The 281,662-nt window shown below is 39.5% G+C and overlaps 2 protein-coding genes, 1 long non-coding RNA gene and 2 other non-coding genes across 6 annotated transcripts; 2 read left to right on the top strand and 3 right to left on the bottom strand.

Annotated features, from left to right (window-relative positions):
* The first annotated feature begins 4,632 nt into the window (after positions 1–4,632).
* LOC129534264 (uncharacterized) lies at positions 4,633–14,630 on the top strand. Its single transcript, XR_008680785.1, has 3 exons — positions 4,633–4,748; positions 8,482–8,574; positions 14,456–14,630. It is a non-coding gene; the product is annotated as an uncharacterized lncRNA (long non-coding RNA).
* Positions 14,631–39,045: 24,415 nt separating this feature from the next.
* Positions 39,046–39,149, bottom strand: LOC115935099 (U6 spliceosomal RNA). The gene has a single exon (XR_004070810.1). It is a non-coding gene; the product is annotated as a U6 spliceosomal RNA (small nuclear RNA).
* Positions 39,150–44,457: 5,308 nt separating this feature from the next.
* Positions 44,458–226,003, top strand: DCDC2 (doublecortin domain containing 2). Of its 2 annotated transcripts, XM_055390582.1 has the most exons (11): positions 44,458–44,610; positions 45,968–46,357; positions 50,196–50,250; positions 101,625–101,701; positions 101,823–101,954; positions 109,116–109,262; positions 110,951–111,005; positions 121,748–121,910; positions 194,779–194,879; positions 221,644–221,946; positions 225,455–226,003. In XM_055390582.1, the coding sequence occupies exons 2-11, from the start codon at positions 46,065–46,067 to the stop codon at positions 225,557–225,559; spliced, it is 1,431 nt and encodes a 476-aa protein (XP_055246557.1). In that variant the 5' UTR covers positions 44,458–44,610; positions 45,968–46,064; the 3' UTR covers positions 225,560–226,003. The 2 variants fall into 2 exon arrangements, with proteins under 2 accessions (XP_055246557.1, XP_018884326.2); XM_019028781.3 differs by lacking the exon at positions 44,458–44,610 and having other exon boundaries at positions 45,667–46,357.
* A 7,909-nt stretch (positions 226,004–233,912) lies between these two features.
* Positions 233,913–234,015, bottom strand: LOC115935148 (small nucleolar RNA SNORD46). The gene has a single exon (XR_004070848.2). It is a non-coding gene; the product is annotated as a small nucleolar RNA SNORD46 (small nucleolar RNA).
* An 18,839-nt stretch (positions 234,016–252,854) lies between these two features.
* Positions 252,855–274,101, bottom strand: NRSN1 (neurensin 1). The gene is made up of 4 exons (XM_004043335.5): positions 273,923–274,101; positions 272,056–272,128; positions 265,820–266,017; positions 252,855–254,735 (listed from the first exon to the last, which is right to left on the bottom strand). Exons 3-4 carry the CDS (start codon positions 266,006–266,008, stop codon positions 254,337–254,339), a joined length of 588 nt encoding a protein of 195 aa, XP_004043383.1. The 5' UTR covers positions 266,009–266,017; positions 272,056–272,128; positions 273,923–274,101; the 3' UTR covers positions 252,855–254,336.
* Positions 274,102–281,662: the final 7,561 nt, after the last annotated feature.

The following is a 281,662-nucleotide window of genomic DNA, read 5'->3' as shown; positions in this document are numbered from 1 at the left end:
CCACATTATTTAATTTACATTTAAATTTAACGTGGTGTAGGGAGCAAGAGGGAAAGCTCCTACTTTTGCCCTCTGAAGGTTGCTGGAATGAACTAAGTAGACAGATTAGTAGGAGAAAAAGGCATACAAAATTTGCTTAACGTGCATAGGGAAAAATCACAGAAGAGTGATTACTCAATAACTCAATTAAGGTCCAGATGCTTGTATACCCTTCTTTGTTGAGTAGAGGGAGATAGGTGTGAATGGGCCCGAAAGCCAGACAGTGGTTTGCAAATGATTCTCCTTGGACATTCAGTGGGACAGAAGTACAAACAATCGCTTGTGGACAAGCTGTGAAACTTCACTCTGAACAAAAATTGTCCTATTATACAGGTAAAGTTTCCCAGGTAATCTCTTGGAGCTACCCTCAGAAGTATCTATGAAAAGTCTCAGTGTGGCTATGACTTTCAGTTTTTTTCTCTTCTCTGGGTGATTAATCTCTTCTGATTACTTAATGCGATTCCTAAGTAACGGGTTTTAAGACAATTGCATTTCCTTGGAAAAGAGTTTTCTCTGTCAGATAAGGAAATTCCTTATCTGGCTGTGCAGGAAAAGAGAGCCCCTTCAGGTGCTTGGAAAAAGTAAGAGTATCAGAGAGACAAAAGGAAGGGGGAAGGTGAGAGAGAGAGGCCTTGATTTTTAGGCTTCTTTCTGAGACCCTTTTAATTTCCTTTAATTCAAAGACTCCACATGCCACCGGGCGTGGTGCCTCATGCCTGTCATCCAGCACTTTGGGAGCCAAGCACTTTGGGAGGCCAGCACTTTGGGAGGCCAATGTTGTGGACCACTTGAGGTTAGGAGTTCAGGACCAGCCTGGCCAACATGGCGAAACCCGTCTCTACTAAAAATACAAAAATTAGCCGGGTGTGGTTGCAGGTGCCTGTAATCCCAGCTACTTGTAAGGCTGAGGCATAAGAATTGCTGGAATCCGGGAGGTGGAGGTTGCAGCGAGCCCAGATCATGCCATTGCATTCCAGCCTGTACTGCATTCCAGCCTGTACGACAGAGTGAGACTCCCATCTCAAAACAAACAAACAAACCCCAAAGACTCAGCATGCCAAAACATCATATTTTGGGGTATTATTGTTTGAGCCCCAATAGTGGCAAAAATAATCAACTGTCATATGGAATGATGTCATGTATTAAACTTTTGCTGTAAAGAATGAGGAGCACAGACACATAAGATTTATATTCCATATTTAATAAAATGTAAGATAGCATCAATTTTAAGGTACCATTATTTTATGTACCACCAAGAAAGAAAAAAAAACTGATAAGTTATGCTTTCTAAACATGTAGATTGAAAGACATATCTCAATTCCAGTCTTTAAAATATGAAAAAAGTTAGGCTTAGGTTAAATACAGTATGTATGCATATTTTAAAAATACGAGTTAATAAATTTATTGTCCCTTCCACAGTAGTAATACAAGGCAGACACAAGTTCCACAGACTTCCTTTCAATATCTATGTATGGACACAAAGCTAAGGAGACAGAGATAGAAACATTTTATTCTGCAGGGTACTGGGACTGGGGATGGAGTAGGAGGGCAGTGCACAAAGAGAAGCCTTCACAGAAGAGAGGATGTTTGACTTGATAATGTGGGGAAAAGAAAGAGCGATCAGATTGTTACCGTGTCTGTGTAGAAAGAAGTAGACATAAGAGACTCCATTTTGTTCTGTACTAAGAACAATTCTTCTGCCTTGAGATGCTGTTAATCTGTAACCCTACCCCCAACCGTGTGCTCCCTGAAACATGTGCTATGTCAACTCAGGGTTAAATGATTAAGGGCTGTGCACGATATGCTTTGTTAAACAAATGCTTGAAGTCAGCATGCTTGTTAACAGTCATCACCACTCCCTAATCTCAAGTACCCAGAGACACAAAACACTGCAGAAGGTCGCAGGGACCTCTGCCTGGGAAAGCCAGGTATTGTCCAAGGTTTCTCCCCATGTGATAGTCTGAAATATGGCCTCGTGGGAGGGGAAAGACCTCACCATCCCCCAGCCCGACACCCGTAAAGGGTCTGTGCTGAGGAGGATTAGTGAAAGAGGAAGGAACACCTCTTTGCATTTGAGATAAGAGGAAGGCATCTGTCTCCTGCTTGTCCCTGGGCAATGGAATGTCTCAGTGTAAAGCCCGATTGTATATTCCATCTACTGAGATAGGGGAAAACAGCCTTAGGGCTGGAGGTGGGCATGCTGGCAGCAATACTGCTCTTTAAGGCATTGAGATGTTTATGTATATGCACATCAAAAGCACAGCACTTTTTTCTTTACCTTGTTTATGATGCAGAGACATTTGTTCACCTGTTTACCTGCTGACCTTCTCTCCACTATCATCCTATTGTCCTGCCACATCCCCCTCTCCAGGAAACACCTGATAATGATCAATAAATACTAGGGGAACTCAGAGGCCAGTGCCGGCGCGGGTCCTCCGTATGCTGAGCGCCACTCCCCCAGGCCCATTTTTCTTTCTCTATACTTTGTCTCTGTGTCTCTTTCTTTTCCAAGTCTCTCATTCCACCTGATGAGAAATGCCCACAGGTGTGGAGGGGCAGCTCAACCCTTCAGATAATTGAAGGCAAAGAAAAACTTTAATCATTGCTTCCAGGGCGTTGAAGTCTGGAAAATCGCTGAGTATAGAGAACATGGCTGGTAGATTTTTCATTTTACTAAAGCTTTAATGATGAGATAAGTATTTCAAACATATTACATGCCTTCAGAGATGCTTCTTTGAGAAAATATGTGATAACTTTCTCTTTAAAACAAAATTTGCACCCAGCACAATGAGACAGCTCTAAGATAACTTTTGCAAAGTCTAAGGAAAACTCTGGAACCTGTCCAGACGTACAGCCTTGTAATTCGTGGCAAAGATTTTTCTGAGAAGGGTGGGAACCATTGGAGGACTTCGAGCAGAGAGGTAATGAGCAGAGGTAACAATCTGATTTATGTTTAAATGGGTCACTTGGCTGTGTGGGAAAGAGACTACAGAGGCAATTGGAAGCAGAGAGATGGTGATGATGGTTTGGGCTAAGGTGGGGATGGTGGGGAGGGGAAGATGGATTGGGCTTGGTACCATATATTGAAGGCTGAGTTGACAACATTTGCAGATGGGATATAAGAGAAAGAGAGGTATAGATGTTGCTCCAAAATGTGTATCCTGAACAGCAGGGCCATGCTGGTGCTATTTACTGAGATAGGGAATTTTGGAAAGGAGCAGTTTTGTTTGTTTTGTTTTTTGTGATGGAGTCTCGCTCTGTCGCCCAGGCTGGAGTGCAGTGGCGTGATCTCTGCTCACTGCAAGCTCCGCCTCCCGGGTTCATGCCATTCTCCTGCCTCAGCCTCCCAAGTAGCTGGGACTACAGGCGCCTGACACCACGCCCAGCTAATTTTTTGTATTTTTAGCAGAGATGGGGTTTCACCGTGTTAGCCAGGATGGTCTCGATCTCCTGCCCTTGTGATCCACCCGCATTGGCCTCCCAAAGTGCTGGGATTACAGGTGTGAGCCACCATGCCCGGCCAGAAAGGAGAAGTTTTTAATTGAAAACTGTGGCTCACACCTGTAATCCCAGCACTTTGGGAAGCCAAGGTGTGCGGATCACCTGAGGTCGGGAGTTCGAGACCAGCCTGACCAACGTGGAGAAACCCCGTCTCTACTAAAAATACGAAATTAGCTGGCTGTGGTGGCGCATGTCTGTAATCCCGGCTACTGAGGAGGCCGAGGCAGGAGAATCACTTGAACCCGTAGGTGAAGGGTGCGGTGAGCCAAGATCGCACTATTGCACTCCAGCCTGGGCAACAAGAGTGAAACTCCGTCTCAACAACAACAACAAGAACAACAAAAACTATGGCATGGCATTTGGTTTTGAATGTTAACTTCGAGAGATTTCCTAGACAGATATCTGAGTGTAGATGTCAAGTAAGCAGCCTGGAATTCAGGGAAGGTGTTGGTGATAGATAGTTACATTTGAGACTGTATAGAATATTTAAAGCCACAAGATTGGAAGAGATCTCCCAAGAAGGCCGAGCACAGTGGTTCACCCCTGTAATCCTAGCACTTTGGGAGTCCGAGGCTGGTGGATCACCTGAGGTCTGGAGTTTGAAACCAGCCTGGCTAACATGGCGAACCCCCGTCTCTACTAAAAATATAAAAATTATTGGGGTATGGTGGCGGGCGCCTATAATACTGGCTACTCGGGAGGCTGAGGCAGGAGAATCGCTTGAACCCGGGGGGCAGAGGTTGCAGTGGGCCAAGATTGCCCCACTTCACTCCAGCCTGGGGGAAAGCAAAACTCCATCTCAAAAAAAAAAAAAAAGTCTCCCAAGAAGTGAGAGAAAAAGTCATCATACAATTGCGCTCTAGATCCTCTCATATTGAATTGTTAAGAAGATGAGATAGATCCAGCAGAAGAGTATGAGGAGTGACAAAGAAAGAGAAATAGAATCAGAGGGTGGAATCCTAGAAGCCAAGTAAAGAAAGTTATTTAGTTGGGGTTCAGAAACTGCTACCCCAAAATATGTTTTGACATGTTAAACTGAAGAAGCCTCAAGGTCTCGCTGACACCACCCCCTGCCAACTGAGTCTTCCAAAGATGAAGTTAACATTTTTTTTTAACCTAAGATCCAGACCCATTAAAAGAAACAACTGTCTCTTCTCCTCCCTGAAAAACCAAGAATGTAACCATGCTTGAACACACCCTTTGACAGGGTAATGTTCATGTTCATCTCTGTTCCCTGATCCATTCATTCTCCCTAGTAATCCCCTCCATAGAATTCCTCTTCTACTCCCTCCCATAGCCTATTTTGCCAGAGTGGTATATAAGCTTCTTAACCCTGTTGGAGGTTGTGTAATCACCCTGTGATTCTCCCTGTGTATACATTTATACAATTTGCCTTGTCTCCAATCAATCTGCCTTTTGTGAGTTGATTTTTTTAGCAAACTTTCAGTGGTTGAAGGGGAAGTTTCTCTTGGTCCCTACTGTTGCATGAATGAAGAAGTGATAAGTTATGTCAAAATTTTCTGATGGGTAAAATAAGAAATGAGAATTGTCTATATTGGACATGACACTATGGAACTTATTGGTGATCTTCATAGGAGCAGCTTTAATAGAGTAACAGGAAAAGGGACCTGTGAAACCACTTTGCAAAGATTATCACAGTAAGAGATATCTGACGTAGTTGACTCCATCTTGCTTCTGACCTCCAAGCTGTCCTTGGTTGTTCTTAGGTATAGGCCAAACTAACCATGGAGGAATTTGGTTTATAGCTTAACTTTGAAGCAAGGATAATAGTCCCACCCTAAAACTACCCCCTTCCTGCTTGTTTCGGGGCTGAAACCACCTTCAAGAGACTAGTGAAAGGCCCAAGATTAGGATTATGGAAGGAGTCTGAGTTCTGCTAAACTGTGGGCGTATGTTCTATAATCCCTTACTGTTCAGGAGTCGTGTGGCCAGAGATCACAAGATTTGTGCTTTCTCAATTGCTCCTATAGATAACATCATCACTGTAGAACCTAAGATTGGCCCTTTGAGATGTTTTTCAGACTGACCCCACTCAAATTCATGACTTATGACTCAGCCTGTCCTGTGGTTCCACCTAGAGGAGAACTCAGTGCATGAGGACCATTTTCCAGCCCCTGTGATTTCATCCCCAACCAATCAGCAGCACCTGTTCCTTAGCCCCCTGCCCACCAAATTGTCCATAAAAACCCTAGTCTCTGAGCCTTCAGGGAGACTGGTTCAAGTAATAACCTCATCTCTGGTGTGGCTGACCTTGCATCAATTAAACTCTTGTTTTACTGCAATGCCTCAGTCTCAGTGAATTGATTATGGCTGTGCAGCAGGCAGGAAGAACCCATCAGGGTATCACACCTGGATCACTGTCTTCCCTTTTATCCCAAGCCATAGCAGAATCCCAGAAGATGCCTGCATCTATATAATAACAATCTAGCCTCAACATTTCTTAATCTCTTTCCTTACCTTCTTGGCTTCATGGCACATTGAGCTAACAAGCTATCTTTCTTGATCCCCACTTCCCCACTCTCCACTATCAGGAAGAAGGTGTAGAGGGAGGTGCTTGCCCACTAACTTCAAGCCCAGTGAGAGGAGCTTCTTAAGACCCACTCTAGGAGCTTGAAGAGTTTATAGACTCACACCTGAGCAAGCAATAGACGCTTTGCATCAGGAAAGTAACTGTGATTTCTCTAAAGGTACATAAAGCCTGAAGTGCAGATGTGACAAGAATATCAGCCTGGGATTGTTTTAAAAAGAATCCTTCCCCAAAGAGCAGCATATCAGGGAGTGAGGAATCTGGCCTTAGAGGCAAGAAGGGGCAGAGCTCAAAGTGATCCGAAGGGGCACTGCCCTTATCAAGGGAATGGCAACCAGATGGGCCTGGGGTTGGGGGCGGAAGAGAAGTCCTCTGGAGAACCTCCTTACAATGTGAACCTGTGCACAAGGAGAGTCCACTTTAAAATCTGCCCCAGCTGGGCACGGTGGCTCATGCCTGTAATCCCAGCACTTTGGGAGGCCGAGGTGGGTGTATCACCTGAGGTCAAGAGTTCGAGACCAGCCTGGGCAACATGGTGAAATCCCGTCTCTACTAAAAATACAAAATTAGCTGGGTATGGTGGTGTATGCCTGTAATCCCAGCTACTTGGGAGGCTGAGGCAGGAGAATTGCTTGAACCCGGGAGGTGGAGGTTGCAGTGAGACAAGATCGTGCCACTGTACTCCAGCCTGGGCGACAAGAGCGAAACTCTGTCTCAAAAACAACATAAAGTAAAATAAAATAAAATATATCTGCCCCGCCTGGAGGGCATGATGCCTTCTTCCAATGAAAGCTTCTGGTTCATCTTACTTTGCCTTACTACCCCAGCAGAGTCAGAAACAGCAGCCATGGAGTAAGAAAGGTGGCAGCAAGGGATAGGGGAGCTGGCACAGGATCTCTATCTACACCAAAATTTCTCCAAGCCCAACAAGGAAAGAGGGGCCAAGTCTTTCTTTGAATGAGGATTGAAGTGTTGATTAGTATATTAGGTCTTACATTGTAAATTACTGAATTGAAATTACCATATGGACTGGACGTTTTAAGTTAGTGAGTTGAGTAACTTAGTTACTAGAGTAGAACACAGGACTGAAGGACCAGAAAAGTCATGGAACCTGCCCAAGTTATCAAGAAGCAGGAGAAGGACTAGCCCCACTCAGCAAGATTAAAGGGACTGCAAGTGACAAAAATAAAGTGGCTTCTATGATTACACCCCATGAGTCCTGCATGTTCCAAGTCCTAGTCATAGTGGTTTCAGATGATCAGTTACACAATCTTGATTGCGTGGAGAAGGAAGAGCAGCCAGGAGGAGTCTGCTGAGAGAATATAATCATCGTGGGTGTAAAGCCTTAAGGAGGCTATGGTCAGAGTAGGATATTCATACTGCAACATTTCTGAGATGAAACAGTTCTGGATGGGAACCTAATCCACAGTGTGAGGCACACTGAGCCAGATGAAGAGGAGGAACTAAGAAAAATTTCCAGCCGGGGGAAAAATGTGTGGGCTGACTAGTGCTTTTGGAGGTAGTTGTGCCTGGAGCAAGGTGGGTGAGGAGCTGGAGTGATTCTAGATAAGGCCAGAGGGGTAGGCAGGGACTAGGTCATGCTGGTCTCATGCTTTGTCAGCCATGGCAAGGAGATTCGATTTCATTCTTTGAAACATGGGGAACTCTTGAAGGGTTTTAAACCAGGGGCAAAGATTCTACATTCATTTTTAAATGATTGCTCTGGCCTCCTTTTGGAGGCTGGATTGTAGAGAGGGGAGAGTGAAAGCAGAGAGATCTTTGAAAGGCTGCATATAGCAGGCATCCATAAAATATTTGACAGTGCTTGGGATAGGGCAGGTGCAATGGATATGGTGAAGTTAGACTAAAGAGATATTTAGGAAGCAGAGTGGGTAGGACTTGGTGATTAATAAGAGGAAGATGTATTAGGTTGCTAGGGCTGCCATAACAAAATATCACAGACTGGGTGGTATAAACAACATAAATTAATTTTCTTACAGGTCTGGGAGTTAGTAGTCCAAGATCAAGGTTAAAAAATCAAGGGTTGGTTTCTTTTGAGACCTCTCTCCTCGGCTTGTAGATGTCAATATTCTCTCTCTGTCCTCACATGGTTTTCTCTGTGCATACATCCCTGGTATCTCTTCATGTCCTAATCTCTTCTTTTAAGGACACCAGTTAGATTGGATTAGGGCTCACCCTAATAGAGTCATTTTGCCCACCCTAATAAAGTTAACCCCATTTGGAGATAAGGCCTTTACCTCTTTAAAGGCCTTATCTCCAAATTCAGTTACATTCTGAGATACTGGGGGTTAGGGTTTCACCATATGGATTTTAGGAGGACACAATTCAGTTCATAACAGAAAATAAAGATGAAACCTATTATATCATTCTAGCAGGAGCAAGATGCTGAATTATGATGCTGTGTGCTGAATCGGGGAACCCTGGAGGAAGTGATGGTTTAGATCGGGAGTTCCATTTTGAGCATGGTGAGTTCAACATTGCCACATAAATATCCAACAGAATAAACAGCTGGGCTGGGCATGGTGGCTCACATCTGTAATCCTAGCACTTTGAGAGGCCGAGGCGAGTGGATCAGTTGAGGTCAGCAGTTTGAGACCAGTCTGGCCAACATGGGGAAACCTTGTCTCTACAAAAAATGCAAAAATTAGCTGGGCATGGTGGCAGGCACCTGCAATCCTAGCTACTCCGGAGGCTGAGGCAGGAGAATTGCTTGAACCTGGAAGGCAGAGGTTGCAGTGAGCTGAGATCGTGCCACTACACTCCAGCCTGGGCAACAGAGAAAGACTCCATCTCAAACAAACAAGCAAATTAAAAACAAAAACAAAAACAAAACAAAACAAAACAAAAAACAACAGTTGGGTACATTGGTCTAGACCTGGGAAGAAAGTAAGTCTAGGCTAGATATAGAAATGTAGGAGTTTTGGCATATAGATAATAAGGGAGTCCATGGGAACGCAGGGGATTCCCTAGGGAAAGAGAGGCGAACGGGGCCCAGGACAGTCCCGAAGGCATACCAAACAACACCGCGGAGGTGGAGGAGGAGCCCTCAAAGGAGATTGAGGAGGGCAGGCCCTTTGTCACCTCTTAGTATGTCCAGGTGCTCCTCAATTTGTGATGGAGTTACATCCAGACAAACCCATTGTAAATGGAAAATATCTGGCCAGGCATAGTGGCTTATTCCTGTAATTCCAGAACTTTGGAAGGCTGAGGTGGGAGGATTACTTGAGACCAGGAGTTTGAGAGCAGCTTGGGCAACATAGTGAGACCCTTTTTCAAAAAATAAAAAATAAAATTTACTGAGTGTGGTGGCATGCCTGTAGTCTCAGCTACTCAAGAGGTTGAGGAGGGAGGATCCCTTGAGGCCAGGAAGCTGAGGAAGCAGTGAGCCAAGCTTGTACCACAGCACTCCAGCCTGGGTGACAGAGCGAGGTCCTGTCTCAAAAAAACCCCCCAAAAAATACATATATATATATATATAGATAGATAGATAGATAGATACACATACACACATTTAGATATGTCTATCGATCTCTATATCTCTATATGTCTATCTATAGCTATATCTACATATCTATATCTATCTATAGATGTATCTTTTGTTTTGTTTTTTTGAGACAAAGTCTCACTGTGTCACCCTGGCTGGAGTACAGTAGCATGATCTCAGCTCACTGCAACCTCCACCTCCTAGATTCAAGTGATTCTTCTGCCTCAGCCTCTGAAGTAGCTGGGATTACAGGCATGTGCCACCACACCCGGCTAATTTTTTGTATTTTTAGTAGAGACAAGGTTTCATCCTGTTGCCCAGACTGGTCTCAAACTCCTGAGCTCAGGTGATCCACCTGTCTCAGCCTCCCAAAGTGTTGGGATTACAGGCGTGAGCCACTGCGCCTGGTCACTAGAGATATATCTATATACATAATAAGTCAAAAATGCATTTAATATATCTAATCTACCAAACATCATAGCTTAGCCTAGCCTACCTTAAACATTCTCAGAACCCGTGCATTAGCCTAGGGTTGGGCACAATCACTGGACAACACAGTACACTGTAGAGTATTGGGTGCTTATCCTGGTGATCACCTGGCTGACTGGGAGCTCTACTCATTTCTGCTGCCCACCTTCACGAGAGAATATTGTACAGCACAGCACAAGCCCAGGAAAAGACCAACATTCAAAATCCAAAGGATGGTTTCTACTGGTTGTGTATCACTTTGGCAGCATCATAAAGTTGCAAAATCATCAGTCAAACCACCATAAGTCAGAGACCATCTGTATTACCTAATTGGTGGTAAGCCCAAATAAAATAGTAAAGTTACCCCAAGACCACAATGCTTTTGGCTCTGTTGGTGGAGTAGTGATGGTTAGGCTGGATGTAATAAAGGGGTTAGAAGTTACCATCACTCTAATTTTCATTAAGTTCCATAATGAAACAACCCATGGGCCTCCTTCATAAAAACCAATGCAGATCCTCAGCTTTGATGTGGGAGGATGGTTCTCTGTCAAGGTTTTAGAAGTCTGGTCTCATGGTCCCTCTACTGTTTCCCTTGGGGCTTTCTGACTGCCATCACCACCATTCTGAACTTGGGGGAGGTTCTACTCCTTTTTCAAGTTCTGGCTTAAGCCAGAATATTTGCATTTGTAATCATATGCCAAGCACTGTATGAAGACTGCAAGTAGCAAACTGGAGAAACAAAGTCGATGCAATATTGTATTATGGTTTTACTTTTCCACACTTATTCACCTTAACGGCTTGGTTTCTTCAGGCCAGTAGTTTGCAACGTTTTGTTTAAACCTAAAGAACTGTTTGTATTCTTTTTTTTTTTGTAGAGAGTATAGAAATTCCGGCCACGTTACATTAGATGAAATGAACTTCCATGTAGTAAGTGTCTACACACTGATTTTTTCATTTTAGTGAGCCTAATCTATTTTATTGTAGATAAATGTTCCACTGTTATTAGATGATTTTTGACATGGTGAAAATAGCTTTCAGACTCTTCTTATTTTCACGAGCCTAAGGATACAAGGATCCCAGGCTGGGGATCTCAGTCCTAAAATAATTGCTTTTCCTTGGTTGCTGGAGGGAGGACAATGTGTCTGTTAATCTGTTCTGTCTTTGCTCCTGCTCTCAAAGCACCTTTTGCTAGCAGGCATATTTTCTAATGAAAACATTTAGACCCACCTGGAGTTAATTTAAACAATTTTACTCTCTTAGCATTTCTCCACGGGACAATAATACATATATGAATTTATATCTCATGCTTCCTATCGACCAAAACGCTGAAATGTATTTTCTTTTTTTTTTTGAGATGGAGTTTTACTCTTGTTGCCCAGGCTGGAGTGCAATGGCACAATCTCCACTCACTGCAACCTATGCCTCCCGGGTTCAAATGATTCTCCCGCCTCAGCCTCCTGAGTACTGGGATTACAGGCGTGTGCCACCACACTTGGCTAATTTTGGGGTTTTTAGTAGAGACAGGGTTTTGCCATGTTGGTCAGGCTGGTCTCGAACTTCGGACCTCAGGTGATCCATCCGCCTCGGCCTCCCAAAGTGCTGGGATTATAGGCGTGAGCCACCTCATGTGGCCTGTATTTTCTACTTTGAAAGACAACGGCTAAACATTGTAAGTATATCATAAGACAAAATAGCCTAAAAGAATGTAATCAGACATGAGACTGAGTTCATGAGAATCATACTTCCTGAATTTCTGATTTTATTGCTGGAGTTTTAGTGAAAATGTATTTGACTTTGAATTTAATAAATACTCTTTATAAAGTTTATGGCTTATAGATTGCATGTGAAAATGATTGTAGAATATTCTTATATCAGGATTTCTCAACCTCAGTTCTATTGACATTTTGGTCGAGATAATTCTTTGTGGGGGTGAGAGGTGATCTGTGCATTGCAGGATGTTTAACAGTATTTCTGACCTTTACTCACTAGGTCCCAGTAGCACCCCTCCCCAGAGTTGTGACAACCAGAAATGTGTCTAGACATTGCTATTATCTTCGGAGTGGTTCTGGTTGAGAACCACTGTGTTTTATAATAAGGAGTAGGATCCACAAACCCCAAGACCATACCATTTCTTTTTTTTCTTTTTCTTTTTTTAATTTTTAGATGGAGTCTCACTCTGCCACTCAGGCTAGAGTGAAGTGGTGCAATCTCGTCTCACTGCAACCTCTGCCTCCTGGGTTCAAGCGAGTCTCGTGCCTCAGCCTCCTGAGTAGCTGAGATTACAGGTGTGTGCCACCACACCTGGCTAGTTTTTTGTATTTTTAGTAGAGATAGGATTTCACCATGTTGGTCAGGCTGGTCTCCAACCCCTAACCTCAAATGTTCTGCCCACCTCAGCCTCCCAGAGTGCCGGGATTACAGGCGTGAACCACCGCACCTGGCCTCCCCAAAACCATTTCTTTTGTTTTAGAAGTTATATCCCTTTAAATGTTCATAGACATCTTCTTCACACATGGTAGATATTAAAATTTGTAAAACGGTTAGTAGACTCCAGCACTAAGTTAAATTTATTTTTCTTTAGGCTTTTATGACTTCAAATGTGTTCTGTTTTATTGTGTCCATTACCACAAAATGAAATCCCAAGTTTGTGAGCCTTTTTTTTTTTTTTTTGAGATGGAGTCTTGCTCTGTCGCCCAGGCCTGAGTGCAATGGTGTGATCTCGGCTTACTGCAACCTCCACCTCCTGGGCTCAAGTGATTCTCCTGCCTCAGCTTCCTGAGCAGCTGGGATTACAGGCACCCGCCACCATGCCTGGCTAATTTTTGTATTATTAGTAGAGATGGGGTTTCACCACGTTGGCCAGGCTGGTCTCAAACTCCTGACCTTGTGATCCGCTCCAAAGTGCTGGGACTGCAGGCATGAGTCCCCCTGGCCCATTTTCCTTTTTAAAAACAGCACCTACAATGGCAGGTGGGCTTCTCTGAGGTCTGTGCCCATGACCTATCTGAGGATTCCAGGAGATGCCTTTTCCCATGATTTTCAAGAAGTTTGGCCACAGGAGGGAGCACTATTCCTAAGCTTGCTTGTTTATTCTTAACTTTTTTTTTTTTTTTTTTTTTGAGACGGAGTGTCGCTCTGTCACCCAGGCTAGAGTGCAGTGGCACGATCTCAGCTCATCGCAAGCTCCGCCTCCCGGATTCACGCCATTCTCCTGCCTCAGCCTCCTGAGTAGCTGGGACTACAGGCACACGCCGCCACGCCCGGCTAATTTTTGTATTTTTAGTAGAGACGGGGTTTCACCGTGTTAGCCAGGATGGTCTCGATCTCCTGACCTTGTGATCCGCCCGCCTCGGCCTCCTAAAGTGCTAGGATTACAGGCGTGAGCCACCGCGCCCGGCTATTCTTAACTATTTTAATACGTGCTTGTATTTTAATATAAGATTGTCAGAGAGAGTTAATTCCTATCTAGAAATCAGAAATATAACTAGATTATACATCAGTACTCTGAACACATCTCCTTTCTTATAATCTAAGCTCATGCTGCCTGACACTGAATTTCTTTTTTTTAGTTACCGTTTTTGAAATCAGTAGTGTAAGATAGTACCTCAAGGTGAAAGATTGCTGCATCACATAGCTATTTTAAAATAATTTCTCAGAATAAAAGTATTAAAACTAACATTCTCTACTTTGAAGAAAATGTGTGGCATATGGTGACAGTCGATAATTGGTGCAGCCTCTACCTTTATATAAGATTGATGGGTATATTGAGAAGGTGTTGAATGTAAGGTAGCATTTTTTTCTTTTTCTTTTTTTTTTTTGAAACGGAGTTTCTCTCTTGTCACCCAGGCTGGAGTGCAGTGGTGCAATCTCGGCTCACTGCAACCTCTGCCTCCCAGGTTCAAGCAGTTCTCCTGCCTCAGCCTGCGGAGTAGCTGGGATTACAGGTGCCCACCACCATGCCCAGCTAATTTTTTGTATTTTTAGTAGAGACGGGTTTTCACCATGTTGGCCAGGCTGGCCTTAAGCTCCTGACCTCAGGTGATCCACCCACCTCAGCCTCAGAAAGTGCCGGGATTACAGGCATGAGCCACCATGTCCAGCCCATTTTTTTCTTTTTATAAGCATTTAACTTCTGTCAAAATATGTGAGATTCTGGCTTGTAAAGATAGTGGATCTTAACAAGTGTACATTTGTCTGTGCTAAAAAATAAATGTACACACACTTCATATTGTAATATGCTTGAATTGGCTCTGGATAACAGCCAAGAATGATACAGCAAATTTCATGAGAAATGCCTTTAACATAATTTAGTTTTAGGAGCTAGAATTAAGTAGAGTAAAACTTTGTAAGACATGGTGTACCATTTATTAAATTTCACCATTTTATCTATTTAGAAACCCGGTTCACTACAGGATATGCCTCTGTACTTTCTGCTGCCTTCTGCCTACATGATCAATGTGAAGCCAGGCCCAGACATGTCTCATCTAGAATGATTTGAGAAGAATTTGATTTCACTTTTCTGAGAAGGTTGGGAAAGATTCTGACTTTATCCAGTTTACCAGACATGGCAGTGGAGTAAGTGTGTGTGTGTGTGTGTGTGTGCGCGTGTGCATGTGTGTGTGTTGTTGTTTGTTTTTTGTTTTTGTTTTGAGATGGAGTCTTGCTCTGTCACTCAGGCCGGAATGCAATGGCGTGATCCCGGCTCACTGCAACCTCTGCCTCCCGAGTTCAAGCAATTCTCTTGCCTCAGCCTCATGAGTAGCTGGGATTACAGGCGCCCGCCGCCATGCCCAGCTAATTTTTGTATTTTTAGAAGAGACAGGGTTTCACTATGTTAGCCAGGCTAGTCTCGAACTCTTGACGTCAGGTGATCCGCCTGCAAATTTAAGTAGTGTACATCTGAGTTTGCTGGTTTTTTGTTGTTACTTTTGCTAAACTGTGCTAATCTTTCTGTAATTTAAGGTTTGAGCAATAGAACAATGAAATGAAACTGGATTCACCCTGTTTCAAATTTTCCAGGGGCTTCTTTCGTATTTTCACACTACTGACAGGCTAAATTTCTCCTCTGACCTTAATTCTACACAACCTCAGAACAAAGTGTTCTTTTCTTTTTTTTCTCTTCAAAAGACTCTCACTATCCTTTAATACCAACAATTGTGTTTAGATGGCCAAGTGTCTGACTCCATCTCATCAAAAGGCTACTGCTGGTATAGTCCAGTTTGGACTATCAGTTTTTTAGTCAGTAACTTTCATGGATTTTTTTTTAGTTCATGGACAGTTACTGAGGTCAAACAGTACTATCTCTTACTACTCAGAGGTTTTTGTTTTATTATAGGGTAAAATGTCTTAAGTCACCGTGAATTATAATAAATAGCAGACTCATGAAAGAAAACTACCCCCTAGGCTGGACGTGGTGGCTCATGCCTGTAATCCCAGCACTTTGGGAGGCCGAGGCAGTGGGATCACCTGAGGTCGGGAGTTGGAGACCAGCCTGACCAACATAGAGAAACCCCGTCTCTACTGAAAATACAAAATTACCTGGGCGTGGTGGCGCATGCCTGTAATCCCAGCTACTCAGGAGGCTAAGGCAGGAGAATTGCTTGAACCTGGGAGGCAGAGGTTGCGGTGAGCCGAGATGGCACCATTGCACTCCAGCCTGGGCAACAAGAGCGAAACTCTGTCTCAAAAAAAAAAAAAAAGAAAAAAGAAAAAAAAAGAAAGTAAGAAAACTACCCCCTGCTGCGAACAACTAAGAGAGAAGTTAACCATTACAAAGTAACAATTATGCAGGAAATTATGTCACTGATACAGAAGTTACTGGTTAACTGGAGTCCAGTTTCTGGAATTAATGGAAAGGGCTACTTTAATGAACTATGATGTTCTGATGTCAAAGGTTGAAAATTTTAATTAAAAAATTTTGTATCAGTTGATAAGACTGTGAGCAGCAGAGGAGATAGTATTATTAAGGATAGACATCCTAATATTTTCTACTCACATATATTGGGTTCCATCTTACTCAAAAACTACAGAAGATTCAGTAATTGCCCAATATAGCATTTTTCAACCCCTCAGTTTGGGAATCTTTTTGATCATTTCCCAGTGACATTTTCAGATAATACAATGAAACCATACCGCATGTAGATTTTAAAAGCACATTTTGAAGCATCTTTATGAATGAATAAAGAAGTTTTAAGAACATTTAACTTAAAAATGCAGTAAAATGTTACTCAGCACACCCTGAACCCTACCTAAATGTAATTTTTCAACCATGATCAACTCAGTTTTAATCTGAGGGAGACAAATGGCAAAACGAATATCAGGAATTTACTTAAACCAGAGGAGGAGAAGAGAAAGGAAGAAACAGGCCGGGCGCAGTGGCTCACGCCTGTAATCCCAGCACTTTGGGAGGCCAAGGCGGGTGGGTCACGAGGTCAGGAGATCGAGAACATCCTGGCTAGCACGGTGAAACCCCATCTCTACTAAAAATACAAAAAATTAGCCAGGAGCGGTGGCGGGCGCCTGTAGTCCCAGCTACTCGGGAGGCTGAGGCGGGAGAATGCCGTGAACCCGGGAGGCGGAGCTTGCAGTGAGCAGAGATCACACCACTGCACTACAGCCTGGGTGACAGAGCGAGACTCCGTCTCAAAAAAAAAAAACAAACAAAAAAACAAATCACCACACTTCATTTATTCCAAGATGCACTTTTTAAAAAATTGTTATTATACTTTAAGTTCTGGGGTACACGTGCAGAACATGCAGTTTTGTTACATAGGTATGTGCGTCCCATGGTGGTTTGCTGCACCCATCAACCTGTCACTTACATTAGGTATTTCTCCTAATGCCATCCCTCCTCTACACTCCCACCCCGACAGGCCCCAGTGTGTGATGTTTCCCTCCCTGTGTCCATGTGTTCTCATTGTTCAACTCCCACTTATAAGTGAGAACACGTGGTGTTTGGTTTTCTGTTCTTGTGATAGTTTGCTGAGAATGATGGTTTTCAGCTTCATCCATGTCCCTGCAAAGGACATGAACTCATCCTTTTTTATGGCTGCATAGTATTCCATGGTGTATATGTGCCACATTTTCTTTATCCAGTCTATCAATGATGGACATTTGGGTTGGTTCCAAGTCTTTGCTATTGTGAATAGTGCCACAGTAAACATACGTGTGCATGTGTCTTTATAGTAGAATGATTTATAATCCTGTAGATATATATCCAGTAATGAGATTGCTGGGTCAAATGGTATTTCTAGTTCTAGATCCTTGAGGAAACACCACACCATCCTCCACAATGGTTGAACTAATTTACACTCCCACCAACAGTGAAAAAGCATTTCTATTTCTCCACATCCTCTCTAGCACCAAGATGCACATTTTTTTCCACATCTTTAAATCTCTGAAATAAGGATGTGCTTTAGAGTCAATGAACTCTTACAATTAATTGTCCTGGCCAGGTGGTGGTCACGGCATAGGTGCATTGCATGAGCAAATCAGAACTTGATCGCACTGTTCACATTGTCATCACTTTAGATGAGATGTGTGCATGGTTATTATCTCACATGTTAAGTTTAACTGACTTTTACAATGATTTTTGTTGTTGTTGTTGTTTTGTTTTGTTTTGTTTTGTTTGGTTTGGTTTTAGCGGTAGCAAAGTTTATTGTGAAGAGCGAAAGGACAAAGCTTCCCCCACGGCGCAGAAGGGGACCCGAGTGGGTTACCTGATATTTTTTAAGATTACAACATGATTTAGAATTGAAATAAAGTTTTAGAAATGCCTTAACTAAAATTTTGCTTGCATTTCTCTGTTAATGTAAGAGAATGTTATATTATAAAAATATATGTCCAAAAAAGGGAAATAAGAAAAAAATCTATGTATAAGTAAGTCTAAAAGAATACTTGGCCAGGTGCAGTGGTTCATGCCTATAAATCCAGCACTTTGGAGAGGTTGACGTGAGAAGCTTACTTGAGGTCAAGAGTTTGTGGCCAGCCTGAGTAACACATTGAGACCCCTATCTCTACAAAACATTTAAAAATTAGCCAAGCGTGATGCTGTGTACCTGCAGCCCTAGCTACTTGAGAGGCTGAGGTGAAAGGATCAATTGAGCCCAGGAGTTCAAAGTTACAGTGAACTATGATTGCACAACTGCACTCCAGCCAGGCTGACAAAGTAAAACCCTGTCTCTTGAAAAAAAAAAAGAATACTTTCAGTAAGTATAAAATTTTTGAAAATCTATGTCATAAGAAGGCACTGTGTCATCATTTAATCAGAAAATTTTTTCTTTGTTAAGGGTACATTAAAAAATGGCACATCTTGTAATCACAGTTACCTTAGACTATAGGGAGTCATCCCAGGCTGTAGATCGCAAATCTCTCCTGCAGAATTACATGTACAACTGGATGCTGCCACCACTTGGCCTTTCCTAAAAAGTCTATGCTCAGCCAGGCTTAGTGCTCATGCCTGTAATCCCAGCCCTTTGAGAGGTTGAGGTGGGCAGATCATTTGAGGGTAGGAGTTCGAGACCAGCCTGGCTAACATGGTGAAACTCCATCTCTACTAAAATAAAAAATTTGCTGGGCAGGGTGGTGCGTGCCTATTATCCCAGCTACCTGGGAGGCTGAGGCAGGAGAACTGCTTAAACCTGGGAGGTGGAGGTTGCAGTGAGCAGAGGTTGCAGTGAGCTGAGATCGTGCCACTGCACTCCAGCCTGGGCAACAGAGCGAGACTCCATCTCAAAAAAAAAGGAGTCTAGTTGCCATCAACATTTCTTCCCCTTCGAAATCACGAAGTTTCCCAGTAGAGGAAGAAACAAAGCTGGTAGCTGTCTTCTTAGGATCTAGCCATCTTCCTTTACAGATGCTCTTCAATTTACAATGGGGTTATGTCCTGATAAACTTACTGTAAATGCAAAACATTCTAAGTGAAAATGCACTTAATACACCTAACCTAGCAAACATCACAGCTTAGCCTAGCTTGAACATGTTCAGAAGATTTACATTAGTCTATAGTTGGGCAAAATCATCTCACACAAAGCTTATTTATAATAAAGTGTCGAATACCTCATGTAATTTATTGAATACTGTACTGAAAGAGAAAAACAGAATGGTTGTATAGGTACTCTTTTTCTCTTCTTTCCTTTTTTTGAGATGGAGTCTCGCTCTGAAGCCCAGGCTGGAGTGCAATGGCGCAATCTCAGCTCACTGCAACTTCTGCCTCCCGGGTTCAAGCGATTCTCCTGCCTCAGCCTCCCGTGTAGCTGGGATTACAGGCGCCCACCATCATGCCCAGCTAATTTTTTTATTTCGTAGAGACAGTGTTTCACCATGTATGCCAGGCTGGTCTTGAACACCTGACCTCAGGTGATCCACCTGCCTAGGCCTCCCAAAGTGCTGGGATTGCAGGCATGAGCCACCTTGCCTGGCCATCCTATGGGTACCCAAAGTATGCTATCTACTGAATGCGTGTTGCCTTTACAGCATGATAAGTCGAATCACTGTAAGCTGGGAACCGTCTGCACTCTCATCAACCACTTCGACTGTAAGATATTATGGAAACTAAAAGTGAGTTTATCTGACGTGAGAACTAATTCTAGGGTATTCACCAATAAAAAATTACATTTATAAACACAGCCCAGATCACCAAAGAATCACTATTTACTGTTGCAGAAAAGAATAATACGGTTTAGAAACACTCCCAATCAGAAGGGTTGAAAGAAACATGGGCTTCAGGTTAGCCGATGAACAGTTAGCTAGACTATTCATCAACTAAACCTGAAACCCATGCCCTGCACTTGCTGGCTCCCTGAAGTTCTGCCATCTCGTATCAAAATTTGGATACTTTGAGACCCTCCCTTAGACATAGCGTTATATTAAAATGTACATTCAGCAACATCATTTAAAAGAAATTTTTAAAAATTAAAAGGTGCAGATACCTCTCCATCAGTTTTAAAACTTCACTGCCGGCCAGGCACAGTGTCTTACGCCTGTAATCCCAGCACTTAAATTTTTGCTCCCAAACTGCTGGAATTACAGGCATGAGCCATGGCACCCCGCTTTTAAATATATTTTCTGTGTAAAGACTCTAAGAATCTGTGTAAAGAATCACAACAAACTCCTGGTAAGAGAGTAAATTGTGCCGCAATTAGAATTACTCAAAGAAAAGTTTTAATAGTGTGTCTACTTCTGCTGTTCTGCAGCCAGGCCAGCTTAGCAGCATCTTAAGCCTCCCGCTGAGGCAGAAACCATTTAAAAAGCCAATCTCTGTCTCTGTCTCTGTCTCTCTATCTCTCCTCTCTCTTTTTAAAGATTCTGCATATGAGGGAGATCTTACAGTATTGATCTCACTGTGTCTGGCTTTTTCAGTTAACAGATGAGTGAGTTCTGGGGATCTAAGGTACATTGTGGTGACTATGGTTAATAATATTATCTGACATACTACTTGAAATTTGCTAAGACAGTAGATATTAAGTGTTCTCACCATACATACAAATGTTAATTATGTGAAATGAGAGATATGCTAACTTGATTGTGCTTATTTCATAATGTATATGTATATCATATCATATCATCATGTTGTATACCTTAAATGCATACAATTTTTTAACGTGTTTTTCTAATTCTTTTTTTTTTTTTCTTGAGACAAGACTTCACTCTGTCACCCAGGCTGCAGTGCAGTGGTGTGATCATGGCTCGCTAAAGCCTCAACCTTGGACTCAAGTGATCCTCCCACCTCAGCCTCCCAAGTAGCTTGGGACTATAGGCACACACCACTACACCTGGTTAGTTTTTTAATTTTTGTAGAGATGGGTTCCCACTGTGTTGTCCAAGCTGGTCTTGAATTCCTGGGCTCAAGCCCTGGGCCTCCCAAAGTTCTGGGATTACAGGTGTGAGCTACTGCACCCGGACTACAATTTTTATTTGTCAATTATACCTTAATAAAGCTGACGCAAAAATAAGCCAAAGCCCATCTCTTTGGTTTGGTCCTCACTCCTCATAATTGATCAGTTCTCCCGGGGGTTCTGATTTTCTGTAACTATAGTGTATTACTTTATTCTTCAGCTTCCAGAAACTAGCGTGTATAAGAACAAATCTATGATAAAAATTATGTATATTGCCAATAGATACACTGAAACACATCAAAGGGTGAATGAGTTGATGATCATTGTAGTGCCAACTCCTGCCACATCCTTCCCTGGTAGCTCATGCAACGGAACTCTCGCGTAAAATCTCCTTCCTTGATACTTTGGTGGTTAGACATTTCTTCATTCACCACTTGCTTTCAACTCATCTTCAGTCCACTTTAAGACCTGTGGGTCTATCCACTTTCAAAGAGAGGAAGTAAATGGGCATAACTAATATATGTAAACCAGGCACTTTTTAGAACAAACAATATGCAAAATAAAGGGGGGTGGTGATTGGTTAGAAATGGTACTTCTGGCATTACAAATAATGGATATTGTAGGCTAATTTGTGTCTCCCCACAACATTCGTATGTTGACATCCTAACCTTGGTTGACTTTTATTATTATTATTATACTTTAAGTTCTAGGATACACATGCACAATGTGCAGGTTTGTTACATAGGTATACATGTGCCATGTTGGTTTGCTGCACCCATCAACCCATCATTTACATTAGGTATGTCTCCTAATGCTATCCCTCCCCCAGCCCCCCACCCCCCAACAGGCCCCAGTGTGTGATGTTCCCTTCCCTGTGTCCATGTGTTCTCGTTGTTCAACTCCTACTTATGAGTGAGAACATGCGATGTTTGGTTTTTTGTCCTTGTTATATTTTGCTGAGAATGATGGTTTCCAGCTTTATCCATGTCCCTGCAAAGGACATGAACTCATCATTTTTTATGGCTGCACAGTATTCCATGGTGTATATGTGCCACATTTTCTTTATCCAGTCTATCAGTGATGGACATTTGGGTTGGTTCCAAGTCTTTGCTATTGTGAATAGTGGCCCAATAAACATACGTGTGCATGTGTCTTTATAGTAACATGATTTATAATCGTTTGGGTATATACCCAGTAATGGGATCGCTGGGTCAAATGGTATTTCTAGTTCTAGATCTTTGAGGAATTACCACGCTGTCTTCCACAACGGTTGAACTAATTTACACTCCCACCAACAGTGTAAAAGTGTTCCTATTTCTCCACATCCTCTCCAGCATCTGTTGTTCCTGACTTTTTAATGATTGCCATTCTAACTGGCATGAGACGGTATCTCACTGTGGTTTTGATTTGCATTTCTCTGATGACCAGTGATGATCAGCATTTTTTCATATGTCTGTTGGCTGCATAAATGTCTTTTTTTGAGAAGTGTCTGTTCATATCCTTTGCCCACTTTTTGATGGGGTTGTTTGTTTTTTTTTCTTGTAAATTTGTTTAAGTTTTTTGTAGATTCTGGATATTAGCCCTTTGTCAGATGGATAGATTGCAAAAATTTTCTCGCATTCTGTAGGTTGCCTGTTCACTCTGATGATAGCTTCTTTTGTTGTGCAGAAGCTTTTTAGTTTAATTAGATTTCTATTTTGGCTTTTGTTGCCATTGCTTTTGGTTTTTTAGTCATGAAGTCTTTGCCCATGCCTATGTCCTGAATGGTATTGCCTAGGTTTTCTTCTAGGGTTTTTATGGTTTTAGATCTTACATTTAAGTCTTTAATCCGTCTTGAGTTAATTTTTGTGTGAGGTGTAAGGAAGGGATCCAGTTTCAGCTTTCTGCATATGGCTAGATTGGCTTTTTTTTTTTTTTTTTTCCCAAATGAGACAGGGTCTCCTTTGTTGCCCAGGCTGGAGCGCAGTGGCACACTCATAGCTCACTGCAGCCTTGAACTCCTGGGCTCAAGCAATCCTCCCACCTCAGCCTCAGGTAGCTGAGACTACAGGAATGCACCACTGTGCCCTGTAGCAAGGTTGGTTTTTAAAATGATTTCTGCCTCAGTGGGAGGAATTAGAAGCTGCTAGGCTGAATTTATATGCCTGCAGGACAGCTGAAAGTAGATGTAATATTGAAACTTTTCTTTGAGTAATTTCACTTGTGGGTCTTGGGTTGAGTTTCCCAGAAGCAGATCTTGAGGCAAGGATTTGTACACAGTGATTTATTCTGCAAGTGTTTCCTGAGTAATTGGTAGGACATCAGGTAAGGCAACATCCCACCGAGTGCAGCTTCAACTTTATTCCACATGGGAGCTCTGAACTATATATCATGCCTCCAAATTAATCTGACCTAAAGCAAGGGTGCTGGGCTTTCATACTCTCACAATGGTCGGTCCCAGCAGAAGGGACAGAGGTAGGAGTGGGGTGGTGGTAGGGAGAGTGGTGGGGAGGGAGAGAAATCATCAGACACTCTCTGCTCTCTGCCAGTTTGGATGATGCTGCTCCAGTAGTCTGAAGACAGTATACAAAGAAGAGTCATGGGCATGGCACACAGAAGCCGGAGGGGAAACACACACAAGTGCCGAACGGAAGCCAGTGGATCTGGACAGAGCACCCACAGTGCCTGTTTCAGGTAGTGAGGCACTGACTAAACTCCAGGCAGGGTCCTTTTTCTTCCTGCTCTGCTGTATTTTTACTGAGTCTGGTCAATTTCTGTATACATAATATTTAGAATTTACCATACTATTTGGACAAGAAAGAAGAAAGATTTACCTTAAAAAACAGGCGATAACACTTTTTGGTGCATACAATGTGCTGGGCACTTCTCTAAGCAGTACACCTTTTTTTTGAGATGGAATTTTGCTCTTTTTGCCCAGGCCAGAGTGCTGTGGCATGATCTCGGCTCACTGCAAACTCCGCCTCCCAGGTTCAAGCAATTCTCCTGCCTCAGCCTCCTGAGTAGCTGGGATTACAGGCACCTGCCACCATGCCTGGCTGATTTTTTTTGTATTTTTAGGAGAGACGGGGTTTCACCATACTGGCCAGGCTGGTCTTGAACTCCTGACCTCAGGTGATCCACCCCCCTCAGCCTCCCAAAGTGCTGGGATTACAGGTGTAAGTCATTGTGCTCGGCCTATGCTCTATACATTCTTTTAATCCTATATGCCAGTTTTATGGATAAGGACACTAAGGCTTACAAAAATTAAGTAACTTTTCTATTGGTGATACAGCTTAAGTGATGAAACCAAGATTCAAAATCAGGTTTTGAGTATCATGTAAAAATAAAACAACACAACCAGTCTTTTTTGAAGTATAATGACATTTTCGGTGAAGCAATTTAAAATCAATTTTGAGACCATCTTTATGAAATAGATACAAATGTTTACTTAGTTAAAAGGCTTAAATAGTTTGATGAATGGGTTGGAATGTGTATTTGTTTTGAAATATAATGAATCTCTAGTCAGCTTTTTTTCTTAATTTCTCTCTCATAGTAAAAGTCTAATATTACCAATAAATATTGAGCAAGTCAGTTTCAGAGGTGAAACTGAAAAAAGTCCTGAAAAAAGAACTCTGGCTCTGGAATATATATTTCTGTTCACATCTACATGCTATCTGGCATAGGAAAAGTGCAGTCCTTTCAAGAGTAAAGTTTTGTTCCCAGCCGACTGTGGCAGCTACATAGTCCATCTGACACATTTATTGACTCCAGTGAATTTGGCTGTGGTTGAAGACCTCAGGCAATTTTTTCTTCCTTGCTGTGAAATAATTGTCTAGAGACAGGAGAATCCTCCAGATGGCTAGTTAAATGCCCCCAGAAGGCCTGGGGCATTGGTGAATCTCTCCGAGGATTTTTGTAGTTTACAAGTGGCTTTTGGTTGAAGAATCTCATTATTCAGATCCCTCAGAATGGGATCTCCAAGGTGGCGTGTTTGTGAAGGAAATTGTAAAGTAGGTATGTGGTTGCATCTCAGCATTTCTGGGTAAAACTCTCTAATGCAGAGTTTCTTTGTTTTTTTTTTTTATTAAAAAAACAACATTGATATTTAAAATTGTTTCTTGTTTTTTTCTAGCATTATTAGGATTTTTTTTTTTTTGCATATACCTGTCTTCCTCACTTTCATGTCTCAAACCCCTATATTTTCATACTGGAGGTAAAATGGGCAAAAATTAATAAGCATAGCTTGCCAGGTTCTTGCTTCCATATGAAAAGTACGTGTGCATCCCATAGACTTCTCCGTCCAAATTTCCCCAGTTATTTCTAGGATGTCCCAGGGAAGGAGCTCTTAAGTCTGTACTGCTTCTCCATGTTCCTCATTCTCCACTCTAGCACCCTTTGGTGCTATTTCCTGCTTCTGCCTCTACTGCTCGTGCAGCCAAGTGCTGGCCCCTGGGCACTGTTACCGCTATGGGATGACGCTGTCTCTTGCCAGCACCACTGCCTTGGTTATGCTAGAGTCCTCAGGGGCCCAGGGAGCCCTGCCAAGACGACTCTGCTCCCTGCACCAGAATGACTCTCACCTCCCCCTCCCTCTTCCATGTTACATTTTACATACAGTACAAAAGAAGAGCTGTTTGTGTTCAGTGCGTCATAGAATTTATATTGAATACATATTTCAGGTTTTACTTGTAGCCACATCCATTCTCCATGAGTTCAAGGAGGCTGAAACTGACAAATGTGATTCTGGGCTTACGTCGCATTTAAGCTCGTATCCCATGACCTAGGCTTTGTGACTGGGACCAATTTTACTTCTCTACTTCCTTTTACTTCAGGATCTGTTTTTTGTTTTTTGTTTTTTTTTTTTTTTCTCCAGGAGATGCCTTAGTTTCTCATAAAAATACATTTCTGATGGGTCCACCTAACAGTCTGTCAGGCATGCTCATATATCTGTGAATCCCAGTGATAGATACAGCTGAGACTCCAGCTAGGATGCCTCCCTCCCTCCTTCTCTGCCTCCCTTCCTTCTTCCTCTGTCTTACTCTCCCTTTTTGTCTCTCTCCTTTTACACTCATACACATTATTAATGTATTCATCAAGTACCACCTATATGCCAGGCACTGTTCTAATCACTTCAGATAGAACAGCGACAAAATAGACAATGTCCTACTGTCTTGAACATTGTAGAGTGATGAGTGCTATGACCAGCACCTAAAACAGAGAGCTGTGACAGACAGTGACCAGAGGCTAATTTCTATGGAGTGGTGAGGGAAGGTCTTTCTCATGAGGTAAATGTTCAGCTGAGATCTGAATAACAAGAAGGGCCCAATTATATAAAAACCTGGCATTTGAGCCTTCTATGCAGAGAGAATAACAATATTTATGACTATATATATATATATATATATATATGTATCTCCTAGTCTACCACTGAAAGCTTTCCTTCCCCTAAATATGTAAGAAGCGGGGGGGAGTTTACACAGAACCCACCATGATTGACTTGTTCCACTTACCCAGATGTGACATTGGGGCCCATCCTGAGCAGCACCCCATATGAGTGACCCGGCCTCACAGGCTCTCAGCAAGAGATCCCTCTCGGGACACAGCCGCATCCCGAAGCCACTGCGCACTCCAATGGGGCCTCTGGGCATATGGTTTTCAGGGTTTTTCACCTCATTCCACAGGGAGGGGAGCTCCAGGGAAATCTCAGGGCAGGTGCAGAATCACAGCAGGGGAGAGGGTGGTAGGAAGCCTGCATTCTCTTTATTCACAGGGAAGTCTAGATTCCACAGAATTAAGCTCCAGCAGATGAAGAGTAGGGCCTTCTCTTTTCACCACAGGGCATTTCTGATAGAGTAGGAAGGTGAGACTTGGATTCCCAAGACAGCTAAGGAACTCAGGTGGCTCCAGCACCCCTGTGGGGTCAGGGTCTCCCTCTCACTCCTCAGAGGGGACACTGGTCACCACAAGCTCGGGCTCCTCGCAGGCAGCCTCACTGAGTATTCTGGCTTTCAGCGTTCTCCCGATGGGGCTGAGCGATCTGTGTGTTGCTGTCCTTCACCCTGGGCTCCCCCTGAAACCACAGGCCTCCTCACTGTCCCTGAGCTGCGTCTCGGTCAGAGACCCGCTATTTGCCTGCTGGATTTTCCCATGCTTATCCCTCCATATTGTCTTTGCTCATCTTTCTGTCACTAGGACTCCTTTTATTTCCTCTTCATCTCATCACTCTCTCACCTCCAGTCAACTCTTAAGGCCCAGCTCCAGACCCCACCTCCTCTGAGGGGCCCTTCCATTTTTTTTTTTTTTTTTGGATGGAGTCTTGCTGTGTCGCCCAGGCTGGAGTGCAGTGGCCTGATCTGGTTCACTGCAACCTCCACCTCCCAGGTTCAAGCAATTCTCATGCCTCAGCATCCCAAGTAGCTGGGATTACAGATGTGAGCCACCATGCCTGGCTAATATTTTTGTATTTTTGTTTTTAGTAGAGATGGGGTTTTGCCATATTGGCCAGGCTGGTGTTGAACTCCTGACCTCAAGTGATTGATCCACCTGCCTCGGCCTCCCGAAGTACTGGGATTACAGGTGTGAGCCACCTCTCCTGGCTACCTTTCCAATTGTTGTTATTGCTCCCATTACTCTCTTCTTTGCTGAATACCAACAAACATCTAGATTCCAACTTATGCACTCTTCTCCCCTTCTTCCTCTCCTTCCTTTTTTTTTTTTTTTGAAATGGAGTCTCACTCTGTTGCCCAGGCTGGAGTGCAGTGGCCCAATCTTGGCTCACTGCAAGCTCCGCCTCCTGGGTTCATGCCATTCTCCCGCCTCAGCCTCCCGAGTAGCTGGGACTACAGGCGCCCACCACCACGCCCGGCTAATTTTTTGTATTTTTAGTAGAGACGGGGTTTCACTGTGTTAGCCAGGATGGTCTCGATCTCCTGACCTTGTGATCTGCCCGCATCGGCCTCCCAAAGTGCTGGGATTACAGGTGTGAGCCACCGCGCCCAGTCCTTCCTCTCCTTCCTTTTTTCCTCCCTCCCACTTTCTTCCTTCTAAATGAGAATTAGCTTATTCATCTTCGTTTTGAAGAAAAAAATTGTTACTAAATAATACGTAACAGGAATATTTGTAAACGTTATGTGAACAGCATAAAGCATTAACAATAATACAAAGACGTACCACTCCCCCTGGCTCAAGAATGAGAGATTACCATTTTCCTGCAGTAACCCAGTGTGCTCCCGCTAGGTCCCACCCCCTTTATTCCCCAGTCTGCATCCCTATGGGTCACCACTATCCTGAATGCGTATCTATCACTGTTCCTTACTCACCACTTTGGATCCTTAAACAGTCACTTATTTAGTTCTGTGTGCATTTGAATTTTATACTAGTGGGATTATAGTATGTGAACTCTTCTGTGTCTTGCTTAATTGGTTCAACATTGTGTTTGTAAGAGTCTTCCATGTTGACGCATGCTGCTGAGTTGATTTTCACTGCTGCATGGTATTCCATTGCATTAGTGTATCATTATTTATTAATCCGTTCTATGGTGGTGCCATATCAGGATTGTTTTTTTCCATTTATGTGAATGCTTCTGCAAACATTATTGTAGATGTCTCCTGATGCACATGTGCAGGAGTTTCCCTAGGATATGTACAAAGTAGAAGAATTGTTGGGATTGAGGGTGCACACATATTCAACTTTATAGGGCATGCCAAATAATTTCCAATGTGGTTGTCCCTATTTATAGTTTCACCAGTGGTGGATGAGAGTTCCTGTTTTTCTGCATTCTTGATGAACTTGGTTTGTTATTTCTTAATTTTTGTCAATCCTGTAGCAAATATTGGAGGTTTTAGTTTGAATTTCTCTGATTTCTAATGAAGTGAACATCTTTTTATATGTTTATTGGTTATTTAGATTACTTCTTTTGTCAAGAGCCTATTCAAATGTTTTTTTCTTTTTTTGTTTTATTTTTTTATTATACTTTAAGTTTTAGGGTACATGTGCACAACGTGCAGGTTTGTTACATATGTATACATGTGCCATGTTGGTGTGCTGCACCCATTAACTTGTCTTTTAACATTAGGTATATCTCCTAATGCTATCCCTCCCTGCTCTCCCCACCCCACAACAGGCCCCGGTGTGTGATGTTCCCCTTCCTGTGTCCAAGTGTTCTCATTGTTCACTTCCCATCTATGAGTGAGAACATGCGGTGTTTGGTTTTTTGTCCTTGCGATAGTTTGCTGAGAATGATGGTTTCCAGCTTCATCCATGTCCCTACAAAGGACATGAACTCATCATTTTTTATGGCTGCATAGTATTCCATGGTGTATATGTGCCACATTTTCTTAATCCAGTCTGTCATTGTTGGACATTTGGGTTGGTTCTAAGTCTTTGCTATTGTGAATAGTGCCGCAATAAACATACCTGTGCATGTGTCTTTATAGCAGCATGATTTACACCTTGTTTTTTTTTTTTTTTTTTGAGACGGAGTCTCGCTTTCTCTCCCAGGCTGGAGTGCAGTGGCGCCATCTCGGCTCACTACAAGCTCCGCCTCCCGGGTTCACGCCATTCTCCTGCCTCAGCCTCCCTAGTAGCTGGGACTACAGACACCCGCACCAAGCCTGGCTAATTTTTTGTGTTTTTAGTAGAGACGGGGTTTCACCATGTTAGCCAGGATGGTCTCAATCTCCTGACCTCGTGATCCACCCGCCTCGGCCTCCCAAAGTGCTGGGATTACAGGCATGAGCCACCGCGCCCGGCCTATAATCTTTTGGGTATATACCCAGTAATGGGATGGCTGGGTCAAATGGTATTTCCAGTTCTAGATCCCTAAGGAATCGCCACACTGACTTCCACAATGGTTGAACTAGTTTACAGTCCCACCAACAGTGTAAAAGTGTTCCTATTTCTCCACATCCTCTCCAGCACCTGTTGTTTCCTGACTTTTTAATGATCGCCATTCTAACTGGTGTATGATGGTATCTCATTGCAGTTTTGATTTGCGTTTCTCTGATGGCCAGTGATGATGAGCATTTTTTCATGTGTCTTTTGGCTGCATAAATGTCTTCTTTTGAGAAGTGTCTGTTCATATCCTTCGCCCACTTTTTGACAGTTGTTTGTTTTTTTCTTGTAAATTTGAGTTCATTGTAGATTCTGGATATTAGCCCTTTGTCAGATGAGTAGGTTGAGAAAATTTTCTCCCATTCTGTAGGTTGCCTGTTCACTCTGATGGTAGTATCTTTTGCTGTGCAGAAGCTCTTTAGTTTAATTAGATCCCATTTGTCAATTTTTTTTTCAGATGAGGTCTCACTCTGTCACCCAGGCCGGAGTGCAGTAGCAGTCTCAGCTCACTGCAACCTCTGCCTCCCAGTCTCAAGCGAGCCTCCCACCTCAGCTTCCCAAGTAGCCTAGACTACAGGCATGTGCCACCACACCCGGCTAATTTTTTTTGTATTTTTTTGTAGAGACAGGGTTTCACCTTGTTGCCCAGGCTGCTCTTGAACTCCTGAGCTCAAACGATCCACCTGCCTTGGCTTCCCAAAGTGCTGGGATTACAGGTGTGAGCCACTGCATCCAGCCTACTAGTTCTTTTTTTTCTTTTCTTTTTTTTTTTTTTTTGAGATGGAGTGTCACACTGTCGCCCAGGCTGGAGTGCAATGGCATGATCTTGGCTCACTGCAACCTCCGCCTCCTGGGTTCACACGATTCTCCTGCCTCAGCCTCCCGAGTAGGTGGGATTGCAGGCACACACTGCCACACCCGGCTAATTTTTTGTATTTTTAGTAGAGACAGGGTTTCACTATGTTGGCTAGACTGGTCTTGAACTCCTGACCTCAGGTGATCCACCTGCCTCGGCCTCCCATAGTGCTGGGATTACAGGTGTGTTCTTTATATATCCTCAGTAATAGTCCTTAATTGGTTGTACAGTTTGCTTATATCACCTCCCAGTTTGTAGGGTTTTTTTTTTCCTTCTGTATTTATGGCTTCCTTCTTTGCACAGAAGTTCCTAATTTTAATTAAGAGGTGTGAACCTTTTCCTTTATGTTTTGTGCTTTCTTGTGCATTATTTAAGAAAGTCTTTCAACCTTGAGGTCATGATGCCATATTGTCTTATATCACCTTCCAAAAGCTCTAAAGTTTTGCCACCTGCATTTAGGTTTAATCTACCATGAATTGATTTTTGTGAGTCTTGTATGAGATCAAATTTCATTTTGTCCATACGAACAGCCAGTTGTCTCAGGATCATTTACTGTATAGTCCCCAGTAATGGATTGTTACCTCTGTCATAGATCAAATGTCAAAATGTAAGCCAAACCTCTTAAAAGTTCTGTTTTGAGGTCTGTTTCTTTGCTTTCTATTCTGTTCCATTGGTCCAATTGTCTAGGCCTACAACAAAAGTATGCTATTTTAGGTATTATGGTCTTATAATCAGTTCTAATATCTTGTGAGAAATATCCTACCATTTTTTTCTTCTTTTTAGGGATTTCTTGGCTATTGTTGGTCTTTGGCTCTCCCATCACAAAAAGGAGAAATGGAATTAAATCAGAACTTGAAAAGGGGGAGGTAACTGAAGATGCTGCAGGTATTCAAAAGAAACTAAGAGGACGTTTTACACATTATACCAAATACTTTTAAAAACCAATACAATTAGAACTTCTCCAAATATGTAATTTACTAATATGACTCAGAAAATGATATTTTTTCAGAAGTTTATTTTCTGTTTGTTGCTTATAATGTATACAAGTGCAAAAGATCATTGTATTCATTTAATGTCCAGAAATTTTATAAACTCTTATTAATTCTAATAATTCATCCATAGATTCTTTTGGATTTTCTATGTATATATTCAGACTATTTAGGAACAGGGTGATTTTATTTCTTCTTTCCAACCCATATACATTTTATTTCTTGTCCTTTGCCTTACTGCAATGGCTAGGAACTACAGAAGAATTTTGAAGAGAAGCAGCCTAGCAGGCAACTTCACCTGTTCTCTGTCTCAAAAAGAATGCCTTCAATGTTTTGTCATTTGTGGGAACTCCTTTTCTGGGGGGTGGATGTCCTTTGTATGTCAAGATATTTCTATTCTATTCCTAGTTTGCTAAGAGATTTTATCCTAAATGGATGTCGAATTTGATCTACAACTTTTGAAATGATCGTTTTATTTTTCTTCGTTAATCTACAACTTGGGGAATTAAATTAATTCATTTTTAAAATTTTTGGACAAACTTTGCATCCCTGGTATTATCTGACTTAGTTATGATATACCATCTTGAATTTCATTTGCTAATTTTTAGTTTAAATTTTTTGCATTTATATAATTTTCTTCTATTGTTTTTGCCAGATCTTCGTATACAAATTATGATAGCTTCTGAAAGAGTTAGTGTTAGATTGAAATTACAGTTCCTTAAATGTTTGGCAGAACTCACCAGTGAAGCTATTGGGTGCTGTTAATTGTTTTTTGTTTGTTTGTTTGTTTTTAGAGCCAGGGTCTTTTATTTATTTATTTATTTACTTTTTAGATGGAGTCTTGCTCTGTCACCCAGGCTGGAGTGCAGTGGTGTGATCTCGGCTCACTGCAACCTCCGCCTCCTGGGTTCAAGCGGTTCCCCCGCCTCAGCCTCCCAAGTAGCTGGGATTACAGGCATGCACCACCACGTCTGGATAATTTTTGTATTTTTAGTAGAGATGGGGTTTCGCCATTTTGGCCAGGCTTGACTGGAACTGCTGATCTCAAGCGATCCACCCACCTTGGCCTCCCAAAATGCTGGGATTATAGGTGTGAGCCACGGCGCCTGGCCAGAGACAAGGTCTTTTGAAAGTCTGAAGCATCTATCATGTGTTTCATCTTTTCTATTTTTGCCGTTGTTCCTTTATGCTGTCATTCATTTGATTAATCTCAACAGAATTTTGTTAATTTTATGTCTTATTGAAGAACCAACTTTTGGCTTGTTGATCATCTCTATGGTATAATTTTTTCCTATGTCATTGTTGCTTCTTTGAAAAAAATCTTTCCTTCAATTTCCTTGAGTTTATTTTGCTGTTGTTTTTCCAACTTCTTAAGGTGAAAGTTTTTGTTTGCTTGTTTTTTAGCCTTTCTATATCTATATATTATCAGAAGTTGGCAAACTATGGCTGGCAGACCAAATGTGGCCCACTGCCTGTGTTTCTCAGTAAAGTTTTATTAACACACAACCATGGCAATTTATGTGTTGTTTATGGCATTTTTTTGTGCTACAATGGCAGCAATATGGCCCACAAAATCTAAAATATTTACAGTCCAGCCTCTTATTGAAAAAGTTTGCTCACCCCTGCATTAGATCAATGTTGTTAACTGTACTGTTCAAATATTCATCTTCCTTACTTTTCTTCTCCTGCTGCTTCTGTCAATTTTCAAAAGATGTGTGTTATAAATTACAATTCTGATGGCAGATTCCTCAGTTTGTCCTTGTAGTTCTGTCAGATTTGCTTTACTTTGGATCTATGGGTATTCAATGACTATACATGTAAAATTGTTGTATCTTCCTGGTGAATTGAACTTTTAAGTAGTTGAGATTACAGGCGTGAGCTGCCATGCCCAGCTAAGTTCTTTTTTACTGTCAATGGTCTCTTTTGCCTTAAGGTCTCTGTGTGCTGTTAATATAGCAATCTCAGTTTTTCTCTTGGTTAACATTTGTGTGGCATACATGATATATATTTTTCCATCCCTTTGCTTTGGTGTACCTTTATCTTTTGATTCACCAGTTTAATTGTAAATGTACAATTCAGTAGTTTTTAATATAGTCACAATATTATGATCGTCATCATTATCTAATTCTAGAATATTTCCATTGCACCAAAAAGAAATTCTGTACCTTTTAATTTCCCCCTCCCTCACCCTCCGGTAACCACGAATCTACTTGCTGTCTCTGTAGATTTACTTAGTCTGGACATTTCATAGAAATGAAATCATTCAATATGCGACCTTTCATTTCTGGTTTCTTTCATTTAGCTTAATGTTTTCAAGGTTCATCCATGTTGTATCAGTATGTCATTCTTTATGGCTGACTAATATTCCATGGCATGGATTTACTGCATTTTGTGCTCTAACCATTCATCAATTGATGGACACATGAGTTGTTTCTACTTTTTGGCTATTATGAATAATGCTTCTATGAACATTCATGTACAACATATGTCAACATGTTTTTTAACATGTTATACACAATTTTTTTGTATGTGAATCTATGTTTTTATTTTTATTTTTTTGAGACAGGGTCTCTCTTTGCCACAGGGGCTAGAGTGCAGTTGCATAAAAACAGCTTGCTACAGCCTTGATCTCCCAGGCCCGAGCAATCCTCTTGCCTCAGCCCCTCAAGTAGCTGGAACTACAGGTGCGTGCCACCACGCCTGGCTAATTTTTTTGTATTTTTTGTAGAGATGGGGTTTCACAATGTTGGCCAGGCTGGTCTTGGACTCCTGACCTCAAGTGATCCTCCTGCCTTGGCCTCCCAAAATGCTGGGATTACAGGCATGAGCCACTGTGCCTGGCCTGTATGTGAACATATGTTTTTAATTCTCTTAGGTATATGGTTAGGAATGGAATAGCTGGGTATATGATATCCTATCTCTTTTTGAGGAGTTACCAACTGTTTCCAAAGAGGCTGCGCCATTTTACATTCTCACCAGTAGTGTATGAGGGTTCAAATTTCTCCACATTCCCACCAAGACTTATTTTTTTCTTCTTTTAAACTATTATAGCCATCCTAGTGGATGTGAAACAGTAGCCTCTATATCCATTAGTATTTGGTGTGTCCCTTGTAAACAGGACAGAGCTGGGGTTTTCCTTCCATATGACAACCTTTTTCTTTCACTTAATGCATTTAACCCATTTATTTATTGTGATTAATGACCTAATTAGATTTTTTTTTTTCTTTTTGAGGCAGGGTCTTGCTCTGTCACTCAGGCTGCAGGGCAGTGGTGTGATCTCAGCTCACTGCAGCCTCCCCCAGTCCCCTGCTCAAGAGATCCTCCCACCTCAGCCTCCTGAGTAGCTGGGACCACAGGCATGCACCACCATGCCCGGATTTTTTTTTTGTAATTTTGGTAGAGACAGAGTCTTGCCACGTGGCCCAGGCTAGTCTCAAACTCCTAAGCTTAAGTGATCTTCCCACCTCAGCCTCCCAAAGTGCTGGAATTATAGGCATGAGCCACTGCTCCTAGCCTTAATTAGATTTTTATCACACAATTTTGTGCTTTCTTTGTGCCATGCTATTTAAAAACTCTTTCTTTTAGATGAATACTCTTTTTCTTTATTTCATTTTCCCTGATCTATCAGTTTGGCAGTTACACTCAGTATGTCTATTTTTTTTTTTTGAGGCGGAGTCCCGCTGTGTCACCCAGGCTGAGTGCAGCGGCGCGATCTCGGCTCACTGCAACCTCCACCTCCCGGGTTCAAGCGATTCTCTTGCCTCAGCCTCCTGAGTAGCTGGGATTACAGGTGCGCACCACCATGCATGGCTAATTTTTTGTACTTTTAGTAAAGACGGGGTATCACCATGTTGGCCAGGCTGGTCTTGAGCTCCTGACCTCAGGTGATCTGCCCGCCTCAGCCTCTCAAAGTGCTGGGATTATAGGCATAAGCCACTGAGCCCGGGCTCAGAATGTCTATTTTTTAAAACAATGGTTACCCTCTACATTTTAACATGCATACATAACAATATCACAAGTTATTATATTTATCTTACTCCACAAAAACAAACAAAAGGGCCTTATAATGCTTACATTTTGATTACTCTTTTCCCCATTTATTTCTGTTATTCTCTTTTTGTTTTTTTTTTTTTTTTTGAGACAGAGTCTTACTCTTTTGCCCAGGCTGGAGTGCAGTGGCATGATCTTGGCTTACTGCAACCTCCACCTCCCAGGTTCAAGCAATTCTCCTGCCTCAGCCTAATGAGTAGCTGGGATTACAGGCACGCGCCACTGCACCCAGCTAATTTTTGTATTTTTAGTAGAGACGGGGTTTCACCATGTTGGCCAAGCTTGTCTTGAACTCTTGACTTCAAGTGATCCACCCGCCTCAGCCTCCCAAAGTCTTGGGATTACAGCCACGCCTGGCTTACATTCTATTATTTTCTAGTATTCTAGTTCTATATGAATCATACATTCCACAATCAGACAGTGTCATTATTGTTTCCTGTAGTCATTTAAAATATTTATCACATAGTTACCAGTGTCTTCATTCACCATTCCTTCTTGCCTCTCAGACTATCATTCGTCAATTTTTTTTTTTTTCTGTCTGAGCCAAGTTCTTAAAATTTCCTTTAATGAACTTCTGTTGGTGGTAAATGCTCTCATTTTGTACTCATTCTTGAGAAAGATAATTTTGCCAGGCACAAATTCCATATTGACAACTATTTTCAAAACACATTGAAGATCTTATTCCACTGTTTTCTGGTTTGTAATGTTCCTTTTGAGAAATCAGTCATTAATTGAATTGTCTTTTCTTTGTGGGTAATACGTGTTTTCCCACTAACTTCTTTTGATTTTTTGTTATGTGCATATTTTGTATCGCAGAATCACTACGATATCCTAAGGTGGTTATTCTTTTTTTTTTCCTCTTAAGATTCATTTGACTCCCTGAATATGAATATTTGAAGCTTTCAATAATTACAGAAAACTTTAGTTAATGCCTCTGCTTCATTCTCTTTGTGTCTCCTTCTGGAATTTTGACTAAAGATATAGTAAATAGTCTTACTTTAGCTCCTAACCCTTCTTTCATATTTTTCATCTATTCTCTCTCTGTCCTGCCTTCTGGATAACTTATTTGTTATTTTTTTCTTTTTTTTTAAGTGAAGCCCAGAAATGAGATGCAAGGATAACTTATCTGAATGTACTGTTTTAGTTTAATAATTCTCTCTTTGGATGTGACTAATCTGCTATTTAAAGTCTTCATTGAATTTTAAATTTTAATTATGTTTTTCAATTCTAGAGATTCTGCTTCACAATTTTTTAAAAAAAACCTTTGGTCATTTTAAAAGTCTTTTGTTCTTATACTTTCAATCGCTTTTTTTCTTTAAATATAGTAAACATAATTATTTTACATTCTGCCTGTGATAATTCCTGTATCTGAAATTTTTGAGGGTCTGATTCTTCTGTCTCTTGTTCCTTCAGATTCCCATTTATCATTTGTTTTCTTATAAGTTTTAGGTTTTTTTACTGTATATTCATGTTTCTTGGAACATTATATATGGAGATTATCTGTAAATTGAGTAGAAGCTGTGTTCCTCCAGAGAGAATTTGTGTTGGTTTCTGTCAGCCATCTGAGAACAATTTCAATCCAGGATCACTTTATATTTAATTCTTTGCCTCACATTTTGTAGATCACAAAGACAGAGTTTATTAGGTTCCATAACTGTCTAGGGGTCAACTGATGTAATTATGAAGCATCAGGATGAAATTCTGTGATCCCTTCCTCCCACCTCGGCCTTTAGCACAAATGGGAAAATAAGCATATCTTCTTGCCGTAATTGCTCTGCAAAGAGGGCTAATTTCTTATTCACCATTACATTTATGGTCTAACTCTTTGAGGTTCCATATTTGCATGGGGAACTTCTCTCTGAATCTTCACCTTGGGAGGCCCTAGGCCTATCTCTTGTGTCTCTGTCCCTGTGTAGCCATCAAAATAACAGTTCCAGGTCACCAGGGCATGGGCAGGTATACTTAAAGCTGATTTTAGTGCTTGCTTACTTCCCAGGATTTCTGTTATTACTCAAGTTTTGGCTTTTCTGAATTCTTTTCATTCTTGCCGAATTGGCAATGCATTTAAAGAGGTTTAGACATTTAGCCAGGCATGGTGTCTCATGGCTGTAATTCCAGCACTTTGAGAGGCCAAGATGGGGGGATTGCTTGAGACCAGGAGTTCAAGACCAGCCTGGGCAACACAGAGAGACCCCCATCCCTCCACAACATTTAAAAAAATTAGCCGGTTGTAGTGGTGCACACCTGTAATCCTAGCTACTAAGGAGGCTGGGGCAGGAGGATTGCTTAAGCCTAGAAGTTGCAGTGAGCTATGATCATGCCACAACCTGGGTGACAGAGGGAGGCCCTGTTTCTAAAGAAAAAAAAAAAGATTTAGATTTTATAAAAAAAGATCCAGCGTTTTGGATTGCTTTAGAAGGAGAGTGATCCAAGATATTTAGCTCACCATGTTGTCAGGAATGAAAGTCTACCAATATTCTCTTTAAAAAGCACTAAGGGCAGAAACCACATATGAGCATATATACTCCATAATGGTTTCTAATACAACACTGGACACATCACAGCAGCTGTTCAATGCTCCTCAAGGTGCATCCCTTCTTCCTTCATGTCCACACCACCCTTCATGCTCAGATTAATTCATTTAACAAACATTTATTAAACACTTAATGTTTACCGTGATACTAACTGCTAGAAGACCCATGGAAGATACCTTCTTCTATAGCACAGAGAAAATAGAAGCTCTCGGTTTGAGTTTTCCCAACTTTCCTTCATCTCGGCCTCTAAACTTGCTACTTTATAGGGGTTTGCAGGTCTCATTCTAGTAAACTGAAAGTTTTTTCACTGCTATCAAATCCGTCAACATAAAATTGTATATGTTTTTCAGAGAAATAAAATTGTAACTTGGAGAAATACGGTATTTGGTTTATGTAGAATTTGAAGATAAACAACTATGGTTTTCTTCAGAATTCACTTTATGGTTTTCTTCAGGATCCACTTATGATTTTATATAAAATAAAGTTTAATGTTTCTGGTTTTAGGAGATTGTTTCTACTCATCTCACATTCTAAGTGGAAATAAAGAAAGTAGTAAATGATTACTTCTGGCTGGGAGAAGTGGCTTACACCTATAATCCAAGCACTTTGGGAGGCTGAAGCAGGACGATCACCTGAGGTCAGGAGTTTGAGACCAGCCTGGCCAACATGGTGAAAGCCCGTCTCTACTAAAAATACAAAAATTAGCCAGGCTTGGTGGCATGCACCTGTCATCCCAGCTACTCGGGAGGCTGAGGTGGAAGAATTGCTTGAACCCAGGAGGCGGAGGTTGCAGTGAGCCGAGATCGCGCCACTGCATTCCAGCCTGGGTGACAGAGTGAGACTCTCCGTCTCAAAACAACAACAACAATCTATTACTTTTTATTATTCTTTTCTTTTTTTCCTTTTGGAAAAAAATACGAATGCTTCATTTATTTGCGTGTCATCCTTACACAGGAACTTATGCTAATCTTATCTGTATCATTCCAGTTTTAGTGTATGTGTTGCTAAAGCAAGCCTTTTTATTATTCTTAACTCCTTAGTTACATGGCAATGTATGGAACAAGCATTTTTAGGCTGGATGTGGTGGCTTACGCCTGTAGTCCCAGCATTTTGGGAGGCCGAGGCAGGTGGATCACCTGAGGTCAGGAGTTTGAGACCAGCTTGGCCAACATGGTGAAAACCTGTCTCTACTAAAAATACAAAAATTAGATTGGCATGGTGCCAGGCACCTGTAATCCCAGCTACTCAGGAAGCTGAGGCAGGAGAACTGCTTGAACCCGAGAGGCAGAGGTTGCGGTAAGCCGAGATCATGCCATTGCACTCCAACCTGGGTGACGAGCAAATCTCTGTTCCAAAACAAACAAACAAAGCTCTAAACCTAAGTGAAGCAATGAGGATGAGCAGTAGAGGAAGGATTAAGGTGTGTTAGGCAAATGGAAGCTACAGGATTTGGTTCTGGATAGGAGTTAAGGATGATACCCCTTATAGTCAATATTGGCCAATGAGTTAGCCAGTTAATATAGCCAACTGGGGTAGGCCACCTAGCACATGGATTTGAAGGAGAGGTTAGCCATTACCAGAACTAATTGAATTCACCTGACAAGAGGCTTGTCAGAGAGTCACTGTTACCCATGTGTAGGTCCAAGAAACAGTCTCAAGGCCCTCAAGTTCCTGTTCTTTTTGAGGCTAAGATGTGAAAACCAATTGTAAAGGTGACACTTTTTAAGGAAAAACTAGCAGAATATGTCTCACATTTCATACATATCTCTGTTGCCTTGAAAGGATATTAAAACTCAATACTGGCTAAGAGAGCTTGGTTTCCTGTGTAGGTGCACACCTCTGCACATGGCTGTGCATTTTCTGTGGAAGCTAAGCAATTAGTCTTAGAATCTCTTCAGTTGTCAAGGACTGTACTTTTTTCTTTTTTTTTGCTGATCTGAAAATATGTTTCCTTCTACAGGAGCATTTTCCAATTTTTGAAGTTTTAAGTTAATTTTTAAATTTAATATATTTTCCTTTTGTTTATGCATTCATGAAATAATTATTTAGTACTTACTATGTTCCAGCCTCTGTGCTACGTACTAGTAAGACATTGATGAATAAAATGAACACAATCCTTTTTCTTAGGGAATTTATACATATAAACATTTAACTCTACAAAGATTAAACATGTAATTATATAAAGCTTTACAATTAAACATATAATTATATGAAGATTTGTAATTACGTAGCCAGGCATGGTGACTTGTACCTGTAGTCCTACCTACTTGGGAGGCTGAGGTGGGAGGATCACCTGAGCCTATGAGGTCAAGGCTGCAGTATGTTATGCTCACGCCTGTGAGTAACCACTGCTGTCCAGCCTGGGCAACATAGTGAGATCCCATCTTTTAAAAATAAATAAATAAACATTAAAAAACTTATAATTGATAAAACCTATAGAGAAAAAATATATAATATGTTGGGGGTTTATCCTGATCTGGGGAGTGGTGTAGAGAAGATTTCCTGGGGAACTGACATTTAAGTTGGAACTTGATCTACAGAGTTGGAAGGAGCCAAATAAATAGGAATGGGGGGATAAGGGGCTATAAAGTACATCCAAAGGGATTTTAAAGGAAGCGATGGTACAAGTCTTCACTTTGGAGAGCCATAGGAAGATCTGTGTGAGAAGAGATGGAAACTAAAGCAACAAGAGTAGTATATTTATGGCTTTGTCATCAAAGTTGGTGATATTGGATTTCACTGTAAGAGAAATGATAAGGATTTGAAGAATTTTAAGCTGGAAAGTGAAATGGATAGATCTGTGTTTTCAGCAACCTTTCAGGATGACTGTTCTGTGGAGAATGGATAATAGGGAAGCAAACTGGAGACAGGGTTACCTCTTAGGGGATGATGATGCCTTGAATTCAAAATGTGGAAATGGGTTTGGAGGTAAGTGGATGGATTTAAAAAATATTTGAGAGATAGAATTGATAGAACTTCGTGATTAGTTGAAGAGCCCTTATAAACCTAGGGTGCAATGTGGTCTGGTTTTAGCACAGTATTACATCAAAATAAATATTGTTTAAGCAGAAATATATAATTGAAAGCATTTCAGAGATCTAGGCTCTTGAGGAAACAGCAAATGCCTTGTTGGTATTATTATTTTTCTTTTTGATTTTTTGAGACAGGGTCTCATTCCGTTACCCAGGCTGCAGTGTAACGGCATGAGCATGGCTCACTGCAGCCTCGACTTCCCAGGCTCTGATGATTCTCCCACCTCAGTCTCCGAGTAGCTGGGACTACAGGAGCATGCCACTATGCCCGGATAATTTTTTTAGTTTTTTGTTTTTTCAGAGATGGGGTTTTGCCATGTTGGCCAGGCTGGTCTCAAACTGCTGGGCTCAAGCAATCCACCTGCCTCAGCATTTCAAAGTGCTGGGATTACAGGCTTGAGCCACCGTGCCCTGCTGGTGGTATTATTTTTAATGCACAGCAAAACTTCTTTAAGAATCTTCTTTGGCCATCTCTCTCATTTCAATGCCTTTCATACACTTAGGAAGAAGCTAAAATACAAAAACTCTCCCCTCCTTTCCTATGTGTGTTCTCAAACATTCCCTCGCAGCCATCTGAAGCTCCTCATTCCTTAGCGTTCCGCTCCTCATTCTACCTCAGCTCTTCGTGATCAGGGTTTATCTAACCTTTCTGGCTTCTTAAAGCCTTCTCACTTTGCTCAGTGTTCAGACTTTGCACAAGAGAGAAGAGCTCCAAAACCAATTCAGCAAGCATCTGGAGCAGGGAGAGAGATTGCAAATATCTGACTGTTTTATTTGTTCCTCTGCCACAGTTAAATGTGTTCTATGAAGAAGAGAAATGTATATGTTCTAGCTTTGAGCAAATGAGTAGATGAGGGTACATTTGTGGAGACAGGAAACATAGGAAAAGTGATTTTGAGGAAAACTTGAGATCCCGTGAACGTTTCGAGTCTAGGCTGCCTTTTAGATGGTCTAGAGAAGCTGTTGGGAGAATTGCGTGCCTGAAACTGCCTTGTTCTGGCGTGTGAGGCAACTGTTAAATTCTCAGGGATTGTAAACATGGGCATTGTTAAAAAGTAATTTTATAAATATACGATTAAATAAAAAATAATTGCATAAATATATGATTAAATAATAATTGTATAAATATACGATTAAATAAAAAATAATTGTATAAATATACAATTAAATAAAAAATAATTGTATAAATATACAATTAAATAAAAAATAATTGTATAAATATACAATTAAATAAATTACATTGAAAACAAAGATAATAAATACTCAAAACTCATCTCCGTCTACATTTTACTACTATCTGTGCTCTTAAAGTTACTTAAGTCTGCTGTGCCTGCATGGTGGAAATACCATACAATGACTTGCTACTGCACATTTCATGGCTTCAGTGATGTTAGACTGGCATCTGGAAATTGGCCATATTTGGAGTAAACTACAGAGATTGGCAAATGCTATGAATCAAGGCCTTCTCTTCCCTCCTAAAAGCCAGCAGTTAAACACTTTCACCACATCATATCCAAGAGACATCTGGATAAATGATTCTAAGCTCAGGAGACAAATCCGGACTGGAGATACCACAGTGGGAGGCATAGACTTGATGCGGGCAGCTTCATGGGCTGGCGACAGGGTCCCACATCAAGAAGGACCCCATGCTTGGTTTAACGCTGTGCTGTTGCTATCATAAAATTCTTAATTTTTGAATAAGAGGCCACACATTTTCATTTTACACTGGGCTAATATAGATGATAGGGAATTTTAGGTTGTTTGGGGAGGCGGCTACTTAATTGATTGCCTTCCATTTCCACATAACAAGTATTCTGTCTTACTCACCTATGTGGTAGCACATTTTCACAGGTATTTTCCCCATCCATCCCTCAACCTGTGCATTCTCCACAAGCAGCTCACAAAATTTCCCTTGTCTATTTCCTCCCTGTATTGTTCTCTTTGGCCTTCTTTTGAAATTTGTTAACTTTTTTTTTTTTAACTTTCATTTTAGGTTCAGGGGTACATGTGCAGATTTGTTATATAGGTAACTCGTGTCACGGAGGTTTGTTGTACAGATTATTTCATCACCCAGGTACTAAGCCTAATACTCAACAGTTATTTTTTCTGCTCCTCTCCCTCCTCCCACGCTCCACCCTCAAGTAGGCCCCAGTGTCTGTTGTTCGCTTCTTTGTGTCCGTGAGTTCTCCTCATTTAACTCCTACTTATATGTGAGAACATGCGGGTATTTGGTTTTTTGTTCCTGCGTTTGAAAACTGTTAACTTTCAAAGCATTAATGTATTACATGGCTTTAATAAAAATATTTCTTCAGAACAGAAATCTCGAAGGAAAAAAAAAGTTTCTCTCCAGATTGCAATGTCCCACACATTCATCTTTCACAGTGGTATGACTGGTTATGGAGCTTGTGGAATAAGACAGAACTGGGTTTGAACTCTCTCTCTCTCTCTTTCGTTTTCTAATCCTTAGAATGGGTTTGAATTCCTGTGTGTGTGACCTGAGGTAAATGTCTTTGATTTCTCTACCCTTCAGTTTCCTCATCTGAGGAAAGAATAATATTTACCTCTGAAGGTTATTGTGAATATTAAATTAGATAATCTACATAAAGTGCCTTACATAATGCCTGGTCCATGGTTATAGTGTTCAATTAATGGCAGTTCTTCTTTTTATTCATACATGATGAGTTAGGAACACCCAGTAATTTGGACATGACACATGGTAGAAAAGTCTTAGGAGGAATGAAGGAAACACTGGCAGAGATGAGCTGCAAAATTTCAACTCTTTAAACATTTTCCTGGTGCCACAATATGTATGTCCCAGACTGGACTGGACAAAGCGACTCTTTACTGGGGCTGTTACTATTCTCACAACTCCTCTCCCTGTTATTCCTCAGACAGAGCTAACAATCTACACAAATAGCACAGATGTGGGCTCTTGGACAGCCAGTCAGACATTTAGCCTTCTTGCGGCAGTGAAAAATCCTTTCCCTGGCGTAAAGCTTGGCACAGGGTAGGCACTCAAAATTTTGTAGGTTTTCCTTTTCACCGCCGTGGCCCCAACTAGCACAGGGCCTTGCACACAGCAGGCGTCCATTTACTGAATGAGCGCATGATAATGTCACCTGTTTCTCCCTCTTCCTCCAAACCCCTGTTCTTCCGCCTCTGCCCCACGCAGCCAGCATATCCCAAGGAGCCAGGCGCAAGCCAGGCCTGGTTCACTGACTCGCTCCCCGCGCGAGGCTGCGGTTGCTATGGAAACAGCGGGAAATAACAACTCCGTTCCCCTTGGGTGACAGAGGCCCGCAGAGGTAACAGCAGCTGGAGGAACAGCGTGAGCGGCGCGCGGCCGCCGCAGAGTTCACCACTGTGCCACCCGAGCCGCACCGCCCCGCCCCCGCGCTGCCGGCGCCCGAGCTCCCCTCCCCTCTCCAGCACGCGAGTGTCGGTAGGTACTACGGCGGAGGGCACCTCCTGGGCCCGCCTCCCCAACCAGGGCCCCGCTTGCGCGCTGCCTGCTGTCTTCACGTGATGCGCACCCGAGCTTCGCCGCCAGGCGGCGCTGATCATTGGGGAGGGGGTTAGGGGTCCTAGACACGCGAGTCTTCGCTCTGTTTCTCATTCATTAATTCATTCACCTAAATGTTATTTTTCCCTTCCTTCCTTCCCTCCCTCCTTCCGGGATGGGGTCTTGCCGTGTTGCTCAGGTTGGTCTCAAACTTTCGGGCTCAAGTGAGCCTCCTGCCTCAGTTTCCCAAAGTGCTGGGGTTACAGGCATGAGTCACGGTACCCGGACTCTCTCTTTCTCTCTCTGAATATATATATATATGATATATATATATATTATATATGATATATATGATATATAAAATATACATTTATATATATTATTTACATATAAAATATATATTATATATAAAATATATATAATATATATATTTTATTTTCTAAGACAGGGTCTTGCTGTGTCGCCCAGGCTGGAGTGCAGTGGCAAAATCATAGGTTACTGCAGCCTCGACCTCCTGGGCTCAAACGATCCTCCCGCCTCAGCCTCCGAGATAGCTGGGTCCACAGGCGAATACCCTGCCCACATACTTTTTTTTTTTTTTTTTTTAATTATAGAGACCCGGTCAGGCTGGTCTCAAACTCCTTGCCTCAGGCGATCACAGGCGCGTTATAGAGACGGGGGGGGGTGGGGGGTGGGGAGGGTTTCCCTGTGTTTCCCAGGCTGGTCTAGAACTCTTGGTCTTAGGCAGTCCTCCCGCCTGGGCCCCTCAAAGTACTGGAATTTTCAGGCGTAAGCCACCGCATCTGGCTTTGCACATTTATCTTCCAGCAAAGAAAAACCTGGGCAACTACAGCCAGGAACTTAATTGCTTTGATTTGGGAGCAAGCAGGAGATTGAGGGGTAAAGGTGCAAGAAGAGAGAAAAGAAAAATTAGGCTGTTTGGAAAGGGTAGCACAGATATGACGTAAGAAATTGGGTTTCACCATATTTGTGTGTGTGTGTGTGTGTGCGTGTGTGTGTCCTCCTCTCTCCTGCCCTCACTCGGCGTGCCTGTTTGAAGGCCCCGCGCGGTTCCTGCTCCTGCTCAGAAGCGGTCCACCTTGATTCTGCCCGTAGCAGGTGAACCTGGTGTGGTGCGCGCACTGCGGGTCCTGATTGGCTGTGCACGCCACGGTGAAAAACTTGAACGTCTACTCCGAGTCCTGCAGCTCCTAGTGTCTCCTCTGGGTGGACGCCTAGGCGCACGGCCGTTACTTCTCTTTCACCTGTGGATTCGTCAGTTTCTCGTTCGTTTCAGGAGGCGATCCCGCGCCCTGGGTGCGGTGAGGCCGCTGGGACCGCGGAGGTGCCTCCCGACGCGAAGCAGCGAGCTGAGGCGGCGGCCAGCGGGGAAGATGAGCGGCAGCAGCGCCAGGTCCAGCCACCTGTCTCAGCCCGTCGTGAAGAGCGTGCTTGTGTACCGCAACGGGGACCCCTTCTACGCGGGGCGCCGCGTCGTCATCCATGAGAAGAAGGTGTCCAGCTTCGAAGTCTTCCTGAAGGAGGTGACCGGCGGCGTTCAGGCACCCTTTGGGGCCGTCAGGAACATCTACACCCCGCGGACTGGCCACCGAATCCGGAAGCTAGACCAGATCCAGAGCGGGGGCAATTACGTGGCTGGAGGCCAGGAAGCCTTCAAGAAACTCAAGTGAGTCAGTCTCTCCCACCGCCCACCCATTTAGGTGCCCAATAGCGTGGGGTTGATATGAAGAAATGCAGATCCCTACCCCCCCCCCCCCCCCACCTCAGTGGTTGAGGGGCTGTGACTTCTCGGTGTGATTGATGCCCCTCAAAACTCTCGTTGCAGTTGGGGGGTAGAGGTTGACACTGTGACTGGAGAAGGAATTTCACTTGGGTCAGCAGTAGGAGTAAACTTAAAATCTGTGTATAAACAACAGGAATCTTAAAGAAAAAAAAAGGTATCCTTGCAAAGGTTAGTGACCAAACTGATACTTTTGCGTTTTCTGTTCAGTTTTTTCTTTCCTTTTCCTTATTTTTTTTCTTGGAAATCCGTCCTTTTAATTTAAATAAACATTCTTAAAAATCACTTCCAAGTGTTGGACACTATATTGTCACCAGAGGAGAAAATTGCTCTGCATTTCCCGTACTGTTTAAATTATTTCAACCTTTCATTCCAAGTAGAATTGACAACACTCACTTTTGTGACCCTGCTCCCACCCCCTGCATGTTTATGCTGTTAGCATAATGCAGGAAGAGTTTACTGGCTGACTGTATTTGTCGACTGTCTGTCTCCAGCAACGTGATTAGACCTTCAAGGGCAGGGGTCCTTATTTCCAGCTCCTGAGCTCACTCATAGTGAGTGTTCAGTGAATTAAGAAACCGTCAATTCAGGGAACAAAGATGAGCAAGGCATGATTCCTTGTCTTTAGGAGCTTTCAGTCTAACTGGACTACCTGCACACTAACAATTTTAATGCAAGCTGCAAAGGGATATGTGCAATTAGAAAAATAAAGTTATGTGGGAATTGTGCGTTGAGAGTTGGTTGGGGTGGTCATTATAGGACAGGTAGAATTTTACATTCCATTTTTTTTTACAGCTTTATTGAGATAGATTTCTCATAGCATAAAGTCCAACCATTTCATTGGCTTTCAGTGTATTCAGAGTTGTGCAACCATCACCACCAACTAATTGTAGTTCATTTCCACCCCTCCCGCCAAAACATTTGTACCTCCCGGTTTCCTCTGTCCCCTGTCATCTGGAAACCACTAATCTATTTTCTGAATCTATGGATTTGTCTATTCTGGACATATCATATAAATGGAATCATACGATATATGGTCTTTATGTTTGGCTTATTTCACTTACTGTAATATTTTCAAGGTTCATCCATGTTGTAGCATACATCAATACTTCATTCTTTTTATTGTTGAATAACGTTCCATGATTTGGGTATATTACCTTTTATATCCATGCTTATCCATTAATCAGTTTGATGTATATTTGGGTTGTTTCACATTTTAACTATTATGAATAATGCATCTATGAATATTTGTGTACAAGTTTTCATTTCTCTTTGGTGTATACCTAAGAGTGAAATTGCTGGATCATACGGTAACTCTGTATTCCATAGTTTAATAGAACATTTTAATTGAAATTCATCTTGGGCCCCAGGATAGAAAAAAGCCTTGACCATAAATCTAAACTTATGAATTCATAAGCATTATTGGATTCTTAATAATTAAAATTCAAATAAAGTCTTATAACTACATAGAAATATTTTTCAAAATATCACTAAAATTCTTGAATGTAATCCTTCTTCTCCTATATTTGTTTAAATTGAGTTCTAGGTATTCTATTATACTTTTTGTTATGTCAGACATTCTTTTCATGGAAAGTGAGGGATATATTTGGATTTATTTTTCCCTCCCCTGAAGCTTCTTAGGCATGCTTTGTTAAACTTCGTAAAAAAGGGCTAAATGAAATTGCATGCTTAAAAGAAACTTAAAACCAGGAGACTGAAGACTGAGTTGCTCATCAGCTCTGTGTCCTTGGGCAAGTCGCTTGACTCAGCTAATCAGTTTCTTAATACGGAAAAGGTGCATAATCATTTGTACCACACAGGGCTGTGATAAAAAGTAAATGCTATAGATGTGTGTTTTGTAAACACCAAAGTGTTACATAAATATAAGACACCTCTATGACCAGTTCTTTTGTTACATACTTTATTTTTTATTGAATATTTCCATATAAAGCAATTTCGTGGAAATGAAAGTCTGGTTCAGAATCTCTGAACGGCTGAAAATTGTAGACTCACTTTTATAATTCATGTTCTTTTGTTTATTTGATCCTACCAACTCACAAGATTAAAAAAAAAAGGTACAGTTCCACACCAAATAAAAAAGTGTACTCAAATCTCTCTAAGAGATTTGCGTGTTATTTTTGCTTTCAGTTCATACACAAAAAACTGAATTTGTTATAACAGTGTCCATGGTTAGGTTTCCATGCTGACAGATGACTATTTTATTTGTGTTAAAGAAGTAGTATCTACGGTTATAATGATAGAAGCCAAGAATACTTGAATGTTGAATGTATTTGAAACTTAGCACTTATAAGTTTATGTAAAGAATGGAGAAACTGTCAGAACAAAAGAAAGCCCAAACGATATTGAGGACAATTCGTGGGCTTTCGTTTAGACCCTAAATGTTGGGAAAGACAGCAATGTCTTTTTCAAATGGAACTGATCAAATCGCTGCTCGAATTGCTTTCACTTAGATTTTTCTAATATTTTTGAAACGATAACTAAACATCAGGTAGCTATTAAACCCTTATTTATTTCAAATGTGAGACCATACATTCACAACCTTTATTTTACAGCAGAGAATTCTAGAGATTATTTTCCCCAAAACTTTCCCTGTGCATTGTTGTAAGTTGACTCTATAGCACTAATCTTGTGGATCTGAAACCACTTTCCTGCACATGACAGAATATTTTGGTATTATTTCAAAACTCAGCCCCTGCAGGTCCACAAAAGACCCATTTTATTGCTAAGACGGAGTGTTTGCACTGTTTTAAAAATATGACTACTTTTATATAGGGGCATTGTATGACAATTTCCAGAGATATCAATTAACTAAAGTATTTTATCCAAAAAGGCAAACAGCAACAATAAAAACATTTCAATAGCCAAAATTAATTCTAACATAAGCTTTTTTGGGACAAGTTGGCAATTGTAGTAGTTGGGGTAAAGGATTGATCTATCATTATAAATTATATGTTAGATTTATACTTTTTAATATTAAAATGTTTATTTAGCACATTTTATGTATGAAGCACAGTTTAGGGACCATTTAAAACTGGAACCACATCACAGTGATATTACATGTGAAGTTGACAAAGGTATACAATTTTCAGGTTGTGCTTATGTAACAGCTAAAGAATGATCACTGTTAGTATCTAGAGCAAATAGTAATGGAATAATAGGGGTCTCCAGAGGTTAACTAGTCCACCCATCTGTTTCTTAGCTGAACCAATTACCAAAGTCATCCCACATGAGTGAGTGTTTTTGTATCATTAAGGTGCTCTCATAGAGATAATAATTTCTCAGCCTTTCCCAGTTGTTACCCTAATGCATGCTATCAGTACTTCCTTTGACCTAAAGCCTGTATTTAATGGAACAGTTAAGCAGCTTTGCACATAAGCCACTCTTTTAAAAAATCAAATCTGTAAGAATATAGTGTATATAGTAAGCAGCTAACTATTAAGAGGGAAAAATGTTCCCTAATAGATGTATGTATTTCTAAGACTTTCCTTCTCTTGAAGTTTAGGGTAGACATATGTCAGCTCTGGTTGGTGACACTGCAAACAGTTTTTACTATTGTAATTGCTTTTCATTAGTAGCTATTTGTTTTTGCTTTAAGGTTGAGAATTTCCTATGAGTTGCTTTATATTTTTATGATTTTTAAAAACAAATTACTGACTTAAAGTCTGTAAAAGCAACTCTTATTGTTTGTTTGTTTTTTCCTCAGTTACTTGGACATAGGAGAAATCAAGAAAAGACCAGTGGAAGTTGTTAATACAGAGGTAATGCAAATATTATTTTGAAGATTCAAATAAATAACGGTGCCATTTGTTTCTTATGGTGTGTCTTAGAGATTTGGATGGCATTCTACTTTGATGAGTTCTCTAATGTAAATAAATGGAACATTATATGTTTTAAGGCAAAGATAATTCTTTCTTTGAATCATTGTCAGAAGTGAAAAGACTGAGTAGGTGTTCTAAGATGTGCAGGATATGTCAAGATTAGACAAAACATATTTTTCTCTTTTCTAGCTACATGTTCTCTGATTGAAATCCATGGGAAGGTTCCCTGTCAAGTGAGAAGATTCTGAGCATTGTTAAATAAATCTTTACCAAAGCTACATCCTCATCCTAATGTGCCTCTGATAACTCAGTGTTTGATATAGCCAGGGTCACCCTGACTGCCCCTGAGGCTTTCAAAGGAGATGAGTAGATGTCATGTTGGACACTTTGTGATGTCAGGGAAACACCTGTGTTTTAGCTTCTATCGAAGTACGAGTTAAGCATAGTTCGTGAAAGCTTATGTGAAGGTTGGAAAAGGAGCTTGTGAAATATTCAGAATACCGCATTCCACGTAGCTTCTGAAACCCTGGTGGAGTTTTAGGTATTCTGTAGGATGTATTCTTTAGTTTGTGAATGAAAAAATAGATTAAAAACAAAGTTGGGGCCACAGCCTGAGAGGGAAAATTGAAGTTAGATCCAGAATAGGCCTCTGTTCACCAGCCCAGACAGCCACTCTTCCCATTCAGATCCCAAATAAACAAGTGCTTCCAATGGGTAAGTGCTGCCAATGAAGAAATGGCCAACAGGAAAAGTAGTTTTTCTCACTTGTAGTCCAGAGCCCCAGAGGGACTCTCCTCAACACTCACCATTTCCTCTCACATCGTGTTTGTGCCTAATAGGACCAAATAGGCCCCTCTAGAAAAAATATTGCATAAGAAAAAAATTCTATTTTGAAGAATATGAGGTTAAATTCATTATTCAAATAATCTGTAGAAAGAGGTACCCTTCCTAGACGTCATTTAACATAATTAATATTTTGGCTTGTATTTTCAGTGCATCAAATTGATTAGTCATGAAAGTGATAGGCTTTGTAGCTTAAAGTAGACAAAGGTATACAGTTTTCAGGTTGTGCTTATGATATAGCTGAAGAATGACCACCAGTTGGTATCTGTCTCAAGTAGAGTAGTAATAAAGGGCAGTTTTGTGAATTTGTTCTGGATGTGATTCTGATGAAAGGATACACACCTGTTTAAAGTATACTACCTTGCATGAAATTGGTGAAGAAACCTGGACTTCCGCAATAGAATTTGAGACGTGTGAATTCCCAAAAAATGTGAGCACAGTATATTTACTCTGGATTCCAGTGTCTTTACTGAAGACATTATCCCTAGTAAAAGACAACAGGTGTGCAATAGATTTATCGAATATACTTTTTTCTTAAAAATTTTTTTTTGAGACAGAGTCTCCTTCTGTCACCCAGGCTGGAGTGCGGTGGCTCGATCTCTGCTCACTGCAACCTCCCCCTCCTGGGTTCAAGTGATTCTCCTGCCTCAGCCTCCTGAGTAGCTGGGATTACAGGCACGTGCCACCACACCTGGCCAATTTTTTTGTTTTTAGTAGAGACGGGGTTTCAGCATGTTGGTCAGGCTGGTCTTGAACTCCTGACCTCATGATCCGCCCGCCTTGGCCTCCCAAAGTGCTGGGATTACTGGCATAAGCCACCACGCCCGGCCTCAAAATAGTATTTTTAATAACAGAAGCATTCACAGAAACTCCAGTTCATTTAATTTGCTTATTGTTCTTCCACTCTGGGGACAGTAACCATTGTTTCTCTTTACTTTGCACTTACACATGAGCCAACGTACAAGATCCTTATTTATGGATGCACACCTTATGTGTGAAAAACCTACCCCTTGTCTCCAAATGAAAGACTGCATCTCTTTCATCCTGCTTCCTACTGGTGACTCCCTCCCACTTACTCCTTTCCTCTTGCTGCCCTGCTGTGGCCTTTTATTTCTTCTCAGTCCTTACCCATAAACCCTTCTAAAGGAGATGGAAAGAGAGAAGTAGAAGAAATTGTGAAATGCAAAGGAGATGGGAAAAGGTGTTGAGAAACTGCTTGTCCATGCTCTTTCCCGCATCTTCCACGCACTCATGCCCAGCTTTCCCGCTTGTTCGCTAGAGTCCTCTCTCCCACTCTGCCCTCCTGTCCTAAAGTTTCCTCCAGGTCTGGACAAGCAGTGTGTTCGCTTCCCTCACTTCACATGTCCAGTCCGGAGATACCTTCTTCCCCAAAGTTCGCACCATGACCTTCACCCTCCGAAGTCTGCTTTGAGCAAAGGCAGCCCTTACTTTCATTGCCAGAAAGAAAGGTTTTTGGGTTCTTGGCATCTCAAAAGGGAACCATGAAAGCATTTTTCTTCTGGAAATATCACTTTGACTCTGAATTCTATGGTATTTTTATGGCTGTTTTAGGTAGAGCACGAGTGGAAAAGGGTTTTGCAGGCTGCCCTGAGAACCTAATTATACTGTGTGATTTTTAGTATGGGAAACTACCTTTCTCTTTCCCACAACTGATTTATAAACTCAAACTTTTGGAGTTCAACAAGTTGATAAGTTGGAGGATGATCTATGCCCAAAATTTGAGAACAGACTTGGTAGAACACTGGCATTTCACAAAAATTATAGATCTTTAAAAATCTTAGGTGGGTATTTCCTTTCAACATTAATGTGTTGAGAAAAGATTGCACATCTTGTTAAGTGCTATTAAGGATGAGCATTCTTTGGAGTATGATGATATGTAAAGGGAGATCAATAGAGAATTATTTTTGAAGTGGATTTAGAACATGAATACTTCATGAAATTGGAGAGTTAAGAGTTGTTTCAAGGGGGAGTTTCAGTGCCGTAGTAGCACAAAAAAATTCAAAAATGTGTCATTATGAGGGATGAGTAAAATAACTTACTCACCAAAATGGGGGGCATTTCCTTCAAATCTAAGGTAATTTTGAGTTTTCAGTGATGGGCCTGCATAATAAAAGCCACCACCCCAGTATACACAATTCAGTTTTTCTGGTTGCCTAAAACATACTAATTCTAATTATTCCGAGTACATTTTATATGGAAAGACCTTTGCATTTCAATGGAGTCATGCAGAGTGTGTGGCACTGGGTCCTACCCGCTGTGGCTGGGACACCCTTTCAGTGAGTGCTGGGAGTTATTCCTTCTCCTTTTCCAGAGCAGCTCACCCAAGACCATGGGTACGATTTGTTGCTTTTACGTAGTTAATAATTTAGACAAGATGGCACCTGCTTATTGACTTCAGGTCATGCTAACTAGAATGTGCGTGTCACCTTGACATTGGAAATTCTTTTGTGGTTTGTGTCACTGCTTGCTTGTTCCATGAGGCTCATCTTTGAAGAGATACTTAAGGACAGCCAATGCTATTCCTCTTCCTCTTTATAGCCTCATGATGGGTTTGGGGAAAGGCAGAACTGTAATGGACCTAACCCAAAAGAAGCATAGGGTCCTATTTGGTGAACACTTTGCACAGCAGGAAGTAATGGGGTGGAGGTGGGGAATAAAGAAACACAAGAATAAAAGAAAGAGGAATAAAGTGACTCTGTGGTTGTTTGCACCCACCTCAGAGTCAGGGCACCATATGGGCTCAGAGCAGCCTATCCCTGACTCTCTACACCCAGGTCCTGCTTTTACTAATATCTAAATAAACAGATCTCCTGGATTGCCCTTGTACTCTTTTTGTGCTCCTGAGTCATTTTGCATAGCTGTATTTTCATTTTACCTCCCACTTTCCCTGTGTCAGTGGTGGTTTAATTAAGACAGTTTTCTTAGCTTCTGACCTTGGTAACTCATCTCCTTGTATTTATGACTTCCCAATCCTCTCTTTGCTTCCTCATGTCCCACCTCTCAGTCCAGTTTCACATCTCATTATATCTTCTAAGTCCTAAGTTGATTTACCAGCTCCTTTCTTTCCTCTTTACCTTAAGCAGCCTGTGGGAGTCCTCTGTCCTCATGCAGTTGGAGACCTCTGATTCTGCATGTGTGATGCCTTTACCAGCACTTACTCTTGCCCCTACCCTTCTGCTTTACTGAATGTGATTTCTGCTTCCTCTCTTCTTGTTTTCCTACCTTGTCCTCTCTGCTTCCATGTTATTGAATGCCTATACAATGCAGTGGGCAGAGTAAGCAAAATGATTAAGACATGCATGACCTCTCACATCCAGGAATTTATAGTCTTGCTGAAAAGACAGATGAGCATCTCTAGTACTACATCATAAGTGATTCGATTTAGTAAATATAGTTTGCATTGAGCCATTTAGTTCAAGTGCTTCTGGCTTTATCATGTTGCAGCAAAGCCATTTGTGGACCCTTCAAATGGAAGCGTCCTTCTGCTTTGACCTGGCATTGTAGATCTCACTCTTCATTCCTGCACCTCATGTCTCATCCATGTAGTACATCCTTCAAATAATGACATTCTTTTTTTTCCATAACCATTCAAGGTGGAATTAATGACATTCTTAAATAGATATTTGGAGTACAAATCTGTTTTACTGTGTAAGGGGCTTTGGTACATGTTATATAGAGAGGGGAAGAGCAGGCAGCTTGACTTTGGAGCACTTAGATGGACTGGGAACTGTGCTAGGCACTAGGCATAAAATGGATACTTCACTGCTCTTGCTCTTTGGGAGTTCAGCGTGTAGGAGAAGAGACAGAGAAGTAAACTAGCTATGATTATCTAGTGGCAGGTGGCTGTGCTAGAGGTGTGCTCAGAGGACTGAGGAAGTGCAGATTGGATTAGGGTTGTGGGTCAGCCAGTTTGAAATGGTTTAAAATATAATAGACCCTTTTTAGCCTGTTTCTCTTAGATCAAAGTTTTGAGAAAGTCTTTTTCTACACCTTGATTAAGAGGGTATTATTTAATAATTATATCTGTAAGAGTCAAAATCAGTCTCTAGCAGAAAGAGTGAAAATCAGCTTGCATGGAAAAGAGAAAAAGGTCGCTTTGCTATTAACCAGGCTTAGAGGATAGACACATTTAAAGCCAACTGTAAAATTAACAGGAAACATTGTTTCTCCCATGGTGGCACAGGGCTGTAAAATGCCACAAGGGTCCCTTCTTTGAGTGATGACTGCTTTCTTACTGCTGATGCTCTCAGACTTGCTTTGCTATTCCCATCTTTTACGGAGATCTTTATTGGATAAACTTCTCTTATCTCATACAACTCCTGGTTAATCCCTGATTCTTTTAATTTCACCTTAAAAACAGAAACCAATCTAGAACTGATCTCTGTTTCCCTTAGCTCTTCAGAATCCTTCAATGAGATTCCAAACCCTACAAACCTACAAACCCTCCTGCCTCTTTGTCACTGTCATTTTATGGATTCTTTAAGTGCTGGCACTTGCTACACCAAGTCCACACATCTGATTTTGTCAGACTGCAGGCTTGTTCCTGTTAGACTTCTGATTAGGCTTTAACATATACATCAGAGTTGTCTGTTAGATTGTGGTCTCTAGGAGGTCTGCTAATCCTGTATCGTACCCACCACGCTGAAGGCTGGGAATTGTTTAAATTTGCCATGGTTTTGATCTTCCTTTTGGGCCAATTTAAGTAGATGTCCATTTGCCTTGCACATGCCTGGTTATTCCGATTTTTGCATGATGGATAGGACGTCTCAAGCAATTTAAAAGCCTTTTTTTCCACCACCTATTTAGATTTTGTTTCAGGGGTAAAATTAGTTGTAGTTAAATCTTTGTTTGATACATTTATTGCCCCTGTAGGATAATTTGCAGCTATATTGAATGAATGCTATTCATGCAACAAGTAGAGTTATCCTTCAGTATACTCAGTACTAGGGATTGTTTCCAGTACCCCCTGAGGATACCAAAATCCAAGGATGCTCAAGTCTTTATATAAAATGTCATCATATTTGCATATAACCTATGCACATCCCCCCGTATACTTTAAATCATCTCTAGATTACTAGTAATACCCAGTGCAATGTAAATGCTATGTAAATAGTTGTTGTACTGTATTTTTTATGTCATTTTTAAATGTTGAGTTTTTTTCTTTTTCTTTCTTTGTCTGTGGTTGGTTGAATCTGTGGGTGCAGAACTTATCCATATGGAGGGCCGACTATGTTTATTGTGTGCCTGTTATGTGCTAGGCGTTGTGGTTGTTAGCTGGGAACCAAGCTCCTGGTTTCTGTCCATGGAGCTTACTAATCTTAAGCCTTCCTGGTGTGGTATCTCTTGATTTTTAACTCTACCAATGTTGGTCTTTGTTGCAGAATCTGGTGTAAGGCAGATTTCTTTGATTCAAGAGCTGTATTTAGGGGGCTAAATAGCTTTTAAACTTTATTATTGATAATGAGTCAGAGGATAATGGGATTAATTTTTGAAGAGTAATAAACACCTAATTCCTGGAAAGTATTTTTCTATTTTCCTAAAGTTATAAACACCTAGTCTACTCATTGTAACCTGAATAATAGCTGGGGTTGTCCCTCTCTTATGATCAGGATAAGTAGGCTTGAATCTCCATTGCTTAGCCTTTTTCTTCCCAAGATATATGTGAATTCCACAGGTATTATTATCTCATGCCCACCTCTTCTTCTGAGTTTCTGCTTCTGAAGTATTGGTTGAGTTATGGATTCTCTTGTTCTCTTACAGTTTGTGTCTGTTTAAGACCTCATCAACCCAGCGATGAAATTCTTTCACTGATGTCCACAAGAATACCTCACCCATACGAGTTTATGTGTGGTGAATTTTTTTTTTTTTTTTTTTTTTTTGAGATGGAGTCTCGCTCTGTCACCCAAGCTGGAGTGCAATGGTATGATCTCGGCTCACTGCAACATCTACCTCCCAGGTTCAAGCGATTCTCCATGCCTTAGCCGCCAGTAGCTGGGACTACAGACACCTGCCACCACACCCAGCTAAATTTGTATATTTAGTAGAGATGGGGGTTTGTCATGTTGGCTAGGCTGGTCTCGAACTCCTGACCTCAGGTGATCCACCCACCTTGGCCTCCCAAAGTGCTGGGAGTACAGGCGTGAGCCACCACGCCTGGCCTGTGTATGGTGAAATTTATCAATAGTTTGTAGAACTAGAGTGGATATTCTAAGTCACATAGAAGTGTCGACAACTCTACATGATGTTGTACTTCCCCACTCTTAAAAATACCTTGGCCTTATGTGCCAATTCAGGCTCCAGCCTGTGGCCATGCTTCTTGGTGACTTCTTTCTTTTTTCCCTCTTCCTGTCTCTTTTCTATACTACCCCTACTCCACATTTCCATTAATTTCTAACACAGAACAAGTTGGAAGTTCATTTTTGTTTCTGTAAATCCATGTTCTCAGGGTCAGCAGTAAATGAATTTTTTTTTTTTTTTTTAGACTGAGTCTCTCTCGAGCAATCTCTGTTCACTGCAACCTCCCCTCCCAAGTTCAAGCAGTTCTTATGCCTCAGCCTCCTGAGTAGCTGGGACTACAAGTGTGTGCCACCACGCCTGGCTAATTTTTGTATTATTAGTTGAGATGGGGTTTCACCATGTTGGCCAGGCTGGTCTCAAACTCCTGACCTTAAGCGATCCACCTGCTCGGCCTCCCAAAGTGCTGGGATTACAGGTGTGAGCCACCATGCCCAGTCTTGCAGTAAAGATAATTTTTACTCTCTTCTCCACATATATATTAAAAAAAATTAGTAGTCTGTTTTGGGTTTCCTTTTCTTTTATCAGTTCTTCCTCATCTGCTATTGATATCCATCAATAACTCTCAATAACCAGTCACAAGAGAAATACAAGCAAGAAGAGAGAGCAGAAGGTCAAGCTCACCTAATTCAAAGGGATCTATCGGTGAATAAGTGTGCTATCTGTACTTCAGAGAAATGCTGCCTCAAAAGTAAGACCACAGTGAAAATCTTCCCAGAGAGTAGCAGCCTTCTTCTTGGATAAGCCATCCTTCTGAATCCTCTTGAATATATTGAGATAGGTGTATTCTCTCAGGGAGAACATGGATCAACCTTGTTTCTTCTTAGTGGGGTGGACAATTTTAGGAGTACCAGGAGAGGAAGAGAGAAAGGAAGAGAGTGTTTGAAACTGCAAAACTTTGCCTTGCTGAAAAGTTTGTGGGAACCCGGGTTGTACTTCAGGTCAGTTACTCAGGTGAATGTCCTTAAGATTTTGAATATCATTATTAAAACTTCACATTTCAGTTTAATCATTAGGCATAATCTCTAATGAAACATACTATAGGATTTCCTACTTAAAGGCTTTGATTGGGAACGGGGTTCTAGACATTAAATTGATTCTAGATATTAATTGGGATTCCAGGCATTAATTATTAACCTTATTGCAGGAAGGCATGGTGATTATGTGGTTTAACTCACTAACCTTTAGCTTGGGAATTTTGAGACCCAAGAGGCTTCAAAGAGCAAACTACTGAAGAGGTAATCTAAATATTTCTTTCTTTAACTTGAGGAAAACTTTCCAGATTATATTAACTTGAGGAAAACTTTCCAGATTATGTTAGTCAGGTTTACTAATTTATTAAAGAATCAAAGAAAATAAAACACACTTCTGCAAATTCTTCCAACAATATTGAAGCCCCTCCCCAAACTTTTATTTTATACCTTTTTCCCCACCACTCTGATATAACTGCTACTTAAGAAGCATTCTTTTAAGGAAAGCCAGTTCACGTCAGTGACCATGGTGACTCCCAAGTATTCATGACCTTACCAAGGTTTTCTGCTAAAGAACAACTGCTATATTTCATTTTTCTTTCACACTTTCTTGTTTTACCCTTTTGTCAGCATTGAACTGTGTGTATGGATGTGTATGGATGCATGTATGTGTGTTTGAACAAGACTAAGAAAGACAGAAGTGTATCTGTCAACCAGTGAAATATCAGTCTAATGAAAAATATTCATCAATAACTCTCGATCAGCTCTGATCAAAAGCTAAAAGATTGGTGGTTTTACTTTAGCTTTTAACATGTATCATGGCATTTGTTCCAAATATCTTGCATCCTCTCTTTGGCATTTAGGCATGGTGTTAGGAAGCTTAATAACTGTGAAATTAGCAGATATGCATATTAGAGCATGTATAGTTTTTTATTTACAGTGATAAGCTGTTCTAAGCAAAGAGAAAGTTAATAAATGTTTAGAAAAGAATTATTAACCTTTTCAGAAAAAAATAGGAAAAGTATAAAATATTAAATTACTAAATATGTGTAAAATACCACTTGTTTTTTCTCTGCCTGACTTATTTCACTTAGCATAATGTTCTCCAGGCTCATCCATGTTTTTGCAAATGACAGAATTTCTTTTGTTTTTATGGCTGAATAGCGGTGAAGCTCACATGTGGAATCTAAAAAGTCAAACTCATAGAAGAAAAAAGAATGGTGGTTACTGGGGCTTGGGATGAGGACAGGGTGGGGAATGGGGAGATGTTTATGAAAGGGTACAAAGATTCAGTTTGACAGGAGGGATATGTTCTGGAGATCTATTGCATAGCATGTTGATTATAATTAATAATAATGTATATTTGAAAATTGCTAAATGAGTTTTTAAATGTTCCTACTACAAAAAGTGATAAATATGTGAGGTGATAGATATGTTAACTAGCTTGATTTAATCATCCCGCACCGTGCCCATGTATCAAAAAATTATGTTGTACTCCATAAATACATACAATTTTTGTCAATTAAAAATAAATAAAATACCACTTAGTTGAAATATCAAACTATTTTCAATACAAATTTTCTTTTAAATTCTGACCAAAATAAGATCCTTTTGGCAATTGAACAGCAACACCTATTGAACAGAGAGGAGCTTGTTCTTATATTGCATGAGATTCAGAAATATAGAAGGTGAAATTTAGGACTGTGTAGTACAGTGCATGATCTGAAGTTCTGCCAAGGTATATCAAGCTTTTGGTTGATGGCAGTTTAGATACTTGTGCACTTGTGAGAAAATCAATGTTTAGATTTATATTTCAGGATAATTATTAGAATGAGCTTATTGAGTTTTCTGGTGAAATCAGAGGAACTCGTCTTGATGAAAGTATATTTCCATATGGTATAAATAATAGAAAAATGTGTCTAAATCAATAGCAATGTCTAGCCAGGGAAGACAAATAAATTGTATTCAACTTTTTATTGAATGCTGCTCATGCATGATTTTACATTTCCTCAAGAATATTTAGGCGGGGCACGATGGCTGACGCCTGTAATCCCAGCACTTTGGGAGGCCGAGGTGGGTGGATCACGAAGTCAGGAGATCAAGACCATCCTGGCTAACACGGTGAAACCCGTCTCTACTATAAAAAATACAAAAAATTAGCCGGGCATGGTGGCAGACGCCTGTAATCTCTGCCACGCCGGAGGCTGAGGCAGGAGAATGGTGTGAACCCGGGAGGCGGAGCTTGCAGTGAGCTGAGATCGCACCACTGCAGTCTGGGCGACAGAGCGAGACTCTGTCTCAAAAAAAAGAATATTTACCAAGAGCCAGGCAGTGGACTACATTCTAGGCCTACAGATATAAAAAGACTCACGTGCCAATCAGAAATGACAACAAGGTAATTGTAGGAGGACTCTCTAAAGAGTTTTAAAAGGTAAGATACATGAAAAGAGTAAAAATATTGGAAAGTAATAGCAGAGTTTATTAATCCAGGGGAAGAAAAGTATTATTTAGACCCAATTAATAATTGGCTTCAATACTTACAAAGAATATGGTAATCAGCCCTCTGCATCATAGCTGGGTAACAAAATGGGGGTAAAAAACATTAAGGTATTGTGTGAAGATTGGTGAATTTGAGTTGGTTTGAAAGAAAACCCTTTTTTAATTGGAGACTACTAGAAACTTACTGAAGGAGAAAGAGTGATACCTGCTTTCTATCTATTTTAAATAGAAATACATTCTTCTGACTTGCACATTTCGGTTGTATGCCAAGATGGCAGAGGTGAATTGAGGTTTATTTAAATTTCAAAATGCGCTCTAATCTAAGGTTTTCGGGGTCAGAGCCTTCCTGTGGAAGCCCAGAAGGAGCGCTGCCCAGCTGCCACACTCCACGGAGAAGTGGCTGGTGCGAGAAGACTGCCGGAGTGACTGGCAGCAGTCCGTATTGACACCTCCTGCCATGATTTCTTGTTTCAGAGAGTTCTTCCATGCAAATGAACATGCGATGCTGTGATTTTCTGACTTACAGTCAATATTGTTTAAGGAAAAAAGTAACATAATTTGAAGCAACACTGTGAAAGTAAAGGGTTTGAGGAATATTCCTGTTTTGCCGTATGATTTTCATATTTAGAACTGAAGGTAGCATAGCACCCTGGACGGACATAGCAACCACCTGAAGAGATGTTTCAGTTTTCCCCCACTAACTGTATGTCCAGCAAAGATGCATTAAAGGAATAAGGGAAGTAAAGCCCAAAGGAGTCAGTAATAAGAAACCAGTATATGAAGTCATCTGTGAGGATGCTTTCACATTTGATTAGGATATAGAAACTTATTGGGTTAAACACTTTAAATTTTATTTCTCTTTAATGTAGAACAAATTCTCTGTGTGTTTGTGTGTGTGTGTGTGTGTGTGTACGCGTGCACGCATGCGTGCGCCCTCTTACATGTCTGATTGTTGGGGAAGTATTTTTGGATTCTGGGAAACTTTGTTTCAAAGATCTAGAGTAGCCCAGAGCAGCAATAAATCTTTGGACTTTTCTTGGAAGGGTAGTTTGGTGAGAACACTGTGCTAATGAGGCCAAGGACTTGGGCTTGAATCCCACTCTTAGATCTACTAGGTCCCTGGACCCAGACTGTTCCCTAAATAACCAGCTGTCCTCTCAAATGTGGTACTGGTTAAGGTTTGTGGGAAAGTATATATGTAATTCAGCCTACATCTATCACCGAACTCAGAAAACAACTGAAAAGGTCCATGTCTCGAAAGTAGGAGGCTAATAGTCCTATCTTTATGTGTAAAATAAAATAAGTTTCAGTATAGTTCAAAACAGATGGATGGAGGCATTTTTTTTTTTTAAAAAAAGGTAGGTCTCTATTTGCACTTGGCTGATTTCAGCAGGAAATATGCAGGCAGTATGCCCTAGTGTCTAGCTTGGTCAACAATGAAAATTCCCATGTATCATTGTGAAAGACTCCTTTATAAGCAGCCAGCCAGATCAAACTCAGATGTCATCCCATGATTACATAGTTTGGATGTTTGGTTTCTTGAAATAAAGTTGATTTCAGCCCACCTGTTAGCTGGGGGTAGAACTTTAAGTGGTGAAGGATCGTGGGAGAGAGACAAATAAATTGACTTTTTATATTTGCAGTGTCTAATGTTTAACCTGGAACTGTTCTCTCTAGGAAATTTCAAATGGCAATCTCTGCTGCTTTGTATTTTTTCCCTCTTTCTAGCAGTGAGTATTTTTGTGTTTCAAAGATCTGTGAACCTCTATGGCCATCTTTGCTATTTCAAATTATATAGCCATATGTAACTGGGCTGCCAACTTTTAGAAATTTTTAGATAATGGCCAGGTTCCATGGCTCACGCCTGTCATCCCAGCACTTTGGGAGGCCAAGGCAGGTGGATTGTTTGAGGTCAGGAGTTTGAGACCAGCCTGGCCAACATGAAGAAACCCTATCTCTACTAAAAATGCAAAAATTAGCCAGGCATAGTGGTATGTGTCTGTAGTCCCAGCTACTCGGGAGGCTGAGGTAGGAGAATTGCTTGAGCCGGGGAGGTGGAGGTTGCGGTGAGCCGAGATCCTGCCACTGCACTCCAGTCTGGGCGACAGAGTGAGACATTGTCTCAAAAAAAATTTTTTTTTTTTTTAGAAAATAAATCATCTAATGTCATTCAAGTTGCATTTTGTTAATTATATTCTAAGTAATAAAACTCCATATTCATGGCTTGTTTTCATAGAAATGAGTGGGTAACTAGATTTCCAGTATTACAAATTTTGCATTAACTAGTTTTAGATCTTCCATGCTAGTTTTTAAAAGCTGGATTAAAAAAAGAAGTGTCAACTAAAAATATTTTTACTACAGCAAATACATTCTGTTAGTATGGCTTTTGCAAATGCATAGCTTGTTTTGCATGAAGGCTCAATTGACTAATATTTAATTTAGTCAAATAGTATATGAAAATTGAATTAAATTGCCCTTCCGCTAGCTGGTACTTCTTCTAATCAGATTGCTATTCCCTTGTGTTATTTCTATTTTAATTAATTTTATCAATAATATTGATTAACTTTGACTTTCCTCACCTATTAGGCTACCATAAGCCAGGGCAATCCTCAGAAGCTTCCTGGAAGGAATGATGTATACATGGTGACCTAAAGGGAATGAGTATGTTCACCAGGCAAACAGAAGGAGGAAGAGCATTGCAGGCAAAGGAGATGGCATGTGTGAACGTCTGCAGATGAGAGAGCACAGGGCACATTCATCTACATGTTCATCTCTACATGAACATGTATATAATGCAATCCAAGCAATGTGATTGTCTACTGGGAATTTTCAGCATTTTTACTTAGTGACTCTTACTTATTCCGAAACTCTATTCCTCTCCACCGCTTCACCAATTCATTTCCTTATGTATACTCATATTCAAATGATAATTTTCCATCTCTTTAGGAATTCCCTTTGCTCTCTCTATCTTATAGCATCAAGTTAGTGGATCAATTTTGATGTGTGCATCAAATTTGGTGTCAAAAGACCTGTCCAACACTTATTATAAATATATCCATTCATAGACAATCTTGGTTAGATGTCCACATTTTAACCTGTAACAATGTTAGTTTAGCTTGTATGTCCCAGGCACCATGTAATTACTCTGAGTACACAGACAGAATTATAAAATCATAATGGCACTCTCCTAGTACTCCATCAAAGTGATCCTAGAGGATTACAAAGATGGTTTTGTTGGCAGCAATTGGAGAAGAGGAGTCTGCAGATGAATTGATCTATGGTCTCTGCTATTATTTTAAGCCTTCTTTCATGTGGGGGGGTTTGGACCCCAAGGGAATGACACTAGTCACAAATTTATGGCTCTCACGTTTTGGTGGTAAAAAATTAACATCACAAATTCTTTCATCAAAAAAATGATTTGAGCACCAGTTTATGCGCCAGGCATTATGTTAGTTGGATTTGCAATGGTGAATATATCAGACAAGGCAAGCTTTCCTGAAGCTGGCTGTGTAGTGGAGAAGATGGGGCCGTACGCAAGCCATCCGAAGTGTGCTGTGTGGGAGGATACAGGCGGCACAGGCTGCTGGAGGGACGGCTACCATAAGCCAGGGGAATCCTCAGAAGCTTCCTGGAAGAAATGATATATACGTTGTGACCTAAAGGGAATGAGTATGTTCACCAGGCAAGCAGAAGGAGGAAGAGCATTGCCGGCAAAGGAGATGACATGTGTGAATGTCTGCAGATGAGAGAGCACAGGGTACATTTGAGAAACATACATGTGCTGTTTGGCTGAATCACGGGAAGAGGTTGGGATAGAAGGTTGGGGATGGAACTATGTGAGAGACAAGGCATGGGAGGTAGAGAGGTACCAACATCAGGGGTTTTAAAAAGTAATTTATCTTTTTCCTAAAACCAACCAAAAGCTGCTGGGCATGGTGGCTCACACTTGTAATCCCAGCAATTTGGGAGGCTGAGGTGGGCGGATCACCTGAGGTCAGGAGTTTGAGACCAGCCTGGCCAACATGGTGAAACCCCCTCTACTAAAAATACAAAAATTAGCTGGGCGTGGTGGTGTGTGCCTGTAATCCCAGCTACTTGGGAGGCTGAGTCAGGAGAATCACTTGAACCTGGGAAGCAGAGGTTGGTTTGCAGTGAGCTGGGATCACACCATTGCACTCTAGACTGGGTGACAGGAGTGAAATTCTGTCTCAAATTAAATAAATAAAAACAACCAAAAGCTATTGAAGGGATTTCATCAGGGAATTGACACAGTGACTCTTATTGCTACAGCAAGGTTGGAGGCCAGGCGACCATGTGTTGGAGGTAAATGTGCCACTCATGATGGGAGAGGCTGTTGAGATGGTGGAAGGGTTAGATTTGAGAAACAGAGCTTAGTGATTGAGTGGATGTGGGGTAATGAAGAAAGATTAGCTGGATGATTTTTGAGTTTCTGGCCTGGGCTACTGGATAGATGGCATTCCCTTTCGTGAAGACAGGGAATACAGTTGTTTTTTTTTAATGGTGGTGACAGGCAGAGATATTTGAAGCATTAACTTTTGAATATTGAGCCAGCCTAAATGTTAGAAGATGCACAAAACTGGAACTCACTGTGAGTGTGTGTGCATGTGCACATGTGTGTGTATGTATTTCTTTGATATGTATTTAGTTAGTGTTGTTCTAAGTACTTTACAAAGGTGGTATAATTTAATCCTCACAACAACCTTATGAAGTAGGGATTGTTATTATTCTGATTTTACATGGGAGGAAATTGATAATGAAAACACGTTTCTCAAGAGCTCACAGATGAGGGACTGTGTGTTCATATATTGTGTGTTAATGCAGAAGGAAGCGTTTCCTAAGAATTAATGCAATTTAATTAAAAGATGATCATTCAGTGTCTTTTTGCACTTGAAAGGATGTTTGTGGGAGTGAAGGGTTTTAAAATTTTTTAATACCTTGATTTAATGATGATAAGAAGGATAAAATATATAAGAAAGACTAAAGAATTAGGAAGTGAATCCAGAAAAGGGATAAAATATTCTTTCAATTTCCTTAATAGTCTTTTTTTTTTGTTTTTTGAGACGGAGTCTTGCTCTATGGCCCAGGCTGGAGTACCGTGGCGCCATCTCAGCTCACTGCAACCTCCGTCTCCCAGGTTCAAGTGATTCTCCTGCCTCAGCCTCCCAAGCAGTTGGGATCACAGGCACGCATCACCACACCCAGCTAATTTTTTTATATTCTTTTGGTAGAGACGGGGTTTCACCATGTTGGCCACCTCGGTCTTGAATGCCTGACCTCAAGCGGTCTGCCCACCTCGGCCTCCCAAAGTGCTGGGATTACAGGTGTGAGCCACCATGCCTGGCCCTTAATACTCTTCTTTAACAAGTCATCATTAGTCACAAAATATTGCCGGGAATTATTTTAGTTGTATTCTCAATTGACTTTTTTTTTTTGGCTTTGCGAATATTCCCTATAGGACAGGATATTTATGTTGAATGTTTCCAATACAGTGCTTGAAAAGGCTTTGGCATATCTGCTTAAAAAAAGGCTCCCATAGGAAACCAGAAATATTTTTACATGGAAATTTACAACAGAGTGTGAAGAGATTACAGACAGATATATAGAGCTGAGAATCACTGAATGCATTTTTTATTTATTTATTTTTATTATACTTTAAGTTCTGAATGCATTTTTATAAAGTTTTTACTGTGCTACTGTCAAAGGGCCATTTGGTTTCTTTAGCTGTTTTTTCCAGATGTTTCGAGTAACATTTACCAAGTTACTAAGCAAAAAATGCAACTTGAAGGATTGGAGGAAGATAATAGGGGAGAGCAACATGTGTTGGAGACAAGCTACTTTTCTCCCCAAGATCTCAAGGTGTCAGTTCTTTGATCTCTATGAGCCTCATGTTCCTTATCTAAAATGTGAAAATAATACTACTATCTTTTAAAAATTATTGTGAGGATTAGAAACATATAGGTATGTGTTTAGCTCCTAGCACTGTACCTAATACATATTTAGAATTCAGTAAATGGAAATTATGCCATGTTGTTGCTGATGTTACAAAGGGCCACATTAATTGAATAACTCGTAAGTGAAATAAGACAGGGTTTACTTCTTGAAGACTGGGTATTTGGAAAAAAAAATTAAAAAAAGAAGGCAGGGATCACTGACATTATATTGGCTGCTTTATCAGGCTGTGACTAAAAGGAGAAAATGCAAATGCACATTAAATGTAAATGTAAATGTAGATGCTTAGTCAGCTACAAATCCCTCTACAAATGTTCTGTGATACTTATCATACTTCTAAAAGAAGTAATCATAGAGTGAATGTTTGATAAATAGTTGAGATCATTATTATATAAATATATGAAAAGGAAAATATTTCAGCAAATAAAATAGCACATAATATACTTCTATGTGTGACTGGATCTTGGAATTGTTCTTCAAATGTTTAGGGTTTGCATAATTTCACAAAGACTGAGAGATACAGAGACAGTAAAACACACATGTGAATTAGCCAAGAGTTTTCCTTGCAATAAGTGAAAAAAAAAAGAAGTCTCTGCTTCATTTTAGCAGAAAAAGAATTTTTGAAAATATGTTAAATATCCTTCAAAATCTCTGGTGGGGCTGGAGAACTACGTTGAGAGAATGAGCAGCCAGGAAATCAAGACAGCCAGAACCCAGATTACACTATGTCACCAGGACCAAGCCATTAAAGACAGTCCTGCCACCACCATTGAACAGTGGAGACATTCAGATTTTTAGACTACTGCCCCCAACTTTTGACAGTGGATATTGTAAATACTTCCTCTAGAAGCTGGATTTGGTTGCTGTTGATGGCATGATTATACCTTCTTTGCTTTGTTGGGCCATCAGTACTGGCGTAAAAGCCTGGGTGGGACTACTGGGCCAAGCTAGGTGATATGGTTTGGCTCTGTGTCCCCACCCAAATCTCGTTGTAATCCCCATAATCCTCACGTGTGGAGGGTGGGACCAGGTGGGAGGTGATTGGATCATGGGGGCAGTTTCCCCCATGCTGTTCTACTCGTAGTGAATATGTTCTCACGAGATCTAATGGTTTTATAAGGCAGTTTTCCTTGCTCTTGCTAACTCTCCTGCCACCACGTGAAGAAGGTCGTTGCCTGCTTCCCCTTCTGCCATGATTGTAAGTTTCCTGAGTCCTCCCAGCCATGCAGAACTGTGAGTTAATTAAACCTCCTTTGTTTACAAATTACCTAGTTTTGGGTAGTATCTTTATAGCAGTATGAAAACAGACAAATACAGTGGGCTTGGGTGCAATAGGCTGACAAAGTGAACATCTGGCTTTTTTACCTTCTGTGGGTGGTGGTGGGATCTGCTTCCCTGCCAGACACATATGGTTGGAATTCTATTCAAATAGAAAATGCATTCAGAGGCTGGAAAGCTGAAATATGACAAATACTTACTATACATCCTTTGATGGTCGAATAGCCACATATCTTTTGTTTCTGCCAAAATTAATGCTGCTAATTCTAATGCTTTTGAAAATACACTTCTCCTCTTCAGGAGGAGGCAACCTAAAGTCTCTTTAGTTATCGCATCCTATCTCACTTCTCACAGGGCACATTTGCCTGGTGAATGGCTTTGTGTGCTTTGAAAGGACTTTGAGGAAGACTCAAAGCAGTTACTTGTGATATTATTGTAGGATCCTTCAGCAAAGTACCAGGTCTTCCCTTCAATTTTGGGGGCTGTCAGGTCTGGTAATTGACTGTGGGGTTGAGATGACTGATAGTTTACATCAGGCCACTGTTTACATGATCTAGCTATTTTTTGTTACACAAATCAAGTAGAGGGTTGTACAAGTCTTTTAATCTTGGGAATCTCGTGATCATTTAGTCACCATCATAAAATCCATTGATTGTGGTTACCATGTTTGCTGTGCCGCCCCCTTGTGACTGCTCTGCCTGCCTTGTCTCTGGAAGATAAGTGCTGCTTTTCTCCTTTTGCCACCCCAGGATCCTGATACATCACTGAAACCAGAAAGCCCATTTCAAATGAAGCATCTTCCACCAGCATGTCTGGTCTAGAGAGAACAATAAGTAGAGTACTTTTAGGGTGCTGGAGCAACATTCTTCACCAATGTGTTTCTCAAGGCCTTGTTGAAGGGAGTGTGTTTGGGATCCTCACTTGAATTACATAGATAGAAGATTAGTGGGTGGAGTGCTCATGACAAAGCTACTCCACAATTTCTGTTTCCTTTAGTCTTTGAATCCCTTTCTCTAAGTTACATGTTTACTGTAAACAGATAGTAAATAACTTAGGCTTTGCAGGCCATATAGTCACTGTGGTAACTACTCAACTCTGCTGTGGTAGCATGAAAGCAGCTATTGATGATTTGTGAGTGAATGGGTGTGTCTGTGTTCTAATAAAACTTTATTGGAAATCAGAAGATAGACAGAATTTGGCCCATAGGTCATAGTTTGCCAACCCGTGCTCTGAGTTACCTTGAAGAAAACTTGGCATCTTAACCTTATTTAATGAGGGCCACTGCAAGTCCTGATTTTCGTCAACTAGCTAAGCAAAAATTCAGAGCTATCCAAGATAACATATTGTGTCCAGCATTTCCAGTAAGTATACCCATGATAAAAGAACAATACCTTTGTTTTTTTCATTTGACTCTCTATGTACAACCTTCAGAAGAGAATGACACTTTGTCCAATGTTAGTTCCAGCTAGTTTCCAGTGAAGACATTATCAGGGACTATGGAATTATTTAAAAACAAATTCCACTAATTATGCTTCAGAATTACTGTACTCCAATTAGCAATAACTACAAACTAGAAGCCGGTTTTGTTTGCAAGGGCTATCTTCCTGCTCTATACCTGACTTTCTTCCTATGTTCCTTCTCCTCTCTTCACTTCCCACTATCCGTTCCAGTTTTGAGAGTCATAAACCTTCCTTATTCTCACTGCTTAATTAATCATGCCCATCAGTTATAACTCCTGTTTCTGAAATTCACCCACTTCTCTCCACTTCTACCACCTCTACCATCATAACCCAAGCTACTGTACACCTTGCCTGATTTGCCTCAATAGTCTCCTACTCTGTCTCCTTGCACCCATTCAGCTTTTGCATTCTGTTTTATATTTTATTTCATCCAGAATATGGAAACACTAATCTGATCCTGTTACCATTGAGTTTAAAACTCATCAGTGACTTCCTATTACTCTTAGCATAAAGATAAATGCCTTAAACTTAGCCTGCAAGACTTTACATCAATGTTTTTTGGACTTCAGGTCATGAATCTTCAGTACATTGAAAATCAATTTAGGTAGTTGCGACAAATGTATACAAACATAAAATAGAACATATCAGGCTGCACTAGAGATAGCAAAGATAAATACTGTTTTGTGAAACTGTGATTTTGGTTGCTTGTGTGTGTGTGTGAATTGGATTGGATTGCAACATGAGACGTATTTCTTACTTTGAGTTCTGGTCAATAGAAGTCTGAAAGATACTATGTGTGTTCTGGGGTCTTCATACCTTTCAGGATCCACAGTCTAACACTTCTTTTTGCTCTCTTTTCTCTGACCTTGCCACCGTCTTTCAAGAAGTGCAGTATGTTTTTTCTCTCTGGGAACCTGGATGGGACTTGGGACTACTTGGAAGAGACATGGCATGACTTCTGGCCTTTCTTCCGTCCACAGCATACCTGTGCTACCTCTTATCTCAGGGCCTTTGCACATGGCTGTTCTCTTGAGTTTGGAACATTCTCCCTTATTCTTCTTTTTGCCTTTTTTGCTCGTATTTACCCTAGCACCAGTGTCATTTCCTCAGGGAAGTCTTGTCTGATTTTCCTAACTAGGTCAGTTCCCCATTATTGATATACATCAGGCCTTTCTCCTTTGCAGCACTTGCTACAGCTGAATTTTACCTTTGTGGGGTTGCGTAGCTGAAGTCTAACTCTCCTCCTAGATTGTAAACTCCAAGAGGTTAGATACCATGCCTGTTTATACTCATTTTTATACCAGCCCAGCATCAAACACAGTGTCTTGTGCACAGAAATATGTGTGTGTGTGTTTGTGTATTTAATGAATAGTAATCATGCTGTTTTCCTAATATATGAAAATGGCTGTAATGAGTTTTTGCTTTAAATACTACTGTTCTTTTATGTTTTAAATTGCTTAGTTTAAAAAAAAAACAAACTGTTCCAATTATTAAGACAACATAGTAAGTCACCCCAAAACTGAGTAGCCTAAAACTATGACTTATTCTGCACCTGGATTCCTGTGTGTCAGGAATTCAGGGAGGGTGCAGCAGAGATGCCTTTTCTTTGCTTCACGATGTCTGGAGCCTTAGCTGGAGATCTAAAAGCTGTAGGCTGGAACCATCTGAGGGCTGTTACACATGCATGGGTGGTGACTAATGTTGGCTGTCATTGGGCCCTGGTTCCTCCTCTTCACCTAATTTTTCCATGTGGTCTCTTCTTGTGGGCTAGATTTTCCTTCCTTACAGAATGGTGGTGGAGTTCTAAGCTGGGAACAGGAAGAAAGAGGGAGACTGCGAGGAAAAGATGCTTGGACATCACGCAGCATCACTCCTATTGCATTCTATTCTTCCAGGCAGTCCGAAGTCATATCCAGGTTTTCAGGGAGGGGAAATAGATTCCATCTCTTGATGGGAAGTGGCAAAATTATAAAAAAGAATGTGAGCCAGAAATATTGCTGTGGCCATTTTTGGAAAATATAGTCTCCCACACTGGGAATGTATTTCAATTACAATTCATTTAGATATGTAGCTACCTCATGCCTTTAGATGTCAGTATATTTGATGGTTACTTTGTGAATTTCACACAGGGTCTCTTCCTTTCCAAATCTCTTATTTGTTAGCCTCCTGAAATGAAGAACTGATTTTTCACCTAATTACTTTCAGAATTAAATACACTTAAAAAATAGTTGTGCAACATGTTTATTCCAATCTATAAATAATTTCTCCTTCTTGGTTTTCTGGTTGCTGAGGAAGCAACACTTTCTTTTGGAAATTTTTTCCTGTGGAGGATTACCAATATTGGAAAAAGAATATGAAGAAGCTACTTAGTTTGATCTCCTGAAATATAATCTGTCATCAGAATTGAGTAGAAATATATTATTACACGTACAATTTAGTCTGATAAATCTGTATACTCACATGCAGATAATCTAAAAGAAGTTACTTTATATAATTATAAAAATACTTAAAAGCATTTAGATATTTCTGAGTATATCCAAATATTTCTGATGAGATTCAAATATCTATTTAGATATAATAAAGGTTAATTCTAAATATAATTATTCAATAACTTTTGTACTTTAGTATCTCATATCAAATAAAGGATTAGATTTAAAATATTACCATTTTATATATAATATACGACCCATTCTAGTCCATATCATCTATTCCTGTCCTAGCTACTCAGGAGGCAAAGGCAGGAAGATCGCTTAAGGCCAAGAGATCAAGGTTGCAGTGAGCTGTGATTGTGCTACTGAACTCTAGCCTGGGTGACAGAGCAAGACTCTGTCTCTGAATTAAAAAAAAAAAAAAAGGTATATATAGACAACTTAAAAAACTTCAAACTAAGAATTAACTTTGATTTATTAACACTGTATAAGCAATGGCTCGATGTACTTTAAAGGGTTGAGTAGAGAGAGCTATGGGAATTATACGTTGTTACCAGAGGGAATTCTCTTCCCGTCTTCCAGTTAGATAGGAAAGATTTTATAGAAGGGGCGATATTTCATTAGCTGTTTGAGTGAAAGAAGGAAGATACCAGGAAGGGCTGGAAACGAAAGCAGATACGTATCTTTATCATCCTGGAAGGAACAGGGAAGAAGCCTTCATTTTTTTGCCTTCTTTTTATTTCAATATTCTTTTTCTCCTCAAATATTGTAGTTTTAAAGTAAATATCCCAGTTGTTATAATTCATCTATAAACGATAAAAATGCCTAGTTTCTAAAACTGCAATTTAAGCCTTTTTGGCACTACTCTGCTGGGTAAGGGTTCATCGCAGTATTGAAAAATATGATTAAGCCACAGCCTACCTAGACTTCTCTTATTCAGATAGAATAATTTCAGTTTCAAACATCATTCCCTGTGGATCCTGTTTCTCCATCCCTCAGTTGCTATGGCTGCCCACTCTTTCCTTTCCAAGTTCTCTCTGTCCCCCTTGAGCTGTGGGATCCTGTGTGAACATACTAATCTTGAAAGAGATGAAAGAGTATTGAATGGCAAAGATAGCCTGCCTTGCACACTAGCAAAGCAAATTTACAAGAGAAAAATTCTTTCAAGTGTTCTTTGTGGTGGTCCATTTTAAAAGGTTTTCTGATAGTTTTAGAGGCCAAATTCCTTCTCCTTTTGAAGCTAGACAAAATGACTTTTTAGAGCAAAGTTGCCCAAACAATATGTTTGTACAATGTGACCTGACCCTTTACTTTGGTTTATTATTGTACTCCCCAGGGTGTGAAGATTGAAATTTATCTTTTGATACATAGGGCAGGTTTTAGAGTCTTTGGAACAGTACGTGTAGAAGTTACATTCAGCCCGGGGTTGTTTGGTAGTTGGTAACCTGGAAACGTAATTGCCACAACAAGCCATCCAAACAGTTATTCTTCTGAGTGCTCATAATGAAAGTAATACCAGGAGGGATCAGCCAGGAATTGACTAGACAGCCCTTGCAAACAAAACTGACTGCTATATTTTGGTTATTGCTAATTGGGGTACAGTAATTCTGACACACATTTAGTGGAATTTAAAAAATAATAATAATTCTACAGTAGTCCCTGATAATGGGTTCACTGAAGACTTTAGTTGGGACTAACACTGGATGGAGTATCATTCTTTTTTCATTTGAGGGGTAAAGTAGCTAATTTTTTCTTTGTATTCAAGAAAGTGTAAGAGACTTGCTTTCTTAAATAAATGTGTTTTTCCTCCAGTATTTCATACCATGCAAGTATTACAATTCAATGGAAAGGAACACAGTGTGGGCATTTGAAAACAAACCTCTCCTTGCCTGCCCCCTTTTTTATTCATTCATGTCTTCATTTTGGTATTATAAAAATAAATGCTGATAGAATAGAAGATAGCGCAGGAAAGAATGTTTCATGTGGGATGGATTTTGTGTCATCTCATGGATTCCTTGAATTATTTGTATTGAATGTAACTAAGGCACAAAGCAAGCTAGGCCTCTTGTTGCAAAACTTAGATGAATCATGGCAATGGGTAGCTTGGTTCTCACTCCAATTCCCCATTCTGTTTGGAATATTGGATGGCTAATGTTAAGTTGTTGCCCAAGTTGCGTGTCTGCATTGTATCTTAAGTTCCAAGTTATTACCATTCTTTCTTACCGTACCATTATAATTTTGGGATTGCAGGGTGAAAATGAGGAGTTTAAATGAAATAGGATAGCAATGGTATATTTTTCAACTACTTTTTCAATAAACCTAAGTTGAAAAGAGAGATTTAATTCAGCTTGTTTTTCTTCTTAATATTGATACTTACATACTCAGGAAAACAAACAAATGATAAAGTCTGTCCAGGAAGTCTAGCTTCTGTGCAAAGGGAATGAGGGTTAATATTCTCCTTCGGTTGTGCTATTTTTTTGTGTGCATACCTCTCTGATTACATTTACTGCCTACATTTTGGGTGATTAAGCTTCTTTAGCCTGAATCATCTCTCCAAACTTTCATTTATGTGTTTCCATCAGTAGGGAGGGTTCATCATTTTTTACCTAAATGCTTCTGTTTTGCATTGGTTATCATTGAGAGATGGCATGGCATGGTGGAAGAGACTTGAATTTTGGAAACAAATAGCCTTAAGTTTAAATCCTGATTCTGGGACCTATAATATAATTTCCTCTGTGGAGACTGGAAAAAACTAATGTTTATCTTAGAGCTGTGGTTATCAAGAAATATTAAGTAAATATCTATCATGTATCGGATACATGATGTTGATGAAAAATGAGAACTGTGTGGCTCCTGCTTTCCAAGGAAGAGCTTGTTGTCCAGCAAGCGTAGATATGCGTACAAATAACTGTAGTAACCTGTAGTAATTGCTTCACAGTGTGTAAGCCCAATGTTGATAAGCATTTCAAGGGGCATGCAATTAATATTGCATGATAAAGGAATCAAGGAAAGGACACTTCAGAGAGGAGCTGGTTTTCGAAAAATCAGTAGTTCAGTGGACATTGAGGGTGGGTTAAAAGGCCAGGAGTAGGGACATAGAACCATAAAATTTAGCAGCTGTGTTGGCTACTAGTTTGATCAATATGCCTCTGGGGCATGATTGGCCATGGGTGTGGGTTTGGCCCTCAAACTTGGCAGAAGGGGGCTCTGGCTATAACAAGTCCCAAAAGCAGGGATTCTCAACTCTTGGGACATTCAAACTATACAAACTCCCCCTGTGCCCTAAGATATTCAGATACAAGTTATGGCCTCAATTAGTTGAACTTATAAGCCTTGCATATTCAGATGTCCAAAGTACAGCCAGTTTGATATTCCTTATAGAGTACTTTACAGAAATCTAAACTCCTTATTACCCAGAGATCTAATAATCGTAAATGTAAATCTACACAAGGGAATCCATTTTAAAATCCTCAGTTGTCAACAACTCAGTGCCAGTAGGCAGGGGATTTAGAATTACTCTGTGACCTGAGCAATAGGGCTTACCAAGTTTCCTGTATATACAGAGGAGATGTATGCCCTTGAAGAAAGTATTTCTCTTTGGTTCTTGAGCAAATAACATTTATTAGATATCTCTGACACAGAAACTCTTCTTGTTAATTGTCAGAAAATTTCTACTTCACTTAGAAAGTGTCTGTATTTTCATCCATGCAAATGGAATAGTGTGAATCCCATTTCTTTGTGCTTGCCATCTCTGCCATCTGTCAAAGAGTAACACATGTTGGGCATCAAAGAGTGCATCAAGCTAAACATATATTAAGTAGAGACTAGCAAATGCAAGGAGAAAGACAAGCACATTTGAGAGGCTTTTAGAAATTTTTTTTATTTAAAGAATATTCATTTTGTTTACTAGTAACACTCCATAAATTCATTATAAGTTTATAATGTTGCCAGGCGCGGTGGCTCACACTTGTAATCCCAGCACTTTGGGAGGCTGAGGCGAGTTGGATCACCTGAGGTGAGGAGTTTGAGACCAGCCTGGCCGACATGGTGAAACCCCGTCTCTACTGAAAATACAAAAATTAGCCGGGTGTGGTGGCGGGCACCTATAATCCCAGCTACTCAGGAGGCTAAGGCAGGAGAATTGCTTGAACCCGGGAGGCGGAGGTTGCAGTGAGCCAATATTGGGCCCTTGTACTCCAGCCTGGGCAGCAAGAGCAAAACTCCGTATCAGTCAATAAATAAATAAATAAATAAATAAGTTTATAATGTTGATTGACTAAAAGTGGACTGTTGCCATGAAAACTAATTATATATATGAAATGCAGACACATTACATGCTGACAGTTGCTAAAGACCCTGAAGCTATTAGCAGAAATTAGTTTTAAGTAAGCAAGATTAACAAAGTGTCAAAAGCAATGAAAACAAAATGCTTATGTAAAGGAGAGAGATCTCAGGGTTTATAGTCAAAAGTCCTAAGCTGGGTGGCCCGTGACCTCAGTTTCCTTAACTGTGAATTGGTGACGAAAGCAACCCTTGGCCTAACCTAGGTTTCCCTGTAATTCAGTTCCCCTCATCAAATACATACTATCCAGTTAATTGTAAGTTTTGACAGTGCAGGTACCCTGACTGACTTGTTCATGGTTACAGAGGGATCCATAGACATTTGTTGCCTCCAATTTGCCAGGTGCTGAGCTGAGCTGAAGGAATGAGATTATGATAGAACACAATCCTTGGGCTCAAAGTGAGCCCATCTATCTGGGGAGTAGTTAGCAAATACTGCAAGTAGAATACAGTATGGTATGGGTTAAATGAGGATGTAAATGAACATTTTTATGCATTTTTTTTTTTTTTTGAGACAGGGTCTCGCTCTGTCACCCAGGCTGGAGTGCAGTAGCATGATCAAGGCTCACTTTAGCCTCGATCTCCCGGACTCAAGGAATCCTTCTGCTTCAGCCACCTGACTAGCTGGGACTACAGGCATGTACCACCACACCTGGCCAATTTTTTGCATTTTTAGTAGAGACGGTTTTTTGCCATTGTTGCCCAGGCTGGTCTTGAACTCTTGGACTTAAGCGATCCACATGCCTCGGCCTCCAAAAGTGCTGGGATTATAGGCATAAGCCTCCATGCCCGGTCATCATACATGCTTTTTATTGATACAAATGATGGTGTTTTTTTCTTCTGCTAGATAAATGTTGGCTTCCTTTCTATATCTGCTCTCTTTATAGTTAATATATGTCACCCAGCTCTTAACATGCTTTGTATGATTTTTAATTTTATGGATCATCTATAGTAAATTTAAAATTTTTGACTAATTTTCTAGTATCTAGGGAGCTCTAGGGGGTGGGGGGGTCCTTCTATTGGTTGGTGTCTTCTAAAAATGGAGACTCTTTTTAACATTTAACATTAGCTTGAGTCAAAAAGAGAGGTGGTAAGTATCCCGACGAAATGAAAAGGTCTGATTTCCTCCCTCCCTTCCTTCCTTCCTTCCTTCCTCTCTTTCCTTCTTCTTTTTATTTTTCTCCCTGTCTTTCTCTCTTTTTTCCTCTCTTCCTCTCTTTCTTTCTTTGGTTTTGGAACTTTGCATGAAATTTGATCAATAATTTTAATTCTGCATTCCTACATATGTTGATAATAAAGAAAAATTAACAGTAGTTTGTGGTCTGGGATTCAACATGGGTGTGGGGAAGGAAGAACTGAAATAATAGCAAGTAAATATTATGGTAGTAAGAATAGAGAGGTTGTGACACTGAAAAACAGTTTCCCAACCTTTTAATTTTATTTAAAAACCAGAGACATGGTAAAAGAAATGTGACTCATTTCTCATTCACATGTATAATATATATTTTTTTAAAACAGGCCTTGATATTGTACTAAGGAATAAACTCTGCTCTATAGGCTGAGATGTGAATGTGATGAAGAAGAGAGAGGGAGAAGAATGTTCTGGGTTTTCTCTAGTATGTTATATTAAAACATAACAAAAATCCACTGCACCTGCTATATGTACCCTGAACTTGGCAGAAAATTTTGTGGAATATGTTTGCTGAAAAATTCTGGACTAAGAGAACATGATGATGCTAATGTGACTGAAATCTTTCATTCTTCTTTGAGGAACAACCTCACAGAAATGGGGCCATCAGGTCTCCCCTGCGACATCTTCAAGCATGTGAGGGACGTTTAGTTTCTTAGAGAAGACAATAACCCCCACTTATCTTTGCCAGTGGGAGCCAAGATCTAGGTTATTCTTCAAGGAAGACAGTTGATTGAGGCTTCCAGCCTCTCACATTTTCTCTAGATGGCACAATAACTTACATTCCATGCTGATTTTCCTTTCTCCCAGAGGACCTCATGATTTGCTTATTTGCTGTAACATAAAAATGGATCACAGAATAAAGATGGCAAATGTAAGTGAGTGCTTTTATTTGAGAACCGAGGAGAAGTGTGAGGAAGTAGATATCGTGCTCTCTCACTCCTAGATGGAACGTTTGAGTTTTGACCACAGGGCTCTGGAGATTCTGGTTTTGGATTATTCTAAGAGGAGAGGGTCTCTTCAGGGAACCTCTGATTCCAAGGCATTCTCTGTGGTAGGCAGGCTGAGAGTACGACGAACATGGCCTTACTCTTCATTGCATTTAATGTGAAATCCTTTCTTCTACTTCTTGTGCTGTCTTTGATGCAGTTGAACTATTTGAGATGCCAAAGTGTCATAGCTCTCTCTCTCTCTTTTCTTTCTTTCTTTTTTTTTTTAGACAAGCTCTTGCTCTGTCAGCCATGCGGGAATACAGTGGCACAATCATAGCTTACTGTGGCCTTGAACACCTGGGTTCAAGTTTTCCTCCCACCTCACCCTCCCAAGTAGCTGGAACTATAGGCATGAGCCACCATGCCTACTTAAATTTTTAACTTTTTGTAGAGATAGGGTCTACTATATTACTCGGGCTGTTTTTGAACTCCTATCCTCAAGCCAGCCTTCAGCTTTGGCCTCCCAAAGTGTTGGGATTACAGGTGTGAGCCACTGTGCCTGGCCCCAAAGTGTCATAGCTCTTTGATGAGCTACCCTCACTCAAACAATCCAGGTAGACGAGGCAAAATATGAAAAAGATGGGACAAATAGGGAACAGACTTTGATTTTCTTGCTAACAAATATTAACAAGTGAGACACACTCAGTATCATAAACAACTTTTGCTTTTGCTTCTGCAAATCTTGATGGACCAAATACAGATTTTATTTCTTTATGTGTTTTTCTTAAAACTGTCATTCATTTTCCTTTCTTAGGTGAATGTGTTTCATTCTAGTAGGATAGAGATTAGCTTACAGTGGGCTGATTAGGTAAGGGGGTGGTCACTGGGGCCATTGACAGTTTTAAACTGTTACTTTTTGCGAGCTTCTTACACTTTTTGAGGAAAAAACTCACGGAACCTTGAGCATTCTTCTGTATCTACATCAGGTGCTTTGACCTCCTGGATGGTGCAGTTTTGATGTGGAAGTGAGGTTCTTTTGACCTAGCTCTACCCTTAGGGAATGCAAATATTTTTCCAATTAAGCTTGGTTCACTGGTTAACTACAAGCCATTGTTTCTCACTGTTCTGAGCTAATAAGCTTGGTATGTGAAAAAAGACCCCCCTCTGAATATTAGTGACAAAACCCATGACTGATTTCAGGGGCTAACTGTACTTTCTCCTCTGTTTTAGTGGTATGATAAATAATTACTTTAGTGTTAAATATAGTTTGAGTACTTTTTGTTGTTCTTTTCAACTTGCTTCACAAAGTAATAGAGGATCAAATTTCTTTGAAACTAAAACAAAACCCAGTGTAATCAAATGACAGAAGTTTATGCTTCAGTGCTTAAATGTAGTCTAGTTACAGATGGAGATTGTTGCTGGTTGCCTCAGGTGGTAGTTTTTATCACACTGTAAGTACATACTTGTGCTTGATTATTGGGAGAAGACAGGGAGAGAGATGAAGACAGGGAGAGGTCTCTTATGTATTAGATCTTTTATTTACATTAAGGTGTATTAAGCATTATATTCATTGAACTTTTCATTTTGAAATGATTTTAGAAAAAAGTTGACAAACTTACAGAGAATTCTTTGTATACCTTACTTCACCCAGTTCCTTTGTTAATGTCCTACATTGCCATAGCATAGTTATCAACACTAGAACATTAAAATTGATACAATTTCCTAATCTACAGATCTTACTAGAATTTTGTCAGTTTTCCCACTGATATTTTTTTCCTGGTCCAGGATCCAATCTAAAATCCCACGTCTTGTTTGGTGTTCCTATCTCCTTAGGCTCTGCCAAAACTAGGTTGTTTTGATAGAAAACTACCAAACTACCAACTACCCTGTGACTGTTCCTCAGTCTTTCATGACCTTGACAATTTTGAAAGTCAGTTATTTTTATTTTTAAATTGAGGTGGAGTCTTGCTCTGGAGGCTGGAGTGCAGTGGCATAATCTTGGCTCACTACAGCCTCAGTGTCCTGGGCTCCAGTGATCCTCCTGCCTCGGCCTCCCGAAGTGTTAGGATTATACGTGTGAGCTACCATATCTGGCAAGTCAGTTATTTTGTAGACGGTCCTTTAATTTAGGACATATCTGGTGTTTTCTTGTGATCGGGTTGAAATGATTCATTTTTGGAAATGTCAACAAAAAGAGTCAAACTCTGTAAAATATTTTAAGAGGTTAATTCTGATCCAAATATGAGTGACCATGGCCTGTGACACAGCCCTCAGGAGATCTTGAGAACTTGTGCCCAAGGTGGTCGGGGTACAGCTTGGTTTTATATATCTTAGGAAGGCATGAGACATCAATCAAATACATTTAAAGAAATACATTTGTTTGGTTCAGAAAGGCGGGACAACTCAAAGTGGGGGCTTCCAGGCTATAGGTAAATTTAAACATTTTCTTGTTGACAATTGGTTGAGTTTGTCCAAAGACCTGGGATCAATAGAAAAGAATGTTCTGGTTAAAGACAAAGGATTGTGGGGACCAAGTTTTATGGTGCAGAGGAAGCTCTCAGATAGCAGACTTCAGAGAGAGCGGGTTGTAAATTATTTCTTACTGGACTTAAAAGGGTACCTGGCTCTTAGTTGATTATCTCCTGGATCTGGAAAAAAAAAGGAAGGAAAACAAAGGGGAAAGGAGAGTCATATAGAATGTGGATTTTTCCCACAAGAGACTTTGCAGGGCAATTTCAAGGTATGGCAAGGAAATATATTTTAGGGTAAAACATTTTTATTTTCTTCCTTGTTATGCCAGAATCAGATTGGAAAGTAAGTCATGATATGCAAGGTCAAATAAAACCCATCTGATGAGAATTTATGATTTGTAGGTTATGACTCCCCAGACCCCTTAGATAGGAATTTGGGCAAGATAAAAAATCAGAGCTTAATCTTCAGGGAGCAAGAATACCAGGAAATGATGTTCCCTGTTCAGTGCATTGTATTAGAAGACACTGCTGAGGAAACATGATTGAAAAAAAAGTCTTTTCCCAATCCAGAAATTCTCTCCACAAAAGGTAGTAGAGAAAGAAAAGTGTTATTATTACACAAGCGTTAAATCAGAATATGACACCCATCACAGGCAATCCATGAAACGATTGCAAAGACAAAAAGAAATCTCACCCTTTTAGATAGCCAAGTAGAGGCTACCCATTACATACATGTTTTCAAGATAAACAAAACTAGTCTTCAAGAAAGAGGGCTTGACAGCATCATTTGTCACACGTAATTAATTCATCCTAATTTTACCAGGTATTTGGGGTGACCATTTGTATTAGCTAATTTGTTTTTATCCAAAGGAGAAACAAACGTCTCATGTCTTTGTGACAGGAAGTTTGGCTCCTACCCAGCAAAGTTAGGATCCTATCCTCCCACAGAGACTGGGAAATACCAGTGATATCACTTTTGCTTTTTGCATTTCAAAGACATGACTGCTAGGTCCTTGAGTGGGACATTTCTGGGTCATAAAGTTGACAAAAGGCCTAAGTAGTGTTTAAAATAATTATGCAGATTTCACAGAGGACAAAGTACTTATACTCTAGTATTCTAAAGCAAATGCTCTGATAAAAAGGAAGGGAGGGAGATCTCTTATTTTTAGAATTAAACCTCTTATTTTTAATTTGTATTTGTCCTTGCAGTACATGATGCTGACATGTCATATTACTGGTGAGACTGACTTTGATCAGTTGGTTACGGTGATGTCTGCCAGGTTTCCCCACTGTAAAGTTACTATTATTTTTTCCTTTGTAATTAATTACCATCTTGTGGAGGAGATAGTTTGAGACTATGCAAATATACTGTTTCTTAATATTCACAGTTTCACCCACAAATTTTAGCATCCATTGATGGTTCTTTTCTGTAGTAACTGTTACTATGGTGTTTACCAAAAGGTGATTTTCTATTTTCATTATTCCTTCTACATATTAATTGGAATTCTTCTATATGGAATAATTGCCCTCATTTATTTTTTAATGTATTTATTCAATCATTTATTTGCATCAGTATGGATTCTTAGATATTTATTTTAGGTGTTAAAATCTAATAATATCATTCGTTTTGTTGCTTAAATTATTCTTGATTTGGCCACTGAGAACTCTTTCAAGTTGGCTTTTGTGTCTTTCCAGTATGGCCCTGCTTTTTTTTTTTTTTTTTTTTTCATTTAATTACTTTCCAGCACCACAAGATGTTCCAGACTTGTCTTATATTTTTCCTTCTCTGGCCCTGGAATAAATTGTTTCTCCAAGGATCTCTAGTCCCTTTTATTGGAGAATGGTATTTAGAAACCAGCATCTGGGCATTAGGGGTGCTCCTTGCTATTGAGGTTTCAATGCTTTTAGGCCCTCTCAGTAGACAGAACTAGAAAATAAATGTGCATATATAACTATACATACATACAAATCTAGTTATTTCTGTATCTATTCTGTATCTATTATGCATGTCTATATGCAAATAGATATTTTAAACACTGAGTTTGTAGCCGAGTGTGGTGGCTCATGCCTGTAATCCCAGCACTTTGGGATGCCAAGGTGGACGGATCACTTGAAGTCAGGATTTTGAGGCCAGCCTGGCCAACATGGTGAAACCCCGTCTCTAATAATAATACAAAAATTAGCCAGTTGTGGTGGCAGGTGCCTGTAATCCCAGCTACTTGGGAAGCTGAGGCAGTAGAATTGCTTGAACCTGGGAGGCAGAGGTTGCAGTGAGCCAAGATTGCACCACTGCATTCCAGCCTGGGTGACAGTAAGACTCTGTCTCAAACCCCACCCCCCACAAAATAAACAAACAAAAACCAAAAAATTGAGTTTGTACTGATACCTCCAGTTCTACTCCAGCACCACGGGGTTTATTCTAGTCTGCCTCAGTTCCTTATTTGTAACTTCTTTCTGTAATAGTAGGAAATCCTACTCTCATCATCCACATTACATTTATGTATTGGTTTACTTTTAATGTAGATTCAGAATAGTTTTAGAATTGCTAACCTATTCTCTTATGAGAAGCATTTGATTGACTAAAGTACAGTATTTGTGTACAGCTTTTTGTCCTTAGACTTCAGTATATAGTAAGAATACTATTTTCCCAAGCTGTTTGGGTTAGTTTCTTCCTTCACCGTCCATTTATTGATTTGTAACACAGTTAGGTTCATTTGTTACTGTATCTTTCTATTTTGTGTTCCTCCTATATTTTGGTTGGTTTTAATTATTTGCCATGGTCCTAAAAGTCATAAGCTATACAAAATATATACTGAGAGAAGGGTTGCTCCTCTCCCTCCATCTCTGCTACTCAGTTCCTACCCACACACTACCCATTACTTCTACTTATTTCCTGTCCATTCTCTGTAGGAAACCACTCTCCTTAGATTCTGGTTTATCCTTCCTGTCCTTATCCTGTCCTTTTGCACAAATGAGCAGATACATGTATACATTTTCAAAATACCCTTCTTACCTATATGAAGGGTAGCATACTGTAGATAGTCTTTGGCACTTTACTGTATTTCACTTAACAAAATGTCCTGGGAAAATCTCTCCTGTACATTGGTCTAGGCGAAGAATTCGTGACTAAGACCTCAAAAGCACAAGCAAGAAAAACAAAAATATTCTGAATCAAGGATCAGAGAAAAAGACAAACAAAACAAAACAAAAGTGGACAAATGGGACTTAATTAAATTAAAAAACTTCTACACAGCAAAAGAAATAATCAACAAAGTAAACAGACATCCTGCAGAATGGGAGAAAATATTTGCAAACTATGCATCCCACAGGGGACTGATATCCAAATTTACAAGGACTCAAACAACTCAAAAAAGGAAAAAAAAAACCCCACAAATAATTTCATTAAAAAGTGGAAAAATTCATGCATAGTCATTTTTCAAAAGAAGACATACAAATGGCCAAAAAGCATATGAAAAACTGCTCAACATCACTGATCATCAGAGAAATGCAAATTAAAAATGCAATGAGATATCATCTTATACCAGTCAGAGTGGCTATTATTAAAAAGTCAAAAAACAACAAATGTTGGCAAGGATGCAGAGAAAAAGAAATACTTATACACTGTTGGTGGGAATGTAAATTAGTACAACTGCTGTGGAAAATAATGGAGATTTCTCAAAGAACTAAAAATAGAACTACCATTCAGTCTGGCAGTCCCACTACTGGGTATCTACCCAGAGGAAAAGAAATCATTACATCAAAAAAGATACCTGCACTCATATGTTTATCTCAGCACTATTCACAATAGCAGAGATATGGACTCCACTTAAGTGTCCATCAACAGATAACTGGATACAGAAAATGTGATATAATACACACACACACACGTACGCATATAAAATGGAATATTATTCAGCTGTTAAAAAGAATGAAATTATGTCTTTTGCCGCAACATGGATGGAACTGGAAGCCATTATCTTAAGCGTAACTACTCAGACACAGGAAGACATAGGAAGTGCATATTCCCACTTATAAGTGGGACCTAAATAATGTGTACAAATGGACGTAGAATGTGGAATGATAGACATTAGAGACTCAGAAGGATGCTGGAGCAGAAGGGGATGAATGATGAGAAATTACTTAGTGGATACATTGTACATTATTCCAGTGATGGATACACTAAAAGTCCAAACTTCACTGCTATGCAATATATCCATGTAATAAAAATGCACTTGTACCACTTAAATTTATACAAAAAACAACTAAAAAAACTAACAACAACAACAACAACAAAAAACCCAGTATGTCTTGGAAACCTCTCCATATTGGTACGTAAAGATCTTTCTCACACCTTACTGCAACTTCAGAGCCCTCCATCATATGGATGTGCTATATTTAAGCACTCTCCTATGTATGGGCATTTAGGTTGTTTCTAATATTTTGGAATTATAAATAATACTACAATGAATAAAACTGTGAATATGTATTTTTGTCTCATTTGTTGGAGGTATATATTTAGAGTAGATTTATAGAAGTGGCATTGCTGGACCAAAAGATGGGGGAATATGTAGTTTTGTTAGACATTGCTAAATTCCCCTCTGGAAGCTTTGTGCCAATTCGTGTTCCTATCATCAATGTATGGGAGTGTCTGTTTCTACTGTCTTAAAAAACAAATATGTTGCCTTACTTTTTCATTGTTTGCCATCTAGTAGGTGAGAAATGGTATCTTGGTGTTGTTCTAATTTGCATTTCTCTAGTTACAAGTTCGAACATTTTTTATATGTGTAAAGATAAATTTTTAGATTTTTTTTAAAAACATGAATTGCCTGTTCTTGTCCTTTCATTTTTTCTATCAGAGTATAAAGAGTTTTTTTTTTATTTGTATAAAGAGTTCTTTTTACGTTAAGGATATTTATGCTTTATCTCTGATATAGGTTGTGAATATTTTCTTCTAGTTTGTCAATTGTCTTATGACTTTGCTTATGGTGCTTTTTTTGTCATGGAAAAATGATTTTTTGTTTTTATGTTAGTCAAATTTATCCAGCTTATTCCCTCTGGATATGGAGTCATAATTAGAAAGCCTTTGTCTATACCACGGCTAAAGAGGAATTCACCCATGTTTTGTTTTAGTACTTGTATGATTTCATTTTGTACTTTTATATTACTATTCCATTTGGAGTTCATTCTTGTCTATAGTATAAGATATGGATCGAATTTTCTCTTTTTTCCAGAGATGCCTAGGCTATCCCGCTGTCCCAAAGCCATTTATTGAAAGTTTATCTTTGCTCCAGTGATTTGAAATGCCAACTTCATCATATACTAAATTTCCATATGTACTTCCTTTGGTCTGTTTCTGGGCTTTCTAGTCTATTCCTGTGGTCTATTTGTCTATGCACAAGTACCACCCTGCTAAAATTAATTTTTAAAATTATGGTTTAAAAATTATCAAAATTGTAGTTTAGAATAAGTATAGTTTTTAAAAAATGAAAAATATATTGTCCCTAAGTCTAACATTCAAACAATTGGATTTCATATTTTAAAATTATCTTCCAGTTTTTCTCCATACATACATCTATAAATACAGATGTATGCATGTATGTGTGCATATATGTGGTGTTTTTGCCATGGAAAAATAGCTTTTTGTTTTTACGAAGTCAAATTTGTCTCTCTCTCTCTCTCTCTCTCTCTATATATATATATATGTACACATATGTATATACAGAGTTGTAATCATGGAATATTTTATACAAAGCTTTTTTCATTATTTTTCTCTTATATTGTTTTCCTTGTATTTTTCATACTTGCATCGTCTTTGCCATCATTTTTGATAGCAATATATACTGTTTTATTGAGCTGATGTCATAAGTTACTTAATACAATTGTATTTAGAAAATTTCCATTGTTTGAGTCATCATCTTTAAGTATATAGCTTTTTTCCACATCTTAATTATTTTATCAGGATAAATCAGGCAGACATTTACTGTCAAAGGATATAACACATTTTATGCCTCTGAATACCTAATTCTACAGAGTTTTGAAAAAATATATTAATTTAAAATGTTATCAGTAAGGTAGTTTTGCCTCAAATTTCTTAGCATTGGACAAATGATTTTTGAATAACCTGTAGAATAAGTAAAACTTCAGGTTTTCTTAAAGCACTCTGAATTTGGCAGTATTTAGGCATTTGTTTCTTACTTGTTTATCTTAATATTTCCATTAGTGGCATCCATACGGCTGATCCTTCTCTCTTAGCTTCTGAAATGTTTCGCTCTCTTGGTTTACCCCTTACCATTGCACTCTCCTACCTCCCTGTCCACTTTTCTCCTGAGTCCTCTGGAATTTTTTTCTCCTCCATTACCCAACCCCAAAGCTTGGTCCTGAACCATTTTCTTTGCTTTCTACTCTTCCTTGCTGAGCACTTTCATTTTCATGGCTTTAAATATGATCAGTATGCTGATTACTCCCACATCTGTGTCTCTAGCCCTGACTTCATGGAGCCCCAGGCTGCCTGCATGAATGGCACCTCTATTTGGAGGTCTCATAGGCATCTCAGATGTAATGTCCAAGACTGAACTCTGGATCCACAGCAAGTGCAAATGTTCTCTGTCCCAGTAGGCAGCATCACTGTCCACCTGACTGTTCCAGGTCTCCTTTGCTTACTAGCCACAAACTTCTTTCAGCAAGTTCCAGCTTCTACTGCAAACATGTATCTAGGCTTCACCCACTTCTCTTTTTTTCCTCAGTCATCCCCCAGGAAAAGCTACCACCATCTCTGACTTGGATAACTCACCAGCCTCCTTTTTGGTCTCCTTGCTTCCAGTCTTGCTTTCCGCAGTCTCTTCTCCATGTGGCAGCTGGGGTGATGTTTATAAAAATCTGCAGTGGAGTCTAATTATGCTTAGGCTGAAACTTAGCCTTCTTTCTTTGGTGTAGGAGACCATGCATTGTGCCCGCCAGCCTGTCCTTCCCTCCTTCTCCCTACTGCACTCCAGCTACTGCAGCCTCCTTTCTGCTCCCAAAGTATTTTTTTGGTTTGATTTCTTATTTTTTGTGTATCACTAACCCTCTCTGTTATTTTGTGGGCTTCATGAAGGCAGGGGTCTTGACTATTTTATTTACCAACAAATACTCAACACTTAGTCCAGTGCCTGTCACACAGTAGATGACTGATAGACGTCACTGAATGAATGAGCCCTCTCTGTGGATAGTAGATAAACTAGGAGGCACATAGACGATTTACTGTAGACAGCTTCTGATTTCAGAATGTGGGGTGCCTCTTAGGGCCTGTCTCTTCCTTTGGAAGGGGAGTATCATGTATGGAAGGCTTTCTTCTCTGCATTGGGGTTCTTCAGATGTCCTCAACCACTGCAGTAAAGGCTGGTGGCTGGTGTGGACGACTTGATTCTAGGAGGTTCCTTAAGGTGTAAGTGCTTCTCTAAGGAGCTACAGAAACATGCATTATCTGGGACTATTTATGGGGCTGTTTATTTAAAAAAAAAAAAAGCAAAGATCAATATCATTTTCCATCCTGGAACATTGCCCTTAAAGTGTGTTTTTGGAAATCAAAGTGTATTCCACTAGTATATCTATCAGAGAGGTATAGCTATTATATAGCAATGGGGAAAACGGACATGAACTGCTGAGGCGGGATTAATTTGAGTGGGAAACATGCTCAGATTCTTAAATTTAGGTTTTAGTCCTATTACAAGAAAAATATATTTCTTTTGAAAGATCTCAAGCACTTAGCACTAGTATATCAGTTTTGGTTAAGGACAGGACACGTTTCTCTACCTTGAAACCACCTAGAACAATGCAAGTTAGCAGCATCATTGGTCTGTTGCTGAACAGTTGTGACCCTGTTAGGAAGGGTTTCTGATCTTCCGGACTTTTTTCCAACACTGATACTTATTCAAATTTAATTACTATCACATTCGCCTTGTGAAATGTGGCATCTAGTAAGCAATTTAAACTGAAGTTTATAGATTATTATATTAAAAACCTAGCTGATCTAGTCAATGTTCATTTTTTTAAACAGTTATGAGAAGATTCCTGTATTGGATTCCATTGATGTTCATAATGATGATTTGTTCCATTTTGGAGGTTCCTATTGCCTTAGCAATTGTTTGACATTTAGGGTTAGTAAGGCCATATTTTTAGTTTTAATTTTAGTGCTTTTTTGTTTTTGTTTTTGTTTTTTTTGAGACAACGTCTTGCTCTGTTGCCCAGACTAGAATGTATAGAGTAGCATGATCATAGCTCATTTCAACCTTGAACGCCTAGGCTCAGTCAATCCTCCCACCTCAGCCTCCTGAGTAGCTGGGATTATAGGAATGAGCCACTGCACCTAGCTAATTTTAAACCTTTTTGTAGAAACAAGGTCTCACTATGTTGCCCAGACTGGTCTCGAACTCTGAGCTTCAAGTGATTCTCTTGCCTTGGCCTCCCAAGGTGCTGGGATTACAGGCATGAGCCACCATGCCTGGCTCATATTTTTAATAGTTTAATTTTAAAAGCTCTATTTTTGTTTGAAATAACTTGTGTTTTAATAACACTTTAGTATTTTTGGAGAATGTGAGAACTTGGAGAGATTGCTGAAATGCAATGCCCTCATCCTGTAGCTGAGTCTGCAAGTCACCCATATTGGTGAAGTGACTGCCTCCGGAAACTCAGTGAGGAGCTGCGCTTCTAGGGCTAGGAGCTGACTCCCAGTCCAGTGCTCCTGAATAAGCTGCACCACCTTATTCTACTCTTTACCCCTTTACTGTCTGTCATCCCTGTAAGCTCAGTGAGAGTGGGGACCCCTTCTGTCCTCCTCTGCTGAATCCTCTGAAGAGATCACAAAGCCAGCACATTGTGGGTGAAAAACTAATATTTGCTAAAAATGTTAGCTTCCCTTTTCTTGCCATCTGTTGGTGGGTTCACAGCTTTCATAGTATTTCTGAAGGACTGAATGTAGATCATGTACAGTTGGCACATTCTCCAGTGGGAATCCTGGGGGCTAAATGACTTATTTCCTTGCAGGTGGAAGCTGCACCCGCCCACACGGGCTGCCCGCTGCACACTCAGCATTGCTCACTTTTATCTTGCATTGTTATGTACACACTGTCAACTGCTCTGCATTCCTAGTGGAAAATTTACATTCCACTGCCTAGATATGTTTGATAACCAAAATCCCATTTGGGAAAATAAAACAAAAACAAAAAATGGCAATGATGAAATCTAAGTATGGTGTAGTAAGTTAAGAAAGAATACAAAAGAAAAGACAAACAATCCCCAAATACTTTTATTTTTTTTTTCCCCAGTGCTTGCTTAGTGGCAGTTCCTGTAACTTCTGAGAATTCTCTTGAGTTAATTGGTTATTTTTTAACTTTATGGGGGCCATATTATTCTCTTAAGCATAGCATTAGGGAAACCCATGAGCATTTACTTGTGAATACCTTAACAAGTATTCAAGTAACATTTATTTTCTTGTAAGTGCCCATTGCAAATAATTATTTTTAGAATAAGTTAGTACACTTGAGGCTTAACATTATATATTCAGAATGCTTAGGATCATCTGTGGAAATATTTCTGTGGTGATATATTCCACGGAAAACAATAAAGAGAAAAATCAAACCAGAATTTCAATAGCTTAAAAATTTGTGGTATGAAAACTGATTTGAAGCATCGAAATTTGCTGAGAAGACTTAGGAATATAAACATTTATTTAATATATACTTACATTGAAGAGTTTTCCAAAGAAGGTATTACTTATGATGGGTATCTTATCTTCTGAGTCATTTTTAGGTTAAAAAAGAAATATTTTACTTTGCTTTGTTTTGAATAGCATATCATCTGTTTGTTTGTTTGTTAATTTGGTTTGAATTGTTTTCCTGTCTCAGTGAATGGAGGTATTCATTTAGATCACAGTACAAAAGGCAAAATATGCAAACCGATGCTATGGTATCCATTACTGGGAGGAAAATAGCCATCTGAATAAGGAATGATAATCCGCACTTGACAGATGAGCCCTAACCTTTCCTTTGGAAATCAGCCTGTGTGCTGGGTACAGCAACATGGGGACCAATAGGACCCAGGTAGAGATGAGTGGTTTCATCAGCTCATAGAAACTAACTGGACCCTTCTGGGAATGTTCCAGACAGCTTGTTCATTATAATTAAAGACATCTTCTCTAACTAGTTTCTCACTGGTTAGTGCAATTGGAATTAAAAAAAAATTATTATTATATAACAATACCGGTAAAGAGATTCTTTCCAAAATATTTCCGTGGCTGGCCTGATTTTGCCACCATCCCTGGATTATGGAATTTCTAGAAGTTACTGGGATTAACAGATTTTAATTTTCATTCCACTGAGGTGTTACGTGTCCATGTGAAGAGACCACCAAACGGGCTTTGTGTGAGCAATAAAGCTTTTTAATCACCTGGGTGCAGTCGGACTGAGTCCGAAAAAGGAGTCAGCAAAGGGAGATGGGGTGAGGCAGTTTTACAGGATTTGGGTATGTAGTGGAAAATTGCATTTAAGGGGAGTTGTTCTCTTGCAGGCGGGTGTGGGGGTCACAAGGTGCTCGGTGGGGAGCTCCTGAGACTCACTGTCCAGGAGAAGGAATGTCACAAGGTCAATTGATCAGTTAGGGTGGGGCAGGAACAAATCACAATGGTGGAATGTCATCAGTTAAGGCAGGAACTGGCTATTTTCACTTCTTTTGTGGTTCTTCAGTTGCTTCAGGCCATCTGAATGCATATGTGCAGGTCACAGGGGATATGATGGCTTAGCTTGGGCTCAGAGGCCTGACATCAGGTTGTACATAAATTGTACTGTTAGCCTCATGTGAAGAATATTTGATAGTAGTCAAGGAGAGACAGACTTGGGTGAACTTGAGAACATATGTGCTGCAAGGCACAGTAGGAAGAACTCTGGTTTGGAAGTCAGAAGTGAATTCATGTGACTGCTTCTTTGCTTACTGCATGACCTTGAGAGATGGGGAGGCTCATCTTTTCCCATCTATACAATTAGAGTAATGGTAACCTCATAAGGTTATTTTGAGGAACAAATGTGAATATAAATGAAAACCTTTTATAAATTCTGATGTGTTTTACAACTGTAAATTTATTAGAAAATAACTACCTTAGAATGATATTGTGAAAAGTCAAAGTAACATATGGAAAGTATTTGATGCAGTTCTGGGCATAATATATGCTCAAAAATTGGTGTCCTAATTGTTGTTTAATTAAAGTATGTACTGAGCAAATTATGTATTCAAAGCACCAATAATAGGTTTTTTGGTTATAGATAAGGCCGTTTACTGAGAAAACAAATAAATATGCAGTCTACATAAATATTGATGCCATTGTTAAATTTATAAAAAGTATTGTATAAAAAGTATTGTATGAAAAGTTCAGACAAAATGATTTGCATTTTGGAAGAGAGAAATTATCCAGCCAAGTGAATGGTAAGTGTGGTAATAGGAGAAATAAGGTTACAGTGTGGTAGGATGGGGTCGGCTCAAATATGATCTCAAATAATCAAGTCCAAGACACGAGGACATCATCTGAAGCCAGTGGCAGCTTTTATAGGTGTTTGCATAGAGACATCACATGTTTGGGTCTGTGCTTCAGGAAGATGAATTCACACAGAGTTGGATGAGAGAGGAAAGATGCTAGAGGTAGGAATCCTGGTTAGGCCATGCTAGGTGCAGCTCCTAGAGGATTTGTGAGGACCTGGCCTTGGGCTGTGGGGGCAGGTAAGAAGGGGACAGATAAAATAATTTTGAGTGGGGAGAGCTAGGGATTTCATCAGGGGTAATGATGTGTCCTGTGGTAACATTTTCTTGCCACTGCTTTGAAAAAAAATGCAGGTGATTTATGAAAATTGAATAATGCAAAACAAATTTCTTATGTTTTAGTGACTCTGCTGACTTGATGACTGTTTAGGTATAGACAGACTTTTACAAATCTTAGTTTTAATGAAAAGCATTAGACATATCCAGCTGGGTATACAGATTTGGTGTCAGGAGAAAAATTTGGACTAGAGATAGGGATTTGGTTGTCATTGGCAAAATGAAGTTGGTCATAAACAACATGGCATGTGATAAATTTGACCAAGAGAGTGTTTGGGTTAAAAGCCGGGAAGGCAGAGATGGAATTCTCGGGGGGAAATACCAACATTTAATGTGAGCCAAGGAGGAGGAGTTGTTGGTATAGGAAACTGAGAATGGTCACAGAAGGATGGGGTTCAGAGACAACATATTGCTGAATTGTGATGGAGTATCCAGTTATGCAGTTAGTATTTTCCTTTGATACCATAGAAGATTATATACCCAAAATACCTGGGAGCTGTACTATTTCAGATTAACAATACTTATTTAATTTTCTGGAGCTTAATTTTTTGGAGCTCGATTTTCTTACATCCAAAAGAGCACAATACTAGAAAAAGATATTTTAGCACATCAGATATTATATGGGATATAATATTCTCTAAGACATAGCCAAGTATAAAAAGTATATTTGTTTAAAAAACACTTTAATATAAATCTACTATGAAAATTAATCAAGAAAATGGATATTATGTTTCTTTTGTAATTTTGCATTGACCAAAAACATCTGAATTTACTTGATTAATATTTATTTGGTATATCTTTTTCCATAGTTTTAACCTACCCATATCTTGTTTTTGTCTTTTTTTTAATTATTATTTTTTTTAATAGACAGGGTCTCACTATGTTGCCCAAGCTGGTCCTAAACTCCTGGGCTCAAGCAGTCCTTCCATTTCAGCCTGCCAAAGTGCTGGGATTATGGGCATGGGCCACCATACCTGGCCTACTCATGTCTTTATATTTAAAGTGTGTCTCTTATAAACAGTATATAGTGAGATCTTGTTCCTTTTTCCAGTCTGCCTGTCTCTGTCTTTTAGCGGGAATTTTTAGTTCATTTGAATTTACTGAATTACTGGCATGATTAGAATCGAGTTTATCATGTTATTTGTTTTTTTGTTCCACCTAATATTTGTTTTTGTTCTTTCTTATCTTTTTTTATGAACAGATTCATCAAACATTTAAACAGTTATTCCATTTTATCTCTCTATTGGCTTTTTAGCTATGCCTCTTTGGGATTTTGTTTTCAGTAGGTACTCTAGGGCTCACAATATACATCCTTAACTTATTTTAGTTTGCCTTCAAATAATATTATGCCAGTTCTGTACAACAGTGTAATTCCATTTATCTTTAATGATACCTTTGTGTTCCTATTAAATATTTTAGTTTTATATATGTTACCAATCTCATGAATCATCATTATTATTTTTATTTTAAACTAGTCTTTAGGACTAATTTTTTTTTTTTTTTTTTGAGATAGAGTATTGCACTGTCGCCCGGGCTGGAGTGCAATGGCACGATCTCGTCTCACTGCAACCTCCGCCTCTTGAGTTCAAGTGATTCTCCTGCCTCAGCCTCCCAAGTAGCTGGGATTACAGGTGCCTGCCACCATGCCTGGCTAATTTTTTGTATTTTTAGTAGAGATGGGGTTTTACCATGTTGGCCAGGCTGGTCTTGAACCCCTGACCTTGTGATCCACCCACCTTGGCCTCCCCAAGTGCTGGGATTACAGGCGTGGATTAATTTTTTTAAGTTTTAAAAATTACTCACATATTTCCATTCAATGTCCTTTTATACTTCTGTGCAGATCCAGGTTTGTATCTTGTATTATTTTCCTTGTTTGAAGAACTTCCTTTGCAATTTTTTGGTAGCATGGGTCTGGCAGCAGTCAATTCTCTTGGCTTCTATCTGTCTAAAAAAGGTCTTTATTTCAACTTCCTTTTTGGAGGATATTTTCTCAGGGCATGCTCTATTGTGTCTAATCTGCTAAAGCGCATGGAATGAATTCTTCATTACAGATATTCTGTTTTTTAGTTCTAGAATTTTCATTTGTTTCTTTAGAGTTTCAATTTCTGGGCTAAAATTCCTCTTATTTTATCATTTTTCCACCTTTTCTACTGAATTTTTTAACATATTTATAACATTTATATTAAAATCCTTATTTGCTAATTTCAATATCATGATCATCTCTGGGTTTGACTTTATTTCTCTTGATAACGGGTTGTCATGTTTTCTACTTTATTTATATGTTTTATAGTTTTTGTTGTGTACTAGTCATTTTGCATGAAATTTTGTATAAAACTTATAGAAATTTAAAGTAGGTGATAATTATCCCCAGGAAAAGGCATGTCCCCTTCTTCTATTGGGCTGCTAGGGAAAGGAACTGATCTTATAGTATAATCCATAGTTGAGCTGGGAACAGGCTGGGCTGCAGTTTTAGTTAGATTTAGTTTACTAGTGGTTTCAAACACTTTGAGGGTGAAATCAGGGCTTGCTTTCTGTGCAACAGGACTTGGGAGTTAATATTGGTGAGATTTAGAAATCTGTCTCTACAATTAGTCCAGCTACTAGCTATTTCCGCCACTGGAGATTCTGTCTGTTACACAGCTTTCCACACTATGGGATTCCTTTCTCTGCTCTTTTGCCCTGCTCTTGGCTTTTGTTACACTTCTGTGCACTTGAAGAAGGCCCCATGGGGAAGAATTCATGGGTGGTGTGGACTTGCTCTACATCTGGGTTTCCTTGGTCATGCTGACTAACACAGGCTGACTGTCTATGGAGGTTTATTCCTCTGCCTTTTGTGCCCCTGGGGATGAAAGCAGCTGAAGATTTCTTCTCCCTTAAAAAGGGTTCATCACTCTCTGGAATTTAGTTCATCTAGACATCTTTGCATCCTAACAAAGTGACATTGGCACTTTCCAATATCAGTTATGACACATCCCCTCAAAAATAGGGCCTGTTCAGTCTAGTAGATCTCATCAGACATCTTAGCCAGTCTTTCTCCCATTTCAAAAATAGTGATACTGAAAAAGAAAAAGAATGATTCTTTAAAAAATCTTTTTCAGAACAATCTATAATTTGGGCGTATCTGGTGTATTGACTCCTTGATAAATTGTTTTCTAGTCTGGTGTCTTTTACTAGCCTTTGGCCCTTCTCATTTATCAAAAAGTGGTGAAAACTGATTCATTATTTTGTAAAGGATTTTGTTCTCTTTGATGCTGTGTGCTGTTTGCTAAGTAGTAACAGTTTCCTCTAAAATTACCATTTTGAGAACCTACTTTTCCTTAAATCCATACGATGAAGAAAATAGAGTTGAAGCTTCTTTGTGTAGGTTGGCTTATATTTTGCAAGTAAGAAATTTCACTACATATTTTTCTTTAAAAATTCCTAAGTCTGTCTCATGGACAGTCACAAAAATCTGATATGTATTTTTTAAAGTTATTGAAAATTGAGCTTTTAAATTCTGTAATCAGTTCTTCCAAGAGGTTTGTGGTCATTACAATTTTGTGATAGTATCATTTAACAGCATCCTTTCCTCACCTCCTTAGACAGAGTTTGTTTTTTTTTGGACCAGGTTTTCAAGACATGGTGAGTGCTGAGATTTGAGGCAGAGGGATTCTCAGAAGCATTCAGTTTACAGCCCCAGGGAGTGATATTTCTACTTTATTAATTAGTTCATGGAGCATCCCTTTGGGTTAGTTTAGCAGGATTATTCCTACTTTTATAGGTCTAGAAATTGAGGTGTGAAGTGTTGAATTGGCTCATGTAAAAAGGTTTAGGCAATCAGTGTCAAAATTCAGAATTCCAGAGCTTTAGTCAGTTACTCAGTTTATCAACCTTGATCTTGTTATTCCAAATATATGTTTTTAAAGGAACAATTTTGATTTTATTGATTTTATTTTTCATAGCAAACAGATTCATCCAGCTTTTAACTTGAATGTTGACCCAGCTGTGATATTGACCTACTGTTATGGAATTTGTGAGCTTGACTTAAATTACTTACATAAACTTACTGGGTTCACATGAAGCATTTTATTTTTGTATGGTCATCTATGACATAAACAAAATCTAATCTAAATAAGATGTCAGAGACAGAGTGATATATCGGAAACAGCATGTGATTTGTATCCAAATTCTGCACTAGACTCCTAGCTCATCCCATTCCAGCAGGGTAAGAATGGTTAAGTTACTTTTGCCACCTTTGACTTTGGAAATATTTCCAAGAAATATTTTGTCTGTCTGTCTGTCTGTCTGTCTGTCTGTCTGTCTGTCTGTCTGTCTATCTATCTATCTACCTATCTATCTATCTATCTAATCTCCACTCAGGGGTTAGAAATGGGGTTTTGCCAGCCTCTTCAGCCTGCTCCAGAATGACTCCTCTCTCTAATTCACTCGGCTAACCTACTTCTCAATATCGAAATAAATTTGGTTTTTCAAGACAATGTTGAGCCCAGTGCAGAATCAAGGCAAGAGGTCAGTCATCAGTGTGTCCTGCTTTTGCTTGGTGTTGATTCCTTCACCAAATGACAAAGTCAAAGTACAAAGTGATTGGTTTCGTAGTCACAGATTACATGCTGGTCAGCCTACTCACCAGTGAACTCCATCCCCGGGTACACGGGGCTCTGAGTGAGAATACCTCATACTCCATCTCTAGGTGTCCATCTCCTTGTAACTAGGAGTGTTGATACTTAATATTACCCTCATATTTCAAGTAGTGTTTCTTTTCTTTCCTTTCTTTTTTTTTTGAGACAGAGTTTTGCTCTTGTTGCCCAGGCTGAAGTGCAGTGGCGCAATCTTGGCTCACTGCAACCACTGCCTTCTGGGTTCAAGTGATTCTCATCCCTCAGCTTCCAAGTAGTTGGAATTACAGGTGCACACCACCACGCCCAGATAATTTTTGTATTTTTAGTAGAGATGGGGTTTCACCATGTTGGCCATGGCTGGTCTCGAACTCCTGACCTCAGGTGATCCACCCGCCCCCCCCCCCCCCACTTGGCCTCCCTAAGTGCTGGGATTATAGGTGTAAGCCACTGCACCTGGCCTGAAGTGGCATTTATGTTTACAGTGCAAGGGGAAGTGTATGGGCTAATAAGAAAATTGATTTAAAAATTCTAATTTATCATTATGTTCCCCATCATCTAAAGCCATCATGTCCCTAGAGTACCACCAATTGACCAACCCTTTATCCCCGATTAGGGCTCTGGAGAAGTTCCTCTTATACCCAGTTGATTTGGTTTAATTTTTTTGTGTGTTGTTTATTACTTAAAATGCCTGCTAAAAATGCATTTTATATAAAAACTGGTATTGTTTTTAAAAAGTATGAATCATTTTTTATAATTATCTTTTTGTTTCTTTTACAATTCAGGTATACTACTTTGAGTAGTTTTGCAGATTTTTAGTGTATCTGAAAACAATAATTTAGTTATTTTAATTATAGTAACTCAAGGAAATATAACTTTAAGATTAGTTTTCAATTCAACTGGTTAATCATGAACATTTGGGGAACATTTTTGCCATGCTGAATGAGGAAAACAATTATTATTTAAAACAGATGGTTTGATTGAATTCAAGTAATAATTTACATACTCAGAATCAAATTACATAATTATTTCAACAATCATGTATTTTTATGAATTTCAATATATTGTTTATAGCTATCTGTGCTCTAAAGCAAAACAGCATGTTTTAGACAATGCAACAAGATTTTTAAAGTTTCTTATTGATATAACGTATTAACTTTCGCCTTTAATTCAATAACCCAACAAGATTTTAAACCATCAAGAATGGGTATGGTTAGAGAGTCACATATTGAAGAGATAACAGCAGAGCATCCTCTGTATGTGCCTAGTGCATTGCTAGGTAAGGCACTAAGGAGGAATGCTTAAGCCCAGGAGTTTGAGGTTACAGTGAGCTCTGATCGCACCACTGTGCTCTAGCCTGGGTGACAGAGCAACACCCTGTCTCTAAAAGGGAAAAAAAATGATATAACCCTCACTTGTAAGTACCCATTTGAAACAATCTCCATGATCAATTATTAAATTAAAAAAGCAAGGTGCTGAAGAATCGGTAAAGCAGGCCATCAGCACATTTAAAAATTGTATGTGTGTACTATGTACATAAGATAATATGCATGTGTATGTACAGACTATCTTTGAAGGAATATTTCTAACTCTGGTTGCAGCTTGGTGATTAGGGCATAGGAGTGGGAAGGACACTTCTTTTTTACTATACACCCCCTTTAACCACTTGAATTTTGTTCAGGTGCATGCATTACCTGCTAAACATTTTATTTTATTTTTCCTTTTGAGACAGAGTCTCGCTTTGTTGCCCAGGCTGGAGTGCAATGGTGCCATCTCAGATCACTGCAACCTCTGCCTCCCGGTTTCAAGCAGTTCTCATGCTTCAGCCTCCTGAGTAGCTGGGACTACAGGCGCACACCACCACACTCAGCTAATTTTTGTATTTTCAGTAGAGACAGGGTTTCACCATGTTGGCCAGGCTGGTCTCCAACTCCTGACCTTAGGAGATCCGCCTGCCTCAGCCTCCCAAAGTGTTGGGGTTACAGGCGTGAGCCAACACACCCAGCCCTGTTAAACATTTTTTAAAAAGTCAGCATCACTTAATGTGATGCTAGGTGTTAGTGTAGGGCTAAGAACCTGTGTGCTTAAAATGAAAAAAAGTTACTATGATTAAATTTTAAAAATTGTACTCTAGAGTATGACATTTTAACAAACATTTATTGTGCGACTCGTAGGCATTGCCAAGCACTGTTTTAGGCACTAGAGAGTCACAGAAAAAATATTCATTCTTGTTTCTCTCAGAGATGGCATAATTCTACCAAGAATGGAGTCCCATAAATGATCTAGGGCTACTATTTGATTTTTAAGTTAACTAGCAAAGTGCTTAGCAAATAGTAGGGGCTCATAGACATAGGTTCACTAAAAACTCTACCACTTATTATGTGTGATTTTAGGCCAATTAATTAATCAAGCTCCAGTTTCTTTAGTAAATTGGGACTATAGTAATGCCACTTCAGGACACTGTTTTGATGATTAGAAAATATATAATGCATATAAATTACTTAGTACAGTGCTTGCCATGAAATATAGCACAACTGTTACCTATTTTTATAAATTAGTGTTGTTTGTAAGTTTTCCTTTCAAATCATGGGGTAAAATCACCTAAAACTCAAAGTGCAAGAATCAATACTATAGTAGCTGTAGCAGTTTGAGACAGAAAGCGCAAGAAGAATGAGCAGGGAATGATTGGTGATAACTGAGCTGGGCCTTGAAGAGCAGATGGAATTCCAGTAGGTGGAGAAATGAGGAGGGCGTTTTAGCCACAGGGGCAAAGGCAAGGTGTGGATGCAGGGGATGTTTTGGGAATGGAGGGGAGCAGGCTGGTTCGACTACAGTGCGTGACGAGGAGTCTGTGTGGAAGGAGTGTTGGTAGGAGATGAGGGCACCAAGTAAGTGGCACTTGGTCCTGGGAGTTCTTGCAGGCCATGCTTGAAAGTCGGGATTTATCTTCCAGTGTTAAAGGTGGACACCAGACAGCAGAAGCCTGAAGAGAGGATAGGGAGGAAGTCGGAACAGGAATAATGAAGAGAGAGATGGCAGCTGTACTTGAGAGCGGCCATAAGGTCAAGGGGAAAATTAAAGGCACCAGGTGGAGATGGAGGTCTGAAATGAATGAACAAGCAGAGACAGCCGGGGACAAAATCAAGATGTGGGGTTAGCTTCGTAAAGGCATATAGTTCCTTCTGAGACAGGCAGAAAAGGAGAAAAATGGTGAGGATCTAGATGAGGTGAGTTGTGGAGGGAAGGAAGGCTGAGGGGCTTCGTGTCTACTGGCTTCTATTTCTTGACATTTGGAATGAAATGACCTGCTGAGAGTGTGTGTGCCTGGAGTGGGATTTTAGGGGTTAGGTGAGGGGTGAGGTGAGATGAGAGGTGAGGATTTGGACTATCCACTGTGGGAAATGGAAAAAGAACTGTGGGAGGAGTGGAGGGCTGGCTGAGCAAGCTATACTGAGGTCCAGGTGATGGCTTGATGCTGAAAGCTGGTCTCAGGTGAGGGCTGCTCGTGGGGCCCCGTGGTTCTCTCTAATAGCAGCTGGGACCCTGGAAGCAAAAAGAGAGGCGAAGGTGATCACATCTACCCAGTTGCAAGGGCTGCGGGAGTCGAGGGTGCTGGCGTGAGTGTACCTGATTCAATGGGGGATAGGGGAGAAAGTGAAACCTGGGAAAAATTGCTTGTGTCAGTCTTAAGAGAAAAGGGTGGGGTCAGGCACTTGGTGGGGGCCAAGGATCAGAAAGCAGGTGCATGGGAATGGGAAAGGAAAGATGATGGAACACGTATGTTGGGCTGCAGGCACAGCACTTCAGAGCTCAAGATTTTATAGGATTATTTTGTTGTTTTTCAGAATGCATTGTTTAAAAATTGTCTTAATATTTTCGTAACAGTCCATGATTTCTGGTTGTTTTTTTTTTTTTCCACAGATCATGAGCAGTGTGCCTAGGGCTTAAGGGAAATTTTCCTTTCTTTTCTTGAGAGCTTTGTTAAGGGCTTATAATATTGCTAAAGGGTGAGCTCAGAGTTTACAGAAATGCTGAGAAAAGCAAGGTTTTAACAAAGGCATAGGAAGTCTCAGGCAGTTCCCTAGAAACTGTAGATTTTCCTCATAGGAAAAAAAAAAGCTAATATAAGCTTAGTGGTTTATATTTTTTTCCTTTGCTTTTAAAGGTAAAACCAGTAATCCATAGCAGGATCAATGTGTCAGCTCGCTTTAGAAAACCGCTTCAGGAGCCGTGCACTATCTTGTAAGTTGAAACCCTTTATACTTCAAGTTAAAATTGGCTTGGTGGTTTCCTTTTGGTTTGGAATTCATGTTGTAGTTTTCAAGGCATAACTGTTTCAGAAGGTTTGCCTCCTGTTTTCCAGCTTGATTGCAAATGGAGACCTCATAAACCCAGCTTCTCGCCTCCTTATCCCCAGAAAAACCTTGAATCAGTGGGATCATGTACTACAAATGGTCACGGAAAAAATCACTCTGAGGAGTGGGGCTGTTCACAGGTATGTCAAAACAAACTTGTAAGTGGAGGAGTTTTTGAATTGTTGAAGATATTCTCGGGAGGCTCCGGAGTCACTGGTCTGTAGATTTGAATTTTGGCTCCCCAGTTAGGCCCCGTATGCCTCAGTTTCTTTATCTGTAGAATGGAGATATACCTCATAGCGTTGTTTAAAATGAGGTAATCCACATACAGAGCTTAAAACAGTCATTGGCACATAGTAGCACATCTACAAATATTAACTGTTTTTATTCTTTGATTTAGAGTGACTAGGCAAACATAACTTTAGTTGAGAAGGATTTTTTGAAAGAGCCAGCCTCTTAACTCTTTTTTTTTTTTTTTTTTGAGATGGAGTCTTGCTCTGTCGCCCAGACTGGAGTGCAGTGGCACGATCTCAGCTCACTGCAAGCTCTGCCTCCTGGGTTCATGCCATTCTCCTGCCTCAGCCTCCCGAGTAGCTGGGACCACAGGCGCCCACCACCACGCCCGGCTAATTTTTTGTATTTTTAGTAGAGACGGGGTTTCTCCATGTTAGCCAGGATGGGCTTGATCTCCTGACCTCGTGATCCGCCCGCCTTGGCCTCCCAAAGTCCTGGGATTACAGGCGTGAGCCACCAAGCCCGGTCCAGCCTCTTAACTCTTAATTGTCCTTTTTTTTTTTTTTTTTTTAAAAGGGGGCATTTATGATTATTTGATAGTTTAAACTATTTGCCTAGGGTAAAAATCAGATATCAGGAAGTATTAGTGCATTTAAAGAGGAGGCATAGAAAGAATAATTTAGTGGGGTTGTCTAAATGTAAGAAATCAAAAGCCTTTTTTTCAGGTTCCGAAATTTAAGTGAAGATTAACATCATAGATTTAAATTGTGAAGCCTATGAAATTATCCCTTGATGGAGGCTGACATTTATTTTCCGTCAGATGGGAGGGTTACAAATAACATATACATGTGCACAACATATTAAAAGTATGTATATGTATATGCTGCTTTAGCAGAGTACACTGTTTCAAGTGTTTGTGTTTTCATACACACGTGATAAAATAGTTCTCAAATGACTGCATATTATGTCTTTCAGGTAAATGTGTATGCAGATTAATGTTTGTATATTTACACATATTAATATCCACAGTCTCATAGTCATTGAGATTTTAAATATAATTAGGTGTTTTAATTGAAAGGAATACTTTACATGTGGCAAAAAATTCAAATACGGTATAAGTAAAGAGCATTTCTCCTATCTTAGGCATGCCCAGTCCTTCTCCCTAGTACTTTTCAGCATCATCCCGGAAATATTCTGTGCATATGCAAGCATATACATTTTTAATTTTTAATTTTATTTTTTTGAGACAGGGTCTCGCTGTGTCACCCAGGCTGGAGTGCAGTGGTGTGATCTCAGCTCACTGCAGCCTCGATTGCGCAGACTCAAGTGATACTCTTACCTGAACCTCCCAAATAGCATGCACCACAACGTCTAGCTTTTGTTTTTTTTTTTCTTTTTTGTAGAGATTAGATTTTGTCATGTCGCCCAAGCTGGTCTTGAACTCCTGGGGTCAAGCAATCCGCCCGCCTTGGCCTCCCAAAGTGCTGGGATTACAGGTGTGAGCCACTGTACCTGGACCACTTTTTAAAAACATAAATGGAAATGCATACATATGTATAAATAAGTAAATACATGTATACAAACACCCCCTTGATTTTTTCCTATAATAAATCTTAGAGATTATTCGTATCAGCACAGATACCTCTATTTTATTATTTTTCATGACTACAAAGTATTTTATTTATTTTTATTTTATTTTTTTTGAGATGGAGTTTCACTCTTGTTGCCCAGACTGGAGTGCAATGGTGGGATCTTGGCTCACTGCAACCTCCACCTCCTGGGTTCAAGTGATTCTCCTGCCTCAGCCTCTCAAACAGCTGGGATTATAGGTGCCTGCCACCATGCCCATCTAATTAAAAAAATTTTTTTTTCGTAGAGACTGGGTTTCACCATGTTGGCCAGGCTGGTTTCAAACTCCTGACCTCAAGCAATCCACCCGCCTTGGCCTCCCAAAGTGCTAGGATTACAGGTGTGAGCCACTGTGACTGGCCCAAAGTATTCTATTTTAACACAAAGTATTCCAAATCCTAATTTTTTTATTAAGAAATTTTTAGTTGGGCAACATCTCATTTTATAAAATAGAATGAGTGTTCCCAACTTAATTTTTTAGACCAGTTACCTCTTTTTTATAATTTCATTTTTTTATTTTAGATTCAGGGAATACATTTGCAGGTTTGTTACATGGGTATATTGCGTGATGCTGAGATTTCGGGTACAGATGTCGTCATCCAGGAAGTGAGCATAGTACCCAATAAGTAGTTTTTCACTCTATTTCCCTCCCCTCTCTAGCAGTCAACAGTATCTACTGTTCCTGTTTTTATGTCCATCTGTACCCAATATTTAAGCTCCCACTTACTAGTGAGAATAAGTAGTATTTGGTTTTCTGTTCCTGCATTAATTTGCTTAGGATTATGGCCTCCAGCTGCATCCATATTGCTGCAAAGGACAGGATTTCAGTATTTTTATGGCTGCATAGTATTCCATGGTGTATATACACCATATTTTCTTTATCCAGCCCACCATTGATGGAGCACCTAGACTGATTCCACATCTCTGCTATTGTGAATAGCATGGCAATGAACGTACCAGTGCATGCTTCTTTTTGGTAGAATGATTTATTTTCCTTTGGGTTTGATGGATATTTAGGTCATTTCTAATCTTTTGCTATTACATGTACATGTCTTTTGGTATAAGCAAAGTTTATCAGGATATAAAAGTCTAGAAGCTGAATTGTTGTATTAAGTTTCAAATGCCTTTAACATTTTGATAGATACTGCCAATTGCCTCCCAAAGAGTTTATTCTAATTTATATTTTCACCGGAAGTCTATGAACGGGCCTGTTTGTCATACTGTTACCTGTCTAGTAAAACTAACATTTAGTCTTTTCACTCATGTTGAGTGAAAATAGTATTTCATTGTTTTTGGATTTTTATTTAATGTACAACATCATCTGTTGACTATTTCTTATGTGTCAGGCATTATTCTCAGTGCTTTATATTTTTGACTTAATTAACTGAGCGACCCTATGAGGTAGGTAGTGTTTCTATTCTCTTTTAATAGACATGAGATGTGAGACATAGAGCAGGAAAATTATTTGCCCAGGGTTATGGAGATACTGAGTAGCAGGGCTGGGATTCAAGCCTAGTAGGCATTCCGGCTCCAGAGCCTGTGTTCTAAATGACCAAGGTACTCTGTAAGTAAATGCCACATATTTATATCCATTGTATCTGAACTGTCTGTCATGGCCTTTGCACGTTTATCTTATTGATTTATAGGCACTCTCCAGGGGTCCCCAACCCCCAGGCCATGGACTGGTACCATTCCGTGGCCTGTTAGGAACCCGACTGCACAGCAGGAGGTGAGCGGCAGGCAAGCATCACCGCCTACGCTCCACCCCCTGTCAGATCAGCAGCAGCATTAGATTCTCATAGGAACATGAAGCCTATTGTGAACTGTGCATGCGAGGTATCTAGGTTGTGTGTTCCTTATGAGAATCTAATTCCTGATGATTTGAGGGGAACAATGTCATCCCATAACCATCCCATCCCCCACTCTGTCTGTGGAGAAATTATCTTCCGCAAAACCAGTTCCTGGTGCTAAAAAGGTTGGGGACATATTGGGGAAATTGGCCTTTTCTGATGTGAGTTTTAAGTACACTTCTAGTTTGCATTTTCTTTACATTTCTTTTTTCATACAAATATCTTAAATTTTAATGCAGTCTAATTTTCAATCTTTATAATCACTTCGTTTTATGACTTGTTTAGATCTTCCTTACTCCAAGATTATAAGAATATTCTCCTATGTTTTCTCCTTGTATTTTAAAATTTTATTTAAACCTTTGATTTTGTTGGATTTTATTTTGGTGTCAGAAGTAAAGGCAGATCTCAATAATTATAATTTTTTTTACATATATAGTTTTGACATTTGACGTATACATAAATGTAAATCCACCCAATAAGTAATATAAAGGACACAAAGGTATATACAGGTAATTTCACAGCCAGATGTACCTATTCATACATATATTAATATGAAAAAATTTACACACAGGAATAAAATATATTCAAGTAAAAATATAGAAATGAAAGTATAGTTATGTTGCTCAAACACTTGAATACTTAGAGAAACTTCTTTTTTTTTTAAACTTGTATTTTAGGTTCACGGGTACATGTGCAGGTTAGTTGCATAGGTAAACTTGTGTCACGGTAGTTTGTTGTACAGATTATTTTGTCACCCAGGTACTAAGCCTAGTACCCAATAGTTACTTTTACTGTTCCTCTCTCTCCTCCCACCCTCTACCCTCAAGTACGCCCCAGTGCCTGTTGTTCTTCTCTTTGTGTGCATGTGTCCTCATCATTTATCTCCCCCTTGTAAGTGAGGACATGTGATGTTAGGTTTTCTGTTCCTGTGTTAGTTTGTAAAGGATGATGGCCTCCAGCTCTTTCCATGTTCCTGCAAAGGACATGATCTGACCCCTTTTTTACGGCTGCATAGTATTCCATGGTGTATATGTACCACTTTTTCTTTATCCAGTCTACCATTGATGGACATTTAGTTTGATTCCTTTTCTTTACTATTGTGAATAGTGCTGCAATGAACATATGGGCGCCTGTGGTCCCAGCTACTCGGGAGGCTGAGGCAGGAGAATGGCATGAACCCAGGGGGCAGAGCTTGCAGTGAGCCGAGATTGCGCCACTGCACTCCAGCCTGGCGACAAAGCAAGACTCCGTCCCAAAAAAAAAAAAAAACGTATATTCTGTTTTGGGATGGAGAGTTCTATAGAGGTTTATCACATCCATTTTGTCCAAGGTTGAGTTCAGGTCCTGAATATCTTTGCTAATTTTCTGCTTTTATGATCTATGTAATACTGTCAGTGGAGTGTTGAAGTTTCCCACTATTATTATGTGGGAGTCTAAATCTCTTTGTGGATTTCTAAGAACTTGCTTTATGAATCTGGGTGCTCCTGTGTTGGGTGCGTATATATTTAGGATAGGTGAAATTCTTAATGTAATGGCAGATATGAGAGATTTGGTTGCTGCTCTCTTGGGATATGACCGTTTTCCTTTAACGTTAATAAATCTTATGGTTGGCCCCTCCCTATGTATCAGTATATTCATATATAAAAAGCATCCCATAAAAATTTACCGAACTTGCTTTTTATGTTTCTTATGTTTGTAGCAAAAGAATAAAGTAGAGCAACAACAGTTATATAAAAGAAGGCTAAAATCATGAATTAGAATTTATTCAGTGCTGGACCAGGCGTGGTGGCTCATGTCTGTAATCCCAGCACCTTGGGAGGATCACTTGAGCCCAGGAGTTCGAGACCAACCTGGGCAACATAGCAAAACCTTGTCTCTGTTAACAAAAAGAATTTATTCACTGCGTTTTACTTACCTGTAGAGGAAACAAGTCAAATCTTGGTTGTTTCCAGAGTCCACAGCTATGCTGGCTTTTAATTTCTAGCTATGAAATTACTACTGATTGAGATATAACTATTTTGAAGAAAAGTGGAAAAATAATGCTTGGGTATAGGCCATTGGCTCTCAAGCAGGTAAGATTTTGCCCCTTGGGGACATTTGGCAGTGCCTGAAACCATTTTTGGTAGTCCCAACTGGGGATGGAGTGGCTACTGCTACTGTTTAGTGGGTGGAGGCCAAAGGTGCTGCTAATAAACATGTTACAATGTACAGGGCAGCCTACTCACCTTTCCAACAAAGAATTGTCTGGTCCAAAATGTCAATAATGCCAGTATTCAGAAACCCTGGTCAAGTGTTTTTTGAGATAGCATCTTACTATGTTGCCCAGGCTGGTCTTGAACTCCTGGGCTCAAGCAATCCTCTTGCCTCAGCCTTCCAAGTAGCTGGAACTATAGGCATGGGCCACCATGTCCAGCTTAAGTTAAGGCAAAAAACATAGAATTCTGGGTTAAGTATTGATGTTTAGACTTGTTAGGAGTAGAGGTACAATGTTATAAAGAAAGAGACTTTACCATCTATATACTAACTAAAAACACAAATACATTTCAGGAATGTTGGTGGCTATCTTCATTGTATTTCATGGTTCTGTATGATATGGCCATTTATGTCATCAGGAAACAAGCTGACAGGTCAATGGGTTTTTTTTTGCATCTGTAAATGACATTTAATCTTATTATGTAATATAGGAAGACAGAAAGCTTTTTGATAATACTGAAATCCTTCCATTTATTAATAGCTCTTGCTTATAACCTTAAAAAATATGCACTGTCTTTCTGGTTAAGTTTTCTAATGCTTATTTTCCTGTTCTTTAAAAAAATTTTGTGGACATTTAAAATCATCTGGTAAAATTATGACTGTTCTTTTAATAAGTAACATATTAATTGTAGCTCGTAGCAGCAGTTCTACAGTAAAGGAAGGTTATTGTGAAACTGCTCGATTCTGGGAAGATATAATGTTCACTCTTGTTTTGCTTAGTAGGGGCGGCAAAAAAAAGAAGCACAGATGCTATGCAGTTCTGCATCATTAACACTGGCAATGGGTTCTTTTACCTCCTGCCCTCTCACCCCATTGTTCCTGACCCGGTTCTGTGTGTGTTTGTATGTAATATTTTGGTTGAGGGCTGTTCTTACACAGAATGTGGTCAGAAGCTTGCCAGCCTGATGAATATGCTAAGAAAATAAAATTTAAAAGTATGAACAAAATATAAATAGAAGAATCAATGTTCAATGGAAACAGAGCTTTATTTAAAGCACTGTGATCTGTACAAGTTAATTTTTCTCCTCTAAAATTTTAATATGGCAGCAATAGGGATCCTTATGCCAGATCATCAGACTCACTGGGGTGAAACCCTGTACAGCAAGATAGTCATCGTATCTGCATTATAACATTAGCATTTAGTGGAATCTAATAACTTTGAGGCATCTATAATGCAATAATGAGAATAGTAACAAATGAGCTAAATTAAGTACAGAATGTTTTTAATTTACTATGTAATTTTAATTTTTTTGACATCCAGAATACTTTGTAATCTTAAGCAATTCTTTAAATGTTGGTTAAAATTCTAATTGTTGGTGTTCATATTTTTGACAGGCTCTATACTTTAGAAGGAAAACTTGTTGAGAGTGGAGCAGAGTTGGAGAATGGGCAGTTTTATGTGGCTGTTGGCAGAGATAAGTTTAAGAAACTGCCTTACAGTGAGTTACTTTTTGACAAGTCAACGATGAGAAGGCCTTTTGGGTAAGTCTTACTCCTTACCACTCCTCATGCTTTAGTTACCACTTGAAATAGCATTGGGTCTTTTGCTGACCACCATTATATTTTATGTAATTGATAATCTTATTTATCACTTAGAATGGAAAGCATATATGGTATACATTGATCTTTGTCTTTATTGCCATGATGGGAGACTGAAAGCTATTGAACAAAAATATAATTTCTGGGAAGTTATGAAAGACTACATAGTTTTTTTTTAGCGTGCATGAAATTTATAGTAAATGCAAAAATTTATTATTGTGAAGAAGATACAGGGCAATGAGCTTCCCTACAGCAAACATTATTAGAAGTTTTTGTGTCTTAATAGTTGCTAGACGAAATAACTTTTCAGTTGGTTTGGATAGAAACATCCAAGAGTGTTAAAAAACCCATAATATTTTATACTTGTTTTAATAATAACTGTAAAATATAAAAACAACATAATCCCACTTATGCAAATAGAGAGGATGGGTGTAAAGTTAATTCATGTAAGATTTTAAGGATTATACTTTTAATTACAATATACCGTAAACAGTTTTTCTCCACCAAATGTCATATATTTGTGAAAGATGCTTTATTTCAGCCTAGGAGATACACTGCGGAGTCACTCAAGAAGAGCTCTGGCCCGTGCTGCAGGATCTCTCGGCTTGCTCATGGTGCCCAGGGATCCATCTCTGTTGCTTTTCCCAGAGATTCTGTGGCCACCTTGCCATTGCAAACCAATTTTCTTGTGGTTGTCATCTGCAGAAGTAGAGCAGAATATCACCAGTGTGTTTGCAATTAATTCACAATTTGTGTAACTTGATGGAGAGGCTGGCCAAGAGCTTCTAAATAAGTAATAGATGAAATGGAATTTCAGGGGTGGTGTTTGAACTATGCGAGAGCACATGGTTTTCTAGCACCTTTGAATTATTTACCAGCTGACTTATTGCTAACCAACCTTACCCATCCATGAAATCAAATCTTTAGCCATCTTTGCTAAGCAGCCCTAGGTTAACCTGCTGTGAACAACAGTGTGTACTTGATGGTAATAAGAAAACTGTAACTCACGTTGGCCTTTCTCATACAATTAATAAGAATTTTTTTTATATATGTGTCCTTCTATTTTTGGAGAGATTCAGTTGGGTTTCAAGATGGGTCTTTTCCTACTAATACAGATATCAACAAAACAACTTATTCTTACAGACTAAAAGAATTTTTAACTTTTTGGTGAGGACAACTTGTTTAAAAACTACCTGAATGCAAATGCCAGTGTTTTACCTCTGCTCTTCTATCAGAGGTAGACATAGAAGACATCATAGAAACGAAGGAAATTTGTTTTTAACTCAGTCTGGAAAAATCATTATTCACATTTGGAAATGATTTTTTGAAATGCAAATAGGACACTTTGGGATCTGGATAAAAATGCTATACAAATTTCAGGTGATACTAAAAGTTTACTTGTAAGCATTGATTAAAATAGTATACAGGAAAACATTACAAATCTTTTGAGATGGAATTTGGAAATGTTATGATCTTTGTGAAATTGGGAAAGTATGTGTTAAAGTGTATGTTATCTACCTTTTGTGAAACACAGCAGTAAACAGTTGACTTCCAGGTGGGGATAATTATCTTGCATTGTACATTATTTGTAAACAACATTCAGATTTCTAAATTGCAATTTGTTTCCACAGTCAGAAAGCTTCTTCACTACCTCCTATTGTAGGATCCAGAAAGTCTAAAGGGAGTGTAAGTATCAGCTGCTTTCCTCTTTAATGCTCTATATTTTTATATGATACAAAGAGACTGTCCTTTGGGCTTCAATTAAGTTCCAAGAGATAAAACTTAGCTGCTTCGTGGTGTATAACCAATTATGTGAAACAGCACTAGAACTTTAATGTTACACTTATGGTCCTAAACAGAGCTAACATTTTTTAGAATATGTATTTTAAAATTTTTTCCTTGTATATACACCTGACATAATTTATATTGCACTTAAAATCTTGGCAATAATACTTAAAACTATAAGAACCATTGTAGTAGGTCACATCAATGATCATCCAGTCTTGGTTTCCATCTTTAACGAAGACTAAAAGGGAAGTTTTGGTGAGAAAAGGGATAATCCTCATTAATATTCCTTGAAAAGATTGAGAATTGTTCCAGGTATTTAGTTTGCCATCTGAATCTTTTCCATTTATCATTTATTCGTGGTTTGTTAATTCAGCAAACATTTATTAAATACCTACTCTGTGGGAGTAACGACAGCATTTAGTAGGTAATTTCCTAACCTTCTTGTATTTTCAGTCTGCGCTCCCTGATGGGGTGAGCTCCATGTCATGCCAGAGCATTGCCTTGGCAGTTCTTCCTGGCTGAAGCTTCTCTTTCTTCCCTTTTGGTTGAATTGCCCGACAAGTTGTGATCAGAACTGATTTGACATCTTCCACCCACACCCTGAATTAATTAAGCAACATTCTTGTTTTGGTATTTTGTAAAGTAAATGATTTCTAGGCAATGATATTGTCTCCTAATGATTTAGATCCCTCCTTTTTTTTGGTTATATCATGTGAAATTCTTGAAAGAAAGACAAATAATTTTGTGTACATAAGTAGTGCCGAACCCAGCATAACAGATATTAAAAACTCATTAGCTGAGACTCTTGTACTATTTATGACAAAAATAGAATAAAAATCAATAGAGCTCTTGCCCTTAAGCAACTTACAATCTACTTGAAATAAAGAAGATAGCTTAAAAAGGCAACAAACAAGCTTATGCTAAACATCAAATATCTACAGATTGGTGACCATGAGAGGGAGGGAAGGACTGAATGTACAATGGCAGCAGTCCACAGAGGAAGCTGAATTTAAGCTCTGCCTTTGAAACTGTTTAAAATTCAGAAAAAGGTAGATGAGGGGAGAGGACCTTCAGATCCAAGGGAGGGTGAGACGGTTGGGGCAGACGTGGGCATGCGAAGAAGCAGTCACGCTGGCTGACATTTACCGGGCCCTTGAGGGCTCAACACTATGCCAAGCTCTTTACAGTAGTGATTTATTTAACCTCACCACACAAGGCAGGCATCTTTGTCATCTACATTTAAAAAGGAATGAAGAAAGGAAGTACACAGAGTAGAAGTGACAGGTTCAAAGCCTCCCATTGAAGGCAGAGGTTGCAGTGAGCAGACATTGCCCCACTGCACTTCAGCCTGGGTAACAGAGTGAGACCCTGTCTCAAAAAAAATGAAACAAAATAACATAAAATACAATATAATACAAACAAAGGCTCCTACTGAGCAAATGGCAGGGGAGGAATTGCATCCACACAGCCAGCTCAGAGCTCCTGCTCCCGAGCCCCGGGACAATGAGTCCCTTAGGCTGACTGGAACAGATGGTCCTTTTTGGTGTGGGGGCTGATGTGCCTGACATGGTAGGGTGGTGACAGTTATTACATGATCTTGAATAGCAGAATGAAGAGTCTAGTGTTTGTCCTTGAATAGAGGGCAACCCACAAGGGCTTCTGAGAGGTGAGAATATTAATCTGAGTCCATTTTGGGAGCATCAGATCTTTTACATGGAGGAAGACTTCACATGGTGAGAAGCCATGGATGGTTGTAAGGCGGTTGCAACTATCTTGGTATGAGGGGAAAGGAGCCTAGACTGGGGAGGTGGTAGAGGCAGCAGGAAGTGATGATTGTTCTGGAAGAAACCAAGCAACAAAGGATTTGTGTGATGATTGGATACAAGGGGTTAATGGAGAAATTGGGGTCAAAGATAACTGAGGTTTTTAAGCTTGGAATTTGAGAAACTGGTAGTTCTATGGCCAAGAAGAGGGCAGCCAGGGCAAAGAATGACCTACGTAATTTCAAACATGTTGAGTTGGAAGTATCATCAGGAAAAACTTAGTTGAAAGTGTGCCGCAAGCAGTTGTAAATGGCAGAGCTGAGGCCTGCCAAGGACATCAGGACTGAAGCTGCAGTTGCAGGTGGTGGTTTTTTTTTTTTTTTTTTTTTGAGACAGGGTCTCACTCTGTCACCCAGGGTGGTGTACAGTGGCATGATCATGGTTTACTGTAGCCTTGACCTCCCAGGCTCAAGCGATCCTCTCACCTCAGTCTCCTGAGTAGCTGGGACTCCAGGCATGTGCCACCATGCCTGGCTAATTTTTGTGTTTTTTGTGGAGACAGAGTTTCACCTTGTTGCCCAGGCTGTTCTCAAAGTCCTGGGCTCCAGCGATCGGCCTGCCTTGGCCTCGCAAAGTGTTAGGATTACATGTGTGAGCCACCGCACCTGGCCTGAGTTGTAGATTTGAACAGCCATGTAATGGTCCTAGTTGAACAGCAGACATAGCATCACTGTGGTACTTCATCACCCAGCACAGCTTGCGCAGAGCAGGTCTCACTGGTGCTGCCAAGTGAGAGAATGGATGAGGGACTCCTAGAGGAAGATGATGCGGTGAGAATTACAGAGGGCCCAGGCTTGAGGCAACCTAACTTCACAGCTGCGGGGTCAAAGAGGAGTGAGAAGAATATTTCAGGAGGTGAAAACGATATCAGAGCAACTATAAAGCTAAATAAAACTCATGAATTTAGGGATTGGAAATTGTATTTTGCTTTTTTTGTTTTTCTTTAGGACTTTGTAGTAGAATCCCTTCTGTGTACTGTATAGATATTAGCTTATTAATTCTCACACTGCAGCTAGAGGAATGATGATTTAACAGAGACCCATTGTAATTGAATAAATTGATCAATAAATTGATCCCAAGTCACAGGGAAAGTCGATGTCAGGACCAAAGTCATGACCCAACTCTTAGTATTCACAGTGACTGAACTTTGGAATGATATGTTTAGTATTCTGAAATTTGAAAAACTAAAATTTTCATTAAAAATGTGTAGAGCATTTCCTGCTTTAAAATGCATGTGTAGGTACACACATACAATTTTTATTTCTTGCTCATTTGTAATTTTTTTAGACTGTGCTGTGAATACTATGATACATCAATGTCATCACATCAATTCATCTGATGATTGAATTTTCCAGGTGTATGGCACAGTAGTAAGCCCCAGGGATACAGCAATGAGCGCAAAGATCTGATGCTGTCTCTGATACTCATGGTCTACTTGAGTAGACAAAGGTGAAACAAGCGATTCCATTAATCAATGGATACTTATGAAGTATGATAAAAATGAAAGAAAAGTGCACAGTAACATGAAAGACAATAAAAGAAAAACACATTTAGATAGGTGTGTCAGGGGAGGCCTCATGGAGGAAGTGACGTTAAGCAAAGACTCAGTTATAAGGCATATTTGCATCTCATAGAAAGCAAAGTTGTCAAACGTTCCATGCTATGACTTAGAAAAATAAAATGATAGCAGAGTTTGTCCCTCTTCCACAGTGTTCCCATAGCACCCTGTATTCATCCACTCCATCCGTCATCCATTCCAAACATACTCACTGAGCTCCTACTAAGTGCCAGGAACTGTAGGCACTGAGCGTATAGTGGTAGATAGATGAGGAGTTAGACTTATGGTGCTTTCATTCTAGTGTGTGTGTGCGTGTATGTATGTGTGTGGGGGGGAGGGTATGGATGGGATGAATGGGAGTAGACAGACGATCAACTAGTAAACAAATGTACAAATAGTTTCAGATGGTGATAAATGCTATGGGGAAAATAAAATGTAGCAGGGCATTGATTTATATAAAATTGTCTGAAACTGAGACCTTAATGATATCTAACGGAGCCAATTGTGCCAGGGATGAGGCTGGGGAAGAAGAGCATCCAAGGCAGAGGAAACAAAGTCACACAGGCCCTTGCTAAAGAGCCTGGCATGTGAGGAGGGCAGAAAGAAGGCCGTGAATGAAATTGGAGAGGCAGGCAGGGCTCAATCATATAGGCATGCAAAGAGTTTGGATTTTATTTCTTGATGGGGTGCCATTTGAGGGTTATAGGGAGGGAGTGATATAATTTGCTTCAAAAAAAATTTTTTTTTTTTTTTTTGAGACAGAGTCTCACTCTGTTGCCCAGGCTGGAGTGCAGTGGCATGATCTTGGCTCACTGCAACCTCTGCCCCGCGGGTTCAAGCAATTCCCTGCCTCAGCCTCCTGAGTAGCTGGAATTACAGGCGCCCGCCACCATGCCTGGCTAATTTTTGTATTTTTTTTTTTTTTTTAGTAGAGACGGGGTTTCACCATCTTGGCAAGGCTGGTCTTGAACTCCTGGCCTCATGATCCACCTGCCTCAGCCTCTCAAAGTGTTGGGATGAGAGGCGTGAGCCACCACGCCTGGCCTGCTTTACATTTTTAAGTGCTCATTCTGGCTGTGGTATCTCTAGAGAAATGGTTTGGGGCAAGAATAGAAGCAGGAGGCAGTGGGACACGTACAGGTATGTGATATAGGTGAGTCTGCTAGGTGGCCACAGTGAGGGCGGACATCTATTATAACTCTTCTTTGAGTATATTGTCATTGATTGATTCGCTGATCCAACAACTATTGAGTTCATATGATGTCCTGGGACTGTTCTGGTGCTTCAGGGCCCAGAGATTCTGAAGTACTAAATTCACGGAGGTTACATTCCAGAAACAAATGCACAATACGTGTGATATACACCAGGGATAAACATGAATAAAAATACATGAAGACATGGGAAGAGGAAGTGAGAGAGGGTGCTATTTCAACTGGGTGGTTGGAAAGGCCTCTTTCAGGAGGTCACGTTTGAGTGGAGGAGAATAACCCCTGGCCCCGTGCCCGCTGCCTGGTAGGTTCTCACTAACTGGGCTTAGGCAGTGTGTGAATGTTTGGCATTGAGCCACACAACTTCCTATGCCAGTAAATCCAAAGTCACAAGCTCGATTTTTAACAGGATTAATTTACTCCTTTCCTTTAATGAATTGGTTCCCTGGAGAATGCATGCATTTTATAGATCATTAGCTGCCTGGCACTGCGAGGAGGGGTGTGAGTGAAGGGGACTGTGTGGGGAGAGCTTAGCTTCTGGCTGTAGGAACCACTGCAAAATCCATGGGGAAAGCACCCTAAATTCATGATGCAAATCAAAGGGGACACAGAACTAGAGTTTTAGAAATTTATTTTTCCCTACGTGGCTTTCTAGGAATTGCTCTTTTGCATATAGAAGGGAATGTGGATGAGGGACTGGTAGAGCTTGAGAGAGAAAGAGAGAAAGCAGCTGCCATAGTCTACACAGGGACCCCTGCTGGTGCGTAACTGAGTTGGTCAGGGAGCCTGGGGAATGCCTTGTGCAACGCAAGACAGACCAGAAGTCATTCCTTTTATAGCCTCAGTGCTGTGGGAGTCACAGAAATTAGCATGTTGAGAAAAATTTTAAGTTGTGATTCTAGCCTTAAAAACAAAAGGAAGATGTAAATAAATTATCTTAAATTCGCTGAGCTTGAAGAATAAACCCATCTGCAGAAGGCTATTTTCTAGTGACAAGGTGACACCGTGTAGAATCACAGCACCCTCTATTGGAAAAGACGAAAAAATCAGGAAAGTATTTGAAAGTGAAAGCCAACGACTAAATGATCTTTTGTTGTCCTTATTACCATTTGGCTTATACATCTTATGGTCAGTAGTTTACAGGATCAAATATTATGAATTCTACGGTTTTGACAAAAAAATTTCGTTATTATTCAAGTATCACAATGTCACTGTGAAGCAAGTTATACACATATTAAGATGAATTCCTCATACTCCAAAACTCCATTTTGCCATGGGGGAAACTGAGGCTGGTATAGGTAAAAGGGCTTCTTACTCTTGTCATCACCAGATATGCAGATGAGAGAGATGTCAGGTGGAGTCACCGTCTAGTCCCTACCCCCCACCCCGAGCTTATAATGTCTCTGGGTGCACCCATGAAATACATCGTGAAGGCTGCTCACTGAGGCAAACCTCTCATGAAATTATTTTAAATTTGATGTTTTTTGGTCTATATGTTTTTGGCACATTTTCCTGGGGACTGGAAATGAGTCTTTATGCTAATGAAAAAAACCTGAGTTGGTTGGCTCTAGTTGGAAAGAGCCTAGGGAACTGTTTAAGAAGTATCCCAGTCTTGGCCAGGTGTGGTGGCTCATGCCTGTAATCCCAGCACTTTGGGATGCCAAGTGGGGGGGATCATTTGAGGTCAGGAGTTTGAGAGCAGCCTGGCCAACATGGGGAAACCCCGTCTCTACTAAAAATACAAAAATTAGCCAGGTGTGGTGGCGGGTGCCTGTAATCCCAGCTAATCGGGAGGCTGAGGCACGAGAATCACTTGAACCTGGGAGGCGGAGGTTGCAGTGAGCCAAGATAGCACCACTGCACTCTAGCCTGGGCAGTAGAGTGAGAGTCTCAAAAAAAAAACAAAACAAAACAAAACAAAAAATATCCCAATCTTGGTAGAGTGAGGGATGATTGGAGGCTGTTTTAGGCTTTTTGTTTGTTTGAGCCAGAGGTTTGGTATTCCTTTTGGATATACTGATAATGCATGTGAGACAAAGGGCAGGACAGTGGTTGGAGTATCTCAAGGGGTCTAGTTTTTGCATAGGACACCCTGTCAAATTAGGCTGCTTCTTGATTTCTTCCACTTTGAGATAAAGCCATAATTTGTTACTTCTGGGATGGCTGTTTTAGGGAACCATACTATATAATAGGAGTTTTTAGTGCTTTGGACATTAGAAAGTTTCAGTGTAGTAGAAAAATCAGACCCTTAGAAAGTTAATTTATCTATAAAATGGTGATAATAATACTTATCTATAAATTTGGTAAGTATTTGTGTTAATGTGTATGTAGCATGTAAGGGACACCCAGTGATATCGTTTTATTACTGGGATAGCTGTATGAGATAGCAAAACTCCCCTATCTCTTATACTCTGCCAATAGCAATGACTATCTATGTATTTGAGTTACAAGTCACATGTGGAAGCCTTACAGAAAGAAAAAGCTCCCTCTCTCCCTTTGTCCTTTCCCCTCTCTAACTATGTATAATTTATGTAATTGTGTAAAACAAATATATGAATTATATGTGTATATAATTTATATATATATAGTGTATTATGTATTTTCACATGAACACTTTAGATGAATCAACTTTTTTCTCTTCTCTGCCTTCACCCTCCTTTTTTTTTTTTTTCTTAAAAGCATTTAGCTGGGTGCAGTGACACATGCTTGTAATCCCAGCTATTGAGGAGGCTGAGGTAGGAGGATTGCTTGAGTCCAGGAATTTGAGGCCAGCCTGGGGAACATAGCAAGAGCCTATCTTTAAAAAAAAAAAAAAAAAAAAAAAAAAAGCATTTCAATTATTTTAAATTTTCTAATTACAAAACAATTCTTTCCTGTCTTAGTTTAGTTTACTTTTTACTCACAAAGTTCCTGGAAATTAGTTATTACTCAATAATTGAATGCATGAGTGTCAACTGCAAAATCTATGCATTATGTAGTGATTTGAATCAATTAGTCTTTCTTAATACTCCAAAATTACCCTTTTTCGAGTGTCTTTATTCAGAAATTTGATAAATCGGAACTTTCCTGTCTATTCATAAACAAGAGTGGTGACTTAGAAAGACACGTGCTCCAGAGTGGGGCTTCTGCGTCTCCCTTGTTGTGCCGCTTTGTGAGTAATGCTTTCCCCAGAGAACTGCAGAAAATGATCCTGCTGAGCTACAGGGTTTCTCATTCTTTGGGTTCCATTCCAGTCCTTGCAAGTTCAACAGCATCTCAGAACATTCTAGTAGGCTTGCTAACGGCGTGTGAAAGGTTGATCTTCTCATCTAAAGCTTTAAAATTTTTAAAATCGACCAGGTGCAGTGGCTCACACATGTAAATCCCAGCACTTTGGGAGGCTGAGGTGGGTGGATCACCTGAGGTCAGGAGTTCAAGACCAGCCTGGTCAACATGGTGAAACCCTGTCTCTACTAAAAATTCAAAAAAATTTACCTGGGTGTGGTGGTGTGCACTTATCATCCCAGCTACTTGGGAGGCTGAGGTAGGAGAATCTCTTGAACCTAGGTGGCGGAGGTTGCAGTGAGCCGAGATTGCACCACTTTACTCCAGCCTGGATGACAGAGTGAGATTCTATCTAAAAAAATAAAATAAAATTTTAAAATCTTGGGATGAAAGACTCCATTGAGAATAAAAGGGACTATGAGACTTGGCTGATGCTTTTGGAACTTCTGCTATAATCGTATATTTCTTCTGCCAGACAGTTTATGGCAGAGCTTAAGTTTCTCAAGAAAGAATCCTCAAAGAAAAGAAAAGAAAAAAAAAAAACCTCTGGTTGCAGTGACCATAATAATTAAATGGAAACTGTATGTTTAAATTGCAGTTGGAATAGGAAATTAAATTACACAAAAAGTGTTATAGATTTGGACAAGTTTTCATACTGTTAATAAACCTATGCATAATTCATTTACTTGTAGGCTATGACAAAATAGCATAAATAACTTCATTTGTAAGGCTGTGAATTTTTCCATTCCTAATTGGATGATGGCTAAATCCATTTAAATGCTTCTGGATGACTGAATATATAAATGTTTAAAATGAACAGTTATAATAGTTTTCTAGGCAGATTTGTTTATTTAATATTACTACATTTACTTTCAGACACAAGCATAGTACAGATGTTGCATAAAGATTACACTCAATATGGTATGAGTTTGATATGATTTTTAAGAAAAATATTACCTCTCTGCTCTTGAAGAAAGCATTCTGATACTTATTAAACAAACACCATACATCACGCACTGTACTAGTCACTCCATAAGCCTTACCATTGCATCCTCATGCTAGACCTAAAGGCAAGTACATTAACTCCACTCAAATGATGAGGAAACTGAGGCTTAGAGAAATTAAGAGTTAGTTAACCCATGGTCCCTGTGTTCAGTGGCAGAGCAGTAGCTCTCAGCCATGTATTTGGGGTTTCTAAAACTTGCATTCTTTCCACTACCTGCAGCCTCTCACCATATACTCTCAGGTAAGTTTAGCACCTGAGCATCTGAGAGCCAAGGCTGCCTTAGTAAGGGAGTTTCTTGTTCTTTTTCTTTCCTTTTCTTTTCTTTTTGTTAGAGATGGGGTCTCACTTTGTTGCCCAGGCTGGAGTACAGTGGTATGATCACAGCACACTGCAATCTCAAACTCATGGGTTCAAGTGATCCTCCTGTGTCAGCCTCTTGAGTAGCTGGGGCTACAGGCATGCACCAGAATGCCAAGTTGATTTTTTTAATTTTTAATTTTAGAGATGGAGGGTCCTGCTACGTTGCTTAGGCTGGCCTCAAACTCCTGACCTCAAGTGATCCTCCCACCTCTGCCCCCTAGGTAGCTGGGACTATGCTTAGGCTGGTCTCAAACTCCTGACCTCAAGTGATCCTCCCACCTCTGCCCCCTAGGTAGCTGGGACTATGCTTAGGCTGGTCTCAAACTCCTGACCTCAAGTGATCCTCCCACCTCTGCCTCCTAGGTAGCTGGGACTACAGGCTGGAGCTACCATGCCTGGCAAGAGGGAGTTTCTTGCTGTAGCAGTGGCCAAGCAGTGGCTTAGTATCAGCACAGCTGTTCCTTGCAGTAGCCCCCAGTGTAGTGGCTGCTATATGGCTCCCCAAGAGCTGTACTGGGCCAGTGATAAGAGCCACCAAAACTCAACCTCCCTCTTGTGTGGAGGAGCCCACTTTTGGCAGCCACAGGGTCTTCGTTGTGAGAGACACATCGGGACCAGAGATAACCATGGAAGGTGTGATCACCCTGGCTGCCTTGCGGGAGTAGGGGCAAGCAGCTGCGCAGCTCCCTCAGGAACAAGTGGGGACGTGTGGTCCTGAGCCTCTTGAGTCTGTGTGTTGCTCTGGATTTGCGATTCTTAGAGACCATGGTGGTCACCAACAGACTTGTTAATATTGGAGAATTTCTACAAGCACAGTGTAGGATGACATCTTGTAGGAGGACATCTATACAACCATAGCGACAACTTGTTAAGAAGGTATTTATAGATTAATTGATCACTCTGGGGGAAGTAACCATTTCTCATCCAATAGACACTGGCTGATTCTGCAGAAAGGTGCAGGAGTGAGAGGATTGTTAAGGCAGTGGATTTACAGTGGTTTTGGAGGCAGCTGCTCTGCCCCTGACTGGCTACCAGACCTTACACAAGATTTGTCCTCTAAACCCCACTTGCTCATCTCTACAGTGACGTGGTAACAGTAGTGTCTATCTCACTAGCATGAGGCTAGTGAGCTAGTAACTAGGGCTAGCATGAGGATTGAGTGAATACAATTTTATGGAATACCTGGTACATATTAAGAACCCAATGACTGTTAGCTATTATTTTTATCCTCCTTCCTCTCCTAGACCCTTTTCCAGGAAGATACATTTGGAGTTAATGTATAAAGATGGACAGTTGCAGAACCAGGACAATACACCTCCCTGCCCCTGCCCTGCTTACCAGTAGTTAATGACATGTATTTACTGGGAATGTTTTTGAGAGTTCATTAGCTAATGATAAGGGTCTAATACTTTGCCATTTAGGGAAATGATCGCCACTCTAAGTCAACAGTTGGATCCAGTGACAACTCATCTCCTCAGCCCCTGAAGAGGAAAGGGAAAAAAGAAGACGTGAATTCAGAAAAACTGACGAAAGTGAAACAAAATGTAACATTAAAGAGTTCACAAGAAACCATTCCAAACAGTGGTAAGTGTGTTATTATTATCTTAAGGCTGTGATACAATTTTAATTCTTAAATAGATCCATTGTTTCTCTGGGCCCACAGAAGATATTCCTTATTTTCATATATGAGAGTTTTCAAAGAAAATTGTATTTGTATATGAGAGATGCTGCTGTTTTTATGCTTGGTTTTTATTTGTAATTAGATGTTGTGCCATGAGGACACTTATTTTGAGATCAAATATATTTTGTGGTAGTCTTATTTTAAAAGTATGTTTTTTTCATCCTCTGCTCCCACTGATATTGCTTGATTAATATTTGTACCTACAACTACTATGATATTGGTCTCTTATTTGTGTGTCTGTAACCCTTGCCCACATTCATTATGATTTATTAGTCAAAGATCATCTTTACTGAAAAGTCATTTTGTTAATTATACTGATAACCAAGAGAACACTAAATAGACATAACATTTTATCAGTAAACAATAACCTATTCAGCAAAATTAGATGTAGTTTCATCTTGCACTAGCAGGTGAGAGATGGTATAAAATAAAATAAAAAATTGCATTAGTCCAAGATTTCACTGGTATGAGATAAAAGTGTGGTAGACTAAGGAAGTATGTAATGAAAATTGTTAACTTTCATGTTAGGTTTTTGTAAGAGGGGCGAGTTTTGGTTTTATTCCCAGTGTGTTCTCAGAGTGGAGCGACGCTGGGGTGGGAATGGCTGGCTGGGAAGCAGACCAGTGGAATGACTCCTGCTCCTCTTGCCCTGAGATCCCCTCACACACCCCACCCCACCCCACCCCACCCGTGGGACTGTGAGGGGTTCCAGGAAGAGGACTGATGGGATCAGGTTTCAGATTAATGGGCAAAGCCTTACCTTCCACCTGGGAGCTCCAGCTTATTTCAAAGTCGATATGAAGAGTTACATTAGAATTAGAGCTAATATGAGCTTCACAGCTGAGGAGACAGTTTGAACTCCTGTGAGAGTTTAGAGGAAGCTGCACAAATGATTAAAGAGTCAGAACAAAGACGCGTGAGGCTAGGTTAAAAGAACAGGCGAAATGGGTGAACCAGTTCCACAGAGAAGTGGAGGGGTCTAAATCATCAAAGACCTAAATGATCGAGACTAGCTGGAAGTCAGGAGTCCTAGATTCTCGTCCCAGCTCTGCCATTGACCTTGGGCAGCTCATTTAACTTTTTTTTTTCTTTAGCTCTGTTATCTATCTGAAAAATGTGGGTTCTTATGAAGATTTCTTTTTAAAGTTTTGATTATCTTGAAATTTGTACAGTCCTTTCCCGTGAGTAGAAAACAAGGAGGCTAGGGTGAAATACAGTCAACAAATATTTACCGAGTGCCTATTATGTGACAAGAATCAAAGAAAAGAAATTAGCCCTAAGAACATACCCTACCTTGAACACTAAAAATAAGAGAGGCTTTAAAAAATTAATAGATACTAGATTGTGAGACCCCCAAAGCCTTGGGCTATGTCCTACTAGTTTTTTCTTATTTCCAACAACTGGCACAGGTCTGAGGCACTTAATAATTATGTTGAGTGAATGAATAATGGAAGTTTAAAAATAGTTAATTCTGTAATACTTTAATACCCATCATGAAACAGGACCCACCTTAAACTTTTCATTTTGTTTTTTTTTTTTGTTAAAAGCCTTTTATAAGATGTTATTTGCTTCTTTTCTGTGAGGCTCTTGTTAGCCTATGAAAATCCCAATCCTTACTTCCAGTATATTTTTAAAAAGCCTTTAAATTAAGTAGTTGTCGCCTAGAAGAAAGAGAATGATCATCTTTTCAGGTTATCTCATTTGTAAAAACTTGAGAACACAAGAGGCTGTATTAACATATCCCTTGTTCATAGGAAAGTAACCTTCATTAAAAAGTTGAATTATTGGCTGGTACAGTGGCTCACGCTTGTGATCCCAGCACTTTGAGAGGCCAAGGCGGGTAGTCGGATTGCTTGAGTTTGAGACCAGCCTGGGCAACATAGCCAAAACCCGTTTCTGCAAAACAAATAAAAAAAATTAGTGGGGCACAGTGGCATGCACCTGTAGTCCTAGCTACTTGAGAGGCTAAGGTGGGAGGAACACTTGAGCCCAGGTGGCTGAGGCTGCAGTGAGCCATGATCGTGTTACTGCACTCCAGCCTGGGTGACAGAATTAGACCCTGCCTAAAAAAAAAAAAAAAAAAAAAAAAAAAAATTGAATTATTGGCATTTTTGCTTTTGTAGAAATTCACAGTAGTTTTTAACATTTGTGTTGGTGGGCATGAAGATAAAAAAAAGTGTTTATTATTGAAGCAAATAGTATTTTAAAAAGAAAAGGTATAAGCCTTCCTCTTATTTTTTTCTTTAGAGAATTTTGCAGTTGTTTTAGACAGTAGCCCATTTTAAGTCTATATTTTCCAATGTGGTTTTATAATGTGCAGATTATAGGTTTTAAATTGCTGGATCTCATTGTTACAGGAAACGCTGCTGGTGTCTTTTAAAGGAAGGTTTTAGGGAATGAATTTTTTTTTCCTCCACTAACTGGCTTGTACCACTGATCTAGAAGCATTTTGTATCTTTTCATTTGGATAGAAATAACATGTAACCTGGAAAATGAATCTTGGCTTCCAAAGACAATTTTTTCCAAGAAAAATGAAAAAGGATTTTGTGCAGTTCACTAGATTAAACCGTCACTTGATAACTTTAAGCATATTAGCTTAAGTCCATACTACTGAAAATTGAGCAATTTGGTTCTTAATGGATCTCCCTGCAGATGTCTTTGACTACAGAAATTTTCCAGATTATAATATCAAAAGTCCCTCTCCCTTTCTCTCTTTCTTTAATTCAGCCTTCATATTCATTTATTATTGAAGTTGCTTTTTACTTTAATGTCATCTATTTTAGTAATTAGAACCAAGTATGTGCTTTTGAATACTCATGTTTCAAGAGGGCTCTTATTCCTTGTAAAGGTAAAAGCAATAAGAATTTGAAGCAAAATGAAAGTGAAGGGTGTAAGAACTCATAATAATGTAAAAAAATGCAAAAATTTGGTTTTAGAGATAAAATTTACATGGCTTTTTCTACTTACAATGTATTTTAAATTTGATATTAAATAAGCTATTTAGTTTTATTTCAAAGTGATAAATTTTAGGGTTAGGGTAAATGGCTATGATTATTTTCTAGCATATGTTAACTTGTGCAAATGTTTGATCTAGTGTTCTTTACCTATATAGTATCTTCATTTGAATTAGAAAAAAAGAGACTTCATAGGTTATCTTGATTTTTTAATAATTAAAATTGTAGTCACATATTTTTTCGTTTTTTTTTTAAATATCTGATATTTACTGATTCAGTTACCAAATGCTGTATGAATGTGCAATGCTTCTATCAGTCTGTAGATGGCAACCTGGGTCTAATTTTGTTTCCTTTTTTCTTTTCTTTTTTTTTTTTTTGACTCTGTTTCTCTCTGTAATAGTAAAGCTTAATAATTCAAGCAGAGCAGTGACATATTTCTTCAGGGAAACAAATCCCATTTTCTTTTGGTAGCCAAGATGCAAAGTAGGATTGGTTGGTGATTGATGAAGTTGGGTGTGAAATGCATTTTTAGTGTTGCATTTAAATACCAGCTTAACTGGCCAGCACATGTTTTTGTTACACTTTCCACTTGAGTTGCAGTGCCTTGAGATATGCTTTAGAGGCTGGCAACTAGGTACATTCTCCACTATGACCAAAACAGTAACGATGATTGTTTTGAAATAGCATTTTGGATGATTGATCATATCAATTGGTATTGTTAATATTTGGTACATGAAAAAATGTAGTGCTTTTAGAACCCTTGTGAACGCAAGAAGTATAGTGAATTTAGGTCTCTGTAGGAATATTGAAAGGGCTGCAGAGAAAATAGCCTGGTCTCTTTGACTTACATTGTATTGGTAATTGTAAGTACGTTTTGAAGGCAAAGCATTAAAAAGGCAAAAATAAGAGTTGTATTCTTTTGATGGATGTGGCTCTCTTTCACTTTGGGTGAGTGGGCACGCCTGTGTGCCCACACATGGGCCAGTATTCTTCTTGATGCAAATCCTGGTTTATTCCCAGTGTGGTTCTGTGATAGTTTCCGTGAAACTTGTGATTTTTAGACTCCTGATGACTGATTGGGTGCAGGTGTGGTGCCGGCAGAACGATGTCTGAATATTATGACCTTGTTGGGTGACTGCCCTTGAGCAGTCATGCTCTTGAATTTCTTAATAGCTACAACCTGCACATGGTTTGCCTGCATTGCCCCAAGCATGAAGCGTTACTGCAATTCATCCTCAGAGTTATGAGGCATTGAAACTTGAGCTTCTTTGGTTCAGCCATGAATCAACCCAGGCACTTGCATGGTTCCCAGTAACAAGAGACTCTGAAGACAAAACCGGAAGCACATGAGGAAAATGTGCTCTCTCACGTGTTACCTCCTAAGGGGTATCAAATCTGGGAAGCAAATATGTAAGAAGGCACCAAGGTGACATCACCAAGTGGCACACTAGTTTTGTTTAATAAGCTAAGGTAAGATTTATGATTCATTGGTGTCTCTTGCCACCACATTCACCCTATACCAGAAATACAGGTTTTCTTTTTTTCTTAATTTGTGTAAATTTAAGGGATACAAGTGCAATTTTGTTACATGGATGTATTGTGTCATGGTGAAGTCCAGGCTTTTAGTGTAACCATAACTTGAATAATGTAAATTGTCCCCATGATGTAATTTCTCATACCTCTTCCTGCTCCCACCCTTCCACCTTTCCGAGTCTCCCGTGTCTGTCATTCTACCCTCTCTCATGTGTACGCATTATTTAGCTCTCACTAATATGTAAGAACTTGTGCCATTTGACTTTACATTTCTGAGTTATTTGTTAGGATAATGGCCTCCAGTCCCATCCACATTGCTGCAAAAGACATGATTTCATTTTTTTGACTGAATAGTATTTTACTGTGTGTGTTTATATCTATATGTATGTGTATATCTACATCTATATACACATACCCACAAAATGTGTGTGTGTGTGTGTGTATGTCTGTATACACACATTTTCTTTTTCCAGTTATCCATTGATGGACCCTTAGGTTGATTCCATATCTTTGCTTTTGTGAATAGTGCTGTGATAAAAATACAAGTGCAGGTGTCTTTTTGGTATAATGATTTGTTTTCTTTTGATATCCAGTAATGAAATTGTTGGATAGAATGAAAATTCTATTTTCGGTTTTTTGAGGAATCTGCATGCTGTTTTCCATGGAGACTGTACTAATGTACATTCCCACCCACAGTGTATTGATATTGCCCTTTCTCTGCATCCTTGCTAACATCTGTTGTTTTTTGACTTTTTCAGAATAGCCATTCTGACTGGTGTAAGCTGATGTCTCACTGTGGTTTTAATTTGCATTTCTGTGATGATTAGTGACATTGAGCATTTTTTCAAATGCTTGTTGGCCATTTGTATGTCTTCTTTTGAAAAATGTCTATTGATGTCCTTTGCCCACTTTTTAATGAGGCTGTCATTATTTTTTGTTGTTGAATTCTTTGAGTTCCTTGTAAATTCTGGAATCAATGACAGGGAAATACAGGTTTTCTATCCCTTGGTGGATCACAACTTCCCATCTCAATGGCAATGTGTACTGTGGGATATATGGGTCAGATTTTATACATCAAGTACTAGTATGATAAAAATTCTTAAGATCAGCATTTTTTCACACCTTCATGATCCACTTATTGGAATGATATATTGTGCCACAAATTTCTAGTACAGCGAGAAGTCTTAGTAATTTTCTTGAGGTTTATTGTGAATTTAAACTCTATTAATAAAAGTTAGTTTCAAAATGTGTACTTTGCTATCTACTTTAGTACTGAGAGACTGAAAAATTAAAAGCTGGCTGAATACTAGTAAGACGTATGGCTCAATCTGAGTGGAGTAAAATACTAGCCCTTTTTAGAAAAGGATTCTTTTTATATCCTGCCCTCTGAAACACTTTGTTCACTATATAGAGAGATGCCATGAGGAAAGCATTCTTTCATAGCTGATATAGGATTGAGACTTCTGCAGTAAATTCTTTTGGGGGTTATTTTTTCATGTAGCCCAGGGTTGAGTTTGAAGATGCTTTTTGTTTTCAAAAGGAAAAATTTGTGAGGTGTTGAATTACAGAGGTATTTTCAAAACTTTGGAAGATTTCATTCCGGAAATTCATTTTAAATAGGTATTTTGATACTCAGATCACATTTTCCATACAAGCACCCCATAAAATTCTATGTAAGCCATAATTCATCTTAATTATTGCATTGTGCTGCCGATGCTGTGTAGGTTGCCCACTGTGTACAATGGTGTTTCCAGTGGGAAAGCAAATGAGGAGCTCCACTTTAGAATGCCAAGAACTCATGTTACCCTGCTGTCGTAGGATGCAGAACTGCCCTCGGTTGAATTACTGGTGTAGGCCAGTGCCTCCAGGTCAGGGATCCATCTGGGTTTGGGTCTGAGAGGAATGCAGAGCTGGAGGAGCCAGACCTGGAGTTACTCGGGTGGGGACACTGAGGTGTGGGCGGAGGTTCTTGTGTTAGCGTGATCCTCTGCAGCAGGATTAGTTTGGGATTGTCACATCTTTATTTTTTCCCCAGCTCCAGAGTTTGGCTTGCCTGCCTCCCTTTTCATAGATGCTACCCATTACTTCTAAGGAGGGCCTCTTTCCTTCTTGCCTTACCAGGGGTTCTGACAAGTTTCACCGCCCTTTCCTTAATTCTGCTGCCTGCAAGGTCAGGTTGAACCTTTCTTTTTCTTTTTTCTTTTTTGTTTTTTCTTTCTTTCTCTCTCTCTCTTTTTTTTTTTTTTTTTTTTTTGAGGAAGTGTCTCACTCTGTCACCCAGGCTGGAGTACAGTGGCACCATCTTGGCTCACTGCAGCCTTGACCTCCTGGGCTCAAGTGATCCTCCCACCTCAGCCTCCCAAGTAGCTGGGACTACAGGCAGGTGCCACCACACAAGGCTAATTTTTGTATTTTTGTAGAGACGGGGTTTCACCATGTCCCCCAGGCTGGTCTCAAACTCCTAAGCTCAAGTGATCTGCCTGCCTTGGCCTCCCAACGTGCTGGGATTACAGGTGTAAGCCACTGTGCCCTGCCAGGTCTGAACCTTTCTGTAGCTTACTACAGATAAAATATGCATCCGCCCCAGTGGTGAGTTTCTGGCATACCAAAGACTGAAGCATGATTTATCTGCTTTTCTGAAAGAAGCTGAAATTGGGTCACTCTGAGCATTTCATCCTGGAATCTGAGGAAGGGCCACATGGAGGCTTGGTTAGGGAGGTGTCTGATGTCATGAATGTTGGTGAGATGCCTATCATAGAGGGTGACAGGGTGGAGGGAGGAGGAAGATGTAGCCATAGGGTTTATTACCCTTTCTCCCTCTTCAACTCCCTGTTTTCCTTGTCAGGCCTGGGGTGATATAAAACCTGGAAAGGGTCCGGTCCTTTAGAATATCAGCAGATCCTGGACTATAGGTCACATGTAAAGGACACAGATAAATGTTCAGAGCATTCCGCACAGAGTAGTCAGCACAGGGTCAGTATTTGTTGATATATGTGTGTGTGTGCATGTAGGTCAATTATACCTATATTATGGTGACAATTGAAATTAAGGGCTGCAAACTGTAAGGACTGAGTAATGGTACACTCCTGATACCCATGCTTTAGAACATCTTGATGGTGCATTCTAATCTGATATTTTATAAGCTTCATTTACAAATACTTAGAATGGATAAACAGCATTTTCCTAGCTTAGTGAATGAGGGGGAAAAGAGGAGAAACCAGTTTACCCAGAGTCAAAGATCTATCAATGGTTAGTGATTTCTGGAAATTGCTAGACTGACACATAGCTGCTGGTTAAGAGGTGGATGTGCCTGTGTGACTGTTTGAAAGGGGAGGTGGAGGGACAAGTGAGGGAAGCTCTCGTGTGTGTGTTTTGACCTGTCTTCCTTCAGTGATAAAAATGTTGATGTATCACAGCAGACCCTGAAGCTTAGCTGGGAGATTTTGGGGAGTTCCTGTTTGTCTCTTCTTCTGCTCTCCAGTATTTCATATTAACTTTTTAAATGGGGATGATTGATTTTCATCCCTTCTATTTTCTAGGTGGTCAGAGTTAGTCATTACTAACAAGCCGTTTTTCTCTTTAGCAGTCTGATGTAATAATGGGTCTTCTCTACTTTGACACATCTTAGCTGGGGACTGCCTTCAGCATTTAGACCCTCTTTTCTAGGGTTTAGGGACCTTGAAGAAGGTAGATATTTTGGGGGCTGACCTCTAGTTTGTGTATCAAATGATCAAATCCCCTTTTTGAAAACAGTTACTTAAACATTCTAGGACTTAAGCTCTGCAACCCAAGCCTTTCTCTGTGTCTGAATTTCCTTCCCCATGTTTCATGACTTTCCAGACTTAGGAGCCCCATCCCCTTTCCTAGGTCACTACTTTCATTTTTCAGTGAACATTTATTGAGTCCCTACCATGTACCCCACCCCTTGCTAATCACCAGAGTATTTCATTTTCTCTTCTAATTGCTCAGTACTTACACATTTTCTTCCAATAGTCATAATTATATCTTTATCAATAAATTTTCCTTGGTTAAGTAGATGCAATTTACCTTTTCCCTTTCAATGACCAGACTTTATTCACTATCCCTAAATGCCAAATTATGTTGCAAGCATTGACATTTTTTCCTTCTGGGTATTGAGTCATTTCTTAGACCTCTGTATTAATTTTGTCCTTATAGAAAGTACCAGCACACTACTAAAGAACATAGGCCATTTCTACTTAAATGTATTTAGTCCAATGTCTGGGACAATTACTAAATACTGCTGGGCACTATGAGACAGGGAAGGAGTATTTCCTCACTTATGTGATACCCTGGGACTCCTTTGTAGTCTGTGGCCTATTTTGTATATGAACTCTATTTTTATTCTTCTCTATTGCCCTAGTTATTTTCAAAATAAGATATAACCTTTATTGCAAATCACCATGCAGTGTGCTATCACAGTGGAGATAAAGATAAAGATAAAATATCTGTAAAATACCTTTGAGCTTTGTAGGTTTAAAGCTACCCATTTATTCTTATTTTATACAATTGGATGATAATACCAAATTGTTTCTTTGAAACTGGGCAAGATTTTATTTCCTTTAAAATTACATAATAAAGTGGCCTGGCGCAGTGGCTCATGCCTGTAATCCCAGCACTTTGGGAGGCTGAGATGGGTGGATCACCTGAGGTTGGGGGTTCAAGACCAGCTTGGCCAGCATGGTGAAACCCTGTCTCTACTAAAAATACAAAAATTAGCCGGGCATAGTGTCGCATGCCTGTAGTCTCAGCTACTTGGGAGGCTAAGGCATGAGAATTGCTTGAATCCAGGAGGCAGGGGTTGCAGTGAGCTGAGATTGCGCCACTGTATTCCAACCTGGGCGACAAGAGCTTCTGGATGGTGTTAAGCTGAAGGCTCTTACCCAGGGCGTTTACCGTCATTTCCTAAGTTGGGTTCCATTGAGCAGTAGTTTCACGCACTTTTGGTATGTTTGTTTGTTTCTTTTGAGACAGAGTCTGACTCTGTCACCCAGGCTATAGTGCAATGGCGTGATCTCAGCTTACTGCAACCTCTGCCTCCCAGGTTCAAGCAATTATCGTGCCTTAGCTTCCTGAGTAGCTGGGATTACAGGCATGCGCCACCACATCCAGCTAGTTTTTGTATTTTTAGTAGAGACGGGGCTTCGCCATGTTGGCTAGGCTAGTCTCGAACTTCTGATCTCAGCTGATCCATCTGCCTCAGCCTCCCAAAGTGCCGGAATTACAGGCATGAGTCACCGCGCCCGGCCAATTTCATGTACTTTTAATATATGCTTCTGGTAATGAGTTTCATGTTCAACTACAAATCTGGGAAATGTTGGATGATACAAAGTTAAGTCATTTTCTCTGCTACAGGATTTCTCAGAGCCTTTAGTATGGACGTATTCCACGCTTTTACTTGCTTTGGATCCCTATTACTGAGGAGCATCTGGTGGGATTATTGTTCTTTAGAGCACAACTTGAGAAGCGTTTGGGGTACTCAAATAGGCAAACTGCTTCCACACATTACCTGATCATTGTAGGGCTTGGGGAATTTCTGATGAAAATTAAGTGAGACATCTTTTTGTGTGATTCTGATCAGATCAGTAGCTAGCATGGACAGTGGACATTTTCTGGGTGCTTACTCTGTGCCAGGGACTAGACTGAGCACTTTAAGTGTACAGTGCAAGGGTTCCCTTGTGGAGTCCTCAGACCTTTGGTTCCAGCCTGCAAAGGTTGTTCTCTTGGCTTGTGGCACAGACGTTATCTTGCATTTTCCCTTACTGTCATTATGAAAATTGCTTTTGTGTCTTTTCTGTGGAGATCCCATTTCCAGGGGCTTTTGTATACTTATTTCTTGGTTGACTCCATTTTGGCAGGACATATCCTCCAGTAATTTCTGGAGAATGGCTAGAGAAATGGTCATTATTTTTTGAGACCCAGCAAGTCTGAAAATATTTTCATACTTTCACATTTAACTTTCAGTTTGGATGGACATAGAATTTTTGTTTTGGTTTATTTTTAATTTTTATAGGCACATAGTAGGTATATATATTTATGGGATACATGAGATATTTCGATACAGGCATATAATTCATAATAATCACATTAGAGTAAATGGGGTATCTATGACCTCAAGATTTATCATTTCTTTTTGTTACAAACACTCCAATTATACCCTTTTAGTTATTTAATAATGTACAATAAATTATTGTTTACTATAATCACCCTGTTGTGTTGACAAACAAAAGCTCTTATTCATTGTATCTAACTATATTTTTGTACCCATTAACCATCTCCACTCCTCACCCTCACTACCCTTCCCAGCCGCTGGTCACCACCATTCTACTCTGTATCTTCATGAGTTTAATCGTTTTACTTTTTAGCTTCCACAAATGAATGAGAACATGCAAAGTTTGTCTTTGTGCCTGGATTATTTCACTTAACATAATGACCTCCAGTTCCATCCATGTTGATGGAAATGACAGTATCTCATTCTTTTTTTATGGGTTGATAATACTCTGTGTGTGTCTATACCACGTTTTCTTTATTCATTCATCTGTTGATGAGCACGTAGCTTTCTCCCAAATCATGGCTATTGTGAATAGTGCTGCAATAAACATGGAGTGCAGATATCTGTTTGATATACTGATTTCCTTTCTTTTGGGTATATCCCTAGCAGTGGGATTACTGGATCATATGATAGTTCTATTTTTAGTTTTTTGAGGAACCTCCATACTGTTCTGCTATGCTAATTTACATTCCCATCAACAGTATACAAGTATTCCCTTTTCTCTACATCTTTGCCAGCATCCCTTATTGTCTGTCTTCTGAATAAAATAACTGGGTTGAGATGATGTCTCAATTGTAGTGTTCATTTGCTTTTCTCTAATGATCAATAATGTTGAGCATCTTTTTATATACTTTTTTGCTATTTATATGTCATCTTTTGAGAGATGTCTATTCAGTTGTTTTGCCCATTTTTAAATTAGACATTTTAAATTTTTAAATTAGAGTATTAGATTTTTTCCCTATTGAGTTGTTTGAGCTCCTTATATATTCTGATTATTAATTCCTTGTCAGATGGGTAGTTTGCAAATATTTTCTTCTATTCTGTGGGTTGTCTCTTCACTTTGATTGTTTCCTTTGCTGTGTAGAAGCTTTTTAACTTTATGTGATCCCATAAGCCTGTGCTTATGGGGTATTACTCAAGAAATCTTTGCCCAGATCAATGTCCTGGGAGTTTCCCCAATGTTTTCTTGTAGTAGCTTCATAGTTTGAAGTTTAAAATTTAAATCTTTACTCCATTTTGATTTTATTTTTGTATATGGTGAGATATCGGGGTCCAATTTCATTCTTTTGCATATGGATATCCAGTTTTCCCAGCACCATTTATTGAAGAGACTGTCCTTTCCCCAGTGTATGTTCTTGTCACCTTTGTCAAAAATGAATTTATTGTAGGTGTATGGATTTATTTCTGGGTTCTCTGTTCTGTTGCATTGGTCTTTTTTTATTAGTCTGGCTAAAAATTTGTCAATTTTATTTCTTTTTTAAACTATTTCATTGATCTTTTGTATTTTTTGTTTCATTTCATTTATTTCTGCTCTGTTGTTATTTCTTTTAATTTTGGATTGGGTTTGCTCTTGCTTTTCTAGTTAAGATACATCATTATGGCATATGAATTTTTTTTTTTTTACTTTTTTGACGTAGGCACTTACATCTATCAACTTTCCTCTTAGTACTGCCTTCGCTATATCCCATACATTTTATGTCATGTTTCCATTTTCATTTGTTTCCAGAAATTCCCTAATTTTCTTCTTGATTTACCCATTGACCCATTGGTCATTTAGGACCATATTATTTAGTTTCCATGTACTTGTACAGTTTCCAGAGTTCTTGTTACTGATTTCTAGTTTTATTTCATCGTGTCAGAGAAGATACTTGATATGTTTTCAATTCTGAGTTTTTTTAAAACTTGTTTTGTGATCTAACATATGATCTATCCTTGAGAATGATCCATGTGGTGAGAAGAACGTGTGTTCTGCAGCTGTTGGATAAAGCTGTATATGTCTATTAGGTCCATTTAGTCTATTGTGCATAATAAGTCCAGTGTTTCTTTGTTAATTTTCTGTCTGGATGATATGTCCAATAATGAAAGTGGGGGTGTTGAAGTCTTCAGCTATTACTGTATTGGGGTCTATTGCTCTCTTTATTCATATTTGCTTTTTATATCTGGGTGCTTCAGTATTGGATGAGTATGTATTTTCAATTCTTACATCCTCTTGCTGAATTAACCCCTTTATCATTATATAATGACCTTCTCTGTCTCCCTTTATAGTTTTATTTTTTCTTTTTTGTTGTAGAGATGAGGTTTCACTATGTTGCCCAGGCTGGTCTTGAACTCCTGGGCTCAAGTGATCTGCCCACCTTGGTCTCCCAAAGTGCTGGGATTACAGGTGTGAGCCATCACACTTGGCCTTTCTTTAGAGTTTTTGTCTTGAATTCTATTTTGTCTGATATAAGTATAGCTATTTTTGCTCTTTTATGGTTTCCATCTGCATGGAATATCTTTTTGTATCCCTTTATTTTCAGTTTGTGTGTGTCTTTATAGGTGAAGTGTGTTTCTTGTAGGTAACAGATTGTCAGGTCTCTTTTTTTTTTAATCCATTCGGCCACTCTTTGTCTATTGATAGTAGAGTTTAATCTGTTTACATTTAATCTTATTATTGATACGTAAGAGCTTACTCTTGCCATTTTGTTGTTTTCTGGTTGTTTTGGATCTTCTCTTCTTTTCTGTCTTCCTTTTAGTGAAGACAGTTTTCTCTGGTGGTATGTTTTAATTTATTGCTCTTTGGTTTTTTTTGTATATCTGTTGTAGGTTTTTTTTGACTTGAGGTTACCATGAGACTTGCAAATACTATCTTATAAAACCAATTATTTTAAACAAATGACAACTTAGCACTAATTGCAAAAACAAACAAGGAAAGAGAAAATTAATAAAAACTCTACAGTTTAACCTCATCCCACTTTTAAACATATTATTTCTATTTATAGTTTGTTATACTGTCTGTCTTGAAAAGTTTTTGTAGTTATTTTTAATAGGTTCACGTTTTAGTATTTCAACTGAAGATATTACCAGTTTACACATCACAATTACAGTGGTATAATATTCTGTGTTTGCCTACTTACTATTACCAGTGAATTTTGTACCTTCAGGTGATTGCTTAATGCTTATTAATGTCCTTTTCTTTCTGATTGAAGAACTACGTTTAGCATTTCTTGTAAGATAGGTCTGGTATTGATAAAATCCCTCAGCTTTTGTTTGTCTGGGAAAGCATTTCTCCTTCATGTTTGAAAGATACTTTTGCTGGATATACTTTTCTAGAATAAAAGTGTTTTTTTCTTCACTTTAAATATGTCATGCCACTCTCTCTTGGTCTGTCAGGTTGGCAGTGAGAAATCTGCTACCAGATGTATTTGAGCTGCTTTGTATGTATTTGCTGTTTCTGTTCTCTTGCTGCTTTTAGGACATTTTCTTTATCCTTGACCTTTGGGAGTTGGATTATTAAATGTCTTGAGGTTGTCTTATTTGGGTTAAATCTGCTTGGTGTTCTATAACCCTCTTGTACATGAATATTGATATCTTTCTTTAAGTTTGGGAATTTCTCTGTTATTAGTCTTTGAGTAAACTTTCTACTCCTGTTTCTCTCTCTCCCTTTTCTTTAAGGCCAATAACTCTTAGATTTGCCCTTTAGCAGCTATTGTCTAGTTCTTGTAAATTTGCTTCATTCTTTTTAAATTCTTTTTTGTTTGTCTCCTCTGAGGGTGTATTTTCAAATAACTTGTCTTCAAGCTAATTATTTTTTTTCTGCTTGATCAGTTCTGCTATTGAGCGACTTTGATGCATTCTTCAGTATGTCAAATGAAGTTTTCAGCTCTAGAATTTATGCTTGATTTAAAAAAAAATTTCAGTCTTGTTAAGTTTATCTCATAGGATTCTGACTTCCTCCTCTGTTATCTTGAATTTCATTGGGCTTAAAACAGGTATTTTGAATTCTCTGAAAGGTCAAGTATCTGTATCACTCTGGGATTGTCACTGGTGCCTTATTTAGTTTATTTGGTGAGGTCATGTTTCTCGGGATGGTCTCGATGCTTTGGATGTTTGTTGATGTCTGAGCATTGAACTGTTAGATATTTGTTGTGGTCTTCACAGTCTTGGCTTGTTTGTACCCATCTTTCTTGAGAAGGCCTTCTAGGTATTCCAAGTGTGTTGTGTGTTGGAATCTAAGTCTTTGGTTACTGCACCTGCATCTGCATTAGGGGGCACCTCAAGCCCAGTAATGCTGTGACTCTTGGCAGATGCGTGGAAGCACTGTCTTGGTGATCTGGGGTGAGATCCAAGAGAATTCCCTGCATTACCAGGCAGAGACTCTTTTCCACTTCTCTTGCCTTCCTGCAAACAAATGGAGTCTCTCTCCATACTGAGCTGCCTGGATCCTGGGGCGAGGGTGACACAAGAGCCCATATGGCCACCACCAATGGGACTGCACTGGATCAGACCTAAAGCCAGGGCAACACTGGGTCTTGCCTAAGGCCCACAGTGACCACTGCCTGACTACTGCTGATGTTCACCCAAGGCCCAGGGGCTGTTCAGTCAGCAGATGGTGAACCTAGCCAGACCCATGTCCTTCCCTTCAAGGCAATAAGCTTTTCTCCCTGCTGGCCCAAGGTGGGTTCCCTTCTGGCCCTGGGTGTGTCTGGAAATGTCATCTGGGAGCTAGGGCCTGGATGAGTGCATCAGGGCTCCGCCTGGCACCCTATCCTACTGTGGCTGAGCTGGTGTACAAGTTGCAAGACAGTCTTCTTTACTCCTCCTCCTCCTCTCCTGTAGCAGAAAGAAGGAATCTCTCCCAAAGCTGCGAGCTGTACTGCTTGGGGTTGGGGGAGGGGTGGCCCAAGCACTCCCTCAGCCACCCTGGCTGGTGTCTCACTAATTTGTGTGCACCCCAAGTCCACTGGCTCCAAGGGCAGCGCAGCACCAGGGCTTTCCCAGGAGTTGCACTCTTTGTGGCCTAGACTGTCTTTCAAGTTTATTTAAGTTTATGAAGTTTATTTAAGTGCTCTGGCACTTTAGCCCTCAGTGATGGGGCTAGTTTGAACTCAGGTTCTGACTGCTAGGATGGGACAGTTTCCCTCTGGCTGGGGCTGGTCTAAATGTTCCCTCCATGGGCACTGGCTGAATTCTGCCCCATGTTGCTTTCTGCTGTGACAGGGCAGCAGTGAGTTACAATGCAAAGCCTCACAATTACTGTGCTCTCCCTCCCCCAAGCACACAGATTCTCTCTCGGTGTCACGAGGCTGCTGCTCGGGGATGGGGGTGGGGTGGTGTAGGCAATTCAAGACTGTCTTTCCTACCATCTTCAGTGCCTTTCTCCTTGATACGCTGTTAAAACCAGGCACTGTGATTGCTTACCTGATATTTGTTTTTTATGAAGGGGCTTTCTCGTGTGGATAGCTGTTCAATTTGGCTTTCCTGTTGGGGGGTGGACAATGATTGCTGGAGGGTTTTATTTGGTCGTCTTGCTCCACCTCATTTCCTGACATAGAATTTTTGGTTGGAGATACTTTTCAACTGGAATTTTGAATGGGCTACTTCATTGATTGTTTATGTTCATTGCAGCTGTTAAGATATCTGATGCCTGTTTATCTTAATTTGGGTTTCACCAAAAGCTATGCTTAGTAGATGATGAGCTGAGAAAAGGACTTGGGTGCAAGTAATTCATTTGGGAATTGACCTCGGAAATTAGGGGCAGGTAAAACATAAGGATGAGAAAAGTCAATAAGGAGCGATATTATTGAAAAAGTTACTCCTGTGGGCAACTGCACTCAGTCCTGCTGGGACCCTCTCAGAGCCCATGAAACACACCTTAGAATTGTCCCATGCAGGATCAAGGAAACTGGGATGTCTGCCTCCCAATTACTGCCCTTTGTTGCTTGAGGGTTTTACTTGGAGAATTACCTCCCTGGCACTCCAGCCCATTCCATACTCAGGCTGAACATGCTTCTCTGGCCAGAGAAGAGATTCAGGCAGAGAAACTCAGGAACTTGAGGTAGAAAGACCTCAAACCATATGAGAACTGTCCACCAAAGCTGCCATAGAACTTTGGCTTGGGCTAAGAAGTTACAAACCTTATGTGCATAACATTAGTAGCAACAAAAAAAAGCACTGACATCTCAGATCAAAAACAAAGGTAGAGACATTCTGCAGAGTAGTTGAACACCAAAAAAAAAAAAAAAAGCAAGAAAATTGATTTAAAATGTACTTAATGAAGGATATGGAGAAGATGTTAGCTGAGAATTCTAAAATTGCTCTCTTTGTATGAGGTGAAAATTTTGCAATCTTAAAATGAATTACTATTCTTCTGTAACTGCAGAATTGTTTAAAAGATTCAATTAAAAGCATAGACAGTTCCCATGTCAGACTAGACAAAGAATGTATTAGGAGCAAAAGGGAACAATGACTGTTTCTCTTAAATAAAAGAATTCTGTCATTTACCCCACATTGGTACCAGAGTTCTCAATAATTCAATCCAATATTGGAATAAGCAGTGTGGGCTGTCATTGTTCTGGGAGTCAAGAAGAGTAGCCTCCCAGGACAAAAAACTTGAAAGGGACCAATGAGCACCATCATTGACAAATGGTCTCTATATTTTCTCTGGCACTTTTTGTCCCAGCATGGTTGAGATTTATTATATTTTCAATTTGGTAAGGTTTGCTAACTAAAACAGAGTTCCAGACCTAATTAGTACAGCACTCTATAACTTTTAGATGGATGAGTTCACCTCTTAGAAATTTTTATTTTCTGAGCAAGCCTCAGACAGAAGGGACAGAGAAATAAAGCTTCTTTAGTAGCTAGATGGATATAAGGCAGCTGTTCAACTGTGAGGCAAGCTGCCTGTTTAATTTTTAGAAATTAGTTGGGAGAATAATCAAATTCTCTTTAGACTTTATTCCTGCATTCACCCTGAGGTTATAATTTAAAAGCATGATGATGGTTATTTAGCATTTTTATAATAATGGAACATTATGACTGAGAAAACACTTTTGTAAAGTAGAAAGTGCCAAAAGAGGCAGTATCTATGTAAGGAGATATGAATTAGTTTGGACTGGTCTCCAAGTCAGAGATGAGGAACTTTAGTACCAGAAATGAGAGAGCCTAGAGATGAGAGGTGGGAACCGGCAACCCATTAATAATTCATGCTTTCCTAGTTAGCTGCCCCTTATAGCTTTGTGTCCTCCCCCTCCCAAGACTCAGTTGCCACTCTGGTCTGAAGCCAAAAGCTGAAGTTTCTTGGAAGATGATGAGAAAGTTTAAAGATGATCAGTAGAATTAGAAAGGAGTAGAAGGAGAGAGGGAAGAAAAAAGTTAGTTGGGCAGACAGAATCATTTCTTATTCTAATAAAAATTTAAAAAACTAAAAATAACCTTAAGCATCAGTTCTCTTTAACACCAGTTAGCCTCTAGGTTACTCTCTTTACTCCTAAGCTCCACTGAATTTTATTGTCAACATGGTGAGTACTGAGAGGAGAGGCATAAAAATGGGAAAACACTGGTTTGTTTTCTTCTCATGAAACTTACTGAGCTGGAGACTCAGAAGTGTTTCTAAGTCAAGGTAGGATATTACAAGTAGCAGAATAGAGTAACCAAGCAAGGCTTTGAGAGCACAGGGGAGAGAGGTTAAATCTGACTGCTGAGACTGGGAATTCATATTTATTTGAGAGAGAAAGTTCTAGGCATAGAATTTTGAAAAAAAGAAGAAAATAAAACCAGGACCAGTTTCAGCATTTAAATCTCTAATGCATTTTAAACCAAGAGTAGTTAAATGTTAATTAACCCTTCAAATTGGAAAAACAATTTAATTTAATATGAACAGGGAAGGGGAGAGATTGTTCAGAAATTTGCTTTTTGGACAATAGAGAATTGCTGTTTTTGTTTTCTTTTTGATGTTTCCTTGCTAGTTTAACCTTATAATGTTATTTTCATATACTTTTTCACATTAGCTTAAAAGTGGCCATGCACTCTTCTAAAAATCGTAATGGTGACTATGAATATCACTATTTACTCTAAAGACCATCACTTAGTAAACAACTAAACTTTCATTTTTCGTTATTATGTATCCCTCACTAAAAGGCCCTTGACACATTCTCAATGGCCTCTTTATAGATCTGAGCCTGGAAACAAATTTCTTCTTACATTAAGGCCCATATTTCTGACTACTTGAAATTTTTACCTTGATTTGTCACGTACATCCTACATGCACAAATTAAAAAATTCTCCGAGCTTTGGATTCCCCCTACATGCTGTTTTTTTTTTTCACATGTCTTGTATCTTTGGATATCACCCAGCTAGAAATCTGAGTGTGACCCACGCTAGTGGAAAGGGGGAAGAGGAGAGGAGTTCATAGTATGAACAAAAGTTCTCTGAAAAGGAATTTCGAGGAAAGACTATTCCTGTGAACAGTTTGCAAACCAAGGAGATGCAGCCTTTAGTGCACAATGAAGATGTGTTCTGGAGAACAAAGGGAGGGTTCAGGTTTTATAGCACAAGTTCCTGCCCAGGTTCATTTATGCAAATGAAGGATTCAAACTTGCTTAGCTCCTATTGATTGGTACAGCTGAGCCCTGATTGGTTGAGGCAGGTGAGCTCTGATTGGTTGGTTCAGGTGACTCTGAGAGTCCCAAAGTTGAACAGAAATGTGGATTTTCTGAGGGCTCAGAGTTATGTGTGTGACCTCTAGTCAGCAAAGGGCTACTTGGCTCTATTTTAAATTTAGACCCAGTGAGTGACTCAGGATTCAACTTGAAGGATTGGCTCTCTGAGGTTCACATTTGTTGACAGTAGTTTCCATATTGTGGTGCTACTGAGAGGTGAAGCCAGCTGGACTTCTGGGTCGGATGGGGACTTGGAGAACTTTTCTGTCTGACAAGAGGATTGTAAAATGCACCAATCAGCAGCACTCTGTAGCTAGGATTGTAAAACGCACCAATCAGTGCTCTGAGGCTAGCCAGAGGTTTGTAAAATGCGCCAATCAGCACTCTGTAAAAGTGCACCAATCAGCTCTCTGTGGCTAGCTAGAGGTTTGTAAAATGGACCAATCAGTGCTCTGTAAAATGGATCAATCAGTGCTCTGTAAAATGGACCAATCAGTGCTCTGTAAAATGGACCAATCAGCAGGATGTGGGTGGGGACAAATAAGGGAATAAAAGCTGGCCACCCCCCCCCGCCCCAACCAGCAGCAGCAACCCACTTGGTTCCGCTTGCACACTGTGGAAGGGTTTTTCTTTTGCTCTTCACAATAAATCTTGCTGCTGCTCCCTCTTTGGGTCCGCACCACCTTTAGGAGCTGTAATACTCACTGTGAAGGTCAGTGGCGTCATTCTTGAAGTCAGCGAGACCACGAACCTACCCGAAGGAACCCACTCTGAACACACTACTTCAGGAGGTTAGCAGTCCATGCCTGATTTCTTTCTAATCCCCTCCGTGTCTCCTCTTACACCATTTTAATCCAGTTAACTTTGGAGTCATCCTAGATTTTTCCATGCCTCGTTCTTCACACTCAATCAGAGCTAATTTTCATTGATTCTACTTTCTCAGAGTCTCTTGAATCTGGTCCTTCCTGACCATCCTTGATTTAAGCTCCTTATTTTTAATGAAGACTACTGCAGCCTTTTTTCCAGATGGCCTCCAAGCTCCCTCCCTATCTGTACATCACAGCTCTGCCAGAGTGCTCTAAAAACACAAAACTTTTCTGATGAAATTTCTTTAGAAGCTTGTCACTTTCATGGCCTTTTTTTTTTTTTTTTTCCAACTTCAGGCTTCTTCCACAAGCCTCCCTACATATAAAACATTTTAGAGTTTCTTGATCGCGTGTCTTTTGTGTGTCTCTTTGCAGCTGTCTAGAATACCCATAACTTTATGCTCTTTAAGACTAACAGTGGCATCATCTCTTCTATAAGATCTGTTCTGAGACTCCCAGAGTTGAGCTTTTTCTTTGCCTCCTAGTGGGACACAACTTTACAGCAGGTGTATCACGTTGTAATTGAACAGGTTGTTTTCATGCCCTTTCTCTCCACTGGTCCTTGAACTCTTTGAGAGCCAGGACTCCTGCTTATTATTGTCTTTTTCATCTTTGTGAGCCCATCATCTGGCTTGGTTTATAACACAAAGCTCTCTGAAGAGCTTGATGACAGAATGACTGAATTTTTTCACACATTGTGTACTTTTTGCCATGTTTTTATTTGAAGGTTAGGCATTCCAGTTATTTATGATGATATTTCTTAAGGTTAACTTGATTAAATCAGATTTGCTAATCAAGTATTTTCTAGTGGCACAGAGATTAACAGGGCCTCTGCCACAATGTTGAGGCAAAGTAGATATATATCTATGTAAGCAGAGGCATTTTATTTAAATGCAAAGAGAAGTAATAGGTTAGAGAAAAGACCATTTATTTGACTTAAGAAATCAATATTAGAGCTTAGGTGCAATATATGGCTCTGTGTAGAGAAAACTGAAAAATTAATCTTGTTATAATTTTATTAAAAAGTCAACGTGGTTGAGTGGCCCCAGAACTGGTGCGCTGTGCTGCCAAGATAACAGCCTTAGGAAGATGCCAGTAAAAAATGGAAGCTATTAAAAGCAAACTGAGTTGATGAATTTTCCTCAATTTATAATGTAAAATTATTCTTTGTGTAGTGCTGTCTACATGATATCGGATTTTCCATTATTAGAGGATTTAAAAGCCACTTTGGACTAAAGGTTATTTACATTTCTAATTTCTCACATTATATGATGGGGCATAACTTTAAATAGTGGCCTCCGAAACACGTTTTTATAAAGGGACAATTGTTAGCTTTCTGATGAATGTTTCTTCTTTTACATGTTTATTTTTTTCATGTGCTGTATTCTGTTTGGCTCCAACTAGCAGAAATACCCAGCATTTGGAGAGTCTTCTCATCTGAGCATCCAGCTGTTTACACGGACACACACACATGCAACAGGGGCACATTTAAAAAATAAGCTTTTTAACTTGACTACCTCTGTAAAGAATAAAATTAGAAAAATTAAAAATTTTAAGAAAATAACATAAAAATAAGCTTTTTATTGATATATAATGTACATACAAAAGAGTGCTTAAATCATAAGTATTTTTATGAATGTCCACAGATGAAATAGACCTAATGTAATCAACAGTCAGATAAAAAAAAAAAAAAACATGTCCAGCATCTGAGAAGCCCCTCCCTCTGCATCTTTAGTCTAGATATCACCCCAGGAAGAAAACCTTGATTCTGACTTCTATCTTCATAAACTAGTTTTTCTTGTTTTAAACTTTTAAAAATAAAACCACATACTATCTTGTAACCTTTTGTGCTTGGTTTCTTTTACTGGAAGTTATTCTTCTATTTTGTTGACCATGACAATAGTTTGTTATTCTTATATAGCAGCATTGGATTCCATGTATGACTGTACCCTACTTTGTGCAGTCCCCAGTTGATGGAGTTTTGTCTTGTTTCCAGTTTGGGGCTTGATTGATTAGTGCTATTATAAATGTTTTTTTGATTTTCCTCTAGTCAGCATGTGTATTTCTGTTGAATTGCTGGGCCACATGATTTGCATATTTCATCTTCAGTAGATACTGACAAACACTGTTCCAAAGAGGTCATACTAGTTCACACTCCTGAAAGCCATGTATGGAAATTCAAGTTGCTGTACAGCCTCACCAATACTCATTCTAGCAGATGAGTAGTGGCATCTCACTGTGGTTTTAATTTCCATTTCCTGATGAATAATGAGAATTTGAATACTTTTTCATGTATCTTTTGGCCATTCCGAGGTGCTTTTTAGTAAAGCTCCTATTCAAGTCTCATGTCCATTTTTCTGTTGTATTGTCTGCCTTTTTCATATTGATTTGTAAGAGTTCTTTGTGATTCCTTTATTGAATATATGTATCAAAAATATCTTTTTCCATTCTGTGGCTTGTCTTATCACTTTCTGAATGACTTTTTTGTGTAGGACGGAAGTCTTTAATCTTAAAGTATAATTTATTAACTTTTCCTTTAGGATTAATGTTTTTCCTATGTTTTCTTCTGGAAGCTTGTTTTCCTTTTTTTTTTTTTTTCAGTGCTATGACTTGGATATAAACTTATTTTACCTTCTACTGTTAAAGCTACAATCTGTCTGGAATTGGTTTTTATGCATGGTGTGAAGTCAAGATTAGTTTTTCTCCATGTGAATATCTAGTTGATGCTGTACAATTTGTTGAAAATGCCACAATACTCCCTCTGCATTGTGGTGTCACCTTCGTCTTAACTTAGATATTTATCTATATGTGAATCAGTTTCTGTTCTCTCTATACCTTTCCCTTGGTCTATTGTCTATCTTTGTGCTGCACTGCCTTAATTATTTTAGCTTTATCGTCCTTATGTCTTGATACCAGGTGGTATAAATCCTTCAGCATATTCAGTTCTTCTTTAAGATTTCTTTCTTTATTCTGGTCCTTTTTATTTCATATACATTTTAGAATCAACTTCCTAATTTCCCAATTTCCCCCAAAACACTTGCTGGGATTATGATTGGGACTGAATTAAATCTATAGATCAATCTTTAAAATATTGAGTATTAATGCCCTTTCTGTATCTGTCAAAATGATTTTTTTTTATAATATGAATTACATTGATTTTTGGGATATCAAACTAACCTTGCATTTCTGGAACAAATTGGCTGTGATATTTTATTTTTTTGATATCTGACTGATGTAGCCATTTAGACCTGGAGTTTTTGTTACGTGATGGTTTTAATTTCAGGTCTGACTTAGCCTATCTTAAGTTGAGGAGTGCACTGAATGCCTGTCACTTTCACTTCATTGTAAAAAAATTATAAATAAAATCATTGTTAAGTTTGGGATGTACTATGCAGCCATGTGCTACATAACAATCTTTTGGTTAATGATCACATATATGACAGTGGCCCAATAAGATTACAATGGAGATGAAAAATTTCTATGGCCTAGTGATGTTGTAGCCATCATAATGTCATAGCACAATGCATTAGTCATTAGTCATGTGTTTGTGATGACGCTTGTATAAACAATAAACAAATTTATTGTGCTGCCAGTCATATAAAAGCACAAATAATTAAGAATAGTACATAATACTTGAAAATTATAATAGATAACTCTATTACTTGTTTATTTACTATGCTATATTTTTATTGTTATTTTAGACTGTATTCCTACTTATAAAAGTTATAGGTAGAACAGTCTCAGGTAGGTGTTTCAGGAGGTATCCAAAAGAGGGCATTATTATCATAGGAGATAATAGCTCCAGTTGCATTATTGCCTCTGAAGACCTTCCACTGGGACAGTGATGTTGATGATCCAGCCCTTGTGTAGGCCTCGGCTAATGTGTGTGTTTGTGTCTTAGTTTTTAACGAAAAGATTTAAAAATTAAACAAAACTTAAATAGAAAAAGCTTATAGGAATATAAAGAAAAGATATTTTTGTACAGCTGTACAATGTGTTTGTGCTTTGTTATGAAAGAGTCAAGTTAAAAAATTAAAAAGTTTTAATATAAAGTTAGAGTAAGCTGAGGTTAATTTATGATTGAAGAAATAAGTGATTTTAATAAATTTAGTGTAGCCTAAGTATACAGCATTTATAAAGTCTACAGTAATGTCCTAGGACTTCACCTTCACTCACCACTAACTCACTGACTCACCCAGAGCAACTTCCAGTCCTGCAAGCTCCATTCATGGTAAATGCTCTATATAGATAACCATTTTAAATCTTTTATACCTTTTTTTACTGTACTTTTTCTATGTTTAGAAGCACAAGTAGTTACCATTGTGTTATAGTTGCCTACAGTACTCAGTATAGTAGCATGCTCTATAGGTTTGTAGTGTAGGAGCAATAGGCTATAGCACATACCCTAGGTGTGTAATAGGCTATTCCTTCTAAGTTTGTGTAAGTGCACTCAGTGATATTGACACAACAATGAAATTGCCTAACAATGCATTTCTCAGATCAGATCCCTGTTAAGTGATCCATGACTGTATTTACATTTTTTCCAGCATCAGTTTTGATACATTATGTTTGTAAAGTTCATTTCACTTAAATTTTAAAATTTATTTGTGTAAAGGTATTCCTTATATCTTCTTTTAAAAGAAAATGCCTGTAGGATCTATAATAATGTACTATTTTTATTCTCACATTAGTATTTTATGCTTTCTTTTTTTATAATCAGTTTAGCTTTTGACTTAGATTTTTCTCTATTGTACATTTGTTTTATTTTTCATTTAATCTCTACCCTTATATTTATTTCTTTTCTTCAGCTTTCTTTGAGTTTAACTTACTCTTTTTCTATCTTCTGGAAATGGATAGAGCATCAATCTTTAGCCCTTGTTTTTTTCCTAATAGTATATTTAAGCCCATGAATTTCCTTCTTATCACAGCTTTAGCTGCATCCAACATGTTTTGATTTGTCTTATTTTCATTATTTGTGTAAAATGTTTTGAAATTTCCCATGTCATTTTTTTCTTTGACCCCGGGTTATTTAGAATGGCCTTACTTAATTTTAAAACAGTTTGACATTTTCTGGTGTTCCTTTTGTTGTTGATTTCTAGCTTAATTCCACTGTGGTGAGTGAACATAAATAATTTTAGTCTCTTTGTATTGTTGAGACTTGCATTATGGCTCAGCATAGGGTGAAATTTGGTAACAATTCCAGAGGTACTTGAAGAATGTTTTTGTGTTATCACTGCTGAGTGCTGTGTCAGTGTATTTGTCAATTAGGTCAGATTTCTTTGATTTTGTACTTTGGCTTTGAGATGGCTCTAGGCTCATCCTCCCCTCACCATCCTCTTTCTACTTTCTTGCTCATTAAATCTCTTTGCCCTCTTGCTTGCTTTTACCAGAGCTTCCTCTTTTGATCTAGCATCTTTTTGATCCATACATGTTTTCACATGATTTCATTTGGCTGTCTTCCCCTTAAAATTCTGGTTTCAGTCGTTGCCCTTTTTCCCTTTTGTTCTGTGGCTTTGCTCAGCAGGTCAGCATGGTCTTTGTGTCCTTTAGACCTTATTTGTTAAAGGAGCCAATCAGATAGCTCCATCAGCAGGCATTCATTAGCACATGTTGTGGGATTTTAGAAATTCCTGACATTGTTCACTCAAGGGGCTTGTGATCTGGCTGGAAATTATAGTATAGTTAAATATACAGATTTAACAGTAGTACAAGGAAGTATATAATATGAACTATATGTGTGTTGTAGGGTAGAAGGGACAGTCACTATGGGCTGGAATGGCTTTGTAGGGAACTTGGTATTTGGTCTGAAATCAAAAGATGGGAAATAGGGAATTTGCCAGAATAAAAATCCAGAGGCAGGAAAGCTTAACTACTTTGTGTTTGTATTTCATAAATTACTTTGGCTGGAGAGGACGATGTTAGTGTGCAAAGCTGTAGTGGCCTGGTCCATAGAGATAGGCTGGGACTAGGTCATAAAGAGCCTTAAATGCCAAGCTATCACATTTAGACATCATTCTGCAGCTACAGAGGCAAGGCATTGGAGATGATGAATATGTGCACAGGGATTTGATGTGGTGAATGTAACATTTTTGGGAAAATTATCTGATGGTTGTATACAGAATATAATTGGAAAGAGTCCAGTAAAATCCTGGAAAAATTATGTGATTTGAGATTATAATGTGCTTAGAAAGATAACAGATGCATACAGAATCAGGAGAAGGGAGTTGATTTACTTACAATGCTTAAGAAATCCATCCTAGGTTTTTAAGAGACCAACAGTGCTGTGGATAGAAATAGAGACACAGGGAGGCAGAGCAGAATTCAGGCGCAGGTGTCAGAATGTGCTCAAGACCAGAGAGCTGAAGCCACGGTGCAGAGGTGAGATTTAGCTTAGGCAGACTCTGCAACTGAAAAGAGCACAGGTGTCAGGAGGTGTCAAGATGGTGTATGGAAGTGCTCCCGCAGAGTTCTCTCTGAGATAGCAGAATTTCAGGAGGTTTGTGAGGAATTAGGGCTAGCCATACCACCTGTGGAAGCCAAGGTAACCTAACATTGCTGTCCAAACTTACAATCTCTAAAGTAACAGACCAAAATCGATTAACAATAATAAAGGCACTAATAAGGAAAAGCACAGCAAGCTCTCAAACCGCAAGTGAAATTCATTTGCGCCATTTGGGGTTCACTTTTAAAGGAGTAAGCTATTCTTCATGTATCCTCCTGTTTTGAAGGTTTCCCTGAAACTGTCCAGTTTTGCCTCAACCAAGGCGATTTGCTAGGAAACAGGAGAGAATTCTAAACTCCAATTAGCCAGTGCTATTGGAGATTAATAACACTTTAGACCTGCTGGAAGCGACTTCACATCTAAGCTTCTTCCTACTGTGTCATAGCAACAATTTACAAATTTTAATAATAGATGTCCTGTTTGAGAAATTGCCTTTCCTTATGCTATGGGAGGTTTTATGATTAGACTATACCTCTTTCCTTGCAGTTGTTTTCAAGGCGTTTATGTTACCATTTTTGCTTATCAGTAATGGTTCAAAAATTTTCTAACACAGAGCAATTAATATCTGTCAGTAGAAATAAATTACATTTTTCATCGCTTGTGACACACTCTCAAATGCTGTTTGAAAGTGCCATAATTATGCATCATCATGCTATGTAATTTTGGTGCCTGGTGTAGGAGTGCTTTAGGGGTATGATTTATATTTTCTGTTTTTTTTTCTTGAATTAATAGAGTAGGTGTAAGGATTAGGATATAAGTTGGAAAATGACACTTTGCAGAATAATTTGTATTATTTCTGTTCTTCTAAAGCAGTCTGTCTTTTAGAATTGTTCACATATTTTATAAATATATTTGTGCATGCAGATTGTGTATATTATAATGTTACCATCAGTAACTTTTGCCTTATAGCACTAGAAGGGACAACATGCTTTTAGAAATTGAATGCATAGAATATATGTATGTTCAGAACATATTTTTCATTGCCATAAGGAAGAAGTGTATAACATTTGCAAAATTTTTACCTCTGTAGGATCCTTGTCGTTTAAGCACAGCAGGCCCACCCTAGTGCTCTGTTTTAGCCAGCCGTGATTACTGGCCACAGATGAGGGCCTATGACAGGCAGAGCACCCAGGCCACCTTCTGCTTATTTTTGGCCCCATTCTCTTCTCCTTTGGCCCTGCAACCTGGTGTTGACATGTGATTTTAGCCTGGTGCTTTTAGGTTACCGATTTGTACTCACCTCTGGTTTAATAGATTCCAACTTGCCTGGAGGCTCTTGCCAATTGTCTTCTACCACTCATTGCCTACCTCTGACTCAGTCCAGTGAGAGATGATGAGAAGGATCAGAGGATGGGGGAGGGAGGCTGCCGGGACCCGGGTAAAAAATCGAAAAGGACTTGAGCCTACTAATTAAACCTCTCAAATTGCAATTGTGCTGAAAGCGCATACTGCTCTCATCAGTGCCTAATTGATGAGTCCATTACTGTGTTCAGTCATTGCTACCTGGCAGCCATTCTTAAAGTGAGCAATATATTTCATTCTATTAGACTACAATCAGTGATTCCCTTCTGAAACAGTGAAGAAAAGCTTTAACTTTAAATTTACAACTCAGATAATATTGCTACTTCAATATGGCTATTATAAAGAGGAATGGAGTCAGGGAGGGACCACACTCACTTGACAAGGCTTTGTAGAGGATCTACTATCCCCAAACACAGTGCTGAGGGTATGATATTCCTGAGAAATGCAGTTAGGAGATGTGGTTTTCAAAATAATTCACAATGATTACAACTAAATCTGTCTTTACTCCCCATCTCTTAATGTTTTTATTTTTTAATTTAACACTTTCGGTTGGATTAGGCTTAGATAAAATACACATAAGAGTATAAGGAGATAGAAGCCTAAATATAGGCGTTTTGTGCAACCAATGCGTCGCTGCCTTATCTTGAAACTTCTGAAATTATCAAAAGCTACATTACTGTATATCGTAGCAGCACAGCTGTGAGCAAAGCTGGGGCTTTGCTATTTTAAAATGTTAGAAGAGAAAGTGTATTGAATTTTTCAATTGAATTTTAGAAAGGTATCAGTGAATAGAGACTTGTCTTCTTACATGGGACTCAAACTATCCGATTCCCAAATAGAATTTTAGCAATTAATACTAGTTAAATGGGTTTCAGCAAGTCAAACCCATCTCCACAGAGCTATGATTGTAGTATATTTTTAATTATGGAAGTATTGAAAACAATCAGCTCACATTAACTTTTAAAATAGAATTATAAAGCAGAGCCTTTCACTCTGCTAATTCCTTTGTTTAGGGAGTCATCAGGTATTAAGTGAGTCACTTTAGAATGAGCGGCTTATTTTTAAGAGTTTTAATATATTAAATAAGAATAACAGAAATCAAAGTAGAAGGAACCTTGGAAATTATGGTCACCTGACACTTGGTATTTCATTTAGAAAACAAATACCTAAAATTATTAAATGCAAAAAAGAAACTAAAGCTGCTCACTGGATGGATGGATGGGGCATTGGTAATTGGTAGTTATGGTTTTAAAGGAATAAGGGCATTAGGTTAATTGGCATAATGTGAAAACAGATGCTTTATATTTTCGAACATCTTATTAGTGATTCCCTATTGAGCTCCATTTTTAATTTAATATGCGGGAGTTAATATTTTGAAAATGTTTATAGTCATTTTTATTTGTTGTATGTTTTATATGAGGTAGGTCAGTGCATTTTTTCATCTGGGTAAGTCATCAATTAACAGGTGGAGTACGTGGCATGTAGTAAACAGATGTTTCTGCCCTCGAGGGAATTACAAATTAAATTCACCTCTTAGTATCATACTATTCCAAAGGTCTTACCTTTGCTTAACCACGTATATCCTGCCAGCAAAACTGGTCTTCAGGAAATTGTGCCCCAAAATGATACTAATGATACTGATACTAATACTACCGCTGATTAAGGACATCCTGTGTGCCAGGCAGTATATTGAGTTCTTTGTGCATGTTGTATAATTTAATTTTCATAACAGTGCCATGAAGCAGCTACTATCTCAGTTTTACAGACAAGGAATCGGGGCTTGAAGAGGTTCAGACCATGTGACTTGTATGTGAAGGTCTAGATCTGGTAAGTGAAGAAGTTAGTGTTTGAAACAACTGCTCCCCCGCACTGCACCGTATGGTGTCCTGTGGTAATAATGGTGGCTACATTTGTTGGTGGCTGTCTACTAAGAACTTCACAGCATATTTTCATTTAATACCTACAACAATTTTAGGTATTTTATTCCAATCTACAGATGCAGAAACTGAGCTGAAGAGCAGTTAAAGAACGTTAGAACATTCTTTTTTTATTTTTGTTTGTTAATATTTTTGAGACGGAGTTTTGTTCTTGTTGCCCAGGCTGGAGTGCAATGGTGCAATCTTGGCTCACTGCAACTTCTGCCTCCCGGGTTCAAGTGATTCTTCTGCCTCAGCCTCCTGAGAAGCTGGGATTACAGGCACCCGCCACCATGCCTAGCTAATTTTTTGTATTTTTAGTAGAGACAGGTGGCCAGGGTGATCTTGAACTCCTGACCTCAGGTGATCGACCAGCCTCAGCATCCCAAAGTGCTGGAATTAAGGGCGTGAGCCACCACACCTGGCCAAGAACATTTTTAAGAGTACACAGCTATGAAGAAACATAATTTCAAAATATGGTGCTCTGCCTCCATAGTCTGTTGCTATACCCATATTCCAAACTGCTCCCCTTTCAACATTTCTTCATGTGCGTGATAAAGATATATAACCAATCCTTATTTGAATTGAAAGGAGCTCGGCATATATCTGTGAGTGACTGAATGGTGTTTTATTCAGAAAGTTTGTTTGGAGTATTTCTTATTCTCAATATGTTCTTCCCTTCTTAGCCTACCCCATCTTCAGTGTACTCCATCTCTAGATGACTAGGGCCCTCAAACCATTTCTTGTTCCTTACCCTCCCAATACAATTACATGTTGAAAAGCCTACAGTAAGTTCAGTTGCACTAAGTTCCAAATAATAATGTCTTTTAATTCTTCCCTCAAGTTATGGGTATTTGCTGTGATTATATATATATATATATATATGTTAAATATATATATGTTATATATATGTTAAATATATATATGTTATATATATGTTAAATATATATATGTTATATATATGTTAAATATATATATGTTATATATATGTTAAATATATATATGTTATATATATGTTAAATATATATGTTATATATATGTTAAATATATATATGTTATATATATGTTAAATATATATATGTTATATATGTTAAATATATATATGTTATATATATGTTAAATATATATATGTTATATATATATGTATGTTAAATATATATATGTTAAATATATATATATGTTAAATATGTATATATATCCAAGAAAACAAGGTCTTGCTCTATCACTGAGGCTGAAGTGCAGTAGCATGATCATAGCTCAGTCCCCAGATGCTTAAATCAAACTACCTTAACCGCTACACTGCAGCCTCAAACTCCTGGGCTCAAGCAATCCTTTGATTGGATAACTTTGGTGAAATTCCAAGTGGTGGGTACTGGCTGGAGATTTTTCCATGTGGTCTTTGGGGATTCCTCAAAACATAGCAGTAGTTGACTCCCTTTATATATGTTAAGACCAGCCTGAGTCTTAGCAAACTGCTTTACAGGATATTTTCATCTTTTTTGGGGTTACCTTTTTCTGTGGGTATATACTTCTGATTTTACAGTGAAAATTAGTGAGAAAATGGGACTCATTTCACAACAGTTCTTCTTTACTTAGTTATATATGCTTCATGAAGCAAAACAAGAGGAAGCTCGTATGTGGATATTAGAAACACAAGAGTTAATTAAAACAACAACCCTCTGTCTTTCCCATTTACCAAGTTAAGACATGTCATTATCAGGGCCAGGCACGGTGGCTTATGCCTGTAATCCCAGCACTTTGGGAGGTTGAGGCGGGCAGATCAGCTGAGGTCAGGAGTTCAAGACCAGCCTGGCCAACATGGTGAAACCCTGTCTCTACTAAAAATACAAAAATTAGCCGGGCGTTGCGGCTGACGCCTGTAATCCCAGCTACTTGGGAGGCTGAGGCAGGAGAGTCGCTTGAACCTGGGAGGCAGTGGTTGTAGTGAGCTGAGATCACGCCACTGAACTCCAGCCTAGGTGACAGAGCAAGACTCCATCTCAAAAAAAAAAAAAGAAAAAAAGACTTGTCATTATCTAAAACAGATCTTACAATGAGGTTCATTAAGTGAATACCATCTAAGATGGAGTACAATTTAAATGGACTGGGGAATTTATTTTATTTTCTCTAAAATTTTACCACTAAAGATCTAGTCATTTGGAATAATAGACATTTTTTAAAAATAAAAATAACCCTTGAAGAGTAAACATAGTATATCATTTCATGATTTATACCTATCTTATGGAAAAATATTCAGCTTGCAGAATTCAGCTTGATGGGATTTGATCTCTCACGTTTGTTTGTTTGTTTGTTTTTATCTCTTTTGTCTGTTGCCTTTTGGTGATTTTCTTAAATCTATCCTCCAGGCCGGGCATGGTGGCTTATACCTGTAATCCCTTGAACCCAGGAGGTGGAGGTTGCAGTGTGCCAGTGCACTCCAGCCTGGGCAACAGAGTGAGGCTCTGTCTCAAAAAAAAAAAAAAAGTAAATAAATAAAAATAAAAATAAATAAAAAATCTATCCTCTCAGATCACTGATAATATTCTCTACAGCTGGGATTAGCTATTTAATCTGTCCATTTGGTATTTAGTCCTTCCATTGAATTTTTAATTTCAATGACAATATTTTTCATTTCTAGTAGTTCTAGTTGACCCTTTTTCAAATTTGCCAGTTTTTGTTTATACTGTTGTTTTCTTTCAGTATTGTTTCTGTTGTTTTTGATCTCTCTAATCATTTTGATGCACTTTTTAGTAATCTCTTTTAAAATTGTTCTTTCTACTGTTCTCTAAATGCTAATTCTCTTTGTTGTGTCTACACATCATATGTAAATCTAATCTTCAACTGAAAGTCTTGTTTGTTTTGCTAAGACAGTCTTGTGTGTCTAGGGTAAGGTAACATCCCTTCAGAGTATTTTTCATTTGCTTCAGGTGAGGCCATGGGAACTTTCTGGCTTGGGACCAGTTTTATGGTTAATGTCTTGGCTGGAGTTTTCTTGACCACTTGGCTAGTATAAACAGATCTTACAGGCTTTCTCACAGTACATGGTTGAAGTTTTGATTTCTCAAAGACTCCAGAGGGATGCCAAGCTTTCTTGCTACTTTGTGGTCTAGTGGACAGCTGGCATTTTTCAGGCATCTGGAACCCCTGGAATGGTCCCGGTTTTATGCTGGGATCTGGGTTCCAACACTCCACTTGTGGACCTTAAAATCCTAGCTCCCAGCCGCTCGAACCTAAGTTTCTGTCCATTTCCTCTTGAAGCACTGAGATTGCCCTTTCTTTTGAGCTCAGCTATGAATAAAACTTCTTGAGATGGAGTTTCCCTCTGTCGCCGAGGCTGGAGTGCAGTGGCATGATCTCAGCTCACTGCAACCTCTATCTCCCGGGTTCAAGTGATTCTCATGCCTCAACCACCTGAGTAGCTGGGATTACAGGAGCAACCACCACACCCAGCTAATTTTTGTATTTTTAGGAGAGTCAGGGTTTCACCATTTTGGTCAGGCTGGTCTTGAATTCCTGGCCTTGAGTGATGTGCCCACCTCGGCCTCCCAATGTGCTGGGATTACAGATGTGAGCCACCACGTCCAGCCACATAAAACTCTTGAGTTCACATTTTGTTTGCATTTCTGGGTATTTGTAGCAGGAGAGGGTCTGTGTCACCTCAATCCATTATGCTACTTTACATTTCAGCTACATAAGATTTGCATTGAGAAATTTTGTCAAGAGTTTTCACGTGGAGGAAAGAATGCTGTGGAACACAGACCACTGCCAGGGAAAGTCAGGCTTGGGCACCCCGGGGGAGCTGACAAGCTCTAGGGGAGGGAGAAAAAGGGCAGTGGCCTTTAAGGTGGGGAATGGAGAGGAAAAGTAGGAGAAAGCACAGAGAGCAGGTCTGGGAGGTGGTGGAGACCAACTGCTTGTTCTTGCCCAAGGGCAATTCTTCCCTTGCCCTCCAGATGCAGAATTTGTTTTTCTCACTGAACACGGTGACATTTACCCAGCCAGATCAAACGAAGGAGAGTCTTAGGCCCCAGAGGCAGCTGTGTGAGCTTCCCTTGTGGTTGAAAGGTCAGGGTGATTTCTACCCATCTCAGGTAATTTTGCAGTGGGTACGTTTTCTGTCCTTTTCCCACCATCCCTGATGTATTTTGAAATGAATCACATACTTTTTTGAAGAAAAATCTTTTGATTAGGCTTCTTGGTTCCATATCATTTTATAGTCCTATTTTCATTTGAACTGTTAGAAGCAAACCTGGAAGGTCACTATTTCTTAACTTTCCTTTAGAAATGTTAGGAGCAGAAGTAGATTTTTAAGTATTAGTCGCTGCATAGTCTGTTTATTTTGAAGTCTTCTGGATTTTACCTTCTAGATTGAGAATTTTCTGTTTATGGCAACTGTTTGCTTCTAACACAGAAACTGCTTGTCTGTTTAGAGATCTTTTGGGTGGTAGTGTGTATGTTGGTTAGGAGGTGAGTAGTCTTTAGCTGGATGCTACTTAATAAACCTTATTAATGTGCATTGAAGATTTAAATTCTGAAATGAAAAACAGGCATTGGGACTAGCAGGAAATATTAACCAAAATCATGAAGCAGATCGGATGGTCAAGAGACATAATGTGTTTTATCTGTAGACCCTTAGGTTTGTTCATCTCTCTCCCTATCTCTCTTCCCTGTTCACTCAACCCCCATTCCCATTCCTGTGGTTTGGGGTTGCCTCTGTTTGCTTGTCTGATCCTGAAGGCCAGAACCACACTTAGCTCAGAGTATGGGGATCCTGCCCTATAGGATTTCCAAAGGTTGGCACAATCAGCCATGTAGCCAGGGACAATTTAATTCAACTTGTGAGCACAGGTCATGTCTGGGCCTTCCTTCCAAACTAGCATCTCAGCTCCATATAAGCTGCCATCCTGAAGCAATAGGTAAGAGGGGTTTTGTTATTCTATTAAAAATGAGAGCCATAATAATAATAACAATAGCTAACACTCATAAGATGGCAGGTGTTATTCTGAGCATTTTAAACACTTTAAATCATTGAGTCCTAATGACCCCATGAGGTAAGGCTCTTTTTAGCCTCATCTTCCAAATGAGGCACAGACAGATGTGGTACTTTACCCAGAATCACATGGCTAGCAGGTGGCAGAGCCTGGATTAAATGTGCTCTGTCTGACTGTCCAGAGGTGTGCAACCTCATGTCCAGCCTGGCTTTGGCATCCATCCCATGTGGGAATAAGACTCTGTTATCTGCAGGTCAGGGGTTTCCTGCATCTTTGCCTTTTCCAGACAACATGTTTGTAAGCCCAGGGTTTCAGCTCTGATCACCATTTTGTTTCTCTGTTCTGCTTTAGATTACTGACAGGTTTAGCTTGTTTGAGTCTGGCAGTGTCCTTTAAATTTTTCTCTTCTGTTTTGTGTTTCACTGGTGTGTTTGGACAGATGAAATACCTCAGAGGGTGGACTCCCAAGCTGTCTTGACTGGCAGTCTCCAGTGCCTTCTCAGGGGAATATATTCCTTCCTTTTTTCCTTTGTTCATGTCTTCTTTTCTTTTTGAGATGAGATCTTGCTCTGTTGCCCAGGCTGGAGCATATCGGCATGATCTCGGCTCACTGCAACTTTTGCCTCTTGGTTTCAAGCAGTTCTCCTGCCTCAGCCTCCTGTGTAGCTGGGATTACAGGTGCATGCCACCACGCCTGGCTAATTTTTGTATTTCTAGTAGAGATGGGGTTTTGTTATGTTGGCCAGGCTGTTCTCGAACTGCTGGCCTGAAGTGATCCGCCCGCCTTGGCCTCCCAAGGTGCTGGAATTACAGGCGTGAGCCACCATGCCCAACCATCTTTCTTCCTGTCTTCATTCAGCATTTATTGACTACCTGCCTATACCTGTGCTCTGTGACAGTCTGTCCTCGGCAAGCTCAGTCTCCTGTGAAGAATTAGATATGGGCATCTGTGCTGTGGTAAATACTCTCACAGAGGCTGGCGGTGGGTGGAGTGGGAGGACACGGAGAGGTGGGGAGAAGGCTTCACAGAGAAGGTGCCAGTGGAGCAAAGGCTGAAATAAACCTTCTCCAGGCAGACAGAGGGAAGATGTTTCAGGCAGGGAACCTGCATGCAGCTAGGCTGGAGGCATGAGCAGGCGTGGTGAGTGGAGGGCTGGCCAGTCAGTGCAGGCGATGGGCTGAAATAACACGAGGCTATCAAAGGGGGCCAAACATAGAGCTCAAAGGGCCCTGATGACCTGTCTAGGGAGATTGGATTTTACTTCTTAGATAATGCAGGTGCCACTAAATAATAGTAAATTAATTGCTTATTATTTAGATGATTTATTATGACTACTTTTTGAGAGAGGGTCTTACTCTGTCACCTAGGCTGGAGTGCAGTGGTGCAATCATAGCTCATGACAGCCTCAACTTCCTGGCTCAAGTGATTCTCCTGCCTCTGCCTCCTAGGTAGCTGGGACTACAGGCATGCACCACCACAGCAGGCTAATGTTTTAAAAAAAAATTGGTAGAGATGGGGTCTTGCTATGTTGCCCAGGCTGGTCTCAAGTTCCTGGGCTCAAGTGATCCTTCCACCTCAGCCTCCCAAAGTGCTGGAATTATAGGCATGAGCCACGACACCTAGCCTGATTTCTTTTTGAGAAAATTGTATTTTCCATTTGAAAAGCCAGTAAAATATGAAGTACACTCATATATTCTATTCATATATTCTACTGTCTTTAGGGATAAACAATTAAAATATGGAAAGACATAAAGTAAACCATCACAGGTTTGAAGGACTTTGGGGAAGGTGGCTTATCTAAATAAGATCTTTTGAGATTACTCTCTAAATGCTCTGTGAGTCTTTAGAAACACTGCCAAAAGCCATTAGAATATTCTCTCTAGTAAACTTTTCATGAATATGGAAAAATAGTGGTTTTTTTCAACCTAGAGTTTTGTGTAGTTGGAGAATATTTTAGAAATGATCTTAAAATTCTAGAGGATATATATATTTAAAAAATGAGTCACTGCTTATTTTCTCTTCAAATATTTTAATTTTTAATTCTTTGTTAAAACCTTCCTGTAACAATACTAGGAAAACGAGTGATTGGACCTTTTACTGTGGCATGCAAAAGAGACCTAATATTGAAACATAGTCATGTTTTAGGAGTGCATGATTATGTGAAATATATTTGTGTAAAATGTCCTGTGCTCCTGGAGGCTCCATGTAGAAAATGCAGCAATGTAAAAGTGTAAAACTTACCATTCTTTCTAGCCTTTTTGGTCACAGTTTTGAAAATGCCTGTAGAGAACTATAGAGTAAAACACAAAGGCCATTGTTTTTCCTTTACATGTTTACCTAGGTTAATAGTACACTGTGCATAGCTGTAATGAAGCTCTGTATCTAACCCCAGGTGGCTGAAGGTCATGGGCTTTATAAGCCAAAGGTAAAACTTCCGCCTGTACTCTACTGCAGGGAATGACAAGTTCTTGAATCCTACAACCAACAAAAAATGACTTTACCCGAGGAAGCCTGCACAAATTACTTCCATTGTTCCTGATTGCCTTGATATCAGCATCAGACACTTTGTGAACAGACGTTCTGACTTTACACAAATAGTTGTGCACAAGCCAGGAGCCCATTATCTTGTTATAATATTCAATTTTCTTCCCATTCTTTTAATTGAAACGCAGTTGCCCCACTGCTTTTGGGCAGCAGAAGTGTTACGATAGCCTAAACTCTCAGCCATCTAAGGGATTGATTTGCTGTCTTACCCAGCTGTATCTGTTACTTCTCTGTGTGTGCTACCTCTTGTTTCTGACCACAGCGTGATGCTATTAAATGTGTACTATCAATCCAGTCTGTGATGACAGAGCACTGATTAGCCCTTTTGTATTACTTTGATTTTGAAATTGACTGGTCCCCTAGTCTGTAAATCATGTATTCTAAAATGCCTAGTAATCAAAATAATAACATTAATGATTTTCTACCACCTAGGCCCATAAAGTAAATTAACTGGTGGAAACAGCTTTGAAAAGCAATATGGCTGAATAGACCTATACTTACCTTGTTGACCAAATAGTTTTGTAATAGTCTACCAATTTCAATTTTAGGTTAAAAACACCATGGAAAAACTCTGCAGTTCAGTTAGCAGGAGATAAATTGCATGATGCTTGTAATCAGAAAAACTGGAATAAACTCAGTGTTCAATTAATACTCCAGCCTCTTCTTCCTTTCTGATGTACCTCTTTAAAGCCACTGAGGATTCAAGGATGATAATTAATTTTTAGGGTAAATTAAACTAATCTAACAAATAATCAGGGCTGATTTTCAGCTGGTACCTATTGTAGAGTCAGTAGCTACACTAGTTGTTTATGATTTTCTAATTGGTTAATCTCAGTGTTCAAAATATATTTACTTTTAACCTTACAGATAATGCTAGATGTGAGTTTAATGTATATTTTAACTATATTACATTGCCTGCCTCCTTGTTGGCTTTTAGTTGAGCAAATGGAAACATATAATTTCTTTTATCTTTGTACATCTCACACCAGCTTGGATTGGTGTGATATTTTCCAAGTTTTGTTTTACAGAATGATATTATTATATGTATGTTTTCTTCCAAGTGATTTTCAATATTGAAAAAGATAATTTACAGAATTGAAGAAAGAGTGTCAAAAACCAGATCAAAGCCAGAGACCTCAAAAACTCGAATGAGGGACACAGACACCCACAAAATTCTTTTTGCATTGTCCAGCTCTAATTCTTCTAAACCCTTGGCTTCATTCTTCTTTATTTATATAAACTTCCCTCATTTGAGAGGAACATAGCTGTAGGCAGCTCCTGGATTATTTCCTTTTAGCCTGGGAACATGAGAGTAAAGAGAACTTTCCCTTTTAGCTTTAGATTGAAAAAAATCACAGGAAAGGATTCTGACTGATCCAGCTTAATATCATGTGCCCACCCCTGGACCTAATGTGGCAGGGAAATCATTCCTGATTAGCTGGGTCACATGCCTGCCTCGGTGTTACAGGGGCAGTGCTTGTTACCAGAAGAAAGTGAATTGGCTTTGAGCCGGTCAACTATCCCAGTTTGTGCCTATCACAGAGTGAATCAGACATATAAAGTAAAATGAGAAGAGGCTCTGATCTAGGTGGTCCACCTTTGATGGAAAATAAGATAATGGTGCCAGAAAGAAGTGTGTTTCTATGAGGTTTTAGAAGTGGAACTCCCTCTCCTGCCCTCCCCCTCCCCTCCATCTCCCCCTCCCCTCCCCCTTCCCCCCTCCCCCTCCCCTCCCCCTTCCCCCCTCCCCCTCCCCTCCCCCTTCCCCCCTCCCCTCCCCCTTCCCCCCTCCCCTCCCCCCTCCCCTCCCCCCTCCCCTCCCCCCTCCCCTCCCCCCTCCCCTCCCCCTCCCCCTCCCCCTCCCCCTCCCCCTCCCCCTCCCCCTCCCCCTTCCCCTCCCCCTCCCCCTCCCCCTTCCCCTCCCCCTCCCCCTTCCCCCTCCCCCTCCCCCTTCCCCCCTCCCCTCCCCCTCCCCCCTCCCCTCCCCCTCCCCCCTCCCCATTCCTCCCTCCCTCCCTTCCTCCCTCCCTCCTTCCCTTCCTCCCTCCCTCCATTCCTCCCTCCATCCCTCCATTCTTTCCTCCCTCCCTCCCTCCTTTCCTCCCTCCCTCCCTCCTTTCCTCCCTTCCCTTTCCCCTTCCCCTTCCCTTCTTTCTTTAAAAAAAAAGCCTTTTATTTTAGATTCAGGTCCACATGTGCAGGTTTATTACAGGGGTATGGTTTGGGGTACATCTGAACCATCTCTCGGGTAGTAAGTATAGTACCCAATAGGTAGTTTTTCAACCCTTGCTCTCTTCCCTCCTTCTCTTCTCTTACAGTGCTCAGTGTCTGTTGTTCCCATCTTTATGTCTATGCATACTCAATGTTCAGCTCCCACTTATATATGAGAATAAGTGGTTTATGGTTTTCTGTTTTGGTATTAGTTTGCTTAGGATAATGGCTTCCAGCTCCATCCATGTTGCTGCAGAGGACATGATTTCATTCTTTTTTATGGCTGCATCGTTTTCCAGGGGTTATATGTACTACATTTTCTTTACCCAATCCACCATTGATAGACACCTAGGTTGATTCCATGTCTTTGCTATTGTGAATAGTCCTGCAATGAACATACAAGTACATATGTCATTTTGATAGAAGGATTTATTTTCCTTTTGTTATCTACCCAGTAATGGGATTACTGGTTTCAATTATAGTTCTATTTTTAGTCCTTTGAGAAATCTCCCAACTGCTTTCCAAAGTTGCTGAACTAATTTACATTCCCACCAACAGCGTATAAACATTCCCTTTTTTCCACAACCTCACAACGTGTGTTATTTTTTGACTTTTGTTTTTGCAATTTATTTTGCATTTTTAAAGTTATAACTTTTAGGTTTAAGGGTACATGTGCAGGTTTGTTATGTAGGTAAACCAAGTGTCACAGGGGTTTGGTGTACAGATTATTTAATCACCTAGCTAATAAGCATAGTACGCAACAGGTATTTTTTTCTGATTCTGTCCCTCCTTCCACCCTCTGCTCTCAATTAGGGCCTGATTTTTTTTTTTTTTTTTTTTTACCTTTTCATAATAGCCATTCTGACTAGAGTGAGACAGTTATCTCATTGTGGTTTTGATGGCATTTCTCTAATGATTAGTGATGATGGGCATTTTTCATATGCATATTGGCTGCTTATATAGTTTCTTTTGGTGAGTGTCTATTCATGTCCTTTGTCCACTTCTTTATTTTTGAGTCAGAGTTTTGCTCTTGTAGCCCAGGCTGGAGTGCAATTGTGCAATCTTGGCTCACTACAACCTCCGCCTCCCGGATTCAAGCGATTCTCATGCCTCAGCCCCCCAAGTAGCCAGATTACAGGTGCCTGCCACCATGCCCAGCTAATTTTTATATTTTTAGTAGAGATGGGGTTTTACCATATTGGGCAGGCTGGTCTTGAACTCCTGACCTCAGGTGATCCACCCGCCTCAACCTCCCAAAGTGCTGGGGTTACAGGTGTGAGCCACAGCACTTGGCCTTTTGTCCACTTCTTAATGGGGTTGTTTGTTTTTTTTCTTGTTGATTTAAGTTCCTTATAATTCAAGATGTTAGGCTTTCATTTGGATGCATAGTTTGCAGATATTTTCTTCTATTCTGTAGCTTGTCTGTTTACTCTGTTGATAGTTTCTTTGGTGTGCAGAAGCTCTTTAGTTTAATTAGGTCCCACTTGTCAAGTTTTGTTTATGTTTCAATTCCTTTTGAGGATTTAGCCATAAATTCTTTGCCAAGGCCAATGTCCAGAATACTGTTTCCTAGGTCGTCTTCTAGAATTCTTGCAGTTTGAGATTTTACATTTAAATCTTTAATCATTTTGGGTTAATTCTTGTATATGGTAAAAGCCAGCTTTCCCAGCACCATGTATTGAATAGGGAGTTCTTTCCCCATTGCTTATTTTTGCTGATTTTGTCAAAGATCAGATGGCTATAGGTGTGCAGCTTTATTTTTGGGTTCTCTATCTGTTCCATTGGTCTGTTTTTGTACCAGTGCCATGCTGTTTGGGTTACTTTAGCCTTTTAGTATAGTTTGAAGTCAGGTAGTATGACACCTTCAGATTTGTTCTTTTTCTTAGGATTGCTTTGGCTATTTGGGTTCCATTTTGGTTCATATGAATTTTAGAATTTTTTTTTCCTAATTCTATGAAAAATGATGTCAGACAGAAATAGCATTGAGTCTAAATTGCTTTGGGCAGTGTGACCATTTTAATGACATTGGCTCTTCTAATTCATGAGCATGGAATGTTTTTCCATTTGTGTCATCTATGATTTCTTTCAGCAGTGTAGTTCTCCTTGTAGAAATCTTTCACCTTCTTGGTTATATGTATTCTTAGGTGTTTTATTTTTGTGTATGGCTATTGTAAGTGGGATTATGTTCTTGATTTGGCTCTCAGCTTGTACATTATTGGTGTGTAGAAATGCTACTGATTTTTGTACAGTGCTTTTGTAGAGGTGAGAGTGGGCAGGCTTGTCTTGTTCCATTTCTCAAGGGGAATGCTTCCAGCTTTTGCCTGTTCAGCATGATGTTGGCTTGTGGGTTTGTCATAAATGGCGCTAGTTATTTTGAGGTATGTTTCTTTGATGCCTAGTTTTTTGAGACTTTTTATAATGAAGGGATGTTGGATTTTGATCAAATGCTTTTATTTTATCTATTGAGATGATCATATGGTTTTTTGTTCTTAATTCTGTTTATGTGGTACATCATATTTATTGATTTGTGTATGTTGAATCAAACTTGCATCCCAGGAATAAAGCCTACTTGATTGTGGTGAATTAACCTTTTGATGTGCTGCTGGATTTGGTTTGTTAGTATTTTGTTGAGAACTTTTACATCTATGGAACCCTTTCCTTGAAGGAAATTTTATGCAAAGTCCACTTTGTATAATAAGTAAAAGAGGATCTTTCCTGCTTGCAGGGAGTTTGCAGGACAAGGAATAAGGCCCGTCTGTCCATGTCTTATCTCCCCCACTCACTGTGATGACTGCTGAAACATTTTGAGAGAACTCAGCGTTCTGTGGCCCTCCTCAATCTGAAAGATGTATTGTTAAAAATGTGTTACACATTCTTATGAGTAAAATTCAAGTTTTTAGATGTAATATAGCTAAATTAAGTGCTACTAAAATTCTCATTTATTTCTGCATGACCAGCTGTCAAATCATATCTTTTTATCCCATAATGCAGAATTTTTCATGTTATCCTATTAAATTTAATTTTGTTCATCCATATTTCAGTTTGTCAGGATCATTTTGGGCCTTGATTTTGTTATTAAGTATTTATTTGTTATCATTTCTATCCTCCCATAATCTGGGTGTTTGGCAAGTGTGCTATCTATGTGGTATCTAATTATTTTTATAAGCTTATTGAAATAAATAGGGGTCCGTGAGAGAGGCCCTTCTTAAAATTGACACTTGGACAGTGGTGTACATTTTTTGGGGTCCAAAGACTTGTACCCAACATCCCTAAAACTAAACTGTCTTCTACTCTAAAACTGTCTATATTGCTTGATATCACTATCTACTTATGCCTGAAATCTAGGCACAATCTTAATGTTCCCCTTCCTTTTAATACATACTCACAGTTTTTCACCAAGACCTGTGATTTTACTTAATAAATATTTGGAAACTTCTCTGATTTCCACCTCTCTACCACCGCTCTTGTTGAGGTTCTCCTTTTTTTCTCCACAGGCAGCAATAACCTCCTAACAGGTGTCCTTTCTTCTGGTCTTTGCCTTCTGAGTTTTGTTCTGCACTCGTTCCCAACGTTATCTGTCTAAACAAAATCTGACTGTGTGGTTCACATGCTGCAAACCCGCCATTGGCCTCCTGTTGCCCATGGGACAAAGCCCATTATCTTCAACTTTGCACTCAAGTTTATGTTCTGACTCTTTTGTATCATCTTCCAGCACTTCCTAAGCTGGGCTTGATCACTCACTACATTCAATGGCTTGTAATTTCCTCTGTGTCCCATGCGATTTTTTTTTTTTTTATGGTCTCCTTTAAAATTCTCCTTCCTCATACGGCCAACAAACTTCTTTTTGTCAAAGCTTACTTGTTTTTAAGAGTCAGCTTAGGTGTGACCTTTCCCTAGGATATTCCTTGAACCTTCTTCTATAGTTGACCTCCTGCTTCCTTACAAGTCTGGCTTATTAGTGTTTATCTTTATGTCATTGTGCATAACTCTATCTGCATTTTATGTGCATCTCTCACAAGATGATGAGCTAGTTAAAGGCAGGGTCCACAGTTCACTCATTTTGGTATAATTTGCATTTAAGCTGGCATTTAGTAGATACTCAGTAAATGTTTGTTGAGTAAAATAATCATTGAATGAACTTACTTAAATGCACATAATCATCACATTTCCCTAACTAAATTTCACCATCCTATATACAAAGATATGTAGATTAGTGAGTCTGCTAGCCATTATGTTGAAATGCAAATATTATATATGTTTGATGTTTTCTTCATCTATCAAACTAGCAATTATATAAATAAATTATTTCATCATTAAGAGCTTCTAACTGAACTTCTTTTTGGCTCCTTTCCATTACTGTGTTCTTTCCTAAATGCATACAAACAATTTTAAAAAGAGTGAATTTCTAATTAAACTGCCTCACTGGAGAACACTTTTACATGGCTATTTTTTCCCAGTAGCGTCAAACAATTAAACCTGGGTTAAAATAACATGGATTTATTGACTACTCTGTGATATTTTAAGAAATTGCTTCTGACACTAAGCAATTTATAATCTCATTGGGGGATGAAGATAATGTATACAAAATAGGCAACATTAAAATACATCAAGGGGTAAAGTATCAACAAGAATAGTACAGATGATAAGTGTTGGGCATTTTGATGAAACAGTAGTGATTTAAGCAAATAAAAAGTAACCACGCCACATAATATGAATAGACAGAGGCCACAGGTAAGAAGTATAGATTATTTATTTATGATCAGACAAAAGTCCAAGAAACAGAGCCTCCTTTGATTTTGTGTTAAGCTATTTGTGAAGCCAGTAGGACTATTCTGGAAATGAACATAACAGTATACCTAAACTTAAAAATTATATATTGTTTGGAAGAGGGCAGACTATTTTATTAGAACTTTGTGATGAAGTCTGATCGCCATTGTCATCAGATAGGACAACTCACAGAGTTTGTGTCCCCTTGAAAACATATTAAACATAGAAAACAAAGAACTCAGCATTGGGAAAACCGTTGAGTGCTGCCCTAAATGGCCATTGCCTATCATGCTTCAGAAAAGGGAAGATGTTTTTACCCAGGTTGTTTTTTTTGCCAGGTTGTTCCTAGGAAGATATGGAAAGGAAAGTTGGCTAGCTTTTCCTATGGCCAGAAGGAAGTACAGCATGAAGCAAGTATTTTTTTTTTCAAGAACCCCATTCATTCATTACCTCATTCACTCACCTTTATCCATTATTTATTGAGCACTGACCTTCTGGAAGGCACTGTGTCAAGCTATAGAGAGCTCCATGTTCACTAAAGCAATGTTATAAATTTGATTTCCCTTGTTCAACCCATCGAAATAATATTTTGTCTATCAACCAGATATAGCCTATTGTAAATTAAAGAGCATGGCCGGTGTAAGTGAAAAATACGGGTCTAGTCATGCCTTGGGCAAATTGTTCAACAATTCTGTTCTCAATTGTAAAATGAAAGGGTTGAACCATTTACTTTCTCAAGTCCTCTGAGGCTCTAAAATATAATGATCTAATTAATTTTGATGGCCTCCTGGCTTACACTTCAGTATTGGTGAGTTTGTTTAGTGCCTGAACATGCTGATTGAGTTGACTTTGCGAACTTGCAAGTAAGACAAAGTTCTGAAACACAGTGACAGCAGTGTGCTCATTTAAACGAGAGAATGTCCTTCTGTTTGTAGGGGATGTATAAACTTTCATTCCTTAGGTGTTTGAAAACTTAGTGAACTAGTATTTATTATGCTATAGTTAAAATATTTCTGTGCCTGGTTAATTGAGATGTACTTCGATTTTATGGCACTTTATGTGAATAAATCTTTAAAAACATTGCTTGAGTGCATGGATATTCCTGATATTTCAGACATGGCATAACCATATATCTTTTTATATCTGTTATATTCGATTAAATTGCTGTATAAAGTTTAAACTACTCCATCAACAAAATTGAGCATTTTAGTTATATGTATGTGGGGTGTGTGTGTGTGTGTGTGTGTGTGTGTGTATATATATGAAATTACTAAAGTCATGCAACAAATATTATCTTGAAGTCATTTTTGAAAGGGAGTATTTTAATGTGCTCAGTGAATAATTTCTCTCTGCCTGAGAGCTACTGTTGTATCCTGGGAAATATTCAGAGGAGAAGATAAAATTATTTAGATTTGCAGCTTCTTGTCATGGGAGGTGAAGGCCTTTTTATTATTATTATTAATGTGATGGGAATAGTTCCATCACATCGTGTCTCTGCACAGCATCCTGAGAACAACCTTTTCATCACATAAATAATTACAGTTCTGTTTTTTTTAATGTCTCTTGCTATTCCTTCCCTCCCCCTCTTCACCATTTTCCCTTTGAGTGAGGAGGATAGCACTCCCTTCAGATAAAGGTTTCCTAAGTATTGACAGAAGGCAGGCACGTGGTGATAGTGGTGGAGGATGGGGGAGGGGAGGGTTGTTCTTTGTCCCAACACAACCTAGGTCTGAGCTGGCTGGAAAGGACTGTGTCCAGAAACAGGTGTATATCCTTTTAAAAGCAAACTTGTTATATGTAGAAAGTGCAGTAATTTTTCCAGAGAAAGAGTCAGCTTCTGGCCTGATACCTTTTCCTTCTTCATGGGTCTCCTGCAACCGGAGCTCCTGGCCTGGGTCTCAGAAAGCACATCCTGCATATAATGGTACCCAGGGCCTAGATGGGGCCAGAGTCCTCTTGGTGATGGGGGTGAGCAGGTCAGGCAAGATCTTTGCTCTCAGGGAGTGAACATTCTCCTGAGGGAGACACACAGCAAACCTGGACATAGATGCAGAAATAAGGAAAGGTCTGACAACAGCGATGCTGAGAAGGGAATGTGGGAGGAAAGGGACCTGGCACCCAGCAACATCTCTTCTCATCGCTCCCATTTCTGCATTTGGAATTCTGCCTGGATGGAAGGCAGGCCATGGGGCAGACAATGTGGGCCTTCCATAAACCTCCTTTTCTGTGCGTTTTTGCCCTTCAGTAATGACTCTTTCCAGTTTCTCTTAGGACTCTGCTTTGTCCCTTATTGTTATTGAGTGGAGCATGGCCTGTGCAGACTCTTTGGTGATTTAAATGGTCTAGGTAGAGCCTTAAGACAGAAAATGAAGATAGTGGTAGAAGATAATTTTTAAAAGGATCAGGAGCTAGTACTTTTGCATTTAAATGAATTCCAGGACTAGTTCTTTTAGTGAAAAAGCTATAAATTCCTAATACTTAGTAATTTTTCTGTGTTTGCTTCTACCTCAGGGCCTTTGCACTGGCATTCCCTCTGTCTGGAACAGTCTCCCCTCTGATATCCAATCCTCAAGCTTTTCGAGTTTTTGTTTTGTTTTGAGACAGAGTATTGCTTTATTGCCCAGGCTGGAGTACAGTGGCACAATTCTAGCTCACTGCAGCCTCGAATTCCCGGGCTCAAGCAATCCTTGCACCTCAGCCTATCAAGTAGCTGGGACCGGAGGTGTGCGCCACCACACTCAGCTAATCATATTTATTTTTTGTAGTGGCGGGGTCTCACTATGTTGCCCAGGCTGGTCTTGAACTCCTGCGCTCAAGTGATTCACCCGCCTCAGCCTCCCAAAATGCTGGGATTATAGGCTTGAGCCACCACACCTGGCCCTCGAGTCTTTATTTAAGGGTTGTTGTTTTCAATTACTACTGTATTGAGAATTAGACCCTCTTTCTAGCACTTCATGGCACTTACGTGATAATAATATTCCTGTTCCTTGTCGCTCTCCATTGGCCGCCTCCTTCCCAAATGTAACTCATATGAGACCAGTGATTTTGGATTGTTTTGTTCACTTCTGCATTCCCAGTGCTTAGAAAAGTGTCTTTAACATGATGCTCAGTAAACGTTGTTGAATTAAAATAAGATTTTTAAAAACTTTATTTTTTAAGTTTTCCTAATGGTAAAATCCCTTAGAAAACTCTGGCAAGAGCTGTTTACTTTTGGGACTTAGAGGTTGGAAGAGGATTTCTGGACATTTTGTGGTCCTGGGAAGGACTGTGTGGCCAAGAGCAGGCTGGGTGGGTCAGAAGGAAGCCAGTGGCCAAACCGTGGGTCTCTCAAAGGGGAAGTGGTGGGGCCAGTGGTGGGAGTTTGGGATAGGCACCCTCTGACTTCTACACTCCTGAGATCAGTCAGATCTAAGTGTGGACATGGAACTCATCCTTCCTGTTGTTTCATGCTGAAGGAAGTGAGTATAAAATAATGTAAGCATAAACATTTACAGTGTATCTCCATTTGTGGGCTCAGTGAAGACAGGATCGTTAAGTGTTGAGGATTTTTAAAAAGTCATATTAGAATTTGAGCATTCTGAAGGGGCAGCTCCCTCAGATGAAACCAGCTTTTCTATTTGACTGGCTAGTTTACTTTGATAATGTCTACCATGAAAATTTTTTGCATTTTTTTCCTGAAAGATTTCATGGGAATGTGGCAAGCAAAATAACGGCCCCCAAAGATTCTCACTCAAACCAGGATCTGTGGATAAATGTTACACGGCAAGGGGGAATTAAGGTTGCTAATCAGCTGACCTTGGAATAGGGAGATGATCCTGAATTACTGTGGTGGGTCCAATGTAATCATAAGGTCCTTTAAATGTGAGACAGGGAGGTAGAAGAGTTAGAAGCAGAGAGATAATGTAAAAAAGACTCGACCACGAGCCATGGCCGGCTTTAAGGATGGATGGGGGCCATGAGCCAAGGAGAGAAGATGGCTTCTACAACAGGAAAAGACAGGGACACAGATTCTGCCCTAGAGCCTCCAGAAGGAACATAGTCCTGCCAACACCTTGATTTTAGCCCAGTGAGATGTGCCTCAGACTCTGGCCTCCAGAACTGTAAGACAATAAATGTGTGTTGTTTTCAGCCACCAAGTCTGTGGTAACTTATAACAGTAGCTGTAGGAAACCAATATAGAAAGAGCAAGGGGAGACCTGTCTATATGTTTTCACAACGCATCTACTTAGCAGTGCTATGATTTCTGGTATTCTTTGGGGGAAAATTAAAAGCCAAAAACAGAACCAGAAAGCACTTCAGAAGTGTATGATTGTGAAATCTAGCAGTGGCCACAACAGAACTAGAACTACTAGGCAAACAGCCCCCTGAAGAGATTATGACCTATGACTCCCACCTCTCCTCTCCACTCTGAGTCACATCCTCTTTGTGGACAGTGACCAGGAGCTCACAAAACCAGACTCAGGATGGCAAGACCCAAGATGTGATTATTCCACCAGAGCCTGGGTTAAGGAAAGAAACAGAGGTAGGAAATATTCGAAGTTAGTACACAGTGCTGCTTTCAGGATTCTTCATTAGCAGATGTTTAAAAGTCACTGCTCTAAAATGACTTGGAAACGCTTATAAATATGAATTTCCTGTAATTCACATTTTATCAGAACTCCTATCAGCTGTATCACAGCTTGAAAAATACCAAAAATGCATTAGAAAAATCTTTCTGTTTAAAACTAGATTGATCCCACATTTACATGGCAAAAGAAGGCCATTACTCGGCAGGCAGTAAAAGCTTCATTTCAGAGAGCTTGAGAAAAAACTCAAAATAATTCACTTCTACCCAGGCCATTTGACAACCGTTAGACTTAACTTTACAAAATAAAATGAAATCCTACCACCTGCTGCTTAAAATCTCCAATTAATGCTGTAAACAGTGCCTTCATTTAAAAAACCAATGAGTAAATTTCTCCAAGCTGGGTGCAGACATTTCTACAAATTTGCTGTAACCTTTTGCTCTTGTCTGCAGTAAGAAGAGCCTTCCAGATTCCGAAAAGAAGCCAGAGCTGATTTATACCTAATTGTTTAAGAGCTAAACTCTTTTTGTTCATTAGCTTCAGTTATTTAAGATACTGATAATTCACACCTCATCTGCTGCTATGTGTGTTTGGTAGAAATTGTGAAAGAAAATTATTGAAGCTTGCCAACATTCCACCTGTGAATTAAGAGTAATTTTGCACAAACTGCAGAAGAGAAGGAAGGAGGTGGCAGGCTTTTAAGATAGAACCAGCAAGTAGGAGAATCACCATCTTCCAGCAATGTGAAAGCAGTGGGAAAGTTAGGTCTTTAATCTCTTCCTTCCTGTCCTGATAGGTTAATTGGAATGTTCTGAGAGGTAAGCCCCTGGACATCTTTGACCTGCCCCCTTCTGTTTACCAGATTAATCGGGAGACAGTCAGTTGTGAATATTGGTCAGGCAGGGTCAGCTGATAAACGGGCAGACGGTTGTTGTTTGCATCATGTGCTGCTAGCAAAACCAGCAGGTGGATTCTGTCATTCCCAGCCAGTTAGCAGTTCAGGGGCTAGTGTGGAAAGAGTTGCCAAGAGTAATTTGGGGCTGCTGTGGTCGGTTATTTCTAGGAGCAGGGAACGCCTGGCAGATAGGACCTGTGGGCATGGCTATGGCATGGCTATGGCCTGGCTCAGATCTGTCCAGGGTCTCTGATTAACCCTCAGGGTGCTCCACAGTGTAACTCTTTTGACTGGTCTGGGTTCGTCTCTCATTCCTCAACATTCATCTCAGAAGATGGGTCTCTTTAGTTAGATTTCTTGATAATCCCTGCTTCTTCAGTGCTTTGTTCTTATTTCTAATTCCTACCTGGAATGTCCTGTTCTCCCATCTCTCTTTTCTACAGACCACATAGAAGAGCCCAGTGGGAGTACAAATTCCCTGGGAAGACTTTGTAATTTTCACCCTCTCTGATCTTAACCTTTCACATTTACTTACTGAGTCACAAAACTGGCATCTCATCCGGAAGTTCTCAAAAAGGCACCTCTGTTATTTAATGCCTAATTAACTCAGTACATGATGCTGATATTTTGTGGGTACACTGCCATCTTCTCAAATGCCCTTCCTTTAGTTTTTGTCATACTCCCGTCTGCTGCTTTTCCATCTTTTTGTTCTTTCTCAGTCGGAGAAGAAAGATCAATCCCCTTCTCTGTGTATCTTTGTGTCATGTTCTAAGACTTATATCACAAGCACTTCTCTTCGGTATCTCTACACTCCAAATCTCCCAGAACACTAGTCTGACATCCTGGCTGCCTCCCGAGTATGTGAACTGATGTCACAGGATTTTCAAACTTAAGAGATTTTAAATCAAATTCATTCTTTGTGGATCATTGTTAATTATACTTCCCTGTATATTCTACTCAGATGCCTAAGTGAGAAACCTCGGAGTCACCTTTTGGCTTGTGTTTCTTCCTTGCTACCTCCCACAGGATACTGTTCGGTCTATTTCCAACATAGCTGTGGAATCAGTTTCTACCTCTTAACTCTGCTGCCATTACCCTAGATCATATTCTCTCCGCCCATGAGCATTCCTGCTTAAGGGGTTGTCTGCCTCCACTTTTGTTCTCCTTTAATTTATTCTTGACACTGTCACAAATTATTGTTCTGAAACACAGATAGGATCACAGTCCTATCATTCTTAGAAATTTTGGTGCCTTCTTGTTCACAAGAGTGGAGCCTGTCTCTTTTGGTTGCAAGTCTTGCCATAGTCTGCTCTGGTTTTCATCCCTCAAGCTCACATAGGGGATGGTCCAGTCATAGTAGTGACCACACAGCTTGTGAAAGCCTTGTAGGAGCCTGGTCAGATTTCAGCTTCTCTGGGAAATCTTCATTGAGCCCTTAGAAAGAGTCATTCTTTCCTTATGGTACTATTAGCACTTTGTACACACCTTTATTGTGGCATCTATTATGTAAATTATTATGTATTAGGAAGATGATCTATTTGAGGCCAGGGACTGTGTCTTTTGTTAATCTTTGCATCCAAAATGTTAGCACAATACCTGAATCTTGGAGATTTGAGGCATAGGTTTCTGTGGAAGTTTATGAATCAATGGATGTTTATTTCCAATTAAAATATAAATCCACTGTGGGCAAGTATTATGTTTTAGACATCTTTTATCCTTACATAATGCTGATCACACATATAGTAAGGAATAAATATTTGTTGACTGATTTTTGATAAGGACGCAAGTAAGAGAAAGTGGTAGGAGACAGACTTGTAGGCTAAAATATTAGATGTAAATGGTTCACAATGGTGTGTAGTAGTGAATAATTGCTGTATTAGATTTTGTTATATGCTGACTGTTTTTGCTGTTCTGATATTAATGGAAGCACATGATTTTTAAAATAATTGCTATGATTTTTTGGGAATAATTCATTTAGGCTGAATTAGGTAGTCAAATTAAAAAGCAAAAAATAATTTCAGACCTATCAAAGAGCTATAGTTTCAGGACATTATATTTGTGTGTGTCTGTGTGTGTGTGAAAACTTTCTAAGAGTTGTTTTAATGTAATATATAAAATGTAAGTAAATCATAGGCTTACTGACATTAGAAATTTCATACCATTTAAGTGAAGAGTTAAAACAATCTGATTGCCTGGTGTTGAGGACTGCTTAGGAAGGGGAGATGGTTAGTATATTGAGCATGGTTGACTGATTTATAGTCACAGGCTAATATTCAGTTTTTAGTGTTCTTTTGTGAGCTTTCTATCCATCTTCATATCTACATTCAGTATGTATATGTAGATATGCACACATATTTGTGTGTGTGTGTGTGTGTGTGTGTGTGTATCAAGTTTAACTGCATGTTTTTCTGGTCAGGAGAAGATGTGTTTATTTGTGTCTACTGCTTCTCCTAGATTGATTACACCTAACAAATTGTTGAACATGTTGCAGGTGCTCAGGAGTTACTTCTGACAGCTTCATTACCATCATATATCTAACTGAAATAGTACCTTTAGTTCCATTCTTGAAATTTAAAAAAAGCACCCAGAGTCCTACAGCAGTTATGCAATTTCACATTTTTTTTCTGGGACTTAGACCTAGCAACCACTTATAAAAATCTGGGTATGGGAGGGACCCCCAAATTGGAGGAGGGGACTTGGGAGTAGACTTAAACCTCTTCATTCTCATTGCTCTTTATGCCAGCTCTTACATGGCTCTGAGAGGAGTATTTCTAAAGCACCAATCTGATGGAAACACGCACCCACACATTTATTATTTCTTTAATTGGTTGCATTACTCTGTTAGATGCTAAGGATATAAAGATGAATAAGACGGGGTCCCTTCCCTTAAAACTTCCTCTTTAAGGCTCTTTTAAAGTAATATTTAGAATTTAAGTGAGTCAGGGCATTCATAGAGGAGTTAATCAGTCTGTATAGTCTGGGTGGTAAGTGCTACCTATGATAGAGGCAGATCCAGCATGCTGTGGGATCACAGAAGAGGGAGCTGGTAGCTGAGACCAGACTGGGAGGCCAGGGTGGGCTTCCTGGAGAAAGGAATGCTTGAAGGTCATTGTGAGCTCATCTTCCATAGTGGTTCCCTCTCATCCTTGGGCAACATTCCTGAGAGGGGCTTACAAAGCCTTTTACCTTCTGGCTTCTGCCACCCCAGTTTTGAGCACCAGTACACACCACATATGTGTGTGTACATATACATGCACGTACACACCACATTCACACACATGCTCACCAAGTGCTTCAGTTAAAGAGCACTGAGCAGATCATATAAGTAAGCTCTTCACCTTAGGTGTTTAACAGCTCTGTCCTCTGTGCACCATTGTACCCCTGGCAGATGTCTATTAGACCATGAGAACACATAGTGTGCCCAGTTGCATACATAGCCATTTCCTTTTGAAGCGCAGGGCTCTGGTTCTTTGTATCTTTGGAGTCTAGGAAGCAGTGGCAGTGATTGGTACAGAGTTGGTGCTCAGAGAATGAACAGCTGAATGAATGAATGGATGAATGAATGCATTAATGAATGAACGAATGAACTGATGAAAGTGTTTATAAACTGCAAAGCTGGATAGAGAGCCCATTCCCAGTGAACTCTGATGATGCCAGTTTTACACCACCTCTGACTGTCAGGGAGAAAACTTTCCTGAATCTTCCTTTTTTTTTTCTGTCTTGAGAGGGTTGGCGGGAATCTGTGTGCCTGGTGGGCATCTGCAGTTGATCCAGATTGTCACAATCCTCAGTGTTAAGAGAAAGACCAAGGATGAGGTCAAGGTCATTAGAAATAGAAACTTTCACTTTTATTTCCCATTGGTGGGAAAGCTCAGCACACTGAAGTTTAAGAACAGTTTGAACTGTTAAGCCCTTTCAAATATGTAGTGGTCATAGCCATCTGCTCTCTGCATCAATTGTACTTTTCTTTGTAAGTACCATTTTGGTGGTTACACTGGCAAAAGTGGCAACTGTTGTTAGCTGCAGATCCTCAGACACATGATAATTTATAAAGACTGGTTGGCATGATCCTTATCCAATGCCATTTATGGCTTATTTTGATAAGCTAAGAAATTCAAAGAGGTAAGTCGGATATGCAAAAAAATTTACATGGATTGTTTACTTAATGTAGAATTTTATCATTTATGCATTTATTCAGTTATTCATTTGCTAGTGTGTACCACCTCCAGCAATTCAAAGGCCTTTCCAAAGTTAAAGTACAATTGTTGCAACCTGCATGAGTCTCACAAAATAGATAAACTGGGAAAGTGAGAGAGAGTGCTGGATACACAAAATATGACTTTCTGGATGCCATTTCAAGCAGGAACCACAAAGCGCGCTTCGTGTTTGCATAGAGTTAGCCTCACTCACTCATGTACAGAAATGTCAGCCTCTCCTAGGTGTCCTTTGTGACCACACCATAAAATTGCACGTGGTTTCATCATCTAGTTCTAAAATGTGCAGCTTAAAATGTACTTAAGAACAATGTGTCATACATTTAAATGTAAAATTGGACTGTGTGAATATTCTTAGAATTGTATTCATAATGAAGTCAATTCAGGCAGGCACAGTTTCAATGATATTATGAGCTTCATCTTAATAGCTTTTTCCAAAAGTTTTCTGATATAGGTTTGCCATGTTCCATTTAAACCCAGCTGTGGAATTCATTATTGTGTGCTAAATTCATTTGGCCACTGACTTTTTGAAAATGAGAAAATCAGGTTTTTTATACACACATACCCATATAAGAGTATACACTTTAATCAGTCTTTTTTTCTTAAAAGTTCAGCTATTTGCTGAAAAAGGAAATATACTGCTTAAAAAAGGAAAATATATTCAAATAAGCAAATATGATTGAAAATAATAATGGCTTTAATAATAGAACTTTGTAACTTCGCTGTTTAAACAGTTATTCAATTCTTGTTTTTATTTTGTATTGTAGCGTATTCTATTGCCTTATGGATATGCTATTGTTATATCTGTAGCTCAACTTTTTAGTATGTTCTTATTTTTAACGAAAAATAATATACATAAGCTTTAGGAACATCTGAGGAAAACAGATGGTTTTTCAGACTTTCTTTACCCTGAAATTAAACCTCTCGCTTTTAACTTTTGAGCTAAGAATAAAAACAAAGTTACAGATGTTCTCATACTGTGTATTAGTGCATGTTATACCCATATCCCACATGAACATTTTTATTTCCACTGAGATTTCTGATATAATCAGGTATTAAACCTGTGGTTATTTTGGCAATTATGCCTTTTACAGAAGGATTCCAACAGCTAAACCCTAAGTTAGGAAAAAAGAATATAATTTGACTTCATCTGGAAAAAAATTATCCTAAAAGATGGTTAGAACATTCAATAATAGTTTACAGTTTTTAAAGAAAAGCTCACAGGTAAAGTTCTTGACTGTTCTTTCATTAAGGAAAAAACATGAAGCTATTTTCTTTCTCCAAAGTCTCTTCAAGGCGCACACTAGACTCAAACTCATCACGCCTTATATTCTATGCCTGAGTTTCCCTTTGTAAATTAATGGCTCTCTTCTCTCTTGTTCCTCCAAAGTTTAATTTGTACACTGCCCTACAATTGTGATTTATTGTAAAGAATATTCTCTTGTCTTTTTCTCACCTTTTCCCCAGATGAACTCAAAGTTACTCACCCTCATTTGCCCCTGCCACCTCCCCACCCAGACCTACTATTTCCATTTTTAACTTTTGAATTTGCTTCTTCTCATCCATGACTTCAGAAGCAGCCTAAAAGTTCAAAGTAACATAGCTTTCCCCTATGACTCTTAAAACATGTGTTCAGATTTGGTCTAATTGGTATATTTAGCAGTTGAGTGCCTTAACAGTGGTGATGCTTCCTCCAAGGTTCTGTAGATAATGATGGGCGTCATAAAAGGCATCATGGAGGGAGAAACTTGGGCCTTACCCCTGGCTCAAACACTTCCTGCCTGTGCCACCTTAGGCATGTTATTTAAACTTCAAGTTCCTTATCCATAAAGTAGGCTAAAAATATCTACTTCACAGGTAATTGTGAGGCAAGGACTTAGCACATAGTAGACATCCTAAAAACAAAAACAAAACTAGGTTGCTTTCCCTGTCCTAGCTCCATATGGAGTGCTGTATGTAACCTGACCATGTTGTGTGTGATGAGCTTTGGGGGAAGCGGATATGAAACAGTGTCGTCTCTTCTCTGTAGCAATATCTAAATTGCCTGTCATGTGGTACTGTTAGGGTACAGAGAGTAAGTGTAAAAACTTCAGAGATGTGGAAGACTTCTGGGGAGGTGGCCATCACGTTGTGTCTTGAAGGGAAAAACATGGCTGTGAGGAGATTGTATGAGTGCGGAGGTGAGAAGGAGCTCTGGGGACAGAGAAGAGGAGGACAGGCAAGTGAGCAGACATCACGAGTCCCTTTGGGGTTGAGGGGTCTAGTTGCAGAGCCGTGGGACGTGTTGTTAAGGCTGAAGTGAGGCCAAATTCTGACGGTCTTAGAAGTTGGGCAGAGGAGTTTAGTTATGACACAGAACATAACAAGGAGCTAAAACTCAGGTAATCAAGGTGCCCTCTTAAGTGAATTATCCTTTAGGATGATGAAGAGAGAAGGTCTGTACCCCTTTTATTTTCTCCAGTGTAGATGATATGGCTTGGTTCTGTGTCCCCACCCAAATCTCTTCTCAAGTTATCATCCCCACGAGGTGACTGGATCATAGGGGCAGTTCCTGCATGCTGTTGTCATGATAGTGAGGGAGTTCTAATGAGATCTTATCATTTAAAAGTGACCATTTCCCCTGCATGTGCTCTCGCATGCTCTCTCGCTCTCTCACTCTCTTGCTCTCTTGCTCTCTGTCTCTCTGTCTCTCTCCTGCCGCCACGTAAGATGTGACTTGCTTCCCCTTCGCTTTCTGCCATGATTGTAAGTTTTCTGAGGCCTCCCCAGCTGTGCAGACCTCTGAGTAAATTAAACCTCTTTTCTTCTTTATAAATTACCTAGTCTCAGGCAGTTCTTTATAGCAGTATGAAAACAGACTAATGTAGTAGTGAAGTGGTTTTTCAGCTTTCTGGCTGTCACCCATAATATGATAAAAATTTACATCCTGATCCAGGATACTCACATATACTGTATTTGTTTCATGAAATAAAAATTTTGTGAAATGATAGTTACCCTTCCAGGGCTGACTGCATAATTTGTGGGGTCCAGAGCAAAATGAAGATGTAGGACTTCATGTTCAAAAAGTAGGGAAGAATGCTGCTAAAAGTAGTTACATATGTCTTTTTCCATTTCTTCTCCGCTTCTTGACCTGTCATGGTTTTGTTTTTTTGTTGTTGTGCTACTTACTGTCATTCTGAGTAAATAAAAATTTAAAATGTCCATTATTAATACTAATTTTACTATTTTTATTGTGCAATGCCAATTTTAAGTGCAAAACATAAGAGCATGAAATTAATGAAATTACACAATTGGTATTTCTTATTTTGTACCTGCATATGCATCTTGTTCTTATTAGAAGAACGGAAATACTGTACAAAGCTAACTCAACTGTTTTTATATTACTTCTTGATAGGTATACATTCTACCAACCCTCTTTACCTTAGGCTTACTGTTGAGTAAGGACTGAAGAAAAGGAGCGATGTGTAGCCTTATATTTCACTTTCCTTCTATTTTGTCATTTTCAGTGTAAGAGGTTGGCTGATATAATTAAGAAAGAACAGGACAGAATTATCCTTGGTCATTTTTATGTCTTAGAATGCCATTGCCTCCTTTCCTCCTCGGAAGCAAGTTCTGGTTTTGATAGAAAGTGTGGGCTCTAGGGGCTGTGAGCACCCTCTGTACTCCTTCACCCCTTGTTCAGATGCTGACCTAACACGCTTGCTTGGTAACCACAAACACACACATATTGCACCCCTGTCTTCTCATGAGCCTGCTCCAGTTTTTCATTGAACTTCACTTACAAAGCACACAAGTTCAAGGATAAAATGATTAAGAATTTTAACGTGGTTGGTGATAGTGGAGCATTAAATCAATGGGTAGGGCCCTTCAGAGCAGGGCCCTGTGTGACTGCACAGGTCGTATACCCACACAGCCAACCCGGGTACTGCATTTGATTTTCTGTTGTCTTCTATTTTATTAAAAATAACCCCACTAGTTGCACCCCGTTAAACTGATGTTACCATCTACTAATGGGTCATGGTTGGCAGATTAGAAAACACTGGTAAATTCATGAAACGCATGGACTGTGTGTCAGGCTGCTGTGTTAGAGTCCTGCTTCTACCACTTGCTGCCTGTGAACTTGAAAATATCTCCATTTCTCGTGTAAAATGCAGGTTCTAGTAATTCATAAAGTTATTATGGGAACTAAATTATTAAATACATGTAATACGCTTAGAGCGGTGTTCATTATACAATAAATATCCTGTAAGTATTAATCATCATCATCATCATTATTAATTTATATCTTGCTGTAGGTAAATGTTGAAGAAAAAAATGTTTCTTGACTATATCAGCATTCCCACTTATCTTAAAACAGATATTTTCTTAAGTTTGCCAACATCTGTGTTTTGTTGTGTCTGGAAGTATGTAAAATATAACAACAAAATGAAAGTTAATTCAACTGCACTTAATACAATGGAAATATTTTAAAAATTATAGTTCAGTAAGAAATCCAATAAAAGACTACTTTTATTTCTGTTCCTCTTCCCAGATTAAAACAAGTAGATAATTAGTATTTCATAGTTATCAGTTAAGAAAGAAGCAAGGATATCTGGAAGATACCATCTGTTGAACTTAAGAAGCCAGAATTATTCCTTTTCAAATGGAATTATTTGATGAACCCCAATCATAGGTTAAAATGCTTGAGAGGAATATTTTCTGTCTTTTCTTTTTTTTCCCCAAAGGTTTATTTTTATTTATTTTTAAAATAGGCCGGATGCAGTAGCTCAGGCCTTAATCCCGGCACTTTGGGAGGTTGAGGTAAGCAGATTACTTGAGCCCAGGAGTTCAGGACCAGCCTGGGCAATGTAGGGGAGACCTCATCTCTACAAAAAGCAAAAGAAATTAGTCAGGTGTGATGATACATGCCCGTAGTCCCAGCTATTCAGGAGGCTGAGGTGGGAGGATGGAGGCAGGAGGTCAAGACTGCAGTGAGCTATGATTGTGCCACTGCACTCAAGCCCTGGTGACAGAGTGAGATCCTGTATCAGAAAAAAAGCAAAATAAAACTGACAGATAAAATGATATGTATTTTATCTTCTCTAAAATACAGCATACATACATACATTTTTATTATAGATAGAGAACAAATCTATGAGTCATGACACGAAATGGAAAGAACACAGAATCTGGTGGATGCTCAGTCAATATCTGTTGTTGGAGCAACCTTAATCCAAGTGAAAAAAATGCTGGCTGGTTTGTTTTGATCTATTTTGAATCTTCTTCCTTGATAATTTTATAATAAATAGTACTATTTTATGGCTCATTTGAATATTTTCTATCATTAATTGTGGCTACTGAGATCTCTTTTCCCATTGATTTGATATTTCATGTTTGATTCTCTCAAATTGGGCACTAAATTAACATATAGTCATTTTGTATCTGAGTACAAAAGTTGTGTTTGTGTCAATTGCTGATATATGGGCATATTTGTGTTAGGTCGTCATCTTAAAATGGAGTCCAGTAGAATTGCTTAAAAGGGCTTATGTTAGGCTGTTTAAATAAAATTTGGAACACGATAGATATTGCAGGGAAATGTATCTTACGGAAAATTTGTTTTTATCTGCCTTTTATTGGCAGCAGTTCCTTGAATTGCAGACTTTATGCATAGTCAAAACAGATATGCTAAACTGAGTACATTATAACTTCTATTTTATGTTAAGATGGAAGATTAACCACCAATTAAAGTTATTATATCTTGAGCAAGGTATCGACTCTGATAAAAATTTATCATCCTCTTCAAACATTACTATGGAGCAAATATAAACACCTTAAATGCTAAGATTCAAGAGATCTCACTTTGTTTAAAGCAAGTCAAAGCACACTAATCTGTAAAATTCTAGAACAGTTAAATTGAAAACACCCTCACTCAGATTTAATGAGCAATTCAGGCCTATTACCTGTGCCAATTTAGATTAGGTGAAAAAAATCCAATCCCTTTATTCAGGATGACTGATTTGCACTGATTTGCACATTTACACCGTAAACCACTTTACCTTGAGTGAGAACCACAGTTTACAGAATCACTAGCACTTGTCTGAGAGTTAGATTGGCTTTGAAAGTGGTTGATACTCGCTTTATACTTATAGTAGAAACATATTATTGCTAGTAGTTGAAAGTGAATGTTGGAGCCTTGGATTATTAGAGATGTTACTCGGTAATAATTGGGATCAATAACTTTTGAAAACACATATCCAGTCCATTTTGATTTTCATATTTGAGCTAGGTATTTAATCCTTTAAGTATATATTTATATATAATTTGGAAATAAATATTTAGAGAATGATTTCAGTCTTCTATCTTAGGTTTATCAACTGAAGATAGATTTAGAAAATTCACAATCCTGATTTCTCTTTTGCTATTTTTTTTTTTTTAAGATTCTTTGTGTGAATTTTTAGGAAGCCTTCTGAAGCTAAGGAGTTGTTTATGTCTCTGAAATGATTGTTAGTGATTATAGTAAATTGAATGCTTTCATTCAGGTGTGCAAGTAGAAGGTATCTTGTTGCCTGGATGTGTGCTGCTCTGCAGGTTTCTCACTTTCTTCTACTTCCTCGCAGCCCCTGACCTCCTGCAATGGATTTCTATGTTGTAACTTGTTTTGGTATTTTAGCTAAGGTTCAAACTCTAATAAATATCTGCATAGAAAGAATGGTATATTCATGAAGTACAATTCTAGTTACATTGATATTGTCAAATGAAGATGATCTCTATCCGTTTAACTTGGCCATGAGTGAATGGGAATTGTTTAAATTTCTGTACAAATGTTTGCATTTCATGAGACATGCTTGTGCATTAGAGACAGAGGTTTAGTAAAAGCTTTATGGTGCTGACATCTATGATAAAGGCAGGAGTCAGAAGAGATGGGATTTAATCCCCTTTCATCCCTGACTGTCTTGATGGCCTCAGGCCTCTGAATTAGGTTGACAAGACTATGGTCTCTCTTTACTTCACAGCCAATCATCTTGAAAGAGTCATCTGTACTGCTTGTCTTCACGAATTCACCTCTTTTCTTATACCACACCCCAGTGTAATCTGATTTTCATATTGTACTATAATTACTGTGACTTAGGTGACCAGATCAAGGGGATCCCTAAATGGCGGGACACTTTAATACTGATTATTCCTTTGGTGTTGACTTCCACTTTCCCGCATCTTCCTTGACAGCCTACTCTTTTTTTTTCCTGTTACCTTTTACTATTTCTTTTCGATCTTTGTGAGTTTCTCTTCTGCCCATCCCTTAAATGTTGTTTCCTAGAACTCTGTCCCTAACCATTTTCTATTTTCATCCCAAGTTCTGAAACCCATGACTTTATCAATGGTATTCTGACTGTTCCCAAGTCTACATCTTTATCTTGGAACTTTATTCTAATTAACAGCCACTTGCTGGACATTTCTATCAGTATGCTTAACAGGGGGCCCAAACCAATATATCAAAATCAGACCCCATCACCTCCTTTCTAACCACCCCCATCCCCTTCCTTCTCTCGTCTGGCCAGTCTTGATGAATAACACTTAACCATGTAGACAACCAAGCCATAAACCTGAGAGTCCTTCTTTTTTTTTTTTTTTTTTTTTTTTTTTTTTTTTTTTTGAGACGGAGTCTCGCTTTGTCGCCCAGGCTGGAGTGCAGTGGCGCGATCTCGGCTCACTGCAAGCTCCACCTCCCGGGTTCACGCCATTCTCCTGCCTCAGCCTCCCGAGTAGCTGGGACTACAGGCGCCCACTACCACGCCCGGCTAATTTTTTGTATTTTTAGTAGAGACGGGGTTTCACCGTGTTAGCCAGGATGGTCTCGATCTCCTGACCTCGTGATCCGCCCGCCTCGGCCTCCCAAAGTGCTGGGATTACAGGCGTGAGCCACCGCGCCCGGCCGAGAGTCCTTCTTCAGCTCTTCTGTTTCCCTCAACTCTCACATCCTGGCAGTCACGGAGTCCTGCCAATACAAGTATTCAATGTCTCTTGTTGCATTCTGTTAATCCTTCTGGCATTGCCTTCATCCAGGACCTGCGGTGTGCAGAGCAGTGCTGAGATTCCACCAAGCAGTGCCGCCCCCTCAGCCGGGACTGGTGCTGATGCAGACTCCTATGCTTTGGAACGTCTTGACCCATCATGGCATGCTTTGTTTCCCATTTCATTGCTTTGAAATCTCCTGGCTACCAGCCTCACTGATCTCCAATTTTAATATGTATTGCCTTTGGTGGCTTCAGTCTGACCCAGTTTCAGGCATTCTTTTCTACAGTCTTGACTGGTCTCACTCTGCCGTGATATCTCCACCTCAGCAATATCAGTCCTAGGTGGCTGTGGGTGATAACACTTTCCATGATCTCCCCCTCCACACAGCCTGTCATGAATCCTCACCTGCTTCTGTCCAGGCAACTCTGTTTCCAGGATGCTCCCTCAGCCCCATGCACCCCACTCCATGCTTACAGTCCCTTAGTTGCTCTTCATTATCTTCATGATCAAGTTCAAATTCTTGGTAACATCAGACAGCCTTATACCCAGCCACTCCTTATCCCTACAGCCTTGCTGTAGCCACACAGATCTGCCTGCAGTTCTTGGAATACAACCTGCAATGCCTCCAAGCCTTTGCATATGCTGATTTTTCTGTCCAGAGTGCCTTCCTCTGCTCCTTAATGACTAATTTGTCTTGTCTTTTGATTTGTAGCTTCCGTCTCTCACAGCCTTCTTTGTTCTCCTCTCCCCATTTTTTTTCTTTCCTACTTTATGCACTGTCTTAACAGCTTACATAGACTTGCATGGTATGCTTATTGTGTGCAGTTGATTTTTCCATGTGACCCCCCGGTAGATAATACGTATTCTGAGGTCAGTGCCTTGTTCATCTTTCTGTGGCTGGTGTCTAGCACATGTGGGAGCATGAGGAAGCTCAGTAAATGTTGCATAATAAGGAAGTAGTGAACACAGAATTATAAAGGAATTTAAAACTACTATGTGTTTTTGTTACAGGCAGATACTTCATTTGTTATGATGATAAATCTAGAGTATAGAAGTATGGCTAACTCTCCTGATACAAGGTCATTTGGAGGAAGTTGGGCCAACCAGAATTAAGAAGAGAAATTGTCAATTTTAGGCCAAATAAGTAACTGCAAGTCACTGGGGTGGAAAAAGGAACAATTCAATTATTCTGATGAACTAAAACTAATTTGCAGTGTAATTTTTATAAGGATGCAAAATTAGAAATGAAGAATTAAAGCTATATATACTTGTTGGTTTAGGTAAACCTACTCAGAGGTACTTAATTATTTTCAGTCCCACTTATCAGATACAGACTTTACAAATCATATCATAATTTATATAGGTTAGGAAATAAGCATTAATTATACATATTGTAAATAATGTGCTTTATTCTTTGTAGTCTGAATATTTCTGATTTTCATGAGAATCTGAAATATCTGTATCTAAAAATAACAGAAGTGTAGGAATAAGAACAAAATTACCTGTGATCTGGGAAATCAATGATAATAATCCTACTTTTGTTTTCTGTCTACACTTAGAATATTTTGCTACACCTATTTAAAGTTAAGGTTAAATAACTGTGGTGATTAAAATCAATTCTATGCAAATAGTTAATAGTCAAATGTATATATCAATTGCATAACAGATGAGATTTAATACCCTGAAATGGGAGTTGGAGAATAGAAAGAAGCCAGATATTTCAAACTACAGTTAAGAAAACTTAGCCTATATAAATGTGTGGATAAAATTATTTTTATGTGTTATTAAAAATTGCCAGAGAAAAATATGACTTGTGATATTCTTGTTTCTGTAAAGAGCTTCCATTTGAGCTGATGGGACATAATAAGACATGTGGAGAAGATTAGTGATTAAAAAAATTTGGACATTTGGGTTGTATCGTTGTATTCAATTAGAGGCACTCAGAACATTAGCTCTCGTTTGATTAGTTTTTCAGTCGTCCTTATGATGATTTTTTTATATTTAATCCAGAAAGGTGATGCAAAGAGGGATATTATATAAGTTGTAACAGGGATCCCAGGAGAGTTGGCTAATACCCTTTCATAAGGAAGTGTTATTACATGTGAACCTGCCCTTCGTCTCTACCTCGTTACTTGCTAAGCTTCATAAAGACCCTATGCTACTGGGTCACCTTTCTGGAAATGCTTTCTTTAATTTTCAACAAGATGCTGTGATGACAACAATCTATATCTGTAAAAAGTTGTATAAAAATTCAATATATTTCACATGTGAATGTAGTTCACATTAGCACTAAGCTAATGAAAATTATTTTTATATCACCTTCTTACCAATTTTAATTTTAATTTTGCCTCTGGTGACTGAAGTGACACATAAAGAGTATTGCCTTATAAATGGATTGACTTTTTTTTCTTCTTAGGATATTATTTTATATATTGAATGTCATAAACTCCTTGTTCCCCACATTTTTTGCCAGTACCATGCTGGTTTTAAAGAGCTACTTTTAAAAATTAACACTTTGTTTTAAAGTTCATTCAACATTTTTATTATTATAGGCAGTCTTAGTGATAAATCGTAGTAAAAGAGCTTCTAGTTAATAACTAAGATTTTTATAAAGTATTTAGAACTGGACATTATGATATTAGTTTTCTTCTTATTCATCCTCATAAATTTCAATCAGTTTCAAACACTAAACATATTAAAATATGGATTACGATACCATTTAAGAATAGTTTTTAGTAATTTTGGTGAGAAAGCAAGAATGCTAGGCTTAAATTCTGATTATCTTTAACTACTTGAAAGTATCATTAATTATTGGGTAACTTTTAAAATTTGAGAGTGTTAAATAATTGTAATATTGTTAAACTGAAGTACTGATAAATTGAAACAAGGAAATGCTTTCATTTCAGCTGTCCTAGTTGCAGAAAAGCTAAAAACACACAAAGCATTTATTTCGTGTTTCAGTAGGGGAAGCAGATTCCTATTTATTATGAACAGTACAGTGGTGATATGACTTCCCTACCTCAGCAGCTCTGCTTTCATTTTGTAAGCAATAAAATTCATAAGGGATAAGTGAAAAATAATTGAGGAGCACTTTTATTTTTACTAGAGTGTTTGTTATGGCTTTACCGTGTAATATACACTAAAATGTCTGTTCACGTTCAAAGAAAAAAAGATGAGAGCTGAATTTGGGTGTAGTGTGCATTCAAGCATTGAATTTGATCCTTCACGTAGTAATTGAATGAGAGCAGTATTGTGTATCAAATTTATCCTTGATTTTTAGTTTGTTAGCAAATGGCTTTTACTACAAAGGTTTTTAGGGCAGGGTAAGACTTAAAAAAATAGAATCATTTTCCTCTGGAAGATGTGTGGGTGTCTGGTATTGGTGGTAGTGTTTTGCACCTTGTAGGAGAATGAGATAAGAGAAGTATTTACAGTTAGGGAAAGAAAACAAAATGCAGGAGGCTCAAAGGAGGGTTTTCTGACCACTGTCTTTTTGGCAGGAGGAGCAGAGGGTATCTGAAAGGCATGTTTTTGCCCAGCAGGTATCTGCAGGACTCAGAAAGTGGATCTGTGGTGGCCACTGCAGATGTTCTTTCCAGAAGAACGCTTCCCAACATTTCTTGCACCAGGGACCAGTTTTGTGGAAGGCAGTTTATTCAGGGGCATGGGGGGATGGTTCCAGGATGAAACTGTTCCACCTCAGATCATGAGACATTAGTTAGACTCTCATAAGGAGCGTGCACCCTAGATCCCTTGCATGTGCAGTTCACAATACGGTTTGTGCTCCTATGAGAATCTAATGCTGCTGCTGATCTGATGGGAGGGTGGAGCTCAGGTGGCAATTCTCGCTCACCTGCCGCTCACCTCCTGCTGTACAGCCCGATTCCTAACAGGCCACAGACCACTTCCAGTCCATGGCCCTGGGAGTTGGGGACCCCTGCTCATACACATAATTTCTAGACACATGTTGTATCATTTTCCTATGGCTGTTGTGACAAATCACCGCAAACATGGTGCCTTAAAACAACACAGATTTATTATCTTACAGTTCTGGAGGTCAGAATTCCAAAATGGGCCTTACTGGGTTACAACCAAGCTGTCATCAGGGCTGTGTTCCTTCTGGAGGCTCTAGGCAAGGATTCATATCCATGGTTTTTCCAGTTTCTACAGGCTGCCTGCATTCCTTGGCTTGTGGCCTTTCCATCTTCAAAGCCAGCAAGGGTGGCTCAAGTCTTGTTTGCACTGTATCAGTCCCACTCTGGGCCTCCTTCCTCTTTTTCACTCACAAGGACCCTTGTGATTATATTGAGTTCACATGAATAAGCCAGAATTCTCTTCCCATCTCAAGGTCAGCTGCTTAGCAACCTTAATTCCATCTGCAACCGTAATTCCTCTTTGCCATGTCATGTGACATGCTCACAGTTTCTTACGATCAGGATGTGGACATCTTGGGGGTGGGGGGCATTATTCTACCTACCACCAATAACGTAATTTGTTGATCCCTTTGTAGGTTGTACCTCAGTCTGTCTTCTTTCTCGTCAGTTCCCTTTGTTCTCCTCTCTACCCTCCATCCAAATGCTATACTGCCAAGTGTGGCCAGATTGGGGCAAAACCCTGTAAGAACATGAAGAATTAATGCACTGGGCTAGTGGCTAAGTTGTTGGCTCCTTACATTCTACTTCAATACAGCAAATATGTTTTAGTGCTGGGGATGGAACAGTGAAAAATATGGACAAACTGCCTGATCTCTTGGAGCTTACACTTTGGTGGAAACTGACAGACACAGTAAGTGCAAGGCGGAGAATTAAACCAGGGCACTATGAATGAATGAGTGGCTACTGGAATTGGAACAAGGAGGGTTTCCTGAGATCTGGCTGACGGTGTGAAAATGGGGAAAGAACTTTTTAGGCGGAGACTCTGTGAAGAACAAAGCCATGAGGTAGGAGAGAGTTTTCTGGTGAGGAACAGAATGAAGGTCAGTGGAGCTTGAGTTTAATGTGCAAGGAAAAAGATATGAAATGCAGTTTGAGGAGGAGTTAAGTGCCAGATCACATCTCTGTAAGCCATGGTAAGGAACTTGGATTGTATATGTGATGGAACAATGTTGGAGAGTTTCTAAGCTGTGGAATTAAACACTTTTTAAATAATCTATTAAGAGCACTTGGCTATTGTATGGAGGATGATTATGAGCTAGCAAGAGTGGAAGAAGAGGGACACTAGTTTGTAAGCTGTTTTAACAGCCCATCCAACAGATAATGGTGATGAGACCAAGTTGGGAGTGGAGATAGAAATAAATGAATATATATGAGATACATTTTAAAAGGAGATTGAATTGAGAAGATTGACAATGGAATGGATATAGAAACTGAGGCCAGGAAGGAAATAAAGATAATTCCCAGATTTTGGGATTGAGAAGTGGTGCCATTTCCTGGGTTGGGGAATCTGGGGGATGAGCAGTTTAGGGTGGGGAACCAGAGTTCTGTTTTGACCATGTTAAGGTTGAGGTGCCTATTGGACATCCAAGGTGAAGTGTCAAGTTAGGAAGTTAGATAGATATATATGTTTTGGGATCTATAAAGAGGTCGAGGCTGAAGATACATATTAGAGAATCACTGGCACATTGATGGTACTCAAATAAGATTAATCTAGAAAGTGTGTAGATAGAGAACCTGATCTACAATGCAGCTCTGAGGTGGGCCAATATTTAGAAGTTGAACAGAGGAGGATGGATTGGCCAAGGAGACTTAGGAGAAGCTTCTGGTAAAACCAGGAGGGTGAAGACAGACAGACAGACAGACAGACAGACAGACACACACACACACACACACACACACACACACACACACACACACACACACACACACACACACACACACACACACACACACACACACACACACACACACACCCTGATACTGCTGCATTAAAAGCTGCTAAAAGATCAAGTAAATGAGATAATAAATATTGTTGTAATGATGGTCATTGATAATTTTGACAAGAATAATCTCTCTGGGGTGCTGTTATAGAAGATAGATTAGAAAGAGCTGGGGAAAGTGTGGGGGTGAGGATGAGACCGCGACTCTAGACAGCTAAGCACCAGGTGCTCTGCATTCTGAGATGATGCGCCATCCCATTATTACTTTTCCCAAGAGCTCACTTTTACTACCTAAAGTTACTTTTATATGATACACAGGCATTCTGTTATTATACTTGCTATGTCCAATTAGTTTTAGAGGAAGCAAAATTGCTAAAACTCAAGACGTTTCATGAGCAGTTGAAAATTATACTAATGCTCAGTAAAAGGGGACTCAGAACTCCTGAATGTGTGCAGAACTATTATTGGCACACTAAAAAGTTCACAGGTGGACAGTGTGTGGCAAAAAGGATCACTTACCTGTTGACGTTAGTATGTAGTAACACTAAGTTCCTGTTTTTATGAAAATCCCAAGTGACACTAAAACTGCTTCTGTGTCTCATTGGGGACAAAACACCTCAGCCCTAGGTGTCACTCACCCTTCATGAGTCGTGGTAGAATAGCTGATGTTGTTGTAGCAATAACTAGACAACCATGGCACATAATAATGCTGTCATGGTCTAAATCCACAAATTTACTGTGCAAGTTTAAATTAGTAGTAATAAAGGGAATATGGTAAGGTTTTGAAGTGCTCAAATAATGTTGCCCTTGATAAAAAAGGTAATACTTTTGCAAATTTCTCATGGAATCTATACTTGCAAGCAGGTGTTAAATTTTCAATGTTTTATCTTTGGCTTCGTCCATGAAATGTGTCTTCAGTTGCTTTTTACGATGGCATTTACAGAAGGGAAACATATTCTTATTATATCATTCGGATTCTTTTCCATTGCATTTTGGCCTTGTTGGCAATTCTTTGGCGTCAAATGATTTTAATTTTCTAATTTAAGGCCTAATTTACTTTTGAACATTCACACTGGCCCACGGATCTTGGCCCTGGATGAAGTGTATATGAACACAGATTCTATTACAAATAATACTTGCAGACAATGCCAAAAATTTGGTGTTTATATAATGCTTTGTATTGTTAGTTCAGTTTAAAGAACATGTCAAAACCTGTTAGGAGGCTGACATTGTGCTAGGCACAGGACAAAAATTGTGGTCTATGCCTAAAAGAGCTTGTGGTCTAGCAGGGAAGGGGGCAGAATTGGTAAAAGAAATTGATTAAAGTAAGTGTGATCATGAATAAATGCAGTATGTGGGAGGAAAAAGTAGTGCAGAGGGGCTGAGCACAGTGGCTCATGCCTGTAATCCCAGCACTTTGGGAGGCTGAGGAGGGTGGATCACCTGAGGTTGGAGTTCGAGGCCAGCCTAACCACCATGGAGAAACGCTTGTCTCTACTAAAAATACAAAATTAGCCAGGTGTGGTGGCACATGCCTGTAATCCCAGCTATTTGGGAGGCTGAGGCAGGAGAATGGTGTGAACCTGGGAGGTGGAGCTTGCGGTGAGCAGAGATTGCGCCACTGCACTCCAGCCTGGGCAACACAGTGAGACTCCATCTCAAAAAAAAGAAGTAGCACAGAGGAGGGAGCTGTTGGTTCTGTTTTGTTGTGGGGTTACAGGATAAGATCAGAGGAGATTTTCATGAAACATTGACAGCTGAGTAAGATTTGAGCCATGAGTAAGTCTCCCAATGGGCCACCACCCAGGGACAGGGTAGAAGTGGCAAACTAGACATGGAAGGCATAGGGCGAGACATGAAAAAGCATAGCGGGTCCGTGACCTGCAGGTTCTTTGGTCCTAACTGCACATGGGCTGTGACTGAAATCGCTCCATTTGATGAAAATGATCTAAATCAAGGTGAAATTGAGGGGATGTCAATGGAGTTGAAGAGTCAGGGTATTTAAGGGTGTAGAGTGGCTCATCACATGGTGTTGAATTTACTCAGATGGTGACATACAGGGTTGGTTAGATTTCCTTTAAAATGAAGTAGAAGAAGCATTCAAAGAAGAGGCTGAGGATTCTTTTGAATTAATTGTATCAAAGTCAGGATGCCCATGAGATCATTTTGGAAGAGAGAATTTAATACTGAGCAGGGTGGGTGAGGACACAGGGGCGTAGGGGGTGTATACAGCAGGAGGGGAATCAACGTGTGAGAAAGAGATTAAACCGGGGCTTGTCTTTTGTCTTACATCTAATAAATATTAACTGAGGACTTACTCTTTGCAGTGCACCATGCTTATTCTTGGAAAACAAACTCCTAAGATAGGAAAGGAGCTACAGGGTATGAATGTGGAAGAGTAAACATCGCATGTCTCTGTGATGGTCTCCATGGGATACAAAACCCTCACCAGCAGCCCTTTCATATTTTCCAGAGTGACTATTATGCAGTAGATCTTAGTGCATATTTACCCATCAATCAGATGAATAGTATCTATTCATTAAAAATTCCTATTTTGCATTATTCATTATTGTCCATTAATTAAAGCATGGTACCACAACATGCAGCTATTTATTATGTTTTCAAGTAACATTTAGTGACATGAGAAATGCTCATGATATGGTTTTAAAGTAAGAAATGATTTTAAAAATTATATGTACAATAAGATCCTAGTTTTACGAGTGCATGTGTCTGTGTGTGTGTGTGTGTGTCTGAGAGAGAGAGAGAGAGAGAGAGAGAGAAAGATAGATGGAGTGAGGGAGGGAAGGAAAGAATTGTCAAAATATTAGTGATGGCTGTCTCTGGGTCATGAGATTAAACATTTATTTTTTCATCTTCCAAGTTTTCTAAAATGCATATAAACAATTTATAATCAAAAATACTATTTAAAATAGTTTTCTCTAAAAATTAATATTCTGCCTTTAATTTTATATAACGTTTATGGTAAAAATGAAAATTCTAGTAGGCCTATCACAAAGGCCTTTCTAGCTGTTCTGCCTTTTTTTGATCACTGTTTATTCTTATGAATTCCTTTCTGATCTTCATTTCTTGCTCTGTGCTGTTAATGGCAATGGCTTAAACATTTTGGTTCACTGATAAACACATCCTCCCTCCACACCTGAGGCAACCATTTAAAAAAAGTATTTGTATTCTCTTTGTGTCACTGTGCACAGCGTTGAGCTTTGCTGATTTGTCTCTTTGCTGTTTATATCCTTATGGTTGTCATTTTCCATTCCAGTGCCCTTTCAATTTTATTTTATTTGTTGTTATCGATTGTATTCTTCTTTTCTGGTAAAATGCTTATTCTAAAACACATCTGCAAACCATTCGTAGCTCCTCTTGGATACAGTTAAACATTTCATTGAATGTGAGTATTAAGACTGTATTCCTTTTATATCTATAGGCCTCCCTTTGTAGTCTCTTAGTAAGCAAGTGCAACATTTGGACACAAAATGTCATCCAAAAAGTCATGTGCATAGGTCATAACTGTAGTCTACTGAGTTTAGCATCTGACTATGATGGTTGTTTTTCAAGGTAATTTCAGAAGGTAGAAATGAATGTCAAACATACCTATTTTTCTTCACTCTTTCCTTCCCTTCCTGTTTCCTTCCTTCCTTCTTTCCTTCATTCCTTCCTCACTGGGCTGTATATTTTCAGCTTCCATAATACTCTGCTATCGCCCTTCCTCATCATTCACCTTATTGGAAGTATGTTTATCTCTGTCTCCTCATTGGACTGGAAGCAACTCGAGAGAACAGTCCACATTTCATTCATATCTTAGGCTGTCTCCTGGGTTCACATCCTGCCTTGCATATAATATGGTCCTCAACAAGTGTAAAAATATATTTTACATTTAATTAAGAGTGACTTCATAGCTTTAGCAATACGAAAGATTATTATATAAAATAGGTTAAATAATTATGCTCTGGGAAACAAGCTTCCATTAGAGAAATAAAGGGGGTTTTAAGGCAAAAGATAAAAGTATATTTTCTAGACTGTAGGGGTAATCAAATATTGTAATAGATTACCAGAGAAGGAGGTAAAATCTCCATCCCTGGAGAGCCTTAAAAATTGGACAGAGAAAACATCTGTGAGAATGGCCAAAGCACTAAACCTGTCTTGAGGCAAGTAGATAGACAGAATGACAAATGGTTCTGCAATTCTTTGATTACTTGGCCTGAAGAAGAGAAGGCTGAGGGGAGACATTAAAACTACTTCAAATATGAAAAACAGCTATTATTGCTTTCCAGAGGAAAGCAAGTTGAAGGAGCTTAACCTGAAGTCAGAGATTGAGTTTACATTTTATAGTTAAGGATTTAAAGTCATAGGTTGTGAAAATCTTGTGGAGATCTGCAGAATAAATGATATTGATTTTTTGGTGAGATATGGAAAGTCAACTCTATGATTCGGCTGCAGTAAAAACATTTTTTATAATACTCTGAATAGAGAGAATTATTCCAATACATTATATTGAATGCATAGCATTCTCTTGGGAAAGGTACATTTCTAAAAGTAGTATTTTAAAGCAGCAAGCATTTTCACTGTTTTGTGAATAGGAGGGGAGAACTGGGATGATAGTTGTGAATTTCTTCTCATCTCAATGCCTGTACAAAGGGCTACGTTAGTAAATCAGTAGCCAAAGGGTGAACAGGAGCTTCGACAGAGCTTTACCCTGCTGGGTCAGCCTTGTTTTGACCACTGAATGTTTTCTCAATGAAAATGTGGAACAACTGGGGGTGGTGTGGTGGTCGGAGGAGGGGGGTGCACAAAAATACTATCAACTAAAAAGGGAATCCAAATGTCTATTAAAAATAAGCATTTGATTGTAATTCCAGCATTCAGCCACACGATGTCACAATTGGATTTTGATTTTCACTGCGTGTTTGTCTCAATAGATGAAGGCATTTTCAAAGCTGGAGCAGAGAGGTCTGAAACACGGGGGGCAGCAGAAGTTCAAGAAGATGAAGATACTCAGGTTGAGGTTCCAGTCGATCAGGTAATCTCCATGCCTTAAAAAAATGTGTAAGACAATTATAGTGTTTTTTTTCAAGTTTTGTGTTATCTCCTACATATTGTTCCTATACCTGTATGAATTAAACCCTGTAAGGTACTATGTGGCTGATCAACCTTAAAAACATAACAAAACACACATTCTTTCTTCTAGTATTCCTGTGAAGAATAGCCATTTAGACCAAGTCTTTTTAAATACAGAAAATGGTATTTCCTTAATAAAGAGCATTGAAGAGCAAGATGGGATGGGATTAGGTATGAGATAAAGAGTGATAAAGTTTGATATAAAAAAGAGTATTGGTTTGGGATTTTCATCTGGAATAAAAGTACTTACCCACTTAGAAAAGCATTTTTAAAAAAGTATACTTTAAGTTCTGGCATACGTGTGCAGAACGTGCAGGTTTGTTACAGAGGTGCCATGGTGGTTTGCTGCACTCATCAACCCATCATTTACATTAGGCATTTCTCCTAATGCTGTCCCTCCCCTAGCCCCCCAAACCCTGACAGGCCCCAGTGTATGATGTTCACCTCTGTGTGTCCATGTGTTTTCATTGTTCAGCTCCCACTTATGAGTGAGAATGTGCAGTGTTTGGTTTTCTGTTCCTGTGTTAGTTTGCTGAGAATGATGGTTTCCAGGTTCATTCATGTCCCTGCAAAAGACACGAACTCATCCTTTTTTATGGCTGCATAGTATTCCGTGGTGTATATGTTCCATATTTTCTTTATCCAGTCTATCATTGATGGGCATTTGGGTTGGTTCCAAGTCTTTGCTATTGTGAATAGCGCTGCAGTACACATAAGTGTGCATGTGTCTTTATAGTAGATTGGTTTACTATCCTTCAGGTATATACCCAGTAATGAGATTGCTGGGTCAAATGGTATTTCTGGTTCTAGATCCTTGAGGTATCGCCACATTGTCTTCCACAATGTTGAACTAATTTACACTCCCACCGACAGTGTAAAAGTGTTGCTATTTCTCCACATCCTCTCCAGCATCTGTTGCCTCCTGACTTATTCATGATTGCCATTCTAAGTGGCATGAGATGGTATCGCATTGTAGTTTTGATTTACATTTTTCTAATGACCAGTGATGATGAGCGTTTTTTCTTATGTTTGTTGGCTGCATAAATGTCTTCTTTTGAGAAGTGTCCACTCATATCCTTTGCCCACTTTTTGATGGGTTTGTTTGTTTTTTTCTTGTAAATTTCTTTAAGTTCCTTGTAGATTCTGAATATTAGCCCTGTCAGATGGATAGATTGCAAAAATCTTCTCCCATTCTGTAGGTTGCCTGTTCCCTCTGATGATAGTTTCTTTTGCTGTGCAGAAGCTCTTCAGTTTAATTAGATCCCATTTGTCAATTTCGGCTTTTGTTGCCATTGCTTTTGGTGTTTTATTCATATGAAGTCTTTTCCCATGCCTATGTCCTGAATGGTATTGCCTAGGTTTTCTTCTAGGGTTTTTATGGTTTAAGTCTTACATTTAAGTCTTTACTCCATCTTAAGTTAATTTTTCTATAAGATGTAAAAAAGGGGTCCAGTTCCAGTTTTCTGCATGTGGCTAGCCAGTTTTCCCAACACCATTTATTACATAGGGAATCCTTTCCCCATTGCTTGTTTTTGTCAGGTTTGTCAAAGATCAGATGGTTGTAGATGTGCGATGTTATTTCTGAGAACTCTGTTCTGCTCAGTTGGTCTATATATCTGTTTTGGTACCAGTATCATGCTGTTTTGGTTACTGTAGCCTTGTAGTATAGTTTGAAGTCAGGTAGCATGATGCCTCCAGCTTTGTTCTTTTTGCTTAGAATTGTCTTGGCTATATGGGCTCTTTTTTGGTCCCACATGAACTTTAAAGTAGTTTTTTCCAATTTTGTGAAGAAAGTCAATGGTAGCTTGATGGGGATAGCATTGAATCTATACCTTACTTTGGGCAGTATGGCCATTTTCACAGTATCGATTCTTCCTATCCACAAAAATGGAATGTTTTTCCATTTCTTTGTGTCCTCTCTTATTTGCTTGGGCAGTGGTTTGTCCTTCCCCTTGAAGAGGGCCTTCACATCTCTTGTAAGTTGTATTCCTAGGTATTTTGTTCTCTTTGTAGCAATTGTGAATGGGAGTTCACTCATGATTTGGCTCTCTTGTTTGTCTATTACTGGTGTATAGGAATGCTTGTGATTTTTGCACACTGATTTTGTATCCTGAGACTTTGCTGAAGTTACTTATCAGCTTAAGGAGATTTTGGGCTGAGATCATGGAGTTTTCTAGATATACAGTCATGTCATCCACAAAGAGAGACAATTTGACTTCCTCTCTTCCTATTTCTATTTGAATACCCTTTCTTTCTCTTGCCTGATTGCCCTGGCCAGAACTTCTAATACTGTGTTAAATAGGAGTGATTAGAGATGGCATCCTTGATTTGTGCCAATTTTCAAAGGGAATGCTTCCAGCTTTTGCCTATTCAGTATGATATTGGCTGTGGGTTTGTCATAAATAGCTCTTATTATTTTGAGATATATTCCATCAATACCTCATTTATTGAGAATTTTTAGCATGAAAGAGTGTTGAATTTTATCAAAGGCCTTTTCTGCATCTATTGAGATAATCATGTGGTTTTTGTCATTGGTTCTGTTTATGTGATGGATTACGTTTATTGATTTGTGTATGTTGAACCAGGCTTGCATCCCAGGGATGAAGCCGACTTGATCATGGCTGATAAGCTTTTTGATGTGCTGCTGGATTCAGTTTTCCAGTATTTTATTGAGGATTTTGGCATCAATATTTATCAGGTATATTGGCCTGAAATGTTCTTCTGTTGTGTCTCTGCCAGGTTTTGGTATCAGGATGATGCTGGCCTCATAAAATGAATTAGGGAGGAGTCCTTCTTTTTCTATTGTTTGGAATAGCTTCAGAAGGAGTGGTACCAGCTCCTTTTTATATGTCTGGTAGAATTCAGCTGTGAATCTGTCTGGTTCTGGGCTTTTTTTGGCTGGTAGGCTATTACTGCCTCAATTTCAGAATTTTTTATCGGTCTATTCAGGGATTTGACTTCCTGGTTTAGTCTTGGGAGGGTGTATGTGTCCATGAATTTATCCATTTCTTCTAGATTTTCTAGTTTATTTGCATAGAGGTGTTCACAGTATTCTCTGATGGTAGTTTGTATTTCTGTGGGATCAGTGGTGATCTCCCCTTTATCTATTTTTATTGCATCTATTTGATTCTTCTCTCTTATTAGTCTGGCTAGTGGTCTATTTTGTTAATCTTTTCAAAAAACCAGCTCCTGGATGCATTGATTTTTTTGAAGGGTTTTTTGTGTCTCTATCTACTTCAGTTCTGCTCGGATCTTAGTTATTTCTTGTCTTCTGCTAGCTTTTGAATCTGTTTGCTCTTGTTTCTCTAGTTCTTTTAATTGTGATGTTAGGATATCGATTTTAGATCTTTTCTGCTTTCTCCTGTGGGCATTTAGTGCTACAAATTTCCCTCTAAACACTGCTTTAGCTGTGTCTCAGAGATTCTGGTACATTGTGTGTTTGTTCTCATTGGTTTCAAATTGCTTATTTATTTCTGCCTTCATTTCGTTATGTACCAGTAGTCATTCAGGAGCAGGTTGTTCAGTTTCCATGTAGTTGTGTGGTTTTTCATGAGTTTCTTAATTCTGAGTTCTAATTTGATTGTACTATGGTGTGAGAGACTGTTGATTATGATTTCCATTCTTTTGCATTTGCTGAGGAGTGTTTTACTTCCAATTAAGTGGTCAATTTTAGAATAAGTGTGATGTGGTGCTGAGAAGAATGTATATTCTGTTGATTTGGGGTGGTGGGTTCTGTTGATGTCTATTAGGTCTGCTTGGTCGAGCTGAGTTCAAGTCCTGAATATCCTTGTTAATGTTCTGTCTCGTTGATCTGTCTTATATTGATAGCGGGGTATTAAAGTCTCCCACTAATTTTGTGTGGGAGTCTAAGTCTTTTTGTAGGTCTCTAAAAACTTGCTTTGTGAATCTTGGTGCTCCTGTATTTGGTGCATATATATTTAGGATAGTTAGCTGTTCTTGTTGAATTGATCCCTTTACCATTATGTAATGGCCTTCTTTGTCTTTTTTGTTCTTTGTTGGCTTAAAGTCTATTTTATCAGAGACTAGGATTGCAACCCCCGGTTTTTTTTTTCTTTTTTTCTTTCCATTTGCTTGGTAAATATTCCTTCGTCCCTTTATTTTGAGCCTATGTGTGTCTTTGCACATGAGATGAGTCTCCTGAATACAGCACACCGATGGGTCTTGACTCTTTATCCAACTGGCAGTCTGTGTCTTTTAATTGGGGCATTTAGCCCGTTTACATTTAAGGTTAATATTGTTATGTGTGAATTTGATCCTGTCATTATGATGCTAGCTGGTTATTTTGCCCGTTAGTTTCTTCTTAGTGTCGATGGTCTTTACAATTTGGTATGTTTTTCAGTGGCTGGTACTGGTTTTTCTTTCCCATATTTAGTGCTTCCTTCAGGAGCTCTTGTAAGGCAGGCTTGGTGGTGACAAAAATCTCTCAGCATTTACTCGTCTGTAAAGGATTTTATTTCTCCTTCACTTATGAAGCTTAGTTTGGCTGGATATGAAAATCTGGGTTGAAAATTCTTTTCTTTAAGAATGTTGAATATTGGCCCCCACTCTCTTCTGGCTTGTAGGGTTTCTGCAGAGAGGTTCACTGCTGGTCTGATGGACTTCCCATTGTGGATCACCCCACCTTTCTCTCTGGCTGCCCTTAACATTTTTTCCTTCATTTCAACCTTGGTGAATCTGACGATTGTGTGTCTTGGGGTTACTCTTTTTGAGGACCATCTTTGTGGTGTTCTCTGTATTTCCTGAATTTGAATGTTGCCTTGCCTTGCTAGGTTGGGGAGGTTCTCCTGGATAACATCCTGAAGAGTGTTTTCTAACTTGGTTTCATTCTCCCTATCACTTTTAGGGACCCCAATCAGTTGTAGGTTTGGTCTTTTCACATAGTCCCATATTTTCTGGAGGCTTTGTTCCTTTTCATTATTTTTTCTCTAATCTTGTCTTCATGCTTTATTTCAGTAAGTTGACCTTCAATCTCTGATATCCTTTCTTCCACTTGATCATTTCAGCTATTGATACTTGTGTATGTTTCACGAAGTTCTTTTGCTGTGTTTTTCAGCTCCGTCAGGTCATTTATGTTCTTCTCCAAACTGGCTATTCTAGTTAGCAATTCCTCTAACCTTTTTTCAAGGTTATTAGCTTCCTTGCATTGGGTTAGAACATGCTCCTTTAGCTTGGAGGGGTTTGTTATTACCCACCTTCTGAAGCCTGCTTCTGTCAATTCATCAAACTCATTCTCCATCCAGTTTTGTTCCCTTGCTGGTGAGGAGTTGTGATCCTTTGGAGGAGAAAAGGCTTTCTGGTTTTTGGAATTTTCAGCCTTTTTTACTGGTTTATTGTCATCTTTGTGGATTTATCTACCTTTGGTCTTTGATGTTGCTGACCTTCTGTTGGGGTTTTTGTGTGGATGTCCTTTTTGTTGGTGTTGACGTTATTCCTTTCTGTTTGTTAGTTTTTCTTGTAACAGTCAGGCCCCTCTGCTGCAGGTCTGCTGGAGTTTGCTGGAGGTCCACCCCAGACTCTGTTTGCCTGGGTGTCACCAGCAGAGGCTGCAGAACAGCAAAGATTGCTGCCTGTTCCTTCCTCTGGAAGCTTTGTCCCAAAGGGGCACCCACCAGATGCCAGCCAGAGCTCTCCTGTTATGAGGTGTCTGTTGACCCATGCTGTGAGTTTTCTCCCAGTCAGGAGGCACAGCGGTCAGGGACCCACTTCAGGAGGCAGTCCGTCCCTTAGCAGAGCTCGAGCGCTGTTCTGGGAGATCCACTGCTCTCTTCAGAGCCGGCAGGCAAGAATGTTTAAGTCTGCTGAAGTTGTGCCCACAGCCGCTGCTTCCCCCAGGTGCTCTGTCCCAGGGAGATGGGAGTTTTATCTATGAGCCCCTGACTGGAGCTGCTGCCTCTCTTTCTGAGATGCCCTGCCCAGAGAGGAGGAATCTAGAGAGGCAGTCTGGCTCCAGTGGCTTTGAGGAGCTACAGTGGGCTCCACCCAGTTCGAAGTTCCCCGTGGCTTTGTTTACACTGTGAGGGGAAAACCACCTACTCAAGCCTTAGTAATGGCAGACATCCCTCCCCCCACCAAGCTTGAGAGTCCCAGGTCGACTTCAGACTGCTGTGCTTGCAGTGAGAATTTCAAGCCAGTAGATCTTAGCTTGCTGGGGCTCCATGGGGGTGGGATCCACTGAGCTAGACCACTTGGCTCCCTGGCTTCAGCCCCCTTTCCAGGGGAGTGAATGGTTCATTCTCACTGGCATTCCAGGCACCACTGGGGTATGAAAAAAAAAACTGTAGCTAGCTCGGTGTCTGCCCAAAATGGCTGCACAGTTTTGTGCTTGAAACCCAGGGCCTTGGTGGTGTAGGCACCCGAGGGAATCTCCTGGTCTGCGGGTCGCAAAGACTGTGGGAAAAATGTAGCATCTGGGCTGGAATGCACCATTCCTCATGACACAGTCCCTCAGGGCTTCCCTTGGCTAGGGGAGGGAGTTCCCCAACCCCTTGTGCTTCCTGAGTGAGGCAGTGCCCCCCACCCTGCTTCAGCTCGCCTTCTGTGGGCTGCACCCACTGTCTAACCAGTCCCAATGAGATGAGCCGGGTACCTCAGTTGGGAATGCAGAAATCACTGGCCTTCTGTGTTGATCTCACTGGGAGCTGCAAACCAGAGCTGTTTCTATTTGGCCATCTTCAGAAAAGCATTTTTTTTAAATGCCAGTATATTCTTGCCTTTAGGGTCCTTGAAATTGTTTTGGTTGGAATTTGTTTTTCATAAAGGAATTGCCTGTATAAATGTAAGTCAAATATTTGCTTTGTGTGTATTGATTTTCTTTCTTAGGCCAGTAGAACACTGTACTTCTAGGAGTTGTGTGTGTGTGTGTGTGAGTATATACGTACTCACATGTGCTTATAGAATGGACTAAGTAGTGTTAATTTTCTCTAAATGATGGAAGAAATAAAAGTCAGCTATGCTTTTTAATATAATACATCAAGCTTCCTTACAATTCTAAGTGGAGGATTGGAGTTTAGGTGAGTAGGGGGAAATGATAATCCCAGACTCAGGAAAGGGGAGAAGTCACTAGGAACTACCACTTGTCCTCTGACTACTATATGATATTTTTTTTCTAAAAGCAGATTTCACCATCTGACAAATTCCATAGATGATCTTCTCAATTGTATTTGTCTTAACAGTGCAGCAGTGAAATTGCTGCTTGATGATTCCACAGGCATTTTCTGCAAGTGTTGCCTTCCTGATAAAAAGCCTAACGTGGTAAAAATCACGCAGATTTCAAAAATCCAATTTATTATCCAGGATTAGCTATAACTAATAATTTTTCATAAACTCCAGTTATAGGTATTTTTTCCTGAGGGAAAGTGAAACTTTAAGTCTTCTGTGAAGCCATAATTAAATAGTAGATTTTAAGACAAAGAAGAGTGATCATCATGTATATACAACACCTGATAGCTGCAGAAACCAAGACTAATTTATATTCCAAAGTCAAAATATCAAATATTAAGAGAAAATCATAGCCTTATTAGCAAAGGAGAAATCTCTCTGTTAATCACTTATTTAACAACTTGCAAATCTGTGAGAGATATTTCTTTACTTTGACGTTCGATGATCCTCAGGAAGGGGAGTTGGGAGGGAAAATTGATCTCTGATAATGCTCGAACAGCCTTGGATGCATGTCTGCAGGGCTTGATTTCTTATTTAACTTGTGAGTGCTAGCTTATCAAAATGCAGGTATGCAGGAGATACTGAGAAACAGATTGGTAAAAGCTGGGCAATATCAACAAATTGGTATGTGCTTGAAGAAACTAAAGCCAGGTAACCAAAGCCAGGTAACCAAAGGTACTTTCTTCTTGGACTCTCTTGGTCATAACATTGGGATTGTCTAGTTTATTTGTTCGATACGAGGTGCTTATGAAGTCAGGTTACAGCCATTCTCTGTGGTCTGCTGACGTTTACATCCTAAGCAGCTATATTATAAATATGGAAAACTAAAAGTGTGGAGAAATTCGTTGAAAGCCCATTAGTTTCATTATAGTAAGACCAACTCTGCAACAGCCCACAATGGTGATCTGCATTAAACAATAGCTACCATTGATTAAGTACCTACTGAGTGCCAGGCACTGGACTAAGGATTTTTATTTCTTTCGTTTAATTGGGAAAACAACCCTGTAAGATAGGTCTTATCGGAGCTGGGTGTGGTAGCTCATGCCTGTAATCCCAGCATTCTGGGAGGCTGAGGTGGTCTGGATCACCTAAAGTCAGGAGTGTTCGAGACCAGCCTGGCCAACACGGTGAAACCTGGTCTCTACTGAAAATACAAAAAATTAACCAGGTGTGGTGACAGGCACCTGTAATTCCAGATAATCGGGAGGCTGAGGCATGAGAACTGCTTGAATCTGGGAGGCGGAGGTTGCAGTGAGCAGAGATCATGCCACCTCACTGTAGTGTGGGTGACACAGCGAGACTCCGTCTCAAAAAAGAAACTGGATAAGTCTTATCAGTCTTATTCTATCTACCTACTTATCTATCTACCTATCTATAAATACACAAAGGAAGTGAGCTCATGAGGTGAAATTATTTGCTCAAGGCTGTACCATGTTAATTAGAGGAAATGGGACTTAAATGCAGTCTATCCAACTTAAAGGCAGACAAGTGATCTGAGGAGAGAGTATTGCATAAAAAAAAAGCCAATTATTAACCCAGAAAGGAAAAAAAATCCTAATTAAGAAAGGAAATGTAGTCATGGTATACTACTTGTCTTAGCTAGAAAAGATACTTAAATACACTCTCTCTAAGGCCATTAGCTAGTTAATGTCTTTGGACTGTTTTCCTGTCATCTAAATGATCTGTGTTGTAATTTTAGTCAGAGGGCCTTGAAGAAGGAAGTTGTATGTGCCTGTGTGTGTGTGTATGTCTATATGTAAGTATCTTATGCAAATTGGCCAAGTTATTTATCCATTCTTGAGAAGCAGATTAAGTTTTAGAAGTCTTTGCTTTCATTGGGAGGCAATTCTCCATGGGTCTGCTGTGATTCTCACCATCTTGTGAGCAGAGGCACTGTTGGCCTTTGTTCTGGACCATCTCTTTAGGTATGTTTATAGTCAATGGCCTTGGAAGACAGAGAGAGTGATGTCTTCCGGAACAATCATTCTCAAATTGTGGTGATTTTGCCTCCAAAGGGATATATGGCAATTTCCGGGACCACTTTTGGTGTAATAACTGGGGGAGTGCTATGGGCATCTAGAGGGTGGTGGCCAGGGCTGCTCCTAATTATCTTGTAATGCACATGACAGTCTTCACAACAAAAAATTCTGCATCCCAGAATGTCAGTAGAGCTGAGATTGGGAAACTCTGCTCTGGGACAAAGGCTGGGTTTCTTTATTGTCCAGTATGATAAAGACAATGTCTCCCTATGGTACAAAGGTCAGGCAAGTTTACTGCACATTGTGAAAGATTTAATCCCATTGACTTGTACACTTAAGAGTGGTTAAATTGGTAAATTTTATGTAATATGTATTTTACTATAATAACAATATTTGAAAAAAAGACTTTGGGTTCCCTAAGCTTGAGGTTCTTCTCCTAAAATGCAAACTAATGTGTGCATACCTAGCCCTCTTCTCATTGTGGGAATTGGGTCTTGGGTGCAAATGCTATTTTGGCTACTGCTATTGCGTGAGCAATAAAGTCCTTTGTCACTGACTCAGTAGTCTCATGTTTCCTGCCAGCACCCATGAAACTGTGGCATGCTAACTTGTCTCTTGCTAGCAGAGTGCAACTTCAGACCTTCCATAGTCCTTGATAGCCTCTCCTGGTACCATCTAGCATGCATGTTTGTGTGTGCACATACAGGGGTATTTGCATGTGTGTGTTACGCATTGTGGACTAATTCCAGCTAAGAAAGAGTCTGAGCTCTGCCCCAAGGTCCAGACTCTTTTCATTAGTTAGAGACAAATTAATGATGATGGACCTGGTAGTACTTCCAAACCCATGGAAAGACAGAAGAATGTTCACATTCTTGCATGCATTTAGGGAGGCCAGAACAAACGTGTTTTCTTAGAGGTGAGTTTAGGTCTAATAAGCCTAAGATACTCTTTCAAAACTAACCTGTTTTGTGTGTGCATGTTCCAAGTCAATCTGGGGTTGGCCGTCAACAGTGGAATAAGTGCCTGATTAGCAGATGCCTGTGATTGCTCTGGCACTGATGACCCTATGTCAGTACGCCCCATTTATATGATGGTGCTTTTCCAAGCTAAGGAAGTAAGAAATGAGTCTGCTCCATTTTAATTAAGTAAACTGCCCCTAGTAATTAAGGATCAGGCAAGAGAATTCACCGTCTCAGAAACACAGACCAGTAACTATGAAATAACCAAATACACAATTGTATTTTTACAGTTTGTTTAATTTGACAGAACCGAGTGGAAGATGGAGATAGTAACTTTGGAGTGATTTTGGTTTGTTTTATTGCTTTTCCCATTTGTAGTTGATTTTGACTAATAAAATAATGAGAATTGAAAAATGTTTTTATGCTAAGTAGTTTCATTAAATAGCATTTAACCCAGCATCATGAACATTAAAACAGTAAAATAATTTTTTTAAATTGGAGGTTGTGATATATACTATTTTCTTATTTATTTAAAATTTATTTTTAATCAGAATTGTACACGTTTTTAAAAGTCAATCAGTTCAACAAAGATTGTAACAAAATAGCAGCCATTTGCCACACCCCTCCTCACCACAGTTCCTGTTTCATACAGTTACCTGATTTGAACTAGTTTAGCTATTTCTCATGGAGTACTGCTATATTCCTAATCCCCTCCCCCATTTTAATACATCTGAGGTGCTTGGTTCTTACAAGTGATGGCATCTCATAGTTTAATTTAAAATTATTTTAAAAATGATTTTAATTAAACTTTAATTTAAAAAATTCTTTTATTTTAGATGACAAAAGAATGGAGTTCCTCTTAATTGGGTGGTATCTCAAATTTGATAAAATAAATTTTGATTTTGTTTTGATTTATTAACTTTCTGGATTTATCTTGCTTTGTATTTATCTTGATTTATTAACTTTTTATGTAATTACTATGGAAGATGATTATTTAGATTTTTTCCCAAACTCGTTCCCCCTATCAAAAATAGGGCCACATACATACAAACACATATAGATACCTTTCCCTTTCTTTTTTCTTTCCACTATAATTTTGTAATACTTTTGGTTAATATCTGTACATTATTTCTACTATGTAAGTATTATTCTTAGTTGAACCATTTAGGTGTACTCTAGTTACATTTCCTTTCTTGGGTAACCCTTTTTCCCTGTTGCCTAGGTTAATACTTACCTATTTTTTCACTTACTTTGTTTTATATGTACCTGTTACTAAGCCATCTCCAAACTCTGCAAGAACTTACGGTCCTCTTGATACATTCACATACATTCAGTGATACTGAAATCTTCCTTTTATTTTTTTCTCAATCCCTCCAGTCAGCTGCCTCAAGCTGGTAAGTTGTTCTCTAGATCTGCTTTTCAGAGTTATCCTGGTATTTTTCTTCACCATTATTTTGAGAATTTCGTTTGCTTCCTCGGTGGATGGTTCTCTTCTTTTTTTGGATTCTATGTCTTCCTCTATCTTGGTTACACCTTCATTTTTTGTGGAACTCACCTCTAGTTGCCTTCAGAGAAAAGCTTCATGGGAGACACATTTTTCTGAGACTTTGCATGTCTGAAAATATCTTTTTTTCTCTCTAATCAAACTTGACTGTAAGTATGGCGAAGTATACAATTCTAGGTTTGATATAATTTCTCTCAGAATTGTGAGGGGATTCTTCAATTTTCCTTTCCATTCAGAATGGTAGTTGAGAAGTTTGACGGCATTCTGTTTCTTTAAATGTAACCCTTTTTCCTTTCTCTGAAGGCTTTTAGACTATTTTCTTTGTTCCTGGTGTTCTGGAAATTTCCAGTTATGTGTCTTGGTATGGGCCTTTTTGCTTATTGGACTGGGTACTCAATGGGCTTTTTAATTCTTAAAATATGTGCTTTCAGTTTTGGAAAAAAATTGTTTCTTTGATAATTTTCTTCTCTTCATTTCCCTACTCTTTCCAGAAGTCCAGGTATTTGAATATAGGACCTCCCCAAGTGATTATCTAATTGTCTCTCCTACTTTTCATCTCTGTGGATTTTTAACTTTCTCACTTAAAAAAAATAAAAGCCTCAACTTTTATCTTCCTTTGATTATTTCCTAGTCATTTTATTTTTAACATCTAAGAGCTCTTTCACATTCTCTGAATGTTCCTTTTTTAGCATCCTGTTCTTGTTTTATAAATGTGATATCTTCCCTCTTCTCTGAGGATTGATGTTCTATTATTTTACACTTTCCTTTCCTGCACTATGTTTTTTTCTTCCAAGGTTCTTTTTTGTTTTCTTTGTCTCTATGTTTTGATCTCTGTATCCATGTCAGAGTCTTTTCTTGGCTGTCTGGTTAGATTTGAGAGTGAGGTATTAAGGACACACTGTGTGCACAGGTAGGGGAGATGTCCTGTAGGGTGGTTCGTTTTGGCCATTTCATTGGCAGGCCTCCTCCAAGTTTTAGTATTTGTAAATATTGCTCTTTTGGGGTCTATATCCTTTGAGAGGAATCTTTCAATCTGTTGCCTTGTTGATAAGAACCTAGCTGTCAACATTTTGGGATCTGACTGTGAGAAAGAGGCATGGATCAAGAGATTTATTCTCAGTTTCAGTATAGTCCCCTTGTTCTGAGCTGTACTTGAGTCCAGTTTCCCTAAGGTTCAACATCTCCAGATAATAAACCTCCCATATTTCTCAAGGGAGGTGATCTCAGGGGATCTATTTGCTTCTTTTAAAGACTCTGAGCCAGTCTACCTATTTTTAGCCACAGTTATCTATCCCCCTTATTTCAGAGGCAGATGGTGCCTCCATCCCCAAGCCTTCTTTAGGTTTTTAAGCACGCAAAGGCTTGCTTCTTGGCTTCCCTTTCTGCAGTCTCACATTTTAGCTTCCTCAGGTCTGCTGTCATCCATCCATTTGCCCCACATCCATTTGCTTTACTCTCCCAAATTTTGTGGTTGATATTCCCTTTCCACTCTTCTGTGTCCTTATGGGTTCATCCTTTTAAAGTTGTCTTAACTGATGCTTCGGAGGGGCGTCAGAAGGGAGCTAAGAAAAAACTCCCATTTGTTCAATCTGCTGTGTTCAACCAGAAACCACTTTCATAATGATCCATCAGAGCTGCTTTCCTAGAATCTGCAATAGGGATGGTAGCCTGTGGGCAGATTTTCTATGAGGGAATCTTCTTTGGCTGGCACAGGGCTAACAACATCTACATCTCTTTAGCAGGCCATGTGTTCTTCAGACTTCCACAGGCTGCAGCACTCCCTATGTCTATCATCTGTTTTCAATTATAAATTTATGTTTTTTGACCTGTCCCTGGGATCATTTGAACTTGTGACCATTGGTCTACACATACATAATATAATGTGATTTTAAAGAAACTGCAGCTTAGAGGCTGTAACCAGAAATAGGTTTAAAAACCAAATATGCCTGTTGCCCTGGTTTTATTCTCCATGTTCTGACTTGGTCTCATCATTGACTCTACCTGCAACTAATGGAGAATCAGCAGCTACCTGCAGCTCCTCTTGTGAAAGTTAAGGAAGATGAAGAGCTTCTTGTCTTGCTTTTCCATATACAATAAAATATGCAGAAAGATAAAGGAGGCTGTTTTCTGTGACAGGTTCCCCAAATCGACTTCAATGAAATGCATTTACTAAACAATTTTAAAATATTTAGAACCAGAAGGGAACCTGACCTAAGCTTCTTATTTTGCCATTGAAGAAACAAAACCCCACAGTGGAGAAAGCCATTTTCCCTCAGAGACATGATCCGTTGGTAGTAGAATTAGCACAGGGGTCCTGTCTTCCAGTTTGGTCCTCTCCCTGTACATCTTAAAGAAGAGAAGTGAGAAGATGAGGGGCTTCTAATTAGCCCATAAATGGCAACATATTCTGAGGGCCACTCAACCTTCACTGCTGTCGCTGAACTAAAAGGGATTATGTGTAAATGGTATATTTATCATTATTTTCAAGTCATATACTCTTATTGAATCATATTCACATTAGGCATTAACAAACATTGCTCATGGCTGGAAGGGTTAGAATGAGAATGATCAGAGTTCTTAATTTATCTATGCATTGTCAGTAAGGCTTTTTGTGGCATCACGTTTGTAGACTTGTATTTAAATGATAGAAATGGTGTTAAACATTAAAATGTAGCCCTCAGGGATTTCTGATATAAATGAAAGAAAATCAACATTTACTTCTAACTTGAGAAAATTTAATGGGGAACTTTTTTCTTTTTTTAAATATATTTTTATTATACTTTAAGTTCTAGGGTACATGTGCACAACATGCAGGTTTGTTACATACGTATATGTGTGCCATGTTGGTGTGCTGCACCCATTAACTCATCATTTACATTAGGTGTATCTCCTAATGCTATTCCTCCCCCTCTCCCCCAACCCCACAAGGACAAAAAACCAAACAGCGCATGTTCTCACTCATAGGTGGGAATTGAACAATGAGAATTTTTTTAATTGATTAAATATATTCATGCCATCTAAGTATGTTTTCAGTTTATCATATATTCTCATATGGGTGTCGCAGGAACTGGTGGGGCTTAAAGGGACCCGGGTGAGACAGCTTCTAGGTGACTGGCCACAGCTTCACTCTTCTTCTGTACTTACAGGGTCATGTCTCTGAATATAACCACCCTTTTTGTAGGTCTTTGTGGCTTCAAATCATATCTAAACCTTTTTTTTTTTTTTCTGTGAAAGTAAGCCTCTGAAAGCTGAAAGCAAGAAGTGGTACTTTGCCATCATAAAAAATTGAAACTGATTATTTCAAAACACCTCATTCAACTTGGATAGGAGATGATTTTAGTTTCCATGGGAACAGAAATAATAAAAACAAGTACGATAACTTCTGTATTTTCAACATCTATGCCTGAATGCAGCCATAAAATCCACAGAAATATCTTCTATCCCAAAACCTATAACAAATCCACACACTTTTCCAAATTTGAAACTTCATAAATGTTACATGGAAAAAATGGACATCTAAGGTAGTCTTTTTCATTTTTATTGATCTCCAGTTTCTAGGTCTAGGTTATTTTAGGGAGAGAGAACTAATGGGTGGCAATGAGGAGGAGGGTTGGGTGGTGAGACAGGATATCTTGACTAAAAAATTCTAATTTGTGCTGTTATTTATGATAGTATATGCCTTAAACATTAAAATAATATCCCTCAGGAATTCTGATGTAAATATAAGAAATATCACATTTACTGCTAAAGTGGGCTGGACATGAGCTGTGGTCTCTCTTTAGATGGCTTTCCCCGTTTTTAATTTTTGTTACTGCTGTTACTGTCAGAGGTGTGATATGAGTTTAAAGTGTAAGTCATTTGGGCAGTCCCATCTGCCTGTGGAAATACCTTCCAAGTAATAGATGCTTTCAGTATTTTGCAGCTTATTTCCATATAATTTTCATATTCCATCTTCTTTCCCCTTACCACTCAGGAATCCTGAGTTAACCTTAGTAACTGCATGCATATTCTCTAGAAAACCTGAATACTTAACGATTTCCCCTGAGCCCCATCCCTGCTAGGATGTAGCCAGAGGAAATAACTACCAGACCTTTCCTGTCTTCCCATACAAATCAACCATTTTCTCAGAATGTCAGTTACAAAATAAATAGCAAGATACACATGGAGGCAAACTCAGGCAAAATACACTCAAAATGCCAATGCTGGTGTCAAGGAGAAAAGCTGGTACAGCTTTTCTAATAATAAATATTACGAGCAATTACTTATAATAAATAATGTGTTTTTTAAAGGTAGAAGTCCTGTCTTATAAAAACCTCTCTGTTTAAGGGTACATATTGTCTGTAATCGTACATATATTTTTAATATGTGTAACATGCCCGTTAATCTAGTTGCATTCTGGATGCGTGCCAGAGAGGCTGTGAGGCTGGAATCATCTAGGTTTAAATGACTTCTGCGATCATTGTTTATACCATTATGTACATCAGTTTAATGGGGATTTAAGATAGAGTAAATGAATACCCTTTTTTCACTCCGGCAAAACAGAAGAATTGTGCTTTATAAAGAGTATAGCATTCCACAATTACTCATAGGCATGAGCTAGTCCTGAAATTTCAAGATGTATGTACTCCTTAGAGAAACAATTTCTGTCTGAAAACAGGTTCTCTTAAAAATTTTCATCACAAAATTGACTGAAAATTGACGTAAATGTCAGGGAGATGAAGACTTTGAGCATAAAGTATAAAAATATATAATATAAAAAAACCTTTCTGATTTATTGCTTTTGCAGTGATGGGTTTATTTTTATGACATTGACTCTTAAACAGTGGCATGGTGATGTAATTAGAATAAATCTTGTAGAACTGTCTTTATGGCCAGAAATCATTTTGTCAACAGTCAGTCCTTCCATTGTCTTCCAACTTTCAGTAAATTGGTAACTTTTAAGATAAAAACACCACCTTCATTTAAAGAGGCGTGATTTCAGGGCACTATTACAGTGAGAACTGTTAACCCAAAATGATTTTTTCAGTGGCATATTCATGAGCATATTGCATTATATGTGATTTACAGCCCTACTGTGCACAGTGTCATTTGGGGACCAGCATTGTCAGCATCACAGGAGCTGAGAGAGATGCAGAGGCTCTGAACTCATGACTCACACTTTGCATTTGACAAGGTCCCCAGGTGACAGTGAGGCACTGGTCTTGGAGCCACTAGGCTGGAAGTAACTCTTGAACATACATTGAATTTAACATAAATATGTCTTTGCTCTGTACTTTATCTTAGGAAAATAGTTATTACAGTCCAATGGTCAAAGAATTCAAATCCTTTTGTCACTACTTGGAGAATTTTGGACAAGTTTACCTAATTCCCTATGCTTCAGTTTCCTTATCTGCAAATTAGGATCATCATCGTGTTTTTCTTAAATAATTGTTGTGAGGTTAGTGTAAATATGATTATGCATATGACATGCTTAGGCCATAGCACTGGGTACCTGGCAAGCTCTGGATAAATGTGAGCCTTGTCATCAGTGCCTTCCTGAAGGCACATATGAGGCTGACTTTTATCTGTGGGAGGCACGTTTGTGTCTTATTCAAGACGAATATCCAGAGTCAGTGGTGTTGGGAACAAAGATGAATAACAAAAAGCCCTTACTTCAAGAAACTTCCAGAAGACCTCCATAGTGCCAGGGCTGATATTTCCCCGTTATTCTATAATCATTCCAAATATTTTGGGGGTATCTACTCAATAGCAATTTATGTTCACTATTTTTTTTTTGCACATAAATAGAGAATAACTGCACAGTGTGGTTAGAATGTACTAGAGGTATCTTAGCAAGTATTAGGAGGGCACAGGTGAGGAGTGACGGCCACCTGAGGGAGCAGGAAGGCTTTCTGGAGAAGGTGGTTCTACCCATGGGGAAGGAAGGGCATCCTGGATGAAGGTGTAAGGAACAGCATGAGTAATAGGATGGCACAGCCCGTGGCCCAGGGCTCTTTTCAGTTTCTTCCACAGAGGACTCTCCCCACTCCAAACTTCTGTCTGGGAAGGTCTGGGTTTGGCCTTCTTTCCCTGCCACATCCAGCCATCCCTCTTTCCATTGCTGAGGAACCCAACTTCCCTATTTTTTTAAGGAAATAGAGGAGGGATGGGAGAGTGAGGGTGTTGGGAAGGGAGGTGAAAGAGTATTAGTATGAGCATGTGTGGGGCTGGGGAGGGAAGGTATTAGTATATTAGTTTGCTAGGGCTGCCATAACAAAACACTGCAGACTAGGGGACTTAAACAGCAGACATTTATTTTCTCACAGCTCTGGAGGCCCAAAGACTGAGATCAAGGTGTTGGCAGGGTTGGTTGGTTCTCAGGCCTCTCTTGGCTTGACATGAGTCAGATTGGATTAGGGCCACCCTCATGACCTAATTTTAACTTAAATTGCCTCCAAATACAGTCACTTTATGAGGTACTGGGGTTAAGACTTCGACATGATAATTGTGAGGGAGGGTACAATTCAGCCCCCAAAAGTGAGAAGATGGGGTTTGTCTCTAATTTGATGCTGCTTAACAGATGGATAATATTCAGGGAGTAGAGTCAGCTTTTCAAGTTTGAGTCTGTAAGGAACATGATCAGTGATGAGTAGAGTGGGGAGAAAAGCAGAGACATGGCTCCCAGCTCAGCCCAGCAGCCCCTCTGCCTCATTATCCATTGGTTATAGATTAGAGGTTGGCCTTAGCCAGGTGCCTTGTTACCATGGTGACCAGTTTTTCAGCTACTGAGGACCACTGTTCTTCAATAAGAAGTGTGTGTGTGCGCACATGCACGCATGTGCACGCAGGATGTGTGTTTGTGATGCTGATGAAAGACATTTTCATCCACTGGCCACGTAACCTTTGGCAACTTGCTTTATGTCTCTGGCTCAATTTCCCATTCTATACAATGGAAATAATAATCACATCTGCCCACAGGTTGGGAAGATAAAATGAGAAACTGCATGTGAAAGTGCTCTAAGAAGCACAATATGCTACCTAAATGTTTGGCATTACATATTACATCCATAACTGGCTACTGCCAACCTGTCATTCCAATGGAAGACAGAGTCATTTGTTGCTTAAGCGTGTATACTAATTTATGGAAATTATCCTTGTTTAGTATCTCTTGTTTGTACATTCGTATTACTTCTGCAAGTATTAATAGCTAGCAGTTTGGAAACAACAAAAAGCTATTGGATGGTAAATGTGTTGTGAAAAATGGATGCCAAAGAACTTGGAAGCAAAGAATAAACATAACTGAGAGTGAGGATGATTAGTCCATATGAATCAGACCCAACAGTCTTAATGGACTAAAAGTTCCCAGGGCTGGTGATAGCTCTGAGTTTGTGTTAGTGGTACCAGATTCCTCTTCAGTAGTTTTGCTACAGCACAGTGAGAGAGGAGTGAAGGGAATGGAGGAAGGGGGCAACTTGTTCCTCCTTTGCCTCTTGTATTTCTTTTTTATCCTGAAGAATAGTTACATAGAGCGAGTGCCCTTTTCCTTCTTTGCAGACTGTCACCATGGTATAGATTTTATCTGTGTGTATATGTGTGTGTGTGTGTGTGTATGTGTATGTGTATGGATGGGTGTAAAACCCAGTGTTCCTTCTGGGGATGATTTGATTGATGTATACACTGGAAACATCTTTAATAATTTAATGTCTGCTTCAAAGGAGATTACACCAAAAAGCACATTGCTTTTCATTTATTCATTACAGATCTGTCATAGCAGCATTTTTATTTTTTTGCCCTGAATTGTAGTGTCGTTGTAATAATAAATTTTGTTCCAGACTCAGGATATTTTAAAGGTTTATAAGCCTTTTAACTAATGTTACCGTCTTATTTAAATTGATCAAATTGGTATTTCAACACCATAATCTTGCATTTCTTAAAGTTGAACTAACCAGATGTGGCTTCATTTGAAGACTACTAAAATAGCTGTGCCGGGAAAGTCTAATAGGAATAATGGGATGAAAGCATAATACTGCTTGTTAGTACTGGTGGTAATAATGACTACGAGACAGGGCCTGAATTTAGGGCCAGTTGTCTTCTTTCCTAAAAAGAAATTAGGGTATATACCAGCCGTTTGCATTAAAAGGAGAAAAAAATGTATAAGTGTTTGGGAATTCTGGATGAAGAAAGAGGTAAGGCTGAGAAATACAAAACTAAATACTAATATGTTATTTTGCAATTTTTAGGTATAAATCCAGATGTCAGAAGAGGAAAATAGACATTTTCTTACTTAGGTGTGATTGTCTTAACATACTTCAGCAAGCACTGGTAATATGTTCTCAGAGAGGCGAGGGCCATATCCAGAATCCTAAAAAGTTACAGTAAATTATGAGTTTTTTGTTATTTTATTAAATGCTACACAACTTCTCTTTAAAACTAAAACGAAGTTGTTCTGAATAATAGGGCAAGTTTAGGCACAGTAAGGATCAAAACCATTTCTAGGAGAGTGATTTATAATTATCCAGTTTTCAGAGGTAATTTAAAAAGAAATCTGTTCCTGTTGGCCATTAGTACTGCAGTATTTCGGGAGTTTTGTTATATACTGCTTCAGGTACTCTGCTAGACAATTCTTATAATAATGTTTCCTTCCTAGATCACACCAAAAGTCAGTGATAGAAATTCCCAAAATATTTTGTTTTCAGGTCAGTAATTCTTTTTTATTTTTATTTTTATTTTTTGAGACAGAGTCTCTCTCTGTGGCCCAGGCTGGAGTGCAGTGGTGCAATCTCGGCTCACTGCAACCTCCATCTCCTGGGTTCAAGCAATTCAGCCTCAGCCTCCTGAGTGGCTGGGATTACAGACATGCACCACCAAGCCCGGCTAATTTTTTGTATTTTAGTAGAGACGGGGTTTCATCATGTTGTCCCCAGGGTGGTCTTGAACTCCCAAGCTCAGGCAATCCTCCTGCCTCAGCCTCCAAAGTGCTAGGATTACAAGCGTGAGCCACCATGCCCAGCCTCAGGTCAGTAATTCTTTAAACAGTAAAAGTAATGTTGCCTACTGCAGATCTCATATGTTCTGGCCATTGAAAGTACACGTGAGTGTCCTTATTGTAGCGACTTGTTTGGTTATTAATTTAAGGAAAGATACTAGGACTTTGGGACAAGACTGCCTTTGGTTTACACCCTAGCCCTACTTGGTCACTTGCCCTGTGATGTGGGAAGTGTGATGCAATTTCTCATTTACTCTCTTTGTCTAACGGGTATAAGAAACAACTCATAGGGCTATTGTGAGAGTTGCATGAAATGCTGCGTGTGATGTTTGACACAGAGCGGTGCTCAGCCTTTGCACTTGCATTTGCCCCGCCTTTCTCACCTGTCACTACCTGCAAACACTGTAGACACAGAGTTGTAGAAGTCTCTATGGAATACTATGCAGCCATAAAAAATGATGAGTTCATGTCCTTTGTAGGGACATGGATGAAATTGGAAACCATCATTCTCAGTAAACTATCGCAAGAACAAAAAACCAAACACCGCATATTCTCACTCATAGGTGGGAATTGAACAATGAGATCACATGGACACAGGAAGGGGAATATCACACTCTGGGGACTGTTGTGGGGTGGGGGGAGGGGGGAGGGATAGCATTGGGAGGTATACCTAATGCTAGATGACGAGTTAGTGGGTGCAGCGCACCAGCATGGCACATGTATACATATGTAACTAACCTGCACAATGTGCACATGTACCCTAAAACTTAAAGTATAATAAAAAAAACAAAACAAAACAAAACAAAAAAAGAAGTCTCTATGGCCAAACAACCCACTCCTTTTCCGACACATGCCCTTAACTGCTTCTCCCCTCATTCCACATTGTAATGTGATTTGTTTCCGCATCTTTCCTGCCCATTGTGCTGTGCGCTCTTTGATCTCGGAGACAGTGGTATTTATCTCCGAATGCCGGGAACTCTCAGTACTGCTTAACACAGATGGGTGCCCTTGGCCCAATCACTGAAGTCATAAGGCGTGAGAGTCCCTTATGTGTCTCTCAGGGTCCCACAATGACCATGTATGTTATTCTGCAGAGTCCATGAAAGGAAACTTGTCTCTGGGCCAAGGAAGGGTCCACAGGGCTTTTCCTGGCTTCTTCTGACTTGTTCGAGGGGAACCATCCATCGTGTTTTCTCTGAGCTGGTTTATTATACCTTCTTCCCCCTTGGAAGTCCCCTCTCTGCCTTAGTGTCTTGGTAAAGGAAAACTCTCGACTTCCTGGTATGGGCTCCTTTCCTGAACTCCCTAGAAATCCTTGCTCTTCGGCGATGCAGAATGTAATCTTTGGCTCAGTACATTTCCTCTGCTCCATTTTATTTCTTTTTGTGGTAATGTACTCATAATGGCATATTTACCATCTTAACAAGTTTTAAGTGTACATACGGTTCAGTGGTATGAAACACATTCATAATGTTGTGTAACCACCACCACCAACCAGGTCCAAGCCTCTTTTCGTCTTGCAAAACTGAAACTCCATACCCATTAAACAAGAACTCCCCATTTCTCCCTCCCTCAACCTGGCAACCACCATTCTACTCTCTGCTCTATGATTCTGACTATTCTACGTACCTCACATGTAGAATCATACAGTATTTGTCTTTTTGTGTGACTGGCTTATTTCACTTAGCATAATATCTCTGTTTCATGCATTTTGCATCAGAATTTTCTTTCTTTGTAAGGCTGAATAATACTCCATTGTATGGATATACTACATTTTGATTATCCACTCATCTTTTGATGAACACTTGGGTTGCTTCCACATTTTAAGCTATTGTGAATAATTCTCCTATAAACTTGGGTGTACAAATATCTCTTCAAGTCCCTGCTTTCAGTTCTTTTGGGTATTTACCCAGAGGTGGAGTTGCCAGATCATATGGTAATTCTATTTTGAACTTTTTGAGGAATGACCATACTGTTTTTCAGGTGGCTGTAGCATTTTGCATCCCCACCAAAAATGCCTAGGAGTTCCAGTTTCTCCACATCCTTGTCAACGCTTGTTTTCTTCTGTTTTTTTTTTTTTTTTTCCTTGTCATCATAATGGGTGTTAGGTAGTATCTTATTGCAGTTTTAATTTGTATTTCCCTAATTATTAGTAAGTTGACGATCTTTTCATGTGATTATTGGCCATTTGTATATCTTCTTTGGAGAAATGTCTATTCAAGTACTTTGCACATTTTTGAATGAGACTTTTTGTTGTTGTTGAGTCTTAGGTGTTCTCTATATATTCTAGATATCAAGCCTTTATCAGATAAATGATTTGCAAATATTTCCTCCCATTCTATGGGTTGCCTTTTTACTCTGTTGGTATTGTCTTTTGATGTACAAAATTTTAAAATTTTTATGAAGTCCCTTTTATGTATTTTTTTGTTGCCTGTGTCTTTAGTGTCATATGTAAGAAATCACCACCAAGTCCAATGATGAAAAGCTTTTGCCCTATGTTTTCCTCTAAGAGTTTTATAGTTTTATGTTTTACATTTAGGTCTTTGATTCATTTGAAGCTATTTTTTGTACATATGTTAGGTAAGGATACAACTTCATTCTTTTGCATGTAGATATCCAGTTTTCCCAGCACAATTTGTTGAAAGACTGTCCTTTCCCTACTGAATGGTGTTGGCACCCTTATCAGAACCATTTGACCGTATATGTGAAGGTTTATTTCTGGACTCTCTGTTCTATTCCATTGGTCTATATATCTGTCTTAATTCCAGGACCACTCTGGTTTTGGTTATTGTAGCTTTGCAGTAAGCTTTGAAATAAAGAAGTGGGAATTCTCCAACTTTGTCCTTTTTCAAAGTTGTTTTGGCCACTCAGGGTTCCTTGAGATTCCATATGACTTATAGGATGGGTTTTTCTATTTCTGTAAAAAACGACAGGGGTTGCATTGAATCTGTAGATCACTTTGGACAATATTGACCTCTTAATGATATTAACTATTCTAATACATTAACATGGGACATATTTCCATTTATGTCTTTTAAATTTTCTTTTGGCAATGTTTTGTATTTTTCATTGCACAAGTCTTTCACTTCACTGGCTAATTCCTAAGTATTTTATTCCTTTTGATGCTTTTGTAAATGAAATTGTTTCTGTAATCTCCTTCCAGATTGTTCATTGTTAGTGTATAGAAATGCAACTCATTTTCATGTGTGATGTATTCTCCTCCGTTCTGTTTTTATAATGACAACACCCATCTTTCCCTTGCCAAGCCCTCCTCTCCTTATCACCTCAAGTGTCTGTATCTCAGTGCCTTGCTTAGCTTGTTCTCTTTGAGGAGAGGGTGAGATGCGTCTGGTGGGGCAGATTGGAAATGTTATTCTCTTTGTTAGAGATTGGAGACTTTTCTCACTTTCAGTCATTTAGGTCACATACATTAAACACCAGAAACTTCTTACCAAGCACTGTGAGTTATGTTCATAAATCTTTTGCCTTTTAGCACCGGCTGGCAGATCCATCCCCCTCTGGACCTGAGTTTCTGTCCATCATTCTGCCTTTGTGAGGGACCCACTCTGACGACATGCTGAGGGATAGTTAGGACTCTCCACTATTTGACGTTAAGCATCCGAATAAAATTTGAACAGCCTAGGCTCACGGTGTCTTTTAATCTGCATAATGACAAACATTGTGGTTTTTTCAATATCTAAGAACAACTAGTTTTTTCCTTCATTTAAAAAATATACATTTGGTATCGTAATTAAATCTGAGACTTTATTTTTGACAGAAGATAAGAATGATTACTAGTTCCAACTCTTTCTTCTTCAAAATAATGTGTGGAATTTTATTCTGAACTTTTAGTCTACTCCCCTTCACTTCCTTCCTTACTTCCAAAACTGAAAGCATTATGTTAACTTTTGTAATGACAAAAAGTTTGGTCAGTTAGAAGAGATGGGCTTCTAGAGTTGGAAAGGGGGGTCAGGGCTACCTGGGTTCCAAACTCTCATTTTACAGGGAAGGAGAATTAAGTGACCTGTCCAATGTCAGGTAGCTAGAAAGAGGCAATAATGAGATCTTAACACCAAATAAATCATTCTACCCTATCATTAAAAAAAACCCTGGGCCGGGCGTGGTGGCTCACGCCTGTAATCCCAGCACTTTGGGAGGCTGAGGCAGGTGGATCACAAGGTCAGGAGATCGAGACCATCCTGGCTAACACGGTGAAACCCTGTCTCCACCAAAAAAACACACAAAAAATTTAGCCGGGCGTGGTGGCGGGCGCCTGTAGTCCCAGCTACTCGGGAGGCTGAGGCAGGAGAATGGCGTGAACCGGGGAAGCAGGGCTTGCAGTGAGCGGAGATCGCACCACTGCACTCCAGCCAGGGTGACAGAGCGAGACTCTGTCTCAAACAAAAAACAAAACAAAAAAAAAACCGTGTTATTTTATTGATAGCATTGAAGAAATACGGTGGCTCCAGGAGAGAATGTATTGTAACAAATGGGAAGGGATTTCCATGTTTTTTAGGATCTGTGATGTGCCAGAAACTATGACACTTTATATAACTTTTCTCTAATCTTCATGGAAGTTTTGTTACATTCCCATTTTACAAATGGGGAATCTGAAACTCACCAAAGTTAGGTAACAGCCAGTAAGTGCCTGGTCAGGACTTGAACCTGGGTTTTTCTCCAAAGTCTTGGCTCTGAAAGCTGGCCTCCTGTTCCCTCCCCAACCCTTTGTTTTTTTTTGTTTTTTGTTTTTTTTTTTTTGAGATGGAGTCTTGCTCTGTTGCCCAGGCTGGAGTACAGTAGCACTATCTGGGCTCACTGCAAGCTCCGCCTCCCGGGTTCATGCAATTCTCCTGCCTCAGCCTCCCGAGTAGCTGGGACCACAGGCGCCCACCACCACGCCTGGCTAATTTTTTGTATTTTTAGTAGAGATGGGGTTTCACTGTGTTAGCCAGGATGGTCTCAATCTCCTGACCTCGTGATCTGCCCGCCTCGGCCTCCCAAAGTGCTGGGATTACAGGCATAAGCCACCGTGCCTGGCCTCCTGTTCCCTCTTGAAGCAGATTTATGTGTATCAAAATAACAGTAGAACAGTGAAATGCTTGATTAAGGTTTATGAAATACTTTAGTATTTATTCTTTTTTTTTTTTTTTTTTTTTTTTGAGATGGTGTCTTGCTCTGTCACCCAGGCTGGAGTGCAGTGGCGCGATCTCGGCTCACTGCAAGCTCTGCCTCCTGGGTTCACGCCATTCTCCTGCCTCAGCCTCCCGAGTAGCTGGGACTACAGGTGTGCACCACCATGCCCAGCTAATTTTTTTGTATTTTTAGTAGAGATGGGGTTTCACCATGTTAGCCAGGACGGTCTCGATCTCCTGACCTCATGATCTGCCCGCCTCGGCCTCCCAAAGTGCTAGGATTACAAGTGTGACCACTGTGCCTGGCCCCCAGCATTTATTATTCTTACAGAGAGGACATATAGTTTCTTGACCTTAGATCTGCAGGAAAATCAGTTATTGTATTTAGAGATAAGCTGTCAGCTTCCTTAGGCATTGTGGGGAAAGCTGTCTACATTCCACGTCAGAAAACATGAATTCACAGCCTGGTGCCATTGCCCTCATCCTTAGCCTTGAGGATGACAATCTTTCCACAAAGACTTTTTTTTTTTTTTTTTAAACTTCCTCCTCTGGGCCAGGTGCTTCACTAGACACTGGCCAAGGACCTTGCGGTTTGGCTTTCTATCTGCCATGGGGGTTATGAGCACTGGTTCTGGAGTCACAGGCTTAGTTCAAACTCTGGCTCTTTCTGTGGGATCTTGGGCTCTACCTGTTTAGTTTTCTCATCTGCAAAATGGGAGTGATACCAATTTCAAAGGATTGTTGTGAGGATTAAATGAGGGAATGCTTGTAACATGTGGCATGTGGTAGGTACTCAGTAAACGTAAGCGCATTCTATACTGTAAAGTACTATGCAAATGTAAGAATGTTTTACTTGACTGTAATGTAAGTATTACATTACTATGATGTGCAGTGGAAATGTTCTGTTATGCTTCTTACTTTTATCCATTATTCCTTTTGATCCATCAGAGGCCAGCAGAAATAGTAGACGAGGAAGAAGATGGAGAGAAGGCAAACAAGGATGCAGAACAGAAAGAAGACTTTTCAGGAATGAATGGTGACCTTGAAGAGGAAGGAGGTAGGGAGGCTACAGATGCCCCTGAGCAAGTCGAGGAGATTCTGGATCACAGTGAGCAGCAGGCAGGCCCTGCTCGTGTAAATGGAGGCACCGATGAGGAGAATGGTGAGGAGCTGGAGCAGGTTAATAATGAGCTTCAACTGGTCCTAGACAAGGAAAGAAAGTCTCAAGGAGCTGGCAGTGGACAAGATGAGGTATTTCTATTGCTTTTGCTTGCTTATGTGAATGCATGAATATGTGTGTGTGTACATGCGTGCATTCAGAGAATTAATCAAGTGTTTAGGACTTGTATTGAAACCACTTGTGGTTGAGTAGGAAAGATCCAATACCATTTAATCCCTTTATTTACTAGTTACTTCAACCATTTAACAATACTGCCATTGACCTGACAGTTCGTGTCTGCCCTTCCGCCATTCATACATTTAGCCATTCACCCATCCATCTATCTACCTCCTGCCTAATTTTACAAGAAAATGTACAGAGCCTTCTAAGAACATACATAATCCAAGAAAGAAATATAAAAAAGTAAGAATAAATTAAGACCCGAGAAGGTAGAAACCAAAAAAGAATATCAAGACCAGTGAGACCTAGACATGAAGTAAGGAATACTTTTTCTATTATCAGTGATTTCTTTGATCTCTAGAAGTACTGAAGTTAGTTTGCTTTTTTCTACTTTAAATAGGTTAATCAAATTAAGCGTTCAACACATTAGGCACTTGGGTAGTATACAGTTCTATTTATTATACAGAGAGGATAAAGAAATATGTGGTGAAAATAAGAGAACAGAAAAAGTAGTATCTGGTGAAATCTCTCTTTTCCTAGCCTGTTCTTCCATGTCTGATCCTGGAGTTGGATACTCATCAGTCCTGGCATTCTTCCACGGGACAATATGATCCTGTTGTTGCCAGGCTCAAGTTGAGTCTCACAGCATAAGAGGCAGGATGTTCTCCATAACATTCTCATCATCTGCTTATCCCATTCCTTCCTGTCTATCCATCAGATCAAGGTCCACCTCCCTCAAGGCTGTAACTGCTGAAGTGGGCCTTGGACTACTCATTCCTAATACCCACTATGATCACTGAGGTCTACTTGATTATTTATTATTGATGCATCTGATTTATCTTGCTTAGGGAAAGCAAGTTTAGTGGTGGCAAAATGCAAAGTGTTCTGGTGGCCAGGTTTCAGTAACAGTACGAAGTTATCTGCAATCCACTATATGAGTTATTCAAAATGTTCTTAACATCTAAATGAAAATGCTCAGCACGTCTTTTATCTTTTCTCAAGGTGAGATAATCACAGTCCTATTCTATAAGAAATTCCCCATATGTAGTTCTACATAGTCCTCAGCGCCATTTATATGGCACCTGTAATAGTAGGTTTCATACAACTCTTTGTTGTAGTAGCTTTTGATGAAAGCTTACAAAATGAAATCAAAGTGTAATTCTATGTGTGGGACTAGATAGTAAGATCCAAGCATGATTTTTTTCCAGTGGTCTAGCTTAATTCAACATATGACATAAATAGATTTTACAGAAATGAATGGATTGCCTGTCCTTCCATCTTCCATAAATATAACTTTAAAAAATAATCCTGTAATTTGCAATGACATGAATAAACCTGGAGGATATTATGTTAAGTGAAATTAGCCAACCAAAGAAAGACACATACCATATGATCTCACTTATATGTGTAATCTAAAAAAAGTTAAACTCATAGAAGTAGAAGGTAGAATGGTGGTTACCAGGGACTGAGTACAGGGTTGGAGAGATATTAGTCAAATGATACAAAATTTCTGTGAGAAAGGAGGAATAAGTTCAAGAGATCTATTGTACAGTAAGGTGTCTAAAGTATAATAACAATGTATTGTATACTTGAAAATCACTAACAGAGCAGATTTGAAGTGTTCTCAGCACAAAAGATAAGTATGTGAGGTAAGGTGTATGTTAATTAACTCAAGCCATTCCACAATGGATACATATTTCAAAACATCATTTTGTACGCTATAAACATACAATTTTTATTTGCCAGTTATGACAAAATGAATATTTTTTTAAAGGGGAAAAATAGGCTTTTGATAGGAATTGGGCATCTGTCAAGATCAAGGTTATGTAATTTGGCATTGGCCTGTGGTATGTAATGAGAGTGAATCTAAATTCTTGGGAATTCAAATAAGGAAGTGCCTAGTTTGTGATTTTTTTTTGAGACAACATCTAATTAGGGACTTTTTTTTTTTGAGACAAGGTCTCACTCTGCTACCCAGGCTGGAGTTCAGTGGCGTGATCACAGCTCACTGCAGCTTTGACCTCCCGGGCTCAAGTGATCCTCCCACTTCATCCTCCTGTGATAGCTGGGACCACAGGTGCCACCATGCCAGGCCATATATACATATTTTTTAATATGGAGGAAGTCTCCCTCCCTGTGTTGCACAGGCTGGTTTTTAACTCCTGAACTCAAGCGATCCTCTTGCCTTGACCTCTCAAAGTGATGAGATTACAGCCACGTGCCACCATGTCCGGCCTAATTAGGGATTAGTAACAGAGCAGTCACTCACAAAGAGATTTAATCTTATTTGACTCATCTCTTTCTTATAACAATGATATATTTTATCTTGTTCTCCCTAACGTATTAGTAGAGGTATATTTTAAGCGTACTGAAATATATGAAAAACCAAATTTATGTGAATTTTAAGTTAAAAATGAATAATTAACTTTTACAGAAGGACTGTCTACTAATAAAATGACTAGAAATTCTGTTCACCGTGTAACATTTTGTTCCATGTAACAATTCTTGTACAAAGCGAGATATGATTGTAGGAAAACACCAGGAAATACAGAGAATTTACAAGAAACAATTGACATTTATTGAGATTGAACTTGTACTATATTCAAGATACCATTTGAGACATTTCACAAAGGAACAGTGTGAAATAAGACACAGCACCAGTTTTATATATATATATATATATATATAATTTCTTCAAAGCATCAGTCATGGCCTGTGTGCTTTGGGGAACCTGGAGCTACTCTGTCCCCCAGACTGGGTGCCCTTGTGGGGGCTGTGGAGCCTCTAGGATTTCATAGAGCAGACTTTGCAAACCTGCTAGTTCTAATCTCACCCACTCAGTTTTCAGTGTAGTCGGGGAAAGGTGAGTTGTACATGAGATAATGTCATTATTAACAGGAAAAACCCAAGTGGCAGGAGCAATAGTTGTTGTTGGAGAAATGCTGCCTCCACATTTTGATTTTCTGTCTTTTTCTTATCTACTTGCTACTTGATGGTACTTGGTACCATATTCACAATGAATTTGTGAATTCTAGGAGGAAACTAAAATGAGAATGTCCGTGAATTTTTTCTTCCTTTGTCTCTGAAAATGCTAAACTGAAAAGTATAACTAAATTGAAGAAAAGCCCAAAGAGAAATCAAGAAAAAATGAGAAAAATAAAGCCTACAGCATACAAAATGAGTCAGTGCCTTTCAAGCACTAGTAGATTATGAACCCCACAAGGACTTTTGTACAAGTGTTGAGAAAACAGTATGTCCACTGGGTGATGATAGACAAAAAAACAAAGGGAACCCCAGGAACTCTTTTTAGTTAAATATTTATATAATTAAATAGAATCTTGAGTAATTTTTTTTAATAAATGTCATTACCTTTGTGAACCAAACAGCTAAATACCTTTGTTTTGATCTATTTTCTTCTAGGCTGATGTAGACCCTCAAAGACCACCAAGGCCAGAAGTAAAAATTACTAGTCCAGAAGAAAATGAAAACAACCAACAAAACAAGGACTATGCTGCTGTGGCTTAGAAGATTTTTAAAAGAGAGTATATGGATCGCAAGAAAAATGAAGGGTTATAATACTTGAAAGATAAGCACGTAGTTATTGCTGAATATAATGTGACACTATGGTCAAATGCTACCTACTGAATTTTAACATTAGAAGCCTAGTGGAAAGACAAGATAACTTTAAATGGCTACTAAAGGATAATTACTTACTTTTATTGCATGTGTTTTAAAAAGTCATATAGAAATATTAAATAAGACGGACAGAGGAGAATTTGCACTGGAAGACAATTGCCACTTGTATTTGTCAAGGATGAAAAATAGGATCACTCTTATTGTACGCTTTATTATAAGTTTAGAAGGCAGTTTATTCTAAAGAATTTTTCCTAGGAAGGCGTAGAATTTTAAAGAACTGGTAATAGGAAAGCATGTACTATTTTCTTAAAGCAATAAACTCTTGAATGAACAGATTGTGATTTACTTTCAGACATAATTTGGAGATGGCAGTAGATCAAAATATGTCCATGACTTGTTAACATGCCTTTCTTTCTTCCTCCTTAGCCAAAATCCACCTTTGAACTACAAAGACAGAGCGAGGCGTTCATTTTGGTGGGAGGAAGTGTTGGTTCAGAGTGTTAGTGACTAGTGTCGCCATGCCCTCACTTAAATGCTTTCAGGCTTGCATGCTTGTGGCTCCAATGGCTGTGGATTTTCACTGATCCAGTCTATCTTTACCAATAATATCTCTCTCTTCTCCCTTATGTTATTAGAGAACCTGATATTGGCTATTCCAAAGATTAAATTATTTTCAAATAGTTTTTAACAAAAATAAAACAGTGTATTAGGAAGAAAAAAGTAGACTATATGAAGAGTTTGTGACTGCTCAATTTAACTTGTTTTTTGCCTTATTTCTATTAGGACTGTTTTACTATCTTTTTGCCCTAGGGATATCAGCAAATATTTATTTTTCCTAGCATGATATATTTAGAATTTCAAGCAGATTTCTTTATAATTAGAAGGCATCTGATAGAAATTGTAAAACTTTAGAAGTTATTATAATGAAACCAATTCCTGAATCACAACTTCGTGGACTGATTAAATTGATTTATAGTTGCCTTGTGAGGTACGTATGGGGAAAACATAAAAACGTAATTAAAACATAATTTCATCCTTTTTTTGAATTCTTAAGAGATGTTCTTCCATAAATATAGAAATAATATATTTTTCTTAAAGGATATATTTTTAATTATGTGGAAGTTGTAAGCCTGAAATTTTAACTTCTAATGCTTTTCTAAAATTCACAATTACAAGTTTAAAACATTTTTTCTCTTCCAGGTTTCATTTGGAATAAAGAGTTGGCAGTTATATAAAGCACTTAATAATACTATAGAAAATAGATGTGTTTTTTCTTAATATGATTTTGGTATTTTCCACAGATCAGAAGTGTAAACAGAGAGATAATGTAACAGTATTTGGAAGAGATAATGACACAAGGATATAGTGATCTGGGAGCATGAATTAGAAACAGGGTACTATGTTTCTGGTGTAAAATCTAAATTGTGCTTTCTACTAGCGTTACTTTTTCAAATGGGATGATATAAAGCACTGTGGGCTATAAGCAACAATCTTGGGTTGCTAGGCAAATAGACCAATTGATCTTTATTATTATTATTATTATTATTTTTTTTTTTTTTGAGATGAAGTCTTGCTCTTGTCGCCCAGGCTGGGTGCAGTGGCATGATCTTGGCTTACTGCAACCTCTGCCTCCTGGGTTCAAGCACCTGAGCCTCCCGAGTAGCTGGGATTTCAGGCATCTGCCACCACGCCTGGCTAATTTTTGTATTTTTTGTAGAAACAGGTGTTTCACCATGTTGGCCAGGCTGGTCTCAAACTCCTGACCTCAGGTGATCCGCCCGCCTTGGCATCCCAAAATGCTGGGATTACAGGTGTGAGCCACAGCACCCGGCCCCAGTTGGTCTTTTAATATTAAATTTGTGCACTATTACTGGGTCTGGAGTTAATGATTTCAAATAGTTTATAAAAATAACTGATTAAATGTAAGAAATTATAACTAATTATCAAGGTGATTCTCTTTTCTTTCTTCAATAGAGAGTTTCTCTTTCTCTTTTCCTCCTCTAATAAAAATATTTCTTTTTTTCCTGTCCTTTTATTCATTATATTATGAAACTTAGGTTTCAGGAAACACCTTAAGCGTCATTTTAATGAAGCACAACATTGATATTTTACGTGAATAATAACGTTTGGTATTTTAAATATACTTCAAGGGGGTAATAGGCCACAATAACTGTACCAAAAAAACTTAAAAATGGGGACATACTCATCCCTTGTGTGTGCATATTTTACCACTTGTTGACAAGATACAATTGTGACCTACTTTGAGGGGATGAATAACGACTTATCACTTTAAGACACTTTGCAAACATGTTACTAAAAAAAGGTGCCTAGCCAAGGAAAAAACCATTCACTTGGAATTAAAATTGTGGATGTCACTTCAGAGATGACTTTAACATAAATGCTGAAAGTTCATTCACCTCACAAATGTGGCAGTTTTCTCTGTGGAGAATGGTGGTCTCCGTGGCAGACTGGCTCTCCAAATTAAATGAAACTCATTGACAGACCTGGGACCATTTATGTGAGTGGACAGACGAGATCTTGGTTAGGCTTCATGTACTGTTTTCTAGAGAGAGTGCTACGAAAAACTTATGATGCTTTTATGTGATAACCAATATAATGCTTTAATATGTTAATTCTTTGTGATGCTATATACATAGTTTTTATAGTTTTAATTTTATGAAACTACTTTGTTAAACTTATCTGGATTTTAAGACACTTGTAAACAAATGGTTTGTTAGTAAAATTGGGGCATTAAGAGTTTTACAGAGCAAATAAAGAAGATTTTGACAAAAGTCATTTTGAGGCTAAGGGTGTTTTACCTGGGTTAACTTCTGTTAAAACAGCTACTGAGTGCCCATTGACTTATAAAATACGATACTATGACCACAAAATAACTTTTTACTTCTTATTCTTCTCTATGACCTTAGGATGACTTTATTTTTTAAAGACATTTTTCCTATATGTTTTTGGGGGAATGTTAGGTTGCCACACTCATAGGAAAAGTGTGATGCTGTCATGCCTCCTGTTTTATTGTAAAGGTGTGAATTCTTGCTATGTGGTGTGTGAAGACAGAACTATCCCATATGTACGTGGTTCAGAGTGAGATATCTCTAGGCTCACAGTTGTGAACCCATATTAATATGGTATTATTCCCGCCAACTCTTCCAACTAATAGCTCATAAAGTAACATCCTAAACATTGTCATTGAATGACCTACCTTATACACAAAGGATAAAGTTCATTCACCTAGAAAAAAATCTGTGCATTTAAATTAGTGGCCGCAAGACAACAGGAAGCTTTCTTTCATTTTTTGTTCAACAAACTTTGCAAAAGCAAAGTTTAAAAAGTAGATTAATTGATCAACAGAAAGCGTCACATGGAAACTGTGGCCAATGTGAACAGAAATATAGCATGTAGACATAGATATGTATCAAATACTTATACAGATGCACTCACACACTTTAAAACATTAAAAAGGCCTCCTGAGGCACAGTGTTATTAATAAAACAAGGCTCTTTTGGGTGAAGTTGAGAGAAGCAATGAGTTAAAATGTGAGAGGAAATGCTAAGAAATGATATATATTATGGTGCTTTAAATCTTGATTTCCTAAGACTTTAAGAGATTTAAAATTCTTCTCCAAATAAGAAACCAGCATGTCAATGAAAAATGTATTCTAGGGAGGTGTTGAAACAAATCCGGTTTTTAAAATGTGATATATCACATAAATCAAAACAGAAACCAAGACATATATATCTTGTTTTCCTGAAGTAACTACAGAGCATGGTTCTTTTCCATCAACCTTAAGCACAATACATTTCAGGTGTAGATTCTTTTATACCAATACAGATTCTGTTATTACTGTTTGTGACCATGTGTGTGCATGTGTGATTTACATAGATGTGTCAGGACTCTTTTTCATACCAGTTAGCCGGGGTATCACAAATAGAATGAAAGACCGACTTATTGGTCCATTAGTTTATATAATGTTCAGGTTCAGTGCAGAAGCATTTTGGCATTCTTCAGGAATGAAACCATTTTTAAAAGGTTAGTCTGTTACTCTAAGATGATGAACACATACAGTTCTTTGTCATTAAATATCATTTTTGTAAATACCACAAGATTTTTCCTCTTTAAAACATATCGGGACATTTAGATGGGACTGATTTTTGTTCTCCCTACATGAAATTTGTATATTTCCTCCCGTGAAGTTTGAGTGACATGAATGGGGAATACAACAGTGTTCCCTTATGTTGATAAGGAAAAAGACACTGTTTTTTGAAGAGGCATAACATCCTGTAGGAGATGGGGAGTTAGGAAAGTTTTTAGAAATGCCTGGATTACCATAAGGCATTTATAAAATCAGGAGGTTTAACCAGTGGAGCTCCATTGACTTAACGCCAACAACGACTTCAGCTTTACTCTAAGAATGGGACCAAATGAATTCTCTGTAGTTTCATCAGCTTGAACGATATAGTTTGTTTCATTTATTGTCACGAATGCAATGACATATGGAAAGAGGGAATGATTGTAGTCATTCTTAGGAGAATTGTCGAGAAAGCCTGTTTTGTCTTTTGCTTCAGTGTTTTTTCTTGTGCCTTAAATCTTTAATGGGTACAATGATAATGGGTGATTGTTGATGTAAGTAAAGATTAAATTGAAGGCCAGCACGGTGGTTCTGGGATTACATCTGTAATCCCAGCACTTTGGGAGGCTGAGGCGGGTGGATCACGAGGTCAGGAGATCAAGACCATCCTGGCTAACATGGTGAAACCCCGACTCTACTACAAATACAAAAAAATTAGCCAGGTGTGGTGGCGGGTGCCTGTAGTCCCAGCTACTCAGGAGGCTGAGAGGCAGGAGAATGGCGTGAAGCCAGGAGGCGGAGCTTGCTGTGAGCCGAGATCGTGCCACTGCACTCCAGCCTGGGCGACTGATCAAGACTCAAAAAACAAAAACAAAAAAAATTGAGCTCATTGTTTTTATATAATTTATAATGTTTAGAATGTCTCTTTAAGGAAAATTATTTGTATTTTGATCAAATTATGAGCATTTAGGTTTTTCTGTATCAGTGCACGCTCTAAAATGCTGAAGTTCACTCTATCTTTTGAGCAGGTAGACCTACGTTTTATATAATCAAAATGTGTTTAGACAGTTTATTGCTTGTTTAGGATGTTGTGTTGCTAATATTTCATGTATTAATCCTTTTTATGGCATTTTTTTCACAAACACTAGAAACATTTTTGACTTAAAATCATGTAGAAATTCAGCACATTAAAAGATCCATCTGTTTCTGTTTGGCATGGATATTCAGCTTCATTATGTAAAGAAATTTTTTTACAGTTTCACATGCATGATGTTTATTTGATAAAAATTTTAGGTATATTCAAAAGTCACCATTATTTCTTTTATGAAATAATTTTACAGAAACATAGGTCCAGAGTTTTTATTATAAAGGTATATTTTAAAACAGAATAGATTACACATATTACATGCATTTTGTGTACATATGTCTATAGGAATCAATTTACAATTTTCCAAAAACATCCTGCTTTAGTTTGTGGATATTCACTGCTTTCATTCTATTTTTTAATTAAATAGTTTTGCTATTTTCTCTATGTACGTTTGAGAAACCAAAACAGTTAAGCACAAGCATTTTGATTTATTGATATATAATAACAAATGTGTGATTGAATCCCATGACTAAGAGTACATTAATATATTTCTTGTGCACATGATCAGTTTATCTTTGTTATTCCGTATGAGTTAAAAAAAAAAAAAAAGCCTCCACAACAAATGAGGCATCTAAATTGCCAGAGTCAAATCTCTTTAGACTACATGGTTAATTGACATTAGAAACTTTCTACCACCAACAATGTAATTTCTACAAGGTATTGCAAAATTGCTAGCATGCATTTTGTTGTAAAATACTTATTTATGAAAATAAACAGCTTTCCTGCAGGTCTCCAAGTGTTTTTTCTCCCCCTAGTGGGACTCTAGTCTATTAAATCCTTGTATAGGATTCTCAAATGCCCTCATAATCAAATTCAATCCTTCATTAAAAAGAGAGATGATATAGGATATCCTACACTTATTTCACTTTTGGTTGGTTTAACAAATTCATTGCTTTAGTAGTAGCAGAATCATTTTAAAAATGCAAAGACAAATATACATTAAGTTCAAAACTAGATGAAGCAACTCCCATTTGTTACACTATATTCTTTTTGGCTACAGATAACTATTAGGATTGTCTTAGTTCTCTTTTAATTTCTGGCTGCTAATTTAGTGGCTTCTCTTAATTCTTTCAATCCCTAAGATCTCCCTGAGCAATCTCATTCACAATCATGATCTTAACAGCTACCTATGTGCTTTCGACTTCCAAGTCTGCATCTCCAGGTCGGGCTTCTCCCTGGGAGCTGCAGATCCATGTATACAGCACTCAGTTGTATATCCCGTAGTTACTTCCAACTCAAATGTTCTTGTCTCTTGAAAATTTCTGTTCAACATGTTGTTGATTTCTATAAGTGAATCTTGTATTCAGTACCTTACTGAACTTTTTTTTTTTTTTTGTACTGGAGTCTTGCTTTGTCACCAGGGTGGAGTGCAGTGGTGCAATCTCGGCTCACTGCCACCTCCGCTTCCCAGGTTCAAGCAATTCTCCTGCCTCAGCCTCCTGAGTAGCTGGGACTACAGGCGCCTGCCACCATGCCTGGCTAATTTTTGTATTTTTAGTAGAGACGGGGTTACACCATGTTAGCCAGGATCGTCTCGATCTCTTGACCTTGTGATCTGCCCGCCTCAGCCTCACCAAGTGCTGGGATTACAGGCATGAGCCACCATGCCCGGCCCTGAACTTCTTAGACGTGGTTTGTAGTTTCTGTAGGACTTTAATGAAGACTGTAATATTATCTGCAAAAGTAACATTTGTTTTTTCCTGTTTCAATCCTTAAAATAACTACTTTTTTTCCTATTGAACAAGCTATAACCACTAGCACATATTGGATGGAAGCAGCAATGGCAGATATTTTTGTCCTAACATTAAGGGAATGCTTCTAGTATTTAATATTAAGTGTGATGTTTGCTTATGTTTCTGGTAGATGCCTTATATCAATTTACTCCTAGTTTTCTAAGAGTTATTTTATTTGAAAACTCTGAAGGAGTTTATGAACTATGAATTTTATAAAACTGTATCCATTAGGATTCTTATGTTTCTCCTTTAGTTTTTTAAATGTTGTAAATTACATTACTTTTTTCTCTAATGTTAAACTGTTCTCACATTCTTAAGACAATAATTGGTTATATATATAATTTTTACATGTTTCTGGATTTGATTTGCTAATATTTAGAATTTTTATACCTGTTTGTAAATAGAATTGATCTATTTTGATTGTTTTCATACATCCTCTTTTCTGGTTATAGTAGTAAGGTTGAGTTAGCTTCATAAAATAAGGAAGAGGGCTTTCCATTCTTTCCTACTCACTAAAACATTCGTAGGTTTGAGTCATCTCTTTCTTGAGTGTTTCATTACTTATAAAACTGCCTCAGCTTGGTATTGTGTGTGTGTGTGTGTGTGTGTGTGTATGATTAAAGTGGTTTTTCTTTTTTAAAATTGAATTTCTTTTCTGGTTACCTGTCTATTCAGGTTTTCTGTTTATTGAATTGGCAATCTATATTTCTTTAAAAAATTGTTAATTTCTTTCATATTTTCAAATTTATTTGCCAAAAGTTATTTATAGTATTTTTAGAACTTTTAAAAACTCTTGCCTAAATGTAATAATGTTCTTTTTCCATTTCCAATATTGTTTACATCTGCTTTTCTATTTCTTGTTCAATATTGCCAGATATTTGTTTTTTTTAATGTTTTTCAAAGCAATACATTTTTGATCCTCTGTACTGTTTATTTTTTTCTATTTCCTTATGGGTCTTATCACAAATATTTCTTCTGCTTTCTGTGTGTTTTCTATAATTCCTTAAGTTGAATGCCTTTCTAATTACATTTTGGCTTTATTCATTTCTAACATGCTTTTGAGGCTATAAATTTGCTAGTGTGTATCATATTAGCTATAACCTCAGATTTTGATGTAAATTATTCTTTTATGGTCATTTGGCTTTAAATAGGTTTTGTAATTTTCTGTTTGTTCGTTGACTCACCGGTAAATGCGTGCTGTGAGTGCTCTACCCAGATCCCATTTCACTTGGCTGGTGCGCCCACCCATCAAATGCTATGGGTGTTCTTTAACTTCAGCACGGTCACTATAACTATGACAAGTCCTTGCACTGGCAGGTGGCACATAGCTGACCAAGATGGCCACAACCACACCTAGGGATGCTTTTTCATCACCCTCGAGTGACTGTTTACTTGCTTCAGAGAATTGCCCGCAGTCAAACAGAAGCTGCCTTGGCCAGGAGGTTCCCTTCTTGCATTAATAGCTTGCAGTCAACAACAGACCTAAAAGGAAAGATGTCATCCTTTTGCCTCAAGGTGGGACTAACTCTGATGCAGTGTGTGCATCAGAGTTGCACACTCTGCATCCCTTTGCCTCAAGGTGGGATCAGGCTGCTGGTACTTTTCAACTACATCTTGCAATACTTTCAGTCTGCATCTTGGGCCACATCTTGCTTTACTTTCCCCTCGACCCTGTCCTGCTTCTCCCACTCCTCTTATGAACCATCCTTCAATAAATCATAGAAGAATCCCCATCTCAGGTTCTGCATCTAGGGGGCCCAACCTAAGACAGGGTATCAGAATAGCTTAGGCTTTGGAAATAGATTTTCAGGATGGAATTCTGGGAATGGATAACTTGCTGGCCTGACAGCAATGGATATCTCATCACTGGAGGTAAATCGAGTTTTGATAGTCTCTGGCAGGTTGTAGTAGTGTGATTGCGAGGATTTTCATCTGTGGCAAACTGGGACAGTATATAGGTTGAAAGGGATGCACTAGCTAGTGCAATGCCTGTGGAGTTTGGAGTGTATTCCGAAAAGGGACTGAGACAGATCTCAGTCGCTTAGAGGTTTATTTTGCTAAGGTTGGGGACATGCCTGGGAGTAGAAACAAAAGTTACTGTGACCGGTGTTTTTTCCATAAAGGATTTTGCAAATTTCTGTATTTAAGAGGAAAGAGCAAGCAGGAGGGGAAGAAAAAAGGGAGGGAGGGTAAGCATAAGGCAAGTGATTATAGTCTTGTGAGCCTTTGAGTAGCACTCAGTGAATCTACATTTTACTTGCGATGAAAAAGAGAGTAGGGGAAAAAGTCAATTAGGCATTTGTCTCACACTCAGTAAATCTATATTTTACATAAAGTAAGCATGTGAAATTACAGCTCTCTGGGAACAAAAGGAAAGCAGTTTTTTTTTGTTGTTGTTTGTTTTTTTTTTGGTGTGACTCAGTTCCCAAGCTTAACTTTCCCTTTGGCATAGTGAGTTTGGGGTCCTGAGATTTTATTTTTCTTTCACAGGAGGTACGTGGAGAAATAGTAACTCTAAGGCGTATTATGGAATTAGGTTGCTTTCACTAAGCACGCTTTAAGAATTGAAAAAGAAATGACAGACTCAAATCTATTAATCAGCAATTCAAAGCCAAGTGTGAAATTCAGAGGACTTCACTGGTAACACTTAAAAGAATACCTTTCTCCCACATTCAAAAGCAGATAGAGCTGAAGATCAGAACTAGGACTTAATAAGAGATACTGAATTCTCAGCCTAGGCAAGTTTCCCCAATGTCAAGTCCTTAATGGGGAAGGATTAGAACCTCAGGACTTGGTGTGGGACAATCAGGGTACATGCATTTGAGAACTTTGAACCTCCTCCAGTTTCCTCTGAACCTTTGCATGTGCAGAAATGACCCGTTCTCCTTTGTTGGAAGGTAGAGGCCCTTCGTTACCTGAAGTCTATGCAGGGGCCTCAAATGGGAGCAGAGCCCACTTACTAGACAATGCTTACTCTCCTGCAAGAAGCAGGGTGGCATGCCTAGAGTTAATTCTTAGTCAGTTGGATCAATTAGAGGAAGAAAATATAACTGGATGAGGAAGAGTTTGTAAATTTGGAGCCATGCCCTGGTGACACAAGATTTAACACCCCCAGCAAGGGTCCTGAAAGACATCTCGTGTGCTGCTGGCATGACTCTTGGAGGATTGCAAAAAGCACAGGTTCCAATTACATGAAGTAGAGATTCCAGACTGTGATGGCAGACTATGGAGGAGGGGATCAAAAGGCACATTGATATGAGCATGCCAGAATGAGTCTTCTATATAAAACAGAGAATGTTAGGAGAGCTTGCAGGCACAACATTTGTCAAGGTGATCAGTGTGCTGGTGAACACCAGCATTTTAGAGAAGCTCAGTGGTGGCTATACTTTTGTAGGCAAGGGTGGAAAGTAGGAGATGTCATTGGAAAACTGGGTTCTCTAGCAGCAATAAAGATAACGGGGGTCCCAGAATAGCACTTAACCATCAGAAGCAAGGTGGGAATTATTACGGGCAGCAATATTGGAATGACAGCCAGAAGGCCTTGACTTGCAGGATCTGTAAAGATGGTCAACAGGATATGTTGTTTCTAAAGGCAAGATGTATGGGCAGCTATTATGGGTGTGCTTAATATATATTATCAAGTGGAGTAAAGAATGGTTGAGCAGAAGGCTGAGGTCAGCTGTTCCAATAAACAGTGAAAATCCTTTGGCTGGGTTTCATCGTGAGCTATTTTTTAGTCAGAACCCATCAGCTGAAGAAGCTGGGTCCTCAGGAGGAGGACTCAGAAACACCCTAGCATGAGCAGTTTAGTAATTCCCCAAGTCCTTCCCCAAAGTGACCTACAAGCCAATTCCTTGGATAATCTATACACTGACAAAAGGGAAATGCACAGCTTTTTTGAGCACTGTTGGATTCCAAGGTGACACTGGTTATTGAAGACCCAAAATAACACCTGGTCTCCTCTATTACAGTAGGACATATGAGAGGTAATAAGTAGAGTCCTTACCAAAGGCCGTAGCACAGTGGGCCCTCTGCATCCACAGACCCAACAAGTGGTCATATTTCTTCAGTCCCAAATGTATAATCAGAATCACCATTTTTAGCTGTTGACAGACTTTTCACACATTAGTCCCTATGAACTATAGGTCTTCTTCTGTTTTATAATTTTAAGCTGTCTTCTACTGGAAGGACCTATGAATCATATAATAAGAGGTATTACAGCAGAAAAGGCCGAGTAGAAGCCCCTGAAATGCCCCCTCCCAGGCCAGTAAAATAAAATATGACATATTGAGGGAATGGGAGGTATTAGTGCTATCCTCAAATATTTAAAGGATGCAAAGGTAGTAGTCCCTGTTACATCCCTTGTAATTTACTAGTCCGGCTGCAGCAAAAACTGAATGGACCATGGTGGTGATAATGTACTACCATCACTTAACAAAGTAGTAGCCTCAATTACAAAAGCTTGTGTCAGATGCAGCATCTTTATTAGAAAAGATGAACACAGCCTCTGTTCGTTTTATGTGGCTATTGATCTGGCATAGGCGTTCTTCTCAATTCGTGTTAGGAAGGAGAATCAGAAGCAGTTTGCATTTCAATGGGCTAGACAAATTTTGTGATCTTGCTAAAGGGCTATGTTTTTTCTTTGGATGTCATTACTACTGTGACGGCGCTTTTTGGTTAGTGTGAGAATAGCCATAATGTTTTTCATTCTCTTTCAACCTTTCTGTACCATTATAAGAGTATCTCTTGTAAATGGCAAATAACTGGATTTAAAAAAATTAATCTATGAATCATTGTCTTTTATATAGGAAGTTAATTCAATTTATATATATTTTGACTTCATTCTATTTTGCTATTTCTATTTTTCATATTTTCTCTCTCCTAATTCTGGAAAATTCTCAGATACTATCATTTCAAGTATTACCTCAATCTTATTTCAATTTTTCTCCCCTTCCTCTCTTTTTAGATACATAGAGGATATTTAATTCTTTTTCCAAGTCTCAGTCTTTCTTTTATATTTTTATTCATTTATATCTTTATTCTGGGTTATGGGTAATTATTTCAGATCTTTCTTCAGTTCCTTAAATCTTTCTTTAGCTGCATCCAATCTGCTGTTTTTTTCTTTCATTTTGTTTTTAAGATTAATGATTATGGTTTTCATTTTTAGAAGCTCTATTTGGTTTTCTCAAATTTGGTTTTCTTTTTCTTTTTTGTCTGTTCAGAGATCTTGTTCTTTCATTACATTTTCTATGCCTTCTTTTACGATTTTAATAATTTTGAACCTATGTAAATATTCAGTTATAGATACCCACAATTTTACAAATTATATTTGTTCCCTTGAGTGCCTATTTTCCCATCTGTTGTGTCTGCTGAGCTTCTGTCATCAGGATTGCTTTCCTTGTATGGCCTGCACATTTTTCATTGTGAGCTTATCTTTGGATTCTTTGCTTGCATGACACGTTTATACTCTGGGTTGTAGAAGTCTTTCTGGAGAGGTTTCACATTTCGTTTTGCCAATGTCCTAGAGCTTCATGGTTCTTAGACCAATACTATGTCTGTTCTTTTGATTTTGGAGTCCCAAACTACTTGGGTAGTATATGTTTGAGACCTGCATGTTATAGAATTGGATTTGACTTTATATCGATTTTTTTTTTGTAACTAGCAAGAGGCTAGGGTGGATAGCAAGAAGTCTTGTTTCCATGCTGTTTCTAGGAGCCTAGGAGAATAGGCTGTTTCTAATTCCCCATTCATAAACTGACTGTTGCATGAGGGAACCTATGTTAGGGAGGGGTCTCATATTCTTTTTTTCTCACTTTAAAAAACCTGTGTTAAGGTATTGATTAAAAACCCACAACTAGTATTACATTTGATGGCGAGAGTGTATGCTTTCTTCCTCAGGTTAGACACAACATATTCTCCTATCACAGTTCTCTGTCCTTCATTCAAAGTAAAATATCAAATAACAGCCAGAAATAATGACAAAGAGTAAAGGGCAACGCATGAAAGTAATAATTCACATAAACTATACTTCATGAGAAACTTTACATACTTAAAAATTGACACCAACTCTTTTTTTTTTTTTTTTTATTTTGAGACAGAGTCTCACTCTGTTGCTGAGGCTGGATTGCAGTGGCATCATGTCGGCTTACTGCAACCTCTGTCTCCTGAGTTCAAGTAATTCTTCTGCCTCAGCCTCCTGAGTAGCTGGGATTACAGGCACTCACCACCACTCCCAGCTAGTTTTTAAAATTTTTAATTTATTTTTATTTTTAGTAGAGACGGGGTTTCACCATGTTGGCCAGGTTGGTCTTGAACTCCTTACCTCAGGTGATCCACCCACCTCGGCCTCCCAAAGTGCTGGGATTATAGGTGTGAGCCACTGCGCCCGGCCGACACCAACTCTTTATTAGCAAAGAAAGTTTTATACACCCAAATTGAGAAGTTTTTGTTATAATAACAGATGGAATATATAAAAAGGGTAAGGATATCCAGAACCTGTCACAAAGGTGAGTAAAAAAAATCCCAACAATTAACAAAGACTCATTTTTTCAATGGCCTATTAATCACAGAACAATCAACTTTATAAAAATTGAACCTACCTATATATAAGAAGTACAGTTAAGGCCAGGCACAGTGGCTCATGTTTGAAATCTCAGCACTTTGGGAGGCCGAGATGGTTGGATCACCTGAGGTCAGGAGTTCGAGAACAGCCTGACAAACATGGTGAAACTGCATCTCTACTAAAAATACAAAAAATTAGCCGGGCGTGCTGGTGGGCGCCTGTAATCCCAGCTACTCGGGAGGCTGAGGCAGGATAATCACTTGAACCTGGGAGGCGGAGGTTGCATTGAGCTGAGATCACGCCATTGCACTCCAGCCTAGGCAACAAGACCAAAACTTCGTCTCAAAGAAGTACATTTAAATTCACACAATGATTCAACACAACAACACTACCTGTTAAACTCCTGTACTATTGCTCATGTACAGAATTCCCACCTCAGTGTTCTCTTGCAAAAGCAGTGAAAATCCATAGTCCAGAGACCCTCTTTAATAATGAGCCATTGATAAACACAGTACATTTATGAGTCATATTACATTTTGTTCATGTTTTGAATTTTCTCAAGTATTCTACAAAAATTAATTGGCATCAGGTTTTCCATATTTATAGAATTTCATTCCAGTAGTTTTCATATAATTTTAAAAATAATTGTTAACATTGAGAACTTTCCTGTATTTTCCATACTGCCAGGGTTTCAATCAGGCATGTATTTTTTTTTTTCTTTTTGAGACAGAGTCTTACTCTGTTGCCCAGGCTGGAGTGCAGTGGCATGATCTTGGCTCACTGCAACCTTTGCCTCCCAGGTTCAAGCGATTCTCCTGCCTCAGCCTCCTGAGTATCTGGGATTACAGGCTTGTGCCACCATGTCAATTTAATTTTTGTATTTTTAGTAGAGTTGGGGATTCACCATGCTGGCCAGGCTGGTCTCGAACTCCTGGCCTCAAGTGATCCACCCACCTTGGCCTCCCAAAGTGCTGGAATTACAGGTGTGAGCCACCGTGCCTAGCCACGTGTACATTCTTATAAGGTCCATCTCCAGTGTACAGTCATGTCTTTTTTTGCCACCTCTCTGCCTTGCATGGGAATAAGGCTGGAGGTCCATCCCTGCTGTGTGTGTTAACTATCAAAGCCCTAGGCCTCAGGGTTTCTGTGCAGACCTGATACCTCCTGAATTTACCACAGTAGTGGCTGAATCTTACACCTCTTGTTTAACAGATAACTATAACATTTCAGTGGTTTAACAAAATGTATATAAATATAAAAAAGTGTTCACATAAAGTGTGAGGCAAGGGATGGGGAACTGTATTGCCACACAATTATTTAGGGAACCAGGCTGACAGGGGCAATGGCACTTTACTCATGGCTCCCAGGTTGCCCAGCCTGTTGACATCCAGCCGGAAGATGGCAAAAGAGGGAGACCAGAATCACAGGGGAGCTTCCTAAATGCCAGGCGTGGGTGAGGTGTATAATTATTTCTGCCCACATATGGTTGGCCAGACCTCAGCCACATGGCTCCAGCTAGATGAAAGAAAGACTGAAAAATGCAGACCTGAGCTTGGCAGACACCTTCCCAAGTCTACTTTTTTTTTTTTTTGAGACAGAGTCTCACTCTGTCACCAGGCTGGACTGTAGTGGCATGATCTTGGCTCACTGAGACCTCCACCTCCCAGGTTCAAGTGATTCTCCTGCCTCAGCCTCCTGAGTAGCTGAGATTATAGATGTGCATCACCAAACCCAGTTAATTTTTGTATTTTTAATAGAGGCGGAGCTTCTCCATATTGGCCAGGCCAGTCTTGAACTCCTGGCCTTGTGTGATCTGTCTGCTTCGGCCTCTCAAAGTGTTGGGATTACAGGTGTGAGCTGCTGCACCCACCCCCCAAATCTTAATGAAGGAGGAGCTCACATCTTTAGAGGAGAGTGAGCCGTCTATCACTAGAATTTCATATCCATTGGATATTAACAAGTTCAGCATTTTCCTATCTAATGGTGCATGACCAATATTTGTTGAAATGGGTGACATGGATTTAAATAACTATCTTATAGAAAGTGCTAAAGGGCATTAAAGAGATAAAGATGAAGATGTTCAGTGGAAGGAGAGGGATCATTTCCATTTCCATTTGAGAAATCAGCAAAGATGCTGTGGAAGAAGTAGCATTTGAACTGAGACTAGGTGTGTGGGTAGGATTTGGACATGCCATCTCTGGTTAAGCATTAGGCAGCTCCTTTCTAAGAACACTCAAGTAGTATACATGCCACGAGCAGACAAGGGTGAGGTTGACTTTTTTTTTTTTTTTTGGGACGGAGTCTCTGCCGCTCAGATTGGAGTGTAGTGGTACAATCTCGGCTCGCTGCAACCTCCACCGCCCAGGTTCAAACAATTCTGCCTCAGCCTCCCATGTAGCTGGGATTACAGGTGCCCACCACCATGCCTGGCTAATTTTTGTATTTTTAATAGAGACGGGGTTTCATCATGTTGGCCAGGCTGGTCTCAAACTCCTGACCTCATGATCCACCCGCCTTGGCCTCCCGACGTGCTGAGATTACAGGCGTGAGCCACCATGCCCAGCCGAGCTTGACTTTTTATGACGTTCCCTGAGTCAGAATCCCTCGTTCACAGACCACTCTGGCCTTGCCAGCTCCTGCTACCTCCTTGGCTCTCTTCCTCTTCAGTCTCGGGTCCCTTCCCTTGTCTCTAGTGCTTAAGTACACAGGCAGCATCAGGGATACTTGGTTTTAGTTTTGGCTTCGACACTTATTGTGTGACTTAGGCAACTTTTCCAACCTCTCTGAGCTGCAGTTTTCTTCCTTATGTAAAAGAGAAAGAATAATAATATGCTACTTTGTCCACCTGTGAGGATTTAAGGCCGAATGTATGTACAGCACTCAGCACAAAGTAAGCATTCAGCAGCTGTGAGATATTATAATTATTAGCTTGTTTTTTTCTTACTTGGTTTTTTGGCATCTTCTTTTGAAACTCCTGGCAACCTTCCCTGGCTTCTTTCTGCTTCTCTACTACCCACTTTTGAGCCAGAACAGTTTCTTTATTTGTTCTTTTTCATTATTAACAAAAATACTGCCCAGAGCTCTCTTTTCAGTCTTGCTGTACTTATATTACCTTGACCTGCTAGGTTCATAACTTTTTTTTTTTTTTAACTAAAGCTGCTGATTAATTTTTAGGATGTCTCTTAGAAAGAGAGGGGAAATGATATTGGCATTGATGATGGCGTATGTGTGTGTATGAGAGTAAGATGGAGCAAGCCCATTCTACGTGCTCTGTAATCATCTTGACATTAGCTTTGGTAAGCTTCATAGCACTGAACATAAAAACTGTTTACATGTAAAATTTGGGGGAATTTGTCTTCATGGCTACCTTAGAGTCTTAACTATGGCCGATTCCATCCCATGCAGCTCACATAGAATAGCCACAGATGATGTGAATGGTACATTGGAAAGTTTCTATCTGTGATTGTCATCATCCATAAAGTGCTCAAGGTGTTAGGCTTCTGGTAAAATACTAGTGGGCAGCCAGATACCTGTTCGGGCATCATGTTAGTGTGAGGATCTATACATTGTCTTCATCATCAATAAAAGGTTTATTGGGCCCTCTGCCATGTAGAGCATCATGCCTCCAGCTGCCAGAGAGTAAACCAGGCCTAATGCAGGCTCCATATCCTGGCTTTGCTGTTCCTGAGCACAAGTGACCCTGACACAAAGAGGGGGTCACCACCGGAAAGCCACCCATTTTCCACCAGCTGCAGTGTCACGTCCTTCTGCATTTGCATTTCTGACAGGCAGTCTCTGGGTAGAAAATAAAATTTGGATGATCATTTGGGTTATTCAGATGAGGAAGTGCAATTTTGCCCTTCATTTCTAGGAGTGAAACTTTAAGGTCCACTGAGATTACTTGGAGGTCCATGGTGGTTACATCCAGTTTCCGAGGATATCCTAGAAAAAGTGTCTATTTACTTGCCATGGAAATTGCTTTCCTTTCTTTGGCTGGGGACCATCATCCTCAAACTAATTTCCTGTTTGGTGCTCAATATTTGAAAGCAGGAAATTGTATTAACGAATAGGAAGCTGGAGATGATGGTGGAAATGCATTTAGAAATTTGGCTGCTAGGGAAATCATTTTTGCCTCCCTTAATTTATTAAAAACCTAGATCTTATTTGGCATCTTCTTCCCTCATTCTTATTCCCATTATTAGCCATTATCAAAAGAACATTATTAAGTACGAATGTCTGCTTGGCACTAGGAGTGAGTGACTGAGTCCCTGCCCACTAGGAGGATTGTAACAAAAACGGTGAGGACAACAACTAGCTGCAAGAACAATAAATAGTTGCAAGAACAAAAATCTCAGTATGAATGTGATTATTTACTTGATAGATACACTTCTAAAGCCCTCACATGGATTAAGAAAAAAATTCACTAGAGCCCTATGAGGAAGACACCATTACTTCCATTTTATTGATGAAGTGTGTAAGGCATGGAGTAAATAATTGGTTTAAAGTTACAAACTAGTAAATTGAAAAGTCTAGATTCACCCTTTCTCAGCTCATGTTATCAGCCACTATGTTCTACTGCTTCTAATTTAACCAGAAAATACTAGAAAGAGTAAGCAAAAATAAAAGTGCGGATTATTGCACTCTAGGGTAGGCATATTTTGCAGGATGGGTGTGAAAAGGGAATTTGGGGAATTTCTACTGTCTTCCTCAAAAGCAAGCCTCCTCAGAGGAGAATATACATTTGCAACTTGAATGAAGAGTTAGGGTGAGGCAGGTGGGGACAGGAAACAAGGAAGTCAAGCAGGAAACAAGACAGTCAATACACGGCAGAGACTCAGCTCCTTGGACCCAGATTGCCCAACCTCTTCAGCCAGCTCCACTCCATGGAAGGAAGAAGCAGGCTCTGGTGCCAGCCTGGCGCAGCCTCACTGTGAGACATCAGCAGCCTTTTGAATGTCACCCGAGGCAGGTGAGTCTAAATCAGCCACCATATTCGTTGAAGCTTTTGATCCCTAATGTTGGAACAACACGATCTGGTAACATAGATTCAGGTCTAGGAAGTTCATAAAGTCAGATTCTATTCTGGGTCTTTTCTGGGATAAATAGCTGGCTGGAAGTCACAGTCATTCTGAAAGGCTGAAAGTAACTAGCACGACATTTTAATGAGTTAATAAATCTTTCTCACTGAACTACATGGAAAGACATGAAACATCACACTTTAGCTATTCACTAGGCTTAATTAAACTTGATGTTGAAAAGATCAATGCCCTGTCTGGTGAGTTCCAAATCACTTCAGATCTGACAGTAGGGGTGACTGTAGAGGTGAAAGCAAATGTGTTCGCAGGCAAACTGGGAGACTTATGCCTCTATTGGAGCCTTAAACAGGTGTGTTTTAAATGGGCCTTGCCCCAGATAGTAACAATTAGCATTCATTAAGTGCTAGCTCTGTGTAAGTCACTGCTCTGATTGCTTTAGCTGTGTTAACTCATTTAATCCTCAACAGCGACCCCAGTAGGTACAAATTTTTAATCATTCTTGATAGATGAGGAAACTGAGGCCCAGAGAGTTGTAGTGATTTGGCCAATGCCCTGCCTTTGCAAGTCTGCAAAATGATAGAGCCAAAACTTGAATGCATAGTCTGACTCCGGAGCTTGCATGCTTAACCACTGGGCTATCTTGCCTCCCTCAATCAGAGTTGAGCTGTACTCACATAGTTAAAAATGCACACATCGGCCGGGCCCGGTGGCTCACGCCTATAATCCCAGCACTTTGGGAGGCCAAGGTGGTAGGATCACCTGAGATCAGGAGTTTGAGACCAGCCTTACCAATATGGTGAAACTCCGTCTCTACTAAAAATACAAAAATTAGCTGGGCTTGGTGGCGGATGCCTGTAATCCCAGTTACTCAGGAGGCTGAGACAGGAGAATTGCTTGAGCCCGGGAGGCGGAGGTTGCAGTGAGCCAAGATCATGGCACTGCATTCCAGCCTGGGCAATAGAGCAAGACTCTGTCTCAAAAAATAAATAAATAAAAATGCACACATCTCTTGTGGGAGATTAACACCTTACACCTTCCAGGAATTCCAGTGAATGCATTTTAAGACAGGTCAAAGCATGTAAGACACTCACACGCTGCATGAGAATACATGATTCTTACCAGTATCATATGGATTGGTGCAGGTCACAAGGAGGTCTGTTTACTAAGAACAATTATTGCAGTTTCTTCAACTCAAACACCTCAATTCAGCAAACATTCATTGAGCTTCTCCTGTGAATTAGATGCTGTGCTAGGTGTTGGGGAGAAATATGAGTAAGTCATGGTACCAACCTTCAAGGAGCTTGCGGATTACAGATTTGTTCTTATAAAATTTCTGGGAAGACAAAAATAGCATTCTGGACCAATCTTTCATTAGCTCAGCACTCCAGTTCAGTGGAATCTTACTTTTATTGCCTGCAATGGTTTAGACTGAATTCCCATGTAGTGGTTTTATTGCATATATAATAAATATAAATATATATATAAAATATATCTTGCCCATTTTTTTTGCATCCTATGTAAAAATGCAGAGCCCTATGCTAAAAGAGATGTTAAATCTGGGACATATTAAACAGAGATGAGTTGCAGCTACTTTCTCAATCTTTCTGACAGAATCTGTTCACAAGGAGGGAAGGCTTTGAGTCAGACTACCTGGGTTTAAACACTAGTTGAATCACTTTCTGGCTGCATGACCACCTTGGGTGACTCACTTCATCTCTGTGAGCCCAGATTTCCTTATCTGTAAAATGGAGAAAGTAACTGTAGTCATCCTTAGAATCCTTTCAAGGATAAATTATATTAAATGCAAAAATGCATAATGATATTTGTCACATTACTTGACAAAGAGGAAGCTCTCAACACATCTTAGCTATTTCAATTATTTTCTCTGCATTGTTCCATTTCTGAGTTCTGTTTCATCATTCAGTACTCTTAAGAGGCTGACTAGCAACATACAGACGGTAGGCTCTCCCACCTCACCTTTTTTCCTAGAGCAGATAGAAAATTGGCGTAGGGGCAAGATACAGGGTAACATTTGTTAGAGGTCCCATTATGACAAAAGCCCAACATTTCTTGTTGACATTTTCCATTCCTCGGAAGGCAAAGGAAACGATTCCTCTGATTCTGAAGTTGGTGATGTTGTAGAGACAGGGACTTGGAGAGAAAGCTAACACACCTTAAGGGTTGGGGCACAGAACAAGGACTCTCCTCTGCCCCCTTTGCATTCATTTCTGATTCAGTCTCTGCTGCTCTCCCCATGCTGGCTGCTCTCAGCTCTTGTCTTCGATCCTCAAGTCTCCCATCACCTCTGGTCTGATCTTGGCCTTCTGTAGCAAACCTAACCCTCTGCGACTACTCAGACGGCTCCCCCAGTATAGTCCTGCTATACAGCTCTAGGAGGTGTTGTTTACATTGTAGTCACTGTAAATGGTGCCTCCTGGAGGTGTGCGGCTTGGTGACAGGGCTTGTTGGCCTTGCCATCTCTAGACGCTCAACCCAGGGCTCATGGGCTGCTTCAGCTAGGACGGGCTTCTTACAATTTTTCAACGTGCCTCACTCAGTCTTGGTTCTGTGTGTTTGCACATGCTGTTGCCTCTCCCTGGAAAGCTCTTCTCTCTCTCTTCCCATCATCCACTACCTCTGACCTGCAACCTCCCACAAAAAAGAACAAATCCCTCATGAAGGCAAGATTATTCTGGTTACCTTCTACTCATATTTCAAGACACAAATTAAATATCACTTCCTTTGAGGCTTTCCCAGAACCTTAAACTAGAATCAATCATTTTGTTTTAAGGATCTGTTAATGCTTGTGTCCTTTTTTTTTGTAGCATCTAAACAATAGAAATTAGTTTAAAGTCTATTTGAGAACTCCAGGGACCGGGGCTGTGACTAGGACGGTCTTAAGTCTTCACTACGTGAGTAATAATCATCCTGCCTTATCCCTGGCTTCCCCCAGCCCCTCAGAGGCAACCTCTTTTAACATTTACTGTTGGAAATTCTTCTAGTGGCTTCTTCCATAATTTCAAATACTATATTTACTATTTCTTGATTTATTAATGGAGATAATAATTTATCTTTTTTTGAGACAGGGTCTGGCTCTGTTGCCCAGGCTGGAGTGCAGTGGTGTGACCTCGGCTCACTGCAGCCTCGACCTGGCTCAAGTGATCCTCCTGCCTCAGCCTCCTGAGTAGCTGGAACCACAGGCATGTACCACCACATCCAGCTAATTTTTGTATTTTTTTTCTTTAAGTAGAGACAGGATTTTTCCATGTTGCCCAGGCTGTCCTCAAACTCTTGAGCTCAAGTGATAAACCTGCCTCGACCTTCCAAAGTGCTGGGATTATAGGCGTGAGCCACCTCACCCAGCCTAATTTCTTACAATTAAAGATGGGGGTTAAATTTACTTTCCCTACCTCTCACTTTATTCTCTCTTCTCTTTCCATTGTTTGTTATGTTTTATTTTTAATTCTTTCATTGAGTCATCTTTACAGTTGTAAATTATAAACTTAAGTCGTTATTTATTTCTATAAGCTTTAGCCAGCTACTGCTACAGATTGATTGTTTGTATACCCACAAAATTCACATGTTGAGACCTAACCCCTACTGTGATAGCATTAGGAGGCGAGGCCTTTGGGAGGTGACTGGGGCATGAGGGTGGAGCCCTTATGAATGAGATTTGTGCCTTTATAGGAGGCTAAAGAAACCAGATGTGCCCCCTTCCACCAAGTGATGACACAGCCAGAAAGCACCATGGATGAGGCAGAGAGCAGCCCTCACCGGACACTGAATCTGCTCTTGATGTATCTTGGACTTCCCAGCCTCTAGAACTGTGAGAAACAAATGTCTGTTTTTCATAAGCCACCCAATCTATGGTATTTTGTTACTGCAACCCAAATAGACTAAGACAGTTACTCTTGACTCCACTAAACCAGATGAGGCTATTAGTGTCCCTACTTTTATCTCCTCTTATTTTTTTTTATTTTGTTTTCTGAATTTTGCTAGCACTACCTTCATTTTCATATCATCAGATTTATCACACATACAGTTCATTGTACAATCATAATTTAGACTTTTGGCTATAGTTTATTCTGAAAGTTGAAAACAAGTAAAAGCTTGCATTATTTTGACTTTGTAATGATCATCACTGCAAAACTATTGAAGTGACGAGATTCTGTTTTTTTCTCTGTGGGTTCAATAGTCCCAGGTTTTGTTCTACAGAAATAGAATGTGTGTCTAGTGGGAAGCTCAAGTTTCCAGTGGCTTCACTTTCTTTTTTTTTTTTTTATAATTATAGGTTAAGTTCTAGGGTACATGTGCACAACGTGCAGGTTTGTTACATATATATACATGTGCCATGTTGGTGTGCTGCTCTCATTAACTCGTCATTTAGCATTAGGTATATCTCCTAATGCTATCCCTCCCCCTTCCGCCCACCCCACAGCAGTCTCCAGTGTGTGATGTTCCCCTTCCTGTGTCCATGTGTTCTCATTGTTCAATTCCCGCCTATGAGTGAGAACATGCGGTGTTTGGTTTTTTGTCCTTGCGGTAGTTTGCTGAGAATGATGGTTTCCAGCTTCATCCATGTCCCCAGTGGCTTCACTTTTCTTATGCTCTATCAATTCTTCCCTATCATGTCACAACCATCATTTCTTTGTGCAGTTTATTAAAAAATTTTCTTCCCAGAGTTTCTATTGCTTTGCTCTTTTCTTGTCGATAAGAGGAACATGTATTTTCTGTAGACTCAGTTACCTTGCTTCCTATCTTTTGCAGAGATCATACCTGCTCTTTCCCCAGTCTGACTTTTATCATTTTGTAGGTGGGCTGCTGTTCTCTGGGATGCTTCTTGGATCCTTTCATCTTTTGTGTCCAAAAATTTCACAAAAACATGCCTGATTTTCTTTTTAACCATTCATATTGCTGAATATTCAGCAGGCTCTTTCCTTCCTTCCTTCCTTTCTCTCTCTCTCCTTCCTTCCTTCCTTCCTTTCTCTCTCTCTCTCTCTTTCCTTCCTTCCTTCCTTTTCTCTTTCTTTTCTCTCCCTTCCTTCCTTGCTCTCTCTCTCTCTCTTTCTCTCTCTCTCTCCCTTCCTTACTTCCTTCCTTCCTTCCTTCCTTCCTTCCTTCCCTCCCTACCTCCCTCCCTCCATCTCTCTCTCTCTCTCTCTTTCTTTCTTTCTTTCTTTCTTTCTTCCTTGCGTTCGCTCGTTCGTTCGTTCGTTTTTGACAGAGTCTCACTCGGGCAACCAGGCTGGAGTGCAGTGGGGCAAACTCTGCTCACTGCAACCTCCATTCCTGGGTCCAAGCGATTCTCCTGCCTCAGCCTCCTGAGCGGCTGGGGATTATAGACTCACGCCACATGCCCGGTTAATTTTTGTATTTTTGTGGAGACTGTTTCACAGTGTTGGCCAGGCTGGTCTCGAACTCCTGACCTCAAGTAATCTGCCCACCTCAGCCTCCCAAAATGCTGGGATTACAGGTGCGAGTCACCACACCCAGTCTTCAGCAGGCATTTTCAGTCTGAAGATTTTTGTATCCTATATCTTTGGAAATTTTTTTTCTGTTATTTTACTGATAATTTCTTCTCAATTATTGTTTTCTGTTATCTTTTCCCCCTTGATTGAACTTGTATGTCTTTACCAATTGTCTCATGTTTTTCATTTTTAAAATGAGGGATTATTTTACTTTCCAGGAAATGCTTTCAACTTATTCTTTTAGTTGTTTGTTATTTTGAACTACTTGATGTTCTTTTTCATAGTATTCTATTTTTATCTTATGGCTTTAATTTCTTCTTGAAGACTGATTAGATTCTTTTTAGAGTTCTGTGATTTCTGAAGTCCTTATGTTTCCCACTGAGTCTATTATTCCCTGTGTATGTACCACCTCCTTCAACGTGCTCATTTTCCACAGATGTCTGATGACTCAGATTGTACTTTCATATGTAAGGATGAAAGGCAAGGTTGTTTATTCAGGACTGCTGGAAACAATTCATTCTGCTCTTGACTAGGTGGGTTTAGCTGTTCCATCGGTCTCTTGCTGGAATGAGAAGTATGACTGGTAGCTCTGTGTCAGTGGGCAAGACTCGTTGGCTGGAAGATTTTGCTTTTAGGTATAGAAATGGTGAGCTAGTCATCAGACTGGGTTTCTCCCACTCAAATGTTATAGTGAAGGAAGCTTTGCTTTGGGGAACTCATATTCATACTCTAAGCTTAGTCCTCCCTAGAAAATACTTTTTTTTTCCTTACACACACACACACACACACACACACACACACACACACACACACACACACACACGATATGCAAAAACATTAGAGCCCCTGTTCATCATCCCTTTATAGTGCCAGCACGTTGCTTGGCTCTGAATAAAAATGCAATAATTGTTTTAAATAACCATATAATAGTAACACATAGCTTTTATGTATTTGATTCTAAGGGTTCACCACTTATTAAGATATGCTCTCTGTACCCAAGCAGCTAATAGTCAGCTTCTAATGGAAGGAACAGATGTGTAAACAAATCACTATAATAAAGAGGGATAAGTGGGATAGAATGTGTTTGTATGAAGTGCTGAATTTATTGAGGAAGAGACATTAAGTCTGAGTGTGTGTGTGTCTGTGTGTGTGTGCGTGTGTGTGTGTGAGAGAGAGAGATATCAAGGAGAAGCTGCAGAGAAAAGGTGGCATTTCTAGAGGCAAAAGAACATATTGGCATATTGGTGGAACATAGAGCCTCTGGAGTCAGGCTGCTTGAATTTAAATCTTGCATATGTCAGTTACTTATTATCCTTGGATGAGTTATGCTCTCTTTGCCTATTTCATTTCCTGTAAAATGGGCATATGGTATTAGTCCTGACCTCATAGGGTTTTTGAAAATTAAATGAATTGATACATATAAAAGGCTTCAATGATCCCTCCCATGCAATACATGTTAGTTATTATTATTATTGCTGCTATTTCTTGATGTGGTCTTGAATGATGAGTTCATAACCAGAGAATAGGCAGGTGGTTATTCTTGGGAAAATAAGCATTGTGAGTGAAGGCACAGGGGCATGAAAGTGCAGGCACATTTAGTGAGGGGAGACTGGTTGCATATGACTAGAATAAAACCATAATAAAACCAGAAAGGAGCTGGACAGATCCCAGGAGGCCTTGAGAGCTCACAAAGGAGCTGCTTACACAGCCCTCTGTTATTGTATTCTGGCTTGAGGTCCCGTTCACATAGTAACACTATTAATGGAGTTAGGGAATCTCTAACAAATATAATTTCTAAAACCTCTGGGGACACCTTTTAATAGGTGGCATGAACTAAGTTGGGAACATTAAGAACTTATAGAAATATCTCTCTGAAGAAGACAAACAGGGAGATGATAAGATTGAAAGCAAGAGCTCACTGGTCATATGTAAGAGGATTAGACTTCAAGGTGACTTTGAATTATGGAATCTTATCCAACGTGTGGAAGGTTTAGCAACGCAGAGTTTGGAAAGACATGGGGATGGGTTTTCTAACCATACAGAGCCATTATCAGATATAGCAGCTCACCTGTGGGACAGTAGGTGTGGGATCACTGGAAGTGCCTAAGAAAATGCCAGTGAGTGTTGACAAAGGGGTGGGGAAACGTGTGCCTGGGTGGGCCCATATTATCTAAGGTTTCTATCCAAGTGCCTGTGTGTACCTGACCTCTGGGCCAGAAACCATTTCTAAGTTTCTCCAGCTGCCATCTCAGCACTATAGGTATGCGGTTTCCCTTTGTTTTAGAAGTTTCAATACTGAAGGGAAGGACTGGTTTAGTGCAAGCAATGAGGCTGGGATCAAAGCTCTAAGGTCATTCTTGTTTGCCATACAATTGAGATGTCTGCCCAACCCAGGCCAGAAAATATCTTTAAAAAATGGGTAGTCCACTGCTTCCCAGCCTCTGATTATATACGGCCTGCATTCTTTCCAAAGATCAAACTGTATTTCCTAATCCAATCCAGCCACCTTTCTCTGCTCTACCACAATAACTCCCAATCCTTGCCTCGTGGGCTGGGAGGGTCTTTACAAGTACCCACTTCCACGAAGCCTGGGCTGAACAGGAAAGACAGGGCATGCTGAATTGTTTGCAAACCCAGCTCCTACTTTATCCGCCTCGGCTTCTTTTAGGCCTTCATCTGAGGAATAGAGCTGCTTTTTAAATAGTTGCTGTTATGTCTGTACCTAGAAGTTCCCACCAGCCATCATTTTTCATTCTGGAGGCTTTTACAAGTCAAGTCTCATCCTCAGAGATTCATTGGTATGCAAGACAGAAGCAAGCATGGAAAGCTTCAAACGATGTTGCCTTGAACAGATGCTTGGGGGCTTGCATAAGTCTTTAAAGAATACAATTAAAATGGTATTTCCACAGGAAGATAGAGAACCTGAGGAAACTGGAACGATTTCTCCAAAATCTGGCCAATGATCCTTGCTGAGGATACTGATTTGCCCTGTGTTTTATGCTGGACTGTGCAAAATAAACACTGTGCACAAAGAGTACTAATTGCTTCATTTATTCTTCCATTTAGCCGGGGAAACATCAGAGCTTATTCAGTCTCAGAATGGAAAATTACATGTTGGAGAGAAAATAACCACACTGAAGGAATGACAATGCAATTCAGGTTCCACTTGTTCACATATTTTATTTATCCAGTGAAGGAATAAAAAAAAAGGGGGAGGGGTCTCTAAGGTGGCACAATTTTAAGAAAATACCAAGGTCACATTTTCGATTTTTCTCAGTCTAATCTGAATCCATACATTAAAACAAAAGTGCAAGTGATGAGATGAACATCTTGTTGGAGAACAAAGCATCTTGTTTGAGAATGAAAACGCTTTTTAAGGTTAGTATCTACCAAAGGGTTCCTTATTTGAGGATGGCTTACTTTTGTTTTTTTAAAAATATGACAGCATTGTATAAATTGCTGGGGCTGGATATTTAAGGGTAGATGGTGTGAAGGCTGCTGACTCAGTGACTTTCCAGGAGTCTCATTCTGAAAGAATCCCACCATGGTGACAGCCACAAAAACATCACAAACATCTGTTGGGGAGAGACTCGATGACACATGGCAAAAATGGAATCTCGGATGTTTGCGTAATGAGAGCCCAGACATATTGTGATCCAGAACTCCCATTATACGGAAGGGGAAAATTAGGACTGAGAGGTTAAATAATTTCCCCAAGATCACACAGGTAGTAGAAGGAACTAAAACTTCCTGGTTGCTAATTCAGTACTTTTGAACACTGCATAAATAGATGCTCCTAAAATTAATTTTTTTGGTCAAGATTCTAAAGTTGGCAATTTTAGCTTTTTTTAAAAAAAAATGGACAGCAAGATCCTGCCTCTAAAAAAAATTAAAAAAAATATTAACTGGGGGTGGCGGCAGGTGCCTGTAGTCCCAGCTACTTGGGAGGCTGAGGTGGGAGGATCGCTTGAGCCCAGGAGTTCAAGGCTGCAGTGCGCTATGATTTCACCACTGTACTCCAACCTAGGCAAAAGAACAGCACTTCATCTCAAAGGGGGGGGGAAAAAATGGAGAAAACAAAAAGATTTGTGAATGCTGATAACTTTGTATCCAATGTCAGGAACCTCATGTCAAGATATAGTTTAAAAACTCATGTTCGGCTCAAAATCAGAGAATTCCATGTTTCTATGAACACATATGACAAAATCTTACACATAGTGAGACAGGAATGGAAGACAGCACCACGCAGAAAAGATTAGATAAACCAGTATTAGAAAATAAAATGGACCACATTAGCCATTGGTGAGCTGGTCTAAACTGTTCGGCACTTTCAAACAACACGGAAAATAACACAAAGTCACGATCTATGAAAGAGGAGTTCCAGGGGGCTTCTGGTGGCCGGGTACAAGGAAGCACCCATCTTAAGCAGCTGGATGCATGTGCACAGGCTTAGGCATGGCACCGCCCTCCAGCAGAGCTGCCTGAACTGAGCAAGTGTGAGTCCACCCATTATATTGCCCACAGCTGAACACAGCCCTGGGGCAGTTAACGCCAAATCTTCTTTATCTCGAAAACTGGCCTGCTCTTTTTAACCACGGGCATAAATCAGACAAGAAGAACTGGGGTGGGAAAGGTTTCAGGTTGCCAGTAGAGGCTGGACATTTTGAACCCTGGACAAAGTGACTGGAATCTTTGTTTCCCCTGGCCCTGGAGCTTTTGTAACCGGCTGGGTGTGGGCTTTGATGTCTGCGATTCGTTCTTTAAACTTCTGCTGGAGGAATTTTTCTTCTTTGGAGTAGCTCTTTACAAACACCGACATCAGCAGGCACCCTGCCATGGATGTGCCTCCAATGCAGAAGAGAACAGCTCCTGCCAGCTTGTACATGTCCAGAGCACTGTTAAACTGGACAGCATGCGTATCGACCACCACAAAATCGGCTTCGCCAAATGCTTCGATTTTGGGGGGCACAAGAAAGCCCACTGCCAGAACAGTCAATCCGAGGATCACAAAAACCGTACCTGAGATGAGTCCAACCTACAGGTAGATAATGACAGAAGCAAGATAGAGTGAGGAAGGTGCTTCGGCTTGCCCCTGAGCCCTCAAGGGTGACACTTGTCTTGTTTCTTGAGAGAAATGAATATTGCCAGTTACCCCAAATTTGCAGGAAACACTTACTTAATTTTCTGTTGAAAAAGGTGAAAGATGATCTTTCTAATTTTAATGCCAACCAAAAACTCCAGCACTCAGCCTTGAGATATATGTATATATCATATATATATTATATATCTAAAGATATACATATATTGTATATCTAAAGATATATATAATCTTTATATTATCTAAAGATATATTATATATAGCTAAAGATATATATAATATATATGTCCAAAGATATATATATTATATATGTCTAAAGATATGTATATTATATATATATCTAAAGATATATATATAATATATAATATATATTATATACCTAAAGATATATATTATATATAATATATATCATATATCTAAAAGTAGATATGTGATATGTAAATACATATATATAAATATCTTTTTTTTTTAAATTTGTACAATGCTTTGCAGTTGACAAAACCTTCTTTTGCTTACATTGTCTCATTTGGTCTTGAGGAAAAGAAGAGTAGCCCTGATATCCAGGAGCTGGCCTTACTCTGTCCCCTAGGCCTCGACATTGTTAGAAGCTGGCTAGGAGCTCACAGCAAGGCCATGCTGTTCTGCCAGGCACCATCTCACAGAACATTAACACATGCTCATTCTGTGACCATGATGAAGTGAGACAAAACAGTGGCCCTTCATAACTTTGTCTAAGCACAGACAAAAACAAGGTCCTTGTAAAAACCACAAAATACGACATGACCCCCGCTCCTGGCTAATATGAATGATGCCTACTTCTTTCTCATGATGGCTTTAGTCTCACTCTAGTCTGTCCTCTCTATTCATAAGATATATTAAGATATCCAGTCATAGAATTGTCCCTAACAATCCAGAGTGAACTCTTGCTTCATTAGACCCTCCCCAAAATCACCCAACCAGAGCCCACATCCTATAATATTATATATCCTTTTCACACTCTCATATTGCAATGCCCCACAGTCCCCTATGGTGACATTCTTTCTTACTGTAATGAGTAATACATCCAACTTGTTCAACATATAGGTGTGTTCCTGGTGGTTTTGGCTGGAGGACGTGGACAGTCTTTGTAACTACTCACCTCTTTTCAAAATAAGCAGAGAAGGAACCTTAATTGCCAGTTTACAGGTAAAGAAATGTAGCCTCAGAGAGGGTAAGTCATGGACCAAAGATGGACAGCTAGCAAGCTGCAGAGGCAGGGTTAGAAGCCACAGAGCTGATCCCCAGGCCAATGTTCTTTCTCCTCTCACATGTAGCTATTTGGGGTGTACTTGTGCAGGTGCTAGGAAGTGTTCAGAATAGCACATGGAGGTTAAACTGCATTAGCTCAAGTTCTAATGAAATGTAACATACTAAAGATGGAAATGATGTACCATTTGGTGGTCAATGCCCACAGGTTTGAAATAAATGGACTCATGCTTCGATTCTACCCCACCACCTAGCACTTGAATCATAGAAGGAAAGTTACTTAAAAGCTCTTGTCATTAATTTCCCCATCTATAAAATGACAAATGCTCATAATACCTACCTCATAGAGGACTTGTGAGGACTAAATGAGACTATGCATAAAAGCACTTAGCCTTGTATCTGGCAAAGTTATTCATTGTATCTGGCAAAATTATAAATTGTAATAAGTAGCTATTCTTCTTATTTGGAAAGACACCCCTTGAAAAATTGTTATGCTACGTTGGTAACAGTATTACAATTGCTCAGCACTTGGAATAAGGAATAGCTAACACCATTACTTTTTAAAGTAATTTTTCCTTTCCTCCTGTTCTTAATTGCTTTTAGTTAGAATAACAAGGTTAGGAAAATAACCAGATACATAACATAAATTAATCTTTAATATTTAAATTTTTGAGATAATACACTAATAAAGGAGGCTCGGCTAATAGAAGGAAAACGTATCCACAAATCTATCACCCTAGCAAAAATGGGAAAAGTATAACTGGTATTATTGAACATCTGTTATGACCTGGGCTAATACTAGATGGGTTTTTTGTTTAATCTTCACAAGCATCTTATGAGAAGTAGGTATTTTTATTCCCATTTCACCTATAAGAAACTGAGGATTATAAGGTTAAAGAAGCATAGTTTAGCCGGGCATGGTGGCTCATGCCTGTAATCTTAGCACTTTGGGAGGCCAAGATGGGTGGATCATCTGAGGTCAGGAGTTTGAGACTGAGAGGTGAAGGCAGCTGGGCTTCTGGGTCGGATGGGGACTTGGAGAACTTTTCTGTCTAGCTAAAGGATTGTAAACACACCAATCAGTGCTCTGTGTCTAGCTAAAGGTTTGTAAACTCACCAATCAGCACTCTGTAAAAAACACACCAATCAGCGCTCTGTGTCTAGCTAAAGGTTTGTAAACTCACCAATCAGCACTCTGTGGCTAGCTAAAGGTTTGTAAACTCACCAATCAGCACTCTGTAAAAAACACACCAATCAGCGCTCTGTGTCTAGCTAAAGGTTTGTAAATGCACCAATCCACACTCTGTAAAAATGGACCAATCAGCAGTCTGTAAAATGGACCAATCAGTGCTGTGTAAAATGGACCAATCAGCAGGATGTGGGTGGGGCCAAATAAGGATATAAAAGCTGGCCACCCGCGCCAGTAGCCCAACCTGCTCTGGTCCCTTTTGAACGTGTGGAAGCTTTGTTTTTTCACTCTTTACAGTATACTTTGCTGCTGCTGACTCTTTGGGTCCGCACTACCTTTATGAGTTGTAACACTCACTGTCAGGGTCTGCGGCCTCATTCCTGAAGTCAGAGAGACCAAAAATCCACTGGGAGGAACCACTTCTGGACACAAAACAAGCCTGACCAACGTGGTCAAATCCCGTCTCTACTAAAAATACAAAATTAGCTGGGCACGGTGGCACATGCCAGTAATCCCAGCTACTTGGGAGTCTGAGGCAGGAGAATCACTTGAACCTGGGTGGGTGGAGGTTTCAGTGAGCCGAGATCACACTGTTATACTCCAGCCTGGGCAACAAGAGCGAGACTCTGTCTTGGGAAAAAAAGAGAGAGAAAAAAAGCATAGTTGATGGTCCGAAAAATAGCAGGTGGTGTGACTAGTTCTAACCGAGATCTGTGTGATTCCTGCTACCCATGACTTTTCTTCTGCCCATAATATTTCGCCATTACTATTTTGTATATTTCTTTCTATTATGTTTATTTGAACCTCAAAGGAGTTTTAGCCACCATATGTGAACAAATTTCCAGTATCTCATATTGTAAGGAAACTGAAAAAGAGTCAATAGGATGTCTTCTGAAAAAAAAAAAAAAGCTGTTCTATATAAGACATAAGTACTATGGGAAAAATTGGGCTGTAAAATATAACATTTTGGATTGCTTTCTACATTTTTCTAAAAATGGTGGCAAGTACGTTTACCTTCCAAGACTAACCATTATTTATAACTTTTAGAAAATGACTCATATCAGAAAATTCTGAATGTACAAGCAAAATTGATTTAACTATCCATGGTGACATGCTTCCTATGTCACTAAACTACCTCCCTGCTGAAGAATTGGCATTAATTATCAAAAATTGAGGGTAGCCAAAAGTTATCTTAGTTTCTGAGATTCTGAAGAGCAAGTGAGACCAGTGTGTGTCTGTCTTGCCTCCCCGCAGCTCTTATTCCAGCCTGACACTCAATAAACCGTCCTGCCTGCCTAACTTAAACCATCAGACTGCTGAACACAGAACCAGATGATTGATTCTCAGAGCAGTCTGCTCCTCAGCTGAGCAGTGCTTTCGATGAAAATCCACTCCTGGACTGTCATTCAGAAGCTAAAATGCAAACCATGGCTTTCAGATGGCAGAATTCCTGTTCACTTGAAGAACTGGAACGTGGCTAGGCTTTCTGAGCCTTCTCCTCTTTTCTATTGACATCAGAGAATCAGAGAGAGGCTTGCCCTCTGTAGTGGGGAAGACAGCACAGTGAATAGCTGACTTCAAGGCTTCTGAAGGGGCTGTTAATGCCAGTCTTTAATGAGAATCTCTGACAGATGCACCCATTGGGGAATTCCAGACATGTTAAAGCATGGGAGGGAGAGCGTGGGACGATAGGTACGAAGGAGTCTGTCATGCGTAGCATATGGGAGGTGAGGAGAGCAGTTGGGACTCATCAGCTTAGTCTTGGTACCATGCTGAGTACTGGAAAGGATAAAAATTGAGGGAGCAATTCCATACAGTATCATAAAAATTATCTCTGGACACAGTTCAAAGTCGAATTGGTCCCAGGTCTAACAGAAAGAGGACTCCCAAATGGAAAGAGTCAAAAAATTGCAATGCAGAGATTGTTTAAAGTTCTGAGGAAGCAAAGCAGCCTTGTTTAGGGCCACACAGAAGAGTTGGAATGCTTTGGAAGGGTCCTCCTCCAGGCTCAGCAGAGCAACCTGGGGCCTTAGGGTGGTAAGGCCAATCCCAATGGTGACAGAGAAGGGCCTCTCCAGGTGGTGACAAACTCCCGAAACAGCAGCGAGGACAGTTTTTGTGCCGTAACTTCCGATTCCACTCTTGGCTGTGGGAGGATGTGTGAAAACCCAGTTCCTGCTGCTGGAAAGGAAAATTGGAAAGGAAAGAGAACTTATTTATATGCCAGAAATTCTGCTGGTGGGGGCTACAGGCCAGAGACTGCTGTTATTTTGACCAACATCCTTTCATTGTTTCCCAGTGAGCTGATGAGGCCTGAAAATGCAGTTTACTCCAATAGACAGAGCTGGCAGCAGTCGCGGCGCAGCTGTTCTGGCAGAGAGGAGGCAGGAATGACTGTTGGAAGCGCGAACCTGCGTGGCTGGGAAGAACGGCCTGGCGTGCGGGGAATGCTGGATGGAGATGCATGTGCAAGGCGCCATCTGGGTTAGAGGTTATTTAGGGGAAGCGCATCAAGAGCGAAGATGGGCTTTTTCTTCTGCATCAGCCCTTGAGGGCTGTGCTGACCTCTCCTGAGCTCTGAGCGGTGATGTCTGCCAGCAGCAGTGGCAGACTGTAGCTCATCTGTCCCTGCTTGCCTCAGCTTGACACTGAGCTTTATGAAGCAAGAACCGATGCCTGGCGATAATCGAGGTCCTTCCACAGCCTGGCCTCACAATCTTCTTAGACCCTTTCACCTGGGCAGTGAAATCACATCGGCTCTTCCACCTAACAGAGATTCCTTCTTCCAGCGCATAAACACATTCAACTGCCTCCATCTTCGAAAGCAATTCTCCAGCTCTGCGTCCCTCTCTACCTACTCCTCGATGTCCGTTGTACCCTTGACAGCCACGCTTAGTCTTCCACGATTTCCTTAAACCTGCTTCTCCGAGGTTACAAAGGACCTCTTAATTGTCAAATCTAATGTCAAATCTAATTTATTTTTTAGGCTCACTTAAATATTCTACGTTCATTGATATTAAACACGTATACTTTCTTGAAACCCTTTCCCGTGGTTATCTCTGACACACTGTCTCCTCTGTGTATCTCTGCTCCAAACAACTCACTGTCAACCTGCTTTGCTGGATGTTCTTCGTAAATTATTAGTGTTCCCCAGGATTCTACCCTTCCCCACCTTTTTTAGAGACAGGGTCACTCTCTGTCATTCAGGCTGGAGTGCAATGGTGCAATCATGGTTCATTGCAGCCTTGAACTCTTGGCCTGAAGCAATCCTCCCTCCTCAGGCTCCTGAGTCCTCTGGGATTATAGGCACACACCACCACGTCTGGTTCAGGAGTCTATCCTTGACCTCCACCTATTCTTATTCACTATGTTCTCCTTAGCATTTAATCGGAAGCTACAGTTTCAACTCCCACCTGTTACCAATGACTTCCAAACCTCCAACTCCAGCCTGGATCTCTGTTTTGAGCTCTAGACCATATTTCTGACAACCAACAGGAAAATCTACAGAAAAATGTCCCAAACACTCCTCAAACCCAAAAGAGTAAAAATGGTGCTCTGCCACTTCCTTCCCATTTTCTCTATTTGCGTTCTTCCCATCACCCGTTCGTGAAATTGTTCCTCACAGTCATAGTGGTGGATATTAAATCTTAGTCACTCTATCTCATAAAAATCTCTTGAATCTTTTCTGTCTTGTCCACTGCAGCCACTCTAATGGTGCAGGCCATTATTATATCTTGCCTGGATCATTGCAACAGTGTCCTGATGATCTCCATTGCTCCATCCTTCAAAGGCAATCTGAGAAATCTTTTATAAACAGAAATTATACCACATGGCTTCTCTTCTTAGTAGTCTTCCACAGGACATTATGTCAAGTGAAATAAACCAGGCACAGAAAGACAAATATCGCATGATCTTCCTTATATGTGGAATCTAATAAAGTTGAAATCATAGAAGAGAGAGGAACTGGGAGGGAGTGGGAGAGGGGATTGGGAAGATTTTGTTTAAAAGATACAAAATTTCAACTAAGAGGAATCAATTCAAGAGACCTATTGTACAACATGGTGACTATAGTCCATAAGACTGTATTGTGTTCTTGAAAATTGCTGAAAGAATAGATTTTAAGTGTTCTTACCACAAAAAAGGATGTGAGGTAATGCACATGTTAGTTTGAGGTAGTCGTGCCACAATATATATGTATTTCAAAACAACATGTTGTACATGACAAATATATACAATATTTATTTGCGATTTAAAAAGCAGAGTCTTCCACAGCTCCTCTCGTCTCTAGTATAAAACTAACTTCTCAGTATCTAGCAAAACTTTGAAGGAAAAAACAAGGACTTAAGTTTAAACTCTGACTTAGCTTAACAGGGGGAACTGGAGAGGTCAGGGCAGATAGGAGGAACTTAACCTGGGTCTTGAGAGGAAAGAGAGGGACCGGAGTCACTTTCACAGTTAGTAAGGCTGTGGAGGAGGCGGTCACGCCTTGCACCTGCACATCGCCATTAAATGCCTCCATGACATATTAACCTCTGACATAGGCTGATACAGGTTTCTGAGAGAGGTGGAGGAGAAGGCAAGAAGATAACCCTGAGGTGAGGAGGGAATGACTGGGGGTGAGAAGACTGCTCCCATTGGTTTGACACCTGCATATGACGCTGTTTGCTGTGTGGACAATCAAGTGGCAACAACCTTAGTCAAGGTCAAACGGAAAGATATGAAAAAAAATTCCACCATAGCCTGATTGATTTTGGGGCAGCAGCAATGGGTGATGGGACTGTGTTACATCGATTTTTATAGATGGCATCAGCTGCAGGCAGTGGGATAAATTAGAAGTGGCTGAGGTAGTCATGCAGCAACCTAGGACCTCTGAAGCACAGAGAAAGTGTGCGGCACTCTGTGTATGTGTGTGTTTGTCCATGTGTGTGTGTTTATACCTGATTATAACATCCCAACTAGGAAAGCCTAGATTCATTATCTTGCCCCCTCACTGTATTCAAGCTGAAATGTTATGGAGAAATTTCTATTACATGGCCTTTCAGAGTCTTCTGTGAACTGGCTTTTGTATGCGTTCCCAGGTTCAACTCCTGACTCCTCTTCTTCAACTTTTGAACATTTACCCCAGCCACAGGGAACTCTTTGCAGTCTCCTGAACATGCTGTACTCTCCCATGACTCTTAGCTTTTGCAACACTTTTCTATCTACTGGGATGCCCCGTTCCTGCTTGCTCACATGTGACCTCCTCTTGGAGCCATTTCTTCCCTAGTCTGCATCAGATACCCACTCCACCCTGCCCCTCTGTGCTCCCAGTAAGTATTGTGCCTGCTTTAAGGGGAGCATTTAGCATATTGCATTATAACAATCTGTGTACCAGGAAGGGGAACATCACACTCCGGGGACTGCTGTGGGGTGGGGGGAGTGGGGAGGGATAGCATTAGGAGATATACCTAATGTTAAATGAGACGAGTTAATGGGTGCAGCACACCAACATGGCACATGTATACATGTGTAACAAACCTGCACATTGTGCACATGTACCCTAAAACTTAAAGTGTAATAATAATAAAATTTTAAAAAAACAACAACAATCTGTGTACATGGCCACCTCCCCTATTTGACTGTGAACTCCTTCAGGTCAAGGGCTATATCTTATTCAGAGGTGAAGAAAAGATCTTCTTCATATTTGTAGAATATTTGTTCACCTCTGAAAAAGAAGATCTTATTTACATCAGAATCCCAGAGCCTGGTGAATGTTGGACAGCTACACATTTGAAGAAAGAGAGGAAGAATGATACTGTGAAATAGATGTTATGCAGATGCATGCAATAAAGATTCTAACTCAGACCCATTTGATTCCAATCTCCTTTCTCATTAAGTCTTGCGACGCTGCCCACTGCTGTAAAGATGCCTCAAGAGCAGAGTCCTATCAAAGCACTGTGAGCACAGCCCCCAGTGAGAGGCCAACATGACTCTTGCAACACTGCAGTGGAAGCAGGGAAAGGAGAAGCCAGCAATTTGAACCACCTACAGATGCAATTTGATTGAAAGAAAAAAAACATGAAAAAGAATCATAATAGAAACATGAGCATAGCTGGCGCTTTTTCCTGTGTTGGTACAAAGCACTTCATAAATCCACTGGCATGAATTCACTCATATTCCCTAGGAGGAAACCCAGGAACAGTTGGTTTATCCCTTGATAGAGATGAGGTCTCTAAGACAGTGAATTCCTTGGTCAGTCAGGTTGACACTAGGCTTCTTGTGTTTTGTGGCTAAGATATACATCTAGGACTCCAGCACAGCAGTAAATAAATATTTTTGGATCTTGTTTGTGCAAAATAGAAGGGAGAAAATAATGAAATATGAATTCTGGGGTTGGTAATTCTCTGTGAGTTATTTGTTGTAAACCCATAACTATGTTTTATTTGATGGGTTTACAGCTTCACAAATCACATAACAACCAGTGCTTTGGAGTTCCATGAACACTTACAATATTCTGTGTGTCAGTGGCATTTTGGGCTCTTGGCACAACAGATCTGTCAGGCAAATGCTTTTTTTTTTTTTTGACAAATAGGGAAACAACCACCCACATATCTGGGTAAATACAAGATGTGCCAAGCTTGGCTGTGCATTTCATTGGCTAAAGCCAGTAAGGATTCATCAGAGATGAGATTTCTACAGGGCAAGGATGCTGACTTGACCAGTTCTGATGCAGCGTATGTGACAACAATATGGCGTTGAATTAACACAGGTCTTGGGTTATCCATGTTAACAACTGTGTTACTTAATACTTGATTTATTAACTATATTTCAACTTTTTTTCCCATTTAAGAACTCAGTGCTTCATACAGCAACCAGTAATAGTAGCTAATATAGCTAATGCTTGTTAAGTACATACCAAGACAGTGTTAAGCTCTTTGTAAATACTATCTCATTTAATTCTCATATCTTTTATGTGGTAGGTGCTATAAGTATCACCATTAGAGGCCCCATAAGGCCAATTAATTTGCCCAGGGTTACAGAATGATTAAACAAAAGAGCTGGGATCTGAGCTCATGTAGTCTGAGGTTAGAATCTATGTTTATAATTATTATGCTATACTGCCTCTTGTTACACTATATGGCCAATAAATTGCAAGTTTATGTCAATGTCCATGTCAAAAAATTCTGGGATCTTTTGGGAGAAACAGAGATTAAGGAAGACCTTAGGCATTATCTAAGGTTCATCTTCTCAGTATCCCTGAAGCCTCTTCCTCTTCTTAGTTTCTAAATGTTGGAATGTCCCAATGCCCTCTTCTCTTCTATGTCCACACTCTTCTCCTGGATGATCTCAGAAGTCCAGTGCCTTGTATAGATTCTATGTGTCAATAACTCCCAATCTATGAGTTGTAGATTGATATATTTAAATCATCACTAGAGATCACTACTCGGATGTCTAATAGGCATAACCTTTACCTAAATCTGACTACTTTTCACCATCTCCACTAACGCCACCAGCATCTTTTGCCTGGGTACTTTAACACTCTCTAAATTAATCAGCCTCTTCTAGTGGCTTCCCATGTCTCTCGAGGTAAAAACCCAAGACTTCACTATGGTGTACAAGGCTCTACATAAATCATCTGTGCCTTGTTATTTTTCTTAATTCATTGCCTGTCCCTTTTCTCACCCCACTCCAACCAGATTGGAGACCTCTGGATCATTTTCAAACACACCAAACTTGTTCCCATTTCAGTTTTTGGACTTACTATTTTCCCAGTCTAGGATGACCTTCAGTCAGGTCTGTTCCCTCAACTCATCCTGGTATTCCTTGAGATGGCATCTCTTCTGAAAGTCTTCTACCATCAGCATATCCAAATACCAGTCTCCATCACCCCCTGTCATCCATAGCACTATCACTACCTAACATTCTATCATGTGGTTTCTTTGTTTACAGCCTGTTTCCCATGATAGATTGTAAGCTCCATGAGGGAAGTCACTTTTTCTTTCCCTGTTTACCACTTTAACCTCCAGCACTTTGAACCCTCTTGGCACAGAGTAGATGCTCACTAATTATCTGTTGAGGGACTAAATACATTGTCTAATGAGATTCCTTCATTTGAGGAAGCTGGGGTCAGAAAGCCTCATGATCACACACTCGGTAGAGATGGAGCTGGTATACTGACCACTGTACTACATTTCATCATTAACTCTGTCTAAATACCTAACGATTTCTTTTTAATAATTGTTGCCACTTGTCAAATGATACTTCCCACGCCTGTAAGGAAGGCTGAAAGAATATAATGTTTTGCCTATGGATGGCTTCAATTAGTGAATTTAATGGCACATTTTTAATGGTAGCAATAATAATAATTCATATGGCAGTTGCACCTATTTATGTTTATCCTGCTCATCAATAATTGTGCTGTGTTTAGAGGCTTTCTTTGGCCCAAGGTTTAGATTCTTCTTTCCTAAGGTAAGAAAAATGTGTTTAGTATCACCAAGAGTGATGCACACACAGCGAGTACTAAAACTCTCCATCCTCCACAGCTGCAGTATTAACCATGTCCAGTAATTTTTCCATTCCCTAAGTTAAACACATGCTCCTTCCTTACCTTCCAGAATACTGAGCTCCACCTGTTAGGTGATCTTTGGATCTGGAAATCATCCTCATACTCCCAGATTGAGGCTGTACAGTCCTCATAAAACTGGTGCAGGTAGGACCGGACTCCATAGCGCTGGTAACCGCCCTCAGCTGCAGCCTGTGCCTGCCTGGACCCACAGACGTTGCTGCAAGAACTCATCCTTCCCAGCTGGAATGACAACATCCACATGGATTAATGCCCCAGGCTTTGGCCACAGGATCAAAAGACATATGAAAGGTAAGAACCAGACTGAGTAATGTATCCCTAGTTGAACAGTGCTCTTTTCATTACAGAAAAGGTACTTTTAAAGACCTATCTCTCTTGGCGGGGCGCGGTGGCTCTCGCCTGTAATCCCAGCACTTTGGGAGGCCGAGGAGGGCAGATCACGAGGTGAGGAGATGGAGACCATCCTGGCTAACACGGTGAAACCCTGTCTCTACTAAACACACACACACACACACAATTAGCTGGGTGTGGTGGTGGGCACCTGTAGTCCCAGCTACTTGGGAGGCTGAGGCAGGAGAATGGCGTGAACCCGGGAGGCGGGGCTTGCAGTGAGTCAAGATCGCACCACTGCACTCCAGCCTGGGCAACAAAGCGAGACTCCGTCTCAATAAAACAAACAAACAACAACAACAACAAACCTGTCTTTCTTATAAGCTGTTCTTTTTTGCTTAATGCAAGATTACCTAAACACTCAATGACTAGAACTGCATCTCCATAAATGAAATGAGATACAACAGCACAACTCACATAAATTAGGTACACATTTAAGCATGAAGCACACAAGAAATGGCAACAAAGAAGCTGAGATTTTTTATTGCCTTGACAAGAAATCTTTAATCTCTTAGAATCTAGTTGTCTTTGCACTTACATGTTAAAGAATTGGGCAGGCATTCTCATTTGCTGAAGATGGAGTTTGTCTTAGACTGTCCTCTCAGATTTTTAACTATGTTTCCTTGTGGAATCTACACCGCATTACTCTTACTAGTTCAAAATTTTGCCTTCCGATTTCATGTATCTTCCTCTGACATTTTAACTAATTGTCAAGTTGTATGAAGTTTTATTAAAAAGCTGGTGAGCAATTTATGCCTCATGCTTTATTAATCACAAATGGCTTGGCCAATAATTTACACCTCACTAACTCTAACACCATATATTTTAGCCATTATTTGTGGATACATCTGTCCATGTGGGTGGCTAGAGTATAATGTGGAGAGTGGACACAGCCTTTTATTATTTTCCATGAAGTGTCTACTGTAAGTAAGAACTCAGAGAACTGTTAAATAAAACTATGTCCTAGGCAGTCTGTTTTGGGTTCTGCCTTTTTAAGATGGAAATGTCTACTTTATTTGACCTAATTGATACCCTTAGAGAGATGCATTTATATGGATTTGTTACTAATCATGGTTAAAAAAAGAAAGAATTACTGAGTGACAGTAATTTTGTTGAATAAGGGAATTGTCAGTAACCGTCTTAATTTCTGATCTCCATATAAGCAAATAAATGTATAGCTGGAAATGTGAAATACGTGTTTGGATTTTTAAATTATCCTGTAGATAGATGGGAACACAGTGACACAGGGAGGGGAACACCACAGGGGGTGGGGAGCAAGGGGATGGAGAGCATTAGGACAAATACCTAATGCATGTGGGCCTTACAAACTAGGTGATGGGTTGATGGGTGCAACACATCACCATGGCACATGTATACCTATGTAACAAGCCTGTACATTCTGCACATGTATCCCAGAACTTAAAGTATAGTATTAAAAAGTGGAAATAATAAAAGAAATATAAAATTCTGAAAGAACTCTTTAGTCCACAATATAGCTGCCACACTGTTTGAATGTAAATGAAGGTGGTTATTTTTGTGTTTTCAAATAAATCAGACTTCTTCCAAAAAAAATTATCCTGTAGATAGTTTTAGTTATGTGGACATAGTTTATACATGACAAAGTGGGGAACAACATAGAAGGTTATTTTTCTATTAAGCCAGGTTTTCTCAGAGCTTGTGCTGTAATCCAGGCCAGCAGAGGCATATTAAATGTTTCCAATTACTTATCAAGCAACCAGCTAGTAATGTTTATCTACAAAAGAAAAATATCGATCTACAGTCCCATCAAATGCCTATATGTGGCCACTTAGTTTGATTGGATAGAATTATGGGGCTAAAATCAAAGTTGGAACCAGGGATAGTCAGCAATTCCTTGTGCAGTGGGCACAAAGTAAACCCATTAGCACATCTTTAAATATGTGCCCTTAGCTACAAATGAGTTTCGGTTAAGAATGTAGTCAAATTGAGGAAAACATGGCCCTGGTCTTAGAAAAATGGTGCTATTAATGATGACCAATAACCTCATCTTTTTAGCTGTTGGTCAATTAAAACCAACTAACTGGTAGCTCCTGTGCTTTTTTCTGTTTCAGGTATAGCTACCATCTAAAGAAATCACCCAGGGAAAGAGTGCAGGGAGGCAAGAGTCTACACATACACACCCACACCTGCACTCCCCCACACACGAACACATTTGCTTTAAAACATTTAGAAAGATATGATTTCATAAAAAGTCAAGGTTTTTAGAATGTTCTTTGCCTGAGTAGAGCAGCAAAATCTGGCAGATCAAAAGAATATTAACCTAGTTTTAATATTTTAAGCACTAGGACGATCTCTTCAGTACCTTCTATTTAATGCTTATACAATGAAGATGATTAACAAGAGCCTATTACCATTGGTATATAAGTGGCATAATTTTAAAGGCATTTTCCTTTAAGGCATTGTAATGCAAATTTCAGTCCAGGGGAGATGGGATTGGCATTACTAACTGCTTTGTCCACTAGGAAACTGAGGCATAGAAAAATCATCTACTAAAGGTTACACCATGAGTCAGGGAACAGATGAAAGATGACAATTAACACAAGAAGCAGGAGTATGGACTGAATCATATACTTGCATAGTCAGAACCACCTCCTCTAAATATATATTTTCAGATTTTCTATAAAGCATCAGAGACTTTAACATGAAAAAGGGACAAAAATAGATATGATAGGAATAAAAAAAGTCCCTCATAGCAACAGTAAGAGTTATGTTTCCTTAGATGCTGAAGTTGTTCTTTCCCAGGATTGAGCTTTGATGCAGAGAAGGACCGTGTGATATATTATAGCCATTCCCTGCACAGTTTGCTACCAGAACAGTAGGTTAAATGTTTCTGCTTTATGAGACCCAGTTGTCTAACTTTGTTAAAAACAATATAGGTAAAATCATAAAAGAGATAGAAAGTGTCATAAAACAAATGTTTTTGAGGCTGAGTGATTGAAGGCTCTACTTGAAGCCATGGATTTTTAGCTATGTTAGCTACATTCCAGAAAAGGAATTCCAAAGCGCCTTACTTTCTCCTCCAGGGGCACAAAACATGAACAAGAACATGGTCTGTTTTGTGCTACCTACACGGGGCAGAGAATGGACTCTACTGCCATTTTTTGATTTGCAACTTGCTGGTCAGGAGATTCCAGACAAGCTCATTAGCCTCTCTGGGCTATGGTTTCATCATCCTTAAAGTAAGAGGGTTGGACCAGATTAATCTCTAATTCCTTCCAGTTGTAGCTTTTCAGGATTTTTTGTTTGTCTGTACAGAATGACTCTATCATTTTTTTTATTGAACGAACAACTAGGTTTACTGATTTCCTACCTCCTTCCATATCCTTACTGACAGCTCAAATTCTTACTTTATACTAGTATGTTTGCAGCTTCCCTTTAAAAAGGGCATATAACTAGTTGGGTTAGTTACTTGCTACTAGGTAGACTAAATATTCGTATGTTGTTTAACAAGTTACTTCAGTATCATGTATGTTGCCTAAAATAGGATTCCTGAGGGTCTGACAGGTATCACACATCTTCCCAAACATATAACTACCTGGAATTCACTCCTAGAGGAGAATGACTTGAAAGAACATGAATTTTAAAATATAACATGTTAGAGTGATGGATTTGGACCTACAAAATCTCAACAGAAAGTTATACATCTCCTAGGGAAGTCAGTAACTTTTTGTCCCCATATTACAGTTATTTGGAATCTTATTTGATTGATGGACACTTCTGGTATCATAAAAAAGGTATGTGAGGTCACTTCATAAAGTCACTTTAAAGACTGAGCAGTTATTAAACTATATACAACAAACTAGAATTGAGACAGAAACAGAAGCTATATGCAAAGGCTTTTTACTTTGGCTTATTATTTACCTAACGATCAAGGTTTCATAAGATTTCTGATGTCTATATTTCAATAGCTGTAGTAGCAACAAAAAAAGGTTAAATCTATGATTGTTGTTAATGAACATATTTTAGAGAGCCTTTTTTATTCACAGAAAGCTTTAATATCACAGGAGGTACATGGATAGAGGGGATGAGTAAACACACTCTTTAGTATTATATTTAATTTAATCCACATTAGTCTTCATTCTGTAAACACTCTGATGGAGCCTGTTGCATCCTCCCTGCCAGCATGGCCATGATGATTGGGCACAAGCAACTTTTGTGTGTGATTGTTTGGTTATCTATGAAGAGAGAGTTGTTTTTATTCTCTCTGAGGGATGCTCTACTTGCTGATAAATGAGGATCCATCCATGGATTTCTTCTTTTTATAACCTGTCTCAATTGCATGCACTGTTATACATTAAATGAATATTCAGTTCTTACCAACTCAGCACACCTATCATAACCCAGAGACAAGAGGAGGGAAAAAAATTACGCTGCCACTCCCTACCAAATTCTTCTGAGAGGCTTTCTATAATCAATATATCTAAATATCGGCGTTCCATTACTTTCTATCCCCTTGTCTAGGTTTGTTTCTCTTCCTAGCACTTGTTACTATCTGATATTCTATGTGTGGTTTATTTACTTATGATCTGATAGACCATATACATGATAGAGTGTAAGCTACATGTGGAAAGGGACATTTTCTGTAGTGTTGACCACTTTAATCTCCAGTACTTTGTAACTTCCTGCAGAGTTCTACGTGGGTTGGTGTGGATGAAGGCCTGAGTAGTCCTCCATTTTTCATCCTCCCCTTCCTTCAGTGTTTTTAAAGCACTACGTGCCAGGCACCTGTGAGATAAATAATAGTTATGAAGATGAGTGGAGCCACGTCTGCCCTCAGTGGACTCTTGGGTTACAAGGAGACACACTCATGAAGCAATAAACATAACAAAATGGGCATCATCAAGAGGTAAAGGGAGTACAAATGCTGAGAATTCCTTGAATAATTCCTATATTAGGGAAACAAGCTCATGCATGTGCTATTGTGATATCACTATGTGTGCCAATAGACTGTAGTATCAATGTGTTGGAAATTTAAATTTCTGTCTAATATATGCAACTACTTTTTATTTTCCTTTATAAATGTTCATAGCCTTGAAGCAGAAATAAATCTTTATGCCTCATGAAACTCTAAGAACGTTACAGACATTATATTCTTTGTCTTCATGGTCTCCTTGAGAGAAGAGAGAGGCAACGAATATGAGTGTTTTCCTGTGACACTATGTGTGAGTCAGTTGTGAGGCCAGGCACAGGCCCTGTTCTATTTATTTTCTTTGAAATATCATTCAATTTTTCATGCTGCTTTTCTCTCCCATAAAATGATTCTGAGATAATGAGACTGAGGTTCCCATTATAGCCACTTTTCCACAGGGCCAGTGCTGCAAAAGACAAAGTATAGGCACACAGACAATCTAGACCACTTATTCAACACCAAGCCAAAAGGTCAGTTCCTTAAAAGATTCAGTCAGACTCATAGGGGATACAGGAAGGCATGAAAGCCTGCTAAGAGCTTTTTCACTTTTAAATCAGGCATTCTGAAATTATATAAGCATGTTCTTAAATCCTGAACCGTGTTCCTACCAACAGATTATTTCAGAGATATTTTATTTTTCTGAAACAGTGGTAGAGATTGTGGCTTTATATTGAGTTATCAAAATACCTTCAAAGTCAGTGGACATGTAACCACTTTTATAATTTTTAAAAAGGAGTAACAATGTAAGATTATCTTACTTGTTATCATTTACTTTAATTCTTCAAGATTCATTTTTTAGAAAGGTACATAAAATCCAAAGCTAAAATGAGAAAAGAACCCATATTCTCTTTTAATCTCTTCTTTATCTACATGCATACACAGGGTGTTTATGAATCTACATGTGATAAGGTTTGAGTCCTACCTTTGAAGTCCTCTTTTTCTTCTTCTTCTGGTTTACTCCTTGATCTTTCCTTTTAATGGCGCATTCTTCAATCCTATTTAAGAAAAAAGTCTCTGCAGAATGTAATCCAGATCAAAATCTAAATTTCATAAGTCATTCATATAACTTATAAAGAATCATTTTAATGTTGACAAAAGCATTGACAAAGAACTTCGTGTTTAAGAATTGAGATAGCTTTCTAAAAAACAAAAGTCTAAACTATATTTTAGAACTTTTCAATGGGTTCTCATAATAATTTATAAAGTGAATGAGATGACATAAAAGGGCTTTGTAAATTATAACACACTATATATGTGCTATTCTCATTTTTACATAACCATATTCCATGTTGTTAATAATTCCAAATAGACTGATCCATTTCTATTTTACAAATTCTAAATTTAAAAAAGTTCCTTGCTTCCTAGATACTTCAGAATGGATCTTTTCTGGTGCTTGGTCTTATGATGTAAAATATATGAGTCCTATAATCACTGTATTTTCTGATATGTTTACATACATTTTACACTTCGTAAGGCTCTTTGGATGATTTACTCATTAGGCTGAGTTTTACTCCTATATCCGTTTTCTTCCTATCATGATCATTTTGCTTTCCAGCTGCCTAAGAAAAGCAGGTGCCCATGCAAAATTTGATTAAAAAGCCATTGCCAACTATAAGGCTGTTGGTTTCCTACATTACTCTAGTTATGTGAAATAAGATAATAACTGGGACCATATTTTTTATGGGATCATTAAGAATTCTTTCTAATGAACAGGTCCCCATTTGTTTGCAGGAGATCCTGAAGACTTGAGGTGAGTAAGCCTAGCTGAGGCCTGATAAACTCTTTTCTGCATTTCTAGGGTCAGCCTATATGGACCAAAGCCAAATCGTCAAGACCCATTTACTTTCCCCCAAATTTTGTGAGTGGTGTGTGGGCAGATTTAGGGGAAAGAAGCAAATTATATTAGCCTCCTGGATCTGGATAAGCAAACGAAAACAAGCCAATCATAGGTCACTAAATTCACTACATTCTCCTCTTCCTCCCTCCCCCAACACCTGCCCTCCACCCCCATCTGTATCTCTTTCTTTCCTGTCTCTCTCTGCCTCTCTGAATTACATTTCTCTTCTTTTTTCTATCAGCTTCTCCATTTTCGCTGAAGATTCCCCACATGCCCTTCACCAAAGGCTGGCCTGATGTGGCGCCCAAGGAGCTCTCCAAGGTCCTGAAAACATTTCTGTTACAGTGCCAGGAACCAATCAAACAAACATTAGCTGTTAAATTCCAGCTCTGTTTTCTTTGAGGCCTCCAGACTCTGTCTGACCCCCACCCTAATGTTCCTGTCTAACAACACAAAGAAGTAGGTCCTGAGATCACACCAAAACACTGAAACGTCTTCAGACGTGGCACAGGAGTGGGGAGGGCCAGTGGGGGCTCAATTCGGCCTGATAAATAAATCAAACCAACTTTGCAAACTCTAGATACATATATTTGACTCTTTGCTAATACACAACTTTTCTTATCTTATGGAAAGGAAACTCTAAAGTTTTTAGCTGTACGCCCCTCGTGCCTCCCCCCCCCCAAATTCTTACATAACGCAAACCACAAACCACCAAAGCATGGAGCTAGCTCTTGCTAATTTGTATGTTTTCACCGATTTTAATACGCATGTTTTTTGTGGAGATTGGTGCACATATAATAAACGTGAATGAAGGAGGGAGGGAGAGAGAAAAAGAACATTTATGCATGAAGAAGGAGGAAGGAAAGAGAGAAAGAGAGGAGAGGGAGAACTGGAGAAAGACATTTGGAGAATAGAAAGCCGCCACCCCTGGACTCTGCGTGGCTTTACCTACCCCCTCCGATCCCCTGACCCGTGGAGCAAGTGCAGCCAGCCTAGCTGCAGATCTCTCGCTGGGGTCCCATCGCCGTCGCCGCCGCCGCCGCTCCGCCTCGTAGAGCTCAGCCCGCGCCTGATTGACAGCTGAGAGTCCCGCGTGCCCGCGCACCCGAGGCCCGCGCAGCCGCCGCCGCCGCAGCCGCCGCTGCCGCCTCCCCCTCCAAAGGGGCAGGGTTCCAGCTTTCCGAGAGCGGCGAGTGGGCGGGGCCGAGCTGTCTGGCGCGCCAGGCTTGCTCCTGCCTGCACCGCGAGGCTGGTGCTTCTGTTAGGGCAGCTGTCAGGGCCATGGAAGCCTGGTCACTGGACCCTGCCGAGGCTCCCCAGGATGGGCACCTTCTCTGCCTTAGTGCTTCTTCAAAGCTTTTTTCTGCCCAGACCATATTTTGGTCGTAGAACGCTGGTTCAATATACAGTTAGGCGTCGCATTATGATGGGGATGTGATACTCTGAGAAATATGTGGTTAGGCGATTTCGTCCTGCTAACATCATAGCGTGTACTTTCCCAAACCAAGGTGGTTCAGCCTACTACACACCTAGCTATATGGTAGAGCCTATTGCTTCTAGACTACAGACCTGTACAGCATGTTACCCTCCTGAATAGTGTTGACAATTGGAACACAATAGTAAGAATTTGTGTGTCTAAACATAGAAAAGGCACAGTGAAAATACCTTATGGAACCACCGTCATACATAGAATCTGTCGTTGACTCCAACATCACTGGGCAGTGCATGACTGTACATATTTTTAAAATGAGTGAAGAGGCAGATGGTCATGATGTGTGTTTCTTCCACTGCCACCCTATTAGAGATGTTTTCTGTCCCTGATGGGACACAAGGTGAGGAGCTTCTCTTTGCTGGTAGAGCACTGCCCAAATGAAGAACCTTCTCACCTCTTTGAGTATTGGGTAGTTTTAATCCTCACTCTTTCCCTTACTCTACCGTCAGGAAGTCCAAATGGGTTTGATGAAAGAAAGATGAAGAAAATAAATTAAATTATGACGTTCAAGAAAAAAGCACAAATGCATAAAGGCAAGAACACATTAGAAAATTACCTGCGAATGCCTTAGAAAATGTGCACAGTTGTGGGCAAGTTAGTGTATAAATACAATAACCTCTGCTTCAGGAGACTTTCTGCAGACCTCTCATAAGTGGCATTTAATGAGAATAATTACTAAAATAGTTAATATTTGCATGGCTATACTACACATAATAATAATAATACCTAACATTTACATAGTGCTGACTATATGCCAGGCATTGTGTTAAGTACATTACATATATATTAATTATATGTATATTATATCATTTAATCCTCACAGCAACCCAATGTGGTGGGCATTCTCTGATCCAGATTTTACAGAAGAAGCTGAGGTACAGAAAAGTGACACGCACTCACGGTGATACAGACTTACAATTACTTGTCGAACGTCATATAGCTACTAAATCTGCAATCTGCAAGATGATCTCCTGGAAAGGGTTAAGGATATAAGTGATATTTTGCCCATTATTTCCTCGCTTCCACATAGGTTTCAGGAAAAAGCCTAAAAAACACTAAGAAACACCTCTGTCTTGTTAAACAGTGGGCAGACCAAAGAAAATTGTTGAACCAATGTTTAGGGGGCCACCAAGGACAGGGATGGCTTTGTCTTGTTTCTTCCTCGCGTCCACAACTCTAGCCCAGCCCTCTTCAACACAGCTTAAATCTACAGGTGCCACTTATTTCTTTCTCCCTTCCCAGTCTGCATAAAAGTACACCTTTCATGAATTTTAACATATTGCTTGTTAGCTTGCAGTGTGTGGATCCATTGAACACTTAAATGTGGTTGTGTATGTTTTTGCATCCTTGAAAGTCTGTAAGAATCAGCACACATATAAAACTCCAGGGGCTCTGAGCTGCTCTTCTATCAGAGATTAGGCTCCAGGAAGGGAAATGTGCCTCGTTGGTGTCTGCTAAGTGTTGTGATCTCTATTGGTAATGCATCCGTTCATTCAGAGGGGTAGTCTAATTAAGACTTACAGTTGGAGTTGCCTCACCACTCTATGCCCCACTTTCCTCATCTATTAAATGCTTCTAATAATACTTAATTCATAGGCTAGTTATTAGAATTAAATGAAATTATATTGATAAGACATTTATCACAATATCTGGTACATAGTAAGTACTCAATAAATTCTAGCTATTATTGTTATATTATTATTGCTATTTTAATTTTACTATGATTTAGCTAAACATTTTAAAAGCCGCTGAGTATTTCCAGCTTGGAGTCTCAAGAATTCTAAATTTCCCAGGGACTTATCATTTGCTTTATCTCTTCTTTTGCCAGATTCGGTTCCAACTTGTGCCATCCCTGGCCCCTCTGCTGAAGTTTCCAATAATGTGGAAATGCCTGTTGAGGAAACTGGGAGTAGCACAGGTCTTCGAAATTCCACCAGTACACCTGCTTTTGGCTCACTCTCAACGAAGTAACTGGTGAGATAAAATAAAACATGGTTCACATACCTCAAGATGCCTTTAACATGTGAGTTATCACCATTATTTTGCTTTTCACAAATCATAGTTTCTATTTATTAGTTTTGCAAACATCAAGGAACAAAGATGATTACTTTGAAGCAACTGTTTTGACTTAGAACACACCATAAATTTCCCTGGGTTATATTATATGGCAACACTTAGCAGTGAATAGCTTATTAATTTATTATTCAACACACATTTGTTGAATGTCTGCCATTTAGAGCACAAAGGGCGAGGGACAGACAGAAGCATATGAAAGTCACAGAGAAGAGGGGTCAGGAGAGGCTGTGGTTTCCCCCTGGGTTGTTTTCCAGAAGGGACACTGTGATTAGTCAGACTGCTTTTCTTTCTTTCTTTCTTTCTTTCTTTTTCTTTTCTTCTTTTTTTTTTTAGACAGAGTTTCGCTTTTGTGCTCTTGTTGCCCAGGCTGGAGTACAATGGTGCGATCTCAGCTCACTGCAACCTCCTTCTCCCGGGTTCAAGTGATTCTCCTGCTTGGCCTCCCAAATAGCTGGGATTACAGGCATGTGCTACCATGCCTGGCTAATTTTGTATTTTCAGTAGAGATGAGGTTTCTCCGTGTTGGTCAGGCTGGTCTCAAACTCCCGACCTCAGGTGATTTGCCTGCCTCTGCCTCCCAAAGTGCTGGGATTACAAACGTGAGCCACCGCGCCTGGCTGTCAGGCTGCTTTTCTAAACTCGTATCTCATGACTCTCTATTTCTCATCACACCGAACATATTTGGTGTTCTTCACGCACACTTTGCAGCTTTTCCCCCCCTTCTATTTACTTCAGTGGTTCTTTTTGTTTCTTTCTGCATATCTGTGTCCTCATGTGCTACCTGTTCTTCAAGTCCTGGCACAATTGTCACCTTTTCAATAAAACCTTTGGTGTGCTTCAGTACAACTCTTTGTTCTTTGTTTTGTACTCCTAAGCATCTAGTTTCACCTGTGTTAGGGTACTAATAGGTTTTCTTTTTCTTTTATTTTATATTGGAATTATTTTGGTATCTGTTTGCTCTCCGATGTTAGGCTTATAAGCATCACAAAGAAAAGACCTCCCCACAATTTACCTAGTATTCCACGCAATGAATAGCACATTGCTTTGTACAAATTAAGTACTTATTTTTGGTAAATGAAGAAATTAGCAAATGAATAATGTGGATCTAGAGACAGTCCTTGATAGGTGGGTAAGATTTGTATAGAAGGAGGTGGGAAAAAGCATATTATGACAGCTTTAGGGCATGAAAAGTACAAGATTCAGCTTGCAAGCTCAGCTCCCAGGTTCGTTCCTGGAATCCAGGGTGTGTAAGAGGAAGATGGGACAGTGGTCAAGAAGGAACTCCATTCAGTTCCTTCATTCAGCTGATGAAAGACAGAGCCTCCAGCCATATCGTAGTGACCTTTATTGCTCCTCTGATGACTGCAGCCTGGTCAGCCTCTGCCCGTCTGGCCGTGCAGCCTGTCCAAGCCAAGGCCGCAGTGTTCCACACCAGGCAGAAGCTTGTAATTAGTATGCTTTCTGTGTTCCCGGACGGAACAGATGTCTGTCTGCTTTTTTATGCTTAATTATGAAGACAGGTTCTCAGTGATCAAGATCCAATTTCAAATTTTTTGAAATACCGTGGCTGAGAAATTCTGCTTGGCCAGTTCTGAGGCCCAGACTTCCCCTTTGCAGGGAATATTTGCTCTGCAGATTAGTGTGTACAGAGGGTGCAGCTGGCTGGAGTGGTGGCAGCTCTTAGACTTGTCAAGGTGGAGTAGCTGATTGGAGGGAGTACCGGGCATGGTCTCCACACAAATGTACATGCTCTTCTGTATTCCCTTCTCCACTACTATCAATGGGACCTTTTGCTGATCTTGTAAATACACTGCTACAAGAGAATATTTGGCATGTGAAATAGTTCCTCTTTACAAGTTTCTCTTTGGAAGGTAAAATGTATTGGTTGTACTTGTTATTAGTGAATTAGTCAACAAGATTCTTTCTTGCAACAGAGTGATTCTGAGGATGACAGAGGAAACAGGATTGGGCTAGAGAGGAAAAACAGGTCCAGAGTCTGAAAAGCTGCCTAGGATCTCATTTCCATAATGTTTTTGAGAAGCAAGTTGAGGGGAGGATCCTGAAGAGGTAGATAAACTTCATCTATTGCTTATTTCTGTTTGGAGTCCCCAAATAACTAATTTGTGAAACATAGAAATTATTCTGGGTGCTGCATGGTATGGCTTGTGGCTATCTACACAGATTACACCTCTTTTCTCTTACCTCATCTTACCTCCCTGCATTACCCCCTCCCCGACTTTCATCTAAGTCTGTTGCTTTTTGCCTTCCAGATACATCCGGCTTCAGAGACATGCAATTAGCCCAGTTGTACAGAGCTCTGTGCTGAGAAGCCGGCCCACACGTGGGGCTTAATGCTCTGTGGTTACTGTCTTGAAATTCTTAATAATTTTCTCCTTGAATTTGCATTTTGTAAATGAAGTCTGATGGAAGTAGATCCTCAGTTCTATTGGATTGGAGCCTCAGTTTACATGTGCTCCACCTCCTGCTGCCTTTGTAATGGGAGCATAACATTAAACAGAAAAAAACAAAAAAACAAAAAAACCCACTTTGTTGGGTTGGGAGAGAGATTACAGAGGAAAGGACAATGACTTTTTCCTTCTTTTAGGGCAAGTGGCTCTGCACATTTCTTTTGCACCAGGCTCTGTAAATTATGCAGCCAACCCTTAATGTATCAAATGAATATCTGCTTCCAAGCATTTATGTGACTACATTTTCCCACTTGGAATCCCCTCCCATAATTCTGTGTATTCAACTCCTGCTTACTCTTTAATGCTGAGTTCTAGTTCCATTTCTCTTAAGAAGTTTGGTCACTGATAACTCATTATGATGAACTCTTTTTTATAGAATTCACTTTATCACATGATAAATTAGCATCACTATATTGGGAAGAGTAATGAGACAATTATTTTCTCCCAGAACCTTGTAATTAACTATTGTATGCAGCAGGGGTGAAGGTGGGGATGGGGGTTGATATTGAAAATACTGGATACCTGGTTCAGCAGGAGCATAGAACAATCAAAATTGATGTTTTCTGCAGAACTGATGCAGGGTCTTATAAGTCCCCTGCTGTGCTGGTCATCACTTTCATAGTTGCTAGATGGGGACCTAGGGGGTTCCAAGGGAAGGCCTGGCACAGCTGGGACAGCACGGCAACATTTGAGATCAGCAGCTACTTACCAACTGACATGGATGTGTAGTTTGGCACCCTGGAAGGTCATACTGTAGCATCCTGGTTGAACGTCAGCCCTATTGGTTTGACTTACTGACAAGATTCTCAATGGTGTCTCCAGTTCTTAGTTCCTTCAAAGTGTCAAATGAATAGGTTATAATAAGAAATCAAACCTTCAACTATTGATTACCTGTGATGGTCAAGACTCTGTGCTAGGTAATGTTGAGATTCACAGATATATAGATTCTGTCCACCAGAGGTTTCTAATCAAATCTTGGAAATAAGACATACATAAATGATTGATATGAGGTAGAAAGTATCCTGAGAAAGAAACAGGTAAGCTGCTGATGGGGTTGAAAGAGCTGAGAAATGACTCTGATTTGGTGGAAATGACATTGATCTGGGAAAGCCTTGAGAAAAGGATTTTGAATAAATAATCTGGATTTTGAAATATAAGTGATATTTTAAAACTCATGACTGTAGAAAGGAAAGTCTGAAAGGACGAAAGGAATGCCCACTGTGGACCCCCATAGCTCTAGAATCCTGTGCATCTTTACCTCCAGGCTTTGTTTTTTCCTTTCTGTGTGTGTCCTATGTACGTCAATCAGGTTTGAAGCTTCTCAAGTGTCTCTAGTTTTTGTTCCTGGCACATGCTCATAAATGCTTGATGATTACAATGACAACTGCCTTCTAAAGCTTTATGTTCCTCATGAAAATGGAGACACGGTGTGTCAAGATTATCATCTTGGATCATGGCTAATGTCTGGAGGGTGAATCTTTTATAACCAGTTAGAATCATGTGAGAATGGACTGGAGTGTGTGTTTGTGTGTGTGTATGTGTGTGTGTGATCTTATTGAACACTAAGATTGTGGGTTTTAAACACAGGTCTTGGCTTCAGGTGTGCTTTGTGGTCCCAACAGAGAAGTCATCATAACAGGTCTTAAGTATCAATAATAATATTATTGTTTAAGACAAAAAATATACACATATGTTGATTAGGCATAGAAGTATGTGGATATTATTCAATAAAAGCAGGGCCAGAATATCTCTCAAATAGAGTCAAGAATTTTTGGTTGTTTCTCAAAAAGCTAAAACCCATTCATTTACCTTCTGGGCTAGGTTGTAGCCAGGCCTGTTGCACTGAAGTCTCAATGATGGAGGAATAGGTAAAAAGTAGAAGAATGTCACTGTGATGAGGCAAGGATTTCATCTTATGATGATAAGGGCTTGAATACTGACCTGGCCTCTCTACCCTTGCCAAGCTCACCGTGGTATACATGGCAGCATGCCTGCAGTTTTCAGCTCCTCTGCCTTGGTAAATTCCTTGCTTCACACTGGCTGCTGAGGCCATCAGACTTTGGGTAGGCCTCTGGAGCAATAAGGATGAAAATAAACATACACATTACCACTGTGAGTGTTTGATCTCATGCAAATCTGCTGCATGATCCATTTACTGATTCAAGGTTAATGAAGTTGCAACAGCTGAACTGATTCTGCATCCTTTGCTCATTCTTGAATCTGGATTAGCCTTTGAACACTGGCCTACCTCACTTCCACCATTACTGAAGTCCCAGCTCTGGGATTGTATCAGGGGTGAGTAGCAGAAATGTAGACAGAATCAAAGATTTAGAATGTGTTAGATTATCTCCAGTTCCGCTCTTAGAAGAGGTGCTCTTGTGATTTTATTCAACACCATTGTTTGGTAGAATGGTGGGTAAGTGTTGATTCCCTTTGTTCTAATCTTTTGCTCCTCAGGTAATTTTTTGATTTATCAGGAAGGATAACCTGGGCAAGGCATATAGTTCTCAGGCTCACTCTTACAGACTTATGTAGCTCCTAAAACTATTGCAGACTTAGGTGTTCAATTTTGAACTATAAGAAAGGTTGGCAGGGCCTGAACTTATTATAGAGAATTTGTTCATGTCAAAAGTTCCTAGTGAGCCATCACATAATG

This window comes from Gorilla gorilla, chromosome 5, assembly GCF_029281585.2.
Source record: "Gorilla gorilla gorilla isolate KB3781 chromosome 5, NHGRI_mGorGor1-v2.1_pri, whole genome shotgun sequence".
NCBI lineage: Eukaryota > Metazoa > Chordata > Mammalia > Primates > Hominidae > Gorilla > Gorilla gorilla.
Note: the sequence above shows the minus strand (reverse complement) of the source record. Positions and strands in the feature narration are given on the sequence as shown.

Coding starts and splice junctions, on each gene's coding strand:
- DCDC2 (XM_055390582.1), top strand. CDS start 46,065: ATGAGCGGCAGCAGCGCCAGGTCCAGCCACCTGTCTCAGCCCGTCGTG. Junction 111,006..121,747: donor CCAGAAAGTCTAAAGGGAGT/GTAAGTATCAGC, acceptor TTTGCCATTTAG/GGAAATGATCGCCACTCTAA. Junction 221,947..225,454: donor CTGGCAGTGGACAAGATGAG/GTATTTCTATTG, acceptor ATTTTCTTCTAG/GCTGATGTAGACCCTCAAAG.
- NRSN1 (XM_004043335.5), bottom strand. CDS start 266,008: ATGAGTTCTTGCAGCAACGTCTGTGGGTCCAGGCAGGCACAGGCTGCA. Junction 254,736..265,819: donor GGAGCTCAGTATTCTGGAAG/GTAAGGAAGGAG, acceptor ATCTACCTGTAG/GTTGGACTCATCTCAGGTAC.